Source organism: Perca flavescens, chromosome 18 (genome assembly GCF_004354835.1).
Source record: "Perca flavescens isolate YP-PL-M2 chromosome 18, PFLA_1.0, whole genome shotgun sequence".
Taxonomy (NCBI): Eukaryota; Metazoa; Chordata; class Actinopteri; order Perciformes; family Percidae; genus Perca; species Perca flavescens.
Window position 1 is genome coordinate 19,124,834 of NC_041348.1, and position 288,358 is coordinate 19,413,191.

At 40.6% G+C, this 288,358-nt stretch overlaps 7 protein-coding genes and 1 long non-coding RNA gene across 21 annotated transcripts in view; 2 read left to right on the plus strand and 6 right to left on the minus strand.

Moving 5' to 3' along the window:
* Nucleotides 1-38,254, minus strand: part of stxbp5a (syntaxin binding protein 5a (tomosyn)) — a 105,579-nt gene extending 67,325 nt beyond the window's left edge. For all 3 annotated transcript variants that reach the window (XM_028605794.1, XM_028605793.1, XM_028605792.1), the window contains exons 1-2: nt 37,743-38,254; nt 35,280-35,377 (exon numbers count right to left, since the gene is read on the minus strand). In XM_028605794.1, the coding sequence (XP_028461595.1) occupies nt 35,280-35,377; nt 37,743-37,880 (236 nt within the window). In that variant the 5' untranslated portion in view covers nt 37,881-38,254. The remainder of the gene's footprint in view (nt 1-35,279; nt 35,378-37,742) is intronic.
* Nucleotides 38,255-48,769: 10,515 nt separating this feature from the next.
* Nucleotides 48,770-94,893, minus strand: adgb (androglobin). 2 transcript variants are annotated; one of them, XM_028605877.1, is made up of 35 exons: nt 94,694-94,893; nt 93,973-94,132; nt 93,759-93,851; nt 92,639-92,710; nt 92,228-92,404; nt 89,412-89,551; nt 87,574-87,660; nt 86,624-86,784; nt 84,789-84,865; nt 83,741-83,915; nt 83,238-83,331; nt 82,454-82,607; nt 79,909-79,954; nt 78,797-78,908; nt 78,541-78,604; nt 77,619-77,714; nt 76,235-76,343; nt 75,634-75,772; nt 73,452-73,566; nt 71,529-71,696; nt 70,460-70,607; nt 70,097-70,231; nt 67,960-68,053; nt 65,997-66,128; nt 65,594-65,747; nt 65,106-65,293; nt 63,876-64,042; nt 62,322-62,422; nt 60,390-60,501; nt 57,849-58,009; nt 56,461-56,616; nt 56,205-56,295; nt 56,006-56,108; nt 51,896-52,079; nt 48,770-49,641 (listed from the first exon to the last, which is right to left on the minus strand). In XM_028605877.1, exons 1-35 carry the CDS (start codon nt 94,762-94,764, stop codon nt 49,438-49,440), a joined length of 4,440 nt encoding a protein of 1,479 aa, XP_028461678.1. In that variant the 5' UTR covers nt 94,765-94,893; the 3' UTR covers nt 48,770-49,437. The 2 variants fall into 2 exon arrangements, with proteins under 2 accessions (XP_028461678.1, XP_028461677.1); XM_028605876.1 differs by having other exon boundaries at nt 62,259-62,422.
* Nucleotides 94,894-97,332: 2,439 nt separating this feature from the next.
* On the minus strand, nt 97,333-111,528 carry rab32a (RAB32a, member RAS oncogene family). The gene is made up of 3 exons (XM_028605387.1): nt 111,117-111,528; nt 101,873-102,150; nt 97,333-98,245 (listed from the first exon to the last, which is right to left on the minus strand). Exons 1-3 carry the CDS (start codon nt 111,328-111,330, stop codon nt 98,096-98,098), a joined length of 642 nt encoding a protein of 213 aa, XP_028461188.1. The 5' UTR covers nt 111,331-111,528; the 3' UTR covers nt 97,333-98,095.
* An 808-nt stretch (nt 111,529-112,336) lies between these two features.
* Nucleotides 112,337-147,111, minus strand: grm1a (glutamate receptor, metabotropic 1a). The gene is made up of 8 exons (XM_028604630.1): nt 146,409-147,111; nt 143,007-143,256; nt 125,858-126,093; nt 124,211-124,457; nt 123,412-123,580; nt 120,807-120,933; nt 118,193-119,126; nt 112,337-114,719 (listed from the first exon to the last, which is right to left on the minus strand). The coding sequence occupies exons 1-8, from the start codon at nt 147,109-147,111 to the stop codon at nt 113,903-113,905; spliced, it is 3,483 nt and encodes a 1,160-aa protein (XP_028460431.1). The 3' UTR covers nt 112,337-113,902.
* A 4,710-nt stretch (nt 147,112-151,821) lies between these two features.
* Nucleotides 151,822-157,188, plus strand: LOC114573646 (F-box only protein 30). Of its 2 annotated transcripts, none has more exons than XM_028605926.1 (3): nt 151,822-151,979; nt 153,758-155,900; nt 156,397-157,188. In XM_028605926.1, exons 2-3 carry the CDS (start codon nt 153,816-153,818, stop codon nt 156,589-156,591), a joined length of 2,280 nt encoding a protein of 759 aa, XP_028461727.1. In that variant the 5' UTR covers nt 151,822-151,979; nt 153,758-153,815; the 3' UTR covers nt 156,592-157,188. The 2 variants fall into 2 exon arrangements, with proteins under 2 accessions (XP_028461727.1, XP_028461728.1); XM_028605927.1 differs by having other exon boundaries at nt 153,763-155,900.
* Nucleotides 157,189-162,221: 5,033 nt separating this feature from the next.
* Nucleotides 162,222-171,761, plus strand: epm2a (EPM2A glucan phosphatase, laforin). Its single transcript, XM_028604997.1, has 4 exons — nt 162,222-162,616; nt 164,037-164,211; nt 166,714-166,958; nt 168,975-171,761. Exons 1-4 carry the CDS (start codon nt 162,370-162,372, stop codon nt 169,256-169,258), a joined length of 951 nt encoding a protein of 316 aa, XP_028460798.1. The 5' UTR covers nt 162,222-162,369; the 3' UTR covers nt 169,259-171,761.
* A 47,628-nt stretch (nt 171,762-219,389) lies between these two features.
* LOC114573082 (uncharacterized) lies at nt 219,390-224,991 on the minus strand. Its single transcript, XR_003694864.1, has 4 exons — nt 224,506-224,991; nt 224,288-224,371; nt 223,403-223,508; nt 219,390-219,632 (listed from the first exon to the last, which is right to left on the minus strand). It is a non-coding gene; the product is annotated as an uncharacterized LOC114573082 (long non-coding RNA).
* A 1,656-nt stretch (nt 224,992-226,647) lies between these two features.
* Nucleotides 226,648-288,358, minus strand: part of utrn (utrophin) — a 181,355-nt gene continuing 119,644 nt past the window's right edge. For 5 of the 10 annotated variants that reach the window (XM_028605472.1, XM_028605473.1, XM_028605475.1 and 2 more), the window contains 20 exons: nt 286,449-286,717; nt 285,259-285,405; nt 281,706-281,784; nt 280,180-280,240; nt 273,861-273,922; nt 272,132-272,206; nt 268,623-268,824; nt 267,709-267,794; nt 265,614-265,771; nt 261,143-261,309; nt 257,562-257,673; nt 253,009-253,145; nt 247,641-247,679; nt 247,059-247,124; nt 245,077-245,142; nt 238,108-238,269; nt 235,874-236,111; nt 233,110-233,185; nt 232,701-232,784; nt 228,621-229,194 (listed from right to left, as the gene is read on the minus strand). In XM_028605472.1, the coding sequence (XP_028461273.1) occupies nt 229,160-229,194; nt 232,701-232,784; nt 233,110-233,185; nt 235,874-236,111; nt 238,108-238,269; nt 245,077-245,142; nt 247,059-247,124; nt 247,641-247,679; nt 253,009-253,145; nt 257,562-257,673; nt 261,143-261,309; nt 265,614-265,771; nt 267,709-267,794; nt 268,623-268,824; nt 272,132-272,206; nt 273,861-273,922; nt 280,180-280,240; nt 281,706-281,784; nt 285,259-285,405; nt 286,449-286,717 (2,321 nt within the window). In that variant the 3' untranslated portion in view covers nt 228,621-229,159. Of the gene's footprint in view, nt 228,020-228,620; nt 229,195-232,700; nt 232,785-233,109; nt 233,186-235,873; nt 236,112-238,107; nt 238,270-245,076; nt 245,143-247,058; nt 247,125-247,640; nt 247,680-253,008; nt 253,146-257,561; nt 257,674-261,142; nt 261,310-265,613; nt 265,772-267,708; nt 267,795-268,622; nt 268,825-272,131; nt 272,207-273,860; nt 273,923-280,179; nt 280,241-281,705; nt 281,785-285,258; nt 285,406-286,448; nt 286,718-288,358 lie in introns of those variants that run through there. The other 5 variants (XM_028605469.1, XM_028605470.1, XM_028605468.1 and 2 more) reach the window with 5 other exon arrangements.

Genomic DNA, 288,358 nt, shown 5'->3' on the forward strand with positions numbered 1-288,358 from the left:
ATCACCAGGCTACACTGGATTTCAGCCAGTAAGCCCACAGGGAGATTGAGCAGACCAAAACTATGACTCCTGGAGGGCGCCATCATGTCAATGATGATCAGAATCTTCCCCTATACAAAATCTGACATCTAGCTTAGCCTTTAAGAGCTTAAAACTTGTTATGTTCACCAGCCACCTCTCTGTTAACCCTCAAACCCTTAAGTTCGGTCTCACTGCACTTCTGAAAGTAATGGAGGTGTAACCTTCGCTTAAACAAACACTGCATGGGATCTATAGTAAGCAAAACGTGTAGTCTGTCTTCACTTATACATAAATGGGATAAAGTTCACTCATTGGTCTTAAAATGTTTATGAAAAAGGACACAACCCTGTACCAAATGTTTAACTATATATCATAATAACACTTGAACCAGCCTCTCACCGGCAAAATTCTACCACTGGGCTTTTATTCTAAGGCCAATTTATGAAAGGTGTAATCCCAATAAAGTTGTATCCTGGACACTGATGTGCGTATCTACATCAAATGTACGTATCTTCCTTTTCTGAAGTGATTGAAGAAATAAACTGCAACTAGAAATTTCTACAGTGTGAACATCAAGAGGATGTGCTTTCTTCATGTAGCCTGCAGCTTCCTGTTTGGGTTCCGTACAGCAAAAACACAACAGGTAGCATGTGTATGCCTGGAGTGTTAACACAGTGACCAAAACAGATGAGTCAATGATGCCTGAACACATCAAACCAAGCTGATCACTTGACAATAACAGTGTGAATGGACGGTCGATAACACTGGATTTGAGAAACAGGAGAGAGGAAAGAAAGCTTACTCAATATCACTACCTGCTTTGAAGACAGAGGTGTAGAGTGAGAAATAAAAGGTAGAGGCACTTATTTGGATTTCTTTCTCCATACTCAAGTTTGTCCTGTAGTGGCATTTGTAATAGTAGCAACATGTCTATAAGTACTTGTTAAACATAAGAAGTGAAATATGTACAGTGACAGAAGGTCACTGCGGCACTGGACATTTAAAGTTTGGAGCTTCATACACTGCAGGAAATTAAAACATGAAAAGTACTCTGACTATGAGAGAAAAGCAATAAAGCTCATCAGCACACACTGTCACACCCAGTGGATGAGGACAGAGGACCCTAATGCTCTCTCCACTTGACCTATATGGCTGCGATCCTCGAGGATACTGCTGCTGGCTAAACTGTCACAGACTTGGGAAAGACACGCTGACGTCTATGTAGGCCAAAATGTGCAAGTAAGGGAGAGCAAGCTAGCTTAGATCAGCTCATTTAATGAGGATTGTGATGTGTTATGCCTAAAAGCTTTAATTTTTAGCTTCAGCTTTTAATTGTTTCCGAGCTCAGATAGGGAAAAGTGATGAGAGAGAAAGTGGCACCTCTGCTATTGCTGTTTGCCAAATCATACGAAATAGTCTACCATAATGCCTGATGAATTTTTCAATTGGCACTAAATATCAGGACTCAAAACCATCCCATCTGTCTCCTCTGTACATAGTTTGGGTTTGTGTTGAGGAAGTTGTTGAGCATCCATACAGCAACAGTGCCTGTACAGTGTTAGTCAGGATAGTTTGTCCCCCGCAACAGTATAGTCTGTCTCACTTAAAATGACTTAATTGAAAACTCTTTACTTATGTTTCCTGGGAACCAAATCTTCCATAGCCTCAGAAAGAGAGAGGGAAGGATTTAAGGTTGTGCTTTTGAAACTGCTCACATTGCCTTTTCTCTGAAGAGAGGCAGCCATCCCGCAAGCACATTATCATGAAGCGCACATACGTGTTGACACAGAGGAAATCATAAAAACACCCTGCAACATAAAGTCAAACCTTCAAAGAAGGAAAAGTGGATTTTATTCATGTTTCAAGTGAATGTTCCCACAATAATTATCACAGAAATGCAGCAGGCCACAACAAGCTATGGAGTCCAGTTGGAAAAGACTTCGGATCAGTGTATAAGAGGTGTGCAAAGAATGAATTTCCCCACAAGCAACTTAGTTGTGGTAGACTCAGGTTCTGCATTCTTCTCTTTATATTTACATGCATCAACTAAGAGACACTAGTTCTTGCAGAATAACTTACACTTCACATAAGGAGGCTGTTAAGCTCATATGTAAACATGTCTAAATGTTTTAAAGAATGTTATTTGATTACAATGAGTGTGTTTACACCCACTTGTTTTTATGCACATTTCAATTTGTGCATAAAACAACCTCAGTGGAAATGCTGGAAATACGAGCGAGAAAAAGAGTTAAAATACTGCAAACATTTTTTTTAGCTTGCTTAAGTTGAAGTAGCTGGTATTGATAAAAAGAAAACACTAGGAAGAGCAGTGGAAACCGAATTAGCAAATAAACCATGACATACATGAAACATGGGACTTAAACATCACACAAGCCAAAAATAATGATGTAATCTCATTGCGGCCTCTTCTTACTTAATGATATGATGGCATTAGGTTAACGTCACCCATTTTTTATCTCAATGCTGCAATCTCCTAGCCTGACAAGCCAGACCCACATCAAGATGTTGGGTCTGGGAACTCATCATTGGCAGGGTTCAATCCGAGGGGCGGGATAAACGGTTGTCTTTCAAACTCCCTCTGCACGCAATAGGATAGCGCATCAACCAACCAGAGCAACGCTAGTTGATAGATTAAACTTTTGCCGCATCCGGTCAGCAAAACTCTGAACACATCTTCCTTTTTTAAGAATAACTTCAGTACCGTTCTTTTTTCTTTTCTCAAAGAAAAGCTTAACTCCAAGTCTTCCAAAGTCACAGCCAAAGCCGATTCGAAAGACCGCTGTTTGCCAGCAGCAGCCATCTTCTTTGTTTTCAAGTAGGAGGGAATTCACGCAGAACCGTCGCAACTCTGCCGTCCTTATGTTAAGCCCGCCCACCAACTCTATACACGATGTGATTGGCCTGACTAGAATTTGGTTTTTCTAGCTTGCAAGCCAACGGAGAGTTGCTAGACTGACCCTGGCTGCAAATTACATTTGCTGCTGCTTTTGGCCACTATATCAAACTATTTAGAAGAACAAAGGTCTCTTGAAAATTACATTTTATTTGTGGACAACTGTCAACTGCCGACTGCTGAGTAGTAGCCAGTAGGAAGGTTTATCTAAAAAGTTTACAACTGAAACTGACTATCCAAGTTAATACTGTACAGACAAGTTTTACAATAATTAATAAATGGCACACACATAACTAATTATTTAACAATTTTTTGTTAAATAATATTTCTAATGGTTAATGATTTGCAATAGTTTTATAATAAACCAGTAAATTGTTTGTTCATCATTTGCCAAATGATTAGCTCATCAATGAGTCAAATGATTATAAAATGTGAACATAAAAACGACTGCTCCATCTTAAAAGTAATACACTGTCTGTGTTATTTATTTGAATGCTCTTTCTTCTGCTCTCAATATGTGATGGTAATTCAATCTTTACCCAGTGCATGAAAGCTTTTACATTTGTTTTTGTAAACCTCTAACACTGGGTAGCTATTTACCACTGTTTGGTCAAAATGTGTTTCCTATAGAATAAATGTTTCCTCTGGCAGTGTGTCTTTGCCTTGATTTCATGCCAGGGAGGGAAATAACATGAATTCCATTTCTGTGGGTTGTTTTCACATCACACGCTATAATAACCATTTACAAAATCTTTCACAGGATTAAAGAAAAAAAAGACAGTATGAGAATCAGGGAGCCTTTAAAGCTACACTGTGTAAGAATTACTCCCATCTAGCATTGAGATCATATATCGCAATCAACTCTCTCTCGCCACGCAGTATTGCAGCTACGGTAGCCTTCACGCTTCAAAAAGCGAAGGTGTACAAAAGGCCGTCTATCAGCTGTCGTTGTTGGAGTTCATGCGTTCTCTTAATGCATCCATGAGTTCATGTTGGAGAGTGGTGCAGACACCACGAGTGGGCACACGCGCCACCCGACGGAAAGGAGAAAGAAAGAAAAGGAGACTGCAGCGGTCCAGAGGATAATTAACTAGTTGGGATTTGGTGTGTGCCTCCAAAGCAGCTCCAACGTTCACTCTTTTTCCAGTCTCTTGCTCTTTTCAATATTTGTTTTCTTTTTCTGGGCGAAGAAGAAGACTCCTGTTCCTGAAATTTGGATTTTGAATACGTGTGGTCCTCCATGTTTCCTCCTTCAAACTTGCCGGGGCCGGAAAGCGACGATACCCATTAGCAGCAGCTGTGAGTCAAAAACGCGAAAGGCGGAGCAGTATGGCCTGTATGTCCCTTACCGGCTAACAGATTTCAATATGGCACATCATTATGGAGCATCTACCTCAGTTCATGCGAGCGCAAATGTGAAATTCCAAGCTAATAGGAATACTTGAAATTGATGTGGTGGTAAATATTCATGAAAAAGGACAAGTTTGTGAAGGGCAATACAGATTTTGATAATGAACAACTACAAACGTTACACACTGGGGCTTTAATAAACATGATCATACTTTTTTATATGATCCTTGAACCAAATGGAAGGGGCATTAGCCTGCATGTTATCAACTAAATGCATGTATATAATACCCACAATATTTCCTCAGGGGGAAAACATGTTGATAGATTAAAATATTATTTTCACATTGTTATGTTGTTATGCAGAGTTAGCAGTGTTTGTTTGGAACAAAAATAGTAAGATGGAATGAGATTAGAAATTACTGGTCACGCTGTGATTGACAAGTAATATCGAACCGCTGAACAAAAATGTTCCATTCAAGTCCTCTGAGCACTACAAATGCCTTGATAATGACCTTTCCTGAATCTTAAAATGACACGCATCTCTCTACAGAAAAATACCTAGACATCTCTGTTGCCATGGTCAAATGCTTTCCAGTATTTTAACAAACATGTGACCCAAAGTAACTCTGAAGTGCCTTGACTCCATCCACACGGGACAGGCTCAGTAGGACATGTGTCTCAATGGCTGATAAGAGCATTCCTCATTCCATTCTTACCAAGCGAGGTCTATCTTGCTCTGCGCCCCTCTTACCACACTGCACCAATGCTAAAAGTCGACGGACTAACCGCAGGCAGCGATGGGAGCAAGACAAGAAGACAGGAAAAGAGAGGAAGACAGAGAGCGAAAGCAGAAAGTGGGTCAGCTTCACGTCTTGTCAAGCTTGATGAAATTTTCTCGAGTGTTCCTGGAAGTCAAAGTTGACTGATAATTCCCTTTTACGGTATATTGCTCCTCTTATATTTATTTTTGTCAAAGCCACAGGCAACTTTCCTGACTAATAAAGGTGAGTCACTGGGCATCTGGCAAAGCAAAGTTTTCATAGAGAGAATTGGCTGGGTACAGTGGGAAACAGACTGCAGGTTTTATGAAACCACGTTATCCAGGAATAGAGTTGATCCTGATAAGTGTAATTGAATAGGGATGAGCCTGTATTTCACATGAGAGAAGGGTTGGCTCACTGCTCCTCTGCTTTCGTCAAATATAGCATGACTCTGTATATTTGTCTGAGAGGAATAAATAGAAAAAATGAAGGAGAGGATGCAGCTCTAAATGAGAATAGAAAGCTCCAGAGGGATAAGAATGAGAAGGAGGATGGACAAAGAAGATAGGCATGTTTTAACATTAGCCAGAGCGATGAAAAATGATAGGCAAGATAAAGAAACGGATGTGGAGAAGGGGAAACAGTAAAACAGAGGTGACATCACAGAGGAGGAGACACGGAAAAAGAAAAGAAGAAAAGAGAGGTGACTAATGGAGGATAAAGCAAAGAAGCAATAAGGGAGAGGCACTGAGAGAAAGCACCAGAAAGAGCAAGCCTGGGAGCGCTGAGTTGCTATGACGTTGGGCCTAAAGTGACGTCAAACCTAGCCACTCATACATCACCCTGCCGGGAGGGAGGCGGGTCCACGGGGCAGAGGCTGCTCTGCACCGGACCCAGAGACAGCCATGAGGCGATGGAAGCTGGGCGGCAGAAAACAGAAAAGACAGAAGGGAGGCAATGCAAAAATAATAGTCAAAGGAAGACAGAGAGAAAGAAAAATAAATGAGGATAGGAGCAAGACAGGGAAAAACAACAATGCCGTTACAACAAAAAACAGAGGAAACAATATAGTAATAAGCCTCGAGAAACAACAATCGTGCAAAGACCTCCACCGCAACCACAAAGGACTCGGCTCAGCTGCTTGTGCACATTACTCGGTTCTCATTTGGATGTGATATCCTACAAATCATCCATAATTTTGCAACCCACCTTGACCTTAACCTGCCTAAAAGCTCCCATGTCACCCATCTCCTGGTCTCCCGCTGGCTGCTTGCAGCTGTTTACATCAGATTAAAAGGCTGCTGAGGGAGCTGCATCTCCATTCCTTCAGGCCACGATCTCTCCCTGCACTGTGGCTGGCACTCTGCCATTACCAGGCATCTCTACCTTCCTGAAGTCAGCCTTTTTGTCGCTCGACCCTGACTTGGCACATTTGTGGATGTTTTTTTTATTCTTTTTTCAATAATATCTTTTTGAAGTGCATAATTTAAAGGGATAATAATGTTTTAAAAGCTTTTTAATGCATGTGTTAATTAAAAGATTATTGTTTTGACACATTCCAGCTTCCATACTTCCTTTTAGCCACAAAACATTTGTTTAGAAATTTACTGAATCAGATCAACAATGCTCTATGTTTTTTATGCCTGTACAGCACCGGAGAAATGAAAGCATATCCTGTGTGTCCAGCAGGGACCTCTCTTTACAATGCTGACATGGTTTTCTTGGTTTACGTGGTATGGAAGACATGCTCTGAACAGAAAGGGCAGGGCATTTTTTTTTTTTGCGCTGAACAGCACACCGGTCAGTGAAATTTGAAAACGTCTTGAGCAAAAATGTCCTTTAAAGCGGTTTTCAGCTGTGGCTTAGCAACAGCAGGAACAATGACAAGCATCCTACCGAGGGACTGGTGCACATTGTAAGTTTAAAAAGCTCAGGTCTACCCTCTACCTTTAGAGATTTACACAGTGTAGCTTTAAAAGGGGGCCTTTATTTGTGTTAATTTGTTTTCCTTTCCCCTCCCTCTGCCACAGCATTCAGATAGTACCAATTCCATCAATGACAGAGAAGAGCGTGTGCAAGCCATGAGATTCATGTTCCCTCATATGAAGAAGAAAAAAAAACACAAGTATTGTCATGCAATCATACTGAAACGCAAGCAAATAGTTCACAAATGCAATCCTGAGGCACCGACACATAGCTACACACCAAGGAAAAACCAAGAGTTGAGCAAACTGGTGATTCATTTGTTTAACACAGTCCTTGTATAAATAATCTCTCCTGACATATTTGATTTATTATGCAGGCAAACAATTAAACTGCGATGGGGCCGCTGAGTATTTGTCGCTGCCTCAGCTTCCACACACTCACCTTGGGAAGCACTGCGACACACACACATCTATTATAGCCCCTGTCTTTTACGTTCATCTATGACATTCTTGACAATGGCCATTTGCTGAGGTGCACAGATCAACGTTGCAGTAATCCAAAATCCCGTAACAAATGAGACCTGTTCTTAGAGTTTGCAGGTAGAAGGCTGATTAGGGGGCAGGAAAATGCTGCATAAATGAAGATTGCACTGGCAGGTTCAATGTGCAGGTTCAAAATTGTAGCAACAGGAGCATGCATGGTCTTAATGGCACTGCACAGTGCAATATATACATATTGCACAGATAACTTTTAACTTGAATACAAATATTTGGATTAGTTTACTGCAGAAGAAATATTAAACAAAATAACCACCAACTCTTGAGCTCTTATAGTTTCCCTTAATGATCTGTGAAGATTGCAGTGATGCGCAATGATGTAACACAAATGGTGGCCAGTTGTACAAAAAAACACGGCTCTATTAAGACATATTGTCTATAAATTAGTTTGGGCCTGAGCCAGTACAGGCAAGGCGGGCACAATGGTGATGCATAGTAAAACTTGTAACCCCCCCGCCTCCAAATGCAGTACAGATAATGTGGATTGTTGGTGTCTGGAGCATGGTCAGTTCTGCCCAATAGTGGGGTGTTAATAAACCAGTGCATTATCTATTTTTAGCAAGACAACTCAGCACTGAATTACTGTGCGACAACTGAGAGGCAAATACCTAAAAAGAGATAAGACAGAGGGAGAGAGAGGAAAAATAAACGCAGGGAAAGAGGTTTGGATATTCACTGGATGTAGAGATTGAAGGCGGAAAAGAGGGAGGGTGAGAGAGAAGAAGGAGCGAGGATGAGATAGAAGGGATGAGGGAAGGAGTAAAGGGGTAAAAACTATGGTGCAACAAATGTTGAGTCAGCAGAACAGCTGGTGGTCAAACCCTCCTTCAAAAGCATACATAGCATAGAAGAGAAAATGAGAAATGTATGGGGGGGAGGAGGGGTGAAATAGAACAGGACGGGTGGATGAAAGAGAGTGTGACAGAAAAAAGAGAAGGAAACTCACCAGAGAGGGAGAGATACTGTATGAATGAAAAAAGAGAAATACAAGAATATTCAGTTAGTATGACAAACCTTATCATCTTGGATGGGACAGACGTGATTTTTAGCTATGCTTTGCTATTGCAACTGTCAAACTGTTTAATAGTCTCATTTACTGTGTGTGACAGACAGCGGCTTAACAGAAATCACAAGTTCTGCTGTTCTGATAGCAATGCAAATCTAGTTAAAGGATTACGTTCCAACAGGCGACAAAGCTAAACAATGTCTCCGCAAGTGACAAGTGGCTGCAATTACTGCTTCAAAGTGACTTTAGTGTTGTTGTGGTCTGTTCTGAACCGATTCTGAACATATATTGCTACTTCTAAATTATGTTTTTCACAGGAAACAATTCTAGTGGAGACAATCAGTAAATTACCTATTTGGCTTCGGGTGAGTACAGTTCACACTGGTTATGTGCGTTTTATTCATTGTTATGTGCATATCTCACATAGCGCACATAATAAGCTGGGTACAAGGCAACTATGTATTAAACATGAGTTCTGGCCTGTGGACAAGTGCAAGGACACTATCTATCTATCTGCTGATAACACCCTAGCGGTCTGAGCCCCACTTGGCCAATTACAGCATAACCTGTGCTAGAAGCAGAGGCTCTCAACTCATTTTACAGTCTACATTAGATCTGCCCTCTGTGATTTTCAACCTTTACTGTAGTTTTAATCTTAGCTACAATGCCCGGCGACTCTTACAGCTATGAACCACCAAATCAGATTATATGGCCGTTATTTAGCCTAAAACAGAAAATTCTGTCATGGTTCGTCAATCTAGTTTGGTCAAGATGGACATTTAGCCAAAATATAGCCTATGATGTAAATTACATTGCAACATAAAATTGTATGTAAATTGGCCAAAGACACAGCTAAGCGGAAGAGACCGCCACGGGTCAACAGCGGTCGGCCCGGCAACCAAGCGGGACCACAGCAGCACGTTGCGGCTATCCACTGCCGTGAGCCTGTGGCGTGGCTATAGCGGACCAACCCTGTCTAATGGAAAAACCCTATATGTGTCTGTCTGTGCGTGTGAGTACCATTCAGACCGGAGAGGAAAGAACTTCACAAGTTGGCAACACAACAAAACACATTGGTACTGTGCTGGAAACCATCACAGAAATCATGTATCACTTTGCAAAGGCGAGTCAGTAAATCCAGTCCATCTCCTCTGGAGCCGCATGTTCACAGCTGGCCTCAGATTAAATCCCACCTGAACTATTGCGTTCTGTCTTTCTCTACTTTCCAATGTTCCTCATCCATTATCTGTCAAGAATAAGAATTAAACTTAACTTGGGATTTTAAAAAAGGCTCTGTCACTACTGTAGTACTGGCAACCAGGTATTTCCTGTGTTTAGCTGTTTAATGTTAAACAAGGTTTGACTGATTTTCTGGCAACTTGGGGGCTGGAAACTGTGAAAACAACACAGAGATTATCACCTTTTAACTTGATGTAGATAGCTTGTTCGCAAACAGTGGCTTATTAAACATCCAGCATACATAGAGCAACATTGGCATTCATTTGGAGTCGTGTTTCTGGCCACTTGACAACTGTAAATCCAATATTCACTTTCAGATTGACTCAGTTTTGGTCTCCATCAACTCCTGAGATAACTGTCTGATCACTATCAGGGTGTGATTTGCAATGGGGGATGCGTAGGATCTCCCCCTTTCTGGTCTATAGATCCCTGCCTCTTTTTATTCCTGGTTGGAACAAAATGTATCCCCCCCCTCAAAGGGATCAATGATAATACACCAATATAACATATATACCTAAAATAGAAGTAGCCTCTTTTAAACTACGTAAAGCGCTGTAATGTGAACAGTCTAAAGTGCAATAGAACAATGAAATCCGTGCGGCAGTTGCTGGTTGTATTTAGCCGCTAGAAAGTTCCGTCAGAGCTCCGTTTTACCAGTGGCAGTTGGTAGATGTGTTTAGCTGCCAATAGGTGACTATAAGCCGGCTACAGGCACCGCCAGATGACGGCCCTTTCAGGGGCCGTGGTAGTAGAGTTTAGCCAGAAAAAGTAAGCGTCATGACACCAAAATGACTAGTTAAGTTTAGGAAAAAGATTGTGGTTCCCGAGGAACAAACAAGCGTTTCCCAGGTGAAAATATTTAGTTTTCGCCACGAAGTGAACTCCGCTCTCCGGCTTGAAAGCGCTGTGTTACATGTTGACACATTATGCTATTTCATTTTGAGATAATTTTTCATTGAATATTGAAGTCCATAAATACATGTTTTGGCATGGCTGGCCAAGTGGCACTATATCCACGGTAGTGAAAGGGGTAATTAATTCTTGCATGTTTTGTTGTGCATGATCAAAACCCACCCACACGTTGATTTTCAAGGCAAGGCTTTTCATTTGTGTATGTATTTATACCTAATTTGTAAGGTAACAAGCAATCTCTGATATAAATGAAACATGAACAGCCAGGTCTCTAAAGGGATACCTTGTAATTCCCTCGCACACATAGCTCATTCCTCTTTCTCGCCTCACACTGTTCATCGGATTGCACATATTGAACATGCTCGCTATGAAAACAGAGTATTCCAATCCATAAACAGACTATTAAATAGTCTAAACAATGGGGTTTGTAATGCAGGTACAAAACCATCCCTGACATCTGATCAATTTTACCATGTAACCATATTGTTGTACAATGATATGCTTGTCATTGGGTAACATGGATGGAGTGAGGAGGCAATTAAAAGGACAGACCCAGATCAAATGCTTGTAATTTATATATAAGGTAAGAACATCATCCTCCACACAATTACTATCCATGTCTGCTTTAAAAAACTGAGAGATTTAAGGACTGAGACTACAGACACCATAAGGATTATGGAGAGAAAAAAAGAGAAAGAGAAAAGAAGTATAACAGTTTCAAAGACAAAACCCAAGTGGAAAGTTAAAATGACAAGGGGGAGAATAACTTCAGGAGGAACATGGTTTGGCTATATACAGAAAGAGAAGAGGAAGAAAAACAGGGAAAGAGAGATGGGGAGGAAGACACAAGCAACTGCAGGACTAAAAGCCTGTGACTGGGTTTCCTCCTGTCTATGAATAATGGATGTGGTGAATGGGAGCCAGCATATGTATTTAGATGGCTTTATGTATTACCCTCTCAAAGTGGTAAGGAGGAAAGTGTTTTATTAGAATGTAACTTAATGCCAAATTAACCTTTAACACATTTACACTGTGAGATCATGAGTCTCTGTTTTAATACAGGCTCCAATTAAATGCATCTGGACTGAGGACCATCAAACACTAATCTAATCTTAAATAGAAACTTGACAGGTGCTATACTGTGCTGTACTGTACATTGGCAGGTATAGTTGGTTAGATAATGAGAAACAGGAACATTAAAATGAATGTTACATAATTTACAAAGCTGAAAACATTTGACAAACCAACACAGCCATTACGCCAGTCCCTGGAGCTCTCCTCACCATATTCCTAACACTACCTCAAAGCAATCAAAGTGTACTGTACTACTGTACTGTGTGTGTGTGTGTGTGTGTGTGTGTGTGTGTGTGTGTGTGTGTGTGTGTGTGTGTGTGTGTGTGTGTGTGTGTTCCCTCTTCTCTCCTGACACACATGCACCCTCTGGCACTGATATCAAACAAATCTTTTCAAAGGTAGGACCACGGGAGATTAGCCACCGTTGGCCTCTAATGCGTTTCAATGTGCCAACCAATGCAGAGTCAGGCCTACTTTCAAGGACAGGTACCTGTAAGCTGCCAGCGCAGCAAGAGTCAGTATAATGCCAGCCGTGCAGTAACACATGATTGGCTGTATACACACCTCAGTAACTGGTGTGTGTGTAAAAGATTGAATGTTAAACTACAAATCGGTGCACAGAAATGCCGTACGAGAAAGAGAATAGGATAGTATTTCTAGAATCAGTCAAGGTAGGATTAGTCTGATTTTGTGCTTACTCACACACTGGTTCATTAGCATAGTTAGGGAAGTCAAATGAAAGGTAACATTGAGAGAGACTCACCTAGAAGAGGAAAACAGACACTAGAGTCAGAAAAAAAACATACCAGATTGCTAATTTCTGTATGCATCTTCTTAATGATACCATCATATTACAGAACTACAACACCAGCATCGATAGATATATTTAAACTGATGGATTGAGTTATCTATACAGCACTCCATGCTGGCATGAATTCTGTTGTGTCTGCTTTTGGACTAATTAGATACACCGTTGGTACACTGTATGGTTGTCACTTTGCCAATAGCACGCCAGAGAAGGGCGTCTTGCCAAGTGTCATGCAGCATATAAAATATTAATCGGAGTGCTGTCCTTTGCTCTTAGATTAATGCGAGACTGAAGGCCAAGTATAACCAGCACTAAACTGGAGGCTGCCAGAGAACTAGCACACACACACACACACACACACACACACACACACACACACACACACACACACTGGTGGGTTGCACTTTGTAAAGCATCTGCATTTTCTCTCTACCCTGATCTCTGACACATGCACACAAAGGACAGCTGGGTGGCATAAGCAAGAAGATGTCCTTCAGCAGGAGGACAGAGGTTGAAGGCCCTGTGTTGGTGAGCATCTGCACTGCTGAAGTGTCCTCGAGCAAGATGGAAAACAGAAATAAATGAAATATATTTGTCAAGTGTGAAGAACAAAAGACAAAAAGTGTTGGCAGAACAAACATCATACTGATGATATGCTGTTGTTAGAGCCACACAAGTAATAGTAAAAATTAGGTACAATTTGCATGATGGCACTACATAAAGGGTTAAGGGGTCATTAAGCTCAAGATGCTTTCCTCCCTTTGGTGCACGGGGCACAAATTATGCTTTCGTCTAAATCGCTGTGAGGGTCTGCCTCTGCATGACGTATATTTCATTAAGCCCCTTGCAGACATGGGCATACATTTTGAAAATACGCAACATTTAAGATTGTGCAGACTGGGGGGACCTGGGTAGCTCGCCTGGTAGAGTGTGCGACCATACAGAGTGGCTGAGTCCTCGCTGCAGCAGCCTCGGGTTCGGTTCCAACCTGGGGCCCTTTGCTGCATGTCATTCCCCATCTCTCTACCATTTAATGTCTAAGCTGTCCTATCGAATTAAACACCTAAAGAAATGGCAAAAAAAATAGCAAAAAAGCAGACTGATGCACCAACGGCGAGACGTAGCGTAAACAGATCTGTGAGCATGTCTGTTGTCCACCCTTCTGGGGATGTCCATTTTGGCATATATCAGGGCCTTTATTCTGCATTGCAATTGTGATGGCAATCTAGCCTCGTCTTTTGATGTTTATATTACTCCTGTACAAGTAAAACATTTGGCCTGAGGAAAAGTCAAGGGGTCATGAAAAACATGAAGAATTATCCTCTAGTTCGATGATTTTCAACCACTGTGCCGCGGCACACTAGTGTGCCGTGAGAGATCGCCCTGTTTGCGGTGAGAAATTATCAGATTTTACTTAATTGGTCCAACAACTTTTTTTATTGAGTTACTGCAAATAATTTGCCATTGTTGCGCATCTGTGCCTGCAATATGATGACTTGCAGATAAATTAAATACTATTCTGTATCAGTAGGTGACAGTATAGCGCAATAATGACCTTGTTGATTTAAGACAATAGAATTACTGCCAGCAGGGCTCCTGACTGTGACCAAAATTTGAGAGTGTGCGACTGAATTTTACATCCAGTCTCACATGTGCGACCAGTAAATTTGCCCCCTTTTTTACACGTTAAACCTTGAAATTTCGGTACTTGAGAGCGCGTAAGCTCAAGCTTATCTGTCAAAATGGACAGAGAGCAGAGCTCTGACACAAACACACACACTTGCACACACGCAGAGCTGCAGACGGTGCAAACTACGTGGGCTCTGCAGTTTTGTTGAAGTCACAGTGAGTCACGGAAATGCAGATAAACTGTTTTTAAGTGTGATTACAGTTTTTCATAACTTAATGCAGACAGAGTTTGCTGTGATATGAGATTAATGGCGAGCCAAAAGCGGTCGCGGTGCTGTTGACGTTACACTTCCTCGGAGCAAAGCAGCCAGGCACAAGGAGTGGTTTCTCTGCCCTGGGGACTGACTGACAGGCTGAGGTTCTAAGGCAAGGCAACTTTATTTCTACAGCACCTTTCAGCAACAAGGCAATTCAAAGTGTTTTACATGAAACAATAAAGAGCAGTTAAAAAAATAATATACAAATACAATAATAAAAAAATATATATTTGTTTTTACTGTCATGACAGCGATGGGGCTGTGAGTTTACCTTATATGTTGCATCTTCAAAAGTGACACTGAATTTGAAACAGCACATTGGAATTTATGCATCTATTATCAAAGTATTTATTAGTAATAGAAATGTGAATATTTGGTTAGCACGTTGATTTATGGTGTGTGTAGGGCCGAGATCATTGATGTAAGCCTGCAAAAGCAATGGATACATTTTTATGAATGAAAAATGCAGATTCTGATCTTATTAGGCTACAATGCGTCATTTTGTAAAATTTTTGGTTGGTGGTGTGCCGTGGGATTTTTTGAATGTAAAAAATGTGCCGTGGCTCAAAAAAGGTTGAAAAACACTGCTCTAGTTAATGCACTAAAATCCCAACCCTGACCAAAACAAGTGGTATGGGTGTTTGGATGAATGTAAGCATATGAGAATCATATTAATACTTTGAAAGGATGAAAAGACCCCTTACACACTTGTAAATGACTTTCTACAGAGATCCTTCTTTTCACTGCAATAGTATTAGACACAGTACATCTTATTTAAATACAGCACATGCACATTTTTAAACTATAAAATACCAGATTAGCATGTCGTAATGATGGAAATTATTTCAACATGTTGCGCGTGCACACACACACACACACACACACACACGAGTATGCCAGGGGAACAGACAGGGGCTGGACAGCAGAGAAACAGGGACAGTGGATTAATGCAGGTGATGAATTAGATTGGATTAAGTAATTCAGGAGTGCAGAAAGGAGGACCTTCTGTCTGAGTGACAGGACTAATAAAAAGAACACACATTCACACAGACAAACACACCACGCACTTGATTAAACAACAGCGCTTTGATGACTCACTAGTCCATCTGTGCAGTATAAAAATGTGCGCCTATGACACACACAAACACCACCTTACTTACATGTTTGTGTTACTTTATTTCTGTAGTGCTATGGATTATAACTGTCCAGTTGAGAAAGAAGAGAGAGGATGGGGAAGAGGCAAGACACAAACGTCATCTCATCAAACACCATATACGTACAGGCCTTCAGAGGGATGGGTCTATAGTGAATGCATAGTGCAACAAAGGCAGTTACATAAGTCAAAAGGATTGTCCCTGCTTGTGAACGTTATTGTGTTTATATACATGTGGCATGCAGTGTGGAGGGCACACAGGACAGGTTTCATCACTGTGTGTCAGGCAAAGTGCTTATAGCGTGTGGAAGAGGAAAAAGAGCGAAGGAGTGAGAGCAAGAAAAAGAAAGAGCATCTTCCTCGCTCTGCTACTAATCCCCTCAGTCGACCCTCCGCCTCTCTTGCTGGTACAATCTCTGTCATTTTCATCTCTATCGTCTCTCTCTGATCTCTCTCTCTCTTCTTATTTCCTCCTCCCTCATATTCCATCGCTTCTCCAGGGTGTCTGCTAGGTAGCCCAACCATGACGGCTGATATTCAGCACACACAAACGTATATTGTAACTACACCCGTTTGTGAGCTGTGCATACACATGACTGGCAATAACGTGACTCCTATGTGTTGGCACCTCACTGGTACTGTTCTTTGAAACCAGGACAACATATGACTGTGTGAGTGTGTGTGTGTCTGTGTGTACACAGATGTATTTGTTATTATTTCTATTGGTCTTGTCCTCTCTAGAAATTTAGTAGTAGACATTTCCATGGGAGTAGTTTTATTTCTCCACCTCTGCCCAAAAGAGAACAGGAAGGAAAAGTAAAGTCAAATGTATTTATAAGGATGACTTTTGAAATAAATGCAATTGATCCAAGTACTGCAATTAAAGCTATTAAAATAACAAGCTGCTTTTTCAGTTGTGATTTTTGGTGAGCATTATACTGTAAAGTATTCCTAATATTTTGCCACATCCATATAATATTGCTCCTCAATGAAGTGGACAAAAATTCTGAAAATGACGTTTTTTTTATAATGCAACACAATCAAAAAGCACAGACTCAAAGTGTAAGAACAAAAGAACAACTGAACTAGAGTATTCCATTTAGCATTGCAATAACATTGTCGGACTAACAATTGACAGTTTAAAAATAAATATCACAATTGATGCAGCAGAACCAGAGATATCATCTTTTTTATTCCACACATTATTCTCCCTAGTCAATACCTGGATGGTGCCTACATTATCCAATATGCAACATGACCACCAACAGTTTGGTCAGAGATTCAGATGTGTTATGCTAGTCGTGGCTAATGTAGCATCAAACAGAGCAGCTAATGTAGCATAATGTAGCATCAAACAGAGACAAGGAGCAGGCTACAGAGGTCTGGTAAGATGACTCCTTTCTAGCTCCACACCCTAAGATTTTTATCATTTTCAAAACTGTAGTCAAACTTTAAGTGACATCACTTGAGGCAATTTATCAGATTTCACAAAACTCCCTCTGGAGACACAAAAGGCTTTTTTTTACATATACAGCAGCTTTACCCAAAAAAGATTTTGTCTATAAGGTCTATTATCTATTTAATTAATGATAGCTTAAAATTACTTCGTTCAATCAAGTCAATCAAATGACAGTTAATCCTTGTTTCGGTTCTCTAGTCATACTGTGTTCCAAAACGAGAGCCTGCAGTCATCCAAGATAACTGCTTTCAAGTTTAACTAATTTATTTGCCCCCTGCGTTCAAAGAACTAAAATAGATGAGGATTAAGAGATCATATTTATGAACTGGCTAACACTATATTATACTGGATTAATTAAAGCTGTAATACATATTTTTCTTGTTGTTCTTTGCTGTAAAGATAAGGGAGTATCTAGTATTATGTTTCTGAAGTTCTTTCAACCTATTGTTGTGTGTATGCAGTATATGCAATATATGTATCACAGGACCAAGGTGGAAGATATTTTTCACAACAAAAAACATAAAATGTGAACTGACATTGGGTCTATAATCTTGTAAAAGATCTTGTTTTGGACAATCTTTTTAAAGCATGCAAGTTGCACAGGAGCCATGGATGCATTAGTAGGGAGAAAAATCTGAGCACCACAGGTCTTATTCAAAATGATTTAGGGTGTGTGTCTGAGTCCCAAAGCTGTCGCATCACGTCAGTCTCCAAATCACTGTAAGCAAACAACATCATATACAAACCCAAATGGAAATTGATGCTCATGTACAAATGTACGCATATGCTGACAGAGGTGCGCACACACACACACACACATATATACACTCTTCACGGATTAACCCTAACCCTAACACCACCAGATACTGACTGGTTTTCAGACCCCCCCCGCCCAGTACAGTAAAACTGCACATTTTAGAGAGGCCTTTTATTGTGGCCAGCCTAAGGCACACCTGTGCAATAATCATGCTGTCTAATCAGCATCTTGACATGCCACACCTGTGAGGTGGATGGATTATATCGGCAAAGGAGAAGTGCTCACTAACACAGATTTAGACAGATTTGTGAAAATATTTGAGAGAAACGGGCCTTTTGTGTACATAGAAAAAGTCTTAGATCTTTGAGTTTAGCTCATGAAAAATGGGGGCAAAAACAAAAGTGTTGGGTTTATAATTTTGTTAGGTATATATATATATATATATATATATATATATATATATATATATATATATATATATATATAGACAGCTACACACAACTGCCTCTTCCTGGTTCTTTTCCACATAATGAAGCTCAAGCTTCCTCAAACACACAGAACACACAAGTTATGTACAAACACCCATGAACACTCGCAAAGGACACACATACATTAAATGCACACACTCATAACACAGCCTGCTACAATGGTCTCAGCCATTAAAAATGCATGGCAATGCAGCAACAGTTTCTAAAAATGAGAACCAGAGGCCAGCTGCTGATTGGTGCAGAGAACTGCCTACTGAGAGTGAAGGTGAAATCTCTCCCACAATGTCATCTTAGTATAAGACAATGAAGCACACAGTATAGCCAATTACATTAAAGCTAGTCCTTGCTTTATTGTCTGTGGCTTAACTGTCAGCAAACGGGTTAACAGCATGTGTTATCTCTCAAGATGCTAATATTGTCAGGTCTGCGGCAGTGCCAGCCAGGGTTAATGTGCTCACTGTTGTCCTCCCTCATCGTGTTATCAGCAATCATCGACACCCTAGTCTAATGTGAAAGCAAAAGTGTTGCCAAGCACCAGACAGGAAGAGAAATCACGGCAATAGACCCCAGTCAAGGCTTAATGGGGGCCTAGTGGCACGGCTAGCTGAGACCTCTCACACTGCTTGTTCATCATTCACTCCCGCTGGTGTCTGGGAGATGGCAAGGGCTTCTGGCTTATCAAACAAATTAGCTGCTTCATCACTGAAATAAAAGTGGTGATGCACAAGCTGCAAGGTTGTCCTTTCCTACACAGGCTGTCATTATTATGTTATGGACCAAAGAAGTAGAAATGCAATGCTTTGTATGTGGTTTAGTAGAGACATGGGGGGATCTGCAGTGCTCCGTGTGCTGGGTAAAAAATAATGGGCGTCTCCCACCTCCTAGGGGTCTGACACTTCGTCCTGCTCATATAGCGGGCAAAAAATCAACGTGTGGTGGCTTCTGCTTGGACAGCGGTCTGATTACAAGTGGGTCAGGAGCCAATTGTTGCCCTTCCAATCTCTGTAAATCCTTCCCACACAACAGTAGGGCTCTGAATCACAGAGCTGAATGGCTATGACCACTTTGGCTCCCCTCCATATGCAGACACTCCTACAGTACACTCTATCTCCTTCTAATTTCTCTTCCTCCTCTTCACTTTTCTAAACTTAGATCCAACTTTGTCAGTCTGCGGCGATTTCATCCCTCCACTCTTCCTGTTGCTTTTCCTCCTGTTTCCTGGCTACAGCTGTAGAAATTCAGGCCTGGTTGTGCTGCACTGAATGACAAACCAAGGACACATCTGTAGCACTTTTAGGTATTTGTATCTTTGCAGATTTGCACCATGTTGAGATATTCTAGAAGTCTCCAGCATCACAGCGGACATCACTCCTGCTGAGTCTGCCAACTCCCACTCTGGATGATGCTAAAGCAAACAGACACAACGTACCATCTTTGTCTCTGGACAAACATACATACAGTAAGTTTAACTCAATTCTTATTCTCCCCCATCCTCCTCCCCCTTACATCCTCTCAAGTCCTGAGATGTCTGTTTCAGCCCTTTTGCCCCTCCCCCGCTATTCCCACATCACACATCACAACATAATCCACATTCTGCTTCAATCAGACGGAAAAGCACAAACAGCCCCTCAGCCAGTCACGTTCCACACACAGACACACACATGCTGGACATTAAACACACTCATACTTAATTATACTGTAGGCCTACTGTATATCACACACACCAACAGGCTGAGAGCTGAGGAGGGGGGAAGGGCTGTGCGCATGACAGCCATGTGGCAGGGTATTAAAGCCTGAATCATCATGTCATGCAACACATGTGTGTCTTCCCTGCAGGCGCTCAGCATGACAGCATACGAAAGGGCAGCCTAGGAGCAACAGGTGGATAAACATCATCGCAGCTACCAGCAGGGCGGAAGACGACAAATGTCAAGATTTGCGTAGCTCTTATTGAAAAGTAAATATGCTGCCAAATTCTGGGCAGAATCACAGCCTCAGCCAGCTAAAGTTAGTCTAGGACATTGGCTTTACTCAAGGAAAGTCCAATTCAAAATGTCATCTGTTTAGGTTGACAGCAGTGAGGCTTAAAGTGCTCATATTATGCTTTTTGGCTTTTCCCCTTTCCTTTATTGTGTTATACATCTTTTTGTGCACGTTATAGGTTTACAAAGTGAAAAAGCCCAAAATCCACCCGAAAGGCACTTAACATCTTCCAGAGAAAACACTGTTCACAAACTGCTCCAAACTCTATGTTGTAGTCCAGCCTTTACTTCCGTGATGAATGTGCATCCCTTTGTAACACATGTTATAATGCTCGCCTAGCTGCTAGCATGGCACTCCCTCATACTCTGCAACTGACTAGCTAGCTGTACTTACTGAGCATGTGCGACTCCCAACAAAGATGGTACAGAAGTGAGATGTCTCACTCTGTAGCTAAAATAGAGAGCTCAACACACAGGGTGAAAAGAGGAGCTGCAGCAATGTGCAGTACAACAAAAATATGGTGTTTTCTGAAAATTAAACCACATAAACTTATTCTGGTAAAACCTCTAAATACAATTATGAACCTGAAAATGAGCATAATATAAGCACTTTAAGTCACTGAGTGGATATTTAAAGCCCTCTCTCTTGAGCTGAGGATTTTTTTTCTTCAGAAATTTGTTTGTGATGCCACTGTCAGCAAGAGGAGAAAGTACAGAAACACCGCAGGCCCATGATGGGTTGCCAGTCGAGGGAGACAAAATAAGGGCAGATCCCAAAGTGAGGCTGTGATCGCAATGACTTCAGCTGCATTTTCACTCACACACCCACACACCCACACACCCACACACCCACACACCCACACACCCACACACCCACAGTCCTCAACAAGCGCTGAAGCTGCTTCAAGCACTGTGGTGTACCAGTTTGTTTACTGATACATCCAAGATTTCTCCCAAAAATCAAATTATATAACAATCTCGTAGGATGAATTACTGTTTCCTCTACAGTTAAGTGAATTTGGACAATTTGAAATTCACATTGTTTAAACCTGCAATAATCAGGCTGTGTGGGCAGCGGAAACAAGCTGTTAGTCCAACACTGACATATTAGCACTTTTTAACTCCTGAAGGAAATATCTGGCTCTAAATGCTCCACTATGTTCATCGGCTAGTCGCCAAGTTTATCTGACTGCCGTTTAGTGCTGGAAAGCTGGTTTTCAGAGCTGCCCGGTTCAGCTGAAAACATTGTGATGAGAGAATAAAGCAAAACAATAATGTTGTGGGCCAGAAAACCTAAACGAAAGTGTTATTTTATTTTATTTTAAAAATCTCTTTTTCAAGAGTGTCCAGGCCAAGATAGGCAGCAGTACAACCACACATACAGTACATACAAACACAAAATACACAAAAACACTAGAAATATAAAATAACTGAAACAGCAAGTCCTTCAAAGTCAACCACAATCCTAAACACATCAGGCAAAACACCTACAGCCAGATGTGGCTGCCTCCAAGTCAATCAACATCCTCTCAAAAGCAACCAATGAGACCAGCTCAGTAAGTTTCATGGGTTTCTGTAACTTGTTCCATGTAGAGGGAGCAGCAAACTTAAAGGCCTTTTTCCCCAGCTCAGTTCTAACCTTTGGAACCGACAGAAGGAAAAGATCCCGGTACAATTTACACTGATATAGGTCAAAAGGTAGGATGGAAGGAGACCTAAAATAGCCTTGTATATAAAGATATGCCAGTGTTGAAGTCTCCGTGTTGATAGAGAAGGCCATCCAACACGTTCATACAGTTCACAATGGTGAGTGAGGGCTTTCAGACCAGTGATGAACCTCAGAGAGGTATACAGCGTCCAGTGCATGTAAACTTTGAGATGAAGCATGCATGTATAAAACATCACCATAGTCAAGTACAGACATAAAAGTGGCAGCGACCAGCCTCTTTCTAGATTCGAACGAAAGGCAGGATTTGATCCTGAAATAAAACCCAGTTTAAGTTTTAATCTTTTTGCTAGTTGTTGAATGATAGGTAAAAGAAAGAGATTCATCAATTAAAATACCAAGATATCTGTACTTAGAAACACATTCAATTTTCGTACCTTGGGAAGTGAGGATTGAAGGCAGAGTTGATTTAGATTTCGTATTTCAAAAAAAGCATGACTTTAGTTTTTTCTGCATTTAAAACAAGTTTTAAATCACAAAGATTCTGTTGAAGCGTGTTAAAAGCAAGTTGTAACTGGGGGAGGGTCTGGTCTGCGGTGGGTGCAGAGCAATACAGTACAGTGTCATCAGCATAAAAATTTAATTTTGCATTAGACACGTTATGATCAAGCAATTGTTTCGGCCTTTGACTCTGTACTTATTAATTATATTGGTAAACCCCTCACAAAAGAGGTTCCAGGTACTTTCAACTTCTGTACTGACATTAATTTTTTCCAAGTCATAGTTCGATAAATCATTAAGGAATTCTTGTTCTGAGAAGTGCTTCATATTACGTTTGATGATAATGCGTGGTTTAGTTTTAATTAATTTTAGAATTTCTAACTGTTGCTACGACGCAGTGGTCACTGATGTCGTTTGCAAATTTGGAAGCAGTTGAGTACTTATGAGGAACGTTAGTTAGAATCACATCTATTAGCGATGATTTTTCCGGGTTTTTGAAGTTTGGCCGTGTGGGACTGTCAACAATCTGAAAAAGATTTAATGAATCACAGTAAGCTCTGAAATCATCAGATACTGGTTGTAACCAGCTCTAATTAAGGTCTCCGAAGGCTACTAGTTCCTTAGAGTTAAAATTAGAAAGGAGTTGCATTAAGGAGGGCAGAGCACCGCTAACAGCTGAAGGTGTCCTATAACAACTAACAACCGTTATACTAAGTGATTTAGAGACTTCGAGCTCTAAGGCAAAAAATTCAAACTGTTTAACTAATGATTTTGACAACAGTACATTAACTTGATATTGATTTTTGACGTGGATTGCTACACCCCCACCTCTATTAGGGCGATCAGTCCTAAAAACATTATAACCACTAATATTGATTTCTTTATCTGAAACCAATTTACTTAACCAGGTTTCAGACAAGACAAATACATCAGCATCTGGAGAGTGAGCCCAGATACGCAACATGTTTATTTTAGGAACAAGACTGCGTACATTCAAATGAAAAAAACCAAGACCAGATCTTTCTTTAAAATCTGCCGGGGTGTTAAAACTTATAGGGGTGTCTGGGCCTGGGTTGGGCTTCACATTCCCTGACATCAACAGTAATAAAACAATTAAACATTTGTGCTTAAGTGATTTCTTGTACGGTTCATTGCTTCTCCGTCCAAAATTGGAGTCTTGGAGCAAACAAGAGATAGTGGTAAAGTTGTCACATATCGTTAAAAGAAGCTATAAAGCTCCACAGAGCTGAGGGGAACTACAGAGGTGCGCGATAACCCTCTGGGGGTTCATCACTACGAGCAACTCTTTTCACATACAAGTAGCCATGCTATCTATTGGTAATGTTCATTATAGTAGCTTTTAAAAGTATTTAAACACCAAAAACCCAAATGGGTTTAAAGCTGTTTTTATATAAATTATAAATGAAAAATGTCAGCAATGACGATAAAAATTCTAAATGCCCTCGCTTGGTTTTTAACCGATTTAACCAAAAGATGACTTAAACCAGTTTGATGACATCTTAAGATTTGAAAGAAGTGGTCTAGCCTAGCCTAGCCCAAACCCCTGATATCTGAAGGGCAATGTTTGAGTAAAATGTTGTTTCAGAGGTCTTTCCACCTTGAGAAATATTTCTGTTGGGAGAACATAGCCATGACTGTAACAAATATTTTCTTACGATAATAATAAGCACATATTTTGGACTGGTGTACAAATGTAAACACTAGCTAATATTTAGCGTGCAACAAGGTGTATGTGCTGCAAGGAGGGCAGTCCTCTTCTCAGCTTGAGGGAATTTAGCGCAGTTAAAACAGTAGCAAGTGAAATATCTAGTTATTGTACAGTATGTATTCCTTAATATGCCTATAAGCAACATTACCCACATGGCCACACTGCCTTTGTAGGCTTGTTAGCTCCAGCTGACAGAGACACTAATATTCTCCAGCTGGAGTTGGTTTAGTTGAGTATGTAGAAATTAGCCCCTTAGCAAAGAAGGTAAAAAAGCATGAAATAGAACAGTCAGACTCAAATTGTGTTATACTACATCTGCAACTTTAGCTTTGAAAGAATAAAACTATAGAAAATGTGTGTATCTGCCATAATAGATTGTTCACCTGGATGCACGTTTTGCTGGATATTACAGTAAGGTCTTTCTGAGGCTACTACACATAAAAGTAGAACCTCAGGTAAGGACACATGCCTACTGTATGTATACTGCTAAACTCACATACTATGTCTGCAGGAGCCTTGGCATACACATACACCCTCATCTCTGCACACATAAACACAATGACAGGCAATTCCTCAAGGTCTGGTACCACAGGAACCTCTCTGTCTCTGTATGTGTATGTGTATGCGCATGTGTGTGTGTGTGTGTGTGTGTGTGTGTGTGTGTGTGTGTGTGTGTGTGTGTGTGTGTGTGTGTGTGTGTGTGTGTGTGTGTGTGTGTGTGTGTGTAGAGGAGCTTGCAGACAGAATAAGGGCGTTTAGTAAGGTCATAACCAACCATTTACACCGCCCATGGTCATTAGGTGCTCATGGTCGCCTGTAAGCCTTTAAACCAGAACAGTCTCTCTCTCTGTCTCTTAACACACCTGTTATACTGCAAACATACAGCAGCTTAGAAAAGGGTTGTTGCAATGGCACAATGTTATCCTGAACTAGTATACCATACTAACTGACTAAGTGACATAATATCAGTCAATCAGGTTCTCTGTTTTATATCATTGTGAATTAGATACCTTCAGGTTTTTGGAAAAACAAACAAGGAATGATTTATGATTTAAGAAAACAATAAATGGATGATCCATTTTTACATAATGTCTTCAGCATGACCACCACTGTAAACACCGTGAATTTGGATTTTTGCAATAGTTGCCTCTTTGTTGCAGTCATAGGTATTGTTAAGGTGTCAATATGTTGACTCCAAGGAATTTTACTTCTCAAAGTGAAATATTGTTTCAAGATTAAAACAGTAAATGGTGTATGATCCTCTCACCAGTTACCTTACCATGTATTCCCAGACTGTTGGGAATAAGAAAATAAGCATAGGAGGTACAGTATATGTATTGGAGGCAGTATTCAAACAAAGGTGGACTTAAACTATTGGCTCTCAGTCTAGAGCAGAGATCTTCAATAGGGGGTCCTCAGAGTTGGTGCAGGGGGGCTGCCAAATTATGTGAAAAAAAAATATCTTTTTGAATTATTATTTTTTTATAAAATAGGTCATTAATTTGACCTATATGTGAGAAAAAAAAATTATTTACACATTGAAGATAAGCACACTATAGGTAAGGTAGCTACTATGGAAGCCTTACAGTTAAGCTTAAGGATTAACTTTGCCTTCCACATGTATTACATTACATTACATGTAATTTAGCTGATGCGTTTATCCAAAGCAACTTCCAGTAAGTGCATTCAACCATGAAGGTACACGTATGGTACGTTTAACGTTAAAACATGATCTATAAATAATAACCATTTATTTGTATCTATTCGGCCCAGTTTAACTCAATTGTACAAACTATACAATATACGAATGTAGTGGGGAAACCCTACTCTATCTCTCTTTCAACTAAGGAGTTCCTGGCCTAAAAAAGATCCCTCTGGTCTAGAGTACAAAAGATGATTACATGACATGGCAACAAAACCTAGCCAAACGCTTCAATAGCCCCTGTTTGACCTGTAATCAGGTTTCACAAAGATTTAGGGTTTGCGCTTAACTCCTCAACTAGTATGCATGTGGACATGTGCAGCAATTGCTCAATTCATTATGCTTACCGTATCTATGGAGAGCATCATGATATCACATCCTAACAGCTACACTATAAGTACCCCTACATGCATAGCGTAAATGATCTGATTAGACATTGGCACACCTTAATGCATAAATTAAGAACAAAATAAGCTCTGTAATGCTTTATCATACAAAGATAAGGATCATATTAATACCACCTACTGTATGTGTTACGTAAACGTTAATGTTTGCTAATTAATTATAGTTAATTCATCATGGTAGGGCATTAAGTGCATGTGGTGAACATTAAAAGAACCTCTTGCAACACTGAGACAGAACGATAGTTATAGAAAGGGAGAAGGTTACGAAAACAAATTATAAGAAAAGAAAGTTAACATGAGAAAATATATGACAACATTAAAATGAGAAGGGAGCAGAGCCCCCTGAGACAGAGTGGAAGATTACAGCAGCTCGACAAAAAATAATGAGTTGCAGAGAATCAGCAGGGGGACCAGGAGCACAGAGAATAAGTAAAATCCCATTACAGAAATCCTACAGTCCTAAAACAACTAAACAATTATATCTCTGGGAATGTGAATTGAAAAGGGATTTCTTAAAAAGCAGCATGCTGTAAAACAGGAGATGAGGTAGAGTAAGAATAAAAAAGGGAGAAATACTTCAGTTATTTCAGCGCTTTGGCTCTGCTGAGACCTGGAGGTCACATGAAGAGCAGGGAGAAAATCGAGATGACAAAATCTTTGTGCTTCACTGCATTCTGTAAGCCAGTCCCCTTACAAGCACCATGGGGACAGTGCCAACCTGACAGCAACCGTTAGACCTAACCCTGCCACACTTCCACACCTCAAGCAAAACCACCAAGTGTCAGCCATTGACACTAATGTTATATTCAAACACCTGAAAAGAAATTCTTTTCTTCTTCTCTGCTCATCAAATGCAGTGTTTTCATTTAGGTCACCTTGAGAATAAACAGTTATAACAGAGTTATTCAGTTATGACGTTTTCCAATATTAAAACTATGTCTCACTCTGTATTTCAATTATTCTCTAGACAGCAGCAAACATATGAAGCTTCAGTCCCAGACCTATGGACGAACACATGCTTACAGACCAGATACTGAAGGTAATTCAAAGACATCACATTCTGATTTAACCTCAAAACTGTATTTAAATTAATCTAATGCGGCGAGTTCTCTGTCGCTGTCATGTATGATTTGATACATGACAGCGACATTTCACTGAGACGCTAGATTTAGTGTGTATGATAAAGTGATATTTACATAACTGGACAGGCAAGAGCTACTAGTGCATGCCATAATGTGCTCAGGGTCAAGTCACAAACAACAACTAGTACTACACTGCCTTATTTATAGACAAAGGGCAACCTGGGTCATTTATCTTAGTTCCCACACTTGTAAAGAAACTGCCGTTTATATAGGATTTTATAAGTACTAGCATTTAATCCTTGGAGATTTCCTTGTGTCATGATAATGAAAGCCTCAGACTTATAAATGAAGCACAATTTGAAATCAATACAAGATATAGTTTTACCATGTGTTGCTGATGTACACATACCATAACTCCTGAATCAGACGCTGTGCTCAGTGACACAAACCAAATTCAATTGAGTGCACATGCTCACTTACTTTGGAAACGTGACTCTTGACAATGAGGGACCTCTGTGGTATGGAGAGTGGGCAGTGGTCAAACCCTTTGATCATGACAGCGCTGTTACAATAGAGGACTAATATGAGTGCAAATCAATACAGTAGGTACATGGTCCTCACAAGTGACCCCAGCAGTGCTGAAAATGCAGATGTGTGAAACCCTGTCATAAATCACAACAGGCTGACAGCACTGTGACCCTGGTTGTTACTGTCTACAAGGTTTAGGTGTGCAGCATGTTTGTTTCCAAGAACACTACACACAAAATTGTTACTTGAGGCTGAAATCAGAAATCAAAAATTATTGTAAAATCATCACCATCATCAGTACCTCCAAACAGCTAAAGGATAATTCTGGTTTATTACATTTTTCTCTTCTGTATTTTCTCTAACATTATACTCACTGAAGATCAAGGCAACATTTTAACATTGAAATAAGTGCAGCCGGGATATGAACAAGCCAACAGTTAAGCCAGATTGTCTAAACTGTGTGTTATCTCAGCCTGGTTCCAGAACTCTAAATTGCTACCCACATTGCTATCTAGTGCCCACTGACGGCTGTTTTCACCATAGATTGTAAAAAACGCTGGACGTAGCAGGAGTGACGTCACCCATTGGTTTGAGGATTACTGCCTCGAGTTTGGCCATCTTGGTTTTTGAAACTGGACGTGACCATATTGGACAAGAGGGTGGAGCTGGGGAGGAGGATGTGGCTAAGCCAGTGTCGTCTATGGTATGGCTAAACTCTACAGAGCTAATCAGGGGGACCTCCGGGCACAGTCATGTGTATGTTTCCATTGGTCAAACTGGTAACCTTCAAAGTCATGTGTCTCACTTGAACACGCAGGACTATCATTTCAGGCAAGACAGGAGCTGGCAGAGATAAAGGACAGGAAGCAAGAGGAGTAAAAGCTGGAGTTAAATGTACACTAAATTATTTAAGAGAACAACATGGCAGCACAACTTTAATCATCCTAAACCCAGATCCCATTTGGGACTTGTCAAGGCTAAAGGACTTAAGCAGGACACACTGTCAGGATATTGGACAGAGAGAGGCAGCAACTGCACTGTTGTGGTAGTGATGCAGCAAAATTTGTTTTCCATTTCTAAAAAAAAAAAAAAAAATACAAACAGAGGCAGTGGAGTGCTTTTTGGAGAGCATGAAACATGAAACCCAGTACACAAGGAGTCTTTGATTAAGAGTACTTCACTACAGTGAAACAGGTACGCGTGTGCAATCATTCACAGACACAGGCATGCACACATAGTGTGTTCCAGTAATGGCGTAAAGTTTATTTGCATTTAACTGACATGAAAGCCGCACCTCAGCCAGCTCTCTGGTGACCTCACTACGGACTCTACTTGTATCCATTTAAAAAAAAAAAAGAAGAAGCCATCTGGCCGACACAAGCAGACTCTTTCAACCCTACCAGCAGCTCTTTAAACACACCCCATTAAACTCTCTCATCAGACGCGTTAAGATGACTTCATTTCAAGCTTTTCTCTTCCCCAATCCTTGTCCCGCGTGTGTGAAAAGTAAAATGAGGTCAACCAGGATGCGATACTAATCCCTCTTGATTTTGTGATACCTCTCCTCTTTCCTAGTCCTTCATCCCCCATATGTTACTGCTAGCTAACCTGTTAACCATTGACACAGGAATGACAAAGTAATGACTTTTCCTAGATATCACCACCGGAGCACAGATGCAACATTGTCAGATGTATGGTAAATTACGACTTGCATTGATCATACATGTGCACAGCGGCAGCAGCTTAACTCCTTTGATGAGACTGTTGCTGTCTCTGTCAGCGCCAAGCTCTGGCGCATTGCATAACTGAACACATACACAAACACACAACCCCAGGCATGGACTGCACTAGGGAGAACATCTAGAAGTCAACCCCAATGAGAAGAGCAAAAATGCGGAAGCGATTAAAGATGAAACAAAACAGACGAACAGAACGAAGAATAAATGAATAAACAAATGATCTGTGACCTGAAAAGAAGCTCCCACACTCTTTTAAGCAACAAACTTAACAAAAGAGAGCTTGACGCAAACACTTTTTCACTATCCCTCTGTCTCTGAAGATGCTGAAGACATGCAAAGAGAAGAAGCCAGAGAGCCTCTGTAATCGTTGATTACAATCAGAAAACCATTACCATAATCACAGACATACAGTATGAATTATGTACAGTCAGTGTTCTGTTAGAGGCATCTGTGAACTTCTCTGTAAAACAAGAGTTATATCACATTACAATTCTTTGGAGATTTCTAACAAACATTGAAATTCCCATCAAAGTTTGTTCACAAAGAGAAATATGCAAGCACACACACTGTGAAGCTGTAGAGATTATAAGCTACAGTACAATCTTTCTATCTTCATTTATACGTACTATACCAATGTAGGGCTGCAACTAACAATTATTTTCATAGTCGATTAATCTGTTGATTATTTTCTCGATTAATCGATTAGTTGTTTTGTCTATAAAATGTCAGAAAATGGTGAAAAATGTGGATCAGTGTTTCCCAAACGCCCAAGATGATGTCTCAAACATATTTGGTTTACTGTCACAGAGGAGAGAAGAAATTAGAACATATTCTCATTTAACAAGCTGGAATCAAAGAATTTTTACTTTTGTCTTAAAAAAATTACTCAAACCGACTAATCGATTATCAAAATAGTTGGCAATTAATTTAAAAGTTGACAACTCATCGATTAATCGTTGCATCTCTATACCAATGAAATTCCAAAATATACTGCTGTGCTACATTTTCTATTTCTTTAAAACGATTTCCATTCAGTAGTCCAGTCAGAGAACTCATGGCTCAGTAAGGTTCTCCTGTGACTGTAGACAAAGCTTGGAGGGTAGAACAGTTACAGAGTGAATCAGAAGGAAGATTAATGATGGAGATATGTCATAGTTAATCTGTGCTACGACCAAAAGCTGCACATGGCCAGTGCCAGTCACAGCAGTTACTGTGTGTGTGTGTGTGTGTGTGTGTGTGTGTGTGTGTGTGTGTGTGTGTGTGTGTGTGTGTGTGTGTGTGTGTGTGTGTGTGTGTGTGTGTGTGTAAACATGTGTGCACCTCTGTCCAAACATTTGCCTCCTGTGTTGGTACACATACAGTATCTGTGTGTGCACATCCACTAACATTTGTGTAAGTCATCAACCATCATATGCTTCTGTCCCTGTGTGTGAAAGCACAAATGTGTGTGTTACCTCTGCCATCTCCGACTTAAAATAAAATAATAACTCTGGGTGTGTGTGTGTGTGTGTGTGTGTGTGTGTGTGTGTGTGTGTGTGTGTGTGTGTGTGTGTGTGTGTGTGTGTGTGTGTGTGTGTGCCCCCATTTGTATGTGTGAGTCCTGTAATGTCCTGCGCCTGCCGATGAGATAATCTGGCAGAGCATGGAGTGACAATTTGATCAATTGCCGGCTCACAGGGAGTCTCTGAGTTATAGTGCTGCCATGTCTCCTGGCCACTACCAGTAAAGAGCCGCCTCTCCCCAGAGATGAGCCGCCACATTGTTACACACACAGCTGCAGACCACCCAGCAAATAAACACACACACATACAAATGACTCTAGTTTGATGGCGGTAAACTGACAAAATCATCCCATAAGGACCCTGCACCATGTATTCTGTCAGGGAGAAGCAGAATCTCCCATTACGTAGTGCTCTGGCAAAAATGGTAATTTCCACCCACATTATGCTTCTCTTTTACACACAAACTAAATCAGCAGAGTATAAATTTCAATTATCAAGGGTGGTGACTTTTTTCTGTTGAAAAAAACAACAACTCTTGTTTATATTCTAAATGCATTCTGTCCAAATAATGGAAAGCTGGTTATTAAGTTTTTTTTAAATTCCTTCAATACCATTGCCATAAAATACCTTACTGTAGTTTGAGGAATAAATGTGTTTTTATTTACAATGATGCCAAACTCCCCAATGCATTAGTATTTGCTATTGCTTTAACACAAAAAGGCATACAAGAACTTTGCCTACCGTCCAAAATTAGCAAAGTCTGATTTCCCAATTTAAGACAGGAAATATCGGACCAAAGAATAAGTGAAGTAAACCACTTGATAGTCAATCCCACAGATTAATTTTGGTTGCTACTGGCAAACGACTGAGGTTCCAATCCCCATCCTACATGTTACTGATGGTGATTCTAATTCCCCCTTTTCTTTATTATGAAGGCGTAGCAGAGACTTTCCTTTATGTTTATGATTATAATGTAGCAAGTGTTTCCCCTTTATATTAGGCTGTATGCTTTGGTTAATGTAGTATTTTTGTCTAGAGGCTGATGGATATCAATTTAAATCATCTTTAGCTCTGATGGAAGTTCACAGTATCATCACATTATATGGTTGATAAGCAGATGCAGCTCATTATGTTTAATTAGGCCCACCTTTTTTGTCTGTTGTTGCTGGCTTTATAATACCAACGCTGTGTGTCAACAACCTGCTGCTGATGTTGGTTAACAGCACAACCATTAAACTACTAGTCTTGTGTTGGCTTTGAGCCATATTAGACACAGCGACAAGTGGCATCAGTGCGATACATTCAGATCAGTCTGTTCAAGAAATAAGGGGCATACAATAAAGAAATAAGGAAGGTTCCTTATTCTTTCTGCAGCCCTACCTCTTATCACAAACACTTTGTCTAACACTCAAAATGAAAAGAAGCTTTTATGATTCAGCATTTTCGAACACAGCATTTCTGCTTATTTTCTAAATTACACTGCTAATCCAATGGATAGCTAATATGCGTGGACTGCTTGCACAGCGAAACCTGTTCTAAATGCTCACAACTTCTTTTCGCTGCTGAGAAATTGTACAGAAAAACAATTGCCAGCAGTGTGTGTGCACTTGGGCATATCTGTCTCAGTGCATTACCACACACAGATCAATAAGGATTCTATTCTTGGCCATTAGATCTTGAAGCAGGGGATAGCCTGCCTCTCTCACTCTTTCAGACCTATTCCCTCTCTCTGTTCTATCGGCCTGTCCTCTCCGCTGGCTCTCCCTCTTTCTCTATTCCCTTTTTTTGCCTCCTCCAGACAACACCAAAGGGACATTGTCATCTTCCCAGCTGGACAGTGGAAGCAGCAGCAGAGTCAGTGGCAAGCATCAAACACGGGACGATTTTGGGGGGGGATCACAGAAGTGATTGGCTTTGTGGCTAGAGGGATCAGCCGTCTCCTCGGAGGACTCGCGCACGCAGACAGACATGTACGCACATATTCACTCGCAAGCACATACACATCCACCCACACCTCCTGTTCCTGCTGTATTTCTCAGTCCTCTGCCACGCTGCCAGGCTGAGGCCCTTGATCTGCCACTTCCTGTAATCCTCCATGGCAGAGGGGTGCAGCCAAATGTCCTGGCAGGCCAGCCAGGCAAACAAACACACATACACACAAGCATGCACAGACACAGTCAGCCGTACATTGCAAGATAATGACCTCCAGGACATACATGTAGATGAGTATCGGCGCAGGAATGCCAGGAAGTCTTTCACAAAAGATGCAACCTGATAAAACATTGACTAAAATACACCACAGAAAAACCCACAAACTGCAGCATAGCAACGCATGAATCGTGAAATCTCTATTATAATCTCCATTCATCTGTGCCACGCTGGTATCGTTGGCATCAGATAAAGAGACAGGGCTGACTAAACAGCAAATGACAAAGGAAGAGAACCAGAACCAAAGAATAGATGGATGACTCCCAATTCACCTTCTCCTGACTCCGATAAGACTATCTGATCCACATCACTCAAACACAAGAGATTCCTCTGTTCATTCAATTTCAAAGTGACCAGTTTCAGCCAGTAGGAACCATCTGACAAGATAATTTCAGCCAAACTCGGGATAGTCTGAGGTAGAATGCGTTCCAATCTCTAAGCTGATTGGGTATAGGCTTCTTTTACACCATGAGTAAAGCTTTTTTTTTATACTGAGTTTACCCAATCTGAAGCTCACACAAGTAATGTACCAGCCAGCAAGACATGAACCCCATTAACCAGTTCAAGCATCAGCCCTGACATAGTACTTCTACCAGAGGAGGGATTTAATCTCCTATTTTCTAATGCATGTGGAGCACTAGTCTCGCATTGCCAGACCTTCCACCACAGCGCTGCAAAAGGAGGGTCTGGCGAGTCCACACAGCATTCTGGGATGGGAGAAGAACGTGCTCTGCTTTATTGGCATTTCTTTAAACCAATCACAATTCAGACTCAACATATAATCTAGCTAGCTGTCTGGATTTACCCTGCAGAGATCTGAGGAGCAGTTAACCATAGTCCTCATAAATTGACCGGAGTTTAAAATGCCAACACAAAGAAAACGGAAGGTACCGGACATCCGGCTGAAATGAAAGACATCCATCGGAATTTCCGGAGCGCCTGAATAATCCCGGAAGTGGACTAGTGGAGCACTGACAGAAACCATGAATTTCTTCATCCAAAGCAGAGCAGCTGTTGAATCTGTAACTCTATAGGAACATTCAGTCATTTCCTGAAAAAGTGTTGCATCATTTGCTCTTCTGTCTCCATCACTCTGCTTTAAAAGAGCAGAAAACATACTGAAGGTATGAACTGAACACTGCTGTCTTTTTAGAAGTCTCTTAGAGACTCTCTTGTCCTCGTCCCTCCAGTGCAGGTGAATGAGACTGAGTCACAGTCATAGCTGCCAGCAGGTGGGAACGAGAGACAGCCAGGTGGACAGCTCTTCATCACGCCGTAATGAGCTGGCAAAGGTTGTCGGACAGGAATGAGAATACATGGAGGACCTGTAAAAGCAGCCTGACACAGGCGAGTATGCGGGCATTCTCTGAAGCTATACGACTCCCCGCGGTGCCATTTCATCACAAGCTGTTGTCCCTGTTTGTGTTAACGTCCTCATATTGCAAGGAAGCCAACGCAAGCTACCTCAACCATTTACTTCTCCAGCTCAATAGCAGCGCATACTTCAATATGCGGCTAAATGTGGACTTTTCAATGACATTTCTTGTGATTTAAAAGGTGTGAGCAGCAGTGTGGCATTATCAGTGAAAGCATCAAAAATGTGGGATTCAAGGGATGCCGAGTTGAGCTTGCTCTTGGTCTATGTTTTAAGCATTATCTTACCATGCAACAACATCTGGAGCTTGTTACCGAGAATTCTTCAGCATGCTCTAAAAATACACTGAAACCCCACATCAACATCTGACTATGGCAGCTCAGACATCTATTCACTTACCTGCTGCTGCCTCCCAGGGATGGAGGGACCCAAAGGAGCTGCCACAGGCCACAGTAACCTATAACATTGGCAATGACAAGTGAAAGGATACAATCTGAGAGCTCCACTCTGGGTGCCAATGGCCAGTATCTTCTGCACGGGGTCGAAAGCCATGGACGATGGCTGATAGGGGAAGCCATGACGGACAGTCTGAGAGATGAGCAGAAAGATGAAAAAAAGAGAATGCGTTATCAATTTCCATTTCACAGCAGGGGTGTTGTTTTGGCAAAAGGATATCACACACATGACTTTGGTAAACAAATGGCCCAGATGGATGTGGAAAGTGTTATGAAATAGAAATGTAAAGCCTGAATGTCACAGACAAGAGAAAAAGAAAGAGAAGAACAAATGCTCTTTCGATGCACCGTTACTCTATTCTTCTCGATAGCTGATATTTGGCTTCGCTATTTAGGATCCTTTTATGATCACAGGCCTATTTTGAGATTTCTTCTCTCCCATTTCACTCTTTTTATCTCGTTTTCCTTTTCTCACTGCTTCCCACATGAAGTCGTGATTTCACTGAAGTCTGGATATATATAAAACACTGAAAACACACTAATAAGGATCATTTGGTTATGATTTGTTTCATGGGCCATCTATTGGAGTGCACTGTAACGTACAGTAAGGTCTTTCTGTTTTTTTTGTCCACCCTCTGTATATTTGTATATTTGTGTGTGTGTGTGTGTGTGTGTGTGTGTGTGTGTGTGTGTGTGTGTGTGTGTGTGTGACTGTAGCTTTATGACATCAGTCAGCTGGTGGTGGGCTGTTGGATTTGTTTGCTTAGTGGCAGAAGGCTAAAGCATGTTACATAAGAAGCACTCAGTGCAGCAGAGACACCTGCCTTCTCTGCAGAGAAACATTACAGAGAGTCTCTGTCCAGACAGACAGTGAAGGTGCAGGAGGTAGGATGGAGTCTTGTTCAGAGAGATTTCCCTCAGATGCCTGGCTGTTGATAGACATATTTAGACTGCAGTGTCAATCAAACCGGCAATCTCTGAGCTAGTCTTTCCAACCACAATATCCCCTAGACCCTCAGCTGTGTTGACTTGACTCTATATTACGTTTTCTAGGTATTACTTCAGGCACTCTAACGTATTAGTTCTGACAACGGCTTAAATGGTTGCAGTTTTATAAAGTTCAACTGCCCTAGTCTTGGACTTCTGCAACATATGTTGTGGTGTCTTCTAAACAGACAAGGTCAACAATCGCATGAAATTTCCATGAGACTACACCATGTAAAATATCATGAAGACTATCAATAGCAATGGGCTGTGGTAGCAATACCAGACATTAAGGTTTTGCTTTCAGCATCACGTCCCATAAGAAAAACAACTGCACAAGCCTACATTTTACCTACAAATACCTGATAGAACTATGAGTAATTCTACAGTTAATTTTTTTTTTTAAAGAATCCACAAACAAGCTAGTTATGGTTAAATATGTGGAAAAATCAAGCACACAGTGATGTTTATAAAAAAGGCCACACCAAACCATTGGGGCACACATGGGAACATCCTGATTTAACATTATAGTGGGCTAAGATGCAGCAAACAAAATGTGTATTGCATATGTGAATTGCATGAGTGTTTATTAACCCAGGCCATCTTTGTGGCCAACTGAGACAGTTGTAGGATGGCAAGCCATTTTCTTTTTCAAACAGGCCCCCACTCACTTCAGGCGTCATCAGTCCTCAATGGATCAATGATCTGGGGTAAAGTGTGTGTGTGTGTGTGTGTGTGTGTGTGTGTGTGTGTGTGTGTGTGTGTGTGTGTGTGTGTGTGTGTGTGTGTGACAGAGCCACAGAGAGAGGAGTGTGAGAGGATGAGAGGGGGGAGACAAAGGGGATGAAGAGACTCTGCGAGGAAAAAGACAACTCGAAAGAGGATGATGACACACACTCACATACGCACACATACATTAACTAGAAACCACCGTTTTGCTAAACCAAACCCAGCAGATTATGCAAGAGGGGATCAGTTTGGACCAACCCCTCAATATGACAGTTCATGCCAAGCACACACACAGCAAACGATGGTATTTTCACAGAGGATGATGTCCTATGCTATTGCTATAACCGAAATATCTAGTTGGTTTTGAGAAATATCCGAGTAAAATAACATAACAAATCCATGCATCCATACAGGAACTTACTAATGTGTATTGTCCTGTCGCCAGAGCGCATTCGCCATACAGTATGCGCATTGTAGTTAGGTGCGTGACAGGCTACCTACCGTGGCTTGGACAATCACAGAGCGCTTCAATCATTCTCTTTCTAAACGAGATTATTGTCAGATGTCAAATAAATCTTAAATCGGCAGGAGATCGTTGTAATCTAGACCACAGAGCAGAAACGCTTTGCCGATTAATGAATGTATTGTGTGGAGCTCACTTGCACCTGCTGTATCCTGAGATGGGATACGCGCATGCACAAACTGTGAATATTACAAAATACATGCGAAAGGGGCCAACCGTGATGCAAACAGCTGTATAACATAAAACCATCAGGCTCGCCCACCTTGCAGAGCTGGAAATGGTCGGACTGGAGGGTCTCCTGGATCAGATGGTTCTCCTGTGGCCCCACTTGGACAGACGGGGTGGAGGAGGACACCTCTTTCAAGCCGTCCAGCACCTTCCTGATGTTGAACTTCTTCATTTTCAGACTGCAGAGCACAGAATTGAGATCACCCGCAACAGATAAAGGGGATAGCCACTTTCTCTCGCACACACATACATACACACGCTCGCTCGCTCGCTCGCTCGCTCTCTCTTCTGATTTCCTCCGTAAATCTCACATCTTAGTGCTTGTTTTTTAGCGCAGTCTCCATGCTGAAAGGCTCTGGCGCGCCACGGCACAAGTCGCTTGTTGACGTGTAAATTTGGAGACGGGCTGCCTGGATATTGGTGCGTCGGTAATGTAATTTGCTTGGAGTCCGTGCTGTGCCCCACTGCGTCTCGGTGGCTTCACTCTTCTTCTCGGCTTCCCTCCCCTCCCCTCTCGATTGTGTGCGCCGCTCAGCCAAGGCGGAAACGCAGCGCAGCGGTGGTGTTGGTGCTGCTGCTGCTGACGCTCTTGCGCATGTCTGACAGAGCAGAGGCTTCAACACAAATCCCGCCACCTTGCCAGCGCTCTCTCTCTCTCTCTCTCTCTCTCTCTCTCTCTCTCTCTCTCTCTCTCTCTCTCTCTCTCTCTCTCTCCTCCTTTCATCTGCCCCCAGCGACAACGCCCACCCCCCCCCCCCCCCTCCCTCTCTCGCACGCACACATAGTAGGTTTTGCTCCACTGCACCTGGTGATGTTGGGATGCTGCAGCGTTGTGAGTGTCTGTAGAGACAGACGAGTTGACAGACGGGTGCTCTGCTCGGTCCCATTCTTTCCACAACACCCTCGCCCTGTCCACTCCGCCTCTGCCTGTGTGAGAGGTTCGCCATATTACATGCCATCCCAAAACCACAGTGGATAGTGGAAGTGGACTATAAAACCTTGCTGTGCCGGACTGGGAAATTGGACAAACATTGCATAGATGTGCTGCATTTTTCCTACACGATATTTTTCATGGTGGTTTAGAAAGAAATCAAAGAAAATGTGGTGACATTAAAACAAAACGGGGACATAAAAAAATTACATTGTACCTGGATTAATTTTATGTTTGACTTATATGTCTAGTCATCAATTTAAAATAAAACATGGGTTCAGGGGCGACCTCTAACTCTACACACCCAGTAGAGCATGCGCCCCTTAGCAGCGGCTGCCGGTTCGAATCCGACCCATGGCACTTTGCTGCATGTCGTCCACCATCTCTCTCCCTTTCCCGTCTTCAAGCTGTTCGGTCAATAAAGGCCATAAAAGCCCCCAAAAAATCTTTAAAAATGTGCATGGAAACCTTAAAACAACCCAACAGCTGAGCAAGCAATGCCTCTATCAATATCCATGGTGATGGGTGCTTCCTGCTAATGATGGAGTCCCACAGTTTACCTGTTATTTATACCCTCCTTCTTAATATAGAGAACCCTAGCAGCTGCAAGTGTGACTTGCATGAGGGAGTAACCTTTACCTACACAGTGAAGAGCTACTGAGGAGGGATGGGTTTGGGAAAGGCCCCTGTGTCTGCCAACTAGGTGACCTTCCATGTCCCCCCTGACAGGACCTTAACATACATGAAAAGCAATAGAATTTATTTATTTTAAAGCCCTGCTAATGAGCTCAAGACGTTTCTATAGAGTTTGTTCATCCTAACATTAAAAACAGGTGCTTCTGCAGAAATGGTCAACAGTTACTGACTTGATTTGTCCTTTTAACAGGTAGGTACCCAACACAGTAGGTACAGGATAGGCAGCAATCATGTCATGTGGAATAGTAGGAAAAACTCCATGGTCACGTTTTGCATGTACCAGTTGTCGAACATGTCAAGATGATAATTCTGCTATATTTTTTGTTTGCTTTGCAGCAAATGCTGTGATATACATCCATTAAATAAAAAACAGTTCCCATCAAAACAGCATTAGGATTCATTCACCTTGCATATGTGCATCAGCTAACTAATTTGGTCTCTACAAGCACCTTAATATTATTTGCTATCTATAGGACATATTAGAGGGTGGTTTGGTGGTGCATTTAGCTAGCACTCACAGCAAGAAAGGCCTGGGTAAAGATCCAGAACTGTGTGGAGTTTAAATGTTGTCCATATGCCTGAGTGGGTTTCCTCTTTTCAATTTCCTGCCACAATCCAAATGAAATGCCGACTTGGTGACACTGAATTGTCACAATTCTGGTGGCTCAGGTCATGAGCTCACAGTTGGGCCCCCAAAGAGTATTCCACTTATGACCCTCAGGTTGTTTACTACCTGGAGTAGCTGCTGTAAAGCTGTATTAAGATCTACCACTCAGACAACTTTATCCCTGGTTATGTTTCCCTTTAAAGCTTAAGTGAGTAGAGTTTAGAACCTCAGTGCAACTGTGTATGTTTGTAATGTCACAGATGAAAAGTACCAGCCATGACAAGCTCAGTTGAGGCTGCTCATGCTTGAGTGACACTGACGTAGCCACCTGTTTGAGCTGTTTGCACGGTCATCTTCGACAGGTTGCCGCCGGCAGCAGGGACAGGGGTGCAGCGGCGGAAGTAATAGCTTGTGTTTGCACTCTTGCTAACAACACCTGATGCTAAGCCTAACCTGGAGATAGTCCAAAAAAGGGCATTTCTATGTCCACCATAGGCAGACATTGTAATAACCAATGTTGATTATATGAGCTTGTTTCTAAGTGTTCCCACATAAGCAGTCCTTTGTTGAGACGCAGCTGATGTAAAGGCTGCATCAAGGAAATGAAGATGCTATTGAATAAAAGACAAAAAAAAATACAAAGAGGGAGCAAATTATTAATTCAGCAATCAGGGTGGCTTGAGATCAATTGTTGTAATTCTGATTTGCATAATGAATTGAAATTGACCATACACACCTTCAAAACCCTACTAAAATCGCCTGATCCAGAATACATTACACAGACAAACAAAGAGGTCCTTATTAGTCAGTCCTTGCATGTGAGTGAGTGAGTGAGTGAGTGAGTGAGTGAGTCTTTTGGCGACTCTGACATCAGTGATTTAATTTAGCACCATTGTGTTGTGGCCGGGGCCATTCATCTGGCTGCATTGTGTGTATGTGTGTGTGTTGTATTTTGAATCTGACTGCTGTGTTTGTGCTCTTTGATAAGGCTTTCCACTGAGGCGTATTAGTGTTTTTTTCTTTGTTTCTTTGTAAAGAGAGTAGGACAGAAAGAAAAGAGAGAGAAGAGAGAGGGGGATGGTCAAGCAGAGATGTTAATCCCATGTAAAGTCAAGGTGATATGGTAATATCTGTTCATTTGACCAAAGGTCTTTAAACCATACAGATATAATGATGATGGTCTCATTTCATAAACTGTCATATTTTTGTTTACTTGAAAATGTAAGTGTAGAACAATGAGCTTAAGTACAAGAGTTGCAAAGACACATTGAAGTACTCTGCTTCTACCTACTAATATATTTGTGAAGCTTTGAAATGGCAGCCTGCCGGTCATTGTATTCTTACTGTCAGTTCAGTCATTGCCTCTCCCTAGGGTTGATGTAACCAAGTTTACTTATTTCTGGAAAAATCTTTGGTGCTAATCATTCATCAGTGACATGTTTTTGCGCAACTTTTTCCTTAGATTAGTTGACAAATAAGTGTGTCCAGCCTGGTCTTTCTGTCGCTTCTGAAGCACTTTTAGGCATACAAAGTCGTCTTAATGTTTTGCAGGTTGAACTATATCCTACAGCATGGTAAACCTTTTTATTCTAGAGACAACTGTATGTGAACCAATTACACCAGTGCAGAACACCATGCCTCTGCAGCCGATCAATTATCTATGTATTATCATTCAGCACAACAACCAAGGGTAATGTAATATGCAAATGATGCACATACAGATCTATTAGCTGCCATGCACATGAGCGGAGCACTAATCCAGTGCTAATCTCAGATCAGGGGTGAGTGTGAATGAGCCAGGAGCATCTTCAACATGACAACTATGACTGACTGTATCAAGCAGCTAGTGTCGACTATCACTTGAAGTCACTATTCCATTATCTTTAAAGTGAATATTATTGCCACTGTTCATCACATCCCCAACAATTGTTGGGGCTTTGTAAATTATAGTGTGGTCCAGACCTACTCCATCTGTAAAGTGTCTCGAGATAACTCTTGTTATGATTTGATACTATAAATAAAATTGAATTTAATTGAATAATGCCTACTGGCCATACAGTATACATCAGCAGTAGCACAAGACTGTTAAAGGCAATGCTGAGTTAACCAGTTAACACGGAAACAAAACACACTCCAGACAATTTTAATGTACTGTATATTTTATGCATTTCTTGCCTCTAGTTTTGAAGACACAGTGGCGCAGCAGAGGGTAAAGTGTATTGTTGGACAGCAGATTGCAGAGCGAAAACGGCAACCTGCAAATGCACATTTGCATACATTACACAGATGTTTGCATAGTGAATGAATATGCAGCTACATACTTCATATACATATACCTACATGTATCTCATCACTGATTATAAGTATAGGATTGTATGTTCTCGGATTATATAAGAATGTAGTTGAATTGCATTCTATTTCCATTTCTTTATGTAATTAATAATAGTAATATTTAATGATTTCCTTTAAAAAATTAGTAAACAAAGCTAGACAAAAATAAATTAGGAGTAACATCAACAGGCAATGCTCACAACAATGTACATATGAACTGGGAATAAATGTCCTTAAAACACAGACGATTCACCTCTTGAGGATTTTAGCCAATTCAATTCTCACAGATAACCTAACAGGGATAGACCTTGTCGCACTCGCATACACTCCAGACAGATCCATCTAACAGAGCTCGGCATCACAGTCAGCCCTGTTTGACCCTCTAGCAGCAAGTCCCTGTGCTGTCTGGAGAAAGTGAAAAACCCAGGGGGACACAGGGGACAATAGCAAGTTGCAGAGAGTCGGGGCGTCTGCCTGTCATGCAGAAGGACTGGAGGGACAACGACCTTCCGCCCTCACTGACAGCTGTAGTTAATCAAGCAAATCATAGCACACCTGAGTTTAGGGCTTCCTGCCGCATTCAACCACAGTGTCCTTAAGCAGCAAGTGTATGCAGTATAGCACTAACTATAGCTAACAAGTGAGAGGACATACAGTATCATCACACATATAGCTCAGGCACACATACTGTATGCTGGGGGGCTTGTGATTAAAAGGAACAAGCAGAAGGTGCTCACGCAAGATGTTTCTCACAAGAATGTGCAGTGCACTCACAAGACAGAGGGAGAAACATACCAAGCTAACAAAAATATGCACAACACACACACACACACACACACACACACACACACACACACACACACACACACACACACACACACACACACACAAACGAAGGGTAGCAAGTTAATGAGTCAATGCCCTTGAGGGAACACTTGATTGTCTCTGCCTGGTTAAATAAGAGGATGCTTTCAATGTCAAACATTCCCCCTGCAACACACATGTAGATGCGTCCACAGATTCCCTCCCCCAACCCACCTACCAGTCATTATGGTTACAGAGGGGCTTATAAATATTGATGGGAGGATAACCGAGATGAGGAGATGGGGGTGAAGAAATTGACAATACCATAAAGCGCTCATCACGTCCCTAGCACTCCTAATCAAATGCTGGAGTCTTATAGAAGCATGAGTTTATGATCCTGGCATCACAACTCATTTTTGACAAATGTGTGAGAGAAGAGAGGCGTGTAAAACCAGCTAGACATGTTGTTAGATCAGCGTTCAAGGTCATAAAGTCATACGTCCCTAACGATCCAGATTAGACTGAAATTGTGTTCATTTTGTGGCTTGTGTGTCTATGTGCAGGCATGTTTGTGAAAACAGCTCAAGGGATGGGCGTGACACAATGTCAGCTTGTCTTTACTTGGGGCAGCACAGCTGGTATCAATTACAATAATCAGACACACACACACACACACACACACACACACACACACACGAATGCCAGTGACACAGGCGACTGGGAGGACAGATTCTTAGAAAGAAGCTGCAGTCGGCGTGCAGCCAAAATTAAGTTTACTTACACCAGTCATCCGGAGATTGAAGAAAGAGACATGGGAGGTGAAGGAGCATTTCATCCTCAGTTCAATGTCACTGACTCAATGAGTCGAGACCACTATTATAAGTCTCAGTCGTTTGAGGGAGCAGAGGGGAAATCCAATACAGTCAAAGAAAGCAAAGGCTACCATGATTTTACTGGTATTAGGTTGAATAGGGACCTCAAAGTATTACTACCCTCTTAACTAATTACACATACATATGGTTATAAATGCAAAGAAAAATAGGCTCAAAGGGAGTGTGTGTGTGTGTGTGTGTGTGTGTGTGTGTGTGTGTGTGTGTGTGTGTGTGACAAGTCTCCTGTCCTGTTACATATCTAAGATAGCAATAATCAATGCTGAGCACAGGACAGGCTATCGATATCTCCCTTGTACAGCCACACCCTGTTGGTTTCAGCTCTAATCAATTCATTGTATCAAATTAGCCCTTCACCATGACCACGCCTGTGCCGCTGAACTGCTAGGAGTCCTTTCCGTCCACACGTTAGACGTGAATGTCTTACAGGAAAGAATCATGACCTGATGTGTTCAAATTAAAAAGCAATCTGAAGCCAAACACGATAGTGCTGAGAAATAACAACTGAAAAGAGGATTCTGAGGAAAGTTGCATTTTTTTTCCTGCAGGACTACAGTGGCGAGATGATGAGCCGGCTTACCCAGGACTCCTCTCATACTGTAGCATCTGATGGTGAATTAAGCTGCACAATTATCCCCTGTGATTGGCAAAGGCCATTGCACAATCCAATAAAATGGGATGACTCTTGATTTATTGGCAACCTGACACCTCCCGGCTCTGCTGTGTATACTGAGTCTGCACCGCTGAATTAATGCAATTATCTCCAACACGACGCAATTAGGTTGTGAGTCAAGCAGTCGCTGTGATGTTTTTTAAGGAAATTGTGTGTATCCTCCCATCCACCTATCAGCTGAGGCAGAGCTGTGAAGCAGTCACATCAAATGATGCATGATTAGGGCTGTGCTAAACAAAAGTGTTCCTTATATACAGCTACAAACAAAAAGATAACCACATCTGGAGCACTTTAAATCACCATTCAAAGATCTTTTGAAATAAACACTTTGGACAGGCTGTGGCACAACAGGAAGTTACATCAGCTGCATCCTGACAACCACAGTGACTTCACTATAATAACTATGGACATGTGCAACTTTGAAACACAACAGCAGCCACCAAAAGAAGTTCCCTGATATCAGTAGTAGTTAGTATAACTGTCAGGGGATGTAGTAGGGACTAAAATATCCCAGAGGACAGCTCGAATGCAAAAGCCAACTTTGATCACTATTTCTGGACACACACACATATAGCAATGTGCCCACACATACACACAATCCATTGATCTCTCCACTGTAAAAATTGTGTAGCGATGTACTGAGTGAGCGACAGCGGTCAACCAGGCCTGTGCTGTGAAAAGTAACTTGCCTATCTCTGCTGTCACTGTGAAATCTTTAAGTGGACCACCGACATTATATCCCGGCATGTGCTTCCTCAGCCCTGCTAAAATATTGACTCAGTCTGACCTTCAAATAGGAATAATCTTTACAAAGTATTAACTGGTAGTCCGGGGGGGGGTTGTAGACATTGATAAGTGAGGGCTGTAGGGAAATAAGGAAGATACAATAAGAAAGCCTGTCTGTATACAGTAAGTTACAATAGAACACATTCTTACACAGGATTTCTCACACTTTACAGTGTTGGTCTCTTAAATCTGATGACAGGTACTGTTTTTCTATGGTGATGATGACCTTGTGTTCAGTGCTTTATTCGCTCAGCACCTCTAAAACTGAAGTGCTGCAGTTTTTTTGTGAACTTCTCCAGACTCATTATTTGATTTTCACATCTCCCCCCCCCACACCTTGGTGTCTGCAGAGCTGCCCTGTGTATTGGCTGAAGAGAGAGATGGTGTTGCTGGAGGGTGGGCCAAAAAAAAAAAAAAAAGAGTAAAGAGAATGCGAAGCCAATGCAAGGTGAGGCAGTGGAGGGAAATAGTTGGGTTACAAGAGTGAGGCTGCAACCAGGTCAGCATTTCTGTCTGCAAGTCTGGGCTTTTGTGTATATGTGTGTGTGTGTGAGTGTGTGTGTGTTAGAGACAGAGTTACAGGGGTTTTGGATTACTGCAGTAAAGCCTGAACGTCAATCTGTGAGTCCTCACCTTTTCCCCCTTCAGCGCTATCGTTCTGTCAACATACAGTAAAGGCTTGGCCTTTTACTCCCTATCGTCTTAGCTGAGTCTTAGCTACAGCAGCACAGCCTCTAGTCCTGCTCTTTTGTCTTTTATCAGCATAGCAGGCTCTGAGGATGGACCTCTAGAGACATCCAGTCCCAGAGGGAGAGAGAAACAACAATGTGACAAGGCTGCAGCATGTTGAACCAATAAGCCAAAGGACCCTGTATCCACCCCGAGGCAGCTGGAGGTACATGTTTGTGTCTGGATATGTGTGTGTGCTTATTGATGTGTGGTGGAATGCACAGAGAAAGGTGAATGAAAAGGCAAAAGGAGCTAACTGAGCATAAGGCTCTTGAAGACTTGAAGGGCGCTGCATATTCTTTGCAGACTATACAGATATATAGATTGAGTGCAAAACAAGTCTACCCTTTTTATGGAAGAAAATAACTGGCTAGTGCATAATTCAGAGGAGTACACTTAAAGGAATAGTTCAACATTTTGGGAAATATGTTTACTTGCTTTCTTGCTGAGAGTTAAATGAATGGATCAATACCACTCTCATATGAAGCTACAGCCAGGATTAGCAAAATTAAGCATTCAGCCTGGCTTTGTCCACAGGTTACAAAGTCCACCTCTAAAGCTCACTAATTATCATCTTATATCTCATTAGTTTAATCCCCACAAAAAGTATGATGTAAAAACATAAATTTATGGTTTCACAAAGATTGACATGCTTTAACTATTTCCAGGCCAGGCCAGTGATCTCCTGGGCCCAGTTTTTCGGATCACGGAGTGGATCAAATCTTGGAAATGGGTTTTTAAAATGCAAAACAGGGATTCCGAACTAAAATCAGAGTATGTAATCCGATTTTACATTTGATCTGGATCAAACCTGCCCTTAGGGTTTTTCAAAACTTTGAATTTGGTTTGGGATCTATTTGATAAAAAAAAATAGGATTATCCTGATCCCATCAGAAGGGTGGATCAGGTGATCCTGGATAGCAAAACATGAGATTTCCAAATCCGGATCAATTTGATCCAGATAAATTTTAGCTAGCTGTCTTTATGATACTGAACCACATGAGATTTGAGGAAAATGGGAAAGGACAGCACCATAGCTCACTGAACAACAACAGTAGGCATTTGACAGAGATGTTACCACTTAAATGGAGAGCGAAAACCATGAATACACAGGCAGTTCCTGGTAGTTAGAATGCCCTCCTTATCATTCACAAAAGTAAAAGCAAAGTAATTGATGAAGACATTCCTGAATTATTACCTCTAAAATGGAAAGTGAATTAAAGAGCCACCACAGTCTCCACTCCACTCAGGGAATGTGTATCTACTTTCACTTAATTTCATCATCCCTCTATGTGGGTCCATTTAAGGATCAAATATTTTCTTATTACTTGTGGGAAGTCAAATGCACACACACAATTACACACACACACAAAAGCCAACTGTCCCCACGTTTTCAAGGTTACACCAGAGTTCTTCTGTCGATCACAACACATTTGCATCAAACCACCAGCCAACAGCTGGCAATTAAGAAACAGCCTCTCTGTTAATACAAACACGTCACTGCCAATTAGGACGTTGTGTGATCTCTCTAACAACAGAATGGTGCGACATAATTACACTCAACAACTATACTTCATGCACAGAGGAGGAGAGCAGGTTTAGGGGTACGGAAAACAGCAAACAGCTAATGTTTTAGAAGGAGAGGAAGGAATTGGGCGCGAGGGAATGTTCTGTGCCAGGAACAAGGCTTTCAGGATTAGCTCTGTCATGCAGTTACAAGAGTAGAAATAGTGGTTGGCTAGCCTGACAGACTGAACAGACACTCAAAATTCAATGTGCAAATACACATCACGCAGCAGCACACCTTTATAAGCAGAAAAAATACACACATGCAGAGCAGATCAGCACCAGGTGGAAACATTTATATTAAACAATGTGTGCAAGTGTTCACAGAGAAACAATTAGTGTTAAAGTTTTCTTGTGTCTACAGCTTCCTTGTACGAGTCCGGATTCATTTGTTGTATATTCCTAATTTAATTCCAATATCATAATGAAAGGAAATCATTCCTTAGAAAGAAGAATTGTAATAAACCTATTGTCAGCAGCAGAGTACAAACACTATAGAGCAGGAGTGGATTACTGCAGGATGACTTTGCGCATGCACACACATACAGTACAAGCAGGCACAAATAATTCCTCTCACCCTGCTATCTTGTACACGCACGCACATCTACACACTTCAACACACACAGCAAAATAATAATTTCCTTCATGCAGCAGCACAAAATTGAACTATTCATTATTGTCATCTATGAAAACAGCATAGTGCAGGCATGGTAATGAAAATGTATTTGTGTCCAAAGCCACTAGATGGCAGCCTCTTCCCTTTCATTTCCAATTTAGATTCCCATTCCTCCGTTGGCCAGCTGCCTCTCTGAGGGATGGAGAGCAACTAGATACACTCAGAATACTAAGCTAAAATAAAGGGCACTAACTTAACTATGTCAAATTCATTTGACAAAGAAACACCGGATTGATCAACCGGTATGCGTATTAGAAACCTAACCATCTGTTTTGAAATATATTCACTTCAACCTTAAGGATCATGGTAATCGATAGTAGCCATGTTGCACCTACCAAACACTTTGTCTTGTAGGAATGGACCCGTGTGGGCTTCAATCAGCAGGAATATTTATTAATGAATCAGTACCACTCCTACATACAGCCTGTGGGTGGTTAGCTGTATCCAACTCGCTTTGAGTCGTACAGTCAATACAGTGACCTTAAAGAAAACAAAAAGATTTGTGGAATATAATCAGGCATTCTGGGCATCAAAAAGTCAAAGCCATGCATTGCAAGTGAGATGGCTTGACATTCTCAGTGCAATGAACAATGCACAAAGCCAGTAAGGTTTATTATATTCTATACATTTTAAATGGAAATAAACAATAGCTATAAAGATTGCTTTTGTGGGTCAACAGTGGCTCTGTTAATACAGGTTATAAATGAAAGATTAAGGATATAGATGTGTGCTATGACAATAAAAATGATAGAAAATACAGTAAAAATGAAGGTATGAACATATTTGGTAGAAAACAAAAATCATTACAAACATTAACAAACTAATTTTTTAGTCCTTAGTTTCATGTTTCAATAGAGTAAAAAGACAAGCAAGAGGCAAAAGCATTCATCTCTGAATCAGGTGCAGCAACAATCTTTTGGTCAGGTATTATATCATCAAGCATACGATGTGATTAAATGAAGATTCTTCAGTGTTTAAACAGACTTGTGGAGAAGAGTCAGCTGAGGGGAACAGAAACTGGAACTTAGTGCCAATGACCATCATTTCTTCTTGACAGCACTCTTGGGACCTTTGGTGGGCTGCTGGGTGGGAGCAGAGGTGGAGATCATTTTTTCTACAAGTGGCTGCTGGACCTCCTCCAGAGCTTGTTTCTCATCCAGTTCCTTTTTTGTGGCCGTCAGCTGACGGTTTCTAAATGCCTCGCAAGCATCAAGGAATTTCTTACGCCGCTGCCACAAGGCTGCCTGGAGACAAGACAGAGAGGTAAAGAGAAAGAAGTTAAAGAATGACTAGTGTTGGATTCCCATAGGGTACAGATTTGACCATTGGCAAATCATCAAAAGATGTTTTATCAATATTAATAAATTTATGAATATGGTTATTAATAACTGTATCAAATCAACAAACAATCAAAACGGGGCACCACCCTGCGAGTCAGGGACCAATAATCAAACTGGAACAGTTTCATTTCTGTGAAAATCCTTTAAAAGGAAACAAAGGAAGGGGTGATTTTGAGCACGGACCTTTTTAGCGAGCAATTACTACAACAAGTACTCAAATAATCACAAGCAACTGCTAATTAAGTATAATAAGATTTATTAACTTCACAATTATCAGTAGCTAATCAATAATCCTTCAATAATAAACTTCTATACCTTTTTACAATATCACAACCAAAAACAAAGCAAAACAAGGCAGCATGGACACGTGTCCGTGTGTGTGTGAGAGAGTGAGTGAAAGAGGAGGGGCGGTGTCGAAGTGTAGTTCTAACACAAAAACAACTCCAAAAATGGCTACTCCTGTGAGCTGCACAAAACTATTTAGCCTCAAGAGGGCGATAGTGGTGCTGGGTGCACGAGGAGGGGTTGAACAGGTAAAGTGGGGGTTGCCAGGCAACCCCACGTGGTTAAACTAGCAGCGTTAGCTCGGCTAGCTTGTGTCCGTGTGTTAGTAAAAGGAACAGAATAAAAAGGAGGAAAACACTCTGATCTTAGTTATCGATAATGGCCAGCTCCCTCAGCCACCCAGGTCTGGACCCCACGTGTAGTTAGGACAGACTGAGACTTTTGATTTACCGAGGGAAACTTTGGTCATTATAACCACTCCAGTGGCTAACAGCTGATTCACCGCGATTATCTCGCGGACAGTAACTAAACTCCGTGAAAGGAGTGATTTAGCAGGTAGCGATTACAGTTATACCCAGCTACTTAACACAACAAAATCAACGGTATCGTGATCTATTGATACATTCACAGAAAACAGATTAATAATCATATATGGACCATTACATGACTACAATCAGATCACATTAATGGCACAAGCGGTAGCGAACCCTTTGCTCATTAATAAACAAACCAAAACGCACTAGTTCTAACGTCTGCCCAGAACTGTGTACAGCCTTACTGTGCGCGTTGTTTGTCAGTTAATCTCTCGCCAGAGGTTAACGATCCGTTTCGTCCAGAGCAAGGGACGATACGTGATCCAGGTCGACAAGCAAGAAACAGAACGCCGTCCTTTTCTTGAATCCAGGCTGATTAAACCCGCTGCAGATGAGGGAATACTCGGCCAGTATTTCCTCGGATCCCCTTTGTATATCAGACCGATATAAAGTTGTCCCAGCTCAAAACTCGACCAGCGAGGTGATGCTGGCTAGCTAGTCCGGACTAGTGCTTCCTGTCAGCAACCTGGGTCACCGTGGAAAACGAAGAAACACAAACGCGGACAGCTTTTAGCCTTCCTCCGCCTCCTAGTGGCGGGGTGGTGCATTCAAAGGCCCGACAGCCAATGGGAAAACTGCAACTTTGTCATAAGTGTGAAGCAGTTCTTTGTCTCACCACCAGTCTGCCTTGCCTAGCATGTGGTGAAGGTAGATTCTCCATTTTGGCGACTCTGCCTGTAGGAGTTTGGTGAAACTGGCTTTGGGATTCACATGTAGGCCAAGATCCTTTGTCTTGCCTTCCCTGTATCTCTGCCGTCAGCTCAATCTGAGCCAAATCACTGTTTAACCAGCTTCTTGGTCCCCAACACTTGTCTATATCAACGATGTTCCACTTCTCGCCGGAAATTCCGCCAGATGTCTTTCAATTCAGCCGGATGTCCGGTACCTTCCGCTTTCTTTGTGTTGGCATTTTAAACTCCGGTCAATTTATGAGGACTATGGTTATTGGCTCCTCAGATCTCTGCAGGGTAAATCCAGACAGCTAGCTAGACTATCCGTCCAATCTGACTTTTCTGTTGCACAACTAAAACAACTTTTGAACGTACACGTTCCACCAAAACAAGTTCCTTCCCGAGGCTATTTTGCTGAGGCGCCGTTGCTCTGATGATTGTGATTGGTTTAAAGAAATGCCAATAAACCAAAGCACCTTTTTCTCCCATCCCAGAATGCTGTGTGGATTCGCCAGACCCTACTCCGCGGTGCTGTGGAGGAAGGTTATTATTACTGTCTACATCTTCACCTTTAGACATATCACATGTCCTCTCTCTGTCTCAACTGACCTGAATGTTCTCATACATCTCCAGCTGGTGTCTCATTAGCTCCTTCCTGTTGAGCTCCTGCTGCTTCTGATGCTCCAGCACATTGTCTCGGACCAACCGGTAAGTCTGGATCTTTTCTAGGCGCTCCCTCAGCCGGATCTCCTCTATCTGAGAGTCCATCAGCACTGGAAAATCCTTTTGGCGTCTACGGACATACACAAGGACTTGATACAATGTGTATACAGTATGTTAGGAGGATCAGATATACAGTGAGGAAAATAAGTATTTGAACACCCTGCTATTTTGCAAGTTCTCCCACTTAGAAATCATGGAGGGGTCTGAAATTGTCATCGTAGGTGCAAGTCCACTGTGAGAGACATAATCTAAAAAAACAAATCCAGAAATCACAATGTATGATTTTTTTAACTATTTATTTGTATGATACAGCTGCAAATAAGTATTTGAACACCTGAGAAAATCAATGTTAATATTTGGTACAGTAGCCTTTGTTTGCAAGTACAGAGGTCAAACGTTTTTCACCAGGTTTGCACACACTGCAGGAGGGATTTTGGCCCACTCCTCCACACAGATCTTCTCTAGATCAGTCAGGTTTCTGGGCTGTCGCTGAGAAACACAGAGTTTGAGCTACCTCCAAAGATTCTCTATTGGGTTTAGGTCTGGAGACTGGCTAGGCCACACCAGAACCTTGATATGCTTCTTACAGAGCCACTCCTTGGTTATCCTGGCTGTGTGATTCAGGTCATTGTCATGGAAGACCCAGCCTCGACCCATCTTCAATGCTCTAACTGAGGGAAGGTAGGTTGTTCCCCAAAATCTCGCAATACATGGCCCCGGTCATCCTCTCCTTAATACAGTGCAGTCGCCCTGTCCCATGTGCAGAAAAACACCCCCAAAGCATGATGCTACCACCCCCATGCTTCACAGTAGGGATGGTGTTCTTGGGATGGTACTCATCATTCTTCTTCCTCCAAACACGGTTAGTGGAATTATGACCAAAAAGTTCTATTTTGGTCTCATCTGACCACGACTTTCTCCCATGACTCCTCTGGATCATCCAAATGGTCATTGGCAAACTTAAGACGGGCCTTGACATGTGCTGGTTTAAGCAGGGGAACCTTCCGTGCCATGCATGATTTCAAACCATGACGTCTTAGTGTATTACCAACAGTAACCTTGGAAACGGTGGTCCCAGCTCTTTTTAGGTCATTGACCAGCTCCTCCCGTGTAGTTCTGGGCTGATTTCTCACCTTTCTTAGGATCATTGAGACCCCACGAGGTGAGATCTTGCATGGAGCCCCAGACCGAGGGAGATTGACAGTCATGTTTAGCTTCTTCTAATGATTGCTCCAACAGTGGACCTTTTTTCACCAAGCTGCTTGGCAATTTCCCCGTAGCCCTTTCCAGCCTTGTGGAGGTGTACAATTTTGTCTCTAGTGTCTTTGGACAGCTCTTTGGTCTTGGCCATGTTAGTAGTTGGATTCTTACTGATTGTATGGGGTGGACAGGTGTCTTTATGCAGCTAACAACCTCAAACAGGTGCATCTAATTTAGGATAATAAATGGAGTGGAGGTGGACATTTTAAAGGCAGACTAACAGGTCTTTGAGGGTCAGAATTCTAGCTGATAGACAGGTGTTCAAATACTTATTTGCAGCTGTATCATACAAATAAATAGTTAAAAAATCATATATTGTGATTTCTGGATTTTATTTTTTAGATTATGTCTCTCACAGTGGACATGCACTTACGATGACAATTTCAGACGCCTCCATGATTTCCAAGTGGGAGAACTTGCAAAATAGCAGGGTGTTCAAATACTTATTTTCCTCACTGTACAATATAAACAACTATCATCAGCTCAAGCTATAGAAAATATTATTACATTCTACCAAATTGAACAGGCTATTTTGTGAGATGGGACAAAAAACAATGTTGACAAAGGTAGGATAACTTTAAATGAAAATGTGGGAGATAAATGCAGAGATAGGGAGTCCCAGGCCTTATCTCATATCCCAAGTTGTATATCCAGATTGATATCTGAGAGGTGTATTTGGTTCTGGTTGTAACCACCGTATTTGTTTTATTTTTCCTTTTGATGTTTAATTTAAATAACAGGTATTTGTGTGTGTGTGGAAAGAGGAGACATACATGGAATGAACGAGTGAAGACTTTTGTCAGCCTTTTGTGTGTTTGAGAAAAATAAATAACTGGGGGTAGCCCTCTGCAGCACGCGCACACACACACACACACACACACACACACACACACACACACACACACACACACACACACACACACACACACACACACACACACACACACACACACAGGGAGGAATTCAAAGATAGTTAAAAGTGCTAAATATGGCTGCCTATTTCCTATAAGATGACCTAAATGGATGAGGGTAGGCCAGTGGAGGTGATGATGGGAGTTCATTTGGTTTAATGAAAACTGCCCTGTTCAACCTCTTTAACAACATGTGTGCAAATGTTATAAAGATGGCATGCATGAGTGTGTGTGCATGACTGTGAATCCATTTTGTGTCCTGTGGTGCACCTTTGTGAGAAAGAGGTGTTTTGCAGACACCTCTAATAGACTACACCTCAGGATCTCTCTCTCTCTCTCGGCTCGGATTGCAGGCCAAACTGTCAGCAGCCATTAGCAGCTGGACACGGACACAGGTGCGGACACACGCATGAACGCACGAACGAACGAACGCACACGTGCGCACACACGCACCCACACCAGGAAAGGATGGAGAGGTGATGGAAGAGGGGCACATCTCATTGGAGCAACGAGCTCATTGGGGTCCTAAAATAGCTCTCTAATTAACAGATCCAAATGTCATCTCATTTATCATGGAGAGGGACGGACAGAGGGAGAGATGGATGGAGGGAGGAGGGGAGATGCTTGTTCTTGGGGGGGAAATTGTTGGCTCTTTTTAAATTATAAAGTGTGGTCTAGACCTGCTCTATCTGTAAAGTGTCCTGAGATAACTCCTGTTGTGAATTGACACTATAAATAAAACTGAATTGAAAAACTTTAATTGAGAGGTGATGTGAGGGAGAGCAATGGGAAACTGTTGAGGGAGACTTTTCCCTTGAGAGCACTGACGCCGACACAACTCCAAAGTTGACACTTTACACATAGAATACTCAGAGGTGCTGAAACTAACTGCGTAGTGATATTAGAGATATTCATGATTATAAAATTGCCAAATTTGAGTACCAGAGTAGAACAGTTTATGGAGAATATTTGATTTGGAGGCAGATTGTTTCATTTGATAATCTTTTTACATATTGTGTGTCTTTTTCTCCACTTAGCCTCCCCTTAAATGTCTATACATTACATAGTATAAATCACTAGTATAAATCACTGTCCTCTGGAGTCATTTCCCTTTCAGGCCAGTCAAAGTGTACAGCTTTGTAACACTGCTGTTCACAGCACCAATGGGAGCAACGGTCATAAACACATGAAATCACTAGCAATGTCCTGCAGACCAATCTGCTGAGGATACAGATGCTGGTATGTCCACCAACATAGCAACATGCATACTCAAAATACACATGCACAATCCCCTAGTGCAACCAGGCCTCACAGCTAAGACTTAATTCAGGCACACAAAGCTAGATAAGAAAAGTGATCCAACAACTACATTAGGCAACTGGACTGCATACTTCAAGAGGGAAAAAAGGATGAGTCTGTCTTGGTTGTTTAAAGTATGTATTATTCTACATTGCTGCCCTCTAAGTACACATATGAATGTGTTAGAACAGACAACTGTTACAGCGCAATACACAACCAACCATAGTGATACTTCTGCAATGTGACTATATAACTATGTTAACAAATTATGGCGTGACGGCTACTATCTGCTTTAATCATCATTTAGACTTGTGCTGTCTTATAATAATAATAATTTTGTGGCCGGGTTGGCTCGGTGGGTAGAGCAGGCGCACATACTGAGAGGTTTATGCCTCAACGCAGAGGTCCAGGATTTGAATCCGACCTGTGACGATGTCCTGCATGTATTCCCCCTCTCTCTCCCCTTTCTCACCTAGCTGTCCTATCAAGGCGGAAAAAAAAGAGCAGTGTAAGAGCGGCAGAGCACCTGATGAAGGGAGTGTAGTCCATGGGAGAATGGGAGCATGAGGCATCGGTCAGCTGTGGATTAAATGGACTGAGAGCAATGCCAGGATCAGATCTGAAAGCAGCTGTCAACGAATCAATCAGAAAATGTCTCAAGTAGTGGAAAGAGAAAGTGCCCAGATACAATTAATATGCAAGTGTGTGTATGAGGAGTATGGTACCTGGCTGTCTGCTCTCTGTGCCATCTGTGGCAGTTTCATCGCCTGCTTGATGTTGGAGTTGGTTCAGAAACTTGAGACGAGACTCTAAAGCCTAAAAGACATACATTCTGTCTGCAGTGTGCATAGTGCAATAGTATTTAAAGACATTTTCTAAATCATACCTTTCACATTGCTACAACAGATAATTTTGGAAACACTTCATTAAAAAGGACTTTAACTGCAAAGTAATTAGATTAAATCACAACTTCTGGGTTACCTTAGCACAGCGGCCTGGTTCAGCCATTTCCCAGGCTTTTTTAATGGCTTTAATCTGGTCCATTCTCTCCGTGTCCTTCATCACCTCAATGCTCTCTGTTTTGCTCTTGTCACTGACCACACGCAGGGTCCAGTTCGCCTTAGTCAGGTCAAGGCTCTGCACAAACATGTACACACACAAAGCACACACAGACGAAAACATATTGCACATGCTCAAGCACACAAACATCCCAGTTTAAGGTCACCATACATTATGAGGATGTATCTTTCACCGAGCCGGCACTCAAACAGTCAGTCACAGCCAGCCCGGATTATGTGTCCTGTTTAGCTGTCTTGTCTTCATCCTAAATGACAGATCATTTTTAGTTCTTTTATTTACAGATCATTATTTCCTCTACCTTGAACTATGTGCTGCTGCCAATGCGGAAAACAATATTCAAAATGTATATTTATTGATGGGGACCACTTTTCTGAAAATCTGCCTTTCAAATTTCATTGTCTTCAGGATTTGACACGTAGTGCAGTAGAGAACAAAAGACACTTATTCCGTGGATCAGAGATTTTTCAAGCAGCTGTGTTTCTGACTACCAAACCGAGACCATTATACTGTACTGAAAATTATACACCACAAGATTATAGTGTGTGATAAGTATCTATTATTTAGTGTAAATACACGCAAGTCATCCTGGCAGTTGTGGGATTCGGTTAATGCCAGGCTCTCTTTGTTAGCCAAGTCGGTTGACATTAGTCAATAAAATATGTAAATCTGATCTGCCTGATAAAACAAATAAATAAATGCAATTATAAAAGCAATGTCAGGACTGCGTTTAACAATCTCATTATATGTGGATGGGAATCTGTGAAGAGGAGTTAAGTGTGTACTCAACTGAAGTGCCTCAACACCCTCCTCTGAAAAAGGTTAATATTACTAATTCTTACTAAGTTTTACATTACAAGTACCACTGTACCTTGCTTAACATGAGATACTGTGGAATATAGACTTTGGAAAATGTACTTACATAAAGATTAAAAAAGCCGTGCATGACCTTTAGTTTGAGGGAATAGGTCTGTTGCATTTGGCCTGGCTAAAACTCGTTTAATGAATGGTTTTCATATGTAACACTGTAATACAATTGCCTCTTGCAATCTAATAAGAATATACAATCCAATAAAAGCTAATGGAACGCAACAGTTATTTGGTAATGCAATTTGGCAGATATGATGAAAAGCTTTTCAGATGTATCCTTGGCTGCCCAGTGACCACTGGTATTTAGTTAAAGAATTATCCAGCAACAACTCACCTCTGAGTTCATATTGTGATATGTATATAAAATAACTAATTTGCAGTTGTGGGGTTTTGTTGTTATATGTCCTATAGTGAAGTATTACCGTTTCCTGCCTGGAGCCAGATTTAGAGTTGGCAGCTGGCTTCCCCTTCTCCTTGTCAACTTCCCCTTTGCGGTTGGCTCTGGGTATGTCAGATTTGTGCCCACGATGCTGCAGTGTGTCAGTGGTGGATGCAGAACGGTTCAAGTCCTCAAGCTTGTATGCTGCATTTTGCAAACAGAGATTAGGTAGATTCACTTCTTCTATCACATCTACAACATCAGCTGTGTATGTGATCAATACTGGCAACTTGGCGTTAATTACTATGTTATGTAAAAGCACTACTATTATCATTTAATTAAATATTTTATAGTTGAAAAGGGATTTTAAACATTTTCATTTTTTTCAGCATGCCTTAGTATTCTGAAGTTGTACATGTCTTTGATAAGTATACCGTAAATGTATTTAACATTACAGTCAGTAATAATAACATATGGAAAATATGGATACCTGAGAGCATTTAGGAGTGTTCAAACATACCTTACATTTGTGCAAAATTAACATTTCTTTGCCAAAACCTTTGCCATGTTTAGATCAATTTAATTATAGTGTGAAACTAAAACACATACCATGTCCATTAGAGTACGTTCATCTTCACAATAAACCTCAGCTGTTCTACATTTAAATCCCATTAAAGTGGGAGTGTTACAAAGTTGGCAAACACCGCATGTGTTGTTTAGCCATATGTGTGCTAGATGGCACTGTTGCACTTTATAGAGAAAGTGAACACAACCCCCAGCTTAGATGAAGCATTAACTATGAGTCTCACTCGTGTGAAATAGAGAGGCATAATAATCCATCATTTAGCTGACATGCTGCCATTCTGCCTAAACAGCTTTGGAGCATGCTCACTGAGTTACTCTTATCTCAAGTTATACAAAAATTCAATGTTCCAATTGGATCGAAATATCAATCTTGTAAATCTTGTAATTTCAGGCTGAAACATGTATTGAAAACTGATTTTCAGCTGGCTAAACTTTACAGTGTATCAAAAAAGCTTCTTTTTTTAAATCATGGAGAGCCTGAAAGCACAATAAAGAAAATGTTAAGAAGGTTGGCAAGGGATTGTAAACTACTGCCATAACTGCATGTACAGCTGCTGCTGACTGCTCTAACAGTATATACTGGGGTTTAAAGCCGAAATGGGTAAATGTGCATTCATTAAACATGCGCAGTAGAGTATTTTGACTGCAGCATTTTAAACCGCTTGTTAAAGCGATTTCAAAGCTTGGCGTGGCATGTAGTGTATCCATGTAGCATGTGGGGAGCATGATCAAGGGCACAGCCTCACCACTGAGACATAGTTAAATTGGGTGAAATTAATTCACTTTCCTGCTAAGATATTTCCCAGGGCACCAGGGGGCAAGAGCCAACTTCAATTGACTTCCCATTGACCCACTTTCACAAGCTTATTGGAAAACCACAGGAGGTTTGCGTGGACATTGGCCTACATGTACACACATGGACAAACCCAAACAAACGTTGGTTGGGAAAAAAACCTTAACATGCTCACGTACGATGAACAGAAAGCACATGCAAATTACTAGATGATAACACACAGCATATCTAAGCAGTGACTAATCATTACTGCTCATCTTACACGTGACAATTACTTTAGCAAATATGTAAACAGCGGATTGTCTTCCTTTGTAGTCAAAATACATCTGATATCTGGCTTTTTAGTTTAGGACTGTCTCCCACACCCACCCACACCCCCACACCCCCACACACTCCTCAGATTTCATGCCATGCAAACTGAATGGGTAAATACGGGCACTTTTGTCTGTAGCCACAGAGACATGAGAATGAGAATTCAATGACAGCAGGCTGGCCTCTCTCTTCAGGCAATCATGCAAATTGTCACCCATGCAGCACCTCTTCCACATCAACACCCACCCGTGTCGCAATTAATTCATCTCCTCAGAATATTTAGGAAGCGTCCACAAATTTGAAAGCCCTGATTTTTCAACTGATCCAATTTGTCCAGCATGATTAAAGGCAGGGAAGAAGAGTTGGTGGCAGAGGACAGGATTATTGTCTCAGCCAACGACCAGTGGGCACAAGAAATCACACTCTGTGATCTGCGAAAGCAGCTGCATTCATTTGGCTTTCATTAAGCTTGTGATTAACAGACCTCTGGCTAGCGGAAGCAAAGAACAAACCCCCGACACTGCCTACTTAGTATCTGCAATATTTCACACCGAACACAAAAATAAGCTGTGCAAAAACAAACATGAAGGCCATATCAGAAAATCCATTCAGAACCCAGGGCTTACATTTAGAATTCAACTTTTAAATGGTTAAACAAAAATGCTGACCCATTATAGGGATAATTGCAGATATCTGAACCCTGCATGATAATGCATACTTTATTTTGAAGTTCAGATCAATATTCATGTTACTTTACTAAATTGACAAAAACATTTTTTTATGTGGGAGCAAAATAAAAACTGTGACTTTTTTTCCCGTCTTTCCCTTGGGCGACTTGGGCGAGAGTGTAGCTGACTGTTTGATGTTGGGTTTGTGATGTATGTATGTATGCACCTGTCATTTCATTCTTCTCCAAGTCTCTGAGCATATGGACAAAAGCCAGTTGAGATTCATCCAAATTCCAGCTTTTATAAAGCACCTCTGCCTGTAACACATACTTATGAACCTGTAAAACACAGACAAGCAAAGTCAGTGCACAAAACCAACACACAAAGTGATTGACAGAATCACAAAAAAAGACAACATTATACAGCACGTGGCATACAACACCATAATATGCACAGCCAACATAAGATGGATGCTATTTTGTGAACATATACAGTAGCTGTGAACTGTACTAATGCTGATGATTTAGAGAGAGACGCAGAGATCTTAAAGAACTGCACTTTGACAGAAGCACATGCTTGGCACAATGGGAGAAACAAGGCAGAGGGTGTGTTAGCCAAGTTTATATCAGGGGTGGCAACTCCCCCATCCATCTCACTGAACAGAAAGGACAGAATTTCAAAACTCCCAAGGTGAGACTTAAACTAATAGATTAAGACATTTTCTACAAAAACAGAAAATTAGACACATAAACTGTATTCATTTGTCCAATGTTGTGCTTATAGTTGTAATAGAGCCTAATATATACAATTTGCAGCAAGTGATTGTGTTGTTATGAATTCCTATAATGGTACATCTCCATAAATAAAATGAAGGCCACATTGACAACATTTATTTCATGTATTTAAGTCCCCAACAGATTACACTATAGGAGTCTTTACCATTACTTTACCATTACCGAGCATCTATATCGCTAGAGTGTGTCCCTGTGGTGCAAAACAGCCCTTTAATCACTGACCCGTTGCTCTAAGTCTTGATCAGTGGTCTTAGTCCTGATGAATAGCTGTTTATTCTGGCCTGCTGCTGATCTGATCAATGAGATCTGACATAATCTGTCTCATTGTTATTGATGTCACTATATTGCTATTGATGTCACTACACGGTTGGGTTATTTTGTTGAAGAGACTTTGTATTAAAAAGTCACTGTAACACATGCAGGTTGCGACCAAAACTAACTTTTTTGATAGGTCTATTGCACAAAAGATATGTTTTTGTTGTTTAATGGCTCAATCCACTGCGTAAATGTCAAATTAATTGTAGATATTTATGAGATGTAAGTAGTTACTGAGGGAACATTAAAATGTTTGGTTGTCCTCCAGACGTATCGCTGGTATCACTGACAGACAGTAACCATAGCAAAACAAATAAACTTCATTTGATTTTCGTAGTTTTATGGACATGTTCACGCTGTACAATCGGTGCGTGGTGTGTTTCGCACTATATACTTTGGCAATCATCAAACTATGACAACAGGTCTGTTAGATGGGGGGTCTTTAGACAATCTAGTCACTCATAAATCATGCACAAATCACTACTCCCTGACAAGGACAGTAACAACAAAACCACCCCTCCACTTTCTGCTGCTCTCCTCTCGCAAATGTGTGCAGCCGCTCTCGATCCCGTTCTTAAACCTTTCTACCACCGATGTGTTGCCCTTTTGATGTATACCCTTCTGTTTTTACCTCTTATGAGTTTCTCCTAATGTCAGCAATTGATTTTTAATTTTTTTATTCCAAATCGCTTTAATGTGTGTGTGTGTGTGTGTGTGTGTGTGTGTGTGTGTGTGTGTGTGTGTGTGTGTGTGTGTGTGTGTGTGTGTGTGCGTGCGTGCGTGCGTGCGTGTGTGTGTGCGTGTGCATGCCTGCAAGTAAAGTATGGGTATCTGGCAGTGAAAAATTGATCAACACAGGCAGCAAGTAAGTGGGTGAGAAAGACAAGAGAGGAATAAGTGAGATGCACGCTCGTGTGCTTCGGCAAGTGAGATCTGTAAAGTGTTCGAGCAACAGCAGATACAACACAGGCAGTTGTCAGTGATACCAAAGTCTCTGTGGGAGGCTTGGACTGGTCACACGAGGAGTCTGATTTCCCAGCTGTGCCCACCTCCTCATCTATTTGTTGGGGAGTGTCTACCACTTTGACTCCCTTGTCCTGGGATTGGGATCCCTTCTGGTTCTGGTTGTTCTCATCTGTGCAACTGGGGGCTGTGACAGAAAGAGAGATGTTAAACTAAGCCAAAATCCAAGAGAAGACGAGAGTGGTAAGCAATCTGTGCTTTTGTAACTGGTGGAAGCATCAAGTAAAAAAGTAGACTAAAGAGTTTGAGCGTTTTTTTTTTTTTTTTTTTCGCCTTTAATTAAAAAATGTAAAACGGCTAGGTGAGAAAGGGGAGAGAGAGAAGGAAGACATGCAAGAAATCGTCACAGGTTGGACTCGAACCTTGGACCTCTGCGTCGAGGCATAAACCTCTAAGTACATGTGCGCCTGCTCTACCCACTGACTCAACCTGGCCACAAGAGAGGTGGGTTTTTGAAGAGCTCTTGTGTGTTTTACTGTAGATCAGGCTAGCATATACAAAAGTTTAATATTACTTAAAGGCTCAGTTTAGCCAAAACTAAAATAAGACTACCTAACCATTAGTGTTATTTACACATTTATTTGGAATAGTTACCTATTTCTGTGATTTTTCTCCACCCCAATACAACGGGATTTTTTTATGATGCTCAGAGCAATAAACAATAACGTTTACAACATTTTAAAGTGGGCATCTGGTAGGCAAATGAATAATAGTGTGTTCCATTTGTACTCGGATTTTCCGAGGTCAAAGTCGGAAACATGCCGCCTGACCTTGGATTTCTGAGCTCAGAACTCGGGCAATCACTGAGTACCCCTAGCTAAAAATCCAACATGGATGCCTCGTGCATCAACAGTTGTGAAAGCTGTAGTAATGTACAGTTATAAGCACTTCTGTGTTATTTGTGTCTCACTAAATCAGTCGTACATTAGTCCTGTCCATCTTCTATCTGTGGACAAAAAACAGCGTAATGCGTTGTTATAAACTGGCATTGCTAACAATGGCTATCCTGGCTAGAGGTAATGAAAACAATGAAAATTTGAATTAAAGCACCTGTTTAAGAGTTAATTTGACATGTTTCTAAATGTACCAAATCAATTCTTAAAAAAATTACAAAATAATGGTTATTCCATCTTGGATGTAGCTATCTTGTTATCTTGTAGATATTTGGAACCACTTTCAAACATCTCATTCCTTATCCAGACCCTGGCCTAAATATAGGTAGTATGTCCAAACCTCTATTGCTTATTTTAGATTAATTTTAGCCAGAGTCCAAATAGTATGCTCTCTACCAGCCTAATAGATACACTGTTCATAGATTCAAGCATAGTTCCAGGGTTTCATTGTGGACTGCTTCATTAAGCCACCTAGCATTGTCCACCAGAGAACTGCTGAAACATGAGTAAGAAAGTTTGAAAAAAACTGGTAAGACAGAAAAGAGGGAGTATGGCATAAAAACCTACTTGCAATTTTGTGGGCTGAATTTCACTTATGACATTTACTGCATTACCTCGCCGCAGTTCAAAAAATCTTCTGCTATGATCCGGAGGGCTTTCATTCAATTACTAAACCTAATGACTGACCTTTGTTGGGCAGGAAGCAGAACACAGGAATTACCACATGGCCCTTCCCAGTGTTTCCAGCAACCTCCTTCTCCTGGTCCAGAATGGACAGACGGATCAACACATCTGACCTGGAAGTCTGAAACTGAATTGTTCCTAGGACATCTGCCGTCACCTGCACATGATAACTGTGGAAAGGTTTCAAATGACTGTGGGTAATCTCTCAGAGTACCGTTAATGTTGTCTTTTATTGGAAAATGATTAGGGGTGGGAATCTCTTGGCACCTCACGATTCGATTCCGATTCAGAGGCCACCAATTCAATTCTAAACCGATTATCGATGCATCTCGATGCAACAATTTATTTATGTACATTTCCATGCATGATTTAAAAAAATATACAGTACATATAAATCTGAGTTTGCTACTCAGAGTTTGCTAATCACTAGACAAAGCAGCTAGACAAAGCTTAGATTTTGACATATACATTATTTGTCACACATAAGTTTTAAAGAAATGTTTTGTCTACTGAGGTTTTTATTTTGTAGTCATTCCCTGCTTAAGCCTTAAACATGCTTGTGAAAGTCACCTTCTCTCAGTAATCTTCCATGTCAGAGTCATGTTTAAAGGTGGATAATTGGCTTCTTAGAACATGAAGGTGTCAGATGTAATGTGATAAAGCAGATGAATAGCCTATATGTGTTTTGCCTAATTATTTTATGTATGTCTTATTAGATCATGTGTATATATACAAAATGTAATTTTTTTCTTGCTTTTGGCCATTTTTGTGTTTTTTTTCTGCACTCTTGCCTAAACTCTAAGTTGTTGTCCATTATCCCATCCTCTTTCAGTCACTCTGTTTTCTGATTTGTACTTGTCTGGAGACAGTAACTTTTAAATAAAAATCAACACATTTAAAAAAAAAAAAGAAATTGATTATTAACTTCCAGAATCGAATCGTTCTGGAGAGAATCGCGATGCATCTAAGAATCGATTATTATTCCCACCCCTAAAAATTATGCTTTTTCAAAAGCTTCCTTGAGAGGTTACCTGTTATGTTTTGTAAAGTATGCACTCTTTGACTATTGTCACACCTTGTTTCTAAGCAAACATATCAAATACTGTAAAAGTGAAAATGAGAGCTATTTGACAGCAATTATTTTTCTGATCCACCCTAAGCAACTGACCAGTATAAATATGACTCTAATCATGAATTTGATAAATATATATATGTAGCCCATAATTCTCTTACCGACAGATGAGGTTTTTGTCATTGGGAATGTAATAATCCCTGAATTCCTTAACTGAGAACATGTTGAGGGGAGTCTCACGGGACAGTTTTGGAAGGAGATCCCTTGAGCCAATCAAGAGCATCCTCCACCTGGCACCAACAGGGGGTGATTCAGGTGTGATAGCCTCTGCTACAAAGGTATAACCAAGCTGGAACAAGAAATACAGAGAGATTTAATCCTGAAATCTAAATATTGTTATTTTCACACATTTTAATTTAGTTTTCTAGCTGTTATGATTTTTTTTATGTCTAATACTAGACATGTTCCCAACATTGTTACACCAGGCAGTCACAAATGGTAAACAACAGGTTTTTAATTAAGTCAGGCAGGAGTCATTCCTTAAGTAAAACCAATGTATTATGGTAAAACTAGGAAAATATGCAAATATTCATAATTTAGCCAAACAATATGTCAAGTACATGAAGTGCATTTTTAGCATCCCACAGACCCTGTTGGGTTGATAGACATGGGTTGCTACTTTGTTGAAGACCATGTCCAGCTCCTCTCCTGTGTCGTTATTTATGACGTGCAGCAGACAATTAGGGATTGGCGAGTAGACCTTTGGCACCAGCACCATCTCTTCAGGAACCAGGAACACCTCTCTGAACAAACAACAATATATCAAGTCTTACCAAATTGTCACTTTCAACTGTTTTTGTAGACATTCTGAAATGTTATATCTACATTTGCCAATATTAGCTTTAACAGCAGAAATTAGAGATAAGTACATGGCATTTGGTGGAAAGGGGATATCAGTCGTGTATTCACCTGTATTCATCACCCAGATATTCCAAGTCAGGTTGTCTTTAACTGACAGGCCAAACAAGCCCTAAGTTACAATGTTCTCTTACCTAAAGACCAAGACCCAGGAGTTGGCTGTGTCTTGAAGAGAGACAGAGTAATCAGCGAAGGTGACTCTGGTCCATTCATCCTGCTGACAGGAGTAGAGCTCTGCTTTCCTCTCAGAGTGGTCAATGATATAGCTGTGCAGAAGAACACAGAAAGGTAGAGCACATTTTAAAACTTAAATTTCAAATGAAGAATTAAACGTGATCTATTATGCTTCTCCGTATTTTCTGTCACATTTATAATGTTATAATGCCGGATTTTCATGTTAAGTGTGACCAAAGCATCAAATAATGAGGTAAACGTATTTCAGAGAAATCCCAGTGAGCAAAAACCTCAGATTTCCCAATGTTCTGAACGCTTTGCTTTTAATGTTTTTTTTCTACTTTCGGCTCTGTGTCATGCAACACGGAGCTGTCATCTGCTCCAAACAGGCTACTGAAGCGTTTTTTTAGGCTAACGTTACTGCAGTGTTTATTGTCACATATTGTACTGTAGGTGCATGCTAACGCCAGAGAAGCTGTAATCTTGGCTACCAATGTTGTTAATTTCTCACCAATTTCGGGTCACATTACTGCTGGAACATGTCCGGTTGTGTAGTGTATGGTTTAGAAGCCTTTATTGGTGATTTTCACAGTACAAAGTCCTGCTACATACTTTGTTGCAGTCAGTCTCCAGCTGCAACGAGTGCAACAACAGCCAAGATTATCTTAATACATTCATTGGAGATTCCAGGAGACTCAGAGATGTGGAAATACACTGGCCAATCAGAGCAGACTGGGCTTTCTCAGGAGGAGGGATTAAAGAGACAGGCGCTCCTACAGAGCGTCTCATACAGAGGGTGAATACAGGTGCAGCAGCCATGGGCAGTACAAGTATTTTTTATTAACATTAAAGCATGTAAATATGTTCTAGTAGAATCAAATACAAGTATGAATCTGAAAACGGTATATAATAGGTCATCTTTAAAACCATGTAGAGATTTAAAGAAAATAATTTTTTCATAAACGGACATTTCAACCTCTCCGTTTTCAAAAACAACATTGTGCACACCTGTCAGTTTTCAAAAAAGTGTTCGTTTACATGTACCTTTGTATATATGCCATCAATGCCGTCAAAAGCATGCCAAACCTGTAGGTAGCAGTGTAACGAGAAGGTCAAGCCCACGTTAGCCAATCAGAATCACGAAAATAGCAACAACAGCAACGAATCGCTTCCTCTTTCTCTCTCTCGGCTGCCTAAACCTCCGTTTGTCTCAGTTTACATGCAAACGTGCAAACAAAGTTTTCCAAAATCTTAGAAATCTTTAGAAAGAATTGTTTTCAGAGGCAAATTCTCCATTCGCGTGTAAACAAGGGGCATAAACAAAGGGAAATGTCTCAGTTTTTCAAAAACATAACTCTGAAAGGAAAGTAGATGCACTTTACAACTCAGCCTGAACTTTGACTGAAGTGGATGTCAGTTAAAAAAAAAACATGCTCAAAAGCTCATTACACACTACCAACCCCCACTCCACCCTCGTCATAAACACGCACACTGACGAAGCTCTAAATGCTCATGCACACAAATACTTCCCCAGGCAGCGGGTCATTCGGCAGACGCTGCTAGCCGATTGGAACGGGGAAAGGATAAACAGCAGATGGTACCACTGGGAAAAGATGGAACACAATGTGGAAAATGCTCCCTGCCTGGCCGCCACAGGCCTCCACAACCAGAAGAGAGAGCAGATTCTTGGCATGTGGTGCAACAGAGAGGCTAAACGCATGCCCATACAACGTACACATCATTGATACAGGACTGCAGTCGGAGCCCTCGTATTTTCTGATATACTGACATTCATAGGAATGAATAACTGTTAGGTTAATAAGGTGTGGAGTGTTTTGTCTTTGTCTATGCAATTCATACATTGTTTGCACATTATTTATTATCAGACGGAGTAATTATGAATATGTATTTTTATCCATTTACCGTAGCAAGAGGGCAGCATGTTTTTCTGCATCTGATTCAACCTTCGGCCACATGTCTAAAAGAATCTTAGATGCACTGAGGTTCCCCTTTGTGCCTGAATGACACACACACACACACACACACACACACACACACACACACACACACACACACAAACAAAGGTAAACACCATTAAAGATGAAAGACAATCCATGTTGCTGTCAACCACATGAAAGAATTATTGTATCTGACCTAGTTCAAGGTTGAGTACAGAAATTGCAAAATGCATTTTTGCCTCATTTAGTGAGAGGTGATAGGAGATTGTTCACACCTTGACATTAACTTTCACACTCATCTCACCAGACAGTTAACCACTCTGACAAAACAGAACATTTGATAACAGATGCAGTACTGTGTGTTCATGAGTATGTGTGTCAGTAAGTGTGTGTTTGTGCATTTAATTGAGAGAAACGCACTGAAGAGACAGCTGCATGACAGACGTTTTCACATCAGACATGTGGCATAGGTGTCCTCACATCCCCCCCCCACCCCCCTCCCCCTGCCTCCATGGCATTCAGCTCTCGCATTTTCAAATGGCTACTTTTCCAAATTGATACAGCCATTATAGAGGGTCGAGGCTGGCTATTGAGAGATGAAGACCTATCATCTTTAGAACCAAAGAGGGACCAACAGATGTACAGAAAAAAAGGTAGAAAGGTTAGAGTAGAAGGAGAACATTAAGTGGGAAAGAGCAAGGAGGAAAGTTTGACAAACATATGTGGTACTGTATAAACAGATGTGCTGTGATAGAAAAGGCAAGTGCTAACTTTTCTTTAAACAAATGGCTTTTTAAAGTGTACAGGCAGTGTTTTTAAAATATGATTGGTATTTTGCCATTACTGTAAGTGCCACTCTGAAAGCTGCACACTTTGTTCTCTGACAAGCAAATTAATTCAATTTAGGAGAACTTAACCATGACAGGCCTATTTCATAGAAGTCAAGCTGTTCAGCCTGTGTGTGTGTGTGTGTGTGTGTGTGTGTGTGTGTGTGTGTGTGTGTGTGTGTGTGTGTGTGTGTGTGTGTGTGTGTGTGTGTGTGTGTGTGTGTGAGTGCTCATGCTAATGCCACATAACCACCAGCAATATTTTAAGGTTGCTTGCAGATGGGTCCTATAATGATGTGGATATTTTGGTATGCTCAAACCACATTTTCAAGCCATAAAAGACTAAATTCCATCAACGCAATAGTACAGCACATTTTTATGCAAATACTGTATAAATGAGGCTGTCCATACTCCCATATGTGCAAGTGCAAGTTATTCAAAAGGTGACAGTGTAATGCGCTGTGTCTGGAGAAGACACAGATAGCTTCACGTCCTGGAAATAAATAGAGCCTGTCTGGCCAATAAAATGCTGCAAATAGTGGTCTACCTTCATCACCACTTCTGGAGAAAATTGGATTTTAAAAAGATTTAACAGAGGAAACATGTAAATTGCCTGCAACAAGAGCATAACTGGCAGTGAAACAGTACAAGAAACAAAAACAAAATATTATATAAAATCAATTTACAAGGGAACAGCTTCTTAGTTATGTCTTTCTATTTAACCTATATTTATTTTTCAACAAGCTGTCCAGCGTTTCCATGTCTTCTTTTCCCCATCTTTCACTTGCTGTCACTATTGAGAGGTTTGGCTATTGATGCAGAAATGTTGTGTATATGTGTGTGTGCATTTCCTACATGTGTGTGTATATCCCCTCTGTGGCCACCCCTCATCTGTCAGGGTCTATTAGTAAGAGGGGCAGTCTCATCAATTCATATTTGTGCCTCTGCTCAGAGGCTCAATATATGCCATCAGGATAAATAAAACAGTAAATATAAGACACAGAAGGTGTTTTGTGTGTGTTTCAGACACTAAATAATCTACAAATAAGATACATGTATTCTGTTGTTTTGGTTGTTATTTTTTTTTCCTCATTTGGCCCTTTTAGCTATTCCAATTGCTGCATATGTGTTTGCCTTTCAAACATAGAGCAGAATTTATAACCGTCTAATAAATAATAAGTTAGTATTTTCAACAATACAAATGAAAGATAAGATTTAAACCTGACCATGATACTTGAATGAATAGATTTTCTATCTGTGTATGAGTGTGTTTACCTGGTTTTGAGGCATTAAAGATCTCTCGCACCAAGTGCCCTTTGAATCCAGCCTGCAGAATGGTGACTGCCTTGACCTCGCGGTCTGTTGGCTCCCTGTCTCTCCAGCTTTCTGGAGGCTTTAATTCTGCATCCACTTAGAGAGTTAAAGCAGAACATTGTGAATTAATATTAAATATTGGACTATGAAAACTGTTAAATACATACCGGTAAGTGAAATTATACTGAATTAAATTCTTTACATCAGTTTACTGTAGTTTTAGGCTTATACTCACAAACATAGACAATAAAGACAATAGACAATAAATAAATAAATAAATAAATAAATAAATAGACAACGTATGTGTAACATTTACAAACATACAAATGGCACTTGTAGGGGAGTGTGTTTTGAAGTTGGTGGCCAAGAGTGAAGGGTCAGCTGTGAGGGCCAGTATAGCAAAACGCTCCTTTGATGTCAGACTCCTGCCCAGAACCTCACACAGCATGGTGTAAACTGCAGAGTTAAACACCTATACACACACAAAACGTGCACAAGGGTGTTAGCAATTGTGTGCTGTATGTGAGTGACTGCATGTGAGTGTTGAGTGTGTGGGGATGCTTATTTTTCCAGGTATTTTAATTTTTGTAATTTAAATCCTCAGTAGTATATGAGAATAACAGTTTATATAAGAGATAAATCATGACCCTTCCTACAAACCCCCCTGTTCTTCAAGTACAGTAGGCAGGTGGTTAGAATCCACATTGCTTACTTTTTCAATAACCACATAGGTAAGTGTGTATATCCGTCTTTTACCAGCAATCGACAAGCTACAGACATTGATAAGAATGAACTTTCAAGCTTGACAGACATATAATGTAAATTCAAAACTGAAGCAATGTGGTATTTAAATAAAAACCTTGTCAGGCTAAGAAAACATGTCATTTTACTATTCCAAAAAGTAGAAGAAGCAGCCTACAAACATTGTTAGTTTATAGCAGTATGCATCCTGGTTGTGCAGTTATCTGAAAATAAGGCGGACCCTCTGGCCAGAACTGATTATTGTCTACGGCTACTGAAAAAGATCCTAAAATCACTGCAAAGCGGTGGCATTATGCATCCTCTTAAAATAACTCAAATGTTAAATGGAAGTCAAACACTTGATGCATAGTAGCTCACAGTAAACAACATGGCTGTTAAGGAAATCATGAGCACTAAAAGTATGAATGGTGATATTATTTATTACTCATTAATTAATCAACTCATTTACATGCTAAATGGTCACAACAAAATGTGATTTAGCCATTTTGAACTAAACACTGTCTCTACAGACTGTATCTAGATGTAGCAACTGTCAATCAATTAGTAGTAGTAAGTATAAAGCAAGGTGAGCTATTCACTGTATGTACATCATAAAGGTGTGCCAACATAGGCCCATAGGTACAAATGCTACCTTGTGATGTTCCTCTTTTCCCAGGGTGGTGTTGATATTTTGGGGGCAGTGAGCCTCTTCTAGGGTTCTTCTGGCTGCCGGCTGGTCCTGCTCATCGCTAAAAGAAGACACCACTCTGGACAGGGCCCTCAATATAGACGAGGCCTGCTCAGTGAAACGAGCACTTTCCTGTTTAAAATTAAATAAAGCAGTTGGGCAGCATTCAAATTCTGTTAACTGGCGCAAATTAAACAGAATGCAAGTTAAATTGAAGAGAAAAGCAGAACGCCCAAAATATCAATACATTTCAGTGTGAACTTCTGTGTTTTAGGCCTTGGTCTAAAAAGTAAGAAAGCAGAGGCATCGTCTAACTACCATGATGTGATTTTCTAAATTGAAGCTGGAGTAAACCTTATTCAAAAATGTTACAGCAAGCACATTGCAGGCCACTTTCATCCTGTCTGTCACTCTGTTCAACCAAGTTCTGTTCTTTACTTTTTTTATTTTCATGACACTGAACAGGTTGTATTTCTTTTGTTTCTGCTCCAACAAAACTTTTTGTTCCAACACATATCCAGATTAGAAATATCAAAAATACTTGTTTTTAGAGGATTGTGCAGTCTTGGTAGAAGTATTTGTGTATGCTTTCTAGTTAATTTGTTAAGTCACCATTGTATTTCTCACTGTACATGCCCCTATCAGAGCCTGTTTGTTTTTGTGTAGTGACATATTTGAGCTTTTTATGAGCAAGGAAATGACTTGGAGACTGATGGCGTTTTTCCATTACATGGTACCTGCTCGACTCGCCTCGACTCTACTCGCCTCGACTCGCTGTGCGTCCGTTTTCCATTGCAGATTTTAGTATCGCCTCAGCGTGGCTGGTCGTCATAGCGACTGCCGTGGGCGTGGCTTAGTAGCTTGCTTTTCCCATTGACATATCCCCGACGCATTTCCTGGTTCTTCGTCTCCGTAAACAACATGATATCAAAGAGATAGTTAACGTTTACTGCTCCAGATTTCCCACCGTGGTCACATATATATGACTCTAGAGTCGCTACTCGCTTTGTTTCTCTCACATATATATGACTCTAGAGTCGCTACTCGCTTTGTTTCTCTCACATATATATGACTCTAGAGTCGCTACTCGCTTTGTTTCTCTCACATATATATGACTCTAGAGTCGCTACTGGCTCTTGGAGATAATCGCCGTCACTCTCTCACTTCTCCCTCGCTCACTAGCTCCCCACACACACACATACGGCGACTCGACACACACACATCACACATGCACACACCAGCGCACCAGTATAACCATCAGGCCACTTGTATGCTACGGAGCCTCCGGCAGCAAAAAAAACACCGCTGGCTAAACTATTTAAAAATGCCGTCTCTCGCTACCAATGCAGTGATCAGTGACCCTTCTTTCCGACCAATCAGCAGCCTGCAGGGTTTCACGTCACCTTCTCGGCTCGCCTCAGCTCGCTTGGAACCTTGACTGAGCAGGTACTAAAAAAAGTACCTGTTAGCTGGTACCAGGTACCAGGTTTTTCGTAATGGAAAACCAAAAAAGGCGAGTAGAGTCGAGGCGAGACGAGTAGGTACCATGTAATGGAAAAGCGCCATGAGAAGGAATGTAAAGCAATATGCATATCACCCCTTATATTAGAAATGAACATGTTAAGGTGTCACTATCTTGTAGCAGCCGATGACTGAAAAGATGAAAAGGGTGGATAGGATGAAGTATTGAATGTGTTATCCATATCTTGATTGGCCTGTGTGTATTCAGACATAAGAAAAAGGAGGGAACAAAGAAAATGTCAAGAAAAGTTTCCTCTGCTGTACATGCGCTGTGGTAGACCCCTCATTTGGAAAATTGCATCCACAGATAAAGAAAAATTAAATGAGCACTCTGCATTTAGCAAACAAACTAAGGGCCACGGTTACTTTGGAAAGGTGTGGCATGATGGTTTCTTCATCCCCAAAGATGAAAGGTGTCTTGCTGCACAGGTGAACGTGGTAGCCCAGTGTCGCCTTTGTGTGGAAGGATAAGACATGCCGCCTGGAGGGGAGAGAAAGCAAACAGAGTATTTTTAAAACAGGAACACATCATCCAGGATAAAGGATCACACTTTGATTGACATCTTAGAAAAACACTCTTAAAAGGTACTCTAAGTGATGTCACGCATTTTTTAGGCTACAACATTTTTTGTCACATACAGCAAAATCCTCACTTTCCGCGAGCTCGGTCCCCTATAAATAAACGTGGTCTCTGTAGACAGCCCAGGCTCCACTACTCCAACAAAAACAAAGTGGCCAACCTGGACCACAAAAACATAACAAACCGTGTACCAGCATTCAGCCAATAACTGACAAGAAGGATTGGGGGAGGGCGGGGGTTAGTGCGCTGAAGCACGGAAGGGAGGGGAGGGGACAGGATGAGGAGGAGGGAGGGGCGAGCTAGTCTTGTTTTGTTTGAAAATACTTTGAAAGTCAACAAGAATAATGTCACCCAACATCGCTTAGAGCACCTTTAATTATCTCATGACCCCTCAGATTTATCTTGTGACCCCTTGCAGTTAGGCTCTAGACAATTTACTTTTTTTTCATTGCAAATATTAGGTAGAACAATGTCCAAATATTAGGCTACTACATTTCTGAAACTAAAATTAAGTAGCACAGAGGTATCCCTCCAACAACCTCCCTGTGGCTTCACAGTGTTTGGTAATAATAACTGCACAACAATGCATGAAATAACACTGAATAAAATCCCTTTTTAGTCTTAATAGTGAAACAATGTTTCTGTCAAGTAATACTGAATTGGTCAAACAGTCAGAAGTGCTGTAGGCTAATGTCCTGTCTGCCAAGTGCCAAGCTGAGTTCACAGGGCCTGGTCGGGCATGAGAGAGTGGAACCCCACTTCCTTGGCCCCATTAGCTTTACATAATTCAGCCATCACAGCCTAACTAGATGGATGAGCACCGAGGCAGAGCTGGGCTAGTGCTGTAGCAGCAGAGGACAGCATACAAAAGTGAAACAGATGTGAGAAAATAAGGTGAAAGTACGGGGAAGAAGAAAGGAAGAAGAGAAACATGGAAATGAAGAGGGAAAGAAGGGGAGATGTAACAAAGGAAGAGAGACAAAAACCTTTTTCAAATTAATAGATTAGCACAGGAATGTAGGTTCAATAAATGTAGAAGAAAAGCACACAGGTCAGTCAGTAAAGAGACAAAAAAAAATAACACATTAGCAAAGTAGTGTACGACATACAGATGGGCTGACAGGGAAATACAAAGTGAAAAAGATTGGAAGCGTTTAAAAAAAAATCTTTCCCAAAAGCATGGACATATCAGCTAATTTCTCTTGGAGAGAGTGTACTATGGGGCGTTTGGGCATGATAAGTTGAGTGCTATGTGTGTGATTATGGCTCAGTGGTAATTGCACTGCTGCATACCTGCACCTGACCCTAGAAACTAGGCCCTCTGCTTCTAGGCCAAGTAGCACCCATTAATAGAGACTAGGACAGATGATTTTTAATGCTTTTCAGAGCATCTGAGGTAGGCAGATATCCTCTGCTTACTTTATGATAGCTTTAAGTGGATCTCTGCATAGCTTTAAAAATCACAACAAGAGTGAACCGCTTCCTTTCATCAAGAGCTCCCCAGGGTGCTGTGCAAAAAAATGCATACATTTTTGTAACAGGTTCCCATGATGGGAATTAAAGCTCTAACCTTGGCACGATTAGTCTCATGCTGACGAGCGCTTAGGGTAATTCATGGTTATAAGGTATAAGCGTGAGAGTGGAAAAATTAAATTTGAGAAGGGATCACATTTTGTTTAGATACATTAGCATTTCATGGTCATATCAAGATGTAAATATTTGTACTAACAATACAAGAATCAAAGTACCACCATATTAAATATTGTATAAAGTATAAGTATAAGTATAAAAAAATACTACTACAGGATATACTACTGTGGTACAGTAGTAGCTAATGGGGATCCTGATGAACATAAAAGTTCATTACAGAGGAACATAGATGTGTGACATCCTAGTTTGCTCATGAACTTGGTCTAAGCTTTTAATTTTGAACAATACACTACAAAATATTCATAAATGCTGTCCTACCCTGGGGGTAAGTTAAGTATGGCTGCCTTTGAGGAGGTGGTCTTGATGGTAAGAACTGGCAGCTGAGACTGCAGGCTTGTCCAGGAGTAGGCCTGGGCGATGAGAACTGCAGCCCTACATGCTGATGACATGTCCTTTTCTATGAGGTGTTGGAGAGCGGAGAGAAAATGTGTACTGGTCACACACCACAGTGAAATATCATAAACTCAGTAGGTCACATTCATGAAATGTTCATACATCTTTGAGTAATTCTATGATTCTTTACATATACTATATATCACACATAGGTTATAGTGTAGGATGTGTGCATGCTCATACAGATAGTTATGATTGATGTTAAAGACTTGAGTCAAGCTTTGTACATTCCTTTCATCAGAAAATCCTTTTGTATCTGAGTATGTATGATTTTTTTTGATTTGATTTGATTTATTAGACAGTAACAGAAATAAATGCATAACAAGATGCCATCACAGTGACATTGCACATTTAACAGAACTGTCGAGGATAACACAAGAAAGTTACAAACTTATTTCCATTGTGGTCCTCGTTGTAGTCTGAAATGTATGTGTATGTATGTATGTGTGTGTGGATAAACCCTTACTCTCCTCAGCTGTATCTCCCCAGGGAAGCAGAGCAGAGAAGCTGATGAGGATCTGGGGGGGTTGCAGGCTGTCCACACACAGGTAGTGAGTGCCTCTTACCTCTGGACACTGGACACACACACACACACACACACACACACACACACACACACACACACACACACACACACACACACACACACACACACACACACACACACACACACACACACACACACACAGGCCTTAGTTATCAATATGAAGGCAGAAAAAGGTAAAGAACAAGTGAAAGAGAAAAAGAGCAGAACGCTGTAGGGAGGGATGATGGATAAACTGATAAAAGGAGGGCTTAGTGCAAGAGAACCTGGATGAGGGAGGTAAGTGAAGGAAATAAGAAGAGATAGAAAAGAGCTGAGTGACTTAAAGAAAAATTAAAGGTGGCACCTGTATAGGAGAGGCCAAGACAGTGAACTTAGTAATGTAAGACAAAGCAGCCGGTGAGAAAGACAAAGCAGAGTGCAGAAAAGACAGATCAAGGGAAGAGGGAGAGAATGCATACGTGTTCTGCATGACAAGCAGACTCAGCAGACTGTAAAAATAAGGTCTATACACACAGATGTGCAACACACACACAATTACACAAAAGATCAGACAAAAACCTGCGCCACACACATATGCACACCATCACTCTCCGATAACTTCAGATCTGTGTATATGTGATGCATATGACACAGTTTATTTGTGAACATATTCATTACTTTCTGAAGACAGGCAGAGGGGCAGTAACAACTAGCACAAGCCAAGGACTACTTTTACCAGACACCTAATCTGGCTTAATTTCTGTTGTTTTGGCCTCAGTGAGGCAGAAACAGTTATTGTACATTTAGAATGTATTCTAAGATCCTCCTTAACACTTACAAAGCTCTGCACTGCTTGCAATCACTAGGTATCCGTGAATTGCTGACTCCTCAGGAAGCTATTGCCTCTACTGGTCTTCAGATAAATGACCTGTGCCTATAGCCTACTGTTTCAGACTCTGACAGACTTCCACTAAATGTTAGGGCAGCAAACCTTGTTTTAGTCTTTTATGCATGGTTCATTTTTGGCCTTTGAAATAGCAGTTTGACGAAAACACTCTTAACTAGATTAGTAAAGACATTCCTGTTCTGTTTATCTTGTGCATGTGCACAAGGATGCATATGCAGTTAGGCCAGTTTTACACTATTCCACTGATCTACAGGTGGCATGGCAAAGAATGATGTAAAACATCATCATTGTTTGTTTCCAAGAAATCTCTACAGAGCAACTTTAAGTTTCATTAAAAGGTTGAATCGCACATGGCAAATTGTTTGCTCATGTGCAATTGGTGCTTGTGTGTGTTTTTGTGTGTTTGCATGTGTGTACTTCAGGGCTTGCTGCTGTAGATGTCAGAGGGAGGGAACCAGTGGATTGTGTTGATGATCCAGTACAGTTGATCCCTGTTTTGGGCAAGACGGTGGTCTGCAGACAACAACAGCTAAATTAATGACAATATATCCAATACTAACAGCATTAATGTGTCAAAGCACAAACACACAGGGCCCTATTTGAACGATCTAGGCGCACGGTGTGAAACGCATGGCGCAGCTGCGTTTAGGGTGTGTCCAAATCCACTTTTGCTAGTTTGAAAAGGGTCCGTGCGCCAAGCGCATGGTTCAAAAGGGTTGTTCTTAGTGTCTTCATTAATTCATAGGTGTGTTTTGGGCGTAACATGCAATAAACCAATCAGAGTGTCATCTCCCATTCACTTTAACAGCCAGGCGTGTTTTTACCTTGGCGCATTGCTATTATGATGGCGGATTAGCACCGTAATATTTTTATTTGTAATCTTTTGCATGTTTGTGTGCTGCTGCACTTCCCTGTGTGTGTGTAACAAGCATAGTATGTGTGCTCTGCATAAGCCTAGGCACATTTTACTCATTTGCTGTTAAAATAACAATGAAATGCTGCGCTATTGACTTTAGACCAGGTTTTTGTTGGTCAATGGCGCGATCACTTCCCGCTGCCTCAACATAGCAACACGCCAAGAAATCACCTGAACACACCTCCCTGTAAGACCAGCACACTCATGGGCGCAAAGACGGGCGCAGGTGCATTTGCTATTTAAACGACATGGGTCTCAAAATAGCAAAGACACTAGCGTCGGGCGTTGCGCTGCGCTGTGCCGGGTGCAAGATAGGGCCCATGGAATCATGTGGGAAAATAAATGGAAAGCTTAGAAGTACCAGCACTGGAAACTGAACATGCAGAAATAAGTCTCTGGGTTATTTTGTGATACATACTGTACCTTGAAATGAGATTTTTGGATATGATGTGGGTAGATCTGTGGTTTATGAAATACCCAGAGAGTCCTAAAAAAAAAAAAAAAAGTCAGTTCATTTTGATAACTATTACCTTAATCACATCAGGCCCCTAAACCATCCTTTTTTCACAACTGTCTATGTTTTTCTATTGGCAGAGTATGTTTGCAAGTACATATTTACAATATGTCTGTGTGTGAACGAGTGCATGTGTGTGTGTGTGTGCGTGTGTGTGTGTCTCACTGAAAGCATTTAGCAAAGTCATCCAAGTCCACCCATGTCTCCTGCAGGATGGGTTTGACAGGAGCTGAGGGTTCCACAGTTACAGGCCTCTCCATAGCAGTTTTGGGCCTATCTGGAAGGGAGATTAATTTGTGATTAATAATGTTATTTATAAACATTTTTGCTGGGTTAGACATTTGGTTAAATGTAGCAGGTCTGCAGTATACAGCCATCTAGCTGAGAGATGGATTATAAAGCAAAGTACTTTATTTAATATAATTTATTATTGATAATACTAATCTGCAGCATCTCAACATGTCCTTGTCAAGCTGAGTAGCATCCAAGTTGACTGGGGCTTTTCATGCCACGCTTAATACCAAATAGATATAGAATTGCCTGTGAAATCTCCCATTTTAAAATGCTGCGAGTAACAAAATGCCTTTCCTCTTGTGACTCATAACAAGTTATCCTCGACTCAAATCGTTATCTTAAACAGTGAGCCAAATTGGCCAAACTCCCACATAATGGCATAGAGTAAGCGCACATGCACATCCATACTCCCACTCACTGACTCCCACTATCTCAATGCATGCACAGCAAAGTCATAGACATGTGCACACTCTCCATCCAAAAAACACACACATGCATGCACGCACACAGTTGCTTTGCCCCCAGGCTCGTCTCAAAGAGAGAAGTCTGATCAGAAAGCTGAGGCGGCGAGGGCCAGTGTCTCTGCTGAGCAATTGTGGTCCGCTAACTTAAACTGCAGGTGTTACTAAGCAACTAAACGGGGGCAGAGAGAAGGCAGGAAATTCAATCCAACAATTGGATAGTTGTCATAAGGCACAATATAAAGTGGCCTGGCCAACCGGCAGAAGCGTGGAGAGAAAGATGGAGGGAGTGGAAGCGAGAGACGGAAATACTTGTAATCACATTAATTGGACAATGCTGCACAGATGCTGCTCAGGTCAACCAATAATAAAGTTACTACATACACTAAATTCATAATTTCCAATTAAACAAAATGAATGGTCACCTGCCCATCCTAGCCTAATATTTGACTTCAGGTAAGGAGATCTTGTATACAGATACAGTGCAAATTATTTTCAGCATTGCAAAGGAACAGCTTTTACCATTGGAGATGTAATCGTTGTCCTTCTTCCTGTCCTCTGCAGTAACCTAAAGGGACAGAGAGAGAGTTACAGAGAGATAAACAGTGAGTTGCTGATAGAGTAACACTGCCAGAGATACGCTTCCGCCCTCTAGTGATTCCATGCCAGCTGTGGTGTTGCGCCATTCTCGCCAAACACCACAGGACACGAGACATGGTTTAATGTGACAAGGGCTGCTCCTCTCCTGCTAAAAACACCACCAGGGAATACCAGCTCTAATTTAGTTGGACTGTCAGTGACAGATGGGGAGTTATGTTGTTTAGTATGTTACTTCTCTTAGAGGGAAATTACTCAACAGCTCTGATTTCATGCTCATCTGCCCAACAAAATTAAAGAAATATAGCTAAAGAGTTTATCAAATCCTTCAGATACCACATTCTTCTGTCTGTGCAAGGCATGGGATGATGTGGTCTGGAAAAAGGCAAACACTGTTGCCTTGTTATTAGAAAGCTAGATTCAAGTGCAAAACGTGGTACACCTGTATCAAGTAGCTGAACATTACTCCAGGCCCCTTCATTTGAAGCTCCCTTGAGGAAAAACCCTGGTGAATGTCCAACAATTTACCAGCTCTGAATAAGAATGATGTCTTTATTTTGTGTAACTTCAAAACAACCCCAGCCAAGACTCTCTGATGAGTCAGAGTGAGTGTGTGTGTCTGTGAGTCACCGCTTATTTGAATAAGTACCCGGAGACCCAGACAGATGGAGAGAGGCATTGTGATTGGGAGGCACACTTGACCTCCTCTCCACCACAATAGCAACACTTAAAAAATGTTAATGTGTGTGTTGTCACAAGAGTGTGTAAAGGATCAAGTCAAGCTCGAAGGCATGGCATGTACCGTCCACCCACAACATGCTATTTATTAGATCACTTACCTGTGTACAGTATGAGGACATTGAGATTGATAGATCTAACAAACAAGGCTCCTGGGATTTTAAGATGCGCTTTTGTCAGGAAAATGATCTTTTTCTGTGATCAAATCACAGTTAAGGGTTGATGTGTGGAAGAAAGTGCATTACTTTAAAGCAACACTATGTAACTTTTCCCGCTTCGGTCCCCCTACAGGTTGTCTCATTGGAACTACAGCTCTCTCCAGATATCACATTTTCCCCATGTTCCGTACATAAAAAATATCAAATAAGTTAAAGATCAGGCAGAAGGATATCCATTGATCTCAGAGCCCAGACTGGACTTTGGGAAATGTAGTTTTCTGGCACAAGTAAACAGAAACCACAAATGGGCTTTGGTGACTTAGCGATTAACCACATTCCAAGCATATTGGAGACTAAAACAGCTACTCATTCAACACTAATTTTGAGTGAGTAGGCCATTGAGGGTATTAGGGACATCATGTGAAACCACCTTCTTATATTCTAGGAGCTAGGCACAGAGGTTGATACTGTTGGCCAGGGTTGACAGAAACAGAGGGAGGGGTCAAAACAGCACAAAAAAAAAAGAACCTTCTCACTTGTACTGTCCCCTCAGCACGTGACCCAGCATGTGCTTGTGAAGAGCGGGAACACACACTGAGTAAAAATGTGGCACACATATGACACATACACAAACCAATCAACATGAGTGCATGTGTGCACAGACATCAAACGACACATCAAATTAGCGTGTCCATACTGCCCTAGCCTAACCGCTCTATAACTGGTCACAGTTACACAAGAGGGCGATTAATATGAACTCTATTTTTTCTCTCTATGCTAGGAGTGAAGTGTAATAATGAACCCCCCAGGAGACGCAGACACTGATGGCTCACCATCTAATTGCACTGCTTTTTTCATCAGCACAGTACACGACCTCTCCCTGAATGAAACCCACGCACCCCGTTCACCACCACCCCACACCAGCCATTTTCTTTTCCTATCTCCTTCTGTTTCCTGCTCCGCTTTCATCTCTCCCTGTCCAACTGTCACTTTCTTCCCACTTTTCAGTCCCCCTCCTTTCTTTTTCTGTACAGTTGGCCCCCTTCTTTATTCCTCTCTATCTTTGCTTCTATCCTTGTCTTTGTGTCTGTCTGTGTGTGTCTCTCTGCTGCTGCTGCTCTGAACATACCCCCCAATCTCCCTTCCCTCACTGGTTCTCTCTTTAGTGCAGATGTGCCCCTGGTCAGTGGTGGCCTGGCTGGGAGACAACAGAAGTGACTTTGAGACTGGGGGATGGCAGCCTTGATGTCACTGACTCACAGAGCTACTCTGATGAGCCTTCAACTGCATACTTACAGGGTAGACAGAGGGGTGAGAGAGAAAAAATGGAAAAGAAAGGAAATAAAAAGATGAAACTTTTGCGGGAAATTTTGCGGACAACTGCTACAATCTTAGTACTTGGATAAATAGCATTAGGCTGAGCTTCACAGAGCCTCACATCTATTTTAATAAATGGATTGGGGTTACCACAATTAATTGAGGTTCAACAACAAAATGCTCTGTAACATGTTAAACACACACATGCTGAATGTATAAATCAACTCGGTGCCCCAGGAAACAGTAATTCTGTGTACCTCTATTTTGTCTGTTGTGCTGTTTGGTGAGTTAGTGGTGCGTTCAACGGCATCAGGCTCAAGGCCTTCCCGGCATTCAGTCTCCTCTCTCTCAGCAATGCACACCAGAGGGGATACGTAGGAACGTTTCCTCTGAGCACTCTGCTTGGCCTCTCTGACACACAAAGACATGTATTCATGCTGCATGCTATGTGGACATACTGCACATGCATCATATCATAATCATGACATACGTGCATCTCATCTCATGGTAATACATTTAGGAGCGATACACCAGATCATCTACAAGTGAGTCATGCATGTCACATTATAGACATCAAATGACACTAGAACAGCATTTATATTGTCACACTGCTTTGATCTGTGATTTGTTTTAATTTTAAGAATGTGGGCAAACATTTCTTTCAGGGAGTATAGTTATAGTCAAGTGTGAACAAAACGATCTTTATAACATTGTATTAAAAGTATAAAAAGAAATATGCCCATATAGTTTGAATTCTTCAACTGCTACCTGAATTTCATTGCCCTGTTGCAGGGAGAACGGAGGGGAACAGTAGGAAGATGAGGCTAAGACTAATGTGATCATGAGAATATACTTTTTTGATCCACAGATGGAGACTGTTTTCTTTCTTTCCTTCCTCTACAGTGAGGTCAGAGCAAAGGTCAGCTATAGAAAATTGAAATACTCTTTAACCAATACGATTAAATTAACAGAAGAGCAGGACGACAGAAAAGACTCATCTTGTTTCATTTTCTCAGTCTTATATCATTTAAGTGTACATACAGCTCTGGGATGGGGCCAGCGCTGCTCTTGACACGGTAGAAGAGAAAAGGGCTGGCAACCTCAATGAACTGTTCTAGTTTTGACAAAGGAAGCTCTGCGAAAAAAGAGGGGAAAAAAACTCACACATCATGCCAGCATTGCTTTTTTTACACACTGACTATTTCTTACTGCATTTTTTGTTTCACACAGAGATCAGCTGATGTCAGATAGGCCCGAGCCAGCAGCTATTTCCATTACAGAATTATTGTAGCTATCCTCATCCTTTTTTCATTTCAGCATGCGGTACTGTTTGCCCTCTGTACTGCAGGTTCTAAATCTCCTGCATTAGCACTCGCTTTCCTTTCTAGTCATATTTATTCAGGAAATTCACCTACACTCTATCACATAATTTGTGTGTGTCTGTTTGTTTGATATCCTCCTCCTGGTGTCCCCCTTGACCACCTTTTTTACCAAACTTAATTTAATTTTTTTATTTCCTGCCTGCTTATCTGTCTCTCACACACTCTGTGGTTCATCGGTGACCACGATCTCCTTCCGCGGGCGGATGAGTTTCCATTGGGGTATAGGTGGAGGTTTGGGTGGTGCCTCCAGCTGGCATGCCCGAGTTCTGGTCAACAGGACAATGTGGCTGTACAGCAAGGAGAGACCGTACTGACGAAGAAACGCTGAGGAATTTGCCTGTGTGACAAATGCACAGAAATAAACATACATGCAGTACAAAGAAGAAGAAAAAGAAGACGTTTACAACTTTTTCTCCCATTACTGTCACCTGTAACCAACTCTACAGGTTAATCATGTCAAACTGTCAAAAGGGGATTCTGACCCAAGATCAGAGAGTGGAGGTGATATAACACGTCCAACAAAGGAAAATCCTGTCCACCAATTAGCCCTAGCATGGGTGTAAATAATTGAACAAGTCTGTTAAGGCGAAGCAACCAAATAGAACACACCATGCCCCCAGGTCACAAGCACTGTTATGTTTCATGTCCACCACCCACTGTTACTTTGGGGCTTCAGTACATTTTTCACATTACTGTGCTATAACAGAGATGACCAAGGTAGTATAAATTAAAAAAGTATTGAAACACAATTAAATGTTTTCACATTTAGGGCAGAATCATTATTTTGTGTGAGTAAGATTTTGTGTAAGTCTTTATATTTAATTGTATCCATATGATTCAACACAAAAATGAGCGAGCATGTCCACACAAACCTTAAATGTACTATTTGTACTGCGTAGGGTCATTGATATAACTCCTAACATCAGAGTTGAGTTTGCTCTTCTTCTTCTTGACATCTTTGAAAATGCTTGTGTAGACATTCTGGCCAGATTGCCTTCAGACTATATAGTAATTGCATCACAATGTGAATCTCTCTACTGTAAGCTTCCAAATCTGTAATGAAGATCTGACTGCAATCTACAGAAGGTGAAATCTAATTTTCATGGATGCAAATGTCTCTCATGACGGTGTGACGGAAGTACAAAACTTGCACTGAATGAGCACATGTATGCATAGCCAGCAACAGAGGAGGAACAGAGAAAATACATACCATTTGTCCAAACCCACAGGAATTATTATGCGGCTGTAAAGGGTAGTAGCTTGCACACACCACTACCTCAGGGGAACCTGAGAAACACACGCACAAAAAACTGACACTAGTACATGTAAACCTCGTAGGCATATGCAAACTCACACAAACATACACACTCCAACATGGACATGCAAAAATTCTATACTCTGACAGTATGACTGACATTGTAGAACTTGCACTGTATCAGTGCATAATAGATTTTACTGAGAGAAGACATTATTGACGGACCCTGATTGAACATACTGATATAGTGAAAAATAGTGCCATCTACCAATGTAAAGTAAAGCCGATATACAAAAAGTTGTATAAATGTATGTATAAGGTAAAATAAATAAGGCAACAAGAGAGAATCTAGGTGATCTATGGATGGCCCTGCCCCTGTGTGGTGCATCTTAGAGAATATGGTATAAGGATCACATGTGCCAGGGGACATGGAAAATCAATTTGAAGGACCATGGTGAAGAGAGATGGGAGCACTGCTAGACTAATACAAAGGCTACACATTAAGAATTGAACAGAGAAGTGGTTCTCAAACTGCATAGTGATTTATGCATTCCAATTTATGCATTTCATTGGACAGTGGGCACCAAAACATTGAGACAGAAAGAATGTGTAGGGTTTGCATGCTTGTATGTAAGCACTGTGTGATGCATTTCCCTTGAAAGATAGCCTAAATGTTCCGTGCGGTATTACTACTTTGTGCGTGCATGCCGTTACATTATGTTAGCAATATCCATCACTTTTATAATTTTTGTAAACAAGTGGAATTGTAGGAGAGACCGAGGGACAGATTATTGGCAGATATCTAAATAAGAGAGTGAGAGGCGAAATGTAATTCATACTGCAAACCATTTATGTTGATGGAAAAACATTTTATACCTTAAATGTGGTGTGTTCAATTAAAAAAAGAAATCTTGATATTAGGGTAGGATAGGGTACAACCTTAATAAAGCCTTTACTGTATCTCTCTACCTTAAAGAGATGAAACAACTCCAAGCCACACACTCTTTTCTGAGGACATTTCAATCCATCTTTCATCACATAACCACATTTGACTTGGGAGGCTCTTCTGTCCTGCGGGAACACCAAATAATTCACCCTGCCACTGCTCCCTCTGCTGGTTTATTTATAGTCCACCACACACGCATTAACCATCTCACGCTCCATAATACATGAGCATGGGAAAACAGGAAGTGATGCTTGAAAGAACAGGAAAGAGGCAGCAGGGCACTGGCTGAGAAATGAAGGGATTTGTAAGAATGGCATGATAGTGAACTTTGAGTTTTCCCCAGTCCTAAAGTACATCACCAAGCAATACTATGAATACTGCAAAGGTTATTACTGCTTTAAGGCAATGGAATCATTGATAAGCGTGAGTTTCTTTTGGACAATAAAATATTCATTGTTATGCTCCATAGTAGTTGAATTATGGATGCAGAGGGAGGAAAATACAGATTTACACACACTGTGCATTCACATGCATATATACAAATATATAGTTCTGCATATAAACAGACACACAACAGATATACAGTATATAATTTTTTTAAACAGCCCGCGGATAAATTAACAAGCTGTAGTAAAGTATTATGTGCATACAAATGATTACAATCTAATGGATCATTGATTTAATTGACTCACTCAATTAAATGTGCAAGCAATGTGTGTAATTGAGATGTATGTTTCCGGGTATGCATGTGTGCATTATTGTATGCCTGTCCATGTTTGTGTGTCCTGGTGTGTGTGTGTGTGTGTGTGTGTGTGTCTAACTGTGGCACTATTCAGACCTTTACCTTTCTCTGGCAGCTGACTCTTGCTGTCATTAAAGCTGGAATCTCTCCCTGCAACTGGATCTGCAGTCTGTGGCTTCGTCTCCGGCAAACTCTCATCTGGGTGTGTAAATATGGGAATGGTGTCTTGTAAGAAATCCCAGGTTTTGCCCAAATATACAGACCTGATAGGAGGTTAAAGAAACCTGAATTGGTTACAAGGTACAGGGGATGACATTATTATTACGTTTCAAAATAATATTATTTCTTAAAATAACTTTTTTCTATGTTTTGACTGAAATGTGCTTGCTTGCGACTGTCTACTTCTCTAATACAAAATTACAACTTTTGAGCAAGCAGCTTGATCCTGTTTGTGTCGTCGATGCCCCCCCTCCTCCCGTAACTAGACAGTGAGCAGAAATTTTGATTTATTTAATCCTGTAAAATGTATGTGGGTGTGGGTACATGCACATACAACTGCAAACTCATGTGTCATGAATCAATCTGAAACACAAACAATGTCATGTTTAATGCCTGTATGTGTTGATAGATTCCCCAGGCGACCCACTAACAGCATCTAACCTGCTGAACTAGAGAGAATAACACTTCCCAGCTCCACTCCAAAACACTGTTGTCCCATTGTCCATCACTGACAAGCTGAGATTCTCCGCTCCATGCTGCCTATCCTCCCCCTTTATTATATATCTCTGTATCCATTTTAGACCCAAATCCTCAGACTTCCCATACTATTGTAGACAGATACACTTCTCTCTCTGCCTTTGCTACAGTATACTTTATAAAATAGTACACTTGAGAAGAAAAAATGCACAGCTTGTGTGAGTGCATTTAGTGCCACAGCCTTTATTGTGATAAACTACCATTTAGATAAGTCTGTCAATGGAAACCTATGGAAAATATTTAGATTAAGAGACAAAAAGACAGACGTACAAGATTGGAGTCAATGAGGACCTTACTTCATAGGACGGATTTCTGGGATCCAGCCAGTCAGGGTGTGGATAAAAGTCAATTCGCCCATCTGCCCACAACCCTCTGACACTACACTGAAAAACAACAATACAAAGAACTGTTAAAAAAAGACAGATCTGCAACAAACCAGAGACTCCATTCAAACTACCCATAGTGGCATTGGCACTCTTCTCAAATGGAACTTGTGAGGTCACAGTTTCAATTTGTTAAATTGCACATAATATGCTTGGTGCTCAAGTATTTAAACTCATGGCAATACTGTTTCTATGCAATTGACAAAAATGGATGTCACTTTCTTTTGTTCTCTGTCTTGATGTTAAGGGATGACACCAATGAAAACAACAAAGGTAACTGACATCCATGAACTTCGCCATTTTTTTGTGACGAAAGTGTAAACTTAAGTATTACGAATAATGAAACAATTGGATGTGAAAATTGACTCTTGTTGTGGTTTGGTCAATTGATAAACACAATCACCATTTAATTTACCATCACAAGCATATATAGGTCAATAGGTTAACAAGTCAACAGAAATTGTTGCTGTTATTTTAACAAGTCTGCAAGGATACAGGCTCAGCTTTTATTCTACATTTTGAAATATGTATTGCACCTATTATTTAAGTCTCTAGAACTTTTTTGAAGGAGTCTGTCTGTATCTTTGGCACACAATTTCCAGTTGAAACAGATGGCTGCTGCAGCTTTAATTGGTCCTTTTGGGATTCTGTTGCCAACCTGTCCAGTCCACAGCCCAGTCATGATACCAGAAGTGAAATCAATACAACTTGATCAGTAATGCGACAGCCCATAACCACTACAAAAAAGCTATTCAGCCCCAAAGTGATGGAGCCCTCAAATTCATCTTTTTATTAAAGAAAATAATAAAGGAGGAGCTCCAGAAGACACCTGGGCAAAGTTTGGTACTAGTACAGTACAAAGAACTTTCACTATGGTTCATAAATGATTCACGAGGAGAGAGGCTCCTTTGTTTCCTGTCTTGGATGAAACATTTATGTCTTGACCTTCTGTGGACACTGAAACAGCCACCTTTACATACGCCATGTTTCCCCATCACAGACACGCACACTCCCTCTCTGTCACCAAACTCAAGACAGCTCAGGGCAGAGATTAGGTCAGGTGAAGGTTTAGCTAAGTCAGCAAAACACACTCTGTGTGGGGGTTCTTGCGCATGTGTGTGTGAGCTTTAAATAGTTTAGTTAACTTCATTCAGCATGTACAGTACGTAATTGTCAGCCAGGAAATTAACCTCCTGAACTCTGATTTCCACTAACAATTCAGCCTACCTTCAGAAACTTTAAAGTAAAGCCTACACCATACAGTATATTGACAGTACATGAAATGTGGAAATTCTAGGTGTGCTGCATATTATTTTACAAACATTTCCTAATAGTTCAGCATGAAACATTTGGTATCTTTGGAAACACTGTGATCTTGACTAGATTTTGAAATAAAGCTCTGTGGATTTTATTAATGTTCTCAGAAATCAGTTAGTAAATTACTTTAATTTTGTTCACTGCAAATTACTGGTTAATCACTGCATTTAAATCCAATTGAAATTGAGAAATACTAACATCTTGTACTGTATACTGCTTTACTTAAGCAGGGTCAGTGTACAGTGTTAGATTAAAGGGAAGTGTGCATAGTGTGTATTTGTACAGTGGTCCTATTAGAGTCAGGCTGCATAGTGGGTATATACTTGGAATAAGCTTGACTCTGTTCTTCCGCCCTCTTACTTTAAGACTATTATAACTGTTTCCCAACTCCTTGTGGCCGTACTGAGATGCTTATGGAATGTACAGTAACTCACTTTGTGTTGGCCACTTTAATAAGAGCCTTAGCCAACAACATTGGCCAAAGCTCTGACTGACAGTTGGAAACTGGAAGAAGCAGGTTGTTTTCTTCATCAAATGGCATCGAATCATCTACCGTTATCTTCCTCCAACAACCCTAAAAGCAAGGAAGGAAGACATAGTGAGTGAAGATACGGTATAACAATCAATGCACCTCAAATAGTGGCTCTAGCAAGTCATGTAAACCTTAAAGGGCTTTTTAGCCAAGAGTTAAATGAGAAGAACAATATCACTCTCAGGTCTCAGATCACCCCCTTATTAACCACTTACTATAAGTAAAACAAAATAAAGGCTAATTTGTTTTTTTATGTTTTTTAGAGTAGCACGTGTGGATAAAAAGAAACACCCATGATTACACACAGAAAAAAGACAAGACATGTTGACCAGGGTCTCAGAATCACCAAAAACAAAATCAATTCAGCTTAAAAAGAGGCATCATCTCACAGAATATTTGTAATGATGGAATACTGCTTTTTGCTATATATTTGAGCTGCTGTATATATTTATACTTGCAGCTCTCACACCAGAATAGAGTGTTGCCCTCAGGCCAAGTACTGAAGCGGCGCTGGCATCGGCTGATCAGCTATCAGCTGTTTCATCCATCAGCTGTTTCATCCATGCTCATTATCATTGTCTCATTGATGCATCTTCTGGTCGGCTATCAGCTGAGTAACATCCAATCATATTCAAGTGTACTAGGCAGCTTTCATAACCTTACAATACTTTTATTTTGCTGATACCTTTATGCCAACACTACTTGCAGAGTCAACTCCCTCCACCACCCCAAATCCCTCCAAAATGTGCTAAGCTTTGGGTATTGTTGACTTTACTGGGATCTAATGTTCATGTACATAAACAGGTTTCACTGACTCTGTACTACAGTGTGTTATGTAATTTGTTCTTCCAGCATAATTCTAAACACTGCTCAGATTCCTTGAAGGAACAGAGCATTTTCTGCAGAATTGAACTCTATAACCATTTGCAGTGAAGTCCTTGACTTAAATGTTTCTGACTGAAATAGCAGTTTCATGTCAGAGGAAGCTTGTCTGAACTCTCAACTCCTTTACCAAACAGTCTGTACATAGTGGTGGGGGAGACAACTGCATTTAGAGGTAATAAGAGGAGCTGATGTGATTGGCCATGACTGATACCAGCCCCTAAAACATCCACTGCTAATGTAAACTGATTTCTCCTACCATTTTAAAGTGTTTGCCATAGGTGTGTGATTCACATCATCAAAATTTTTCCTAAAAGCCCTACGTGTATAACTCTAAATCTCAGATCTATGGGCTTCACATTCTAACATCTCTCCTAGCATTAGCTACATTATGCTGCATCCTGTTTGGTGTCAGAGCTTGTTACATGCCGGCTGTGGTGTGCTCTGTCTACTGGCCGTCTGGGGGAGTTTCACACTGCTTGTAAGAAAAAGCAGCACAAGCTGGTGATAAACTGACTGATTGTTCACAGCTGTGCCTTTCTATCTTTTCTATCTATCAGAGCAGTGTGCACAGTGTGGGCGAGCTTACTTTCTGTCTTGCTTGTTCTTCCACTTTCTTGTCAAACCATTGCCCTGAGGAGGAGCTCAATGTGTTTGCAGATGGGGTAAAATACAGTGTGAAATGGTAAGTTAGAGGAGAGAGGAAGAAAAGGAGGAAAGGAGAGACAGAGTTGTAGGATGGTGGAAAACAGGGTGAGAAAATGAGATTGGAATGGATATTTACAGCGGCATGAAAGAAGAAAAAAAGATTGTGGTGGAACAATAAAGAATCATATGAGCAGGGGAGAAAAAGAGTAGCCTATCAGCGAAAACAGGCGTGGAAATGGGAAGGGTGGTTGGGGGCTGGGTGCTTAATGCCATCTCAACAACCATCTGTTAGCGTGCTATGGTTGGCACGGGGACTGCTGCCTACAACCGTGTCATCATTGTTTGTCAAGGCAAGACTCAGTGTTACAGAACCCCATCATTTTTAGCTCTGCCTTTTTTCAATCTCTCGCTGACCCAAATTGTTGTGCTGGAAGAAGTTCCCTTTCGAAAATGACACAATGATGTATTGTCCACTAAGAGATCTGTGGCAAGCAACACACATACCGAAACTCTCAGGCCAGCAACTCTAAGCTGTATCCCAAAGTAATGATGAGCCTTATTTAGAGCAAAAACCTGTAAAATCTTTACACTCGCATATAATCAATATGAATGACACTGCAGTGCATAAAGCCCTCCCAGGGTTGTTCCTGCTCTAATGGTCTTAAGAGTTATAGATCCCAACTTGAGTCTTGTTCTCCATAAGGGGCAGTTGACTTCTGTTAAGCCTTATCAAATCAGGCAATATATGAAGCCAGACTACTTTTGGCACAGTAGTAAGACTGAATGATTTGAGCTTTGAGTGGATAAGGCTTTTTCATCCCTTCCCCCCTCCAAGCCTCAGTCCATCCTCATTTCCCTCTCGTATGATGCATCCTATGGGGTCTGCTGAATAATAAAATTCAGAGAACTGTCTGACACAGTGCGTTCTGTCTATGTGCAGTCGGCAAAATAAAGATCTGTGTGAAACGTTCCTCCCCGAGTGTGTGGCGTCCTTGTGAACAGAGGTCCGCAGCAGCTCAGCTGCTACAGCAATATTGTGTTAACCGTTGCCTCAAGTGTGCCTCTAAAAAATGTATTATTAACAAAGAGGCATTGTGATGTCAGAAGGTTTGAGTTTCCTAAAAACGTAATCTTTAGTAGCCTTACAGTAGATGTGTGAATGGATGTTTGCATGCATGTCAGGCTCACCATCCAGTAGAGTCTGACAACGTATTTCCCATAGTTGTTGTAGAGCGGCTCATGACCTTTCACCACTTTACACAGTGAGTAGATGTGCTCCCAAGGTTTCCAAACATCTTGTTCTGTAAATGTGCTGTTATGCAGCGTCCAAACAATATAGATCTCACTGATGATCCACCTCATCAGCTTGATCAAAGATGGAGGAGAGAAGGGGGAGAAAATGAATCATGAGTTTAACAACTATCAACCCATCTATTGAACAAATCCTCAATTATCTGATCTATCATTCACAAAAGCAATAGTGCATTGCATTACCCCAGTCTAATTTCAGTAAAACGTTACCCTGTCTGACATGAAATACACTATCCAAGTGCTGATTGATACTGGTCATAGAAAAGTAGAAAACAGTTGAAAACTAACCTCACTGCAAAACAGATGATCATTGGGGGAGATTAGGTCAAAGGTTGTTTGGTTTTTAACAACGGTGAGACCCTACAGTAAAATAAAGCAGATCATTGTATTCATTGGAGGCATAAATTAATACATGCGCATGAGAATTTTAGCACCTTCACAGCCAGATGACTGACAGACAAACGTTATGCACTCAGGTTGTTGTAGCATCTGTACATATCAGTATTATTCAGTATAATAACACAGTGATCAACCAGCTTTAGAATATTGCTGTCATGCCTCACCTGTTTAAAATGGACATGAATATTTAACCTACTTAATACTTCTCTACTCATCCCAGGTCTTAAACTGGTCTAACCTTGCCATGATACTCCCAAGACTGTGTCTGCGATGAATATTTCACAACCAAGTTAATAGACTCTACAGTGTTACTAATTAAAAATGAATTAATGGGTCAGGTGATGGTGAGAGAGATCAGGGGATCTCACCTCAAGGGAGATTGAGTTTTTTCCCATTGTCACAGCAACTCTAAGTAAGAACCAAATTTTGAATTAATTCTGTCAATAACACTGGTATAGACTGATGAAGAGAGATTCACAGTAGAGCTGTGCATCTGCACAGCTGATTACTTCTGTGATTAGCCTGTATTCCTCTTGTATGAAATTAATGAAATGCTTCTGACATCTTTAGTGAAAAGGGAGCTTGTGACCTGGCAAGGACTAATTCAAAAAGCAGGAAGCTTCCAGTAATTGCTCAATACTGCACTGAGCGACGGGTAACACAAAAGTGGAGTGATGCAATTAAAATTTCATTGGAGGCGACTAGAGAGCAGATTTCCTTAACTACATTTCACACTGTGTGGCAAATAAATGCACTTTTTGATGCATCTAAGGGCTGCAACAAACTGTTAATTAACAATAAATCTATATTTTTGCTCAGGAGATTAATGTTTTAGTCTTTGCAAGTCTATGTTTTTGAACGGCTACATAGGGTATACTATAACAGTCCAAGTATAAACCATTTGTATCTATTTTACAGTGCCATGGAATAACTGTTATGTTGTAGACAGTTATAAATGTGGCATGTACAGTACTACCACAGAAACCATATCATTAACATAGAAGCACACCTTGTTGACAATAAACTCTGTAGGACGCTTCCAGGAGTGCACTTTCAAAGATGGAAGCAGGGAAATTTTTCCCTCAGGATCTTCAAAAAATGGCTGCAGACAAAAGCAAACAAAGTGAATGTGACATACACAGAGATCAACATAATCTCAAAATTAGTCAGTCAGTTGTAAAGTGGATTTGAAGCATTTTCATTATTTTATACTCCAGATTTACAGCATTGTGACTCTTGCTCGTCTTTCCATCTTCAGCTCCTTTACTTGAGTCCCATTTCTCCTTGTTGACTTCTGCATCATTCCACTCAGGCCAATTGGGGAATCTGCATCTCCAGACACCTCCTAGGCTCTCAGAGGAAGTGGCTACTAGGGACGCTGCTCTGAAATAATGACACATAACTCATCATTTCTTTATTTGTTCTTGGCTTTCCTTTTGTCAATATTTAGCAACAAAATTAGCCAGCTCAGTACCAAAGATTCAGAAAAAGAGTAAACGCACCAAATCCCTGTTAACCCTCTCATAGTGTAAGTGATATCTCTTAATGGCTAAATGTTTTGGCCATAATGATCACAGACGGGGTTATTTTTTACATGCCGTATGACTTACAGCTAAACAGACAGACAGACAGATAGACATATAGATAGATAGATAGATAGATAGATAGATAGATAGATAGATAGATAGATAGATAGATAACGTTAGATAGATAGCTACAGTAGATAGCTAGCTAACGCTAACTTAGTAACGTTACCTGTATTTACGTAAATACATAACACAATTAAACCAATCACAGTTAAAATACGATGTTCTGTCACGATTAGCAAGCTTCCTAAATGCTAACGTTTGCTAACGCTAGCGTAGTTTATTTTGATAATACGTTGCTAACTTTAATGCTAACTAAAACTGGCCTTAATTAACGCTAATTGCTAACCAAACTCACTCCGTCTGTCGGTCGGATACAGATACTTTACTGGAGGAGGACTCCTTTTTCTTGGGTTGTGCCTTGGACATTGCACTTGTTTAATAAATCTGAAAGCTAATTGACCAAGAACAAGTTAGGTAGCGTTAGCCTGCCCGGGAGGAGCTGCATTTGTTTGGTTTGGTCTGCTCTTGAGAGTTTACTCGTTGCGAAGCAACGGACCTAACGTGGGTGGGGTCTCGAGCTTAGTGGAGAGATGGACAGATTGTTTCCTTTAAATTAAACAACCTAGATATAAACTGGAAAAATATTGCAATATCCAATAATACCACCACAAAATATAGCCTCAAAATGCGGTGCAGATTTATATCGAAACCTTTCTGGAACCATCTTAATAAAAGTTGTAACGTTAACACTAAAAGCATAACAATGGTTGCATTTTCCTGAAAGCCCAATGTGTAATGTGTGTAACTCATAACCTCAAAATGTGCCTCAAGTGTGACACTATGTGACGCACACATGGCTCATACTTTTAAACTGCACAATTGTAGGACAAAGAAACATAAAAATACACTGAGATGAAAAGCAATACACCAATATGCTGTCATGGTTCATTGTTTGAAAGGCATGTGATATGCGGAATGAGAGTTGCTGTAATGCAATACACTGGCATGCCTATTGCATTCCTGCTTTGGAAACAGTTACGTGGAAGAGCACAAGCTGTAGTGGTGATGAGAAGTGTCTGATGACTATCACACACTGTCTTACTCTCTCTCTCTCTCTCTCTCTCTCTCACACACACACACACACACACACACACGCGCACACACACACACACACATTATGAAAGACAACCCCCAAAAAGTAAAAAAAAACTTTACTTAAACTTACTTAGCCACATTAGGGGGTTAAAGAACAGAAAAGGAGAGTGAAAAAAAAAAAGTGATTTCTTGTTATTCCATGTCTTTTATGTAGATTTAAACTTTGGAGCTTATGGCTTTACAAGGTCTGATTCACAGATTTGTTGTTGAGATAAACATGATTCATAAAAAAATAAAAAACATCCCGAAACACATGTGATGTTTTGAATATACAGAAAGTTTTTAACAATAAAGGAGAATAATTATTTCCTTTACATAAAGACATTTGCACCATAAATTGCACCAAAAATGTTGCATTAGAATTCACCAGAATGCAGGAAATTAAGTGTTTGATGCTCAAAATTGTATGGGGGAAGACCCCCAGACCGCATTATTATTATGTGTGTGCCCCCCCAATGTTAAAACAAACCTACACCCTTGCACACACACACACACACACACACACACACACACACACACACACACACACACACACACACACACACACACCCAAGTCATACTTTTCACACAACTTCATCCATTGTACTTTGTGCTACTATTTTTTTCCGGAGACATAATAGGTAGTGTTTTCTCATATATTTTGTAAACTAAAACAGAAATAACTGTACCAGTGGTGGCTCTGCACATATGTAGTGCTAGGTTATGTAGAATCTAGACGGTTGTAAAAGTTTATCTGTCATTATTTTGTGAGTTTTACTATAGACATTGACTTTACCATTGGCCATGTGCTTTTCATAATCAGGCCTGCTTTCAAAGATAAATTTATGTTGCCACTGCATCATTCTTCAAGTGCAGTCAGAATTATGTCTATTGTCACTCTGTAGTGTTGCTGCAGCAAACATGCTATACAGCATGGCAATACCAGCCTGCTCCCACTTTAAAATTACCTGCACCAGGCATTTTTGCTTGTGCAGTATGCTAATAAGAAATGTGTTCATTTGAGTATAATCCCAGCTCAGATGGCTTGAACCCAGGCATATTTGTTCCAGTAATAAACAATTCATTTTATAATCTGAAACATTTGCTTAGGACAATGAACCATACAATCTACACAGGGAAACAAAATGTTTCACACATTTACAACACAAATCTGTTAAAATGTTTATTCTATTTTGGTCTTTCAGATTTGAAGTATTTTAACAAGAAAATGTAATCTCAACTCAAAGTTGTTTTTTGAACACTTTCATACATACAAGAGAGTGTAGTTCCCCTTTCTGATTCTGTCACATAATTGCATAATACTTGACCCAACACATAAAAAAAAAATACATACTGTAAATCAGATCTACATTTTTATACTAGTGGAAAAACAGTGCATCATATGGTCCGGTTATTAGAGTTTTTGTGAAATACTGTATTGTCCGTCCATAAATGCTCGAGTGAATAACAAAAAGTGTTCCCCTGTAATTACCTTAACAAAAACTGTATTATGGCACCTTACGTCAGACAAAATACGGCATAGACAACAATTCATGACAGCGATATGAGATATGATAAGATTTTGATAATGCTTAACTGTGATGCCTAACTGTGATGCCTTTGCTTACTTTTACACAGTAGTCTAAAGCAGCGGTTCCCAACCCTGGGGTACGGGCGGCAAAGATTGGGGGGGGGCGCAAGTCTTTATCTGGTTTGAGGTTGAGGAAAAAAAATAAATATTTGCACGTTAAACAAATTATGATAATACACTAGAATATATAATATATACAAAAGTCTGTATGAAAACTATATATTTTGTTGTATCCTCGATTTTCCTGCCGCCATGGCATCACTATTTTATGAATGAAACTCAGCTTTTCTTAGACACGAGTAGGGGGGGCGCCAAGGAAAAAAGGTTGGGAACCACTGGTCTAAAGAACAGCTGGAAACACAAACAGGAGACATAAAGTGTCTTGTTTCACAGATAAATGTTGAATGACAAGGATACTGAGAGAGAATAGACCAAAGTGACAGAAATTAAGAAGCTACAGGTTGTTTTCTAACTTGTGTTTCACAAATCGACCAAATAGAATAGAATAGACCAAAGTGACAGAAATTAAGACGCTAGGTTGTTTTCTAGCTTGTATTTCACAAATCTCTGCTTAGTTGGCACCCCTTCTTAGGCGTTGTATAGTCCAGAGCTTCAGAGGCTGTCAGGGCAACAGGAGGAGCAGCAGGGTTCAAGTGTGGTGGGTTGGGTGGGGTTCATAGTTGGTGGTTGAATACACAATCAGGGAAATATGGAGTGAGACAAACACAATAATAAAGATGTCGTGGTTTAGAGGTGTGGGACAAAAAAAGGCCTGAGAGAGGCAGTGACATTTGCAACAACATCAAGATAAAATTTGGCTTCAATTCTGTCCTAGGGAAAACTACAATGAGAAAATTGGATGTGCAGGACAAACGGGCATCAGTGCAGAGAGGGGAAAATCCTGAAGCTTTGAAGACTCAATAATTCATATTCCTCAGAGAGGCTGCAGGAGAGGGCTGAGAGCCACAGGCTGGGTCCTCGGGTTGGACCCTTCCAAAGGAAGGCGGATGGCTAATATGAATGGATCGATTGTCAACAGCAGCCTGACTTGCTCTCAGCAGCCACAGTCTCCTGGTCCAGTTTAATCCGGTCTCCATTGCTCTCCTCATATGGCAAACCTTTGTCGTTAGCCAAGATATTCTCTACCAGGAAACGTGCTGCCTCGTCCACGTTGATGTTGTCCTAGGATAAGATCAAAACAGTATGTCAGAGTGGTGAAAAGACACTTATTAAATAAAAAATATTGCACATTAACACATTGACAATTAAGACACTACTCTATTGCCTTGCCAAGGTACATTTAATAGGATGGTCTTTATGCAGCTTTTCAGACTTGCTTTAGAAGTCCACTAAACCCCTTTTTATGAGCCAGCCTGTTAAAGCTGGGAGACAGAGATCTGAGGCCAGCACAGACAAGGTAAAAACCACCATTTGCTTTTGTCCTTCACACTGTGGCCAAAAGCTGTCATCCGGTGGGTTGAAGAGTTATTCAATATTAATGTTCTTTCTCAAGGCTCTATAGTAACAAAAAGGCATGTGCATCTTGGGTAAAGGCAAACTGAGGTATATTATTAAAAAATGCTTGTGGATAAGAAAATAATTGAGATCCAAAAGTCTTAAAGCTTATTATGTTAAAAAATAATTATAAATCTTCCAAGGAGCAATGTGGTATATTATTTGCAAAACATGTACTGTTCAAATCTGTGAGTTAATTTGAAGTGCATGTGAATACTATCAAGTACTGTCTACATCACAACTCTTCAAATTTACAATTTTTCAATTAAGTGGGACGAGAGAAAGTTGACAGCCCCTAAACATTTGGCAAAGTGACCTGCCTCAGCCACAGACTTCTTAAAACTCTGATGAAAATAATGCATATCTATAATCCATCATGATTATTGTGCATATTGTATGACATGAAGGAATGTGTTTTGTCACTTCAAACTGAACGAAAGTTTGATACTCCAATCACAGGTTGTTAGGGTGACAGGCACACAAAACAGCAACACAGAGGAAATGGCCAGAAAGGCTTTACACACAGCTGCAAAAGCTCATCAAAGCATTCCTTAAAACAAAAGTAGAAAAGATGGTTACAGTTTAAAATGCATAAGTGTGTGTTTGAAAACGTCTTTTGGGTCATTGACTTTTTCTTAGAAGGATAAGGCTGAGTTAGAAAGTGGCACAACTGTGACAGGAACAGAAGTTAAGGGAAACATTTAACTTGCTGTGATTCAAGGGCTCATCAGACACAACTGCATCTTTCAAAGGAAGTGATTTATCACTGAACATGAGGTGGCACATGCAGACTGCTGGCAGCCTTTTGTTTGTGTCTGCCTCATGCTCTCACTCTGTTACCTGCTGAATAATCTCATATTATAGCATTGACAGTTTGCACTTTATCACAAAAAAACAAGCCTCACAACACAGACTAACAGCTGCGGAAAGTAAATCAGAAACTTTACTCAAGTGCTGCTGTGGAATTTTTTGGTACTTGGTTACATTTTTTAGAGAGGTGCACGAGCACGTCAGGCTATGGCGTAGGGTCTGTATCTCCACATACCCACGTACGTACCCACGGTGTTGATTTAACACAGAAGCATAAATAATGTGTGTGTAGAGCGAGTGAGAGAGTGAACTGATCGTAGGATATAAAACATACGATCAGTTCAGAAAATGTGATGCATTTTTATAAACTTAGTGCTGCTCAGCTGCAGCGCTGAGTATGTGGGTTGCGCCCATGAAAAATTTGCCAAATCTTCTCTGCCAATGCCAAACAGCTTATTCTGCCATTGACTCGTTTGGTGTTTGGTGAATTGGATGATTGAAGGTTGAAGAAACAAGACATATTGGCAATTTAACAATTTATTCATTTCACAAACAGGAGCCTCTGTAGCGTGTGCAAGAACCATCCACAGCCACAACAGCCTGGCACCTCCTCCTCATGCTGGTCACTCACTGCTGTGGGTGGCATCCCATTCTGACTGACTGTAGCTGTACTTACAGTAGTAGGGCCCATGCTCACAGGTGCTGCCAATAGGGTGCCAATTATGCACCTGATTGGCAGCACCTGGGGGTACCAGAAGCTCAGAACAAGTGTCAATAGCAACAGCAAAATAACCTGCAATGGCAGAAAAGATTTGGCAAATTTTTAATGGGCGCAACATATACAGCGCTGCTGCTCATCTCACAAATGCATGTTTCTTACAAATGGGGCACCATTTGAAAGGGAACTAAACAGGCTTTCCAACGGTATAAGATTTACTGCCAAAAAGCATTGTTACCACAGAGAAATAATCTACCAAACACAAATTTCCTTACTTTTTGTGCTAAGTTTAGATTAAACTACCCAACAGTATATTAAAGTACTGCTTTGCATTAAATTATGATCTCATAATATAATAATATAACACTGTACTTTGCGTACATTTTGTTGCCAATACTTTTGTACTTTCTTTAGGTAAAATGTTGTTTATCTGTGTTTTAAGCACCCCAATGTCTCCTTCCAGGCAGCGCTGCCTGGAAGCCACTAGGATTAGGCAATGGTTAGGGTCAAGGTTAGGGTTAGGTGCCTTGAAGCCAATTGTCCCAGCACTGCCTGGAAGGAGATATTGGGGGCTTAAAACAACATTGAGCTATAATGTTGCATGCAGGACTTTTACTTGCAAAGGGGAGAGTGTTCATAGTGTCGTATTACTACTCTTACTTCAGTTAATAATCTGAATGCTTCTTCCATCACTGTAGACTAAACAGATATATTTTAGTCCTTACATTTACAAACTTATTGCTTAACTGAACCTCTGTTGAAGAGAGAGGCAGCCAAAATGATCTCACTTTACCAAATTCTACTCACAAAGAGACAAAAGTACAAAAGCATAGTGTAAACACACAAACCCAGTAACCAGAGTTGAGGAGAAACACCACCGAACATTATCTTTCTGAGCCCTGTCGCTATAACCCACATAGCCTGCAACATCAATCAACATCAATCACCGTCATGTGATACCATACCGCACCAGCTGTCCAGCAAATCTTTTCACTGGCTGGAAAGATAAATGTCCATAAATGTTGTGCATGAATGGCAAAGACAGCAGGATAAAAAAAAAAATGGTTGTCAAAAACTTCCTGTCAAAAATCCAACCTGTCTCATTTGTACAATATAAAAACAACTTCAGTCATTTGGCAAAGCTTTAAAGATTTTTCGTCTCAATTTTATACCAATTATCTACAAACTGTCATACCTAAATTACTGAATAACTGTTGAGTGAGTTCCCAAGTGTTTAACAAAAAACAATTACTAATTGTAACTATTTCACAATTGCCACAGTCTAACCAGTGTGATTACACCATTCATAAGGGGCTTGGAGGATTTCCTGTCATAAGAAGTAAAGAAGCCATGGCAAAATGTCTTCACAATAAAAGTCCAGTGGCTCCTCTTATTTTGACTTGCCTGTGTGAGCATTTCGAAACTCTTATCACATCTGAGTTGCTCTAAACTCAAGTCACATTCATGCGTAAAATAAGATTTGAAGACATTACTAGTCATGTTTGGACTCTTTACCTTTAAAGGAAATATGTATCCCCAGTATGCAACATCTTTCAGCTAGCATTAATATGAGCCCTAACTTTGGTAATTTTATGCTGCTGAAGTGTAGAGTAACCATGAGTACAACATAAAGAAACATCAGAGAGAGTGTGTATGGAAAAAAGCCTATTAACAGATATAAATAGTAATGTATGTAAAAGAGCATGGATCTATTTTACGCATATATGCAACTAATAGCTTCTACTACTAATGTATTTATCTCTCACCTTAGCTGAGGTTTCAAACCAGCCCAGAAAGCCAGTCTCTTTGCAGAAATTGTCCATTAGGGCTGTGTTGTTGGAGCTCTCTTTCTTCTGGTCACATTTATTGGCGAGCAGCACTGAGGGGATGGGGTTGCCATTAGCCAGCTTCACCTTGCTGTCCAGGTCATGCTTCCACTTAGACACCGCCTCAAATGTGGAGCCCCTTGTCACATCGAACACCACGAATGCCCCCACAGCCTCTTTGTAGTACACCCGCGTCATGTTCCCAAATCGTTCCTGACCTGGGGGGATAGGAAGAGAATTTATTTGAATTGCATTTTTACAAAGCAGCTAAAAGCTAGATGAGTAACAGGGTGTTGGGATTGTGAAAGATTTAAAGCATGTGGTAATAATTCCCTCAAAAGCAGAACATCCAAACCAAAATATCAAAACAGTATTTTAAGGATGAAACCAAATGTCTGGCTCTGATCTTGGTAGTTGGCGAAATGTGAGTATTTCATTCTCATGTCTTTCTCAATTTTGTCACAAGTCCATGAGAGCTCAACAATCTCCCTCCTCTAAATTTGGCCAAAAATGATGCGGATAAAGATGTTTCTTATTCGACCTACTTTTCCTAATTTACCTAATCCGCACAGAGAATGGCACAAGTAATCTGTCATAATAACAAGTCCTTTCCCTGAAGTTATTCTCTGAGAAAATCTAAGATCATATTTTACAAAGGCAAAGCAAGGGGAATTACCAGCAGGATATTTTGTGTCACTGTCAATCTGAGAAGGTCTCTTAAAACACAACTGGACTGTTTTATACTTCTCTTAAATCTACGGATTGTATTCACATCACACCAAGTGCTTAAAGATGAAAATGGAAACTGACTACATGGAAACTGACTACAGATAGTTGTATGGTTTAATTACTATAGTCATAACTAATTTAAATTTCCATTGGAATTTCCATACTTTAATTAGAACATTTAAAATGAAACCTTTAAGGGTAAACAGACAATAATGTGGTGAGAAAAAGATTGCAGGAACAGCGCTCTAACATACCTTCCAGTCTACCCGCATCGCTTCACCTTTGAGTGTTCACTGAGGCTTGCAGTGCCTCATTGGGGGGGGGGTGTTCAAGAGTCTGTGATCAGCAGTTCAACTGGCGAAAGGTATCTCTGGTAACACTTGGCTGACGTCACACTTTCAAACACATCTGATCAAAAGATCCCTTGATTTTTGCCTTAGAAAGCTTTATTTACGTCGGTAAACATGACAAGCAGCTGGTCCCTTCTCCATTTCATCTTTCTATCATTAAACCTTCCTTTGTATTTGTTCAGCCCTTATACTTTTTTTGCTGGGCATGGTAAATTGCAACAGTGACTGCCGCCAACTTTTACCACTCTGACTATTTTTGTCTTGTAGTGTTCCTCGGAGAAAAAACACATCCTAAATTTAAACAAGGCGATATTCTATATGTTTTCCTATTGTCAACAAATTACATGAAAAGACCAAAACCAACAATCCTCTCTCGATACTTTCAGGCTTCCCCTGCCTGTGTTGCTCTCAGCCCACAAGCCGACTTGTTCCTTCTTCTGGTCCTTCTTAAAGACAGACCATAAATATGTATAAACTTTTAATTTCACAAAACTAAATAATTACCTTTTTTAATTACTGTAGTTTTTGGCAAACATTACTCAAATAGGAGTAAAGTGGAAGTGTGGATTCATGTAAAGTGGATTTAATGGGACCTTTTTGTTCAGCTGTGAATGGATACACATTTGGTACACTAACGAGTATTTACAGAATTGTTGTGCTAGTGAGTATTTACAGCAGCAGGACAGAGTTTGTGGGATTGACTTAAAATAAATGTACAGTGCCCAAGTTCATTGTTATGAAGAAAAATGTCACATTGTGTTGGTGTATGGCACAGAAACTGACTACAAGCATGAACAGGCTAAAGTTGTGATCATAATCTGTGTCTTAGACAGTTTGGGTTGCAAATGCAAAATAAAAAACATCTTTAGGCAGAAAATTGTAGAGAATCTTTGAAAGATTTCATTGTTTTTATGCCGGGAGCTCATGGTTTCAATAACATCTATACGTTTCGACAGTTCAGAGATATAACTCTTTATCCACATAAAACAAAAGCAGTCTTACAAGTAAAATGGAGGATTATACTGGTTTTACTCTCTTACACGTGATCTTGCGTAAGCTTCCACATATGGTTCCTGTTTTTGAGCTTTTGTGTGCCAATACCACTCCCCATCCTAAACCTATAGTAAGTAAGTAAGTATAACTACAAATATAGGTCCCTTTTAGATTTCTGATGTGAACACACACATAGCAGCATTAAAAAACATTTATAACTCAGATTAAGTTGTCTAAATTTGTGACAGATTCAGATTGTGTTTAGATTTTTGCTCACTTCTTTGCATTGGATCACATATAACTGTAATGCACCTGCTCACATAACTTAGATTAATTTCTGCAAAGCTTGCAGGGCAAGTGTAATTGTACAGTGTGTTAGACAGTTAACCTCCACTAGAGCTGAGGTACAAAATAGAAAATAAACCAAGAACAGGATTGAGGAACTGTGAGCACAGCTTCTCCTAGCATACTTTCACTTTACTGTAGGTACTTACCCAACCACGAAAGGTACTGGAGTGGCGTGGCGCAGTGCGGGTGTGAGCAAGAGAGTGAATACACTGTGGGGCCCACAGCCCTGGCGGTAATTGCTCATAATTGAGAGTCTAATTTTAGCTGATATAACCCCAGGTGAATTCACCAGAGACACGACACAGTGGGATAAAGAGCCAATAGACTGAAATACGGCTTTCATTTCCAGGCCTTGTAGAGCTCATACATCCAGCCGAGTGGAAGCAGAGGCAGAGTACAGAAAGAAATTATGACTTAATCATTTTTCAAGGCACGTGTCTTCTTGTTATTCTATTGCAAGGTCTGACTGAGTCCAACATGTATTGACCACAGAGGCAAAGAATACAGTATACCATGTTTTATTCAGCTCAATGAAATTGTGTCAGAGCAACAAGGACAGGTGAGCAGACTCATTATTATGTACGGACTTTCATAACATACTAAAAATGACTATTTTATGTCCTGAAACTGAGAACAAACTGTTCCATAAACACTGAAGAGGCCATGACAGCGTGTCATTGTCTACATCACACACTTCACTTCACCTTTATGACACGTTTAGTCCTTATTGCTAGGTCGATGTGCAAGCACAGCCAGTCTGGGGTGTTAACCTCACTCCTCCTGGGAGAGAACCAGCTGGGTGGAAAAGACTTGTGTGGGGTGACTATATCAATCAACAGTACCAATGACATTGCAGTTGCACACATGCACGTACACACCTGACTGTGGCATGGTGTAATGAGTTATTAGGGGTATTGATAAGGTGGTTCTGCGCAGATGTCAGTAACATTAAAAAACAGCAAATCCTACGATGCCTGACCTTTAGAGTGTCCTAAGTAAGTCCTAATGCACATTCAGCTGCATTTACTAAACCCAGTCCTTTTGCTGACGAACAACACAATGAGCACATTCTACACTACACTGTGATGATCTCCACGTGCATCTTGTTGTTGACATCATCATTTCACAATCATTTCCTAAAACATCTGGGCAAAGCAGTTTTTAGCAATCAATACTCAAATAGAAGTAAAAACTACATGTGTTGGGGATTATTTTCAGAAGTGGATTTGGACCACTAGTGATTATTTAACAGATAACAGCAGCGCAGTAAATGTGGAATTTACTGAAAATAAACTACAGTGCCTATATTCATCAAAATCTAATGAACAGGTCACCTAGTGCAATGTTGTGTATAATTTCCCACAGCCTGTACGTGGCATCTTCAAATGTCTTGTTTTTTGGCCAACCCCAAGAATTTTCATTTTACTTTCATGTATGACAAAGAAAAGCATCAAATCCTCACATTTAAGAAGCTGGAACCAGCAAGCCAAACATGGGGATTCAATGAAGCAATCTACATTTAAAGAAAGGACAAATAAAATCGTACTAAAAGCGTTAATGACTGTCATATGCTGCTAACCCAATGAGCAGAAAACACAGGAATGGAATGAGCTGAACAATAAGATTTTTTTTTTATATATTTACTCACTGAATGCCACAGAGGAGCATGAGACTGCAGAAGAGAAAAAAGACATTTTGCTGCTGCCTCAAATGCCTACAAACTAAAAAGAAATGCGTCTGAATCGGTCTGTAAAGAGAGACCGTGAACTACTGTGGAATTCCAAAGGCTTTAACTGAGGACATTTCATTTCAGTCTACCACACCGATTAACACTGCTGCATGACCTAAAGTACGGTTAGGTGATTCTAGATATGAACACCTGAAATCTTTTGAAATCTGCAGTTACAGAACTACTTGATTAAAAAGATACAGTTTAGTTACAGCCACTGTATCATGGCTGTTTGTGTGGGAGAAACAGAAATAAAAGTCTCATCATTATCCACAGCCCTATCAACCCCAGTTTCCTCTACGGTCGTACATATTGCTATCCTGTGGGTGGGTTACCATAGAAACTGTCCAAGCCAGACATGGCAGTAGCAACAGCAGCAGTCTCCGTCTGTTGTTAGGAGGCAACTGGCTGTGAAACTTCCCCCTATGCCCTCCCAACAACTAAAATAACAAAGATAACACAGAGTCCAGTCATTAAGGTAGTCTTCAGCACAAGCTTTAAAAGGAGAGACTGTGAACAACACATGACCGGCACGTTCAAATTCCATAGAGCAGCATGTGAGAAGATACTTACAGCTTATTACGGGTTTTAGCACTGAACAGAGTCCGAATTGAGGGTAAATCTGCAACCTTTAAGTGGTGTGACTTGTTTCCCTTCACCTTCCACTCAAGGGTTGGTGGGGGCTGATCAACATAAAGCCTTGGCACAAGGTTGCAGGGATTTAGCTCAAAATATTAATATTTGTTTTGGAAGAAGAACATGTGACCCATTTAAACTATTCATCTAGAGACAGTCTTTTGGAGAATCTGTGTAACAATCAAGAACAGGAAAGGAAAACATTTTTTGGTCTTAATCACTATTGGTGCCAAAAACATGCACAAATAAACCAAGATTACTACCAACAACCAACAATGCACAAAAGACATACTGTATATATTAGCAGATAATGACAGAGCCGATGTAAATGATCAACTTACAACCGCGATATTGTCAGAGTAAAGTGGAGCGACCAAGAAAATCTATTGCAAAGACTTACTTTAAACGCAGGAAAAAATTAAAAAGAAGAGATAAAATGAGGAACTTCTTAATGCACATCGTTGGTGCAAGCACAAGGCACCTTGTCCTTGTTACATTCATTGCTCCTTTGACTGTGGTGCCGTCTGTCACATTGTGTGCTTCGAAAGGTCTTGGTGTCACATTCAGTACTTCATATACACAATTTATAATTAAATGTAATTAGCTGATAATGAAATCCATTACTAATCAATTATTTTCTGCTCTTTCCCTTATCTTTTAGGTTTGTGACCCTCTTGTTATAGCTTATGGCCTTAGTGTGGACAGCATTTTCAGAAGCCGAAAAAGGTAAATGTATTCAGTATTTCCCGCAAAAGCTCTTGTTAGACAAAATTCAGAAATAGTTTAAAGTTTTGAACACTGGTGGGAAATGGCAGTGTTCGAATGAGAAAGAGAGGAGTTTTTTTTAATGCAAGTGTGAGGGGTCTATGTAAAATTGAAACCACTTCATGTATCCTGTTAATGTGCGACCCACTGCTCCTTCAGGAATGTTTGGTCCTACAAGGTGCAGGCTTTTTTTACAGTATGCTATGGTGGTAATCTTCCTGTCCAATGGCTAAGACAAATCCAGGAGAGAGTAGCAATTCTGGGTAAATAGGGTGGAAGAGCTGATAGGTTCACGCTGACTTCCATAGTGCCTCCATCTCGTACAAGCCTCTGATTACTATCATTCCTCCCAGACTGTAATCATTAGTAAGGTTGGTAAAAGACAACGCAACTCTGAAGTTGCTCTCAGTGTTGCCAATAAGATAATTCCTCTTCCTTTTCTGCACGATAAAATGGCTGGTCTTAATGACTTGGCAAATATACCTCCAGCTTTTGATCTTTCACACCCACGTTTCGTTACTTATTTTATCCTCAGAGCCTTGTATTAGGGGTGAATAATGAGGTTTTAGTATCTGTGTACCTCAAACTTTCTTTCTGGTCGCAGTTTGTGTTTATATTCTGTTTATCCATATGTGTAAGTGTGTTCCCTTTGTCTCAATGGATGATATCAGTCTGTTTAAATGTGTGTGTGTGTGTGTGTGTTTTATTTAGCCTAACAGATTTTGTGACCGAGTGCTGTCTGGCTGTGACAGGCAGACGGCCTTCCCTGGCACTCAGTCACAGATGCCCCTGCACACCGAGCTTGTGCTGCCAGGGCCCAAGTAACAGCGGGGGAATGTACTACACACACACACACACACACACACACACACACACACACACACACACACACACACACACACACACACACACACACACACACACACACACACACACACACACACACACACACACACACACACACACACACACACACACACACACACACCCTTTCTGTCACTGCTGTAAGCAATGTAATAAATATAAAAACAGCAGTCTTGTTCTGACCATCTGTCCTGATCTGTCTCAGCAGGTGAGCTTTGTTTGATTGAGGGAAAGGATAAACCTGCACAACCATGGCGGCACTCAAAAATATGAATAGAACATATCTAGAGGCAGGGTTAATCATTTTTTCTTTCAACTGTATAAAAACATGATTTAAAAGGATAGGTTCACATTTCCAAGTCTGTCTAAACACAGTACTCACATGCCCACATTTATATACAGTATGGGCAGTTTTGTTTTAAGACAGACTTGAAAATATGTAATCATAACCTTTAATCAGACCTTACATACTGTATGTACACAATGGATATGACCTATAGCAGCTGACTCTTTAACATATAATCAAAATCTCACAGACTACTCTGGCAATAAAACATTTTATGGCAAGGCCAGATGAGAAGGCTATAACTACCACTTTAGGCCTAGACCAGTGGTTCCCAGTGGCGGCAAAGATCACAGGGGGGGCGCAAGTCTTTATCTGGTTTGAGGTTGAGGTAAAAAAAATATATATATTTGCACATGTTAAACAAATTATGATAATACCCTAGAATATGTATACAAAAGTCTGTATGAAAACTATATATTTTGTTGTATCCTCGTTTTTCCTGCTGCCATGGCATCACTATTTTCTGAATGAAACATGGCGGAGAAACCTAACAGTGCTGATAACTCTGTATCAAAAAAGAAAGTAAGGATCTATCTCGAGAGTTACCTCAACTTCGGTTTCGGGGGGGGGGGGGGCTCAGCTTTTCTTATACATGAGTAGGGGGGGCGTCAAGGAAAAAAGGTTGGGAACCACTGGCCTAGACTATCTGAACAGCATGTACTAGAAAACAATCCATATTCTCTGTGCTGCATGTGGTGCTAAATCACTTGCACATGGTGACTTTAAACTGTCTTGAACATTTTTTGTTACAGCTGGAAACAAGCTGGAAACAAAATGAGAGCTTGGTAACTATGTTAGCAGGTTAAATAGCCTGCAACTTAACTGTATTACAGTAGCAAGAGTTTTAGAGTGACCGGCTGAAACTATTAGTTTGATAGAACATTTTGATAATCAATTATTGTTTTAGTAAATCTTAGTAAAGTTTTCTTTAGTTTTAGGTTCTCAAATGTGAATATTTGCTTGTTTTCTTGGTCTCTTGTGATAAACTGAATACTTTGAGGTTAACTTTAAATACTTTAACTTCATTTTTGAGATGTTGTGATGACCATTTTGTACTATTTTCTGACATTTAATAGACCTAACAATTAATCAATTACTTGAGGTCATCCTCTGCAGATTATTAAAAATGAAATAAAAATTATTTACACACAGACCAACCTTAAGCTACACTCCTCTATTCAAATGCCACCTTCTCAGAGATAGATTAACAACTCCTATTGTACCTCTGCACATCAGATCAGAGAAATCATTGTTTAGTGTGGAACTGACACACACACACACACACACACACACACACACACAATCACATTACACCAAACATAAAACTATACACTGTGAATTTGCCTTATGTGTTACAGTATACAGTATGTGACCAAGCAATTTCACAACCCTTAATGTGAGATTTATTTTTGCCCATGAAGATTCTCCTGAACCAACACGAAAAGATAAAGGCTAATGGGAAATCACAGACACACCTCCCTCCTGCTGAGTGAACTGTAGAGAGACTCTGTCAGCTTGGTCAACATAAAAGTTAGTCATTGTTTTGCTGGTTTGTCTGCCTCTCACTTCCTGTCCACCTGGCCTTCCCAGCATGCCATTCTCAGACTCCTCTGTTTGCAGTGTGATATATTTTTGTGCCAGGGAGATGAACAAACACTGAGTTTGAGTAGAAACGCCTGCATGTGTGAAACTTTTTATTTACACTGCTCTGATTTCTCTCTCGGCTTGCCTATTCAAGCTGCTGGAATGCACAAGTTGCTGTGTGTTCCAAGTTTAGAAAGTCTGAGGAAGAATTTACTGAAGTTTACTCAAATCCTCTCATAAATACAAGGATAGCATGGGATAGGGACATTTGAAGAATATTACAGTGACATTGCAACATGAACAAAAGCATGAAATAAAGATAAGGGCCAGTTAAGTCACTTAGTAAATATGTTTAAACATGTTTAATCCCTAGAGAAAATAGTACAAGAATATCATGGTGAGTTGCATGGAGGGGGGCAGCGCTCAGTCGATAATAACAACGTGACCTACATTCCACTGACAATTATGCTCTGCCATGATCATACAGTGGAAAAAACAAAGAGCAGACATGATCAACCGGTCTTTACTGCTGGAAATTCATACCCTGCTTCTTTGAGCTTGTAGGAATTTTACATAATGTTCATACACGCACGGAGTATGGGTATTTCTGGTGTGTCCATGATTAAATGTAGGCTATAATTCCATCATGAAATATATCTCTAAACTCTTGAGCAAGCAATATGTTAAAGTGAAACCTCCCCGTATGTGTCGCACGCGCGCGCGCACACACACACACACACACACACACGTTGAGCTTGACATCGATTGATAATAAAGCCATCTGAATTAGTTTTGTATCACCAAATATCGCGCTATTACAGTGAATGCGCGTGTGCTTACCTGCGATATCCCACAGTTGTAACCTAACCAGAGTTTTGCTGTCCCAGTTGATAACTTTAAGTGCAAAGTCGACCCCGATCGTCGCCCTGTAGTGCTGCGAAAAAAGCTGGTGCACGTAGCGTTTGATGATGCTGGTTTTCCCGACGCCTAATTCCCCGATGACCAGCACTTTGAACAAGTACTCCTTACACTCAAACACCGAGCCCCCGGCCATGCTGAGACTGACACTGACAACTTTTCTCTAAAGTCAGACAGCTTCTGCTTTCTCGTTCATGTAGGCTTCCTGTGACGAGCTGTTGTAGGTCTGGGCTGGTCAGAGGGCTAAGGGCCAGATGCAACAGAAATTACATTTCTCTCCCCCCTTTCTAATTCTCCTGGTCCTCCTCCTCCTCCTCCTGCAGCTCAGCAACCACCTGATAAGTCATAGGACCCGGAAATGTTAAAAAGAAAAAGGAAAAAGAAAGCTTGACGCTCAAGCTTCCTCGTGCTGCTGCGGTTTTAAAATGAGCTCAGAAAAACTTATATATCTATGAGAAAAAACTTACGCCATTCAACTGATGAACACATCTAAGTGAAATAACAATCAGCAAAAAGTAGAAGGGGACTTAAAACTAGGGCTGTCCTCGACTAAAGAAATTCTTAGTCGACTAAACACAGGATTTTGTCAACTAATCGATTAGTTGATTTAATTGACAGAGCTGTGCGCTTTGAGAGGTGGTTAAGAATAGAAAAGCACAATATAAATGTAGTTAATTAACCATCTGTAAAACTGAGTTTCTCCACAATTAATCCTGCAAAAGCACCACTTTAAATCTTGTGTTTACCATAAATGTGCTCAAAAGTTTCTTGGAAATAAGTAATTAAGCATGAATAAGCATAAAAAATGACTATTCGACTAAAGAAATCTTAGTCGACTAAATCCAAAACGACCGATTAGTCGACTAATCGACTAAGAGGTGGCAGCCCTACTTAAAACGTTGTAACTTTGCTTGAGATGCCTTAAAAACCTCTTATCTAATCAGGGATCCTGATTGCTACCAAACTCTGTTTTGGCAACATTAGTTTTAACTAATACTGAGCTTGGCAAGTTGTAGGATTTTTGCACTCAAACCTAATGACAACCAGTTTTTCTGGCTATTGTAGGCAGTAATCAGTCTTTATAATATAAATAGCTTTTATTTTAAAGCATTGTTCATCTTTCCCAAAACATAAAGGGCTAGTTCACTCTAGATTCGACAGTGTTAAACAGGTGGCTCCTTCGTATATTTTACATTGGTTAAAATCATTTAACAACTTACACTATAATAGACTAAAAACATTTGGACATACAATACAATGCACTATGTACTGTATAGTCTTGTACTTTAAAATAATTTGCATTCTTATAGATAAAGAACTAAGGAACTTAACTTCAAGTAAACTACTTGTATATAATGCTAGATTGAAGCAAAATTGAAACATGTATAATCTCATTACAAGAAGCAACAAATTATTGGTTACTTTTACAACTGAATATTTTCAAGAGGATACAGTTGACTCAAGTTAGCTTAAATGTTACCCAAAAACCAAACACACTGCTCCTTGATAAGTTTCTGAGCACAGTTTCAAAATGTATAAACTCTTTTTTTCTGTTGACATTCTAAATATAGAAACATGTATCAGTATTACAAACATACCACCTGTGTGAAAAACAAGAGATGGCTTAACAGTATTACAAACTTTGAGAACTTGTACAAGTACTGTGTTTTCATTACAATGACACAGCAAACTCAGAAAACATGAGAAATATCAACACGGCATTGGAAAGCAAAAGTAGTTCTTTTACCACGTCCCATGCTCATGAAACTTGTTCTCAGGGTTATGATCGAGTGGAAGCTGAATTAACAACATCGCCATCATCTACAATCACACTAACCTGTATCAGCTGCATTGTAAAAACTGAAAGCAGGGATGTAGGTTGATAACAACTTTGATTGGCACATTATATCCATATTATATATCATACAGCGCAAGCCTTCAGCAGAAACTCAGTTTAGTGATCATATTTTTGTGCACACCTCATAACACATAAAAGTAATATTCAACCAACTTACGATGAGGTCAGATGAGAAAAAGCTGAGGTGAAATCAATTTATGAAAAAAGGCGAATAGTTTTTCGATGCAGCTGCGACTGCTACAGACATGAACAGACCTGTACATGTGCAGCAGAGAGAAGCTGAGCTAATCAAAACTGGCATGAAATGCACTTGAGCTACTACTTAGAGCCACTTTGGACTCTGGATGTATCTTACAGTGCACATATATATATAAATATATATACACAGAAATGTGTTTGTCCTTCCATTTGTTTCTCATCAACCATTTCATTGCACTGCCATTATGAGAACCCCAGCTACATCCTTCATTTTGATTTTCAGTGTTGCTTAATTTATCACAATTTGGCATGAGAGCTGACCCGTTTTGGCACTCTTCCCAGTTTAACATGTTACAGAAAGGCTTTGTGTACTCTCAGCCCTTCAGAAATGTAAGCACTCATGGATGATTCCTCTACTTATAATTTTGATTAACCCCTTACTTATAAAAGCAGAGTAATAAATACAAGCAAGCAAATGACAGCAAAGCATAAATGCTAAAAACCTGAAATGATAATAAAAGAATTGTTGTTGTATGTATGTATGTATGTATGTATATATGTGTGTGTGTGTGTGTGTGTGTGTGTGTGGGGAACCTGTATGTGGAAATGCACGTCTGTGTGATGCACAAGTGTGTCAGCGCCTGTTTTGCTCTCACAGTGTTGAGGAGCTGTGTGCAAAGTCTCCGAGGACGTTTGAGGTGTAGACTGAGCTCGGAGGGCTTCCGAGCATCGACTCCATGATGGGGGAGTCGCTGACAGACTCCCCCGAACACACAGAGTCTCTGAAGGGGGAGGGGGGCGACAAAGCTAGGGAATCCTCCAGAGTTGGCTTGTTCTGAGATAAATCCTCACCTTCTCTGTCCAACCCCTCCCCCTCCTCCTTGGCATCATAAATGTAGCTGTGCAAGAGATCCAGTTCCTCGTCCTCAGACCCTTCTTCTTCAAATGTCCCCAATTGTGGGGCCAAAGGAAGCTGAGAGGGGGTCAAGCTCAAAGGCTCGTTGGCAGGGATTGCCTCCCCAGTGGCGTGGTCATTCAGTGCAGGGACATAGGAGCTGTGTGTGTCCACCACAGCCCCCTGCAAGCGCTCTGCGGTGCAGCCCTTCAAGTGAGAGGGCAAATAAGAAGCCGGCTTATTTAAATTAGACTCCAGCCCTTGCATCTGTCCAGAGCAAGTCGGAGTCCAGAGGGGGCGCTGCGAATCGCCCTCGTCGTCCTCCTCCACCAGGTTGTACAGAGGCTTAGCACCACGCGGTTCTTGGGGGGGATGTGGTTCTGTGCCAAGGTCACAGGTGGAGGGCTCACAACTGTGGGGGTCGGGGGTGTTAGTTAGGGGCCTGATGACCGCCGTCTGATTCAAGCCGGCTTCCTGTTTCCTCACATGCACAGACAGTCTGTGCCACACATTCCCCCCCCTCGGAGGGTGTCTTGCACCTGATTCAGACCATGACACAGACTTGCCATTAGAACTATGAACGAGATAAAGACCCAAGTTACTATCACAGGAAACCGGGAGGTGGTTGCAGAAAAACAACATCAACATAGCAGCAACGCAACACAACAGAGCAGCAGCATTTCAACATTTCTGATGCATGTTAAAATACTTTTTAACCACATGACTTGACATTAACAGCTTTGCTAAGGGGTTCACACATGAGCTCTAAGGAGCATTACGTTTATCAACTGTGGCACTTCACAAACATAGTGAGTCATAATGTGCTGCAGACAGCATTATGATCTTCAAATTACTTCAAATATGAAGCTTATAGAATTAAGAGCCATCCAGCTCATTTCTTCCTGTCTTAACTGTTTGCTTATATAGTTAAAATGGGACACATGCATTTTGGGAATTTCAGCTGGTGCCTGACGACACAGAGTTTAGTGCAGAATGAACTAGGACTAGTTCTAATGTGATTAGTTGGGGAGGTGTGGAGGGGCGTTCATGCTGAGAAAAGTTAAATGTGAGGTTAATTCAGGATAAACCAAAAGCAGCAGGGTGGCAGATCTCCTTCATGGAGGGCTGCAGTGTCAAAAACATTTTTGCCATTGCCGATCAGGAGTGACAGGATCACAGAGGCGAGTGATTCCTTTAATTCATCAGACACTTTAACCAGCCAGATATAGTTTATTGTTGAATACAAAAAAAATCAACAAACTCAAGCTGAGAGCAAACCAAATAATGAATTGATACTTGTTACACCTTTTCCTTTGTGTCACTCATCAAAATCAAGCATAATTCAATGCAATATAAATATCTAAAATAGAATAACCAGTGCCAAAACGATGCCAACTCTATGTCGTGCAGAACATTTTCAGCTTTAGGACTTTTGGGCAAATTATGATCATCTGGCTGGGGAGTGTCTAAATGTCTCCCCTGGTTGTATATATAGTAAAATATGTCTCAGTTGACAGTGCAGCTCTCCAGGAAAGGAGTTGAAGGACCACCATGCCAAAAACATTTGCCAGCCTCGACAATTTGCAGACAGTACGCTGCTCGGTTACGAAGGTTAAAGGGTTAGAAGATTAGAAAGGCTGCATAGCAAGGGTGAGAGACAACACGCAAACATATTGGGATCACTCTCATACTCTTCCCCACTCCTTACTTTAGACACCTGTCCATGTGTCACTGCTGTGGATCTCAAAAAAGTTATATGCAAGTCTTATATCTAGTTCAGATGGGTGACATCTATACTTTAATAATCACTTACGCATTAGCACGGCCTGTTTAAATCAATGACATCAAATTGTCCCACCCTGAGTTTTCTGTTAAATTTAGCTTAATTTCATTGATAACATTTCATGCCCCTCAGGGGGAGGGGGGATGTGCCATATAAATCAGTATTCACTGCTTACTGTTTCTAAATCAATGTAGGCCTATCAGTTTAGTTTTACATAGATTGGGGTACTGGAAAGGACCAATAACATTATGCGTAAGCACTCAAATATTCTTGTGAAAATAAGCAGCTGCAGGTTACTGTTGATGATTTATTAAAGGAGAATTCCGGCCAATTTTTACGTTAATCTTGATCGCTATAGCTACGCGAGTACTTTCGATAGAAAAAACCCCGACCCAAATCAGTGCAGGTAACACGGAGAAGCTGCAGCTACGTACTACAAGCGTCCCCTGAGCTAAAACGGCAGTGCTCGGGGCAAGTTTAGAGTGCCTTTGTGCCTCTTAACAGACACAAAATGCAATTAATATGTCTGTGCCACAAGAACAGGGCCCTTACGTGTCAACAAGATGCGTTTTCAACTCAGACATTGTTTAAATTCACCTACCCTGGTCCCTGTCTCGATCCTGCCAGTAGCTAGCTTGCCCTGCTAGCTGATAGCCGTTAGCTGCTGTTTGGTGAGTGTATTCAGACAGGCTTCTGTGATAATCATCCCAAAAACAATCCACGGAGCGGTGGTGGTGTGGCTATGTCCTCCAGAGGACAGGTCATGTCACGTCTTGAAGTGTATTCCCCCCTAAAAAAACAATAGTGCTGTAGTAGCTGTTAGCTGCTAGCTGCCCTCCGGTGAGTGTGTACAGCCAGATAGCTGTTAGCCGTTAGCTGCTAGCTGCCGTCCGGTGAGTGTATTCAGCCAGGCATCTGTGATAATCATCCCAATAAAAATCCACGGAGCGCCCGGTGGTGTGGCTATGTCCCCAGTTACTGAAGGCTACCTTTAGCTTGTGCTTGGAGCAGCAAGTTCATCTGCCTGTTTCCCCTCTGTCTGTCAGTCTCGTTCTTTCCAACTCTTGAGGCTAGTTCTTCGTCTGTATACTCTGGTTCGAATAAATAAGGATGACCATCAAACGCAAAAAGGCTCTTCCGTGTGTTGCATATCTGATATATTCTTCATACTCCAAGCTTCTTCCGTTATAAACAACTCCGCTTTTCACTCTTCACACACACTACGCTCCAATCTGCAAATTACTGTTTACCTTTTTCTGCTACAACTGAATTCCCAGGAGACCGCGCGATGCAACAGCTAGGCTTCAGTAACGCTATTACTGTGCAAGCCACAGACATCGTTTATCCCGTTTCCATGTAGTTACATAGGATAGTCACTGATATGGTCATAACCACTACAGTGCTCAATTACCTATTTTGAGGGGGAAATAATCTAAACCTTTCGCTGCAAAGGCATGATCTGTCCTATGCAGGACATCCACCAACCCACCGGGCGCTCCGTGGATTTTTATTGGGATGATTTGCACAGATGCCTGGCTGAATACACTCTCCGGACGGCAGCTAGCAGCTAACGGCTAACAGCTATCTGGCTGTACACACTCACCGGAGGGCAGCTAGCAGCTAACAGCTACTACCGCACTATTGTTTTTTTTAGGGGGGAATACACTTCAAGACATGACATGACCTGTCCTCTGGAGGACATAGCCACACCACCACCGCTCCGTGGATTGTTTTTGGGATGATTATCACAGAAGCCTGTCGGAATACACTCACCAAACGGCAGCTAGCAGCTAACGGCTATCAGCTAGCAGGGCAAGCTAGCTACTGGCAGGATCGAGACAGGGACCAGGGTAGGTGAATTTAAACGATGTCTGAGTTGAAAACGCATCTTGTTGACACGTAAGGGCCCTGTTCTTGTGGCACAGACATATTAATTGCATTTTGTGTCTGTTAAGAGACACAAAGGCACTCTAAAACTTGCCCCGAGCACTGCCGTTTTAGCTCAGGGGACGCTTGTAGTACGTAGCTGCAGCTTCTCAGTGTTACCTGCACTGATTCGGGTCGGGGTTTTTTCTATCGAAAGTACTCGCGTAGCTATAGCGATCAAGATTAACGTAAAAATTGGCCGGAATTGTCCTTTAAGAGAAATGCCAAACGACTAGTTTTGGACAACTCACTGTAACATTTGAGTGTTTAGGCATCTTATAGTTTTGTCTCTAACAAAAAACAATCTAGCAAGATGAACAACATAAAAGGTCACTCACTTGGCATTGCCCGATGCAGGCTTCTTCCGGCGGAACATATTGAGGATGCTGCTGTTCTTGCATTGAGGCGACTTTCCATCTCCAACGTGCATTCGCACCACATCAGATGTGGTGAAGGCACTTCGGACGTTCCTCTCTGGTTTGGCAATGATAATGTACATCTTAGGTGTGAACATGCACCCCAGTGCAACTGTTACACTCAGGCTGACGGAGAAGGATGTGGTTATGATCTTGTAGTTTGAGCCAAAATAGATTGGCACAAAGGCCAACCAGATGATGCAGGTAGTGTACATTGTGAAGGCAATATATTTAGCCTCATTAAAATTGGCCGGGACGTTCCGCGTCTTGAAGGCATAGTAGGTGCAGCTCATGATTAGCAGGCCGTTGTAGCCCAGTGGCGCCACCATGCCTATGTTGCTAGTATTACAGATGAGGTAGACCTCACGTATGCTCGGGTAGGACTTGATGGGCTCAGGAGGCTCCAGAATGATGAGTGTGATCTCCAGAGTTAGCTGCATACTAATCAGCATAAAGGCAATCACCACTTGGGCCCAGGCGCTCATGAAACGGGGCTTCTTGGTGCAGATCTTCTTCTTGCTGCCTGCCAGAATGCGGGCAATGCGGTTAGTTTTGGTTACCAGGGCAGAGTAGCACATGGCAGATGAAAGGCCCACCAGGAGCCGCTGCAAGTAGCAGGAGGTCACTGTTGGACGGGCGATTAAGGTGAATGGACAGATGTAGCCCATGAAGATGCCTGCCAAGATGATATAACAGAGTTCTCTGCTCGAGGACTTAACCACAGGTGTATCACGGTACTGGATGAACACAAAGGTGACAAAGGAAGTGATCAGGATGCCCACGCAGGAGAAAGCCACTGCCACCATGGATTCCACATCCGCCCAATCAAGATACTTCAGAGGCAGGGGCAGGCAGCCTGAAAAGAGCAGAGGAGATGTCGTGTAAAGTTGTGTAATCTTTTGTTGGTGCTGTAGTAGTTGTTTTTTAATTAAAGGTACATTAAACAGGTGAAAAGAACCAAAAAGCAGACAGAAGAGAGGTGGCAGAGAGGAGAGCAACACAAATGTGGAGACACAAGGGAAGTCAGGTGTGTAGCAGAGATCAGAGTCTATCTAGATGGCCTAAAATTGCTCAGGAACTAATTTGCATGTGTCAAAGCCCCAGTTCTGTCACATTTCTCATTTTCATTTAATGCCAAATGTGTATGTGCAGACATGTAGTGGGTATGTGTGTCAACTCTGTCATGATGCACTAGTTGCCATCCAACACCCAGAGGAAGTTTATAGAGCTTAATGGGAGAAAACTGACATCCCTAGACTTCCCCAGCTTAACCCTCTATAAATTACATGCTGCTGCTAATAGCATTACAGTCACTGCCATCACAAGCAAGACTATGCAGAGAGAAACACACTACTGGTCTGCATTGCTAATTCCCAATATGTCAAATCATGAGAAATGTGAAATTTTATAATAACTTCTGGCCCCAGGAAGCTTAGGTATTTTCCACACAAACGTTTACTAATGTGAATAGGAAGGTATAAAGCAATTGTCAGACTGAGATATTATTTAAAAGCACTTCTGCAAAAACACACTGAGACACACTTGAGGGGAAGTGTCTGAAGTGCACTGCAGTGAACTTTTGCTGGTTTATTTTGACCACCCACCCGGCTTAGTTCACCGAGGCATCAGCCCCACTGCAAGCAAACGGACAACGGTGGCAAAGATGAATTGCTCTTATCTGTATCTCTTCTTACACAATCCTCAATACCCTTATTTCTATAAAACCCATGCTGTCATATCTAAGCTGGGAAGACCCAGACATAATTAAAAAACAAAGCCCACTCTTGTGCTGTACATTGTCCCTGGGCCAATTCACATTGACTTCAAAGAGAAGTCAGCACCAAAATGAAATTATGTTAAAAAATAAAGGTATTATGACAAAAGAAATCCTGCCCTAAATGAGCAAATGAGTGGACAGTATAACCTAACTCTATGAATAGGATACCAACTCTCTCTATTAGTATTCTCCAGATAGGGACATGTAATGAGAGTGAAGGGAGAATTTCTTCCTCGACAGACTGCTGAGATGTATCCCCAAGCCTCTCATGTCAGTAATAGGATTTTACACCTGGGAACTGAGAGCTCCTCTCAACTCTATAAATCGCTGTCAAAACAACCACTGGGTCACAACAAGGCAAAGAGCAGGGAGGAAAGAAGGAGTAGTGTAGAGGTTGAGAAAGTTAAGAGAGCAGGGTCATAGGACCTGGATGATGAAAAGCATCAGCGGAAGGAGGTGTTAGGGTGTGAAGTGTTAACAGGCTTATGCGGGGAGGATGATTTTTGACAGAGAAAAATAGAAGAAGAAGAAGTTTGAGAAAAAGAGCTTGTGCTGTTTCAGTTAGATTGGTATTATAAGATATAAATTATTTGACAAAGGAGCAGGCAAAGGGTAGGTTAGCTCAGAGCAAACACATGAAATAGGTGAAATAATTAATGAGGGTTGGTCAAGGGATAGGAAATATGGAGAGTATCAATGGACATTGTTCATAAAATTAAAAGTAGATTGGCTCAGAGTGTCGGGTTTTGTCTCTCCTACCTTCCAGGTCATCATTGGGCCACCATCCCAGCTCACATGCCTTGCAGGTAAACTCATCCTGGACGATCTCATTGTCCTTGCATGTGGTGCAGATCCAACAGCAGCTCACCTCGCCCTTCCTGATCACCTGCACACAGAGAGGCCAGACATCAACGATGAGGGGGTCACAGACATCTTAGTAACCAGTCACAACAGTAATCAAACAATGATAGGAAGCACATTACACCCAAAGCAACCTAAATAAGTAATCAGCATCAAGGGGATTTCAAAGACGAGGATATGTTGGTGCAGTTTCTTTTTTCCTAGAGCCCCAGACATAAAACAAGGCCAGCTGCTTTTACATTCTGCTCCCTAAGACACTATTACCAGCACTGTGATATGTAAAGCAGGGTGATAAGTGGGGCAGGAAACAAAGCAGATAGAGGGGAAAGCGTGAGCAACAGCCTCCCTCATTTAGGATTTAGGGTAAAGCAAGAGTGAAAACAATTGTCTCAAGATGAAGCAAATCTGGGCATTTATTCAAACTGGGCTCAGTACCAGTTTTTATTATTTACTGTCCCAAACTCCCTTTCTCCTCAGGTAGATAGGGTGAAAGGCACGGGAAATGATTTGTTCACCTTGTGCAAACTTATTTCATTGTGTGTTACATAATTTAGACTGATAAGACTTCTCATAAGTAATCATGAAAAGCACAAGGATTTTATTTTTTTAATGTTGAATTAGATTGAGAAAACATGTGCCTGTGTAAATTATTTTCTCCTTTATGAAGCATTGTACACAATATTTAATTGATGAAGCAGGATGTCAAAATGTAGGACAAACTAACATCCCCAAAGTTTACTTGGCAACTGAGGATGCGTTGAATAATTATCAAAGAGAACAAATGGGAAGAGTCGAGATTCATGGCAAGAATGGGGCATCATGTCTAAGCAGTGACACAGTTACCAGTAGAAAAAAAAGTTCTCAGAGAGCACAAGGGAAAAACTATCTCTGTCTTAACTTATTGCACTTATTTTTAGCCATGCTAGTGGTGTGGATCTAGAGATGGCTATGTTGGTTGGTTAGCCGGTCTTCCACATTGGTCACAACAGAAATATCTGAAAAACCTTTGGATGGAATGCCATCACATTTTGTACAGATATACATATGTTCCTCTCAGGATTATTTGTAATAACTTGATGATGATGATGACGTTCCACAATTTGGGAAATAGACTTATTTGCTTTCTTGCCAAGAGTTAGATGAGAACACTGATACAGCACCATTGACGCCACCACCACCAGCTAACTAATCTTATTGTAAAGGGGATAACAGCTGGCCTGGCTTGGTAACAAAATTCCCCTACCAGCACCTCTAAAGCTAAATTAACACTTCATATCTACCTTCCAAGAAACAGTCCAGCACAAACCACAGAATTGTTGTTTTGACACCTGCTAAACATCAGCATTTAAGCATCTGATTGTGATTATGTTAGCATGTTGATGTTAGCATTTATCTCAAACCACCACTGTACAGCCTCAGAGTGTTGCTAGTACTGGTATAGACTCTTAGTCTTGTTATGAGACTTTTTACTCTAAGACAACTGGAGGAGAGCATTCTTCAAGTATACCACTTGTGTCGGCATTCTTGGAATTGATAAAGACCAATGTGCACTTCTGTACTAAAACTTGCTATTTTGAATACATAGTGCATTCACCCTGACAAAGTATGGCCAAATGCAGTGCACTATGAGTACAAAGTTGAACACTGGACACCACTCGCCCTCAACGGTCGCTATCTTTGCTATGGAGCAGAGGCTACGGGACCACCAGGGGTGTGATAAGGGGACTGAGTACCCAAAAAGATGCTAGAATGAACAGCTGTGGATGTGGGGAGGGGCCGATAGAAAATGCCTTTCTACAGGGCCCAGAATTTTGTGCTACGTCCCTGGGGACCTCCAACATATTTTCAAACTTGTGACACTGGTGGGGGAGGAAGCTGCAGTGGTTGTGACTGAAATGGTGAACACCAAACTATACAAATGTAATTTATACATGTGTTTTTCAAAAAGTACCTCTATACTGTAGTTGAATAGTGAGAAAACAAGCCAGTATATATTTTGGCGGACAACAATAGGTGGCGGTAATGCAAATTACCATTAATAATAATAATTCAATTTCTGAGCAGTGCATAGGCTACGGGGTCATGCACGACAACACTCAACACTACCCTGTCGAAATGTATGCACTACACAAGTGAGTACATAGTGTACACAGTGTAATACATGTACCTTAACTGACGAGGTATCAGAATTAAAACACACCACTAGTAAAAAAGTCTTTTTTTGTGAAACTCATTGAGTGTGAGTCGGCCTGGCCAAACTCATCTCCTTGTTGCAATGAAAATGAGCTAGTTAGAGCAGAATCAATGTTAAATAAGCTTTTCTGGTATTTACTTCTATACACTGGCACAGTGTTGAATTAACACTTCTAGACAGTTTTGGACCCCCAGAGTCACACAGCAAATTATTCTCTGTTAAGGACTATTGATTTTTTAGACTTCAGGTTTTTCAGACTAAATTAACAATGTTGGAGTTCATTTAACGCTGGAGGATTTGAACCCTTACCTTGATCTGTCCTTTGGAGCAAGGCTCGCTGCAGACTGAGCGGACCATGTCACTGCTGTTCAACCACAGCTTGTTGTCATCAATGTTTAGGATGCCCTCATGCCAGGAGCCCACGTTTATGTAGTCGTAGTGACCATCACCCACACCCTGTAGATTCATGATGTCATACCTGGATGGACAGAGGGAGGGACAGAGGACCACAATGAACTAGAACAAGTTTAGTAAGTGACAAAGGAAAAAAAAAGACTAGAAGGGGGACGGAGTACAACAGAGGAGAGTTAAAGATCACAAACAGAGAAAGACGGAAGAAGGAAAAGAGAGATATAGAGGGAGGGGAGAAGGAGAGAATGACAGGTAATATAATAATAACGATTCCGCAACTTAGCAAACCTACCAAAGTCACTTAAACAGCTTACAACCCCATTAGTGTAACATCAAGAGCTCATGCCAGTGCACACTGTGGCCTCATCTTTATATTGAACCAGGGTGTGCTCCACCTGACCTCTAGTTGACGGAGGAATGACACGCTGTGTTTTCTGACTGTCAAATGCTGTCTGTTGGACTGAAGAGAGATGAAAGTGCCTGTCACAGCGGACAATCCACTGAATCTGTTCCAGTCCAAACTAATTACATCCTTCTGTGCTCAAGATTAGTGCACACGTGTGCTTGTACATGCGTGCTAGTGAGTAGGAGAATGTTAGATGGGAGAAATTCACAGATTATAACCACCCTGGTGATATGAAATGACTATTTCCATTTGCTTTTTTTCTGTTTTTTTACCACCTCCTCATCCTCTTACCTTCCTGGGGTGTCTCCGTTTTCATCAAAATAAATGTCCTCTCCAGAGACTCCTCTGAAGGAGGTCTTCAGCAGATAGTCCAGCAGCTTGCTGCCATCGATGGGGTCCATGGCTTCACAGAGCCCTGGCTGCCCTGGGCACAACTCCTTGTGCATATCATGGAGGCCATGAGCCATGGCATAGATGGCATTGATGACAAATCCCATTTTACTATCCTGAACATAGTTTTCATGCAGACTTTCATTTCCTGTTAGAAGGGAAAAGAAGATGGTATCAAAATAATGGAAACATTTATACAATTTTTACAATTGAAGAAAATGTTCTTGTTTGTCTGGTGTTTTGTGCTATATTCAAACTGCAGTTACACTGTAGAACCATTGTGTTTTCCACAATGCATGATTAAATTAGAACCAGACATGGAAAATCTATTGCAAAGCAGAACCTTCTTTTGCAGAAAAATATATTAGCATACAAGGAAATCACAATATGATGTCCAAAAGCTCAATAGGAAACAGATGTGGAGAACAACCATTTTCTGGGAAAATCAAACAACGGCAAGTTGTACTTCACTGTCAGCCCTCTAAAGGCACTGTCCCACAGTCAAACCTTAATGTTTTTGAGGATGTAAATACAAGTAGAAAATGTTACATTTTTGCATCCTTGTATGGAAATATTTCTTCCAAAGTTTAAGACTTAATTTTCATTTTCTTTGCCCCCTAAGACAGTGCATTTAAAATCCTGATATGTATTGTCTACAACTCTACATCATATACATCAACATGCACAAACATCAGAAGGTGTGATCTATTTCAATACACCAACATCTTTTTCAGGTGTTTCAGCCTTTTGGGTGAACAGTGTGTACTGGGTGAGCCATTCCTTTGTGCAGTTTTCAAAGTGTAAGGCCAATTTCCTGTTATTCCTCATACATTATAAACAAGCCCAGTGCTCCACATCAGAGTTTGACTAACGCAATCCTCGCTCTGGCCAAGAGCCTGAGACTGCCAGGATCAAGACATCTCACAATTTTACGAAATAGCAGTTTTTAGTCTTGTGTTAAAGAGAGCATTAGTCAAACTCTTCCTGTCTTGGAGGAGTCAAATGCTCACAGAGTGCAGGTGCAATTCTGATAACAGCATTACCATAGTAGTGGCAAGAAAAAATGCACTTACCACCTTGAAGGTCTTTGGAATAAAAGAGGTATATAAGAGTGTGATACAGCGGAAGTAGAAAAGCAACCATGACTGTACTGCTCTGAGATAGCAACAGTCAGTACAAGCCACTTATTGATTTTAGTTATCAGTTGATTAAAAGCATGCTGAGCAATTTATTTTTAATGTCATTTAAATTGCATTGTTGATTTGATTACTTTTTATTGGATTTGTTGTGAGTAATTTTGAATTGTTATTTAAATGCCATTAACAAGCGCAGAACACAATTTACCATGATCACCTTTTGGGAGCAAAGGGAGAGAATATTCGGGGAGGAAAACAGAAAGAAAAAAATACACAGTTTTTGTTATTATTCATGAGTTACGCACTCTGGTCAAATGTAACCCTCTACTCTCACTGACAGAAAAATGAAAAAATAGAGTATGATGCTCCTGTTTATAAACAAAAAAATATACATTTCTCTGTAGTCACCCACCGGAGCAGACTTTCTTGTAGTTTTTGTTCTCCTGTGGGTGGCCTTCGAGGCGGCACTGGAAACGGTACTGCCAGAATTCAGAGAACCAGGGGTTCCTGGTGTTAGTGTCCAGGCGCAGCTTTAGGTAGTAATCATCAAAGGTTTTGACCACCTCCGATTGCAGCTTCATAGTGATTCCTCCCTCAGCCTCCTGCTCATAACCCTCCACAACCTCGTCACGGTCTGCCCACCCATCACTGCAGGAGCAAGAGAGAGAAAAGAAGAGGCTGTAACATAAGGATCGCAGGGGAAGGGCAGTAAAATATTATAAAAAAATATTTTAAGTAAGAATAAAACATTGTCAACATTTAGAATGAGAGGCACTCTCATGTTACTGTCACAAGTCTTTTATATTGGATTGTAGTAATTATGATTTACACCGCTGATTCAGACTGACATGCCCATAAAACTATTCAACTAAACAAAACAGATTCCACTTATGCAGCTGTACTTTGAATGATAGATTCTCTATTATATTGATGATTTTCTGTCTCTTCTTAGGGGGACAGGGCAGTAAAGGTGTTCAGTTCACGTACGAACAAATGAAACAATCTTTAAACGAAACTGACTATGTGCTGAATCACAACTGTTACTGAATGAATGTGTAGCTTTGAGCAGGCAAGCTCCCCTCATTGGTGACTGTCATGAAACAATCCCATCACGATTGTTCTGTGGTTCGTATCCTATTGTCTACTGGCTTGACCTCTGTGAGTTGATTGTGAAAGCAGCTACGAGCTCTCGCTGAACAAAACGACACAAAGCAGGGTTCAGTTCACGATGTACTAAAGGTTAAATGAGACACACAAGAATATATATATATATATATATATTGTATAACAATCGCTGCATTCACTTTGATGACGTGACAGTAGATAGATAAGAAAGAGGCTTCATAGAAAAGTTGGATTGGTTCAAGGTAGGTTCACTCACATAAATCTTTAGGGAAGGTGTTACAATGTATGATACAAATTTATGATACCAATTAAAATGGATGAGAGGGTCTTTATTCAGACTTTTTAGAGAATGTATTGTAACAGATTCACAACAGCGACCAAAAGTATCTTGGTCAGTTCCTTATTAAAACTTTCTTAAAAGACTAATAAAAAAAGATATAATTCTGTTGCAAATACTCACCTGTTGAGCTACTAACCTAATACCTAGCTAATGTACTGTACATTTCTTTGCCTAGGCCTAGTTTTGTACCCAACTGAACAGCTTGTACCAGCAACCAACGGAACTGATAAATGACCTGAAGACTGAACATAGACGCTGTATGAACAGTGATCCATTCACTGATCGATGTACTGATTGTGGATTTGAATGGTGATGTGTTGGCAAACATTGTCAGTGACCACGAATCTTTGAACAGAATCAGTTAACAAGTAATTTTCACCTCTTTCACCAAAACGTTTTTTTAATTAAATGGTGTAAGAAAGGTAGGCTAGGATCCATTAAATTATACATGTATGCTCTACTCTCAGCAACAACAATTATTAAAGACAAGAACAATGTTTGGTAATACTGAGAGGACAATGTTACAGCTAAAGGGTCTAGCTCACAACATAACCTATGTCTTATTCTTTGTATAAGGATATCTGCCCGTTGTGTCTCCTAAAGTGCTTGCTGTATATTTAAGAAGAAGAATTCAACTGAGTTATCCTTTATCCTTTATCCTTGTATGAACAGTGATGTACTGATTGTGGATTTGAATGGTGATGTGTTGGCAAACATTGTCAGTGACTATGAATCTTTGAACGGAATCAGTTGAAAAGTAATTTTCACCTCTAAAAGGGAAGTTGGATTATAGAGGAAGTAGCAGAATGAAAACAGAACCATGCAAAAGCCATTTGGACATACAGGGCAGCAGTATCATTGAGTAAAAGGCAATACAGAAGTAGAGCAGCTGTGGGCTGAATGATGTTTGTTATGTCTGTGTTCAGATGGATACTAATGAGAACGTTTCTATCAAACAACAGAAAATGTAATGACGGAACAACATCAATGCACAAACCCAAACTCTAAGTCATGTGTTGCTTTCATTTAAATAATAAGCTTCCGCTACAAGCAGGTCGACTACAGCCTCTACTCTTGTATGATGTTAAATTAGCGTGGCAGCACTAGTTAGAGGCTTATCTCAAGTCCACTGCAGCAATCCTTAATTTAAAGAGGATGGAAATCTCACCATTAGTGCCTCAACCGTAATTGTAGGCTTTACACAATCCCTTCAGCTTGCTTGTTTGTTTGCTTGTGTAACCCTCTTTGCGAGAATATCTACCTTACCAAGCCAATTTGGACACACAGCTTTGCCAGTGGGCTCTAAGAGAAATGGAAAACATCAGTAAAGGGGACACTGAAAAACAAATTAACAGGTAAACAGTCTGAGCTCTGCCCTTTCTCTAAATCTGAGTCAATGTGGGGTTTCCGGCTGTATTTCATTCTGTGTCTCTCTATCTCTAATGTGGGCTTCGGGCTACTGCTTTGAAACACCTATGCTATTGACAGCTACACACCAATTAGGTATGACTCACCATGGAACCAATTATCTTGCACACATGGGATGTTCTGGGTGATGGACAAGGACAAGGACATGTGTGTGTGTGTGTGTGTGTGTGTGTGTGTGTGTGTGTGTGTGTGTGTGTGTGTGTGTGTGTGTGTGTGTGTGTGTGTGTGTGTGTGTGTGTGTGTGTGTGTGTGTGTGTGCAGGTCAAAGTCTCAGACCTTTTATGTCCACTATTACCTTCAGTCAAAAAAAGGAAGACATTCAACCAAATTTGTGAGAATGTAAAGAGGAAACTTTTAAACATATGTATATCCCTGCTCAAGCTAAAAAAAACATATGGATTCCTACATATATTGGGCATCAGGAGACAGCCAGTATTGAAATGATCATCTAGAAGTTTCTCCAGCTGACCCTGACATCTGTCTCTCTTATCCTACACATTGGGAGGTGAAAATGTAATGTAGAAGGCTGGTGTTGTTTTATATTTCTCTCACTGTCAACAAAACCCTTGACAGTGCCAAAATCAACATGTATTAAGCTGTCTTCTGACTTCCCTACCATTTCTGTGACACTTAGCATGAAACCCACTGGTTCCTGCTGAAGATGTAAATCTTAAAAAAGGCTATGTCATTTCCTAAAACAGCTGGGCACTGTAGTTCTAGTTCTCAACAACTGTTACTTAAACAAAAGCAAAAAGTGCATTTGTTGGTGTCTCTTTTCAGCCACTGGGGAATACACATTAGGTGCAATAACGAGTACCTACAGCACCAGAATGATGTATGAAGGATTGACTCAAGATAAACTACAGTGCCCATGTTCATGGTAATGAAAGAACATGTCACCCACAGAAACAGTTGTGTCACTGGTGTGTTTTTAATAGTTTCTGGACAATAGAGCTCTATTAACCTGACAGATTGTTTGTTACACAGAACCATCTGAGAAGCCATCATTGGAAACTGTTTGAAAAAAGGGCAGACACTTTAAAAAAAATCCTTTTTTTTGTTAACTTTTAGATTAGATGAATCATCTGTCTATCAAGTCCGCCACTGTTATTTTGAACGAACAGTCATCACGCACACCTAAACCACGCCCGTAGCTAGCCAGTTGCTCCTCAAAGGACGTGATTGGTCTGAAGCGCTAGTGATTTGGACACATATGCGTTACTTGAAGCCTGACAAGATGGATTTTTGTGTAATTTTATGATCCTGCAATTCTCGTGTGATCTCGTGACACTGCAGGACCAATGCAAATTCAAAATTAGTAAGCAAATATATTGTTCTTTTGATAGAGATTTGTCTTATTCCTCCTGCACAGTTCAATCAGAGTCAGCTGGATATGTTTTGGCATGTGGGATGCAGCTAAGAAAATGCATACTTGCATCTTTGCACAAATGCATTGGAAAGAAAGACTAAATAATAATTATAATAATTGATACCAATGTGCAGATTTGTATGGTTTATAGCAAAAGGTATAGGGAATATTTGTAATACAGTAATTGTGTAAAGTTGACAAAGGTGTGCTTTGTCTAATTGATAAAAATGTGTTTGTTTCTTTAATAAATGGTGTAAGAAAGGTAGGCTAGGATCCATTAAATTATACATGTATACTCTACTGTCAGCAACAACTATTGTTAAAGACAAGAACAATGTTTGGTAATGCTGAGAGGACAAAGTTACAGCAATGGGGTCTAGATCACAACGTAACCTATGTCTTATTCTTTGTATAAGGATATCTGCCCGTTGTGGCTCCTAAAGTGTTTGCTATATATTTAAGAAGAACAATTCAACTGAGTTATCCTTTTCACTCTCTTAATTGAGTTTAGAATCCGAAACACGTGGATTTAATTGGTCCTAGTCACATTTCCTTAATTAGTTCCAAGTGAATGCTGTCTCTGTCCCTCCTACTTTCTTTCAGTACATGTAGTACACACACGCACACACACACGCACGCACGCACACACCACTGTATAGATTTGTGTGCATAATTCTTCCGAGTGTTTATCATAAACGCACTTTAACTGACAGGGTAACTACATATCATATGGTCTATTCAATACGATTCTGTATTTAACGTATTTGTTCTAACATTGGAAAACAGACTGTATTTTAGATAAAGAGAGTGAGGTGCAAGACATGCTTGGCTGTTTCTCACAGTGGAGTTTGTGATGTAGAAAAATGACATTCTCTCTTCTTTGCTCTCCACTCTCAGGATCACGCTGTCTGGCAGAACTCCAAGCAGTTCATCAAAACTCTTGGGCCATCAGAAAGACGCCTAATGGGACAAAATCTGATTTAATGTCACCTCAATGTTCTGCAGCTTCACACTGCATATTGGAAGGCCCATTATTACACAACCTGAGTCAGATATTGTGGAGGAACACCTGTTTAAGCGGATTAAGGAGTCAACGCTGTTGAAGTATGTTATTAGTTTTGGAGTCGTTGTACTGAAGACAGACAAGGCAGCAGATCTGAGATATAAAACAGAGCATACCTCTGACGTATTTAAAAAAAGAATTCTTTAGTTTTAAGAAAGCTGAGGTTTGTGATGCAAGGCAACATACTGAATACCAATTACTATTGGCAGTAATAAGGATCACAAATGCAAACATTATGAATACTTATGGTTAATCCAACAATATTTATACCTAAAATGCAAAATAGGTCATTTGTCATTGCCCTTCAACGTATGAGTGTTTTTATTTAACCTTCCAAAGTGACCTATATGACTGTTACAAAAGCTATTCACATTACATCACACATTAGTCTGATCCGGTAACAACAAAACATGACTGAAAAGAAAGATTACTGTCATAGTTAAAAGAAACCAACTTTGGCTGTTGGTAGATGTGAACCATGAACCACAGTGTCCAGTGCCCATGTTACTTTAGACACTTAAGTAAGTAAGTAAATACAGCACGAGTACAAATATATTTGTGGCACAGTGGATTTAAACAAGTAAAACTCACAAGACTGAGGCCAATCCTGACAGTCAATTTAATTTCTCTTTTACCATCAACTTTCAAAATACTGAATAATTTAAGTCAGTATTTATCTCTGCAAGTAAAGTCAGCAGGATGCTAATACTTTGATCCCACATGCTTAATGGGACCTGCGTATGTGGATGATTTACTGACACTTGATGATGTGTGGCATTGTTTATAGGGCTGCAGCATGCCAACAGCTGGATAATTTATAGAGTAGTATACAAAAGTGAGTAGACTGAGAGCTCTCCCAACTCTCCCGGATGATCTAGTTCCAGTTTGATAGCACATTTGTATATTTATGAAGCCATGAATTAATTGGCAGGGCAGAGATTTAATCACATGCGCTGTTTCCCCTGGAGGATGAATGAGAAGAGTTACTTTAAAAAGAGGAAAGGAGGATAGGGTAGTCAAGAGTTTCCTAATTGCTCTGTGCAAGTGAAATAAAAGTTCAGGTAGTTAATGGAAAAAACTTTTAATCTGTCTGTCATTCACTAGAATGTCAACCGGTCTAATTGCTAGAATTACATTATTCTTAAAAGTAAAATCAGGCTATAGGTCTTTGATCTTAAAAACACACACACACACACACACACACACACACACACACACACACACACTTCATTTAATCCCATCATAACTTCTTGTTTCTCTTTCTCTTTTTGATCATTGTCCAATTATCTCATTTTCAGTGGTGGAAGAAGCTCTCAGATCCCACAGTACATAATTGTGAGCAAGAATTTCACCCAATAGGAGCTCTTTTTGTTTTCTGTTCTACATGTATCTTTATTATGATCGCACAACATCCTTAATTAATTAAAAACTGCTCTGGCAGTGGAAGAAATATTCATACAGGGGTGTCTCTCGTAAGCCAAACACTAACGTTCTATCTCAAAAACTGTCTTTTCTCTCTCTCTCTCTCTCTCTCTCTCTCTCTCTCTCTCTCTCTCTCTCTCTCTCTCTCTCTCTCTCCATACAGTCCCATTCTCCTCCATTTCCATTATTTCTGCAACTCTGGAGTTAAAACAGAAGTGGTGTTGGCTTGTTAGCTAGATGGCGGCAGCAGCATGACTCTCTTGAGGTGACACAGAGGACCCTGGGTGAGCCGGGGAGCCTTTAAAAGCCCATCCAAGCTACTAATTACTAAATTACTAATACTAATTACTAATTCATCATGCCCCAGTTTGAGTTGGGAGATCAGTCTCCTCTACGTTGACAGGAAACACTGCTGGGAGAAAATCCTTTTTGCTTTATAGCACCAAGGAACGTCAATCCACTACTAAATCCCATGTTAAAGTCTCTGCATGTAATATCAGCCGTAGCAGTGACTGATGGATGACAGAATGTTATCATCAGTTGGTCAATTTAATGTTAAAATCATTACATAAGGTAGGCTAGAGCACGGCTGTTTAAGGCCTCATACATTTTAAATGCTTCCATGTTCCTTTTTGGCATTTTTGTTGCTCATTATTGCAATAATAACAACTACAAGATCCATTTTTCAGTTACACTTAAAGGAAGGGAAGGTATAAACTTCATTGATGTCAAAAATGTATTTACATTATTGACAAATATGTCTTGTTTTCTAAATAATCAATGAATTATTTATAATTTAAAATGTTAGAAATGAAAATGAGTGGTAGTTCACTGAATTTTGCAAACTCCCAAAAATGTAATGATGCAACATTTGTGGCTGCAAAGTCTTTGTCAGGCAAATATCCACCTGAACAAAAACAGACCAAAAAATGACAGCTCCACCTAAAGCTGCATAAACATAAACAACTGATACAAAATAATGTCCGCTATTTCAAAATGATTTACTAAACACTGAAGCCTACTGTAAACAGCACTACTGTATTTATATAATTGTACACATTTTTGCTATACCCCATTTTTTTGATGATTTTGGTATATTTGCATCATTAACCTACATTTTTAGAAGCTGCCTCTCCTGCTCCTGCATCTGGGATTCGCTGTGCACTCTACCATTATTTAACATTATGTTATATTAGTATTATTAGTAGTATTAGTAGTATTAGTATTAGTAGTATTAGTAGGACCACAAGTCCACCGACCACCTGTCCAAAATGTGAGGTTATTTAATTAACAATATTGTAAAATAAACAAAAAAAGCAAGAAAACCTCACAAGCTGAAAGCGGAGAATGTTTGTGATTTTTGCATGAAAACAAACAATTAGATTATTAAAAAATATTGTTGATTCATTTCTATTTCAATTCTTATTGTTTTAGGACTATTTGGTTGTTGCAGATCCTAACTGATGTGTTGTGTTTGTCATTTCAATTTTGCACGTTTTCATACGTTATTCAATATTAGTTTGTACAAGAAAGCATTTCAGCTTCTGTGAATCAGGATGTGACATCTATGTCCAGATGCAAAGCCAGCGTGCTATTTTTGATCACTCCAATGTCATTCACCCATCATCTTGCACAAGGGAACACAAGGCATCAATTGGAAAGAGAGAGATGTCCTTGACAATGTGTGGCTGCTTTCAATTAACATCAGAGGCGTGTTATAAATATTCATATGCAGCTTATTGTGCTCCATTGCTCAATGGAAGACAAACAGATGCAATCATGAATCCCGACTCAACTTAAATATACTTTCCAGAGCCACGTGTGTACAAGTAACGCAAGCAGGGCTCCATGACTGAATGAATGTAGACAGTGTGTCCATATCTTATAATTACAATCTTTGTTGCTGTTGTTGCTGGGAGGAATTTTTCAGATGTCGGCCATATTTCCCAAGAAGGGACTATTGTGTTTGGAGCCCTGCTGACAGACTGAATGACAGATCCGCAGTGAGACGATCACACCAACTCTGTCATGAGCCCAAACAAAATCTCCATGGTGACTGTAGCACAAGCAGCACACAAGCCTTTCATTTCAGAGGTACAGTAAATCCTGCCCTGCTAACAAGAATTATATTGAGCTTGATTCCTGCATGACGTGCCCCAGTAAACTCTCACTAAACTTGTATGAAGATTGCTTTCGTGCAGAGGGTCAAAAGGACAGAATAATGTCGCACAGAGAGAATAACGTAAAGATGGAGGCTCGGTGCTCGACATCACTCCTCATCTGCTTTTTTGTCTCAGTCCCAGCACACCCATCTACTGCCCACCACACTTTCTCTCTTCCTTACATTCATAATGTATCAGTCGCTATTGTGCGCTCACTGGAAGCTTAACAAAAGACAGTGTGTTTCTGGAGAGTGAGCCTATAGCAAGGGAGTGTAGCACATTGGGAGTTATGGGGATCACGCCACAGACATCTAAAGATAATCCTGAAAAGGGGAAGAGGAGAATTGTAGATGGTCAGGAAAAACCTGCCTGTAAATTGGGGCTAAACACAGTCCTGTAGTATGTGAGAAATTCTTTATTAGGAATATGTAAAGCATTAAAGCTTGAAATTGTCCATCAACTACTAAATGGAGATCCTTTTCTGCACCCTCAAACTTCCTTGATCTTGTTATCCAAACAGTTTTCATAAATCTGAATATATCTTTTAATGTTTGATTCAGAAGAATTTCTGAAGGATGGATAAAACCAAAGCCGAGAAACAAAAATCTAGTCCTAACCCCTTGTACATCTACAATTCTGGATGGCGTTGTTGCCAGTGCTGTTGCCAGAGATAAGGTCTCTTTTTGCTCATGCCCCGGTATTTGCCAAATTACTTGCAAGTCAATAGGCAAAATTCCACATCCTCCGCGCTCTCCTTCCTGAGATGGGTAGGAGATGAAAGCCTTAGAGATGACAGGAAAAAGGCAGCTAAATGTGTAGCACCACAACTCCCCTCTCTCTCTCCCTCTCTCAGGCGCCCTAAACGTTTCATTTATTCAAGCTCAGAGCAAAACCTGAGTCCTCTTGTTACAGGAAATCGAATAGGACAGCCAAATGCAGAAATGCATGCGACACATACAATATGGGGTCACAGCTTTCTTTGCACCTCAAAAGACACAGTCATACCGTGCTAACGACTTGTGCCAGGCCAAGAACACAAGAACATCTACATTCTTGTCTCAGTGTCCATTTTGTCAGGAATAAAATGAAATAAAACAAGAAGCAAGCATTCAAAATGGGACCCAGACCAAAACTGTGTGTGTAAGACTGGGGCAGAAATGAGTGTTACATGTGGAAAAGCAGCGTATGCAAATGATTCAAGCAACGTTAAAGGGAGAGAGAGAAAGTGAATACTGCTAATTGCAAGAGAGCTAGCAGGCAGGATAATGGGTAGGTGGGTTCACTCCCTGCTGCTATTTAGAAACTATGGTGATGGGGAACAGGCAGAGAGGGAGTGATAACAAAAGACACTGTACAATACATGTATATCTAACTTTCAAGGCTGAAAAAACTATTTCATGGCAATTTCTTTATATCACTGAGGATGTGGAAATTTAGTCAGTATTCAGATATTTACTGTAATACTCAGTTTAACTGCAAGAGAATTTAATGGGATTTGCCTCAGGGAAACTTTAGTTAAAACACACACTGCATTCCTGTCAGCTCACAGACCTATTCTGTTACATTCACTGACAATTTGAAAACCCATTTTATGAATGATTCCTATTTTGCAGCTATCAGCAGTAAAGCCGTGTGTCACCTTCACTTTGAGTTAGCATGACCTGGAGACCTGAAAGCAATTGTGGACACTTTTCTTTGGCCTTTTTGCAAAATCTGTGCATTCTTTTGATTGTTTTGTTTGCCCTCAATAGCCACATCTGCAATTTACAGATGAAGTAAAAAGATTAGTAAGTTTTAGTTTTACATGTAGCTGGGTGTGGTGTACTTGACAGCACAAATGTCAAAGAAGCCACAGGGATTTTAAAAATAGGTATGTAATGGTACTACTGATAGAATTGTTGGCAGGGAGCGACAGCTTGTTCTAAACTTCTTAATGATTATACTCTAGACTTCCAGTGGTGAATACTGTGCCCAATGTGCATCAGATACTGTAGCTGTTTGTACATTTACATTTACATCTGTTATGTAATTGGTTATACAGTTAGCTGTAAAACACAAATATATTGTTTTAGGAGATTTAGAAGTACCTAACAGATTTTCAAGGGCCAAATATTGGTGCCTGGGTTGCTTTTTCTTTTTTAAAGTGCAACATTAACTCTGTGACGGGGTAAAAGATCTCGACAAACATAATCTATAAATGGAGCAACTGCTTCAGCAAAAAGACACTCTTGAGCACTGGTCACAGCTCACTAACAGCAACATGGTGGGGGTGGATCTGTAATAATATTGGCTGCAATCTCCTGGGAGTCATTGTGTGTATTGCTCTCTGTGGTCAAATAACAGGCATGGAGTCTGTGGCCATTTTACTGCATCAAGGGCAGTCTGTGTAGCTCACACTGGTCCACACACTAACTTCCTGTTCAAGCTTAATGGGAAATAACTCTACTCCTCTACAAGTTGTGTGGCTGGACTCAAAAGACAGGCTGTTCTGAGGATGAAGTGGAACAATGATTTTATTTTCATACATATTTTCAGCTCATAGTGTGTATTACATTCCTGTAGCTGTTGCTTGCTTTTCAGTGGACATTAAAATTATTCCTCCCTATGGTGAGACTGATTTCTGAGTTATGTCCTAAACGCATTGGGTGAAAAGCTATACCAACTTCAAAGAGGCTTTGAGAAAAAAAATGTAAAGGCATTATGTGATAATTTATTTTGGCAAGGTTTTTTGTCATTTGTCATGGAACTGCCATACACTGAATTACGTCTTTGATAGTTTATGAAAGGTAAAGCAACACTTTGTACATTTCCTTAAAAAATTGCTTCGTACATGCACAAATACATCAACTTCCCCAGGCTCCAATTACAAGCTTTATCAGATGACATCTCTTTTTTGACAATGCTTTTATGAGATTATCCAATGTGTTATATGCAACAAGTCCTCCAAACTAGACAACAACATACAGTACGTAGATTTTTTTGCATTCCAAAACAACATAGATGAGGGTTTACTGATCTGACACACCTATTGGCAGGGTGAGAATATTTGTCCATACCAAATATACCATAACACATTACAAAAATGATTCATATAACCTTTTGGTAATACGGCTATGTTGAGGTTTTGGTATTTAACTACTTTATTAAACCTGCATGATATTTTTGTCTACTGGAGGGCAGCACAACAAGCTTCAAACTTGCTAAGGTGAACTTGTTCAAGCTGTTCTCATTTACTGTTCATACTTATACCTACCAAAAGTAATGCACTATATTAGTTGTATATAACCCACGTAATGGTGAGCCAGGATGGGCAAGGCTGACGAAGTATAGAGAGCAACAAAGTCTGCGCAGGGAGGGATAGGTCAAACAAACACAGGGCTTTCACCCAGGAGACCGCTGTTCGTGTCCTGTGTAAAAGCAAAACGTTTATTTGAACTTACTTTTGTTACATAATTTACGCACTTACTGTAACTATCGTCACATATTTAAATTACATAACAAAAGGTACTTATTTTAACCCAAACCACAAACTTTTCCAATGATCGCTCGTGTTGCATAACTTTTTTTACCGTTATATTAGGAATTGTTGTATGGGGACAGTTGACTAGTCAAACATCCAGCAGACAGAGAGCAACATTAGCATTCATTTGAAGTTGGCCACCGGATGAATGTAGGTCCAATATTTTCTCTGTTTCTGTTTTTTTTTTTGTTTCTACCGACTCCAGAGGGAAATATCTGCCTCTTTAGACTCTCTAGGTTTTTGTGCTAAAAACAAGTGTGGCTGGAAATGACGTATGTTCGTACAGGCATACAAGCGTCACCTCTCACATCACACATAGCCGTTTTATCCAACGTAATATATTAAAATATTGATTAGTACAGTTTTGACTTTAAGTTTCAACAAAGCTTTACTGACCCATCTATCCATCTCAAACTCCTCCATGTGAGGTGTTGCGGTGCCATGGAAACGCCATGCTACTTCTACTGTACCTTTGTTCCTGATAGACAAGGGTCCAAAAGGTCTTGTTTTATGGGCCTGAGAAGTGGAAGAATTTCTTAGCCTATTGAGAAGCATGTCATCCTTCAACCTGTCTAGAAATGTAAAAACTAAAACTTGGGTTTTCACCAGATCAGTTGCGATCTACTCCCAACCTAGCTTTCTTATCTCCTCCCCGTCTCTCTCTGCCTCTACCTTCATCTCTCTTTGTCAGTCTTTGTTAAATCTCTCATGATGCGGTGCCTTAATCTGAAGACAGACCAGCAGGACTCCACAGTCAAATCCAAAGTCTACTCCTCTCTATCTTTAACTTTCCTATTGCAGAATTGACTGACTCTCCTAATCTGCTCACCAACCATCTTCCAGCTCAGCCATACAATCATTTTGTGTTCTTAAAAAATAACGGAGGTTATATAATACACTTCCTGTGCTTCCTGCTCCATTCTGACTAAGCCTACATCCATGTGCCTAAGCAGATGAAACAGAATCACTTTGAAATGTACTTGAACACAACAAGAAGATGGAAATCAATGTATTCCTGATTGAAATGAAGTGGATAATCTATGTATGGAGTGTATGCATGGAATAAATTTAGCCTCTCATGTGCGTGTGTGCAGTTGTAGGGTAATAGAGGCGCTTATTGGCAAAATCATGACTGACATCACAGAGAGAAAAAGACTAGAGCCCTGTTGACTGACAATAGCAAAGCAGAGTAGATGTAAAGTGTTGAAGTGACGCAGAGTAGAGTCTGCAGGTCAGGGATAAAGTGGGTCGAGCACGCTGCCACACCTGGCTCTCGTCTGAAGAGCAGGTTAGCTGAAGAGCTAAAACAAAAGCTCTTGGATTGAAAACTCTCTGCATGTCTACTTGTAGTTTATGTAGCTACTGCTGTATAGTGTTTCTGTCTGCCTCTGTGGTGTTCTATGAGCATCTTCACATATGAGATGTGGTGAAAAAAACACACTGCCATTTGCATTTTGGTATGGTGCTTTGACATTTAAATTATTACGCAGATTGGACTGATGGGAATATTGTAATCGAAAGTTAATTTAAGTTATGTTGTGATCACCCTGTTCCTGGCACATTTTGCTTGTTCTGGCATGATTGTAGCCATGTGGGTTTTAAATATGTATATGATGACTTTTCTCAGGGTAAAAAGTCAACTTTTAATTTTTATCAACATTGTAGTTGACTCATGCTAAATGTAATGCAGCCTATATTAAGACCCTTCCCAATTGTGATCTGTTGTGATACCAGAGAGTACACTGTTGTGAAATTGTAGTGCTGCACAGTAATTGATGTTTTTTTGTTTAAAAATAATGTAAGAAAACTTTTTGCACACCTCTTTTGTCGGACAGGTGCGTAGGACACGATCAAAAGCAGCAGATAAAAAATTGTTTAGAGAACATCCCGCACACTGACCATTACGCAAGCAATAATTCATTTAGAAAAATACAACGTTTTGGTCTCAGACCTTCATCAGGTCAGTGTGCGGGATTTTCTCTAAACAGTTTAAAAATAATGGAAATTATGTTTTTACCATTACATATGTATGTGTTTCTTGATTGAACAAAATCTGCAAGCACCAGACAGCACAAGTTCATTGTTTAAACCTGTATTAGCTGATTTTTAGCAAATCTAAGACAGTGGAAACATGCTGTAAACACAACATTTACATAGTATTACCGTTTTAAGTTGATATGGTGATGATGATGATGATGATGATGGTGATGTCAGCAAACAGTTGACTATTTATACATCCAGCAGACAGAGAGCAACATTAGTATTAATTTGGAGTTGTGTTTCTGGCCACCCAATGAATAACGCTCCATGTTCACCAGCTAGTTGCTAACTTTGTCTGTTTGGTGCTGGACAGGTACTGTCGTAACACCATAACAGCGAAAGACATTTAAATGCTTCGTAGAGCTGAGGGGAACTGCAGAGATAATTCTCTGTGGGTACGAGTGACCCCTTTCACAAACACAGTCATTTAATGCATTGTTAATATAAAAATATTGATTACAGCAGCATAAAAGTCAAAAAGGTGCAAAAGACTTCAGTTGCAAATTGTCTGTCTTTCAGTGGCCTTTTTAATATCTTTTTGTTGACAACAGACTTTGGCATTTGCAGTAATAAAAGAGAGACTGAGTAGCCAGTGCGTTAGATGTTAAATGTAAGAACAACAGATTGGCTTGTTAGTACTCTTCTTGCTCTGGCACTTTATTTCATTCACTCTTTGTCTATCCTTGTGTACTTTACTCAACACAAACACACACACACACACACACACACACACACACACACACTTCACAAAAGAGGCTTCTTTAGAGACGAAAGCATGAATTAAGAGAAAACAAGCTCCCCTTTGATGAGATTATACCTGTCTGACAGCCTCATTCAGTTGTCCACTACATGCCAGGAAACACACACATGGTTTGGCATCTGTGTTGGCCCAACATCATTTTTACTCTCTCTCTCTCTCTCTCTCTCTCTCTCTCTCTCTCTCTCTCTCTCTCTCTCTCTCTCTCTCTCTCTCTCTCTCTCTCTCTCTCTCTCTCTCTGACCCAAAATCCTTTCCTCCGCCCATGGAGACTTCCACAAAAGCTAAAAAAAGACCCACTTTCCCATCTCCTATAGAGGAAAAAGAAAAGGAGAGACATGGGAAGGAATGTAACCCTAGAGTGTCATTATAATGGATAATTTAAAAGGCATGTTCTGCATCTGAAAAGAAAGAGTGCCTTCCCCTGCCAAGAACTTAAATATGCACGTATGCATCGAATATAACACATATAACATAAATGGAGGCTGCCAAGAGCAGCACTTGTCTTCACTTTGAAGTTTTCTGTATGTGTGTACATAGAAAGAAATTAAGTCAGATTTTATCTAACACAACAAGGTGTCCTTGCTCACATATTTTAGATACTGTAGCTATTTAACAAGAAACTTTTAAGGTTTTCTGCATTTTTCTTACTGTCAAAAGATCCCAAGACAAAAAGAAAAAAAATTTTTTAATTTGTACCGCAATGCTTTCCGACTTCCCTACCCTGCAGCTCTCAGCTTAAAGCCTATTGGTTCACACTGAAGCTGGAAATCTATAAACTGCTTACAAATATATAGTTTCTTTTTTTTCATTTTTTAAAAAAAGAGGCTGACTTCCTGAAGTTACCCAGCCTTTTTGGCAAATGTTACTCCAACAGGTGTAAATAGCACATTTGTTGGTGACTATTTTTAGCTGAGGATTAATACACATAGTGCCAGCATCAGGATGGTGTACGTACAGAATGATTGACTCCAAATAAATCATTTTTGACGATCTAATTTGAACATCAATGGTAAAAATCTTACTGTATTTATTCTTTCTAAACACACCTGTTTTTTATTAACAAACAACAAACACACGGGGAGAAATCCATTAAAGAGGAAGACAACAACCTCACTACACATAATACATGACTACCACTGTATCTTTAAAACCCTGCTGTTAATACTTTACACATTATTGTAGTTTAAACATTGAATTGTTCATCTCGTACCCTTTTCTTTAACCAGGTAAAACAAAATAATTCTTTTACATCTTATGCATTGTACATATTACTCCAGACTGTGCATTGTTAAAAACTCTTGAAAATGCGGCCCAAAAAACCAAAAAGGCTCAAAAACAAATTGCCCATAAGTCATCATAAAATTACTTTTCGCATGCACATCTTTTTAGGTATGTAATGTCTTTGAACATTCAGGGGGATATGAGCCAAAATCCGAACAATTAAATGAGTAAACAAAGAGTAAAAATGGAAGTTACTCTGTATTTTGTCTCTCAGGTTCTTCCTGAAAATTTGACCTGCACTCACGCAGTGTTCATGCAAATCTCCAACGAATACTGCTTAGCTGGGCTACAAGTCTCGGTCATCGTTCGCTGTCTTATTAATGTCCTCTTCATTTAACACATGGTGGACAACTGCCCTACAATAGGCCGGTGCCAAAAAAGCCTCCTCCCTCACTGAAATGATTGGGGGAAAATATTGCACGGATGAACTGAAAAGTAGCATCAACGTTTCTTTGACTTTTACTGACAAGTGTGAATGTTCCTTCAGGGCTATTTCATGGTGTAATGTGCCGCTGTATAAGTGTGTGAGACGACTCTTGCTCTTTTGTAATGACTAAGATCGTAGTTAGAGTCAGTCACTGTCACTCAACATTGACTAACAGATAGAGAAAGAGGGGAAGAGGGGGAAAATGGAGAGGAAGAGATGGAGTGAAAATCAATCACAAAAAGGAAAGATCTTTACAATTCAGGTTGAGTCAATATGGTATTTACATGCACAAATAGATGTGTATGCATCTCTTTGATTGCTAAAAGCAGAATTACTTAAAAAGGCAAATAAGAGACAGCCCAAAGGGAGATAATGGACTAGAGGCATTGTTTTCCTCTCTAGTTTTGTGTCTGTGACAGAAATACCAATTATTCATTGCTGGAGAACATTTTTATTCAGTGCTAATGGTATGAGGTCTAATTCTTCTTGGTTGCCTTGGTGACATGTACATCAGAAAGACAACACAGCATATCCCAGCCTTCCAGCCTGTAAACTGATTTCTTGCCATCCAGTGAGATGCTCTCAACTGTGAATCAGAAGGTAAAATAAAAACCACATCCATACCTTCCGATGAGGAGGAACTCCCCGAACACCCCAAGTCTCCTCATGGCCATCAGGAGACCTCGTACAGTCATGCCTTCACAGAAACACACCACTACACGAGCTTTGGGTAGACGCTCCCGTAGTTTCCTCAGAAGGCGATCAAAGTGCTTTTCCCCTGCGTTACTGTAGATCTTGTCCGAGTGGGCGATGCATAAGCCTTCCTGAGAGGCCAGCTCCTTGAAAGCCTCCATGCCACTCTCCCCATAGTTTCCTGTAGTTGATGAAGAAAATAGATTAAGATTATTAAATAGTGAGAATTCAGATGGAAAACATTCCAACCTTACTGGAATTAAACAATAAAACATTATCCTTGTAAAGTGTATTTTCACCGTTTTTTTAAATTAGCCTTTGTGGATATGGATAATACACTGGCTGTGGCATTTTCACTAATTATGAGCTCAAAATATGAGGCATTGTTTCTTTATTATAAGTGAAACAATCAATGTTTTTGTGATAACAAAGCATTACATGCCTTGTTACTTCCGAAAACATAAATGCTTTCAACCATACATTTCTAATTATTACAATGATGTTAATTTTGTTTAGTGCGTCAAATCCTGACTGAGATGAAGGTCTGATCCTCTCTTAATGAGTGTCACAGAGTTTACTGGCTACTGATTGCAATCAAAGCCAAAAGGGATGATGACAGCTATCCTTGTTTAACTGCACACTATCCCAATCAAGGGCCCTGCAAAGCTGTTTGTGTGTGAGTCTAAATCTTCTATTTCCTCGATCTGAATTGTTGATAAAGCCCACAGCTCTTTGGAATGAGAGCTGGATTACACAGGCAATCCAATCACTTGTGCATGCTTGAACATGTGTCTGTGTGCGCGTCCATGCGTGTGTGAGTGTGTGCATTTTGTCAAAAGGAAATTAGTAGCCCCTATCCATAACAATCTGAGAACATTTGTTGTGCAAATGCATTGTTGAGAGGCCAGGTTCCTGGGGGCCTCTAATGCCGCTTTCCTGTTATATGAGTGATGAAAAACGAAAACTCTATCTGTGTGTGGCATGGCTTTATAGAGCAGCTGAAATAGGCATCACAGTAATGCATTTACTCTGGCACACAATGGGCCCATGTGTTGGTTTTCCAATAGTCCTTTGATGATATTTTCAGTTGCCTCATTTCACTCCCCCACTGGTAAATGGAAATAATGATATCCAATTATTTTACTCTTTCCATCTAGACTGTGAGACAGGTGGGTGGTGGTGCATTAGTTGACAGCCCATTTGACAGTGACTACCAAAAACCTGCTTTGAGTATCCCTACCAGACTGATGATAATCGGGACAGGTAATTTATGCAATTTCACAGCCGTAGCTGTTGCTACGGGAACAAGCTGCATTCATAACTTGTCTAAGGTGGCGGGGAGAGAAAACTCATGAGCTTAAGCCAGTCGTGACCACTTTTTCAGAAATAACTAAAGATAGAGTGGATTTACATACAACTCCTCAAAGGTCAGCCAAATTAGGATGTGAAGTCTCAGTTAGAAACATTTACTGTGGCTCCAAACGTCTCTGTTGTCTCTGACAAAACTGAACCTATAGTCAGTGTAAGGATTTACATTTACAGAATGTCTGCCTGTAAAAGAAAAAAAAAACTAATTTAATTCCAATTAAATCTTACAAGTTTGTACTTTAAACATTTTTGTAAAGTATCCTAACTTTATCACTCGCACTGTAGCCTGTTGAGTAAATGATGTTGCTGGCAATCAAATCCATTCTTCCCCTGACTGTTGTTTCATTACTCTTAAATTATGACTTCAGTCCCAGAGGCACCTCCTGTATGTTGAAGGTCAGACAGCTGACGCCACCTAGTAATGTCCCCAGGTACTACAGCTCCCTAACTCCCTCTCTTCATCTACAGTATCTGATAGCAACCTGTGTCAAAGCCCCGCTCCAACACCTGACTATTATAGGACTTTCCAAAGATGTTTCACGCTCCCCATGAGTCCACAGCTTCTCAAGGGGGGGATGCTGGGTAATGTCGCTAGCAGTCATATTTTGGGTGCACATCAATGAATGTATTTCACTAAGACATCAATGAAAAACTATAGACATAATTCACTTCACAGTAATTACTCTTTCTACCCAAACCCTCTCTTCCTTTTACCTCATGTCTCCAACATAATACACTGTTGTGCTGTTAGGCTGAACAAATTAGCATAAGAGTTATCAAAAAGAAAAAAGTGGTAAAAAACCGAATGCTATTATTGCTAGGGTTTCTGTGGAGATAAGACATTTATGTATCTGGTGAAATTTAAAACATTCATGTAATTTTTCATCCCAGCCTTAACCATGGAATTAATTTAACATTTCCAAAAGATACACATACATTGTTAATGCTTAAATGGTCCCTCATGTGTTTGGCTAGATACTGACTTTTAAAACTTCCTTTGAGGACTCTAATAACACAGCCAAGAACCTCCAACTTTGGTTCCACAATCAATATAGACTATTTCTCAAAGAAACAAAGGAGAGACCAGCCAATGTTTACTCAACGTACACTCTACAGTCAATATCCTAGTGCAGGTTATTTAACAAATGCAAACACATATGTATGATGATGCATAGGATGTGTGGGAAGATGCTTGAAGCAATGTCCATACACCCTCCAACTCCAGACAACTGCATAAAAATCCTAATGAAGATATACGTACGTATGCACATGTCTGCTCTAAAAAGCATGAGAGCCACACACTGAGACAGGCAGATACTGTACATAGAGTTGTAAAGGAGTGACTACATTTCATTGGTATTCAGTTCTTCTTAAGTGACAAACATGGAAGTGGGATTGTTTGAGGATGTAGGCCCCAAAACCCTCCATTTAGTTGGTCCACAAACATTTTGTTTGTCATTTTATCAAATTATTATTTTATTAGCCAGTGGTTTACCATAAAATATGTAGTTATCTTTCCAGGTTTCCCAGAATATCTCAAATTTAAGTCACTCCATCAAATGCCCAGAATCTCTTTAAATGCAACTAAATTTCAATTCAATTTTATTTATAGTGTCAAATCATAACAGAAGTTATCTCGGAACACTTTACAGATAGAATAGGTCTAGACCACACTATAATTTACAGATACCAAACAATTCTTCCCAACGAGACTATAAAGTCTATAATATATAATCCTGACTATTTTCAAAATAATAGCATAAAATATGGAATGTATGTGTCTCTCTCAAACTTCAATCAACGAAAACATTGTAGTGATGCTATGGGTAATTAAGATTCCATAATTGATGATGGGGGACATACACTATAAACTCACTTTCATCCACTACCAGACTAACAGACAACATGGCTGATGGCACATTATGGTGATTTTCCACTAAGAGAGGACAGTGATAGGGGTCTCACCCTCAGTGTGCACTGCAGATACATAGGTCCAGTTGTACCGCTTGACAATATCTAGCATGGCCCGGGCCTGGAGGGTGTCTGAGGCCACGACCCTCAAGAAGTACTTGAACAGAGTCTTGTCACTCAGGTCGATGCTGGTGGCAGAGTAGCCGATCTGCGGAATGTTGAAGAGCTGCAGGAGGTTCTGCACCTGAATGGCCACAGAGCTGGATCCCGGTCCGATCACTCCTGCAATGGGTTTCTTAGACGGTGGAGGCTGGTGGGACGGGGTGCCGTCAATGCACCATTTGGACCCGTCCTTATCATCCCGGATGGAGATGAGGGAGTCCCGGATGAACTCGATGCTCTGCTCCAGGGCCACAGAGGAGTGCCAGCAAGAGTCTCGGATCTCACAGCCCAGGCTAATATTGGGGAGCAGGTTCGGATCAGCGTTGATCCGGTCCAACGTGTGGAACATGGCCTCCACCCTTTGGATGCCATACTGCTCGCGGACGTCCCCGCACTTCCGCTCAGCCACTTTCTCCGCAGACGGCTGGTGGTGGACGGAGAAGAGCGCACCGATGATCACGTCTCCATCCATACGAGCCACGGAGCGGACCACGGCGCGAGGCACCGCCGACCGCTCATTGATGCTGCTGCTGTGGGAGAGCACGAGGACACGGAAGAAAAACGTGGGGAGACACAGGAGAGCGAAGAGACCCATCTTTACGCATGCCATATTGTGCCACATTGCGTGAGGCGTACCAACTGTGCAGGCATACTATCTGCTGTCTGTCAATAGGCTACATCCACGTTTATCCCAGCGACCAGGATCTGTGAGCACGACACCCGGGGCATATCCTCGCGCACCTGCAGAGAAATGAGACAAGCTGCTGTGACATGTAAGCTGAGAGAAACGATGCCAGATGTGCCTCAGTGTTATGTGGGAATAGTTGACTAAGCACGCATGCTCCTTTCCATCAACGCCCTTTTACATTCCTGCAGCTGGCAACAGTGCTCATGCCTCTCTTATAGCTACCATCGATGTGCCTTTGAGCAAGGCATTTAACTCACACCCACCTGATCAGGGGGCAGTAGTAGCTTAACCGGACTGCTATCCACTGGGAATTGCCCCACCATGCATGTGGTTAGCTCTGGTGGGAGCAGCCAGGTACTTTAAAATGTCTCAAGGAATCGTGTTTTATACAAATAGCCAGTACCGGGAGAGGCTGGAAGTCCTGTGCTCGCTGCCCATTGAGAAAATCAGGCAGGAACCAGATTTCAGCACCGTGGACAGCGCGCTTTCCAAACACGTTACAAGGACGTATTTGGGACTGTTGCCTGGGCTCGTCATCCTCTCACAGACACATTCTTCACGATTTAACACAGCTAGTTTCTAATAAAGCCGAGAAACTAGCATCCTTCCACAGTCGACTCCTATTTGAATTCTACATGAGGATGGATGTAAGACAAACGCCGTACATTTTTCTTCTTATCTGCCGTGCAGCCTAAGGTAGCATCGGTTGATAATAATATTACAAAAAATAATCTAATGATAATATTAATAAATAATAATACACGAACTAAGCATATATCATTCAGCAGAAGAAAGCATAACGTGAGTCTGTTCTCAATAGCCAATATGAGCTTTTCTCTATCTATCTTTTTCATTTTCCTATTTACATCATACATATTTTAAGCAGATTTTTTCTGAGTCTGTTGCATCAAAACTTACCTGAATCCTTGAGACATGTCGCGTGCCTTAGTCAGTCTTCTGTAGCGCGTGGTCCTCGGCTGTATCATCTGTCTCTCTCTCTCTCTCTCTCTCTCTCTCTCTCTCTCTCTCTCTCTCTCCTTCTCTCTCTCTTACCCCCCTCTCTCTCGTTCTCTCGCTCTCAACTCGAGACGTGAACATGAAGATCCTCCGCAACCATCGCCTTTTCTACAGTATTCTACCTCTTATGCATGCACGTCTTTAAAACATGCAAGACCTGCAATGTTTTATCTAAGGTGAAAAGGACAGGGAGAAAATCGAAATCTGCCGTCATGTATAATACATTATACAAATCATAACAGTGGAGCATTTGAGCTTCTGTGCAAGATAGTTGGCTGTTGGTTTATTACATCTCCATGAGAATGACCTCATCCACGCTATTCTCCCCACTTCATATAAGCAGGTGTGGAAATGATGAGAGAAAGTACAGCCTGTCTTCTGTTTGGTCTGTAGCACTATCATACAATTGTTTTTGTAGCAGCACAAAACTTTGTTTATGTGCACGATTGTGTATGGAGGGTTTGCCATTATTACTATCCCATCATAAATAGTTGAAGCAATTTAATAATTCCGTGTGTCAATAATTTTGAGAGGGGAAAAGTGAGATGAGTTATCGGTGGCAGGCGATAACCAGATTTGAATTAGGCAACGTGACAGCTCACTATAACTGAAAGTTTTTAGGAGACTGACAAGCAGACAGAGGCGTAAAGCAGCACCGCTGTCCTTTATGACTAATAGGTTATAGCACATGTTCCCTCCTTGAGTTTATAAGGCCCCAAGGCCAAACAGGATGGATGTTTTCAGCACCACGGACAGCTGTCAACAGTCTGCATCACGCCATCTAGTGTTTGATTGAAGGCCATTGGTGACATTTAGGCCTAAGTCGCTCAACCTGCTGAATAATGCTTCACTCATTACTTTAGGCTGAGTTTAACGTTTATGCAATAAGGTCTGCCTAAATCACTAAGTAAACTGATGTAGGCCTGAGGCAAACACATTTTCATTGGAAAAGAAATTACACAAAAGTATATTTTGTTCATATCAGTGATTGTTTCATGGCCAACTCGAGCAGTTTATCCGCCACTATAAGCTACAATCACTGAATAGAACTTCTGAAACAACTCCGCCCCTCTACAGTGAGTGAGTCTTCACCCTGCGCGTAATACCACGCAAAGCCACGGCCCACTGCCAGGAGGCATGCAGTTTACTTTGTAAGGTCCTGTCGTGACTCACGCCAGGCGGTACAAATCACAAATAAAGTTATAAGAATATCTGTGACACTGCCACTGCTGGTGCCCGGGGCTTTGGGTGCGAGCATCTGATATTGACCCTGAATAAAAGTGACATGTTTGAGAAGAAGAGACATCTTGGATGCTTCAGCCACACTTCAGGGCAAAGGGCGACGGTTTATTCTAGGACTGCAATCTGCGTGGGTTGACCGCAAGGCTTTCCAGCTATGACTTAAGTATTATTATTATTTTGATGATGTAGTATTGACCAAGAGAGACCGGTCAATTATATAATTATTCATTAACAAAATGGTATTAAATAGGTGTTGGTATTGTAATGCTTTATTATGTTTTTGGGCTTTGGAATGTTTCCCCCTTTTACTCTCTAATGTTGATGTCACGATTGTGAAAAATTGGATGATCCAAAAATTAAACTCACATTTCTACTTCCTCAAAACATAAACCCCATCAATCAATCTTTAGCCAAGCCTATTTTCCATCGTAGACCTTGCTTTGTGCAACTCAGGGAAATCAGGAAAGTTGGCACTTATTCAGCAACATTTGTTATTTTTACCAACGTGGGACTGATTGCTTTTTCCAGACAAGACAACAGCACAAATAAAATAAATATTTGGTTAGTTGTCTAACATGCAACATTAAACTCGCAAGGGAATGGGAAAAGCATGGTTTTCAGCACAGGACAGAGAAGTCCACAGCACCATTAGTGGTGAAGTTAAAAATCCATCCAGCCATCTATTCTTCCACCCTTAAAGTAATTCTTTTCACCCATCTATTGTCTGTCTCATGGGTTAATGAGTTGACAAGGCATCTGCATGGTGCCTGGTCAGCCTGGTCTGTGTGTGTGTGTGTGTGTGTGTGTGTGTGTGTGTGTGTGTGTGTGTGTGTGCCTTTGTGTGCGTGTGTGTGTGTGTGTGTGTGTGAGTGAGCTAGAGTCTGGTCTTGTCATGGTAGACCTTTTGGTGGTCTCTTATTCTCTCGCTTTCATTGCTGGTCTTAACAGTAGGACTTAAGTATGATATTGTGTTGCCAGGCATCTATAGATAAGTAAACCTCAGATGAAGCAGTATGAACCATTGAAACAAAAATGTTTGCATAACATCATTCTTAGATTCATGGTTAATTATTTTCACAAATTGAACAGTTTGACAGAAAACATCTCAAACAAATACTATGATTGCATTTTGTTCTCATGCTAAATCCACTGAACATAGATTCTAATACAGCATATATCTTATAATAACTTATATGTAACACTATAAACTTACAGTATTAAGGATTTAGAAATCTGAGTTGAGTTTGAATTGTATACAATGATTAAGATATAAATACAACAACTGATTTTTTTTATTAGCTTACTTAGCTAAAAAATTATGAAGCTTTTAATAGGAAAAGTCTTTGCAAATTCGGACTCATTTTTATATTTTGACTATATTTACATTTTATACCATCCCACTGACTGCATGGGTTTGTTTCAACACCTCATGACAAGTGTATTCGGTACTGCTAAGCACTGTCCTGCTGATGTGTCCATGAGTCAGCGCCTCCAGCTGCATGGGTGCTGTTTTTGCAGGTGACCCCGACCTCGAAACGTGGCGTCTCTCCCTCAGTTAACGACAATGAATTTAGGCACAGTCTAACCATTACCAGCTAGGAGGTCGCTTGGTAAAAATTGTACAACAGTGACCTCTCCTGTTTTTGATTGGTCACTGCAGTTATGTAAAAAAAGAAAACAAAAGGATGTGTAGTGTGTAGGCAATGTAATCAGGTCTGAAAAATAATAATTTGTGTGAGTTGTTTGTGTGTAAGTTTTGTGTCTGATTTATTTATTGTTTATGGACGAGAGCCTACTTTTAAATTCAACTGCCATACCATAAATGTATCATAACTGTCCTGGGAAGATGCGTCTGTTTGCAAGGGTATTTTGGATGGTTTAATTTACTTATAGGTGGTAAAGATGTCGCAAATATTGGAAATGCACGAATAAGTATATTAGAAATGAACTGCGCAAAAAACAAAGATCTCTTTTCTAATTTTACTTTTCAGAATAAATCTAATTTTCATAATATAAGTACAATTTCAAATTGTTAATTGAAGGTATCAAATGCATTTTAAATGAAAGGACTCAACGATTAATTTCAGTGTAAATGATTGGATCTTTTGGGTAATCTTATACAATGTTTTATACAGTCTATGGTGAATAATTTATTAACACATTTTATTTTAATGTTTAAAACTTACCTTCCAGACTTTACATTTTTGCTATTTTAAAATTACAAAGCGGTGTCTAGCTACACAAAAATATTTTTATTCTATTTTTTCTTTTACTGTTCATGTCATTTTTCTTTTTTTACGTTCACATGAAGCATTGTAATGATGAATGTAACAGATAAACATTTTGATCAATAAAGTTTTGAACAGAAAAAAAGGGGAGGCGGAGTGACAAGGATTGTAGTTAGCTATCATTAGCAGTTTCTCAAGAAAGGCAACTACAGTAACAGCTAGTTGTATTTATATATATAACAGCCAGACATATCTTATCGTACGTTTTCCTACCAACACAACGATAAGGTGAGAAGCCACTCGCGTGCTAACCCAACATTATCTTGCTAAGTTAGCTTGTTGTGAACTTCCGAGCTGGCTAACTGTTGTTAGCCAACATTAGCCGGCCAGTGTATGTTTGCTTGCCATTGTTACAAAAACAAGTGGATTTAATAGTGAAAGAAAAATTGACAACCAACTGGCTTGCAGTACAGGGGTGTATAATTACTGTACAAAGTCTCTAAAGTTGTCATCCTCGTTTTGGTACAGTGGTGTTTGTTGGAAGTAAACTTTAACTGTCAGGACCATTAACTAACGTTAGCCACAATAACTTACTGTGTATTCCTGGTAGGAAGCTGCCTCAGTGTCAACAGTGTATGCGCCTTATTTGGGCCACTTGTTAAGCTAGCCTGATGAACTGCTAAAACTCATTTAATTACCAAAGCTGGCATGGCACCACAGTTAAAGATTTAACGTTAGTTACGATAATATGTATGAAGTATGACTCAATGACTACTACTAGTTACATGATGTACGGTTACTAATGTTTATGCAAGCTGCATTTATAAAGCTAGCCAAAGACTTTGAAGTAATAGCTAAACTACCTTTTCAAATTTGCATTTGCGTATATTCATATATTGGTTAATAAAGCGGTTATGGAAACAAACAGACAGGCAGCTGCTAAATTACTTTAGCATTGCTATCATAGATGAGCATCTCAGTTGTATAACATTATCTCAGTACTCAGTCTTCACATAAAATTATCAAAATACAATGGCAAGCATGTTGGATGTACTGAAAGAAATGCACAACTAGTGTCCTTTCGGTTCGAGTTCTTCGGGCACAACTGTTGTTCAAATACTTTTACTATTTTAATTGCATATAATATGCATTATATACATCTGTATAGACCTTTTTTTTACAGATAGTATGTAAGAACTTATACTATGCAATTGCATATTAACTATAGGAAAATATACAATGTATAAACGATCAGACGTTAATTATACTTTGTCACCATCACTGGCAATTAAACTTCACAATGAGATAGCTAAATCTATTTTTCAAAGATTTAATACTGAATTATATTTTCTGGAACTGGCTCACGACTTCCTAATTGTAAGAAAGGAAAGATTTTGACCTCCTTGATATCGTGCTGGGAAGCTTCCTAATAAGGTATTTGTATGAGACAGCGTTTTAGGTGCACTGCAGTTAACTTCCACAAGACGTGTGTGGGCGCTGTTTCATTGTCGCTGTGCAGGCTCTAGACATGGCAAGAGAACAACACCAGCGCCTCAGACAATTTAGGTTTGCTTAGTCATTCAGTGAATTTGGTAGTGCTGTTGTACTGACTTTGCTAATGTATTTATATGAGTAGGCTGTTATGTTACAACGCCAACATTACTTTTACCACAAATGACAAAAGATTAACATCTGTTCCATTAGTTCTACCATGTTAATACTCAGCCCTGGCTCTGTAAATGGGAAACAAACAAAGATGCCTGGACCAAGCCACACAATCCTATTCAGTTCGTGCTGGTGCACAGAACGGGGGAAAGGCCCTGGATGTATAAAGAGAAAGGCAGTGAGAGGGACGGTAAATCTGTTAACATTCTGAAGGAGCACTGACTGGAGGAGTGTATTTGTTTGGGTGTTGAGTTCAAATATCAGCAATCTTTCTCCAGATTTGCGGACTCCACCTTTAACAAGTTTTGGAGCTTTCTTCCCGTTTGTGCCTGCTTGTTTTGTATTGCCTAATCACATCTCTAATACACTGATATTATTTTTTCTTTCCGCTTATTCGGCAGGACAGCAGATTTTCTCACAGTCACCCGCATAAGCTTTTCCACCCCTTGAGGTCTGAAGATGGAGGAGGGCCATGGTCACTGTATGTCCTGTGTGAACCAGAGATGCATGGTCAGACCTCAACCAGGCATTTCTTGTGATCTTATCACCTGTCCTCTGGTGTGTGGGGCTGTATTTCACTCCTGCAAAGTTGATGAGCACCACCTTATGTGCCCACTGATGAGGGTGCCCTGCCTAAACAGTGGCTATGGTTGCCCCGCCACCCTCGTGCGCAACCAAATGTATGCACACCTTGAAGTGTGTCCAGCTGGAGTGGTGTGTTGCACTATGGAGTGGAACAGATGGCCAGTTAGCTGCCTGGACTATACTTCCTATGAGAGCCTGAGTCGTGGGGTGGAGGAGGTGGAGCAGCTTGACATGGCACTTGCTCTTCAGGACCAGCGTACACTACTCGAGTCCCTCAAGGTGATTGCCATGGCACCGACTGCAGAAGGAGAGCCACTTGTCCCTGTTAGTAAGGAGAACAGGGCAACAGATTCAGCTTTGCTTACATCTGCCTCTGAGGCCTCCACCATTATTGAGTCACCTTCACAGTCAATATCCTCGCATCAGCCAAAACCTCCCCCACCAGGCTCGGCAAAGGAAAGAATTGCCTGTGGAATTAATGGCTTGAACGAGGAGCACTTCAGTAAACTCTATGAGGCCACAGTGGAGACTGCGAGAAGCTTAGCTGCTGCGTTGGACTTTGTCAGTAGTGCCAACTCTGTTGACAGCAGCACAGTGTGTGTGAACAGAGGAGAAGCTATGCAGAAGAGTAAACAGAGCAACAATGGGGACCTTAAGACTAGACTGGAAGACAAAACACCTGTAGCTGCTGATGGTTTGAATAAAAGAGAGATGGAGGAACAGAGTGTTTGTTCTAGCTGTTTGAGAGAAAATGGGGCTCTGAAAGGTGATCTAAAGATTGTAAAAACAACAAATGGATCACTGTCAGGAGCAATGGAGGCCTGTCTGGAGACAGCCTGCCCTGGTGAGGTACACGATGACATGAATGCTGGGGTTTCTCAGGAGCCAGTTACCCCTCTACTGGCATCTCCAGTGCATGTCAGCCAGGGTGTGACACAGGGGGCTGTACATGTGGTCCTGGAAGATAGGGGGCTAGTTATTTTAGAAAACCGCGGCCCAGAGCGCAAGTTCCACAACTACCATTTTTTTAGGGGCCAGGGCCTATGTTCATTATCTAATGGACGGATAGGTTACATCCCAGACAGGTCACTGTATAGATTGCGACCCAAAATGGAGGACAAAGCCGTAGATACCTCGGATCTGGAACAGGATGATGACCCTATGGGTCTCGGAGAAATTGATCTGATCACAGCTGCGCTGCTCTTCTGTTTAGAGGAGTCCCGAGAGTGTAGAAAGATCTCTGACACAGTCTATGTTGATGGCTACCGTGTTGACTTTGGCACACAGACTTTCACTTTCCCTGCAGCAATCTTGCTAACCAACACTAGAGTGGGTGACATTGCCTCTGCATCTGCCTGTGACCATGCTGCCCCCCAATTCTGCTACCCAAGCCCTTTCCGCACTCTCCGCCTCGGCCTTGTCCTGGAAGCTCTGGAGGTCGAGGCAGTCCCACATAACCGCTACCTCCCTTCTAACCCCCGCTACCAGCACATGTTCCCTTTCGTCTGTGGCCAGTCATTGCGCCGGGACCAGTTTTCTTCCCATTTCACAAATGTCCACGGTGACATTCACGCTGGTCTCAATGGTTGGATGGAGCACCGCTGCCCGCTGGCATATTATGGCTGCACATTTTCTCAGCGGAGGTTTTACCCATCCACCCAGGGGGCCAAAGTGGTTCATGACAGGCACCTCAGGGCCTTCGGGGTTCAGCCTTGCCCAAGGGAAAAACTTTCAAGTGACTTTCAGTCTGACCAAATTAGTGGGCTTCCCATCGAGATACTGTGGCACATAGCTGGGTTCCTGGACAGTTTCAGCCTGTGCCAGCTGTCACTGGTGTCACGGACTATGAGGGAGGTGTGTGCCAGTCTCCTCCAAACCAGGGGGATAGTGGAGCTGCAGTGGGAGCGAAGACAACGTCCTGGTTCCCCTGGCACTGTGACGTGGCAGATCAAAAATAGGGTGAGTAGAAAACGGGTATTGTAAATTTACTGTATGTCAGTGTTTTTTATTGATTTTTGTAATGCATAAATCTCTTCCAAACCACTCCAAAGATGCATGTGCTTTTGCAAGACATTCCAAATAGCTAATGTGCCACTGTAGTGCTACCATAAATGCTACAATATTATCGTGCACACTGAAAATAACTGCCCATACTTTTAACAGCATACAATAAAGAATAAGTATTACAAAGCTGTTTTAAAGAGATTTAATTTTGTGAAGTAGTGCCCCCCAAGCTTAAAATGTATGTTTTGAATTAAAATTTTTGTAAATTTATGTAAGCAGTGAGCTAGAAAGACATTTTAGTATTTGGGGGTGCTTTAACAAAAGCAAGGAGTGAGCCTTCACACAAGGATTGTATGGAAATGGCATTTAGCAAATCAACAGGAGCCCCTCTAAATGTGTTGATATCCAGTGCCCTCTTCTTTCTGATATCTTTTTTTATTTACTGATGCAGGTGTGGAGATTCAGCACTGCCTTCAGCCCTGTGTTGTCGTGGGGTTTCACTAATCTCCCCAGCATGTCGGACCATCTGAAGAAGTGCCACTTCAACATAGTGGAGCACAAGACCGAGCCCATACCCCTTCCTGCCATGTGTACTGCACGAGATGGACACTCGCTGCGTCGCGTCCTGCGTCACATTAACACCTGACCAAACAACGCTGACCTCTCGTAGCTGCACGAGAAAACAAATAACTTCTCCTGTATTACACTAGATTATGAAGAAGCCTTAATGAAAGAACACCTTACTTGCCACAATGAAGGTCTATTGTTGTGGGTGGCCCTTATGTGGAGAAAAGAAACACATTAAGCATTTAGCTTTGCATGGATTTGTGCTAAAAATGCGTCCTTATTCTGAAACATTAAAATATATTTTCTTGAAGACAAATATGCACAATATATTTATATTATTATGTGATATACTGTATAAATGTGTTCACTATCTTGCCTTTTAGCATAGCCATGGGGAAAAAGCAGTTTGTTGGTTATATTGCATTATTTCTGTGTGTCAGAAGTTATGCCAGCACTTTAAACAAGATTTGCCACTTCCTCCTGTTGATATGTGACCTTAAAGGATCTAGTCTTTCTGATCACTATAGCGGGTGTCAGCCTATGAAAGTCTGTTGTCTTGGTTTGTAGGATGTCAGGACACGAGTCTTAACAGATGGATATTAATATGAGGATAGCCTAATAATGCATGTAATTTGCTACCATTACCATTTAATAAAGTCTTTACAGCTTTTTGTGATTGGTCTGGTTGGTTTAGTCTTTAAAGTTCTTAATTATTAAATTAAATAATTGCAATAATATAAAATTATCCATAGTTTCCTGGATAAAAGGAAAATACCTTTTTCCTGTTTTGGAAAAATTGAAATGACTAGATTCATATACAAACAAACATACACCAACACTTACACCCTTGGATATACATAGAAAGTAATTTGTCTAGAATGGCAACCCCTGAGCCTGGTTTGACCAGTTTGTCAGTCGACCCACCACTTTGGTCCAGACTGAAATATCTCAGTAACTATTAGATGTTTTACATGAGATTTGCCATGACACTCAAGCCCCTTAATGATTTTAGCGAGCACAGAGTTTAAAATACAAATAACATTTAAAATACTATTAGATGTATTGCCAGGAAATTTTGTACATACATTCACATTCCACAAATGTATTAAACACTTTGGTGATCCCCTGACCATTCCTCTAGTTTTAGGTCCAAATTTTAATTTGTCCAGTACTTTGGTTTATGACCAAACACTACATTTAAAACTAATGGCATTACCATTAGCCTCAGCTGTGCTTTGTGTTTAGGGCGTATGACCCAATGTTAGCATGCTAACCAGCTTGCTAGATGGTGAACAAAGTAAACATACCTGCTTACACATCAGCATGTTAGCATTGTCGTAGGGAGCATGTTAGCATGTTAGCTCAAACCAACTCTTTACCTTAGTACAGCCTCACAGAGGTGCTAGCATGGCTGTAGACTTTGTTGTTCAGTTGTATATTTTATTTAATAATTATAATCGTTAGTTAGAAAGCATCATATACAATTAAGATAGAGAAAATGGGATATTGACTATCCAATGTAGACACTGAACAGAATATTTTCAAAAACAAAAAAATATTTATACTCGTACTTCATACTTAAACATAAGTAAGAGACAGTTTTTACAGCCTTGCAATTCTGACTGATTGATGGATAGTCGTTGAACTATGACTTCACTGGAGTTCCAGGTGGCCCAGATCCAGTTATGCAAAACAATTTTGCAGATTAGATTTCAGATATGTAAATAATAACCATTACAGGAGGATCTACTAGCTTTTAACCATAAAAAATCCCATCACAAAGCCAGTGAGCAAGTCTGATTTGAAATGAGTCCTGTCACCATAACAAATGCGCATAGCTCTCAGTGGAAAAACAAAGTTAAAACACATATATGTGAACAGCCAACCCAGCCTTGTGCAGCATCTATATGTACAAAATCAATTTGTTTTTATCTTGCTAAAAAAGAAAAACAGTGACAAACTGGAATTCATTTTCCATATAATTAAAGCACATTGAACAAATCCCCTTTTCTTCCTCCACACTGACATACTGTTACGTTTCAGCATTAAATGGTAATCTCAGCTAGGCACAAAGATATGATTCAACATCAGTACCATATTCATACATTATCATCCTAAACAATGGTATTTTGGTTTAGTCCATATATCATCAGCCCATTGTTCTCTAATGTGAACTATTCTCCAAAAATACAATGTTGATCTTTTCATTATAAAAAAAAGCCTCATAACCAATATACATATGGTTAATGTGAACATCAAACAAGAAGTTGAAGAATCAAACAAATGTGTGAACATTTGATTGTAATTTTGCTCAAACCATCAGGTAATTAACCCATGTTCTGAAGTCATTTGTAAACACTTTATATGAAATTACATTTATAACTTAATAGTAGCCTGTAGTATTTTGAAGTTTTTTAATGTCAATGACTGATGATTGTGCTGCCAACAGGGTTTCCAGCAGGCTTTCATACTGTTGAGGAAGTAATCAAGTTCATCACCATGGTGATCTTCACAGTGACGGCTCAACATGCTGCAGTAAACAGTGGGCAGGTAAATGGTTGGGACAAAGAAATGCGTATTGATGTTATATCAAGTATTGAGTTTGAAGGGGTGATAGAATGATTATATAGGGTATTTCACACTGTTCCTTAAGGTCTCCTAATGGGGTATGTAACATTGGTTGGGCTGAAACTGGCCTGGTTGATATTTTATTGGCCCTTATGCATCCCTGTGTTTTGGCCCTATTTGTAACAAGAACTTTTCTTCCAAATATGGTATGCTCATGAATATTTAGATGAGCTGCGTGCTGATTGGTTGAGCGAATCTCCATACACACAAATTAGACGAGACAGCAGGTCTCATATTCCAGACACTGCAATGTTTCGTTACCAAATTCAGTTCTGAGACTTTTTTATGGGAGAAATCAACTATATAAATCTCAAATATGGGCCGTTTTACGAAAATGTATGGCTAATTGCAAATTTGGTAAGACGTGTCGGACTTTAGGAGCTCCACACAGTCTCATGAGAAAGCGGCAGCTTGCTGGGCTCCATACCCAGGGCAAAGTCACCCTTTGTGGATTACTGCACTACCGAGGCTCCGCGACCGGCTGCCGGCATAACAAAAATATATTTACAGTTTGAATTTTGTCACGGCACTTATATCACAGCTACCCCAAGGTCTTACAAAGCTTAGCTAACAGTTTCAATTTAATGCATTTTTGTGAATTTCAGAAGTCTCGTTAGGAGGAGGCTAGCTAGCTCTCATTGATGGCCCTGGAGCTCTGTCAGGGCACCGGCGTTTGGTAGTCCAGTCACCCAGAAAGGGTGAGTTTGCGCGGGTATTGAGCACCGCGGGCTGCTGGCCGTGACGGAGCTCAATCTAGCTCACAGCAGGTCGGGGTCTGTGAAGGAGGACGGGCAGAGCGGCGATGTAGCAACCCAGGCAGCACCGGCCGCTGAACTCAATTTTCGTAAAACGGCCCATTTTTGATATTTACGTAGTTGATTTCTCGCATAAAAGTTTCAGAAGTGAATTTTGTAATGGAATAGCAGAGATCTGCGCAATGTAGATTCAGAATACTACCTGCTCTCAGGTCAGTTGTGTAGCCTATGTAAATGTTGGGGCGTGACAAAGAGAGAGACCAGAGCCAAATGAGGAGGAGCGACTCTTTTTCAGAGGCAGTTTCAAATTGTGAGATTTGCAGAGGAAAGAGGTGTCAATGGGATTTTGAGGTTCTATGTATGTCTTATTTACCCACCAAACATTGGTCATTTTTCAACTATGACAAGGTAAAATCGGTTTTGCATTCTATCACCCCTTTAACAAATAATCAAATGTATTAAACATTTGGCAGATATGCAATCTGCTTTTTTCATTTAGCAGGGCATTAGTTGAGCATTACAATAGTGAAATGTTGCATTTCCTAGATAAATGTACATCCCTTTTTTCTAATGTTTAACATTAGAATTAGTTTAGTGAATTAGTTTCCCATCAAAGTTGATACATATTGAAGGTTCTTTCATTTTAGTTTGACTACTACTCCTGGGTGCCCAATGGCTCGCTCCTGCTGCACAACCTCCTCCAACCACTAAGGGGCAGTCAAGCATGAACACGATTTTGGAGACCCTCCCAGATGTTGGGGACACAGTCAGAATGGCTCACCTGCTTTCAGAGACATACACAGATGTTGTAAGTATGGTGTTAATAAATACTTAAAGTAAGTTAATTATGGTCTACCATGGCCACATTTGAACATGCTTTCTTTTTTACCAGTGTTATTTTCTGTCTTGTTTTTGTCAATGTGGCAGATTCCGATGGGTGTATATACCCCGAAGAATGATTCGATGAGCCTGCCCCTAAGCAGATGATTAAGGAATTTCAAGCAGAGTTGTCTTACCTCAGTGAAGAAATTACAACAAGAAACTTACAGCTTGAAGTACCCTACACATATCTGAACCCTGCTGAGATAGAGAACAGTGTAGCTATTTAGGAGAGTCTGAGGGAGCCATTCTGCATGAGATGATTGTATCCATGCATTTCTTAACACCTGTCTTGCAGGCTGGGAGGTGTGTTATACTTTACATTTATTGATACAATAGGTGGTAGAGACAGTTTAGTGAGGTGTTGCATGCTGGGACAAGAGGACTATATTTTGGTTGTGCCCATATAATGGTGACATATAGACCTACAGTACTATGTTGAGCAGAAACTTAACTGATTAACACAGGCCATTAGTACCAATTAGGCTTTTGTCCAAAACCGCTAAATAATTGTGAAAGTGAATGATTTTATATTTAAAGTTTATTGCATTTGTGTACGTTTCTGCTTTGATGTTGTTGTTTCAGACTTCAAGTGCATAACATTCATATTTATATATTGTTCAGATCGGCAACCTCCATATAGTTTTACTCCATGACTTTTTAGGCTTAACATCTGACTTGACATTAGCAGGCAGAGGTTGCATTCATCAAAATGTAATGGTATTGGGGACAGTCTGATACATGAGCTAATGGTAGTAGTATCCTAAAGAACACCTGTTGACACAATGCAATTCAACAGCACCATATACAGTACCAGTCAAAACTGTTGGCTTTAATGGCCAAGTAAATGTAAACAAACAAGGAATTTGACTATGGCTTTTTGTTGCTCTCAAAGTAAATACACAGAAATAGACATACAGCTAAAAACAAGGACAACAAAGCTGAACAAGGTAAAAACACATTTGACTACTATGTAGCTACATATACGTTTGTATATTATATAGGCCTACAAAGCCTAGATACACATACATATGCACATACATGTAGGCTAAACAAACAGCTCTATGAGGATTGTAAACAGTTGTTTTTATTATTTGTAGCTTAATACTGAAACTATATGAAAACAATGAAATAACATAAAGGAGTTATGTAGTAAGCAAAAAAAAGTGTTCATCCAGCTATGAGGTAGTCACCTGGAATGATATTCCAACAGTAGGCTATAGAAGGAGTTCCTATATGCTGAGCACTTGATGGCTGATTTTCATTTACTCTGCACTTCTATATATACTGTCTATGACAGTCCAACTCGCGGGAAATGGAAATACTACTGTACTTGAGTACAATACTTTCGTAAATTATTTTGAATTAGGCTACACCATGTAGAGTTTGCCCTGAAGTGGCTGCATGGTGCGCTTTTTCGGACAGAGTGGGACTTCATATGTGTCTACCACCTCTGCTGTAAACTCCACTGTCCAAAACGCGAGCCGATTATTTTTAGACACCATTCAGTTAATGGGCCACGCGGACCTCATACTATATTAACCAAAACCAGCCATACTAAACGACTGAGGAAATATTTAGTTAAGGCTGCGACAATGTTATTCAAATTCGGTATCATTCTCACTCCAGAGTCTTCGGATGTAGAGGTCTTTGTTTTGGGTTCGCGTACGGAAATGGGCAACTGGGATCCGAGCGGAGCGGTTGAGATGAGAGCCTCCCAGAAGCTCCTGTCAACACATGAACCGTGTCTGTGGATCGGCGACGTGCAGCTGGCAGAGCCGTTCAAAGACACACTGTGGTTCAAGTTCGTCAAAAGAGTCCGAGGCACTTATATCTGGGAAGGTATTCATCAATACTGTGCATCCGATTCAGCCGCGTACAAACGTATTGAGACGTGACACAGATTTAATGTCGTCGACGTTTCAGGCAAAAGACGAATATAACTCCGCCATGTTTGGTTCATTGTGTGTAATGTATCCTTAACGCCACATGATGGCGGTAAAGTGGCACTTGGTTTTAACTTAATGCTCCGCCGCGACTTATGGATTTCAGTCATAGATTGTATATTATTAATAATATACAGTCTATGATTTCAGTGCACATGCCATACCTAAAGAAATGCGTTTTTACTGAGACTTGTCGGTAAGAAGCAAATCCAGTGTCACAATACATGATTACAATTAAAAGTACTGCATTCAAAGTTATACCTTAGCACAATGTATTTATAACAGTTGTATGTATTATCTGCAATCAGATACAGTATAAAGACAGTAAATGAACACCGAATGCAAAATGGCCCCATTCTGGATTATTATTGTTGATGCATTAACATGTAAGCAGTATTTAAATGTAGTAACTGGTTGAAGTAGAGCTAATTATTTTAATCTATATAGGCTTGGGTTGTTCATGATACATATATGTAAATACATAGAGCCTATTGTAAAAATTAATTACATTTTATGATCTGCAAATTACCTAGGTACCTGTCCGATGAATGTAGGCTACTGTTGTGAGATAAAAACTATAATATTTCCCTCTATATTCTGTATTCAGTAGCAGAAACTATACCTCAAAAGTAAATTGTTAAAGTAAAAGCCGCTTTCCGACCGGAGGGATTTTTTTTGTTACTTTCCACTAGGGTTGGGCATTGTTTTGATTTTAACAATTCCAATTCCAACTCTTACTTTCGATTCAGGTTCTTATCGAGTCTCGATTCTGATTATTTGAGGGGTGGAGTTGAAATGGGTCACATGCTTATTTCACAGATAAGAGGAACATTTTATTTTAATTCAATGGTGATTTACAGTTTTACCAGGCTTTTTCCACGTAAAATAAAACTACACTTTGGAGCACCGCTTACTTACTGTGCTCCATTGCTGCAACACAACAAGCGCCTGGAAGTACGGTGGCGGCCACGGAAACCAAAACTTGCGTGTGTTAAATTTGGAGCCAATGATCAGATTCGAAACGATTTCAAACATTTCTAATAAAGAAACGATTCCAATTTGTAATTTTTTAAACAATTCCAAGTTGGAACTGGTTTTCAATCCTACTCTCCACCACTAGTTGTTATGATCAGAAGAAACCCATTTTCTCCTTTTGTTTTTCTATTTAACGCAACGTTGTACATTTGTCCCTCAAAGAAAAATATAGTCAACATCTGCCTGTATTTGTTTAGGAAATAAATCTTTAAAAAAACATCTTTTCAAGTACTCAATATCCCTAAACTAACCTGCAGAAAGGGTGTCTTCTTTGTCACCAGGCAGCGGTCCAAGCCATGACAGATGTTGTTCATATGATGAGAGGAACATCGTGGATGGAGTGTACTGCCATCCGATTGGTCACTGGATAGAGGAAACAGGACACACAGATGAGATGAAACACACCACCAACTTTTACTTTAGTGTGGCTGGTCAGAAGGCCATTCATTTCTCCAGGTAATACAGTACAAAGCCAAAGCCATCAGTGTGATGTTGTATGGGAATTATGCGAATGTCTAAATTTCATAAAGTTCACATTTACAGTTTCAGCTAAAATATTTAAGAATAATACAAAGACAGGCGATAAAAACAAGATAAAGTAAGTACAATGTTGGTTAAGAGGTGTGTGTGTGTGTGTGTGTGTGTGTGTGTGTTGCAGAGGGCTACTCTGTTATTTTAACACGTTGACTGACAAAAAGCTTCACATGTATGTCTCCTCTTTCCACACACACAAATAAACATTATTTAAATGAATCAATCAATAGGGGAAAAAAAACAAATACAGTAATTACAACCAGAACCAAAAAGTGTGTGTGTGTGTGTGTGTGTGTGTGTGTGTGTGTGTGTGTGTGTGTTCTTGTTTAACTATATTTGTGGGGTCCAAAAACCGGGAATACAGTATACTTGTGGGATCCGGACAGCTTTGTGGGGCCAAAATGCTGGACCCCACAACTTTAAAGTGCTGTTTGACGGTTAAGACTTGGTTTTAGGATTAGGGTTAGAATTAGGTTATGGTTAGGGTTAGGGTAAGGGTTAAGGTCAGGCATTTAGTTGTGATGGTTGAGGTTAGGGTAAGGGGCTAGGGAATGCATTATGTCAATGACAGGTCCCCACAAATGTGTGTGTGTGTGTGCATGCGTGCGTGTCCAGGGTGGGATGGGTCTGGCTTTCTTTTGTAGTTGGCCAGTGCAAAAGTCCTTCAGAGCAGGCATTGTAGTCCCGATGACTGTACCACACTGTGCAGCAGTAGCTCAGGAGGCTCTCGATAGTGGCACCGTAAAAGTTTACCAGCAGCGGCTGTTGGGGGTGGGACCTTTTTAACTTCCTAAGGAAGTATAGTCTCTGCTGGGCCTGGTGAGAGATGTTTACAGACCATGCGAGATCTGCCATGTTATAGGCTCCCAGGAATTTGAATCTCTCCACCCTCACTACCTCCTCCCACTGTATGCAGAGGGCAGAGTGCTCAATTCGCCTTGATCATCTGAAGTCTATTATCAGTACAGTGTTCTGCAAATAGGGCAGGGCAGTCATGTCACACTGCCCTTTCTTGATGAAAGTTGTTCCTCTGTTACAGGGCAGACAAAGCTGCAATCACCCTCATAGGCCTGCTCACTCCATTGCTTTTTAACCTTGCTCTCTCCCATTTAGTTATAAATGCTATCGGTCACCTGAAAATGTATGTGACCACAAGCAGTTGCATTATCAGCTCATACTTTAAGAATGAGGTATTTGGCTTATGGAATGGCAATGTCTGTTGAGGAGTCGGTTAGCTGCAACAATAGCAATTCATATTGATGGTTTGGAGGATACATGTTCACATTTCAATGAAATCTGTAAATTGGGCTTAAATTGATGAGTGAATAGTCACATGCACAACACCAAGCATATACTCCATCAACCTACCCATGCATGCCTGTCTTTTGTAAGGCACACACTCAGTGCCATGGTATACCAGGCACAGCAGAAATGAGCCCAGGACCCCTGAGGCAGTGAGTACATAACTTGCATAAGAATGAGCAGGCTTGGCTGGTGACATGTTTTAATTTGTGTCCGAAGACCTTACAAGGCTTATGTCAAGGACCTGTGTTCAGTAGGAATCACTGTGCCCTTGTATCTTTCCTAATAATAGGTTTTTCAAATTAGTCCCTCAGACTTGGTATCCGTGTAGCCCCAAGTATCATACACACTCACCTCTGCAGTAACTCATCATATGATTCAAAGAGACTTTAACTCGCTGTGTAGGAGGTGCCTCATCTCTCATGCTGGTATTCAGGGGAGAGGATTTTATAACTGTTGAACTAAACAAGAGTCAATTTATAAAATCAACTTGGAACAACTGAACAATGGGGACAAATAACACATGAAAACGTAACTACTGGAACTACTAGAATCTTCCAATAATTCCCATATTTTGATTTTACTGTAAAAGATAAGTAGTAACTCTCAGTCTTACCGGATGGATAATACGAAATTTGTTTTGACACAACTTGTACAGTTTTTTCAGTTTTTTTAGTCCAATTGTTATATATTGATAGTGTGTGATAGTAAGAACAAACATGTGTATAATTCTTTAGTAGCAAAAAAGGACAGTTTCACCTACATCACAGCTGCTTTTTTTTTAAAGGAGAGGTCATCTGATAACAGCAAGTCAAGACCAGGGACTTTCACTGCAGTGTGACTCTGTGACATCACCGATTGATGGTGTCCTTCCGTCCTTTTACGTTTCACCTCCTCTGGTTGTTGACGTAATGCATGCTAATGAGCACTAAATGGAGCCTGCCTCAGACCATAGTGGTCAGGAGGAAGAAGGACAAGAGGTCAATAAAACATCACTGCTATGAGGGAAAGAGAGAGGAAGGTAGGAGAAAGAAGATGTTGTTTGGACAGACCTGCCCCCACTGCTAAAAAAAATCTTAAAGGAAACACTGTGATTAATGCGTCCCTGTTTATTGCCCCCAGGGTGCTGCCACGTATTTGGCTGGGCAGCTGCCCTCGACAGGTGGAACATGTGACTATAAAGATGAAGCATGAATTGGGGATTACTGCAGTGATGAACTTCCAGACAGAGTGGGATGTGGTGAACAACTCCAATGGCTGCAGGCGCAACCATAGGGAAGCCATGACCCATGAGACCATGATGCATTTGTACAAAGACTGTGGCCTTGTGTATGTGTGGATACCCACACCTGACATGAGCACTGATGGTAAGGAGAATTCTGTGGACATACAAGAATAAATACATTAATAACTAGATTGGCGCTCTGAGAGAACAGACTGGTGACAAGATCCGTGGTGCATTCACATGCTCCTCGATTGGTCCCATTTCGAGTTTCTCGGAAAGTCATTCTTCAGACTTTGCTGTGTTCATAAGCTTTGAGTCGTAATGTTGAAACAACATGGATGCAACAAAGAAGATGTGTCGTATTTTTTACGTTCCACATCCTAGATTGCTCCATTGCCACCAGAAATTCCGCCAAATTTCACTCTTTGGGCCGGATGTCCGGTACCTTCCGCTTTCTTTGTGTTGGAATTTTTAACTCCGGTCGATTTATGAGGACTATGATTAACTGCTCCTAAGATCTCTGCAGGGTAAATTCAGCCAGCTAGCTAGACTATCTGTCCAATCTGAAGTTTCTGTTGCACGAATAAAACAACCACTTGTTTTGACTTGAACGTACACGTTCCGCCAAAACAAGTTCCTTCCTGAGGCTATTTTGCAGCGACACCGGGCTTGCTGGCAGTTGCTTAGCCCATGATGATTGTGATTGGTTTAAAGACATGGCAATAAATCCCAGCACGTTTTTCTCCCATCCCGGAATGCTGTGTGGACTAGAGTCCGGATCGGGACAAATTTTTCTGTCCGAGCCCGGCCTGCATTCGACAGAGCTGTGTCCAAACCCGGCCCGAGCCCGAGAGGCATTAAGAAATTTGTGTCCGAGCCTGACACAGTAAAAATCAAAAAAAAATGTCATACTAATGACACATGTAGGCTACGTTTTTGTGTGGACAGCCTGCTTTTATTATGCAACTGTAGGAAGGCATTCGGAATTGTCAACAGATGAGCGCAACATGCCACGTTAATAAACTGTTAAAATGTTCAATGTGTTAACCTTTACCTGACCATAATTTCTAAATATCTGTCTGAACCCGGCCCGTCGGATACCATTGCAACCCGTCGGGCTCAGGTTGGGTATCCATGCCTTAGTGTGGCCTAGCCAGACCCTCCTCTGCAGTGCTGTGGAGGATGGTCTGGCAAGCCTGATCTGATCTTTTTTCCTCTGTGCCATAGACCTCCATTATTGACCAAAAATGATTAAACACATCAATGAGCCACACCATTGCATTAAGTGGCATGTTTCTTTATCCTAAGTCAAACCCAGATACTCCTTTCTTGTTCCGTAAATACTCACTAGAACACCAATTTGTATTAATCCACAGCTAAAAAATAGTCCCCAACAAATTCACTAATTATTTCTGTTTGATTAATGTTTGTTACTACAGTGCCTAGTTAATAACTGAGACTTTAAAAAGCTGTTTTCAGTAGGAATTAATGGGTCTGGACAACGTGACATCATGACTTTGCGTAAACATACACGCCACTGTTATCTGTACGCATTTTGAGCTATCCGCGTGTATGTCTACACCGCATACAGCACGCTGTATACGGCACGCTGTATACGGCACGCTGTATACGGCACGCCGTGGATTTAGGAAAAGAAGAACATGACGGTTGGGTTTAGGAAAACAATAACAGGGTTGGGTTTAGAAAAAGAAGAAAGCCACGGTTGGGTTTAGGAAACGTGACACACGGGACATGATCCCTGGTCTCCTGGGTGAAAGTCCTGTGTTTATTGACCCATCCACCACCCCAACCAACCTCCCTACGCAGATTTTCGGCCTTTCATACTACTTGCTACGGCGTAAATTGACATGCAATCGCAAGGTAATGTATGTCAGTGGAGGCCAAACGGCATTGATAAACACACTAAAAAGCACTTATGCGTCTTGGTAACACGCCAAAATGGCATACGAATTGGCGTGTCATACATACGCCACTCCAGTCTGGCCTGGAGCTGAGTGCCACAGACGCTAAATCGCAAAATCTTGAGACGAACGGACGCATTGTTTGTTTTTGTCTTTTCATGGAATTTATTGAGATAAGAAAAATATCGCAAGCCTTCTCCTTTAAGTGTATTGTGTGTTATTGTCTTCATCTGCAGGTCGGATCCGGATGCTTCCCCAAGCTGTATTCTTGCTCCATGGTCTCTTGGAGAATGGTCACACGGTCTATGTTCACTGTAACGCTGGAGTAGGCAGGTCGACGGCAGCTGTGTGTGGCCTGCTTATGTACGTCCTTGGCTGGAGCCTGAGGAAGGTGCAGTACTTTGTTGCAGCCAGAAGGCCGGCAGTGTACATAGATGAGGAGGCTTTAGTCCAGGCTCAGGCAGACTTCATTCAGAAGTTTGGACAACTCCGATCATCCATCTCTTACACAGAGACATGAGACATTGAGTGTCCTAATAATTAAGTCTTACAGTTATGGAAAGCTTTACTGGACTGGACTCCTTTAAACTACAATGATTCGTGACAATGTGTGAAAAAAAATATACTGTATAGTCAGTGTGAGAGGTGCCAGAAGGTGAAATAAACTGTGGCAAGAAAATTAACTTCTTTCTACTTAAATCTAATGTAAGTAAATGACCCACTTCAGCTGAATGGCTTTCGAAATCTGGTTGAGCCCCAAGTATCTGGAGAGAGTTCCGCTGGCTGACAGCATAGATGTTCCAAGCAATTAATCCTACTGTGATGTGTTAGCTTTTTTTTACTTCAAGATTTACTCTCTGCAATTTAGCACATACAGTTGCAAATTGTGCACTTGAAGTCAGCTTTAGGACACTATTAGTCGTTTTCAGTATATGTCTGCAGGGGCGCTTGGAAAGACCTATTTGTTTAGCCTTTTTTTCTAATGATCAATACATAGTTGACATTTTGAGAAAGCAACTTTAAGCTGATGTGTTAAACAGCAATGAATGAGAATGAATAACAGCAAAGAAATATATACAGTATATCACAATACTACCTATACCGCTGTTTGCTCTCATCAAAAGTTGTGCTCCTCAGTAAAGGATTATTCCACAGTTGCTATTGCATAATTATGTATCAAGTTTGAGGATATTTTTTCAGAAGGAAAAAAAAATCCTTTCTTCTTTTGGAAAGAGCTCTTAATGCTGCATGAAAATAGCACTCCTTGCCAAGGCAACAACTCAATTCTTAAAACCAAAATAACAACAATGCCTCTGTCAGAGAGGTATTCAGCTCCCAGACATTGAAGAATACTGCTCCACCCCATCTCTCTCAGAGAGCTTGATAGCATTTCATCTTTATTTATTTATACGACAGATGCTATTCCGACCCATCTCCCAAATAACAAAAACAACATCCCTGCCAGACCATTTTAATGCATACATAAGAAGATTATTGGAATAGTGTTTGTTGTCAATTGTGAACGTCTGCCTCGATTTCTGTTAAGGATATATTGCTTTTTTAAGATACAGTGTTTGCTATATCCTGTCCCTGATTTAAGAAAGTTAGTGGATTAGAGAGGAGTAAATACTTTACTTCTTAAGCACAAGTCATATTTTAATTACCTTTCAGTGAGTCCCTTCAGAACACAGCACCTTATGAGGGTGTCAGTGGAGATGGGTGGGTAGATCGAACAATGCACATGTTAGCGGAAGCAAATCATTGTGGATTTTTAAAATGTTTAAAAATATTAACATAAAATATGAATATGAAATGAGTAACAATCTTTGTTCTTACTGGTTTGAGGAATAGTACGTCTGTGTGTACAGTACTGTATGTGCATGAGTGCAGGGGTTTGTCACTTAATGGATGCCCATGTAATGTTTTATTTATTTCACTGGGTTATTGCCAGTGATTGATATTATAAAGTATTTGTAGTCAACATGATTTCCACGATCTGACAATCACCTAGACCGGTTTCCCCGGATCCTTGCATTCCTTGTCAATTTGCATTTAAGGTATATACAATATTAGAAACTTACAAAATAGTTTGACCTGCTGAATTAAGATTAAAGATATAATAACTTCAGAATTTCAGCCATTAAAACTGCTTCAGTCAAGTTGGGGATATTAATCAAAAGCATGGGTCAGGTTAGAGAAGGATACCAATGCAGCCAGAGCAAGGGTGGGAGACAGGTGGGCCTATATTAAAACTAATAAGACCCATTATATTTAGTGTATTTTAACAGGCAATATTGATTTTCCATACATGCTATGCCACTACAAGTTCATGACATTGCCACAGCCCAATATCAGCTGAGAGACACCAGCCAAGATGAAAACAAAATACCAGAGCTGTGCATCTACAGAATGTCTGAAATGGCAAATCTAAGAAGCTGTGATACAATTTGTATCATCATTGTTAGCAGTGGGAATAATGCCCGTCAGTGTATCAAAGACATTAAGTACCCTGGACAGCGCCTGCATCCCTGGTTGCCTCTGGATCGGCACTTTAGACAGCTGCCGTGACACACAGGTGCAGAATGTTAGAAAAGAGCCATCTGAGCTGTACAGGCAACCAGGATGATGCTATAGACTGTAGGCTGATTCATTGATTGTTACATTAACCTGAATCAGGCCTCTACTGGGCATTAAAATCACTCCATTTCATCATAAGAATGTGTACTCTCAATCAACTTGAAAATTACCATTGTATTTGATGACTATACTTAGGTCAACTTCTCTATCTATAAAGTCATAGTCTGCTCCCATGTCACCACTGGTGTTGCTTGCACATCATTGAAAAAAAATAACTTGTGCAGTGCAGACACATTTATTCTGGTAAAAAATACATTGCTGCCAATCAAATTCTGCATATTTCAGCCACATAACCATGTAGTATAGTTACACTCAGACAGCAAAAGCAATAACCACATACATATTAGAGACAATCAAGCAAGCTGAGTGGGTGCAACATAGATTTTCAATAAGGTACTGGATCCTTGTTACATTTGCATATGAACTATGAGTTACGCAAAAACACATCAATAGTTACTCCAGAACTGAACATGGTGAAGTGGGTGATACATCATGTACCTGTGTTACCGAGTCAATCTCCTGAACAGGTGGTACTCCACCACATCTCATATTTACCAATATCATGGATACCAATATTAACATACAATTGTTTGTAATGTGTAACAGAAACCCTTATCAGAATTAAAAATCCCTTTAAATTCAATATCTGAGATATTACATGATGCATTTGTTGCAGCAGAGAGCAAACAGACACTGTTCAGAGATAATACAGAGTGCAAGTAGACAACACAACTCAAACTGTGTACAATAGTATATCACTCTACATAAGATACTTATTTATATTCTATGGCTATATTTACTCTCAATTGTTGCCTGATTTCATCCAATAGTTTAGTAAGAAAGCTGTTTCCAACAAGGCAGACACTCAGTCACTTATTTTGCATATCTGTGAGATGAATGAGCACAGCTATTTAAAGTCTGTAGAGCACAATCACGAGAACACATTTGTATATTAGATATTATTATCTAAAAATAGCCAGCCGGTCAATTCCAGGTTTGAAGAGTGAATTGTGTTTTGTCCAATACATAATAATTACATATAACAAAATACAAAACATACAACTTACTGATTTTAAACGATGAACTCCACCCTTTGAAATGTTTACCAGCCATCGTCCATGCACTTCTATTAGCTAAACCAGTCTGCATTGGGCATTTATTCATCATAGAGAGGTAAAGCTTTTTTACCTGCACAGTCTCGCGAGTCACACATACAAAGGGACACAAATTATTTATATTCATCACGTTAGTCTGGGCACCCTTGGTCAATTTACTTAATATATTTCAAATCCAGCCATACAATTTGCATGATGGAGGCTCATTGTGTGCTTAAGAAAAATCCAGCAATGAAGTCATTGCTCTTGACTTTGCTCCCGGGCAAAACTCCAAACACCCTGGCAGGTACTGCCTGTAGAAAGAATAGTCAAGAGATGTGGCTTGACCAAAAAGCTCAAAATTTACAGGCTTATTCTACCATGTGCAGTATGTTTGTTTATGTATGTAGCTTGCACCAGAAGCCCATCTTGTCAGAGGACAGGAGGGAGGTTTATCTATGCTGTTCAATAACATCAGACTATGAGGCATTCTGTTGAATATGACTAAGCATGAGTAATGTCAGACAGTTAAAAATACAGTAAAAGCTATATCAATAAATCTGAGAGGCTGCAGCATGCGGACGACGATGGATGGATGAATGCAATATAACATTGTTGAATAATAAATACATCTGAGATTGCAAAACATAGACTGACTGTGTGAGGCTGAATAGCATTTTCTATGTGTGTGCCATGCCAGAATATGGCATGTGTTTCTCCAGACACACCGCATACAAGACATAATAGATATGAATTATGTGTAGACACTGACAGCAGCAGGTTTTGATCGTTGGAAAATGCTGACAATTCTCCACACTTCACCTCCACTGTAGCAGTCAAGAAACATGCTGTGAGTACAATACAATGAGGTTTGTTGAACTGCCAAGCAGCAACTTAATTGTATCAATGTGGTCCAAGCTGAGCCCATGTGGTAGTAGCAAACTTCAAAACGTCTGGTGAAAATGTTGTGAGTAAAGTAATTTTAAGTAATAAGATACCTCAATCAAATGTCTTGCATTTCTTCATCATAAACTTGCAAGCATTCTGTGTTAAATTATAAGGATTTGAAAGCACTAACTCAAGTACAGTGTCACAGAGAAGGAGCCATCAAAACATTCACCAGAGCCAGTATAGGAGGGATTATCCAAGCAGCCAACATCTGATATACTGGTCTATAGAAATCCAGCCATTACTTATGAAATACCATTAATGGGCCCAAGTGTTGATCAGGGAGAACTGAACTTTAATGCATTCCTAAAGCAGCTAGTGGCAGTGCCCTACTGATATTTAATAATACCCAGCCTTTGTCCCTAGGGAACCATAACAATGACTGGGCTGATATATGCAGACTTGATATTTCTCATGTAGACTGTGTGAATACAATCTGAACATTGTTTATTGCTTTAACACATAAAGTATGCACCCAATTAATTTCCTAATCCATTGGTTGGCTTTTGCTTTTACTCAGGGTGCACTTTATTTCCTTTTTATCAAGAACCTTACTGAGATTTCACTTATGCATTATGCATTTCTTTTTGTACAGATACAGTATATTATTCCACAATCCTTCTGATCAAATACAAAACAGGTGCAATTCTCACACATTGCCTGTTCATATTCATCTTATCTCATCTTTTTGGACATTTTACATCAGTGATCTAGTTAGCATAGGCATACTGTATAATGTATATGTATACGTGTCTGAGTTCCTAGCACCAAAACAAACAGCAACATGAAAAAAATGGAAATTACTGTCATTTTCTTTTTTTTGTCATTGCTTTAATATGTTATTTATCCTACTGTATATGTATATCATGTGTTTGTCATCTTATCCAAATAAATAAATGTAATAGTAATGTTGTAGTTTAGGACTTTTCTGTTGAGGTTTCTGTTGCCTGTTATTATATTCTGTATGTGTTTGTATATTGTTTCTGTGGATTGTGTAGATTTCTGTTCACTGTTGTGTATTATTTCTGGTTCCTGTTTTATTTTGATAGTCTGGTTTTCTGTCTTGCCGTGTCTAATTTTACTTCCTTTGTTTTCCCGCCTTGTCTGATTGTCCTTCCCCGCCCTAATGTGTTTCACCTGTTGTATCACCTGTTCCTTGTTTGCTCATCACCTCTCATATTTAGCCCATGTTCCCTTTGTCTCTTGTCAGATTGTTTTGTGTCTGTTTGTGTGTGTGTGTCAGCGTGTGTGTGTGTGTGTGTGTGTGTGTGTGTGTGTGTGTGTGTCAGCTACTGTCAGTTTCCGTGCTTCCTGATTCTTCCTGCTTGGTTTTTTGGATACCCTTGGTTTTTCCATGTATAGTTTTTTTGCCTGCTTCAGCTCACAGGACTCCCTTGATTTATTTTTGTGTTTTTGTTCAATAAATCCTCGTGCTTAAACCTTCTCCTGCCTGCCTACCTGCCTCTCCCTGCGTTTGGGTCCACTATCCCCTGGAAGTGTAACAAGTAGTCAACTTAACAGTTTCTTCAATGGTCTAGTTTTCAATCAACTTTGGCAATCTCTTCCAGATTTCCTCTAATGCCAGAAATTGATCTTAAAACTATATTGTGGATGAAGTGTAGTTGTATCTGAACTTCATGTATCAGTGATTGGATGGTTTGCTTCGCTAGATTTAAAAAAGCGCTAGCTGATAAATGTATAGCCAAAAGACAACATCTGTGAATCTTGTGTGTGAGTTTTCACAAGACTAATCTTTGTTATGAAAAGATTACTCATATTCTCATTACATGGATGTCTGAAGTTATTTGAAGTAATTGCACCAGAGTGTTGTTCACTGTTACTGGACTGCAAAGAGATGTTTAATTTCAAGACACAACTGCATGCAATATAGATGATTGTTGGTGGTTGCAATGCCTTTCTCCATTTATGATACTGAATCACTGCACTCAATTTCAGCGCATTACTGTTCATCACAGAGAAAGGAAGAGTGGTGGGTGAGAGAAAATGAGAAATGGATGAAGTAAGTCATTTGCTTTGACAAGCCCCCACCACAGCTATTCACTGTGTGACTGTACTGACTGGCTTTCTGTAAAATCCTTTCTTGCTGTCAATACCTCAGTTGTTCTCTCAATCATTCACGTTGCCACTGCCATTGATCAGTGTCAGTGGGAGAGATTCTGATAAGAACAAGGGAAGGGGAAACAAAGCTGTTGAGCCATAGTGAATAAAAAGAGTGTAGCATATAGGTGTAGGGTGGTGTTGTGTACAATCCCTGATCAAAATATTGAATATCTTTATGTATACTCTGTCATGAATGTTACTACAAGGTATCAAGTTCTGCAGGTCTATATGAATAAAACATAATTTATCATGCTCAGCACAGACTGACAACCCTTCACAGGTGGACGCTCAGGTCAATGACCATGGACTTGGCTAATAGAGATATATCCTAAATCAATAAATTCCATCCGTTACCTGGGGCTCTACTCTGGGTCTGTGCCCACCTGTGTGTCTGGGCTCTGTAGTTTAATCTCCTTCTATATCTCATTTCTCACATTGGAAATTAAGCAAATATCTTGTGTCACATTGAGGTTGAAGGAAACCGCTGTACAACTTATTTTTGTTGGGGCGAGAATCAAGTTAGTTTGCCGCAAACTCCAAATATAACTCCTTAAATTGATTGGGTTAAAGTTATGATTTGTTTTATCAATATTGTACCTGCATTGTTTGTGTTCTAATCAAACTAAAAGGCTTTTGATTAGTATATTATAAAAAATTGGGACCCCTGAAAATATTTTTGCATAAGTGATTTATGATGCAAGCTCCTTGTGCATGAGCAAGAAGGATCAGGAGTTTTTTTTCTGTGTTGCACTGCAGATTTACAGCATAATAAATGTGAGCCTTAGAGTGCCCAAAATAGTATCATTAAACTTTTGTTGGTGGTCATATTCAGAACAGTTTCTCACTTCATTTGATTCGAGTGGAGAATAGGGATGTTTTACAAAACAATCACTCAGTATGCTCTTCAAATCATGTCTAATGCTTTTTTCTTACATTTTTGTAAATTGTCTCCTGATCCACTAATCCATCAATGGTAAACCTGCTTAAACTAAACAAGACTGGACAGGTATACATTACTTTGTGAAAGATATTTTTAGCGAGTAATTAAGCCAGCTAGCCTACAGAGAAAGACAATAGAGATTGTGTGGCCATGCGTGATAAGTGGGCCTGTCTCCCAAGTTTCATTCCCCCTGCCTGAATCAGTGATGCCAGATGCCAACGCTGACAGCTCAGTTAACATGGTAATCATGAGATCAATGAGCACTAAATGATCCAATGAAAGACACGTCCATCATTTCAGCGTGAGTCTGCAGGGAAAAGGCTGCCATGTGATATGTATCAGTGGTTTACTCTAAATTTTTGAACATTAAAGGTGCAATATGTAATACTGACAGCTAGTGTTTGAAATAGTTACTGCAGTACAAATTCAAAATACTGGATAGAGTCGTCTCCCCCGCCCCCTCCTCCACACAGTCGAAGTTCACGGAGGTTGCCAGGCTGAGACCGCAGCATCCACAACTATGTCGCTAGACGCTTGTCTCACATAGCCAGACATTACTTCACAGCACAGCGGAGTAGCTAATGTTAGATGCTGGCTATATTGACAGTCATAAAAGCCCGTGCTCACACGCGAATTACGGCAATAATCGTTAAACTCATGGTCCTCTCTTCCCGATTTACAGCCTCCCTCTCTTGGCTTAAAATAACTCCCCGTTGTCGGCTACGGCCGCTGAACAGGCTACACGTTGTAAACAGCCGTGGCCCGCTTACCTGGTCCTCCAGTAACGTTAGCAGTTAGCAAGGTTAGCATGGCGGCGTTAGCCAGGACCAGTCAGGAACACTTTACTTGCTATGTCTCAATTTTGTTTGTGAGTAACCAACTCGGGTATTCTAGCTATATAATTTAATGTGAGTACACAAATGTTGAAATGACATAAACGCCCGTCCCTAGCATAATTCAATTCAATTCAATTTCAATTCAATTCAATTCAATTCAATTTTATTTATAGTATCAAATCATAACAAAAGTTATCTCGAGACACTTTACAGATAGAGTAGGTCTAGACCACACTCTATAAATTCCAAAACCCCAACAATTACAGTAATTCCCGCAAGAGCAAGCATTAGCAGTGGCTATTGCGACAGTGGCATAGACAGTATATAATGGACCAACAGACCCCGTTGCTCTGGACGGAGACCAGTGAAGGCTATAAGAAGCACTTTTCCGGTGATAGCCAGCTTTACTGCGCAGCCTCCAACTGAGAGAGACAGAGTAAATGTGACGTGAGCAACGTGTCTGAAAGTTGTAAGTCTTCTGGTAGCTGTGCCAAGAGAAATCTCAATCATTCCCAATCTTACAGAGAAGGAGAGCGTAGGTATATGTAAGGAGATAACATGGGCACAGGCTAATTATTGCTAACTAAAATGCTAGTTAACATTAGTAATTAATCCTAAACAGCTCATGTAAGTCAAAACTGCCTGCAAGCTTATCCTGTACTATACGGTAATTCCTCTACTATATGACACAATTGTTAGCCTAATTTTACAAAAACGTTTGCTACGGAGCCATAACGTGAGGTACAAGGCAATGGAGCCTTTTATACATTGTCGTGTTTCTTTAGAACTAAACAATGGACAAATAGAGTCTTTAAACGATTCAGATGTAAAGTTATTCGCTGTCAAGTGGTGCCAAAATGAATGCTAGTCAGTGGAATGCTAACGGGAGGTGATGGCCAGGTAGCAACAAAATGGCGCCATAGGAGGTTTGAGTTCTGAAGCGAAGCTTACCCCCTTGGTCCCTAGTAGCCATGATAAATTAGCCTGAAGCTAATGCTTACCTGTTCAGGAGGAAATTAGCCAACTCTGCCTCCTTTTGGGCTCTAAACTGTCTCCATCTTTCAAATACATCTCCAATATTTACCTGGGGTTTGTTACGTCTATGGGGTCCATTTCAGGAAGGAGGTTTAACAAACTCTGAGTGTAACCCTGATGTCTGAGTTGACTTACCCTGAGATGGGAAACTCAGAGTTTTCGGTTCCAGAACAGCTGATTTGAGTTGGTTCAATCAACTCGGAGTAGGTTAACTCAGGGTTACGCGCGTGCACAACCACTATAAAAAGGCAGCATGAATGGAGCAATGATTCTACGATTCATCATGGTAACAACCACAAACAAACAGGTCGGCGGAAATACTTGTGCGCACATACAGCAAGTTTGAACATTTCATTAAAAAAGCAAGACAGCGGTTGCTGCTGCAAAAGAGAGAGAATTGCTGTGGGAGAAAATTGCTGCTTGAGTCAATGCGTATGCATTAACAGTGTATTCATTTCATATTTAATCACAGTTAACTTATAATATTACTGGTGAAAACTGGAATTGTATTACACCTATAATTTCATTTCAAAAAGTAAACTATACTAATCCCATTCTGAGGCTGCAGCACTGATCACTGACAGAACTATAATGTATAATCATTTATTTCTTTTTAATGGCTCTCACTGGTTTGTGTCCAGGGAACACTACAAAAACGTTTAAAAAACGTTTCAGAGCGAGTCACACTTTTTCTGATGGCTCTACAGTGGCTTTACTATTACAGTATGATCCGCTACACTGTTATAAAGAAAACTGCCGTTTGCAAAAAACGTAATGCGACACAAAGAATCTGCTTGGATGTTAAAGCCTGTCCACGATGGTTGATGTTAGTGATATGAGGACAGATAAGGTATCTAATGGACTGTGATAAAATATACCTCTCAAATCTGTTATGTGGAAATGAAAATACATCTATAGTCGGACAGTATCTCCCGACGTAAACTCTCTGTGAATTAATACAGCTTTTTCATCAACGGGATCGTCGACAAAAGGACATGACATGTTTGAGAAAAAAAATGTTTTATAATCTGCCTAACATAAACCAATATATTTTTGTATTCATGCAGATAACAAACTGCATTAAAATGCGCCTGATACAGACTGAATTAATGAATGAGGAAATGAGTTTCTCTCATTCTCCTCCCAGGTTTCTTGAAGAAAACCTGCTCCCGACCAGGGTAGGTTCACAGACTCAGTTACCATAGTAACTGACTCTGAGGTTAAGTTACCTCTCTTTCTGAAATGGGCTGGAGTTACCCCTCTCTCTCAGGTTTGATTAACCTCTCTTTCTGAAACAGAAAACCCAGAGTTTCCCTCATCTCAGGGTTAACAAACTCAGATCCATCCATCCATCCATCCATCTTCGTCCGCTTATCCGGTGTCGGGTCGCGGGGGGAGCAGCTCCAGCAGGGGACCCCAAACTTCCCTTTCCCGAGCAACATTAACCAGCTCCGACTGGGGATCGGCGTTCCCAGGCCAGGTTGGAGATATAATCCCTCCACCTAGTCCTGGGTCTTCCCGAGGCCTCCTCCCAGCTGGACGTGCCTGGAACACCTCCCTAGGGAGGCGCCCAGGGGCATCCTTACCAGATGCCCGAACCACCTCAACTGGCTCCTTTCGACGCAGCGAGCAGCGGCTCTCTCCGAGCTCCTCACGGATGACTGAGCTTCTCACCCCTATCTCTAAGGGAGACGCCAGCCACCCTCCTGAGGAAACCCATTTCGGCCGCTTGTACCCTGGATCTCGTTCTTTCGGTCATGACCCAGCCTTCATGACCATAGGTGAGGGTAGGAACGAAAACTGACCGGTAGATCGAGAGCTTTGCCTTCTGGCTCAGCTCTCTTTTTCGTCACAACGGTGCGATAGATTGAATGCAATACCGCACCCGCTGCGCCGATTCTCCGACCAATCTCCCGCTCCATTGTCCCCTCACTCGCGAACAAAACCCCAAGGTACTTGAACTCCTTCACTTGGGGTAAGGACTCATTCCCTACCTGGAGAAGGCATTCCATCGGTTTCCTGCTGAGAACCATGGCCTCCGATTTAGAGGTGCTGATCCTCATCCCAACCGCTTCACACTCGGTTGCGAACCGATCCAGTGAGTGCTGAAGGTCGCAGGCCGATGATGCCATCAGGACCACATCATCTGCAAAGAGCAGCGATGAGATCCCCAGCCCACCAAACTGCAACCCCTCCCCACCCCGACCACGCCTCGATATCCTGTCCATAAATATTACAAACAGGATTGGTGACAAAGCGCAGCCCTGGCGGAGGCCAACCCTCACCTGAAACGAGTCCGACTTACTACCGAGAACCCGGACACAGCTCTCACTTTGGTCATACAGAGATTGGATGGCCCTGAGTAGAGACCCCTCACCCCATACTCCCGCAGCACCTCCCACAGTATCTCCCGGGGACCCGGTCATACGCCTTCTCCAAATCCACAAAACACATGTAGACCGGTTGGGCATACTCCCAGGCTCCCTCCAGGATCCTTGCGAGAGTGAAGAGCTGGTCCGTTGTTCCACGACCAGGACGGAATCCGCATTGTTCCTCCTCAACCCGAGGTTCGACTATCGGCCGAACCCTCCTTTCCAGCACCTTGGAGTAGACTTTACCAGGGAGGCTGAGAAGTGTGATACCCCTATAATTGGCACACACCCTCTGGTCCCCCTTTTTAAAAAGAGGAACCACCACCCCAGTCTGCCACTCCTTTGGCACCGTCCCAGACTTCAAGCAATGTTGAAGAGGCGTGTCAACCAGGACAGCCCCTCCACACCCAGAGCCTTGAGCATTTCTGGACGGATCTCATCAATCCCCGGGGCTTTGCCACTGTGTAGTTGTTTGACTACATCAGTGACTTCCGCCTGGGAAATCGACGACAATCCCCCGTTATCCTCCAGCTCTGCCTCTAACATAGAGGGCGTATTAGTCGGATTCAGGAGTTCCTCAAAGTGCTCCCTCCACCGCCCTATTACCTCCTCAGTGGAGGTCAACAGTGTCCCATCCTTACTGTACACAGCTTGGATGGTTCCCCTTCCCCCTCCTGAGGTGGCGAACAGTTTTCCAGAAACACTTTGGTGCCGACCGAAAGTCCTTCTCCATGTCTTCTCCAAACTTCTCCCACACCCGCTGCTTTGCCTCTTTCACGGCAGAGGCTGCAGCCCTTCGGGCCCTTCGGTACCCTGCAACTGCCTCCGAGTCCTCCGAGATAACATATCCCGGAAGGACTCCTTCTTCAGTCGGACGGCTTCCCTGACCACTGGTGTCCACCACGGTGTTCGTGGGTTACCGCCCCTTGAGGCACCTAAGATCCTAAGACCACAGCTCCTCGCCGCAGCTTCAGCAATGGAAACTTTGAACATTGTCCACTCGGGTTCAATGCCCCCAGCCTCCACAGGGATGCACGAAAAGCTCCGCCCGGAGGTGTGAGTTGAAAGTCTGTCGGACAGGGGCCTCCTCCAGACGTTCCCAATTTACCCCACTACACGTTTGGGCTTACCAGGTCTGTCCAGAGTCTTCCCCACCCCTGACCCAACTCACCACCAGATGGTGATCGGTTGACAGCTCTGCCCCTCTCTTCACCCGAGTGTCCAAAACATACGGCCTCAGATCAGATGAAACGATTATGAAATCGATCATTGACCTTCGGCCTAGGGTGCTCTGGTACCAGGTACACTTATGAGCATCCCTATGTTCGAACATGGTGTTCGTTATAGACAATCCATGACTAGCACAGAAGTCCAACAACAAACAACCACTCTGGTTTAGATCAGGGAGGCCGTTCCTCCCAATCACGCCTCCAGGTGTCTCCATCATTGCCCACGTGTGCGTTGAAGTCCCCCAGCAGAACAATGGAGTCCCCACTGGAGCCCCATGCAGGACTCCAGTCAAGGTCTCCAAGAAGGCCGAATACTCCGAACTCCTGTTTGGTGCATATGCACAAACAACAGTCAGTTTTTCCCCCACAACCCGCAGGCGTGGGGAGGCGACCCTCTCGTCCACCGGGTAAACTCCAACACAGCGGCGCTCAGCCGGGGCTTGTGAGTATCCCCCACCCGCCCGCGCGCCACACCCTGGGCAACTCCGGAGAAGAAAAGAGTCCAACCCCTATCCAGGAGGATGGTTCCAGAACCGAGACTGTGCGTAGAGGTAAGCCCCACCAGATCTAACCGGTAGCGCTCCACCTCCCGCACCAGTTCCGGCTCCTTCCCCCACAGAGAGGTGACGTTCCACGTCCCCAGAGCCAGCGTCTGCCGCCCGGGTCTGGTCCGTCGAGGCCCCTGACCTTCACTGCCACCCACAAACTCAGAGTTTTCACTAAACCTGCTTTCTGAAACGGGCCCCTGGTCATGCAACTGTTAGAAACATGCCGTTCTTTTTAGGTCGGGTAGAATCTATCTCCGTTGATCCTGTTCGTTTGTTTGCTGTTTTCATGGCTGTACTAATGTTACAGCTGTAGCGCACTGGGTTTACGTTTTTTCAGGTATTTCTGGCAACCCAGCCTGGCTGTCAAACTGGGCAGTTGATAACAACACACAAACAAAAACACAAACAGAAATTCTGTCACGGAATGGAAATTTCAAATACTGGCATTAGCATTGTTGTCAGAAAATGTATTTCAACTTAGCATGTTTCCTTAAAGGGGTGATAGAATGAAAAACCGATTTTACCCTGTCATATTTGAATAACGACAGTTCGGTGGGTAAATAGGACATACATAGAAGCTCAAAGTCCCGCTGACACCCCTTTACTATGAAAATCTCATATTTTGAAACTGCCGCTGAAAACAGGTGAATCGCAACAAAGCTGGAAGATGACGTCAACCTCCCAAAAACCGGAACCTTTGTCAGCCCATGGGTGTATTAAGAGAACGGTCACGCCCCAACATTTACATAGGCTACACAACTGACCTGAGATCAGGTAGTCTTCCGAATCTAGGTCGCGCAGATCTCTGCTATTCCATTACAAAATTCACTTCTTAAACTTTTTTATGCGAGAAATCAACTATGTAAGGCTCAAATATGGGCCGTTTTACGAAAATGGATGGCTAATTGCAAATTTTGTCCGACTGTGTGTCGGAATTTAGCGGCGCTGCCTGTGTTGTTGCCTCGCCGCCCGACCTGCCTTCCTTCACACACCCCGGCCTGCTAAGAGGTACTTGGAGCTCCATCACGACTGGCAGCCCACAGCACTCCATACCCGCGCAAAGTCATCGGTTTTTGGATAATGGACTACTAAACGCCGGTGCTCTGACAGAGCTCCAGGGCCTGCAGCTCCCCTCTTCCTGCTAGCTAAATGCCCGGTGTGTGTGAGTGAGAGCACGGTCAGCGAGCTTGTTACGCCAGCAATCTGTTACCACATGTTCCAGTTAATCTTTTAATGTGTGTAATTATAATGTGTTGAGTTATTTAAACAAACGATTGAGGAAATAAACGCTGCTTGTCCCTGAGTCTCATTGATAGAGCCTGCGGCTGGATGTAGCTCTATCAATGAGAGCTAGCTCCTCTTAGAATTCCTCTGAAATTTACAAATATTCATTAACTTGAAATCGGACACCGTTGTTAGCTTTATTAGTCATTTAGGGAGATGTTGTATAAGTGGCGTGACGAAATTCAAACTGTAAATATAAACAAATTACACTGAAAATGAAGCTAACTAACCATGATTTGTAGCTAGCTACACATAGCTAGGATTGAAGGGACAGTCATAGCTAACGAAACCCCCACTGTTCACAAAAAATCATTAACTTGAAATCGGACACCGTTGTTAGCTTTAAAAGACATTTAGGGAGATGTTGTTTAAGTGGCGTGATGAAATTCAAACTGTAAATATACTTTATTTATGCCGAAAATGAAGCTAACTATCCGTGATTTGTAGCTACACATAGCTAGCATGAAGGGACAGTTATAGATAACGAAACCCCTAATCTTCACAAAAATTCATTAACTTGAAATCGGACACCGTTGTTAGCTTAAAGACCTTTAGAGATATGTTGTATAAGTGGCGGGACAAAATTCAAACTGTAAATATAGCTACTCTAGTTATGCCGGCAGCTGACAGCCAGCCTAGAGTAACTGGAACTGTGGTAAGAGATTGCTGGTGTAACAAGCTCGCTGACCGCGCTATCACTCTCACACACGGGCCATTTAGCTAGCAGGAAGAGGGGAGCTGCAGTCCGGGGTCTGTGGAGGAAGGCGGCCGGGCAGTGAGGCAGCAACACAGGCAGCACCGGCAGCTGAACTCCGACACACAGTCTTACCAAATTTGCAATAAGCCATACATTTTCGTAAAACGTCCCATATTTGAGCTTTATATAGATGATTTAAGTCGCTTAAAAAAGTCTCAGAAGTGAATTTTAATAACGTAATAGCCCGACAAACAATGTATAACTTTGCAGTGAGACCTGCTGTCGAGTCTCCCATGTGTTTCTATGTAGTTTGCTCAAACCAATCAGCACGTAGCTCATTCTGAATATTCATGAGCATACCATATTTGGAAGAAAAGCTCTTGTTCCAAATAGAGCCATATTCACAGGGTAGTTAAGGGCCTAATAAAATAGCATTCGGGCAATTTTCAGTCCAACCAATGTTACATACCCCATTAGGAGACCTTAAGGAACAGTGTAAAATACCCTATATAATCATTCTATCACCCCTTTAATATTGGATGATGCATTGGGGTCATTTTTTGAATATATATAAATATATTACCTATTGGACCTTTAACTTTTATTTATTTATAAAACACTGTCCTTTGGCTGAGAATCAAATCGCTCCTGTATAAAGATAAATTATGCTCTAGCAATACGAATACAAACCAGAATGATTACGTTTGTTCAGTACATGCACAGAGATTTGTCATGGTATTTATACTTCGCTCACATCTTCCCTAAACTTTGTTGTTGTATCATTACAATATGATAGTACTACAGTTTGTACAAGGACAGCAATATCATCACCTCTAGTTTCAGCCACAACTCTTTATTTTTGGAATATAATCAACTTCATTTCTGTGCACACTTCTGCAAAAAAAACTATAGATTTTAAAAACAGTGAGATGACAGCTCTCACAAAACCATGTCCCTGAATGTCCTTGTCCAATTACTATTCCCACAAGGAGCAGCTAACCCCTAACCCTAACCCTTCCACAGGAAGACAGATCCAACATGGCTGCATTGATCCCATTTGATGTGCCAGTACGCCTGAGAAGTTACGGATATCACATGATCAGAGACCCAGCAGGCCACTGGGGGATGGAGGAAGACCTGAAGTGGGTTGACAAGGGACAGAGCGTGACTCTAACCCGCTTCGTCACCCTCACACCATATGACATGGACTCCCTGCCAGAACAGATAACATTTACTACAGAGCAACACACACACACACACACACACACACACACACATACACACACACACACACAGCTTAATTAGTATTCTCTAATTATTTAAGAAAAGGACTCTCAACTGACCAGACCATCAAGATAAGCATTTACAAGGTAGCCTTGGTATGTTTTATGCAAATGTATTACAAATAGCTGGGGTATTCAATGTTCTGAAAGCTGATGATGTGCATCTTAGAATTTACATGGTAGGAGCTTAACTAACCCAGTGTCAGAGGGGTATGCAGCAACAATTTTGGCGTTTCCTGATCCACCATCCTAGCCACCAGCTAATGGACATCAAGCTGACTGATTGACAATTGGAATAGGTATTTGGCCCTGTTTAGCAACAAAACCCAGTGGAAACCAAAACTGTTTAACAGAGCTTTTTCTATACCCAAATCAAAGTCGTTCTGTTTGTTTAGAAGAGCTGGGAGTTGGAAAGAGGAAAACTCTGGTGCTGTCAATACCATTAAAAGTTCATTTGGTTTATTGTGTCTTTGGATGATAAATCCGTACATCATTACTAGAACGGGTCCTGTGTGTGCAGGGAGGAGCAGACATATGGTTGCCAGTTCCCCAGACCGCCAGACTCATAAATCACAAGTGACAACAGATAATGAATGCAGCCCTATCAGAGAAGATTGGCTTGCCTATCTCTATATCAGTTCTGTGAAGTGATGGTAGAATGTATATTAAGAACTGATTTTGTGTTCAACATGAACTACATGGACCACTGCCCAAGTATGAATAAGTATAAATAACTATGAATTAAAACTTCAAACTCAAAATATTATTTTTTTCTTTTTAAAATGTACAGTAGCTATGAAAAGGTTTAGCTTGTATAGCACTATGCATTTGTCTGCTCTCTCTACCTTGCCTTCGTTACTGTTCCTGGTCAGCACATCTGGAACCCACCACAGCCAAACAGATGGAAAGTAGATGAGGCCTGTCTTTAGTCTAGGGACTAAGCCAGGTGTTCAAAACTTACTTCAGAAATGTATTAATACGATCAAGTCCCGAAAGACATTAGTAAGGGCCTTTGGCAGAGCCTTAGAGGCTTCAGTGTCTGGTTGGTAAGCCCAAATTTGATTGCAGAGCCTTGAGGCAATATTCAAAGGCAAATTATTCTTGCAAAGCAGGCTAATATTATACCACAAGTTGTCATATATTGTTAGAAATCTGACATACTAAGTGAGGAATGTTGGTGAAGTTCATATAGTAGTTAACGAGGCACTTGAGGAGTTTACTTTCACTGCCAAATCACTTGCACTAAGACTAGTCTGTAATTACTTTGCAAATGAAGAAGTAACAGCAAGAGGTTTGTGCTGTTGGACTCCACCGATCTGTCTTTATCTTCAGAAAGAAAGTTCCATTCCATTCAATGTCAATCTTTCAACCTGAGTATACAACTTATCTATTTCTCATTCACACACACACACACACACACACACACACACACACGGAATCCCTACCTAAATTACCCTCTAACTCTGGGAAACTGACAAGTTGATGGGAGGGCAGAAAGGGATTGTGGGTAATTTCATGTCACATTTCTAACAGACTGATGTATCTTTGGACAGATAATAGCCTACAGCTCACAGTGACAGAAAAGGCAAAGCCATACCCTCTCTTAAAATATTCTACATTTCCCCACATATACAGAAAAGATTCTATGTATTATTTCTGAGAGATATTTGCCTTTTTTTCAATTTATAAATTTGCATAGGCATGTAGAAATGGCTTGTTTTTTCTGAATATTGGCATTATTGGCTTACTAGTCTCATTGCCTCCGCTAGTAATACATTACCACGAGAGTAGCATAAATAACATAGACAACGCATTCATCCTTGCACGTGTTTCCTCAAGACAAAATAAAATGTTACCTCTGTCAACTCTTTTTTTCTGTCACTTCTGTCAAGTGAAGCATTTGCTGTCAACATTGCTCTTAAAACTCTTTTTTTGATGTACTGTTTTGTATATCAATCAACTATGCATATAGTTCGAAATGGGGTCAGGGTTAGGTTTTTGTGGTGATGTTTTCGTTTCAAATTAAAAGCCCTGTTCATTTTGTGAATAGACAATGTTTGCTAACTGACAGTTGGAGCACCACCAAGGCTTAGATGGACATTCATTGTTGAATGATCAGTACAAAAGATGAACAATCAATTAAAAAAAATTCTGGTTCTCTTAATTAAAACAAATCAAAGGTACAATGTGTGCCTGTGTGTAAAAAACACAAGAGAAGTTAACCACAACTTCTAATGCACATTTCGGTGAAATCTGTTACATGTGCTGCTAACAACAGGCAGAAGCTTAATATTAGGCTTTTTAGAAAACTGCAAAAACAATCTCCAATCTATATCAGATCACTTTGGATTATGGGTCAATTTTGGATGAATTTGGCCACTATTGATTTTTAGCCAAACTGAACCCATACATAGAGCATACAACACCAAAACCAGTACATTATCAATCAACTCACAGGACCAACTAAAGCAAGGAGTAGTTCCAAAGCTGTGGTGGACAGTGGTATGTGCTTGCAGAAAGAGCAGTGGCGCTATGTGCAAAGCCAGCCATCTCAGCTGCTGATATCAAAGTCAAAGTCAAAGTCTCTTTATTAGTCTCCCAAAGGAGAAATTCGTTTTGGACAGAGAGAAATTGCTGCAAGAGTAACATAGACACACATCAAACACAGGGTTAAAACAGTTAGAAATTAAACATAAAGGCTACTCAAGTAGCTGTGCAAAATTACAAGTTACCATTTTCTAAAAAGGCAGTATAAAAAATTTATCCATTTGGAAATATAAATATACTTACAATCCATTATAAAATTGCAGTAATTCCTTCAGTCCTATCCATACATACATTCAGTCACAAATTTACATTAATAGAATTCATGGTCATACATTTAGTGCTGCTCATTTATGAGCTTAACTGCGAGAGGAACAAATGAGTGCTTATACCTATTATATTTGCAAAGAGGAACCCTGTACCTCACTCCTGAGTTCAATAACTCAAACTCCGAAAACAACACATGAGAGTTATCAGATAGGATGATCTTAGCCTGCCTGATTGTTGCATGATTAAAAAGTTCCTGCAGGTTGAGGGGTGCAGGTGTTCCCATAATTTTGCCTGCCGTCTTAACCAAATTAAAATCTGTGTCTTGAATTTAACTGTCAAATTTCCAAACCAGCTGGTTATACCATACCGAAGAATTGACTCTATTGTTGCTCTATAGAAGATTAACATGATATTTGTACAGACCCCAAACACTCTAAGTCTGCGTAAAAAATAAAGACGCTGATGAGTTCTGGCACAGACATTTGTTACATGTGTGCGCCAACTTAGGTCATTGTCAATATGCACTCCTAAATATTTAAAGGAGGACACCTGCTTGATGTCAAAACCATGAATGGCCACAGGGCTCTGGTCTCCAGCTGATCTTGGATCTACCAACATTTCCACAGTTTTACTAGTATTAATGTGAAGCTGATGTAAATCGCACCAGTTAACAAACTTGTCCACAGCAACTTGGAGGAAGCTGATATTGCTGTTTTTAGTAAGCAAACTGAGAAGGACAGTATCATCTGAAAATTTAACTATATATTGGTTTGGCTCAGAGCTGATGCAGTCATTGGTGTACAGTGTGAACAGAAGAGGTGAACTGACACACCCTTGGGGGGCACCAGTGCTGCACACTGCTGGATCAGACAAGGAGGAATTAAACTTCACCTGCTGTGGCCTATTTGACAGAAATGAGTGATACCACCTGATTAAAAAGGGATTTACATTTAACTGATCTAATTTCCTAAGCATGATATCTGGCTGGATTGAATTAAAGGCAGAACTAAAATCGACAAAGAGCAGTCTAGCATATGCAACAGGACTTTCAAGATGCTTCAAAGTGAGGTGCATTATTGTTGATATAGCATCACTTGTACTACGATGTTTTGTGTAAGCGAATTGGTATTTATCTAACATTTGTTTCACATCGTTGTGGAGTATCTCGATCATAAGCCTCTCCATTGATTTAAAAACGTTGGAAGTAATAGCCACTGGCCGATAATCATTATTCTCCTGAGGACATGCCTTTTTGGGTACTGGAATAATAATAGATTTTTTCCAGAGTTCTGGTACTGTACATGTGTCTATAGAGAGCTGAAATAATTTATGCCAGGCTGGTGACAGTTCTTCGGCAAAAGTTTTTAAAAGAAAAGCAGACAGATTATCAGGGCCTGTTGCTTTGGTTGTTTGTATGTTTTTAAACACCTTAATAACAGTGTGTGGTTCAATTGTAATTCTATCCAAATCAACATTACAAATTACATTCTCCAACACTACAGCACATTCCTTGACATTATCAGTATTAAAACGCATATAAAAATGATTCAGTTCGTTTGCCTTTGCAATTTCATTGTGGGCAAACAAGGACTTCCTTTTTGTGTCCATGTTAGTCATTTTTCTGATAGAGTCCCAAAGTGTCTTTGTGTTGGATTCTGACAGATCTTGTTCCGCCCGCTCCTTGTACTGCTGCCGAGCTGCTCTCATTTGCAGATTAAAGTCTTTTTGTGCAGCTCGGACATCTGCTTTATTCCCAGATCTAAAAGCCGCTTTCTTCATGTTGATGCATTCTTTAATGCCTTTAGTAATGTAAGGTTTGTTATTAGGATATCGTTTAACAGTTCTCTGGGGTATGACAGAGTCAATACAGAAAGATATGTAGGCGGTAATTGATTCAGTGGCCCTGTCCATGTCCGCATCCTTAAAAAATATATTCCAGTCCATGCAGAGAATATCATGAACCTTATCAAAGTTTAATATCACTTTATTTAAGATCCATAAAATAATTTTAGCTCACCACAGAGCCATCGGCCTCCAGACAAACAAATCATATTTACCTGCACTCAGTACACCATTTCAAAAATAAGGAAATGGGCCTACTTATGCTGTCTAAATTTCCTTTGTGGCCTATTAAACCAATTGCAACTCAATATGTATAAAAGTAACACGCCCAAATGTGAAATTTATTATGGAGTATGCCTAATATGTTTCTGTTTCATGAGAGCAGCAGCAGATGTTTTACATTATTCAGTGTTGGATGAAATAAGAAACCACACACAGAAAAATAAAATAAAATAGCTGCATATAAATGTAAATCGTAGGAAACAAGGTTGCATCCTGCTTAACCATTTTTTCAACTCCTGTTTTGCCCTTTGGTCTCTGCACAAAACTTATTTTTAGTTTCCACCATCCACCTACTGTATACGCCCTGCTCCCTTTTCTTGTTCTCAGTCTCTTTCTTTGGTCTTGCACTCATAAAACAGTAGAGTTTGTGATCTAATCTGGGCCCTCTACTGCCTAAAAAGCTGTTTTTTCCAAACAAACATATTACTTATAATGTCTATTAGTAAGACTCAAGACACAAGACTAGTGGGTGCTTCATTGACTGCCAGGGCTGACAACACTCTCATTGTTTTGTGTCTGCTGTTAATTTAGTTTGGCGTCTTCCCGGGTAGAAAATTGGAAAAACGTTGTGTCTGTGCTTCAGTGGACACAATAAATAATGCATCCTCACACACAAGCAGATGCAGTCAACATGAACTAGGGCTGGGTATCACCAATGATTTCTCCTATCGATTCAATTCTGATTCACAAGGTGATTTGATAAGATATCCGATTCAATATCAATTAGATTAGGGATATTTCAGTTACAATACCAATTTTGCAGAACAGAAATGCTTTTCACTTGCTTACTGGTGTTAAGAAGAAAATGATCAAGTTTGAGCCAAAATGAATATATAATTAGGTCTAGGTTAAATGCCTTAAAAACAATGACTTAAACCTACAAGGGTATCCCCGTGCTAAAAAAAAAAAGAATGAGAAAGGCAAATGCAGTACAGTTTACATTTGTGGGACTAAAAATAAGCATTCCAGTGTGTTGAAATATGGTGTCAATACTGCTGTGTGATAAAAAATCACACAGCAAATCACTCTGAGTGAGAGAATACCAGATTTATGGGTACATTTTACTTCTCTCAACAAAACCCTGGCCTGTGTTTTGGAAACCAACCACATAATTTTAATACTCTCTGACAAGAAAAAACAAATACACAGTATTTATTTTAGGCATGGTTGTCTTGTCTCAGAAGATTTGTCACGCACTACTATAGCATACTGTACTTCAAACTTTCAAGGCATAAAACAAAACGTCCTCCCAAAGCGCTTGTCTTTCAACAGTTGTATTCACGTACACTCTTTCATTTGCACACAACGGATAAAACATCCTCAGCCTTATTTTTATGATGTATCCCTCTTTAAAAAACAGAACAGGTGAGAATTCTATACAACTACCAGTGCTGATAAACTCCAACTGGCTACTGAGCATCTGTCACTGTAAAGACCCCAGGGGATCTTGTTCGGTGGGTCCACTTTAAAAGCGCACTATAAACTCCAGCCCACGCACTGAGCTGTCCGGACACTTTGCCCGGGCACTCACTCTCACTAACAGCCATTTCCTTGGCCCACTGTGAATGGTGGCGTTGCTACTTCAGCAGTCATGCTGTTCTGACATGTCCGCCCACTGCAATGCACTGCAGTCCTGTTCAATAGACCTTATTCACAGCAGACATGTTGACATGTCATAGTAGGAAAAGCACAGGTGTATTCAAAACCATTAATGATGGCTGCTTTCCACTTAGGAGAGGCCATGGTATTGTGCATGCTGACTCACTGAAATATCTTACTGGGACACTTGATGGAACTGAGCCATTGTTAAGGTTATCAATTTCAGCTGTGCTTCTCCTACTATGACAAGTCAAAATGTCTGCTGTGAAAAAGGTCCATTCCCTGCTGTCAGTTGTGAGAACCAGGAGGCAGCAAAAGTGAGATGCATTTGCAGGGCAATGTCACACTTACACCACTATGCTGTATTTGATCACAGTTTCAACAACAGCTCCAAAGCTACAAGCTGTTATCGTAAACAATTCTCAACAGCCCTGTGCTTCTTTTTCATAAATCGTCTAGTGTGGCAGCGCTGAAAATATCCTGCAGGCAATATAGTATGTTGACTGAATTTTCCCTAAGTAGATGTAGTTCTTGTATTCCTCAAAGAACAACAGAGAGCTGTTTTGGGTAATGAGGGTGGTCATTAATAACAACTGGACATCCTTGGCACTTTAAGTAAATAAAAAAATAAATAAATAAAAATAGTAAAAATAAAGACTGAATATCACATGTTGGAATGGATAATAAGATGTTCTATGAATCTAAATTAATTCACACAGTCTCGAGTCATCTCTGTAGTTGCAATGGGAGGAGGGTTTACAAGATCTGATTGATTCCCCCACTTCTGTGTTATGGATATTGGTGTTAGAACAAAATAGGACGTGCATTTCAATAACCTCTTTTGCTCCCTGTTGCATAGAGGATGCTGTTGTCCAACTATTCATACGTTTTGCATGTTTGCTACTGTGAAAAAAGTCTCATTTTACCTAAGAACATAAACCCAATTTTTTTTGTTGGATATTTTCTTTTGTCACCATAAATAACTCTAGGTTTCAGTTGTATGCATTTAAAGAACAACGGCCCTTTTTGGACTCTGAGTCCCTACTGGAGTTTAATTTGAAAGAGGTGATTAATGTAAGTAATGCTAATTATTTGAGGGTGTGGAGAAAACAGTTGCCATAGGAAAATTGCACACATATTCCTTACTGACTAACAGAATGGGAACTCAAACCCTGAAAGTACTTCAGTGTGATTAAAGGAAAATCATGACTACATAAAATGAACAGACTGGAAAATGTAATCTTTCTGCAGAGGAAATTGGGCAAAAATTGATGTAAATCTAGATTCAGAAATCAATCATCAACATTCATGAATTCCAACTTTGGCATGAACGACCTGAGAAGAGAAAAAAACAAGAGGCAAACTGGGCTGGACGAAAGACAAGAGGTGCAGATAGATTTGATCTCAGGAGAGAGGAACAACTATCAGGCATATTTCATGGACACAATGCACTTCAAAGAATGATTAGGATATCATAGTCACTACATGGATGAAATGGAGAATCAACAGCGTTTTACTATGGTGATGAGTGTGAAGTGTTTCATCCATTTGCGTGGTGCTTGAAAAGAGATCCATCCAAGAGTTCAACAGAAAAGTGCCCCTGATTGAGTTCTGTAATTTGGGGGCAGAGACAATTTTAGGCTCTGATTGCCAGGAGGTAGGAGACAAAAGAGCGAGGGGAGGAAGTGAAGAAACGGAAAAACAAGGGCTGATTTTGTACAAGTGATTGGGTTTGGTCCCGGGGCTGTCGGCCAATTTCATCTAAGCAAAGATTACTGATGACTGACTGATGAGCAGAAGTTTTAAAATGAAAAAAGGCAACGGCTACAGTGAGGACATCATGACAGAGGGAGTTAGAAACTACTCTTTACATAACATTCTGAAGACTCTGTAAATACTATAGGAACCATTGAATGCAATGGCAGTGCTATTCAAACTGACATAAGTGATCTGTTAAACTTTCATATGTGCCATGAAAAAGACCATTTGGCAAGCTGATGCAGCTTTTTGTGTGCCACTATGTTAATGTCAAGTCAGTTTTAGTCATATATTTCTCAGAGGGCTTTACAATCTGTACCACATATGACACCAATGCTGTGTGCTTGAGTTGTTTGTTATAGTTACACTTGTTCAACCTCCATGTGTACCTTGGCACAATGAACAGAGCAGAAGGTCAGAATTTGCAAATATAGTCTGGTGCACTTTTAATGATGGAAAACTATAAACACATTCAGTGCACTAACCAGTGTTTTCATGATTTTTGCTCACTATAAACAAAATACTTCTTGTTTAGCATATAAGAGTCAACAAAACTGGCAAGATTTTACTATGAAAAAGACATATTTAAATACCACATTTTATTGCCAGTAGAGGAATTCTGAAGTCTGATATTTGATAACAAATTCTTGTCTATAGAAATTAATTTCCAACAAACTGGTGAATTGTTACTTTTAAAAAACGCAAGGTATTTAGTCACAAAATTAGCCTCCAGGTTTGTTTTTCCAATTGTGTGTAAAATGTTCACTTCACTGTAGTTTTATTTCTAGAAATGAGCATCAATATCTTGAAATGGGACATGATACGCAGATCACTGTGCTTGTATCACAAAAAGGCTGATTTATCAGAAAATGGAGAAATTATCTTTCATTCTTCTTTTTCTTGTTATTTTAAGTAAATACAATTTTTGAAACTAGGTAATAAATAAACAAACTGACTTGATATGATGGGGATGGGGGATATGGGTCCAACATTGCCCACATGCAATTAGATATGATGCACCACCAGAGGAGGCCTACTTCAATGAGTCTCTTTCATTGACAAGCAAGATTCATAAGTAACAACTGCACAGCTGTTACGTTGCTCTTTTTGCCAGTATTTTGTTATCCTTTCTATCTGTCTCATTCTGTTTTCAGCTCTCTGGGGGTGCGATGGCCGAGGCTCTCTGTGATTGCATCAGGTTTTAATATCTGTCTGGTGGTTGTTTTTATGGACAGAACAAAATGAGTGAGAGAAGGAGGATATTGAATGCTCTGAGGAAGGGAAGCATCTGCCCCATTTGCCACCGATATACCCAGTTCCCGTAACTAACGCAGCACAGTGGACACACGCTCAAAGAATTCAATATGTCAACATTTCACAGAATGACGCATGCTAATGTAATACGATGCCTACATAATGCTGCTAACAATCTGCTGCTTAGGTTAGAATTGTAGTTGCTGTTGTTCAGGACCTGACTGTATTAATTAATTGCAAGAAATTACAGCTGCTTTGTTTTCTTCCACCATCCAAAGACATTTAAGTCAGAAATATTGGACTTTACATTGTGAGTGTGATTGTCTACTGCTGTTAGCCCTATGTCCAATGTGTCTGCCCAATGCATGCTGGGATATAGAAAAAAGATTTAAAAAAAAAAGAAACTTTCAAACATAAAGAAGTGTCTTACTCAGACTATGGAGTGACTAATTAGCTGAAAGTAAGCTTCATGATGTCTGCTAGAGGATTATACCTTTTAGAGGGGATACATCAGAGCAAGCGTGAGCAGCAATAGTAAATCTTCTTCCTGATAATGTGTTCATCAGGTGATAAATGGACTGAAATTTGGTTGTTAGGCTTCAGCAGCTTATGATCCTGACAAGAACCAAATAAAGCCTATTAGTGTGGACAAAGGGAAATTGTGCTTAATGAAATATTTGAAGTGATAGATGACTTTAGTAGATTGTTTTTTTTCCTTTTTTAGCATGCAAGTGGTGTTATATTTATTGGTGTTGGCTTTATCTTAAGTCTTAATAACTCACAATTACAAACAATAAAATAACATAATAAATAGTTGGAACAAACAGTGTAGTATTAAATAAAATTATGTATATTACTACTATATCACAGTGTTTTCAAATAAAGATTTACTGCCTGCAGGTCCACACTACTGATATATAAGAAAATAGCTACAGTCCAGACTGAGGTTGTTCATTCCCTCAGTGCAGCCTGAAGCCAATTTTCAATCCTCCCTCCATGGTCTACCAGTTCTATTGTAGCTTGTTCCTGCTACAGCAGTGGTATATCTGGGAAGTCCCCAGAGCATGTAGCAGTGTGTGTGTGTGTGTGTGTGTGTGTGTGTGTGTGTGTGTGTGTGTGTGTGTGTGTGTGTGTGTGTGTGTGTATTTTCCCAGAATGGTTACTGGTAATTAATGGTCTCTCTCTGGGATGGAAAACATCAATCCAAAATTAAATCTTGATGAACTACCACAAATCGACGAACCTGAGGGCAAGCGGAATACATACACACACAATTTGTAGCTCTGTTTTTATGAGAACCAACCGAATACCCTTTTCGGACTCACATAGCAGCTTAGGAGTTTATGGGGTTGTTGGGTTGCTTTTGACCTGTGTAGCACTTATACGAGCCAACTTTCAATGCTAGCACTATCCAACGGACCTATATATGTGTTTCTTAATGAAAATCCCCAACTCTGATGACTACTTGTTTGTGTGCATGTGTATAAGCTTGTGTGTGTGTGTGTGTGTGTGTGTGTGTGTCATATTACGATTACTAATTGCTTAATGAGTAGTGTTAAATAGTCATGTAAAATAAGATCCCCATTTTTTTTAAATCATCATCTTGCCAGTTAAAAAGTGTCAATCTCCGAATGCAAAGTAACAGGGAGAGTAAAGATGGAAAGCTCCTAAAGCTTAGTTCCATATAAATTAGAGGTGGCTTGATACCACTTTTTCATACCCGATACCGATACCGATATTCAACTTTGAGTATCTGTTGATACCGATACCAGTCCGATACAATCTTTATCCCTGTCTTAAATAACTAAGCGTTTAATAATAGATTTGTATGGATGCTCAAACTTTGAAAACAATATTTTACTTAGCTAGAGGAAAAAATACATTGCTCACAACATCACTCAGTTATGCAATATTGCTGCTTCTTTTTATTTGAACTTTTTCACAAAACATTTAGCAGCATTTCTGATTGTTCAGCATCATTCAAACATTGGAAGTAAAAAAAATTAAAGTGCAACTCTGTGCAAAGGTTTAAATCTGAATATTTAGAATAACTCAGTGTAGCATTTACCTCGATGGCATAGCAAAAACAATTGCAATGTAGACCATCACTTAAATAACAAACAAAACAAAAATAATAGCATTTCTCACAAGTATAAAATGTACAGTCTAACACAGTATGGTAGACACGGCATATTAAGGCAATCACTCTGTTTCACCTGATGTCAAGTTAGCTGCAGTGAAAACAATATATAAGGGAAGAAACACATTTCTTTTGCATGTAACCTCTGGAGTTGAACTGTATGTAAAACATAAAACTAAACATTACAGTATGAAAACATCAATGCAATGTAAACTAAAGTAGTTGGTTCAGGTTTTCCCCTGATAAGCCATACTTGCCTGAGCTCGAAAAACTGTCACAGAAACCACTGGCTCATATTTTTACAGTCCTTAAGTGACCTAGTTGTGTTACAGTCCTTAAGTGTGTTCACTTTTTAACATGATGGGCAAATTGTTCTTTAGAAAGATTAGCATTTCAGCCTTCTCAGCTGTCAGCCTGCTTCTCCGTTCATCAATGATAATGGAGGCTGTGCTAAAGAGCCTCTCTCACTTGTTGAAGGTGCACAGAGAAATTTAGTTGCTGTGACCGTCAGGGAGGGCAGTCTAGGTTGGTTAACTTTCCAGTACAGTAGTGGATTGTCCGATCGCAGAATAGTTGGCTCGCTGAGGTAGGTCTGCACTTCAATGCTTGCACTTGTGGTTGACTCAGGACCAGGTTCTACTGTGCTTTCCTCCAGGATTTCCTCAAAAACACTTCCAAGTCTGCTCTTGCTTGCAGCATCCACCCGTGGAGTCTTCTTTGCTGGCTCTGAGGCTGCTGATTCAGACGATGTCCCCTCTTGTGGCTCTGAGGCTTCTGATGTGGTCTTCCTCAACATTTCTTCCATCTTCCTTACCTCTGCCATTAATGCATCCTTTGTATGTTTTGAGGTTTCAGCATTTGTGAAGTACCTGTAGTGATGAATACACATATGGCACATTTAGAATAAGCCTACCCTAAATATATAATTTAAAGGATGTTTGATCTCTCACACACACACACACACACACACACACACACACACACACACACACACACACACACACACACACACCTACCTGTCTTTATATCTTGGATCCAGGAGTGTTGCCACAGAGTATATTGGCTCAGATTCCACGTCTCTGAAACGTCTGTTCACAGCCTCAAGGAGGGTGCCTTTCATGTTCTTGATTCCCTCATCTGCCTCATTTTCTCGAGTGAGAATGCGTTTTAGGACACAGACAATGGGGATGATATCAGATGCACATGCAGATGCAGAGCTCACCTCCCTTGTCAACTCCTCAAAAGGGGCTAGAACTGCGACGATCTTTTCCAGTATCCCCCACTGTTTTGCAGTCAATGTAGCTGGAAGGTCGTACTCCGCTGTATATGCACACAGGGCCCGTTTCTGCGCATTGAGGCTCTCTGCCATGTAATAGGTACTGTTCCACCTCGTTCGTACATCTTGTTGCAGGCGCATGGTCGGCATATTCAACTCCACCTGAATGTCCTCCAAGCGTGAATACGCAAGGGGCGAGTGCTTGAAGTGACCGACTATTTTTCTGCAGATAGCCAATACATCACTTACACTACGCTGTGATAGCAGCCCCTCGTTCACAATAAGTTGTAGGGTGTGTGCAAAGCATCCCAAGCTAGCCACTCCAAGACGATCCATTGCTTTTACCACGTTACTGGCATTGTCTCTCAAAATGACATGGACTTTGCTCTTCTCAATTTTCCAAGCATCTCTTCTGTTGCTGTAGCTATGGAATCTCCTGTATGTGTGCCACGGAACTGCTTAGCCTGCAGCACTGCTTTTTGCAAAGCAAAACTCGAGTCTATCCACTGTGCGGTCAGACTTAGTAATGACATTGGGCACACGTCTGAGCTCCAGATGTCCGTTGTGAAACTAATCACAGCAACGTTTTCCAAGCATTTCAAAATGAATTCGCTTACTTGTTTGTACTTATTGGGGATAGCTGTTTCGGAGATGAAATGCCGGTTCGGCAACATGTAGCGATGCTCCAAATGTTCCATTAAACGTCGAAACCCCACATTTTCTACCACAGAAAGTGGCTGGTCATCCAGCACAATGAATTCGGTGACTTTATCCGTTATCAGCTTTGCTTTGTTGCTGCCTGGAGGGAGTTTCTCGAGCTTCTGAATTGTTTCGATCAGTGTTGGTTGTTGCGGCGCACTTTTTTTCTTGGCACTCGTTGCCTGTATAAATTCGGAATACTCTTTTCCGTGATGCTTCTTTAAGTGTTTAATCAAGTTCGTGGTGTTTCCAACGCTGCTGCCACCCCTCGAAACACTCGCTTTGCACTCAGCTGTTTTGCTTTTTTCCCCATTGAGCTTGAAATAATTCCATACAGCTGACATGATGTTGACAGGTCTCACTGGTTTTGCTTTGCTAATTGCTAGCTCCCTGCCATCCATGCATCAGGCAAGTGACACATGCTGCTCATCTGTTTGGTTTCTTGTCATAACATGTCTTTTTACGGCATGTTGTTCAACGTTTAGTTCAGGCAAATGGATCGGATTATACTCCCCCCTCACCTCAGATATCCGATCCATTAATTTTGGCCAGTATCGGACCGATACTGAGTATCAGATCGGCGCATCTCTAATATAAATGCACGGATAATTCGTTGTTTTGTCGTTTTGTCGACAATATTGACCTTATAGTTGAAAAAGGAGCCTCATAAAAGAATGACATTTCCTCCTATGGAGTCTGTTCATTCACATTCGGAGATCGACACTTTTTGACTGGCAAGATGGTGGCGAGCGGAAAAACCAACTGCTAAAGTGAGTTGTTTTTTTAAAGATTATTTTTTGGGGCATTTTTAGGCCTTTATTTTCACAGGACAGATGAAGACATGCAGCAAAGGGGAGACGTGCAGCAAAGGGCCACAGGTCGGAGTTGAACCCACGGCCGCTGTGTCGAGGAGTAAACCTCTATATATGTGCGCCTGCTCTACCAACTGGGCTAACCTGCCCACGTTCAAATCCTTTTTTAGTACTCTGTGTACACAAACAATGTTCTCAATGTTCAAGTTCATGTGTAGAGCCCCTGGTGATACTTCAAGCAAAGTTTCATGTTGTGTCGAGCCTTCTTAGTGTTTTAAAAATAGCGATTTTGGTGCGATCATAGTAGTGTCCCTAACACTCCCAAAAGGCCATTTGACTGAAAACGAAAATATGGTCAATCTTAAAAGTGGCGCTTCAGTCCTAATTATGCTTTTAAACGAAAGTTTGACTCGGGTACACTCACAAAGACCATAGGTTGCATTTTGGCGAGAGTTACGCTTTAAAGCTGGGTGCTTCCTAATTACAGCAACTAAACAGGCTGTGGAGAAAGGAACTAAAAAACAAAAAAACAACATATGAGCAGAAAGGGACACACACACACACACACAAGCTTATACACATGCACACAAACAAGTAGTCATCAGAGTTGGGGATTTTCATTAAGAAACACATATATAGGCCCGTTGGATAGTGCTAGCATTGACTGTTTTGTTAAGAATCGTTCTAACTTTATTTCCTCTCTGCTGTTACTTGTTAAAGTTGGCTCGTATAAGTGCTACACAGGTCAAAAGCAACCCAACAACCCCATAAACTCCTAAGCTGCTATGTGAGTCCAAAAAGGATATTCAATTAAATATTGTAGAAAATGAGAGAAAAAACGAGATTGGGAAAAACAAAGCTGTCTTAGTATGACTGAGAGATGTCTTTTTTTTCAATCTGGTCCCAACACAACTTTGACGAAGTCATAGCCACAATGTGGATGTCATGATTGGCTGTGAATGGAGGATGACATTTGAGTCAGAGTCAGAGATATTCAGATAAAGTCTTTAGGAAAGAAATAATTTCAAAAGAAAGCGCGTTTAATCTCGGTGAAGTACTACTTTGTAAAAAACAAAAGAAATTAAGAATTCTTCAGATAACAATTTGAACTCAACACATTTTATGCAGTGTCCGATGGAAGTCTTGTGTTGGCCTTCAAAGACCAAAAGATAAGCAAGTAGATGCACTGTAGAGGTTAAAATTTGCATTGGACTTCATTGTTTCAGTATTTTTACATTTACAATCCATTAAATTAAATGAAAAAAAAATGTTTTGGGACCCTGTCCTAATCTTTGGATCCTTTACAAATCCCCCCCTCTGGTGCATCCTGTCAGTCAGACTTCTGCAGAAATGCATATTTCTAATGTCTTTGTGAAGCCTGTTGTTTATCCCTAGGCTCCTTAAATATTCTGCAGCGACCACGGTGGCTGAGAAAAAATAGATATATGAAATCATATTGCATGGTTTCCAGGAAGGAAATCAGTGAACATTCTGAATATGTTCCAGAAATTGATGTTAGATGCTGCTGAATAACAGACAGCCCTATTGGCAGTAGACGCACCACATCTCTCCCATTTTAATAAGAGGACACCAGCTTGTGCACTACGGTGAATACAAACAATTATGACACCAGGCATTTCATGCCAAGACACCATTGATCTGGCAATTGTGAAGCTTAAGTAATGGTCAATCATCGGTACTATCCACTGAGGGCCATATTTATCTCATAACATCACAGAGTCAATACAGAGTTAACATTTTCAATGTGACAATGTGAGCCTCTAGCTGTGCTGTATCACTCTCACTCTGTAAACTTTAATTAAAACCTAGATGAGCAAGCCTAGGAAACTCAGTGCACTTCTACAAATTCACTGAAATAGAGGACATTTTTGTAAATCCAATATTTAAAACTCTTAAGCATAAATACAAATGGACTGGAACCCAGTACTCTTGCTGGAGGAAATGCCGATCAGCACTGGTGAACCATGCATACGGATTTTTGATTTTGGAATTGTTAAACTGACACAAGATGAGGAAAGCCCAAAATGCCTAAATAAAATCATATAATTACTTTGAAATGCCTGACCCTCCCTGGAAAACACATGCTTATTTTATGATGGGAGTGAAACTGACTGGTCAAAAAACTTTAGTTTAAAATAAAACTAAAAATTTTAGTGACTTGAATGCTTATTGGCTAACAGTAAAGGAATAGAAAAAAAGAACAGGGTAGCACCCAGTGGCAGTGGGAAGCTCAGAATAAGTAAGCTATTTTCTCCCAAATGTTGAAAACAAACAATGCTCTACTCAATACGTTAGGCATCAGATATTAGTTTAAAAGAAACAAAATATGACTCGTAGAAAGAAATTGGACAGACTGCTGCCTAATTGGTGCCTAGTCTTTAACATGAGCTTGAAGCATGGAAGTTACACCAGCTCTACAGTTTAGGACTGGAGGTGAAAAGGGGGAAAAGACATCTGGGATACAGTGAGTACAAGACAGTAAATACTAATATTAAAAGCAGAGTGAGGGATACTGTTTATCGTCCCATAGGTGTCTGAGTGTCAATGTGCACCGACCCCTCTTTCCACCCATGGAGTAATGAAAGCAGAAGTCAGTGTGCCAGTATCCTGATAGCACCCCTCTGTTCCAGGACAGTGGCTGTGCTCTCGCCCTCAGGCCCTGAGCAGGATCTCTTTATTCCGCTTGGATCCTCTTCTCTTTGCAGCCAGCTGCTGCCCTACTTGGGTCTCTCATTCTGTGCCTATGATTGCTCCCTCTGCTTAAAGCCTGTGCCACTTTCCTCAGAAGGCTATTTGAATCCATTCCACCTTGAATAATTGTGCAGGTCAAAGCTCTGTGTAGGTGCAGTTTGAAAAAGCTCCTTTATGCAGGTTTGACTTCAGTTACGAGCATTTGAGTAAATTGGTTCATTTAAAAATGCTGCATATAGCATAGGGTCTCCGTCTGGGTATACATAAATGACATACATTGATTTCTTTCTTGCTAAGTATTTTTCGCTCAGCTTGTGAATAACCTGTCTTTTTAGTATTCAGTTTGGGCATCTCATGCAGTAATTGAACCTGTTACATCAGCATGGGCCATTTAACAATATTCAAGCAGGCATGCAACTCATTATAGGCAGTGAAGAGAATGTTAAAAGGTGTAGCATGAAGAAGTGCATTGTATTTATCATAAATAAAATCTGTAGGAACAGAGAAAGAGTACAGGTGAAACATGAGATGTATTATGAATTCTGCACCAGGCAGTAGATTCAGTAAAACATTCTGCAAGATGTCAGGCCAACCCTCATTAAAGCTCTCTTCCCATTAGCATTAGCTAGGTGAGTATGTGTTGCTGGTAATAGATGTGGCTCTGTGCTCGTTAGGTGACCTACTGTCCATTTGTCAGGATTTAATGGGTAGCTGTGTTCATTAAGAGAAAATAAGCTCTGGAAAGAAGGTTAACCGATAGAGCAGATTTTATCCCCTTCACACATCCATATGAGGCGTTGAATGGGTTCTGAGACAAGTGTGTGTGTGTGTGTGTGTGTGTGTGTGTGTGTGTGTGTGTGTGTGTGTGTCTTATTTCACTTAGGTAACATTTGTTACATGTTTATAAGCATAATTTTGCTGAGACATATCCTTAGATTTACTACGACAGGACCACAGTTATTATAGTTTTGTATTTTTGATTAGTTTTAATTTTATTTTTATATTGAGGGTTATATTGAGGGTATTTGTCAGGGGCAAGATTTAAGAAGTTCGGTATAGGTATTGCAATACAAGCACAACACTTTGTGAAGCCAATTGACTCACAGTCATGTAGACATCCCGGTCTCAATAAACATATGCACATATGCCTCCTCATGCTGACAAATTTGACCAAATTGACAAAGACCAAAACTAAAGACTTTTCCAATATATTTTTATTTAGTTAGTTTTGTTAAGTACAAAATATCATTTCAATTTTCATTTTGTCTTAAGTCTAGTTTTTATTTTTATTTCAGTTAACTCAAATGTTTTTCACACCTATTTTTACTTTTTAAGTTTAGTTTTAGTTAACTATAATACCTTGGACAGGGTGAGTCAGACGTACAACGTAGTCCAGAGAGCGATGACAGACAGGGACAGACAGGAAGTGCAGTCATAAAGAAACTCATTATTTGCGTTCCCTTTGGTCCTTTACTGTCCAACCCTGATGCAGTGATAGAGACAGTTCCTCTCTCCTGCATAATCAGCACCTCCAGACACTTTCTGCCTGAAATGTTTTCCCCAATTTCTCATTTTGTGCTAGTCAGAGTTTACACCTTCAATTCTACCTGTCCTCTTTCCATCTCATGCAGTCTGCTTCTATATTCATCAGCAGAAGGGCTTGGCTAATGTTGTTTCTCTGGTACCTCTGGACACTGACATTTTCCTTGCAGACTTGTGCTCCAGATGTGACTGCAGTGGACAAGATGTGTCTATGTTTTTCAGTTTGATGAATGTGTATGTGTGTATTTTGATGTGTTGTGTTGCGTTGTGGGAGTGGAAAAGGGCAAGGTTCAACGAAATTCAATAGCTATGCTGGTAGTAAATGACCTTTACAATAAATGCATTCCTTTTGTCAGGCCAAGGCGGGATAAGCAATTCATCCAGTCAGTATGACAATGAAGCAAACTTAAACTTTAAGTTAAACTTTAAGTCTACTTTCACCCTGCAGGTAAACATACTCTGGACCGGAAACAATTTCTGTGCAGCCAGGCCTGAACACAATGCGCACACACACACACACACACAAACACAAACACACACACACACACACACACACACACACACACACACACACACACACACACACACACTGCTACTCTGTAGACCAAAATAATGTAAAACCTTCCATTTCTTGGGCTGGTAAGCTATAGGCCTGGTTTCTAATATGGATTTGGACTCAAAATTGGCACATGCCCTGCCTGTTCTGGTAGGACTCCAAGGACAGGAGAAGTATGCGTCCATAATCCTTGGTCTAAGCATGACAAATTAGATTTTAAGATTCTTGTTTGAATGTTTTACTGAGCTAATGAATTGCAAAGATGCAGGAAATTACCTGATTGATTAATTAGGATTCAGAGTGCTAAAATGAAATCACATATTATCCAAACAATCTTTAAACCTGGCATCTGTATATTTTTATTGAAATTGTTATTGCTATTAGCCAAATCACCCCCTTGCTTTCTTTAGCCACAATTATCTGCTGCTATTGTTTTGTAGCAAATAACAAAGGCAAACTGCTCATTTGTATCAAAGTTAACAATGTAGTAAAACGTGAAGGTAGCCAAAGCTATACATTCTTGAGTAATGTCTCAATTCCTCAAAAAGAAAAATGTATTTATATACGTCGTCCTTGGTTGGAAGTGATACCTAAAAATGCCACCTGGCTAGGCACACTAGGTTAGCTAGTATGCCAAAAGACAAAAAAAAGAGATAGACAAGCAAGAGTCATTCATAGTGTTTAGGAATTTGCATGGAACTACAAATATCTCGAGGGGAGAGAACTAGGCATTTTTGATGGTCAAAATAATGTTTAATAAATGTTTTTTTTTGTCAGACAGCAATAGAACAGATAAATAAAGTTAAAGAAATAAAAATAAAAGATAGAAACACTATACAGGAGCAAATGGAGACAGGCATTTGTTTTAATATAGAGATGTAATATAAATATAATATAGATTATGATCAAAAATGACTAAGAACAACTTGATCCAAAAAAAAGTTTCATAGTTGTTTCACTTCACACGTAGCAGCTTAGTTCATCATTGACTCAGCCGCTTGCTGCCATTTTGTGTTCCTCTCGCATCATTTCTCAGAAGACCGTTTCAGCACTGTATGGATCAGTGAGTGAGAAAGCGTCCCTAAAAGGGCTCGCACAGAGTGTGAAACTGACTTTATTTAGAGATGGAGGGGAAAAAAAGACATCTGTGAGAATAACTTTATTAGGGCAGAATTTGGCATTGTAATTAAGTCCTGCTCTTGCCAATGGCTCCAGTTTCCCAGTAAAATATTTCATTCTATTTGTGAAACCTTTACCAGCCATTATTTCCCCGCCTTGCTTCATCTCAGCACAGACACCAAGTGAAGGGGGGTGTAATGGTTGTGGTTGGCCATGTTTGGGGAAATCTTAGAAAATCTCATTAAATTGTCCAAAGGTGGCATTAGAAACCTATTTTTGGCTGTTAACAGCGTGGATGCTGGCGTTTGCATCCAGCCCTCAAAACGTCTGTTAGGGGTTTGGTGAATGCCACAATATTGTCTGAAGTGATACACTAAAGTCATTACCTCCTTCCTGTCTTCACAGGGCTGAGGGTGTCGGACAGAGAGAAGAGACCCATCACATTATATTATTAGCTGGCCTGTCGTGGCCTAGGAGGAGTTCGATGACTCAGAAACATAATAGACTCAATTAAAAAAGTGTGTGTTTTCATGTGTGCTACTGTGTGTGTATGCTCGTATAAATTCAATTTCCTCATAATTTCCCCATCACTGCAGCAAAGACTCCAATTACTTATTCATGACATTTAATGGAAGCAATCTATCTAACTCTTAAGTGGGTAAAAAAGGCTGTTTCTTACAGATTATTACAGTAATGAATAAAACATATCTGTCCAATCTTTTTATAAAGTCCCCACTGTATTCGATCCATTTTGTTATGCTTAGAGTTTTTTATTGTGTTGTTGTTTTAAACACTTCAAACACCAAAGTAGGTAACAAAGCTTCAAGCAGTTTGTTTGAGTGTTCACATTTATGGTGGCTTTTTGTTCACAATTATCTACAACCTGTTTCAGTCTGCCTCAACAGGCAGTGGCATTTTCAACAGAAATGACAGGAAAACAACCACTGCAGCTATTTTGGTTGCAAAACTGCTTTTACGCTGAATGATCACAAATGAATACAGGTTTTTCTTGTATTAGAGGATGAAAATGTCACAATAACGGAATGTGCACAGTACAAATTGCAGTGTATTATTGACCTGCAATGTAGTGTAAAAATGTAGTACTTTTGTCCCATTAATAGTAAAGAGTAAAGAGTTTGTGCAGTATGGCTTATACCCACTATACCCACTAGTCATATACACCAGCATTAACAGAATGGTTTCAAGTAACATATATATAGTGAGTCTTTGAAGGTGTGAGGTGGTAGCAATGTCAACTCCTGGTAAAGGTATTGTCCGTAAGATTTTCATCCAGTTAATTATCTGTTAAGTTCCTATCTATCAAAGAGTGAGTTAAAACAATGGTGATTGAGCATATGACCCACTGATGAAAGCACTTGTATTTGCTGCTTTGACAAGTAATAGGATCTGAGTGTCTGTGTCAACTTTTGCCCTCTAAATTCAAATGCACATGCACAGTTAGTGGCGCTTTTTACATCAGTCAGCAGGGGTGGGTCTCTCCCCGTCTGCCCAGGTGGAGCTTGACTTTGCTGGTTAAGCTGTGTTTCATTGTACTCGGAAATTGGGAACTTCTGACAAGGAAAGACGCAAATAAACGGCAGGCTAAGTTAATTGGGCCAGGCGCCTACATTTCATTACTGCTGACTTACAATGGCAGCCCAACAGACAGTGAAAGATGACAAATACACAAAAAAAACTTATTTTATTTATTTATCAATAAAGTGCATACATTTTGTATGGGCTCAAGAGTTTTTCTTCCCTGCACATTCTGATACTCAGGTTGGGTCAGATGTTAGCACTGTTAGTCATGTTGTGTCAGTTAATAATGTTAGCAATGTGAGGCGCTGCACCCGGGTCGGAGAGGGCGTCTGACCCTCAACTCTTACGGACTACAACTTTAAATAGGTTGCTTATACAGCATTGTACCCTCACAAACACATTTAACACTTTTACATTAAAAAGACTGTGTTGTGGCTAGGATCTCTCATACGAAAAAGTCTCTCTCATTGCATGTGGGAAATGCCACACACAAGTATTTGAAGCCATTGTAGAATACATACTTTTAGTGTTCCTAAGTCACTGTCAGTAGCTTAAAACCGGAGGTTTCCTGACTGCTGTTCAGAGACTCATTTCTAGAAAGGAAACAAGACAAAAGCCACTCAAAATAATAGTGGCCGGGTTAGCTCAGTTGGTAGAGCAGGCGCACATACATGGAGGTTTACTCCTCGACGCATCGGCCACTCTCTCTCCCCTTTCATGTCTTCATCTGTCCTGTGGAAATAAAGGCCTAAAAATGCCCCATAAAAAAAAAAAGAATTGAAATAATAGAAATATACCACAAATTAAAAAGAACTGTATGCTATAATTCACTAAACAACTCTTCTGCTCAATCACATATATAACTTTGCAATTATTCTTGTACACCCCATGAATCTCAAAATAAATGCTGTCTGCTGGTTTCATTTATGATTAATAAGCCACCTAGGCTTTCAGAAAGAGTTTTTGAGGTGAGTACACACAATATGTACTACTTATTTGTTACTTTATCTTGTAACAAATGTTTATTTCCTTACTGTCCTTGTTTGGGACTGTCAATCATAACATCAGCTGTTTTCATCAGCTCGTCACATCAGCTGATCTTATTTATCCAATAGCACAGCAACACACCTACATCGTCTATCATTTTGTTGCTGCCTCTGTTAAATAGGATTCTCACTCTGCCTTTAGTATGCATGGTGCTGTACGTTCACGGCTGTTACGCTATTTAAATATGTTCACCTCTCTGTTGCTGTCAGCCGTCATTTCAGTGAAAATCATCGCAAATGGCAAAGCTCTGATCCACCTCCCCATTACCGCTAGTATTCGCAGATTCATCAGCTCCATTAGCTCCATTAGCCTATTGGTCAATCTTTAAACCATTGTTATTCAACAACGCTATCCAGCTGCCACAGACATATTAGGGCCAGTGAAATCATTGGATTTTGTACCTTCAAACAATGTTTGGAAGAGCAAAATTGTTGTCACTTTCCAGGCAGGAATATTATTTTGAATGATATTGTGATAAAGGCAACTCTTCTCCTGGGCTCCTGTCATTGATGCTATATACCAACTAAGAGTAAAATGCTTAGTAAATCATTGCAGTGATGCATGCAAATAAGGATGTAATTTGGACTGATTTTTGTTCTTATGAAATAGTAGCCCAGCATGAACAAAGCCTGCAACTGCTACCTTGCAGATAAATTGTTCATAAAGTGAAAGAGCTGGGGGAATCCAAATAAGATACATACAGAACAGGCAATAAGTGGCAATGATGTATTTTGGCCCTCTTCCATGGATGTAAAATTGGATTATTAAGGCAAGCCAGTGCTTTGGGCTCTCTCTCCAATCTACAAAGCTGCCACCACCATCCACATTTGTATTGAGACTCTCAAAATTTGATGGTTTCTTATATTTTGGCTATCCAGACAATAGCTTGGAAGCACTATCAACTAAATATCTTCATCGCTTGTTTTCCTATGAAATTGGTGTGAAGCAGAATTGCTCCATGGACAGAATAGATATGTTGTACCATTATGGTTGCTTCTTATCCTGTCCTTTGTTTTCTCATCACATTTATTCAATAGGAAATGTAAAATGGTGGGGCAAGTGCCTCTTTCTTGCTCCCTCTTGACTTGTGTGCTTTGGCTTGAGCGATGACATGCCTCAGGAAACTGAAACTGGTATGCTACTAAACCCAGCACATCTTTTCTTCATGCAGAATATTTAACCCTAATCTGTTTAAGTAGGTTTGCTTGTTCCTTGTGCATTCAAGCATGAGATAGATAAGAGTCTGGTTTCAGGGATAAACAGATGTAGAATACCATCGTTGCATATATACAGCCCACCAGTCTCAAAAGATCTCGGTTGCTGTGCAATGTTACCAGGCTAGGACTTACTAAGGATCTATTCATGGTCTGTGGCAAAGGGAGCTCTAAGGTACATGTCTGAAGATGTAGATAAAGAATGTCACCTCAACATAATTCACACACACACACACACACACACACACACACACACACAAAACACACACACACACACACACACACACACACACACAATGTCCACATCAGCCAACCATGGCAAGCCTGACAGGTAATCTTGGGAGAGCAAAGAAAAGGGCATTCAATATGGCTTTGCCTTGAGTCTTTGTGTGTATAAATATGAAGATTAGAAATGGATTTGGTCATGTTGGTGTGTGGAAGACCCAAAGGCCTCGCTCAGTGTGGAGACCTCAAACCTCACATCAACCTGCAATGAAAAACCACGGCAGGGAATAGAAGGATTTGCATATAAGAAATGGTATTAAAGAAATTTCTGATGCAAGTATAACATTATAAAAAATTAACTACATACTCACAATCATACAAATAATAATACTCATAACACTTTTCATATAAACATTGAAAATATCAACATCAGGTTATGCACAGGGGGCACATAATTATACTGTCTTCACATGTCACATTCCAACCTTAATGCCAGAATTTGAGACATTTGATCAAGTTTCTCTTCTGAATCAAAAACAAACACTAACAAAATTTTCTTGTGCAGGCAGAGGATGCTGGTTTTTCCTATTTTCCACATAATTAGACAGTCACAATGTGATATTATTATTATGACCTCAGTGTGCAGAATATTTGCTCAAACACATATAAGAAACCTAATTTACATGGTTAGAAAACAAAGCCAGAGGAAAAACATCAGCACTCCACACACACATAACCAGACACACAGTAGCATGCATCCAGCCACGTATGTGGTATATACCCTCACTCAAAGAAAGCAAAACTTAACAACCACTTATTAGTTTACAGACATCCTCCTGATGGAGAGAAACGAGGTGTATGGGGGAACGGAGTGTAACATAAATTCATCTTTTACAACTGAAATTGGCAGCGAGGAGGTCTGAGCCCATTGCATTATCATGAAACAGTCGGGGGGTAAAAAAAAACAGCAAAATAAAGCAGCGGGTTCCCAGCCTCCCAGAACACACTGGGCTTAGTCCCGTGCTACTCCACAGCATGACTGGAAAACAAAAACAGCACACTGGGGTGTGCAGGTTTTCACACCATATTGTACACCAGCGGTCAACATAATGCACCAACAAACACCAGGGCAAAGACAGCACCAAGGGTACGTCACTTTACAGTGGTTTAGAGAAAAAAGGTGACAAATTGTCAAGTAGTGGTGGCAAGCAAGAGGGAAACTGGAGAGGTACGATAAAGCTAAAACAAACTATTTGTGTACTGTAAGAATGTGTTTGTCTGCGTTCCTGTCTGTAATTCTGCTTTTTCTGTATGTGAACATGCATGCACAATCACATTAATTTGTATGTGTGTACATACAGTACATTCTCTGGTTTATATCTCTGAGGCTATTGCCTCAGTTCTTTATTGTTTTTCTGAAAATGTAAAATTCTCCCCCACAGCCCAGAAAGTGATCTGTAGAATACTGGACAGAATACAAAAAGGCCTAACATCATTATCTTTACACAGCTGTTCATTCAACAAAAAGTGTCCTTTTCATCCCAGAATATCATGTGTCACCATTGACAACCTGCTCTGACAGACCCTGTCATTGGCCGGATTAGGACAGATCAGTGTAAGCTGCTAGTCTGACTTAATTCAACTGGGTTTTCTGACACATTGTGTTGTCTTTGGTAAACAGTGGTTTGTCTCAGACAGAGATAATCCTGTACACAGGGAGGGATTAGCCTAAATCAATAATGACCTCACACTGTGAGCATGTCATGGCAACTGGCATCTACCATGGGTGCAATTACCCAGGTGTTGTTTCAAAATCAAGGGGAACAGCTTTTAGGTTGCAAAGGTAAATCTGTGGATTTAAAAAAAAAAAAAGTGGGTTACCCAAAAGAAGAGCTCACAATCTTTCTCACACATTCAACAATTAAACCAGCATGTGTCGTTTCACTTGTCTTCTGTTTCAAGTGAATTGAACAGATTCTCATTCATGAGCCAAATTAAAAAGCTATAATTAGGCTTTGAATGTGCCAGTTAAAAATCCCAGCTAATACATCCAGTCCCGCTTTTTTGTCTAGGATCCTGTGAAACAAAATATTCCTCTCATTTACCCAACACTAAAGCCCTGTCGGCAAGTTAGCATTCTCACAGGTCCGGCTAATCAATGAACTTGTCAATCAAGACTACTACACTTGCATGGGAAGAGCAGTAGTAAGTGACGTAGCATCACCAGACAGCTCTCACTCACACTTTGGCACAAGAAAGATGACATAAAGGAAGACTAGTGAAGCACAGAAGACACCAGGCAAAGACACCAACACAAATAACACCTGCAGTATATGACTGCAAATTCAAGAATTCAGGTCACCCACTTCTTATGTTTCCCATTGATAACATGAAATACCATGTTAAACATAAATATATACTGATTTGATTACAGCAATGACAATGTCGGCAGTATTGACGGCAAAATAGTGTACAGAATATTTCCTTCTGTATTGACAGGTGCAATATTTGAAAATCAGTAGGTTGGCCAGGGCACTTTGGACTCTTTGTTTGAAATGGTTTTGTATTTACAGTCACAGAAATGGAGCATCATTTTAGGAAATGAGTACTGTAAATAGTTGTCCAGACATTTACAGGACACACATTTAATAGTGATGCACTTTTATGGAAACATTACAATTTCCTCCAGGTTTGGACCAAATTTCTGCCTGAGTGATGTAAAGAAACATGTACTTTATATGTACTTTAAGGATGGCATTGAACAAATGCACTGAGATTATCTCTTCGGTGTTTTGTTCATGCATGGAAGAGCAAAACGATGGCATGAAGAAAAGAGGAGCGAGTGGGAGCAAGAGAGAGAGGCAGAATGAGAGAGAAAGTGGTGCAATAACAGAAAAGGGGGGGAAAGCAAAGGAATCAGTGCAAGAGATGAGAGAAATGTGGTAGAGGGATTAATACAATTTCAACTGAAGATATGTGAGTCTTAAAGGTGGTGGGAGGAAGCAAAACAGGAAAAAGGGAGATTAATTAATGTAGGGGATGGATATGGACCATTAGATGATTGCTGCAATGCTTCCTAATAAGACTCTCAGGGCCGGCTAGTTCACCTGCAATCATTAACCCTATAGTGGGTTTGAACACAGACACAAAGGCTGCATGGGAAATAAGACTCTCTCCTGAATACATCCAGAAACACGTGTGCACACAAGCTCACTCTCAAGCTGTGTCAAGGTCATAAACAATTCTTTGTTTCCTTCCTGCTGTGCTATTGGTGTTTCTTCCACGCATTTTAATAATTAACAATTAACCTTTAATCGACAATGCTTGTCAGAGATCACACTTTACATGTCCATTAGTTTCATGTCAGCGCACAGGCGATATTAGCAGCCTGCACACACTTAATATCTCACATAATCCAAAGTACACAAAGTCTGACCTTCTAGCTATTGAACAGATGATTAACCTTTATGCTCATTTAGCCTTTGGTTCGCTTCATTACTTGATGAAATTTTAATTATAAAGCTGAAATCATGTTCCGAGAACCCTCCCAAGAAATCCATATCTAAGCTCTCCCTTGAAGACTATCAGCTAATGTGCAAATTGAATCCATCCACACATTTTCTTAGTTTGCTACTAGGGACAAGAAAACTTTAGCTGGAGTTAAAGGAATTTGTCAGTTTAAACTTTTGTCTGAAAAATCTCCTGGCACCCAAAAGCATGTCAAGAAAACCTCTTAGCCGTCAGTATTTGTCATTTTATTCAATTCCCAATGCTAAAAGTTGTGTATTATGACTGTTCAGTGGCAGCAGGAGCCTATATTAAATGGTTCTTCAAGCCTCTTTGCTGCTTCAGGATTCAGAGCTTGACAAGGAATTCTCCAAAGCAGATGTTGTTTTTAATAGTTAATTGAAAGACTGAACACATACGCTACTGTATATACCAGAAAAGAACTCATAAACCCCAAAGCTATAGACTTGCAATACACCGGGACAATATTCAGGCACACAACTACACACAGCTAAACAAAGCTCTCTGTCGCATCAAAGCTCACAACATATAAGCTAAGTTTGTTAGCCTAATTCAAGTAAAAATTCAAACATGCACCCACTCACAGCCATGGATAGTGTAAATGTGGACCAAACACATGAGCACATTGCTGATTATGGGGCAGTAAACAGGTTTTTGTTATATTTAGGTGTTTGTTCCACTTTTGCACTTTGGCTTGTCCCTCGTCAGCAGAAAATAGTGTGTAGAGGAGACAAGGCTGGCAGCTCTGGTTCAGCTAATGCCAGTGCACAGTGCTTCCATTGTCACCTGCGGATTTGGGAACAAAAACAAGGTGTTATGTCATGTCATCCCAGGCCTATTTCTGTGAAAGTAACCTGCTTTCCAACTGCAATCTGTATCACACACAGAGGCCCGATTCCCAGCTAATTCTCATTAAGACTACAGCAATGTAAAAGGGCCAGGAAGAAATACAGAGACCCCTAAGCCGGATTGGTTTCAGCTTTATTTCAACATATTTTAAGGGGAGGGGGGGAAGTGGGGCAACACTTTCCCTGGAAACTCTTGTCATCCATGAATAATGAAATACAGACATGTGGAGGGAACGAGAGGGTGAATTTAGGAAATGGATATTCCAACCATGGCATTTTCATTTTGAAGGCCGTTATCCTGCTGCTTCTCCCTTGCTTCTCTTCATTAGATTGAAAAACTGAAAAATACTCATAGTAGAGTAAAAGCAAGTTCTAGTTAATCTTCATAACGTCTCCCCACACCTAGGACAGAATAATTCTGTCCAATACTAATTTGCTAAGGTCATGTACAAAATCAATTCATGTAAAGGCTGGACTAGAAAGTGTACGCCAGAGACCGTCAACTGGCGGCCCACGGGCCACATTTGGCCGGCCAAAGCTTCCAGTCTGGCCGGCAGAATAATTAATAGTTAATTCAGAAAGTGTGAAGAGGAAAAAATGCGTTCTGGTATTTAGCATTTCAAGCATTCACAGCAGGCAACATTCCACAGGGAGAGCGCAAACCCAGCTCCCCTTGTATTTGCACATGCTGATTAGTTTCGGTATTGCGGGAGGATCTAAGTCACACTGGACAACACCCATAATAAACCAGACAAAATGCCATGTAGCTTCAAGCACAATTCATTTGGATACAAGCGTTGCATTTTGGAAGATGGACAGGATTCTGAACAGCGATGTCTGCGCTGCACACAGCAGAGCCGAGAGGTAGCTACTGTATGTGTGTTACAACATGCAGCACATGTACCAAACTTGGAACGATACAGAGAGGATTATCAGCGCCCCCTGACGCAGATGACAACTCAAGCCGCCTACACATGATCCGTGGCAAAACCGCGAGGTAAGGTGCAGAGCAGAGAGGCGGATCATGTGTAGGTGGCTTAAGTGCAATAAAACCTTCGTGAGTAAAAAGCCAATCCCTACTTATCAATACTTACCTGTTCAACAGGCATAAACATGAAGAAAGCGATATTTCAATCTGCTAAATCTGCATGCAGCTTCTCTCTCATTGCCATGCTGTTTTACACAAACACGTTCGCTACTCTGCAAATAGCAGATTTTTACAAACAAAACGAAAGCTGTTTGTAGCCTAACTGTTCATCTTAGTTTGCCACGAATCTTGAAATTTAGACAAATTCTTGTAAACTTAGCTGCTCATGTAAACAAACCATCCTCTCCGCTGGAGCAGTAAATCCATGGATATATTCTAAGACCACTCTTTGAAAGTTGCATGCTTTGCGTTATGACTAAGGTTGAATTCTTTTGCAACAACATTTGTTTTATTGCAATAAGGCACACAAAAACTGAAAGTCGTCAAAACGAATTTGTATCAGTCCATTTTTCATTAAAGCTGCAACATGGCATCATGACTTTGCGTAAACATACATGCCACTTTCCTAAAGCCAAATGGCGTGTTATCTGTATGCATTTTGAGCTATCCACGTGTATGTCTACGCTGTATACAGCGGATGTAAAAATACACACCACGTGGCATCGCCACGTTGCGTGTTATCGCAAGAACATCACACGCTTGTTAAAAATAAAAAAAAGGTTGGGGTTAGGAAAAGAACATTGGGAAAGTCTTTAGTAACACAAAAAAACGACAAAAACACAACAGTGACCAACGTCACACGCTTAGGAAAACAATAAACGGTTGGGTTTAGGAAAGAAACATTGGGGAAGGCTTAAAAAAAAGAAAATTTACAAAAAAAAAAAAAACGGCTGAAAACTGCCACACGTGAGACACGAACCCGGCTCTCCTAGGTGAAAGTCCTGTGTTTTACCCATCCACGGAGTTACGTCCCTTCATACTACTCGCTACAGCGATTATGCGTCTTGATAAAACGCCAAAATGGCATACAAATTGGCGTGTTATACATACGCCACTTTATGAGATCAGTCTGAAAGCTGTGGTTTTCCAAGTCAACTTTGTGCTTCAGGCTCTTTGAGAGTGACATTTTTACCTGAAAATACAGGCCTTTCTTCCTGCAAGTGTTTATCACCATTCAGAGCACTGCAGACTACAACGACTTTCCGTCATCACAGATTTTATCCATCACTCCTCAGTGAAATGCCTCCTAGTCTGGGATCATTTTCTAGTTAAAGCTAGTGCACAGTTTCTGCTGCCCCCATGAGGAATTCTGAGTAATGACAACAAAACTGTCAGCACGTCCACATATACAAGACACAAGCCTTCCATGACCGTGCACCGCCCCCCTCCTCCACGCTGTTGCTAGTAGCCAGGGAGGACACGGAGACTTAAAAAAACATGATGGATTCAGAAGAGGTAATTATCTTCACTTGAGTTTCTGCGTGGGAAAGTCACCGAATGCCACAATCTTCTGAAGATAGCCATACTGAGAAATACAGAGAAATAGTCTTAATTAGCTTTGTAGCAACTCATTTGGCAATGGCTGAATGTAACGGATGTCCATTAATATCAAAAAGTTACGCACTTAAGCTTTAAGTAGCCTATCTAGTTATCATTATGGATTTCCAGTGATTTTTAGGTGTCTACTCTGTTAGCTAACTAATAAAAGTAAATAAAAATGGCATTCATTTAGTAAGAAAGTGAAAATATTAAATAATGATAGATAGGCTTACTAGGTATAAATACATTTTACTTTTTTTGTTGAAAGTCTGGCTCCAGGAGTGTCTGGCCCTTGGAAAAATGTAGTTGATGACCCCAGTTGTACCCTGATCATGGTCTCCATATTCCATACTGGATGAACATTTATATCATAAGCTAAAAGGGGCCTTATTTCTGCTCTGTCACACCTAATGGACAAAAAAATATCTGACAGCTGAATTCTGCTGGTTTACTACTGTATAAGGGAAATACAGTACAGTGAATTGATAAGATGTGATGTAGGTCGTCAACCTCATCAAGAATTGTGACTGGGAAACAGACAGGGACGGGGGAAGAGGGAAGAGAGATATAGAATATGAGAGAAATGGACCTGCGGGCAAGTGTGGGCATGCTAAGTCATTTTCAGTTGAAAGTGAGAAAGCAAATACTACTACTACTACTACTAAAGACAAAGACTTGACTCTGTGGCAAAGAACTGTTAAAGGTGCCTTAATTAAATGGCACAAAATGTACACATCTGTTGCACTGACAAATGCACAGGTGTTCAGTGTGGCTGTGAACATCACTGACATGCCACGACCTGCTGTTGGCTCACAACAGACTATTCAGAGGCATGTGTGCAGCTGAAAGTATCAACATTCGGACCAGTGTGTGACTACCTATCAGTGCATAAATTGCAAAAAATAAATACAGTGAAAATAACAAACAACTTAAAATACATGCACATTAACAAATTCCACTGGCATACTGGAAGGTCGTTTTCATCTTAGGGTTCATTATGGAAAAGGTTGCTGACCCATGATGCTAAATGGAAGTTGGCTTGGAGTAGGGAGGGAGCTTCAATCTAACTATGAGCAATACAGAAAGCTGGGCAAGATCTGCAGAGTAGGCTGGAGATGAACAAGTAAAAAAGTAGAGAAAGAACACGAAGAAAAACAAATTAGCAAAAGGATCTCAGGTTGCACAAGTAGACAGGTTTTCTTCTAACTGGCAGCCACTGGAAATGCCAATTAGAGTAAAAAACAAAAGGTGATGATGGATAGCTCCTGGACTAGCATATAAATAAATAAAAGATAATTGAAAGCATTACTCCTTCAGTTATTACAAAAAAACCCAGGCAGAAGACTTTCTCTGTCTCAGTCAGTTCACATACTGTATTACAAAGCCAAGAGTGTGAGTGAGGAATTTTAATCACAAGTGATTCAGTATTCAGTTATTCACAATAGAACTGATTACGATGGGCTGAATCAGAAGTGGCTGCCACCAGCTGACAGCTTGATTCTCTGCTTAACTGTCTTCTTGGCTTCAGCTACTTTATTATTTCTGCTTATAGTGTTGAATCATTGCTACCTCCTTGCCTGTGTTTCTTCTTGCAATCTTCTTTGAAAGTGAAAAAGTTGTATCTCAACAGCCTTGTTTTTAGAAGGACCACAATGCACTTTCAGGTTTAGTAAGAGAAGCACATTTAGATTCAGATAATGTTAAAACAAAAAAAAAAAAATGCAGCTTGAAGGTTTTCAAAAACGCATTCACAGCTTTACACACTCTTTACAAGTCAAGTGACAAGTCAAATGAGCATATCAAACCACTCTCATTCAAAACTCATACCTACATTATTCACTGACATCTTCTCCCTTGTTTCTCGGGTGGTAGTGTAGTTACCTGTTCCTTTGACACATGACATCTCCCCTTCCTCCCATCAATCTGCCTGCTGAATTTGACAGGCTCTTTAAAGGCCTTTGTGAGTTGTGTTTTGATCATTAGCATCCCATTTGTCAAAAAGAATGTGACATGCATATACTAAAAAGAACTTGGGGAAAAGCTGAATCCCGTGCAGCTTCGTCTCTGTGGAGCAAGTTTCCTGCTCTTGTTAGGGAACTAGATACTCTAAGTATACTCAGAGTGTATTAACTTCCTGACATATCGCCAATGTCTATGCAAAGACGTTTCATGGAGTTTGCACTTTCACTTTCTTTATAAGGATTTTGCAGATTCATGATCACATCCACATGGAGGATTGATCACCAATTGCAGATGTCCCTACTAATTTATTATACAATGGGTCAAAATGTATTTATAAATTGCATAGAAATCCTAATCAGTCTTCTGCAGTAATCCACAGATATTATCTGTATTACATTTAGAACTAGAATATAATCACCTATAATAGAATAAAAAACAACACAAGCTCTGCTCCCTGCAGTGTATTATCTGTATGTTGGTACCTTCACACATCTGACAGAAAGCTCCTCTTGCTGTCTGCTCTCTACTCCTCCAAACTGCTATAAAGTCACGTTTTGGGAAAGGGACTGTTAACTCTGCAGGAATAAAATGATGAACGTGATGTCAATCAGCATGAAAACACTGCGATTCTTGACCTAATATAGCTAAATTAATTGGTGGCTCTACGCAATGCGATATAAACAGTGTTTTCATTCCCTGTGAGGAAAGTTAATAGATGGCGACAGATGTTGAAAATGGAAAGGCTTAAATTCCGATAATAAATATTACAAATCTACTGTAGATAAGCTAACGCTAAGCGGTTGTTGTGTTGTCAAATTCACACTTTGAGAAGTTTTAAGTTTAATCCAAATGAGAAAACATTGCTAGTCATCTCAGGCCATTTTCACAGCACACATTTTAAATTGTCATAGTAGGAAAAGCACCTTGTTACTGATGGCTCCATTATATCCTAGTGAGCCATCACAGTTCGACAGTGAGCCAGCATGCACCAGGACCCTGAGACCAAAGCAGCTAAATGGAATTCAGCAAGCATTAATTTTATTATTTCCACCTGTGCTTATCCTCATATGATTTGTCTTCTGTTAAGAAAAGGCTCAGGTGGTTGTGCACTGAGATCACAGGTGAGCCCCCCCCCCATGGCCCGATCATCTCAGGTAAAGGCAATCACAATGACGATAGGACGATCTGAAAACACAGATGATTGCCCCCAGCCTAACCACTATCTTTTGTCTCTTGCTATCCATTATCCAGCACTATCCTGTATCCATTTTGCCCCCCACTTTTCTATAAAGCGCTTGTGATAAAGCTGTACTGTATGCAGTATGTATGGTTGGTTCATGAATAAACTGGACAGCATGGGATTATTACAGAGAACCATTATGAAGACAGACGAGATGTAATTTCACATACACATCCTCAGGCTAATTTGGATCGTTTCTCTGAACCTGTCTAGCACAGAGTGTTATCATCATTGGATTTGCTTCCGGCAGGCGCATTTTGTTTTATAAACATGAAAAACATTGTGTAAAGCCAGGGTTTCAGTCACTCTTGTTTGGGGCGTTTGATGAAAGTGACAATAAGCAAAACACCTGTGAGCACATTTAAGCATGCCAAAAGTTCAGCCTCATTTAAACAGAAAATTATCTGCATACTAAAACACTATCATTATGCAAAGATGGTTCAAAATCATAGTGCCTGCAGTACCAAAAACATCTTCTCTAATTTAAAAAATATTGACCACATAACTCCAGGTTATAGGTTCATTTTTCCTTCATATGTACATCTCACATCCCTTTTTTGATAGCTCCTCAGTCCTTGGCTGAACCGGAAGTTGTTTTGTCCCTACTTCGCAAAGGCTGTCTCAAAGCTCTTATTTCTGCCCCGAGGAGCGAGGAGGGTCACAGAGGAGCTATAGGCGATGATGCACGAGAGCAGCCTTCCTGGAAGCTGTGCAGCTGAAAGGGTTGCTAACTCCGCCCATACAGCTGACAAATTCATGTGATGCTTCAGAGGAAAGGACGTCTCATCCCTCTAAAATACATTTCCTCGTTTCCTCACTCCTCCCATAATTTCCTTGTGTCTCTCCTGTGCATCCTCAGAGGGACGGACTAAGACGCAAAGAAGGGAGGTAAGTAGAGGAGCCGGGATGCAATTTAAGGAACTGAGATATAACTTTTGACTCTTCTGAAATTCAACCGATTCTACTGTAACTTGGTCGATACTTTATTCAGTAGGCTATATTACTCTCATCAACATGCTGATGATGTGGCAACTGGGCTCTGAGCATCATGGCCAAGAGCGGTATTTTAATAATTCAGAGTGTTTCTTATTCCCAATCTGCAGGATGGTGCATCAACCACAACCTGTCAGCCACAGAGGTGTGATGAGCATTAGATTTGCCTCTTGTAGACGGTTTGTTATGAGTACAGGGTGTGAGGAAAAACACCTGGGACAATTTTCCGACTCACACATAGTGTTCAGGGAAATATGCAAATCAAACTGCAATCATTTGGCACAAAATGTGGTAAAATGTGTCTATTTCATATTTTCCAGAAATCTTTCAGCAAATACAAAATGCCCATCAAATTTAATTAGCGCCTGTGTTCTGTGTTCACAAGTAGCCTGATTGGTTCCTACTGGCAATTTGGCTGCAGGGCTCTAAATACCGTGCCCAAAAATGTCAATGACCTGCCAGCAGCTGAGTAACAGGGTCACTCACTCACAACTTGAAAAGTTGTGGATGCACTGTGCCATACTTGGCTGGCTCTTAATGATGTACATAAAAGTGATATAAGAAAATATATTTGATACATCAGGTTATGCTCTGTATTTCTTTTTTAAAGCCCACAGAATAAAATGCTGATCTGGGACAAATGCCCAGAATATTCCCTAAAGCATCCAAAATGAAAACCCTAGGTCGATGCCCTGCCAGAAAAAGGTCCAGTGCAGTGAGCTAGTTAAAATTAATTGTCAAAGAGAGAGCTAAAATGGTGCTATTGCTAACTCACTATGTGGACTCAGCATATTCAGGAGATCTGAAGTGTACGGAGGACAATAAACTTTAGCAGATAAGTACTGCAAGGGAATTGTTAAAGCTGGGAGGTTCATTAGGATACAAGTTTAACTCAAGTTTGTGTGAGCTGAAACATTTACATAGAAGAGCACTGTGTAAGCATAACAGAGATTCATCTGCTGACATAACAACAATGATGAAAACAGAAATTGGCTAATCTCCTGATCTGTTTTTACTTCTCCCCTCTAGGTTGCTTGCCTTGTACTCATCCCTTCCTCTCTTTCCCTGACTCCATCTCTCTGGAGTCCAGCCTGTATCCCATATATAAGAGGTCCTGCAATGTCCTGCCTACCCCCTCGTCAACATCTGTTCCCAGTCCTTGCCTTGTGCCAAGGGCAGCTACCCGCCAAGACACCCATACCACCGGTTCTGCTGCTGCCTGCCAAGCATCTGATCAAAGGGGACAGCTGTCGAACGGTTTTGAATGCCTGCCAGCGTTGATGCATGAATGACAAGCAGCCAGAGGAAGGGAAAAAATAAACATCCAGCACCACTGCCCCATACAGAGAAATGGGTTGGATGGTTGGTTGGTAGACAGCCATTTGGCCAAAGCCTGGAGGAAACGCCGTAGTCCGTTTTACCCACAGTAAAGAGAATTAGCCGATCACAGATTGTGATGCTCAGAGGAGTATAAGGACAAGAGAACAAGAAAATTAAATAGATTAGATATTGTCTGTTATCCTGTGAGAGGCTCATATACACACAGGATAAGAGAGAGCCTGTAGTACAGTTTTACTCATGCATTGCATGTAGAGCAGAGTAATGACACTGACAGTGTCAGAGTAAAGGTTTGATTGCCAGTGAGGTCACCTATACTAAAAAGGAGGCACTGGGGGCAACTGCAGAACAGAAGAAACCCCCAGGGTGTTAAAATGGACAGAGAATAGTGGGATTTAAGATATTCATTACATCAGACATTTTGTTAGGCTCTTGGTGAGGGCCCTACATTTTCGATCTGTGCCCCTATCAGGCACCTAAGAGGTTACTTGTTTAGTAGTCTATATCCTTGACGTTCCACTTCCGGGATTGCTCCGGTGTCGCAGGAAATTCCGCCGGATGCATGTATTTTCCGTTTCCTTCCACTTTCTTTGTGTTGGAATTTTAAATTCTGTGGATTTATGAGGACTATTTTTGACTGCTCCTCAGATCTCTGCAAGGTACACTGAGACATCTAGCTAGACTGTCCAATCTGAGTTTTCTCTCACACGACTATTTTGCGGCAGCAGCCCATGACGATTCTGGCAAAGCGAGACTACTTGCTTAGTTACTTACTTGTGCATGCATGTGTAGTGGGTCTGGTCTTAAACACCTTACAGCAAGATCTGTGTTGGTTGAAGTTTGGAGTTGAATGGAACAAGGGTCGCTACTGTCTTGCCACCTGGTTGGGTTTTATCCAAATAAAATGAAATAAAATGAGCAAAAATAGTTCCAGACACTGGGCTTCAACATGCATACATCTTCTAAGGAAATCCACTAGTTGACTGAGCAAGCATGGTCAGTGCACTACTGAGTTTAATAAAATATTCAGCTGTCAATAAAGATTTCAAATAAAATAAATGAGTTCCAGAGTAAGAGATTACAGATAAATACTGGCATATATAACATCAACATGTCGGAATAGTAATAATTTCATCATGCACCATTGGTTTGTTTTGTGAAAAAAAAATGTTTGTGTGGATATTTGCCACAGCAGTGCCAGTGTACCATCATGCTCATAATGGCAATGCTAACATTAATCTTCTGGGGATTATACATTTGTACACAGTTTCATTACAATCCATCCGATCCAACAGTTGCTGGGATCTTCCAGTCTGGACCATAGTGGTAGATCCAGCTGACATTGTCATCCCAAGAGCCATAGTGGCAAAAGTGAAAACAAAATTGCAGTAGGCCTACAAAAGAGTAGGGAGAACATTGTATACTTAAAAAATAAAAAAACTAGGTTAAGTAAACAGCAGCTTCATAAGACACTGGTCTGCACATCTTTGAAGGGAAAATAAATAAATGAGGATGCTAATTTACCTAGAAAGCTTATCTTCAGTATAGCTTTATGTTTGAACAAAATACTACACTAAACAAATAACGTTAAAACGTTTTACATTCACAGACTACACTTAGAACCCCTGAAAAAAGTATAACTCGGCTTTCACACTTCACCTTTCTTCAGAAAAACGTCCAACTGACTGAGGAGAGTGGGGCAGAGTTGAGGTGCCTTCGATTGCTGATCCAGGATTTCAGAGGCTAATTTGGTGATGTTAATTCAAAGATATTATACATTTATGGGAAGAATTAAAAAACACAAAATTCTCCGAATGTTATATTTAGCAAGGTATTAGGCAAAAGAAATTAGATGAAGGTACTTCCATGTAGCCTACCGTAAATCAATTATATATTCCAAGATGGCGCAAGATCCTTGATTGTTACCGACGCGCGTTTTGATGCTGCATTCCAGTTGAACTGGAAAGCACGGTTTCTGGTCAGAAATGTTATTTGGAACACCCCTTGAAGTCGGATTTCCCACTCGGAAATTCGGGAGAACCGCACCACAACCGACCTTAAAATCCAACATGGCTGCTCCGAGCATCAACAGTAGTAACATATATCTATGAATATACTGTTTTTAGCACTTCTGCATTTTTTTTCTCTCATTAAATCAGCCGAAAACACAGTAGGCCTACTGTCCATCTTCTATCTGTGGACATGTTGCTACGTTTGCACGTGCAAAATACCACAAAATGCATTGCTATCAACTGGTAGTGCTAACAATGGCCAACCTGGCTAGAGTTAACCCATCCCTGTTTTTCCGACATGTGGACTAAGTGGAACGCCAGAGCCCTTGGAGGGCTCTGTGGAACGCGATGAACTTGTGTGACGTCATTCCCAATTCCGACCTCCGAGTTAAATGGAACGCAACGCAGCATCAGCAACCGCTTTACTAAAGTTGTCTCATAATCATGAATGTATTATATAATCCATTTAAACAATTGTGTTTGTCGGTGCATTACAGCCACATGAGGCTGACATGGCTGATTAAGACTGAGAAGATAGCTTGCAGGATGCAGTTGATTAGAGTTGGTTTGGTTGAATCTTCCATTTCAACAAGCATTTTCCAATTCACTGCCAGCTCCAGGGCTGCATTGCCCTGTAGCTTAGCCTGACATGTGATCACCATTTGGAGGGCCAGAGAATTTTACTTTTCATAAAGTTATTAAAACATCCACTAAATTAATTGTGTTTTTGTTGAACTGCAAAATACTAATCTTTGCTCGGTCTAGCAAGCACACTGCACCTCACTGGAGCTTGACAGTCTAAAGCGCTAAATCACAGAGAGCTGAGTCTCAGCAGGATTAAAATACTTTGAAAAGATTGCTAACTCATGCAATCTTTTGACTAAGTTTATATGAGCACATTAGATTGTTGCAGTAATTAATTAAACCAAATCCTTCACCTATTGCCTTGTCACATTCATATTAACAACAATACCAGTGCACTTCTTTTTGTAATGGGAATAAGTACCACCTATCCTATGTGTATGCTAGTTAACAAACTTCTTTGCCTTTACAAACAAGTTAATTCCTGCAGTGCATTACAGGGAGTGGTAGACTAATTTGGGCACCTCAGGGAGTCCAGAGGATGTGAGTCAGAATATGTACACTAGCCCCAGATCCAATTAGGGTGCACTACCACTTGGCTACTGTTGCATTATTGAAGCGTGTTATGGAACAGCTGGACCATAGATGATAGGGAGTGCTATTTAGACTTGGCATGGAAAAGTTACTACTTTAATTTGTGTCGAATTTGCACAGGTGTAAAATAATAGAAATGATCTGGGATTTATTATGTCAGAAATCACTTTTTCTTCTTAACTGTTGTGGAGATGACATGTTTATACAACTCTGACTTGAAAGTACAGACCATTTTCTGTTGGAACATAATTTAATCTGACAGCTTGCTAAAATGAGCAGATTTTACACCATTAAATGACTTATGCGGTCAGATATTATAACCAGCAACAAGCAACAGCACGGCCAAGTCAGACCAATGTAAACGTCTTTAATCGAACATCACACAACCTTTAAGAATAATCAATGCATGCAGCCACAAGAGAGTGATGCTGCTTAAATGAACAAAAATGGTGCTTGAAGGGCAGGAGTAAAAGGAGAAGAGGCTAATTACCTTTCATCTGTCATTTGGAGTTCTCAGTCACAGCAACATGTAATAATGATACCTCTCACTGCATGATCAATTCCTTTGATAAATTATAATGCTAAGATGGTGGCTGGATGGCACTGAGGAGTTGGCTATAATTAAGCCTTTGTTCCTCAAAAGCAGGTGTAACTGTAAAAGATGGTTTTAAATGCAAGGCATATGAATACACTTTTAAGTAGCGGGATAAATTTCTGATCAGCGTTTATACAATGCTGTTATCTGTATTACCTTTACGTAGTTATATCCTCAATATATTACAGCCAATTAAATTAACAGATGGTAAGTCAAAAAATAGGGGGGGACACACGTACTTGTTATAAAAAATTTATTTAGAATAAAACATAGCCATATTACACGTAGTGTGGTCAATCTATTTTACATACCTCAGAAGAGGCGACACAGTTCTGCCATGGTACGGTTCATCATGATTGTAATCATTAAAACATCATCATTAGTCGACAGTCAGAGGAGGTTATAGTAGTGTTGTTCAGTCTCACAAGTTTTACAGGATAGCATATAGCAGACAACAACAACGCAGTGAGGGACCAGTGCTAGAAGGCCAGTGGAAAAACCAACAGATGAAGTAATACTCGTCATAACTGGTGGCAAGCGTCAGCATGCCACAGACCCATTGTGGTACAGTAATAGTAACTTTTTTTTTAACTTGGTTATCTCCTTGTTGCTGTGTACACCAATACAGTAAGCTAAAGCTTAGAACGCTAAACCAGGTTGTTCTTGTTCTGTATATGATCACAATTGTTTTTAAACAAGTTTACAAACCACAAAAAAACAAAACTGTGTCTATGATTCTGAGGTAGCAAGGCAATCATGGCTTTCCTCTGATTTCTGAACATATATCTTTTAAAAAACTATTCTAAATAATGATGGCGGGCCTCTTATGAACCCAAATTCAGAACAACTTTAAATTTAAATCTTAATTCTCCAAAATGTCTCTCTTTATACACAATTCCACTTTCATTTATCAACTCTCAACTCTTGTCTTCCACACGTGGAACAGTAGAGGCACAGAAGGGGTAAAGTTTACATCAAATCGCAGTCGACACAAAAGTCTGCCGGCATATCAATGCTTTAAAGGGGAACTTGACATCAAGCATGCTACATGATAGATCTTCAAAACAAAACAGACGCTTTGAGAAGTGACAGTATTCAAAATGATCCTTTCGGCCACTAGATGTTATTAATCAGGAACTGTGCGTGCTCCCAAACATGGAAACCTGTGTCTACCTCCATACAGACAAATAACTGCAACTGGGGGCTGGAGCGTACAAAGTCGTGGAATGACAACAAAAAAAATCAACAGTTTGATTCCCAGTAAGGGCAGAATTAAAAAGAACAAAACACAAACTGCCCTCTGAAAAAAAAAAGCATATTTTACTATACAAAGCCCCGTGTCCATATACTCATCTGCATATCTAAACAAATCACTGACAAATGGTGAACCAAGTTCAGGTACAATCTACAGTTCATAAAATGTACAGTTTGCATAGTACAAGACAAGGTGGTAAAAGTAGTTAAGTTGTCTGGTCCTTTGCGTCTTTGGGATTTATGGTCGGGGGGATTGTTTGTTTGGGAATGGTCCTGCTGTGCACACACACTCCCATGTATGCCCACATACACACACACACATGCCATCTTCTGTTGGGACTGTCCTCACATCACCTGCAAAACAGAGAACACAGACATGAAATCATCATGTTGACAACAAAAATGACACCTTTTAAAACAATTGGTGTGCGCCTGTGTTCAAGTAGACCCACTGAAAGTTAGTACTCTTGTCTTTGAAGTGCAGCAGGTAAACCCGCCTCACTTCTCTTCATCAAGGCATGACTGTGTGGAAATATGAAAAATGTTGGAACCAAGTAATCGGGTTTGAAAGCTAGTAAATCGACTGCAGTGCCTCAAGCCAGTTACAGTCCATTAGGAGCTCAGTGTGAAGGAAAGGGAGGAGGTGGGGGTGGATGATGCAGGGGAGATTTTACAAAACAAAGCTGTCTTCTCAGAAATGGACTTAAGCACTCAAACCTATTCACCCATGCCTTTGTGTGAAAACCAACAGAAAGTGTATGGCACAGTGTTTGCCAAGGACAATGAAAAAAAGGATAAAAGTGAAAGGATGACTCTACTAAATACAAGTAAAAGGAGACTGAGAAGATGTAGGAACTTTAGTTCACTTCATTTCCTGAGTGTACTAAATACAAAGTATGTATTACAGGCACAATAGAAAGTCATGATGAACTTGACTTAAATTAGTAGAAAGTAGAAATAGTAAAGGAAAAGTATGTCTCTTTTGCAACAGCCACCACAAATAAGATATGTAGCAGATAAGCACTTTAACTGGCGCGTAAAGGTATTAGCTGTGTGTGAAGAGACAAGCTAAGCAGTTTTAAAATACAGTGAGAGAAAAGAAAGAATGGTGTGAGCGGAGTAAGAAATTACAGCAGGAAGAGGTCAGTGGCAATGGCTTTCACAACACCTCTGTCCCAAAATGCACCTTGGCCTCAGACTGGGGGAATGAGAGGAGCTGTAATGGGACTCTGGAGAGATCCATTAGCCATCTCTTTCTCACGAGCCACCAAATGTGCAGGGCTGAGGCCGGTGAAGGCTACATGGAGGGGACTACTTTTGTGGCAGCAGCTGTAATTACCTCTAAAATGTAGCTCTGCTCAAAGTTCTCTCACCTTGGCCATTACTAAAACCCGTGAAAACACAGACAACAAAGCAGAAAGTAGCTTTCATACAAGCTGCAAATACACAGACTGATTTATAGAACTATTGTGGATCTAAAAAAGTGGAAGAACCTCAGCTCACCTGTGGTCTTGAGGAGAGGCTCGAGGCTGTGGAAGACAAAGCAAAGAGTAGTTTCAGAGTTGAACTCCCCCAGTTTATCTCTGTTTTTATAAGTCTACACTAAATGATCAGCCTCCCACGTATCCGTGCACACGCTCAGCTCCGTGCTGTTCAGTCCCGGTGCCTCAGAGCTGTGCAGTAACCAAATGCTAATAATGCCGGAGCGTGTGTCAGATTAGAATGGATTTTTAACTAAAGCCCTCCTAGGAGTTTTGACTCTAAATATTCGAATGCAATCTAAAGTCAGTAAGCTCTAACTCGCTATTTGAAACATTTTTATTTACTTTTCTATTTGATTAAAATTCCCAGAGGTGGATACTCTTTCAAATTTTGCTATAAAAAGTAATGATTGTTGAAGGTTTTTCCTGATCATATCAAATATCAAATTTAAATGATAATAAAAAAAATACCTCAAGGCTGTACTTAAAATCTGTGTGTCTGAGAAAGCATTCATCAGAATCAAAAACCACAAAGTCAAAATGCAGAGGAACCTGCATGCACTGCACAAACCATGATTACACTTTTTTGAAAAAGTACACTCTATATACCATTCTTCATTTAAGGCCTTTTGAATACATGACTACAAATAAGAGCACAGCTGCTATCATTTATACATGACAATCTACAACGCGCGCACACACACACACACACACACACACACACACACACACACACACACACACACACACACACACACACACACACACACACACACACACACACACACACACACACACACACACACACACACACACACACACACCACCCACAAAGTCAAATGAGAGTAAGAGGTCATGAAGACAGATGTGGAGCAGCAGTGTGTGAGGTGTTGAAAGAGGACGGAGCAGACAGAAGGATCCACAAAAACAGTGAGAGGAAGTAAAGGAGACATTTAGAAGGTGGATGATGAGTCTAGAATGAAATTGTAGATTATGTTGACTTCATCAGGAAAGTACCAGCGTTTTTCTAATTGCGGTGAAGATTTAAGCTTGAAACAGCACATTTTTTAATTAATTCATTGACAGGAAATAAATTGGCAACTATTTTGACAATTGATTAATCGCCTTAGTCACGTTTTAAGAAAAAATGCCAAACATTTTCTACTTCCAGCTTTTCAATTGTGAGGATTTGTTGCTTTTCTTTGCCATACCCCACATTTGGGGTTTGGACTGTTGGTAGAGATAAACAAAGTGACAACATGACAAATTTCCAGAGGTGTAACGAAGTACAAATACTTAATACTAAATTTTGGGTATCTATACTTTACTGGAGTAATTATTTTACAGCATACTTTTTACTTCTACTCCTTACATTTTCACGCAATTATCTGTACTTTCTACTCCTTACATTTTAAAAATAGCCTCGTTACTCCTATTTCAGTTTGGCTTGTTTTCATCCCGGCTTGTCATTGTTAAAAAAAAAAAAAACACACACAAAAAAAAAATCTATTCAGATAAATCGCGCCATCCGGATAGAGTGAATTTGATTGTGGTTGGATGAAAAGTATAAACATATACCATTCCGACACCCTATTGGTTTGTACGCGATCCATTACACCTGCACAGACGACCGTTATCTACCGGACCGAATAGCAACGCTGATTTCGGTGCCTTATTTAGGTGTCACTTAATGACTGCGCTTCTCTCTGATGCTCCGAAAACGGACGTTTGAGGGAACTGAAACATCGCCGCATAGGACGCTAGTTAACACCAGACTCGACAGCAGGTAACGTTAGCCTACCGTTAGTTAGCAGCTGGAGTAAACAAAATTAAAATGCTGACAGCTAAACGGTGTAAAAGTGTGTCTGTATTTCACTGAGAGGATTGTAACACCAGCCTGTAGCTGCCGTTGTCTGAAAAACACAGAAAAGATGTGTAACCTTTTTCAGCCCTTCTGAGTTTGCAGGTATGATTTTGATATAACATTATTATAGTCATTATGGCCTTTAGAAAAATGTTTTTTTGTGGAGGTGGGGTAGTGCACTATAGGCCCCTGTGGGGCGGGCTAAGCTTTTGTCCTTAATGGCATGTTTTTCCCCTTACATTACTTTTACTTTATACTTTAAGTAGTTTTGAAACCAGTACTTTTACACTTTTACGTGAGTAAAAAACTTGAGTTTGACTTTTTAAACCCTAGTATCTATACTTCTACTTGAGTAATGAATGTGAATATTTTTGACACCTCTGCAAATTTCAAGGGTTCATGTTGAATTTTTTGGAAATTGTAAGTAAGTAAGTAAGTAAGTAAAGTTTATTTCTATAGCACATTTAAAAACAGCTTGCGCTGACCAAAGTGCTGTACATAGCGCATTAGCCACAGGGTAATAAAATAAAATAAGAAAAATAAAATAAAACACGTACAAATCCGTGATTTAGGCTAAAAAGTACATCGAAAGACAAACACTTAATTACAAACGTAGCAGGATAAGACAATTAAGATACCGGGAAGGCCAATGTAAAAAGATGAGTTTTGAGCCTGGCTTTGAATATCACAATTGAAGGGGCATTTCTGATGTCAGGTGGCAGTCGGTTCCACAGCTGAGGGCCAGCAACAGAGAAGGCTCCGTCACCTTTTTGCTTAAGCCGGGACCGTGGGACATGGAGGAGGCCTTGGCTGGAGGATCTGAGGGACCTGGGGGCTACGTGAAGATGAATACTATCAGCTATGTAGCTGGAGGCCAGGGCGTGAAGTGCTTTAAAAACCATCAACAGTATTTTAAATTGTATCCTAGACTGGACTGGAAGCCAGTGCAAGGAGGCTAGGACAGGTGTAATGTGCTCACGCTTTTTTGTATTTGTGAGCAGCCTAGCCGCTGCATTTTGGACCATCTGAAGCCGTGCCACCAGAGTCAGAGGGAGACCCAAGTAGAGAGAGTTACAATAGTCTAAGCCGGAGGTTATGAAGGCATGGATGACTTTTTCCAGATCATTGTATGAATTATTCTTAGTTGGTAAAAACTGGACTTTACAACAGAAGATATTTGTTTCTCCAGGTTAAGATGGGAGTCTACCCAAGTTATGTTGTTAAGTTGTGTTGGAGAAAGTTATGACCTTATAGACAAATTTATAGAGAAAGAATGCCATTGCTGTACAAGAGGCAGCTTTAGTTTAGAAGGTAGAGCAAGTCGTCCTTTAATCACAAGGTTGACGGTCCAATACGTATGTCGAAGTGTCCTTGAGCAAGACACTGAACCCCAAGTTGCTCCTGATGGGCAGGCCAGCGCCTAGCATGGCAGCGTCACCACTATCGGTCTAAGAAGGTATGTGTGAATGAGAGACAAGGTAGAAAGGCGCTATATAAATGCAGTCCATTTACCATTTACAAGGAGGGTACAAACTTGGCTAATTCATGTGTGATGGATGAAGTATGAACAGTTAAACTTTGTGACATGCACTATTTTTCTGCTGACCAGCGTGCTTGTGGCGAAACACAAATCTGCCTTCAGAAGCTGGGAAGACATGGTGGGAGAGAGGAGGAAGAGTGGGAAACTTACGACTGCATGCAGGGAAGGAGTTGTTAATCTGCTCCATTACATCTGCCAGGTCAGAGCTGCTGTGGTGGGAGTCCAGCAGCTCATCTGAACACACACACACACACACACACACACACACACACACACACACACACACACACACACACACACACACACACACACACACACACACACACACACACACACACACACACACACATTGAATTTCAGTTACCACAGGCACTTTAATATGGTGCCATACCACAGTGAGCAACAAGTTCCCATTTGCAGAGAAAAAGCGTGAGAGCAAAGTTCCAATGTTCAGTGTACCTGCTGAACACTGCCAAATGTAGGTCCTGCCATAGTGAATGAATGAAAGATGTTGTGTGAGTGTTTGTGTCTAAAGTCTTTTTGAGCTTAAGTGTCTCACCTGAGTTTTCAGTAAGTGGACCTGGACCTTGCACAGTTGGAGAGGACACTCCATTTACCCTTGAGTCGATCTCCGGCTGAAAGAGAGAGAAAGACACACACACAGAGGAAAGAAGGCAAAAAAGAAAACTCCATTATTATAAATATAATTATTCCACTTGACAACTTCAAAATTAGCCGTGCTTCACGGCCCCAGGCGGAGACAAGGGATTACCAGAGGGCTGCGCAATGAGATTTTTGTTGTGTGTACAAAAACATTTCTCATAAACACGTCTCTACCAATGTCCCGACTTCAGTTTAACATGCTAGAGTATCAATTACATTTTAATAAATTTCAATAGTTTGATTTTTAGTGTTCTAGCTAATTGGCATGTACAGTTATGTTGTGGAGTGCAACAATAAAAATTCCTGGCAACATGAATGACTTAACTCAAGTCATGACACCCCCAGCCACAAGATCAAACATATACTGTAATAATACACAATACACTCATGTCTCTAAAGCATAAGATCAAAGTTTTTGTGGGAGAAGACGCGTTTTTGTCTTGCCTTGATATCCGCACACTGTTCTTTTGGTTCATACTGCTATCCACTGTCTGCACTATGACTACAGAAAACCTGTTGTGTCCCAAGATGTCTTGAGTATCAATGAGAAGACCACAACAGACAGAGGGCAGAATTTAGCCATGTACACAGAGATTCACAGCTCAAGTGATAATGTGCAATCCCATTTCTTTTCTCATTCTTCATGATTACAATAAAGATTCAACTCATGGCTGATACAAAGAGTCTGATGAAAGCAATTTGTCAAACCAACAAAAAGAGAACACAATGACAGTTAAAAACCCAGTTACTCCTAAAAACATAACAAAACAGTATATTAATCCATCAATTAGAGATTAGGATTGTGTAAGTGAAGTGTGTACTGTGTACAGTTGATCAATTGGTGAAAGCACGCTGAAGCACTGATGCACAGAAGGGAACACTTGATGCCTGGTGACATTTACGGCAGACTCCCACATTCCCTTCAGCTTTTCAACTGCAAGAAACCAAATCAATGTAGCCTCCCTTCCCCTCCCTCATCACCCTTCTTCTTCTTCTTCTTCTTCTTCTTCTTCTTCTTCTCTTTCATCTCCTGGTGCCCCTGGCGCCAGTAAAGGCTAACACGTTGGAAATGTCTCTAGAGCACAGCCACTATCTTGAGGCCCGTCTGAGAATAGCTAAGGTCAGGGCTTTGGTCAGCCTTCAGGAGTATGAATTTAGTGCGTGCCTTCAAGCTGGCTGGGTTTATTATTCTGCAGCTTGGCAGTAATGCTGCAGTTGATGGAAAGACATGTTGACATATGATCAGGACTCTGGGGACGTAAATGTCAGAAACCAGAAGTTCTTATTTAGCGTGGCCATTTTTTATTGTATGTAGGTAGATGTGCGTGCCATGTTTGTATTTTTGGTCTTTTAGAGTAATTAAGAATTGTACGTAACAGTATATGAAGTAGTTAAAGTAGTTTAACATTGACCAGCTGAGAAAAAAATCAAAAAATCGAATTTATGACATATCAATCTACTGTTTAAAATGGAGGGAAATCTCCAATATGGTGAAGGATGGGTGCACAAAACCTGTTTTTCTGTCAAAATGTTAATCTTCATCCATTAAAAATCTGCCGAGTCATGTCAGCTGCCTTCCTCAGGCCATATTTGTTGTGAGTTATTACTGCTACCAGAGAGCCAATACCTGCTCCTGTGTTTGCTCAGTCTGATTTGTTGGGATTGCTGTTTGTTTGGCTTGAGGGTTGGGCTTTTTTCACTTGGCACAAACAATCCAACCTCCGTGAGCAATTAGGCTGGGCATAAACAAATCTGGAGGTTATTGATAGAGGGACGGGAAGCGAATGCTAGACTCCTGGATCGAATGGTAATGATGTGATTAGGATCTTATCTTAGCGGTTGATGAACAGATTTGGTTATTCAAAGGCACAACAAACTAAAACTAAAAACAGAATGGGTTAGCACGTTTACAAACGTGGATATTTATGTGGAGGTTCATAGGTGAAAAAGTAGGCTTGAAGGACCTTTAAACAATCCTTTAATTTATTGGAGGCATTTTGTATCATCAGCTTTGCATTTTTAAATTAATGTTTGTATTTTATGAGTTTCACTGTGAGTGAGTGAGTCTGTGAACTGTGTTTACTGCCCTGCTGCTCCCCAACAACAAGCCTAATGAACCCAAAGAAAAGACAACTTCATGAGACTTCATGGCTGTAAAACTCCTAATTCCTCTGAAAGAAATTTATTGATTTCATTTACTTTTTGAAGAACATCACCAAAATAACGAGTGCAAACTCTGCTACAAAAGATTAATAATCTGTATTACTGTGTCTTGGGGGGGGTGAAATGTCAGTTGTCTCATTTTACTTCCAAAGCTTACATACCAAGCTTTTTAAAGCTGGCAAATGCTTCTAACTTGCTTTTATATCACGCCATTGTGATTTAGCTACTTCAAGTCCTTTTCCAACATCTATGTTGTTTTCTCTCTGCTAAGCACCAAAACTACAGCCATTCTTTCTGCAAATGGCCTCTTCCCAGCTGCAGTTTGAATCCATTTCAAACAAGCCCACTTTGCAGTCGTCACAAAAAGTCCACAACAACAAGAAACTAGACTGATTGTCTTTGTAACGTATGAGTCTATGAATATCTATCTCTGTCACCTCTTAGCCATAACCTGTGGCTTCTCGGGATGAAACTGCCCAACAATTGTGTTCTGTCACCTGGTGCAGTAGCTGCCGGAGGCGATGGAGCTGAGACTCCAGCTGTTTGTTGTGTTCCTCCAGGATGTGCATGCGGGCCTCCAGCCGGCCCTTGTGTTGTCGTAGCAGCTTGGCCTCAGCTAGAAGATCGGCCTCATCAGGATGGGCAAAAGAACCTTCAGAATCCCAGGGGCTTCCAGCAGGGGCTCCTCGCTGGCCATGCTGCTCCTTTAGCTGCTCATACTCCCTCTGCAGGCTCCTGGGAAACAAGGGTTAGAAACACAACACACATCTGTCATGCCCAAAGCTGGAAGAAGTATTCTGATCATTTACTGCAAGTAGAAGTAATGTAAAAATATTCCGTTACAAGTAAAAGTCCTGTATTTCAAATGTTACTTAAAATGATGTATGTATTAATGTAACGTATGTACATAAGTACATTCCTGTGTATGTATGTTCAAACAGCTGACAAATGGAAGGAAAAACTTAAAACAAATGGTTGGTTCTTCCTTTAATTAATTATCCATCGAGGTCAAGGTAGGGTTATTGTCATTCTCCCCATATACAGTACTCTGACTCTACTTAAATGTAAGATTATATCGGTATATGTATACATGTTTTAGTACATGTTTACTTGTGAACATGAACACCGGTGTCATCATTATGCACTATGCACATATGTGTCTACTTTACAGCATGCATATGCTTTTGTAACTGAACTGTATGTACAGCATAAGTGCATATATTTGTATTTATGTAGTATATAATCTATGAATAGATAAATAGTCTTATGTATTTCAGCATGCACAGTATGCCTGTATATGTGTGTGTGTGTGTGTGTATGTATGTATGTGTATATTATATATATAACATGTATCTTATATTATTTTCTTTTTTTAACTGGTCTGTTACTTGTTTAAAAATAAGACTTATAGCCATGTGTAATCATTAACTTGACAGTGTTGTATTCCTGGGAGCCTTGTATAAATAGATCAGAGGACTAGTGTTGCTGAGAGCTGGGCTTTAATGGTAATATTACATTTGCCATGATTTATTTATTTATTTATATATATATATACACACACACACACACACACACACACACACACACACATATAGACACACACATACACATATATATACATACACACACACACACATACATATACATATTATATATATATATATATATATATATATATATATATATATATATATATATATATATATATATATATATATATATATATATATATATATATATATATATATATATATATATATATATATATATATATATATATATATATATATATATATATATATATATATATATATATATATATATATATATATATATACACATATATATCTCAATGCTGTGCCTTTTTGTCATGCTACAACTGCTGGTCTTGGAAGGCTTCTCTCCTCTGGGATACTTCCTATGATTAAATAATTATTACAAACTAACAAATATGGTTAATTATTATTATGATCACTAAAAGAATCTCATACTGAGAATTAAAAAGCTCCTTCCTGAACCCCCACAGTGGGGTGCCACATTAAAATACCACAGTCATGTTTACCTCTGCTCTCTCAGTGAAATCCTATTTGAAGTGGATTGACAGACATAAAGGACCCCCCCCCACCATATCTCTCGCTTCACTCCCACCCTCTCTCTCTCAGTGCAGAACCATAAGCTACCACGCTTTACTTAGCCGGCATTTATGAGCCTGGCAGTAAAGCTCTCTCTCTCTTCTTTCTCTCCCGGAGTGCCTGTGTACTGTATGTGTGTAATCAGTCTTAAATCAGTCCAGTCGAGGCCACTGGCTGCGCAAATGCACCACTACAACAATAGATCGTTGAGTGATCTACTGATTTACTAATCAAACCAAAGAAGGACTTGGCGTATGAGACACACTGGGGGTACGGGAAGTGTGTGGATGTTTATATATTGTGCACTGGAGTGTGACAATGAGCCCATGGACTCAAATGACACCCTGAAGCTGTGAGTACACATAAGCGACAAAAGAAAAGATAATCATTGATTTTCAAGTATTTCAAACATTTCAGTTTCCATAAAACAGACATTTCAATACTTTTAATAATGACTTCTTATTGATCCTGTGGAAATCTCAACCGAGGCATGATTATCCAGTTTAAGGAGATTGTCCAAACATAAATGATATTTTTCTCAACCTCTTTCCACACTGAATTCTCTGAAGTTTCATTAATGGGTAGTTATATTGCCTCACCTCTGTTCCTCCTCCAGGCGAGCTATGATCCGCTCCAGCTCGCCCCGTTCCTCCCTCTCCACGGCCTGTAGGATCTGGGCCGGACTCTGTGGCTGACTGAAGGGGGAGCCCTCCCCTCCCAGCGTCTGACAGTACTGCAGGATCAGGGCATGCTCGTCGTCCCTGTGGAAGTGAGTGCAGAGTTATGTGATGAGTAGGGAACCCAGACATCTTATCCCCGTTAGTCAGCTCAATCCACCTTCTGTTCAGATGGGAAGGGAGGACTTTTCTCAGCACATGAACGATGTACAACTGAAAAACTGTTTTGCAGTTTAAAAGAATTACGGTAAATGGCTTATAGCAAATCATTATGTTTGGAAATAACTTGGAATGGATGCTTAGAAATAACCATATAGCATAATATTGCTCTACAAAAGCAGAGCGCAGGAACTATAGAAGCAGTGAACTTGAGAAAAATGAATTACTATTGTTCAAATGCAGGTTACAGCTGGGAAAAAAAAATCAGTGAGTAAATTAACCTTTAGTTTAGTTTTAGCCATGCATATGTCCCTTCTAGCTTTCACTTGACATATCTTTCCTGCTTTAGCATTACCTGTCTAGTTGTCTGCAACAATTTTATATGCTGTTTTCAGGGAAATTATACATTTCTGTGGCATAATAATATTTATTATGGTAAAATAAATTCCAAAAATTCAGATTCCTGTCTTAGGTCTATTTTGAATAAACATATGGCTGTAAAGTTACTGAACCAATCACCGTTTAATCATCTTCTTTCAAGAATAAAGGTCAGAGGACATCAGGTGATAACAAATGCACTACTAAGAAAAAAAACATTTTACTGCACAAATAGAAACAACAGCTTCCAAAGAATCCTAATCTAAACAAAGCTACATTGCGGTAGCTGCCATGATATATAAGATCTTCAGCTATTGTAGGTCTGCTACGCTGTTAGTTCCACCATCCCTGGTGGAAAACAGATGTGTCAATCTCTACTATCTGATAAATGGAATAAAGGAGGGCTGGGAGGAGATGGAGGGAGCAGAGAAGAGAAGGAGCCTGGCAGACAGATGGAAAGAGAGAGGAAAAATGGCTGCTGGGGTCTGCTGTTGTGTATCTGTATGTGTGTGTATGTGTCAGTCTCTTTGTGTGCTATCTCAGTGATCTGAAAGAGGGTGGCAGGTCTTGCCAAAGCCCAGCTGTCACCTTCATTCTGAAGCACAACCTGAGCCTTAAGGACTAAACACCTGACAACCACACAAGCAAAAAAAAGATGACAAACGGTTTAAAAATCCTTTCCACTGGTAGAGTCATTTCCAGCGCCAGTTTGACAGCTCGAACTAAAGTTGGGCTGAGAAAGTTTAGTGGCGTTTTGACGCCACGTGTGGCTTTCTACAGTTTCCACTGCTGACTCTATTTTGCCATTTTTATTCATAGATTCAGCATGTCCAAATATCCAGCAGTGCTGAAGGTGTCATTCTGTGACGTTAACATCCTGCGGTTGTGTAACATTAAAAAGAATATATCTGGACTATAGGAGCACAATATATACATCCAACAATTATAATATATATACAATAGATTTAAAATACATTATTTTATATACCTTATTTCTGCAGCTTTGGCCATTGTTTCTATCGGTTATGACAACCATGTTACTTACTACAGTAATCATTGAGATTTGGGGACAAACAAACTAACAATTTGGCCAGATTATCAAAACGACTTAATGTGAAAGTAAAAGCGAAAAGTGACCCAACTGGAAATGTCGTTACTAATCCAAGGCAGCATGGTGGCTGGAATGTTTTCCCTGTGCTTGCGTGGGTGCATGCAACTAGGACTACAGTTGAAAATTAGCCGACTGGCTAACACTGGCGCATTTACAGAAATGTTTGTCCTAATCAAATAAATAAATCACAGAAAACTGTGTGGGATTGAACTGCAATGTCGTAAAGTGTGGAGGACATTTACAGCAGACTGTTTGGCCTAACTTGGAGTCTTGTTTAAAACCTGTCTGATCCTGTGACTGCTTGTTTCTTGCCCACTGGTGGACTTCTTTTTAGCAATGTCGCTGCATTCCCAGATCATAGTACTATTACAGTACTACTGCCCTAAACTACAGAAATAATATCCAGATTGTAATACAATAAGACAAAGCAGGTAATTTAGTTTAAGTAGGTAACTTCCTTTACATCCCTAATAGCAATGACCAATGAGCTTCAAGGGACAGAACACTGCATTGACCTCCATCAGCTGAAAACTGTGCTGTACTTTAAGCCACACCTCAAATCAGTGACATCCAGGCAGGAACTCTTGGCACCTTTTCAAATAAGTGGTGACTTGCTATAAACTTGGTTCACACACTCTTATCAGGGCCAGACCATAACGGAGTCCATAATCCCTGGCTATAATGAGTAAGTTAATCAAATACGCTCTGGAGAGCTAACTGGCACACTGAAACGTCTCAGGTTTTACATAAGACACCCTTGAATTTCACCAGAGGAGACAATCAATGAGTATTCAGAAATGGTTCAGAAAACCATTATCACCACGTGTATAATACCAGAGGCTACGAATAGGACGCTTTTTCTTTCTCAGAGATGAAATAAGTATGCCGTTTCATGACCAAGGACTGGGGCGTGCGGAAAGCTAATGAAAGGTACACAGAATGAGGCTTTCACCTCTTCTCACATAAAAGAACAATATGCCAAGCCAGTCGCCTTCCGTGTGTGCTGAGGAGAAAAAAAAGGTTTTTTATCATTAACCAGCCCAAGCTCCTTGTGTGATTTAAAGCACAAGTTTAGAGAGTTCTTTTCTTAAAGAACAAAATTTGTGTCAAGTTCAACCTTTTATATATTTTGTTAAAAATGAAAGACACAAATGATAAAAGAGACTTTTTAAACTTTCTAAACAAGGAACTCAACCACTCTGAATTAAGGAAATGTTTATTCCACTGTTTATTTTTATCTCATGTAACCAGTAGCTCTTCCTTGCCTTTTTCTTTAATGCAGTTCTTTCATAAAGTTCTTTATGCAGTCTTGACTATTTTTTTTCCACAAATTAACTTTAAATTAAATTTCCGAAAACTCTTATAGAGCTTTCTACATATGCATACACACATATACATAGTTATTCATCAATTTCACTCTAATATGGTGACTTGGTGAAACTGCTGAGTTACTGATAAATGACACAGAGAAAGCTGGCAGAGAATGATGTCAAATTCCACACCATTACTGCAACATGCAGCAATAACCCCCCCCCCCCCCCACACACACACACACACACACACACACACACACAGACACACACAGGTTTCTATTTGAAATATGGGTCTGCTGTAACAAGGGAGAAAGGGACGATGGAAAAAAAGCTTAGTTCCTGTAGAGAAACTTGAAAATTGGTGGCATTGTTGTCTGCTGGGGTTAGGGGATAGGGTCCGGCACAAACTGAGTGACCGATTAGTCAGGTCCCTGGCAAAAGGAAGCTGCAGCAGGACATTATAGCTGGCAGGGGGAGCCCAGAGGGGAGCAGAAAGGGGTTCATTACGTGTGGAAATGGGCACTACAGGAGGCAGAGCTGGCTCACAAACCACATGCTTGGAAATACTGGGAGAAAGAGGAAGTGCAGTGAAAGGACTGGAGGCTCGGGCAGTGTGGTGCCGGTTGAAGAGGACGGAACACAGAAGAAAGAGACAGTAGAGGAAGAGAGCATCAGTGTGGGAGAAGAATTAAATGTGATGAATGCCAAGGCTATTAGCTGCTATGCATTGTGACTATGCTTGGGGTGCTTGGTGAGGGTGAGCAGGGACGTGGCTGAGGGGCCTTTTACAGTCTTTACTCAACAACAATAGTCTCTGGGCCTGATGCCTAGCCAACATATCACAAAGCAGGCAGCTCCTCTCAAGCTGAATTGCAGCTGCCTAGACTGAGCTCAGAGAGAAAAGGAGAGAGATAAAGACAGCTGGTAACAGGTCTACCAGTCTTTCATTCTCTCCCTCTGGTGGGATGTCAAAACCTCGCTTTCTGTAGGACTAGTAAAGTCTGGGTGTATTGTTTATGATGAAGGGCTTAAAAAAATCTTTCAATGTTTACCTCTGTGCTTAGTGTTCAATCTGAAGGTTGCCTGGGCCCAAAGGTAAAACATGATTAGACTACAACTAAAAAAGATGAAAGGAAGTTTAAAAAGAAAAGGGATGGAGAAAGGGAGAGGGACAGGAATAAAGGGCAAAATATCAAAAGACATGAAAAAGGGACAGCACTGGGGGAAAGACTGGCAAGCGAGAGATAACCAAACAAGCTAAAAAAGCTGAGATAAAAAAAGTGCAGCAGGAATAAATTAATGTACTATATGTTTACTAATTATTGATATCACTGCACAGCTGGCCGCGAGACCAAATCAGTGTTTGCAGGCTTTGAGCGATCAGAAAATACCAGCCAAAAGCCAAACATGCATGTAATTGGCAAACACAATCATCCATGTTACACTATGCGTGTTTTCATAAGCACAAACACTGCCAAGAAGGCTCCTACCGTATCAAGCATGGGGATTGTGTGTGTGTGTGTGTGTATGTGTGTGTGTGTGTGTGTCCTCCACACAGACGACCAGATGGAGTGGTGTGATAGACAAGAGGCTTGGGTGAAATCAGCTGTAGGCGGAAAAGAATAAATCTTATAAAAAGAGAGGAAAGACAGTCAACCACTGCAAACCAAAGGCATTAAAAAGGAAGCCTCATAGCTGAGGAGCCTGACAACACAATGTACAGCCTCCTCTTTTGTGAAGAGATATGGCTGAGTGGACTGTTTTACTTTAGTGGTATCTACTAATGCAAAATACTGCTTTATTTTTAAAGTTACTTTTTTCCTTAAAAGTAGGGCTTGATGGACACATTGGTGTATACAAAATAAACTACAGGTTTAATTAGCGGCACTGGCCAATATGTTGCAACAAATGAAAGTGTATATATATCATGTCTCAGGCTTAAATGTTCCTTATTTAGAGCTTGGTTATTACTTTTATATACAAATAACGTAATTTGGCTTTGCATTACAAAAACTGCACATTAGATCAAAAAAGGATGATTTGTTTTTAACTTGAAATGTGAAGTATGAAGTTACACACAGGCACTATGGTGTGCTCCGTGCTGATAAGCATTAAGCCATTCTTGTCAAAAATGTGTGCTGAAAAAACACACTAGTTGTGGTTTCGTTTGCGATTGGCATTTCATTCTTTCTTTTTCTTGGAGGATTGTGCACTTTTTATCTTCGCAGCTACATTGTGGCTGTTGTTTTGCAGCAAAACCAAATGGAAATTTTGCAGAAATGACACGGGTGTGAAAGTGAGTGAAAGCACAAGAACTATGATTATGTTCTAAATGTGCCCTGGTGGGTGTTTTTCCCTCTGCTGTTAAACCCATTAGCCTTCATCAATCCATCATCTCCCTCACCTCATTAGCGCTCTATCCACTTTGGTATATGTGCGTCAGTGTTGTTTCAGAGCTGGCTAAGATAATGGCTTCTTCTCTTAAATAAGCCCAAGTACAAAGCACAAAAGAGCAAGGAGGAGTGGGAATAATGTGTTTGTCTCGCATCATGAAAGCTCGGCAAGGAAAATAAATCCACCTTCTCCTGCTCACCAACACATTTTGTCTTTCTATTCTTCTGTCCTTCTATTGATCAGCAGAAAAGCAGAGAGAGCTTTTGGGAGTCTTCAAACGAGCACGACCTGTTTCTAAAACCGCTATTGTACACGGCAAGGTTGGATGTAGGTGAAGTGTGGGAGCAGTGGTCCACATGATGCAGGCACATCAGCAGGGGATGCAACCTCCTACAGAATGAAGCTTGATGCTTCACTTCATCTTCACTCAAGATTCTCAAAGGTTTTCACCATCCTCCCATGTGCCGTTTCACTGTTGTGCTGTAATACTTAATTTTTAAGAATTTTCTTTTTTAAAATCTCAAAACTTGTTTTCCTTATGTGCCATACAGGGAATTTCTTTGCTCCCGGTGCACACTTTTTAACACTTCTGAAAACACATTTGTGTAAAAAAAAAAAAAAAAGAAAGTTGATTTTTGGCTTTGTGCTACTTGAAGATGTTGTTGAGATGGGAAAAAAAACAAAACAAAAACTGCACCCTCTCTTTATCGGTTACATTCTCAAGCAGAAATTAATTTCACACATGGTTAATTTCAAAAACGATGATGATGATCTAGGATCTGGGAATTCTTGTGATCTACAACTGTCTTATCAAAACGGAAAGTTATTCCCTCCAAAGACAGGAACACAGTGAAAAGTGTGTGCCTGTGTGTGTGTTTCTTTTTGCACACACACATTAGTGTGTCCATGAGCCCAGAGGGCGTTTGAACCTCAAGCGCTCATTCCCCCGATTAGGATCTCAGTTGGAAAAGGGACAAATACGCCCTTCAACTCGAATAGCCTGCAGAAGACTTTAGAGCTCGTGCTCATCAGCTTTTCCCCTTTTTTTGTAATTTCTTCTTTTTCAAGTTTGCCATGTCCTCATCTCCTCTGATCAAAGATAACTGGTCGTTATCAGAGATGCTGAAACCAATCACACTCACTTCTCATTGTTGGCACTCAAATCCATTTCATTTCTACTAAAGTCCTGTCCTTCCTGCTGAATTCAACTACAGCCCATTGTCTTTTTTTCCCCCTCACTCCACACTTCTTTTGCTCTCTCAAAACCATTCGAAATTCTCACACACTCTTTCTTCATCTCTTTTCAGCAATGTGGGAAGCCACCTTCTTATTTCCTTAGCTGGTTTTGATACACTGAAAGCAGGAAAGGCAAGTTTTTGGGGGCTACCTTGACAGGTAAACAGTGCACAGGGAGATGTCTCAGAGTTATAACGAAATCTAATTTTTGACCAAGATCTGTGAAAAAAAGTTGGTTGGAAACGTGTGATCATGTTACAGTATGTATAGAAATGTTGGAAAAGACCAGTGGTGACTTACATGCTTCCTGTAGCTGAGCTGCTGTCTGTGGGCAGAGAGCCGTTGGAGCGCTCCATCTGGGCCAACCTGAGAAAGAAACCCTCATCAGTGGCTACAACTTTAATTACCAATTAGAACTGAAGCATATAAACCTTGTGATCATCTCATCAAATTGCAGAACAGCGATGGCAACAAATGCGGATCTCAACGCCACAGTAGCACACCAATAAAAAAAATCAAAGATAGTAGTCTCAAAGCAGGTAAATGACAACTTTGTGGTCTAGTATATGTGTGCACAATTATATTTTTTGGAGATGTACAGCAGAGATGTGTGAGTGTTCGGGTCATATATTCAGACAAAGCAGCCATGCTAATGAGGCCGGTTCCTTAGATCAAAGCCTGTATTTACTGAACTCTGACAGTGTGGCAGCAGGGTTGTCCAGCAGAGTAAGAACACAATCCACACACTAAACTTTAGGATGAAATTGGACTATGACAGAATATGCATGGAGGGAGAAATATAAAGTTATTATTCCACTGGTGAAACCTCATCAGTGTGTGCATTTTTCCATGCAAATTTATAAGTTACGCTATAATCTACTATGTCAGCGTCTATATTTCAGTAAAAATTGTAATTCGCAAGGCTCATGTCTGTGTCATTGCTGATAAAACAATGCAAGCAGAAATGCTGAGCGAAGGTTAATGGTGTGTGACCAATGAAAGGTTACAGGCCAGACAGAGCAGCGCTGCGTCACAAGAGCCTTCATGATTAAAGCTTTCTGTGGAGGGACGCTGGGTTCTGTTTTGACACGAATAACCCTTGTCCGCTTTAGAGGAGATAAGCTTTGGACTGATTAGAGATTCATTCAAGGGGTAAGATGGGATTTGTGAAACTTTGGGGACTTAATAGTCAAACTTGTCTTAAAATCAAACACGACAGGTTTTCAATCTCACTGCAGCAGAACATTAGTTTGGCGATGTGGGTGATGATTAACTGCAGATCACACACTGTGTACATGGATCTGTTGATGCACGCAGCAGGATCATCTGAAGTGGGCGGCTGAAAACAGCTATCGGGCGTGGGTGGCTGCATGGTTCAGTCCTCTGACATTTAATGTATGTGATCACCACGAAATAAAAAGCAGATACACAACGTTCAAAAGTGTATTTCATGATTGATTGTAACTTACCTGACACTTAACAATTAAACAAATGCAAATAGTCTACTGAAACCTAACGGAACTTCTTTCCACTGCACTCGAGGTTTACAAAATATCTAGAGATGCAGTGTTTTCCAGTGTGAATATTGTTTAAAGTTCAGAGTAATAGTAATGACCCCATATTTAAAGTTACACTGAACATTTGTGGAGCATTGAACAGATTCCTGGCCATGAGAGAAATTCAGATATTACTGATTATTCTGATGGGAAACTGGAAAATAATATTTTTGCTTCTCTCATTTGTATAGAACTGCATGTTGAAATGGATTTCAAAATGACATGCAATCTCAAGCCCAAAATAAGCAACAGGGTTCTTTGATAGATACAGGCAGAATGTGCTTCGTTTGTGATTCTGACCTAAAAGTGTCAATTTGATACTTGTTTCTTACTGTTATGAGAATAAATAGCAAACACCTCCTCTTCAAGAAGCACAAGGGCAACTAATAAAAGACATTCAACATAATTTGGATTTGTATGATTGTCTGGAAGCTTTACTGTACAGTCAACATATATTACAGTATAACAGTTCAACAATTCTGTAAATGTTTCCTGAAAACATTTCACTACATGTGCATATTATGAGGTTTTCATTTGATTTTGAAAAAGTATGTGATTTTTGGTAAATAAGCTAAAACTAGTAAGGTCCTTTAAAAGTGGAGTTTTCATTCTATAATGAAGCTTTTTAAATGTGTAACATTTAAATGCAGTTAGCAAGTCTTTATGTGTGTGCGTTGTGGCATCTGAGATGATGAGTTGATGATAATTGGGGAATGCGATGCGTACCTGCTGGCATACTGCTCTATCCTGGAGTGGGTGTCATCATGAGAGAGCTGAGGTGACTGGGGCAGCCTGGAAATGAATGGAGTAATGGAGATGAATGAGATTCTGCATGCTCACACAACCTCATTAATACACAAGAGAATCACAGGCACATGCACATGCTCTCACACACACACACACACACACACACACACACACACACCCTAATTGCCCTTCACAACATCACCTAGAAAACAAATCTGATGATCCTAGAGAGAGAGAAATAGGGGAGCAGGATGATCTACGGGGCAGGTGGACGGTTTTTGACAGCCACTGCTGGGATGAGCAACTGAATGCAAGTTGGATGCTTTAGAGAAGAGGAGAAGGTGACGGTAAGGAGACAGTGGGTGTGTTTTTTTTTCAGTTGCATGTTCAGCCAGTGGATCGGGCAGGCAGGCAGGAAGGCAACATGCAGTGCAGTCATGGCTTAGTTGAAGTGAGGACTTAGGGGGAGGTGAGTGAGGAAAGAAGGGAGTAAAGGAGGTGTTGTTAAAAGGCATTCCAGTCTGCAGCCGATGTGTTGTTGCTGGTGCCGTAGATACTCACTCATACTGCTCCGGACACATGCTGATGAGGGTGACGGGACTGTAAGAGAATCGGAGGGAAGGAGGGAGGGGCAGGTAAGGTACCACAAAACATTTCAGGATCAAAAACACAGCAGTTGGAGGAAGACATGGAAGGAAATGTCTGTCCAACAGCTGAGTGGCCGGACTCGCATACAGTCACCAGTACACATAGTACACACACAGTACACACACAGTACACACACAGTACACACACAGTACACACACACACACACACACACACGTGGTTATGATTATCCCCCTGTGACATTCTCTAATACCTGCATCAAAATTTGTGACTTAGAAAGTGTGTAGCTTGACAGTCAGTTTTGAAAGGGTCAAGATGGGCAAGTGGATATGTCAACACACTGTAATAGTATATGCACGTTATGTGTATGAAAGCTCACAAAGAAAAGATTTGATTATGTCAGTTGACTTGCTGCTGCGGTCATCCATGTACCTGTGCACTTATCTCGTTAAAGTGTTTACTATTGTCTGTGTAGTATTTCAAATAGTATTTTATGTGATTTTTAAACTGTATGTATTTCTAATGTATTTATTTACTAGCCCTCCTTCCCTTTCCCTAAGTGGCTATGCCACTTGTCAGGCCACCATTGTAAATAAGAACCTGTTATTAATGACTTGCCTGTAAAAATGAGGTGAAATAAAAAAAAAAATAATAATAATAATAATTGTGTTTTTATTTTTCACAACTCCTCCTGCATACAGAATGATATGGCCCAAATTCATTCCTTTTTCTTATTTATTTCCATCAGGATTTACTGAAATAGCATGCCAGCATAAACATATATAGAACCTCTTTTCTAGTTAATCTGCTATTAAGTACATTGCTGTATGTTATGAAAAGATGTGTTTGGTGCATAAGAACCAAGCTGATGAAGTTTCCAGTTTCTAGTCTGTGATAATTGCAGCTATACTTAGTAACGCAGAGCATAAATTGCTATTTGTAAGCAAATGGGACATCCTCTAAGTCTTATCTCAAAAAATACATAGATGTATTGCAGAGTGTTGTTTTCAGTGAGGAAGCTGGCTAAAAATTGGTGCGATAACAGTTGAGGTTGACAATTTTTTCGCCTTGTGTTTCCACATTAAAGCAGGGAAATTTAGAGGGAGACGTGTGGCTTGGTGGTTATGTTCCTCCCAGCGGGGCAGCCAGTGTAGTCACACTTCTGTAGCTGCGAGAAGAATTGAAAATGCAGCCGGGGATTCAGACGGAAAAGAAAAAATAAAGAGCGAAACCGTAAGAGAAAAAGAGATCGGGGTCGGCAGGGCAAACTGAGCTAACTATTCAGAGATGGTGGTGCGGCAGTTTTATGCGCCCCCGCCCACATCTTTGCCTGAAGGAACAGTCAGTCTGCTCATTTTGTTTTTCAGGAGAGGGATGTCAGTTTTCATCTTAGCCAAAAAAAAATTGACAGCTTTGTAGAGTGAAGATGGTTTTGTTTTTACCTAAATTTGTCAAACCCGCATAAAATGACTTTAACCTTTAACCCTGGATACACTTGAGGAGACGTAGTTTGTAGCAAAGACAGAAACACAAGTTACTGTAACAGAGAGGGAGGGAGAGAAGGAGAGGAAATTGGAAATGAAGCATGAGGAAAAAAAAATGAGTGAAGGAAAGGTGACTAAAGGAAAGAGAGGGAGGGGAGAAATCACGACAGCAGAGACCTTGGGAGTATTTTGGGCCTGACAAATGTGGCAGCTGTAAAGGGTGTGTTTTTATGAAAGGCTTGTTGTGCTTGTTGAAGTACAACAACAAGGAGCAGAGCCCTGTTCAAATTTCACTTCCACTGGTATTGTGCTAAAAGTCTGAACAGGCTAAACCGCGGTCAAAATGCATGACCACCATTCAAATTTATTATGAATATCTTAATTTTAATGACTCAATCTAAAACAAATTGCTTTTTAGTAAAAAAATATGGCTTATTCTATTAAATCTGAGATTAGTTCAAAATGAAAAAAATATTTATTATATTTTTGCATCTTCACCTTTTGATTTGGCACTGACATGAATGAGTCAAACTCAATTACACAGAAAATTCCAAATATACAAACAGAATAAAGATTTTTTAACATTTTAACAAAGTCTTTAAAAAATGAAAGTCAATGTCTTGCCAGTAGGGTGGACGTTGAACCTGGGGTAAACAAATGGACCATGGTTAAGCAAAAACACCCAGCCACAAGCTGTAAAAGCCACTTAGAAGGGCATGAAGCTACCAAACTTACTTGGAGCGCTGCTGTTCTCGTTGGCTATTTAAGAAAACTTGAAACCGCTGACTAAGAAAAAAACTGCAAAAAGAGCTGATGTCTTTTCTCATTTCTTTATGTATTTGTCAAAATTGTGCAGTCTATTTTCAGAGTTGTTGGTTGTTGTTTTTTGCCCTGAAAGCTTTCTAAAAATCTATTTAGTCTATCATGCTGTCATAGTCACTCTGTCACAGTAAGCACTACTTCCCTCTGCTCTCCCTCTCCTCCATTTTCTCTATCAGGGACAAAAGACCATCTGCACATGTTGACACCTCTACCTGTCTGTCAGGAAAACAGCTAAAGAGCTGGAAAGAGAAACCGTGTTTGTCTGTGCGTGTGTGTGTGTGTGTGTGCTGTATATGTTTACTTGGGCTACATATAGTAAACAGAACTTTTTTTTTAACTTTACTACATTCATAAATGTATTTGTTATTGGGTTTTGCCTGCTAATGCACACATTGCCACAAAAGGATTTTTTTTTTTACTTTGTTTGATTTTTTTGTGCCAGAACTAAATAATTCTTTTGAAACTGGATTCTGAAAAAAACAATGTAGCCAATAATTTTCAAATCCACGTTCAAACAAATTAACTGCTCTGCCTAATGCAACAGAGACTTGTCTACTCGACCTGCTTATGTAGGGTAAAAAGCATAAACCAGCACTGGGTGGGGAAACCAATAGAATGATTCGTTCACATTAACAAATATAGCTGTGACGAATAGAAATCCTATCTGCCGTAAAATAAATCAAAGATACAAGTGGGAGGTGAGAGAGTAGGTGGGGGTTGCTCTCTCAAGGTGGAAAGAAACAGACTGGGTTGAATTAAAAAAGAGAAATTGTGATACAAAAGGGGAAAAGAGAAAGACAGCAAGTGAGGCCTAATATACAGCAGACTATCTAATTTCTTCTTCCGTTGCTACAGTACTTAACAAATTACAACTTCTTAGTTCACTTTTTTAAGATGACCAATGGAGCCTGACAACGCATTGATAAGGTTTTGGGGGGGATATTTAAAAAAAAAATGTAATCCCATAATATTGTTCAGAATTGTACACAGCAAGAACAACTTAATAAATGAATATTCAGGATGATGTTAGTAGTCTTTTTTCAATTTACTGATTTAGTCGATTTGTATTGAACACAAATAAAACATGTTACATATGCAATATTTTGAAGTTGAAATTGGGGAAAATCTAATTTTTATTACAGCAAACATGGCAGCCAATGTTATAAATGTTTACCTAATCAGTAAAATTCTGCTTCTTTAGCAGGAACCATGTTCCAATTACAGAAAAATCTATTTCAATTTAGGACACGGTATTCATTTTAGTGACACTGAGATGGCAAGTGTGATAATATGGGTTTAAAATGAATGTGGCATGCCCAGCATGTCTTGACAATCAAAACACTGATTGTATGTTTGAGCCACATCTTATAAACCTTGCAAAAGCAAAAAAACATTCAGGCTTATTTCTGCACATGAAGCTGTTTTTAGAGTAGTCAAGCCTGTGGCAACATGTGGATAGTCCAGAGTTCTAATGCAGTAAGAGAGAGGCGGGGAAATGATGACCATGGCATGATGAAACGGTCCTAAATTTCTATAAGTATCCATTTCCTTTCTGCATATTTTGAAAAGATTCCAGCGTTTCGCCACAATTCCTCAACCTTTTAGGGGCATTTATCAAGCAGGCATCTCAGCAGGAGTCATATTTCAGAGAGGAAGGGAAGTGAGAGTGGAGCGAGGTGTGAGGTGAGGGGAGGACGGGCAAAGATGGGAGGGATGAAAGAGGGGCTTGTAATCCATCTTAGAGGTGACTGTGTGGAACTGGATGACGGGAAAATCTATCGCAAATGAACAGGTGAGGCATTGTTTTTGGTGCTTACGAAATGCAAAACTACACTGTTCAAAAGTAAGAGAGCATGAGCGGGAAATGTCTGACAGGCAGAGAAAAGGAGATTATAGATAGATTAATTGGGGAAATAACAAAAAGAACAGTAAAAAAAGGAAAGAGTGACAGTCACGGAGCAGGCGGGGCTGGTATTCCAAAGGGCCACGACTCAGACACACAATCCGACGGGGAGAATGAGGAGCCCGCCTGGGGCGTCTGCATAATGTGGGCCAAGTTAAACGGCTCTCCAGGGGGATTTACGACTGGCAGGAGCAGCGACATAAATCAGATGGGCAGGTGCTGCAGACAGAAGATCTACAGTGTAGCGACGGCACCTGGTAATGACTGGTCCGACAGGTAAATAAACACATAAACTGAGTGGAAAATTAACACTCCCCACATACTGTAGCACAGCTGTGTGTGTGTGTGTGTGTGTGTGTGTGTGTGTGCGTGTCAGGCATGAGACTTTTTATAACTTGTGACCTGAGGACAATTATGACAGAGACTTGACAGTAAGAGTAAAGGGGAAGTCCACCTATTTTACACATCAAAGTCAGTCATGGGGGGAACTATTTTTGATTTGTGTGGCTCGAGAAGCTTCGTCAAGTCTCAGAAAGTTATTATTTCAAGTGTTATCCCTCAAGTAATCTTAGCCTGGAGACTTGACAGTAGTAAATGAGAGCCAGACTTACAAACTGGGAGCGTGGAGTTTTAGAGACTTTAGAGCTTTACTGAGCAGGGATGTTCTGTCGAAAGACGCTATCAAGTTGTAGGATCCAAGGTATTTGGAGCTTGAGTCAGGAAATCTCACCCTTTACAGCATCCAAAAATATGTCAGGAGCAAGTCAGGGATGTGTGGGTGGAGGCCAACAGTCCCCAAAAACTCAGTAGAGCTCCGTATCGAACCAATCGTTTTCCTATTTTAAGGATTTGATTTTAATCACTCATGTAACTAAACACCGCCACATATTTCTTTTCCCTCACAAACACGTCACATAACTGAAGCTAAAGACATTGTCCTTTTTACTGTAACATTAAGTGACTTTAGTACAGATGAAAGGCATTGTGATGAATGATAGACATGAACATAAACAAAGTGGATTCAGTTTCAGTCAATCTGTAAATGAAGAATTTGAATGTACAAATCGGATTTGAGCTATGTTCTGTTTCATAAAGACACTCAAGTGTTACTCACGTTTCCATGTTGTCGCCCTCGAGAACTGTCTGGACTGGTAGGTAACCCAGCCGAGGATGTTTGGCAAAGTACTTCTTCGATCGGAATTTGTTCTTCAGCACTTTGGTGAAATCACGCATGTCCTCGCCTGATGTCGTCTTCAGTATGAGAGAGACAGACAAAGTTTTTGTGTTATTTATTGCAGTGTGTGTGTGTGTGTGTATTTCCACATTCTCTTGGTGTGTGTGTGTGTATTTCCATGGTCTCTTGTGCACACACCAGCAGCATATGCATTTGTGTGGAAGAGAATGTTTTGTTAATTAGATACTTAGCAAAGGTGTTCATCCTGCAGAAGTGGTTTCTGCCTTGCAAGCACTCAACAAATTACCACAACAGTCTGACCAGAGGGAGAGAAAATCCCTTTGCAGAGGATTCAGACAACCAATGAGACACACACACACACACACACACACACACACACACACACACGCATAAATGAACAGACTACTAAATTCACTTATTGACTAATCCATGCAATTTAAGATGGTAGCTTGAGCAAACCAACAGCAATTACCGGTACAAAACAATTATACTAGGCTGAAGGATAATTTGTGCAAGTTTATGTGTGTTTTTATGTAAGCTCCTTTCTATGTGATTCACCAGGCAGGTTTATTTTTCTTTTTAAGATTTAGTTTTTTTGCCTTTATTATATAGTGACAATGTGGATATTGACACAAAACAATAGGGGAGAGAGAGAAATGAAATGGGAGATGTTGAAGATACATGGTGTGCATCATAACCACAAGGCCACCAGGACGCTCCCTGACGGATTCTGACAACAAAATGACACTAGGGACACCAGCCACAGTCAGACCCAAACAGCATCTCCACTTAGGAAAGGTAAACACATTCAAATTACAGAAATCAATACAGCACACCACCAAATTTGGCTTCTTCAATATCACTGAAAAATCCCATTGGATCTATAAAAATGTCACTCCCATAAAATTGAAAACCTAATAAAAAAGCAATATTGTGGCCATAAAGTACACAGTATGACAAAGATGAGAGAACAAATCTTATCAAATGGCCGCACTGAGTCACACAAAAGCCGCTATCAGTCTTTAACTTTCTGCAAAATCTGTTTTTTTGTAGAATCATTATTCAATATGGACTCGATATTTTCAAAGGTATGAAACTGAAACATAATTTGGTTTGAGTATGGGGAGAAGGGTAAATATAATGATGTATCATGGTGATATGTTTAGAGGAAAGAAAGAGAAAAACTTGCACTTCAAAGATGTCGAATAAAGTTGAGTTGAAGAATTCAAAATGACACAATAAGTTGCTTCAGATGAGTTTTCATTTGATCTCCCTCCGACAGGTGTTTATGGACAGCAAGTGTCACAAGATATCACAGCTTCTCAGCACGGATTTAAGTCAAGTTTTTTCTTACTTTTGTTCCACAGACATTTCAGTATTGACACTGTACTGTGAACTTTAGGTCATTGTTTGAGCAGAAAATAAGCTGTTGCACCCCTCTAAGGTGTTTGGCACTGCGAAGCAAGCTGTCCCCAATACTTTGCTTGTATTTGGCTCTATTCATTGCTCCCTTTATCCTTGTTGGTGCTGAAAAGCCTGCGGGCAGTATGCTGCTGTCACAGCCATTCTTCAAAGTAGTGATGGTGATAAGTTGTGACCGCTTTCTGGCAGACGCAGAGCTTAACATTATGGCTAGGAAGTTCACATATTCATTTAATCAGTGCTTAAAATCCTTTGTCTTTTGCTCTCAGTCTGTCGCTGGACTTTTTGCAGCTTCCAGGCAGCTGTCATGAGCATCTTTTCTGCCAAACACACCAGATTTCTGCCACACTGATGATTGTCCTTCTAGCAAGATCTGCCCATAGCTCAGCATGGCTCTCATCTAACCAAAGTCTGCTGTGCTTAGCTGCTTAGATTGTTGGGGCGACCAGCTCTAAGAGTATCCCTATATTGTCCCTAATAGATACATAATTATATATACAGATGTACAGACATTTTCAAATCACATTTAAAAATCACTTGAACTGGCCACAGAGTGGGTCAAGTTGTACAGACATCTCAGGAAGACGGAATATAATTTGGATTAACCTTAACTGTGTTTTAGGGTTCGTACTAGGGCTGGGACGACGTAGTCGACTACGTAAATGCGTCGACACAAATAATTTGCATCAACGCGTCACTAAATAAAATAAATAAATAAAACTTGCGTGCAAATTAATTAATGTAATGTGGAACTAATGTAATGCGGAACTACTGCTGGATACGCAGATTCTAGGGACACCTAAACTGTAGCCCCGCCTTAGCTCTGAAGCTAGCCGAGCTCCTCCGCCAACATGCAGTTTTTTGTCAGGGCGACGGTAGCAGAGAGTCAGTCAGAGATAGCAGCACTAAAGGAGTATTCAAATGGAGCTTATTCATTATTTTACCTACTACTGTTAAAAAAAGCAAATACAGGCTACTCTTTTTGCACTTGCTCTGTTTACTTTAAGTGTTTATTTTTGTATTCCTCCTGAAAGTGACTTTATTTTGTGGTTGGATTGATAGCCTACATCTGGCTTCAGTTTGCACTAAAAATTCATTTTACTTGAACAGTGCAGTGTTAAACAATTTTAATAAATAGAGATTTGAACCTTATTGAAATTTGTTTTGTTAATAATGGAGCAATGGGAAAATAATCGCTAATTGAAAAATTAATCGTTAGATTAATCGAAAAATGTATCGTTAGATTAGTTGACTAATTGAAAAAATGTTCGCTAGATTAATTGTTTAAAAAATAATCGTTTGGGACAGCCCTAGTTCATACCAGTCATTTTAAGGGGATGTGTGCAGATCATTGTCAAAAATCCTAATAAAACCCACTTTGGTTTTAAGATGTGACAAAAAATGTGGAAAAAGTCAAAGAGAAATGTAGAATCTCTCTGAAGTTACGGTTTATTCCTTCCTTTCCAGTAAAGCTGCTGTTCATTAAACTCCTGAGTGATTAATGTGCCCTATAGCTGCGTAATAATCTTTAACCAACATTTTAATAGTGTTGGTTGCTGCAGCACAGCTGAATATAAAATGTTTTTTTTCAAAGTCAATGCAGGCAGTTGCTGGGCGTCTTAACTGGAGGAAGAATGATCACTACTCCCTACAGCTGCTCTCTCAGTCAATATCTATCCCATTTGCAAAATTGAAAAAGCAAATTAAAAGACAGAAATGAGAAACGTCTCCACTCAAGTCACTCAAAGTTTGACGTTAAGCAATATTGAAACGAGTTGGCCCACAAGTGTGCGATCCTAATTGAGAAACAGGGCAATGTTCAATTTCGCCTAGCTCTCCCTTTTCTAATATTCTTCTCTCTGCGTAGTAGTAAAGTGAAATATTGCTTTCCAGCAGAAATTATAAAAAGACCTCAGAGAGCCACAAGCATTTTACCATTTGTTCATGAAAATTCAAATGAAGCCAGAGGTCTGTCGGGATGGTTGATTGTGGAACAAGGTGGAAAAATCAACTGCATGGGAAGTAGGTTGTAGAGACAAGTGGCAGGAGTAATGTCAACTTGCATTAATCACAGCGAGGGGATAAAAATATGTTCTATGCTTGCAATACTGTTTAAGAAACGCCTTAACAACAACACTATAAGGCCAAATGGTTTCCTGAGTTTGGTTGGAATATCTTTACCGTACCCCCATTTGATCGCAGAGCCTTAACCTCAACTTTTAGGATAAAATGGAACGCAGAGTGCGAGACAGGCCTCAGTGGTCTTTCAGACCAAAAATAGTCATTATTATTATCAATATTATTATAATAGGCATTCAAAAAATGCAAGGGGCTATCTTGTCGGGGGCGTGCTGGTTCAGGTACTGATGAGACGATTAAATACTATCAAGAAGATTCAGCTTGAGTGACAGATTTTTTAGTTGATTTGGAAGACTTATCAGACTCCCAAAATGCTGCACATCTCTATGAATGGATTGTATAACTCATTTTATCTTTTGTTGCGATGATCGCCAATTTAACAGTAAAAAAATAGCGATCATGTTACAAAATAATCTACTAGGAATGTGCGCTTGCACTTGATTGGCTGGCGCATTTTGTTGAAAATGTAGACGTTGCTTTGCGACAAATGTTGAGCAAAGTATTCTGCAGGAAGATCTGTGTTTTTTTGCCAGAGCCCTCTGCGTTGGCACCCCTACTGAATCAAGACAGTGATCCCATTCAAATGAAATGAATGTTATAGCAGCATATTGATGCTCATGGTTTTGGAACGAGATGTTAACCAATCACATACAAATGAAAAGTTTAGTTCTCCACATGCTTTAAATACAAATAACAATACACTGAATTACAAAATATTTGGAACAGCATGTGTTCAGTGTAAGGTAATGATTCAAATTGAAAATCAGTACAACTGTGTTGCCTTCATTAAATGGATGAGTAAAGTTTGTGAGCACTTGGAAAAGAGATTTGAGATGAGCTGCTGAACAACGTGTGTGCCTGTGTATGTGTGTGTGTGTGTGTGTGTGTGTGTGTGTGTGGTGCTCCCTCACCGGTGTACAGTACTCCACCATGGGGTAGTTGAGCTTGTGGCCCTTGGCTGTGCGCCCAGAAAAGAAGCAGCTCTGACACACGTCGTAGTTAAAATGCTTCAGACTGCGATACCTAGAGAGAGAGAGAGAGAGAGAGAGAGAGAGATACAGAGAGAGAGAGGTAAGGGAGGTGAAAAGTGAGGTAAGTTGAGTTGAGAGGACATTTTCATCATGTTCACAAGGTGTGTGTGTGTGTGTGTGTGTGTGTGTGTGTGTGTGTGTGTGTGTGTGTGTGTGTGTGTGTGTGTGTGTGTGTACACACTTGTAGCCCTACAACATGACTCATCTCCAGGCTAATACTGAGGACTCCTGGAGAGCTGTCGATTTCCCCTGTCACTCTTGTAATCGTGCAACCACACACACCCACACCCACCCACACCCACACCCACACACACACACACACACACACACACACACACACACACACCCACCCTTCTCAATATGCTGATGTGTGACAGACAGTTGGATTTTCACCAAAACACAACAACTGTCAGGATGTTGTCCTCAGCAGCAGCTGTAGCCAGAAGGCCATTTAACAGCTCAATTGAGACAGGAGCCGTTCAGACATAATAGCTTTAGTCTTTTATCTTTCTCTCCTCTCCAGTTCTCTCAAGGTTAGCTGACTGATGAGCTACGAGAGACTGCCATATATCAAAAGGATGCAACAGTGCACACGACACTACCAAGTCAAATGCTTCATTACATACTGACACGCAGCATATTACTACAAGGATGGGGTGTTAATTCACCTTCATAGCCGGAGGTACTGAGATGGCCCTTAATTAATGAGTTCATCCATTTTTCGTTAATGATGGAACCTGTATTGTTCTATTTTGAGGGTTATTTCCCACCTAAACACAAAAATGTTTAATCAAATCATAATTTTATAATTATAAATCATTTTTTTCAAATTAGTTGAGCTACTCCACAATTGTTCCACCTACTTCGTGGCAACTGCAGAAGTACTCACAGGGTTACACGTACCCCTGGTTGGAAAACACTGAATCATAAAATACCATGAGCAAGAAGATATTAAAACAAAAGTAGAGCAATAAAAACGCTTTAAATAAATCAAGGTCAACATCCAATGTTACACTATTAGTCCTACAAATTATCACAATTTTTTATCTCACTGGCATTTTGCAGCAGAAACCATTATGTTTTAAATATTGCTGGCCAACATTAAAATTATGCAAATGCAACACATGCTCAGAACAAGTTTGCTTGAATTCACAGGAAATGGTGCGTATTGAATGTGGCTAGGTGGCTTGTTAGCTATCCCACCAACTGCGATGTTTGAGTTGACATTTATCAAATGTAAACATAGCTGCTGACACATTATCCTTTAAATTTAGTTTGAGGTTCTTGGATGATCCCATATACCATGCTAGTTTAAAAACGACAGCGACTTGCAAGGGGGGGAAATGAAACAACACTACAAAATGCCTGCTATGCATTTTCCTTTCTTTCTCTTTCTCTCTTGCTCTCTGCCTTTCCCTCTCTCCATCGCTCCCTCTCATCGATCAATGACAGAACTCGGGAGATGTGTGCTTCATCAAATGTCTGACTGTATTTCTCTTTCTGCTGGCAAAGCAAGGGATCTGAAGGGGACATTCCAGCAAACCTACTTCACTTGGGATAGTGTTACACATATCTCCAGCCTCAGAAAAAGCATTTCCCTGCACAACTGGTCAGCGAAAAACTACATTTTATGATAACTTGACTATAGCATAACACACATTTTTCTTACCTGTTGTTACTGTATATGGGTGTGTGTTCAGTTCATTTTAAAGAAGCAAGTTTATTTTATGATTGGGGACATTGCAAATTAATAAAACACATGATTTCCCATGAGTTAAAAAAGCCAGAATTAGCCAAAAGGCTATTTTTCATCTGTAGTCCCCTGCCCTCGATGTTAAAAAGGCTTTTTAAAATACAAAGAAACAAAAAGACAACACAAGCAAAACAAAACTTAGCACAAAACATTACAGAAACAGAAAACAACAAAACAAAGCAAAACACAGAACTTAGCACAAGATGAGACACAACACAGAACTTAGCACAAGACGAGACACAACACGGAACTTGGCACAAGACGAGACACAACACAAAAGCAGAAAGATATACAACAAAGCAAAACAAGAAACAAAACAAGAACAGACAGCCATTAAGAACAATAAAAGCAGTATTAAACTAGGAGGAAATAATAAGTAAAATTCATATATTTTGACTTTACAAACTAACAGAATGAATGTATTATAAATAGTGTTAGTGCTGACATGTATATGTAGTGACCATCCAGTGTTTTAGCTGCTTAGTGAAAGACGTATATGTGTTTAACTGTCTGATGTAGTTCAGGATTGAATTCCACTCTCTTGACCCTCTGATGGACCAGACTGACTGACTAAAAGAACTTTTCCGCAGTGGAATAACACAGTCTCCTCTTGAGGATCCCCTTGTGACTCGAACAGTATCTGATCTTCTGTTGATGTATGCAACAAGTGGCGGTGGAGCTAGGTTGTGAGTGACTTTATATACCAAGCATACGTTTACATATTTCATTAGGTCTTCCCAGATTAAAAGCTGATACTTCTTTAAAGTTAAGCAGTGATGGAAATGCTTATTTTTATTTATTTACAGTTTGTATGGCTTTTTTTATAGTGATTCAAGTGGTTTCAGTGTGCTGTGGTTGGCCTGGGACCAGCTTGTCAAACAATAATTCAGATGGGTGAAAATCATAGAATGTAAAAACATTTTGGCAGCCTCTGTAGACATGTGATTTCTGATGGAACGAAAATTAGCAATATTTAACTTCAGTGTTTTACCGATTTTTTTTTTACATGTGACTTAAAAGGAGAGGTTTGAGTCAATTAGCACCCCAAGATATTTAAATTCACTCACAACCCTTAACCATTATGTGATGATCACTTGTGGATCTATTGGTTTTGCAAAAGAACATGCTAACTGCTTTAGAGACATTTAGTAGCAGGCAGCACTCTTGTAACCATGTTGTAACCTGAGCCATGGATCTGGAGAGCTTAGCTGCAACATCTGCTTTTGGATGCTTTGGTGTGTGTGTGTGTGTGTGTGTGTGTGTGTGTGTGTGTGTGTGTGTGTGTGTGTGTGTGTGATTGTCAGTCCTCCACAGTATCACAGGGTGGTCTGTTATGGATTGTTTGCCAGCCAATCAGCTCTTTGTGAACTTTGTGAATGTGGCAGTGTGTGTATGAGTGTGTTGCTGTCTTTGTGAGTATGTGTGTGGATGTTTCCTTGCAAACCACCGGATGGTATTTAGTCAGTGGTGTATCAGCTGTTGACATTTAGGTAAATGCCTGCCCTCCAGAGCAGATCTGCCCTTTATGCTCAACCAGGAGAAAACAACACAGAACACTGCCACATTTGCTGTTTGTGTGTGAAGCCTGTTACATGTTACAGACTTGTCTCGTTATTATGTGTGTGTGTGTGTGTGTGTGTGTGTGTGTGTGTGTGTGTGTGTGTGTGTGTGTGTGTGTGTGTGTGTGTGTGTGTGTGTGTGTGTTCACCTGAAGCCAACAATAGGACACTCCTTGCAGATGTTACACTTGGCCTGATGTTTCGCCGTCTCTGCAGCAGCCACTCTGTGCAGGACCGGAAGCCAAACCATAGACTGGGGCTCCAGACGCATCCAATCAACAAACTGCCTGGGCTCCAGCTCCACCTTATTGGTCACCTGCGAACAAAAGAGACAGGGCCAAGAGTTAGGAGGATTCAAATCAAAGGTTCAGCAACCATGTGAAGTTTACAGTTTCTATAAAAGTTCAACAAAGCTGACAAACTGTAAAGGCACTTTGTAGCATGATAGAGAAACATGTACAACATAATTCCCATAAATGAATAGCAGGCTGTAACTCTTTGCTTGTTACTGAAAGCCTAATAAAGATGCAGACAAATTTAAGATGACCATACATATTAAAGTGGCGATTCCCTCAGGCGCATTACGGCCTTGAACTGTGGACCAAGACTAAATAACTTTTACGAGCTCCTTATTCATGTTTATTGGTTGAAAAACCTAACAATAAACATTGATTGATGCCAACACCCTCACTGCCCTTTTCCTACACACCCATAGCTTTGCTGTTAGCTAACAGCCATATTGCTCCGTGCAAGTAGCTATGAAAACCACCCCCAAACTCCTACTCTTATCTGCTGCTCTAAACTTTTGGAGGTGTAATTGTTTATGTAACTTGTATTTGTCTATTGTTTTATATACTCTGGATGTGAAACTTGGCTTCTCCAAGAACAACTAGCTACAAAGTGTCCACTTTCCAACATTTCAAAAACCAACTTGTCTACAAGAAGAAACTTTACAGGACAAAAACAAAACATTTACAAATTATCTTTCAGGTGAATATTTGTTTGACTGCAGATTATAATGAGCCCATTGGAAAAGCCAACACAGGGGGAGAAGCTTTGAAGTAGCGGTTGTTACCGCTAAACAAATCCAAGACGACCTTTCCATCATCCCTTCACAGAAAAAGGGCAGTGAATGCAGCAAAGGGCTGAATACATTTGAAATAGGAGAGAATAATCAAAAGAAATAGAATAAGTGTGCATGTGTATGTGTGGGTGTTCCCTGATCACTTCCCAAGGCTTATAGTGTGCAAGACTGTAAGTGTCTCAATTTGATTAGCATATCCCCCTGAAAATAAATTCATGCTCCAAAACAAACTAAATAGATGCGCATTCAAACCTTAAAATTGGAATCAGGAATTGGCTTTTATAATTAATATTTGCATTTGTTTTAAAAAAATTAATTTCACCAGTAAGCTTTGGTGTGTGATAAGGGTAAATGTGTCCATAGCACTAAATATCAAAAAAGGTCAAGTACCAAATATTTACAAAGATTTGTGCTCTTCGTTTCTTATCTGAACTTTGCCAACTGTTCTTGGCATAATGTATTTCACAGTTCTTGTACAGCTGCCAGTGTTTAGACAACATCAAACTTTTGAAAAGTTTTAGTTCAAAAGAAAAACATGTTTATATTATATATAAGTAAGGTATCATAGAGAGTATTGATGTGGTATTGATTCTGAAAGTGAAATGATACCCAGCCCTAAAGATCACCTGGGTATATGCATTTCAGTTGATCAATCATTGATTATTTTCAATGTTCAGTAAATTATATGTCTATTTTGAAAACTTGAAAACCATAAAATGTTAAGTGTGATTCTTTTAGATGGGTTGAAGGGCATACTGTAAGTTACTAGTTGATAAATGAGAACACTGCCAATGACACTTCCACCCTGATGACATCTCAAATCATCTTTACATCCTTCACCCTTACATTTGACCTTCCCCTGAACAATCAGAGTACCGCTAAGTCTCTCCTTTCCCATACGCATCTTTGCCTCCCGTCCCTCCTACGTGCCATTTAACGGCAGAATTATAGCACTTACAGATTAATTACTGCAGAGGAGAGATGGCTGAAAGTATGGCTAGATAGGGGGATGGATGGATAAATGAAGGAGAGTGACAAAGGAACAGTTAAAGAGGCCATATTTATGGCGGTGCAACTCATTCATCACAGGCCCATTAAACTAAATGGACTGGGTGACTGCAGTGTCACTGGCAGGGCAGACTGACACACAAGTGGCACAGCACTTTGCTTGTGTTTGTGGGTGTATATGAGAGAGTTTGTGTGTGTGTGTGTGTGTGTGTGTGTGTGTGTGTGCGTGTGTGTGTGTGGGTTTTCTACCTGCCAAGTTGATTTGATGATTGAATGATTAACGAGCAACTGGACTACAGCTGGCACAGCAATTCATGATCAAGTTGGTGAGCAATTAGTGCATGTATTTGTGCATGCTGACCTCTCCGTTTGCATGTGTGTATTAATATGTCATCAAGAAAGTGAATTGTAGGCAAGGTGTTTGGCTTTTATCATTACTTTGAGAAGAAAAAAGGAGAGCGAGATAAGGCTTAAAACTGCATCACTCTGCTATTTTGAGAGGCGAAGCACAGGAGATCAGTGAAATTTATAGCTTCCTAATTTTAATGTTTGGATCCCATTTATGACTGCTGAAGCATGAGCCAGGGAAGAAAGTGTGAAAAATGAAACAGTGATCCTGGGGGATGAAGACATCATTAAATGCTAGTAACGTCCAGAGATAAAGCCGGGGAAATTGGTTAGCTGGCTTGCGGTAAAACACTAGAGGACAGCCAGCAGAAGACTGGAAGCCATTTGAGGCTTCATGGTTGGTCAGCAGAGCCTAAATATTGAAGCACTTTTACAGGATTGAGAGAAGCAGGTGTTAGATGGCTGGGAGACACCGAGGAGACTGCGGTGCTTAATGACTTCTGCTTTGGGAAGATGCACCGAAACTTACCGTATTTTCCGGACTATAAGTCGCACTTTTTTTCCTACTTTGGCTGGTCCTGCGACTTATAGTCAGGTGTGACTTATATATCAAAATATATATAATTTAACATGTTGTTACATGTTAATTCATACTGAAAACATTACAGTCTACAGGCGCGAGAGGGCGCTCTAGGCTTGTGACAACTAGAACGCTCCTCCTAAAGACAACTGAGAAAGAAAAGAGATAACAAACTGCAGGTAGTAAAATATGCAGCCAAAAACAGTAATCGAGCAGCAGAAAGAGAGTTTGAAATGAGGGTGAAACGTATGAGGGAGGCTGGCGAAAAGGTGACTCTTACTGCAATGAAGAAAACAAAGAAAGCTAATCGGCTAATCGTGGGCTGAAAGCAAGATGGCCAGAGCTGGAGGAACGAGTCGGGAGGGGCTCGTTCACAGTGCAGTTACGTCACCACGCCTTTTAATACATCCATGCTCCACGCCCTGGTAGCTACTTGTTCTGTGTGCTATTGTATAGTTCAATAACTGTTAATGTGTTACGTTAACATACCGGACACCTACCGTATTCAGCGTATTGTTCTGTGTGCTATTGTATAGTTGAATAACTCTTGTATTTATATTCTAAATAAATGCGACTTACAGTCCGGTGCGACTTATATATGTTTTTTTCCTCTTCATGACGCATTTTTTGACTGATGCGACTTATATTCCGGAGCGACTTATAGTCCGAAAAATACGGTAATCTTTTACAGTACTGATTACCTGCCAAAAACTATTATCAATAATGTAACTCGAAACATACTGACCACTTTGACCTATAGTACCTTTGGTTACTGTGACTCTAAAACCTTTACATTTACATAAAGCTAGACAAAGCCATGGGGTAATTTAGAAGCCAATGCAGAAATGTTGGCAGAGTTCCAGCATTGTTACAACAACCCAACAATAAATCCCCTCTTTTTGAATCTCAAAATGTTCAGCTTTTTGAACATTGTATCAGATAGGTGTTGATTCATGTCACAAACTGGCTCAGAGAGTGTGACAAGCAGTAGTCCATGCATGAAATCTTCTTTGGATAAAAGTGAAATATCAGCCTTTTTTTTCTTTTCTTTTTTTTACAAATATCTTTCAGCTATTTGTGGCAAATACAAAGCGGTAAACTCTGTGCCTGGAGAGGGTATACCTGACTGCAGGACTAACAACACCTGAATGTCCCCTGAATATGTTGACATGCTATTTTGATTTTTAGATATTATGGAAATCTGTAGGCCATTTTGAGAAGAGTTGTTTTAGTTTAGTTTGTTTAGTTCTGGCTCGAGCCAATTATTATTTTTGTATTGTAAATAAACTATTTGAATAATCTATTTTAGTTTTATATTGCAAATTGATTCACTTTGTCCATGCGGTGAGAGTAATATACTGTATACGTATATATAATTGTCATCATATGTGCCATGGACTGTTTTATAATGATAATAGATAAAAAATTATTACTTTATAATGAAAGGAAAAATATATTTGTGCGTTGTTATGCATGCATCCATTTCTTTATACAATCAGCATTTTAAGATTTGTTCCCCATGCCTATAATCTATCTAACTGACTTGACATGTATGCGTTCAGGGCACATCTACATTGTGTGTGTCTGTGTGTGAACATACGTGCTGGAAGCAGCTGCGGACACTGGGTTCGATGTTGGAGCCTCCGAAGGCAGCCACCTCCCCTAGCTGCCTTGGGACCTGGATGGCTTCATGTAGCAGCAGACCAAGCTGCCTTTGGTCACATGTTTCACCTGCTGATGCTACCTGGCTGAAAAGGTCTGAGTGAGGGGGGGAGGAGAAAGAGATAAAAAGAGAAAGAGGGAGTAAGAGAAAGAGTCAAGCATGTGGGTGATATTTAAAATGAAAAATATAGGTATAAATAGATGTAGAGGGAGAAAGTGTGACGGTATAGCACGTAGTGGGAGGGAAGGTGTTAGTGTGTGTATATGTAGGTGGGAGGTGGTATGGAGGACACAGAAGAAATCAGGGAAATTATGCATTTTTAATCTTTCTGGCTTACTTCTTACATGCCAGGCTTTTTCTCCTCTAATCTCACTCTCCCTGCCTCCAACTATTTGCCACATTCTCCCAGAGATTGACAGAGCTGTGCTGGATATGGATTCCTGCCCAGTGACACGCAGGCTCGGCCAGCTCACACGTTATATTTTAGATAAAGTTATGGAACATCTTCAGAGATTGTGCACAAACTGAGCAAAGAGAGCAGATAGGGTAATCCGGAGAAAGAGGAGAAGGAGAGACGAAGGGCATGAAGGAATGACTTTGATCTCTGTGTGCCTGTCACACATGTGACGTGTTGTTCGTGACCCGCTTCCTACACACACCTCTTGTGTCCTCTGACTGATCAACACCCACATCTCCAACTCACTACTTTCTGCAACAAGATTCCATTTGACATGTCACAAAAAGAGTGTTGAATGGCAACATGCCTGGTTAGGTGTGTGTGTGTGTGTGTGTGTGTGTGTGTGTGTGTGTGTGTGTGTGTGTGTGCGCATATGCATGGGACTGACAGCCAATGAGACCCTAAAAGAGTAAAGGAGGAAAGGCGCAATCAGGCATACTTGATTCCCTTCTCAGGCTAATAGAAACTGCCAGTGGAACGAATAGGCTCAGGCATTCTACAGCAAAAGAAAGGGAGGAAGAGGAAGAGGAGAAGGAGGATGAGGAAAAGAAGGGATGCAAGAGTAAGTAAGATACAGACAGTGGCACTGTTGGATGGATGAACAGTGGTGCGAGCAGTGACAGCAGAGGAAGATAGACAGAGAGATAAAGCAGCAGAAACAAAGAGCAGGAAGCCAAAATGAGAGTCTCCTCCGAGTGCAGCAAGCCTATATTCACGCTCGCTAATCCTAAAAAATAAATCAGAATAGAAAATAAAATAAACGCGTAGGAGGTCTCTCGTGCTATTAGACAACCCGTTCTCCAGCTCCACTCTATCTTTCTGAGTTTGATTAAAGTGCCCATATTATAAAAAAAAATCACGTTTTCTGGGATTTAGGGTGTTATTTTTGTGTGTCTGGTGCTTCCACACGCATACTTGTTACAACTTACAACTTGGAGAAAAAAAAACATCCATGCTGCTTTGAGTGAGATACGGGTTTCTAAATGTGTGTTTCAGTCTCTGGGTGAGCTGGTCAAAACTCGGCTGAAACATTTGGTGTGTGCTAACCACTTTAGCTAATACCACATCAGCTAGCTGTTTCTCCAACTTCGGTCAGTACACGGCAGGACAAGCTGGAAGACTTCTAAACAAGGGCACACTTCCAACTTTGCATGGAATACCTGCAGACGAGGGACATGTAAGTAGTTCTTCTAGCTAGCTCCTAGCTAGTAGTCCTTACCTAGCTACTGCGCATGTGCAACTCCCAACAAAGATGGGAAAGAAGTGTGATGCCTCACTTTGTAGCTAAAACAGAGACCTGAACACACAGGCTGAAAAGAGGAGCTGCAGCAATGTGCAGTACAACAAAAATATGGTGCTTTTTGAAAATTAAACCATGTAAACCTATTCTGGTACAACCTCTAAATACAATTATGAACCTGAAATTGAGCATAATATGAGCACTTTAATACTGCTGGTATTACTGCCATGCTGAAGCAGTTTGGGATGGACTTGCTGCGGTGAAACAGACTTAAAGCGGTGCGTTTAAGTGCATGTGTACATCAGCAGATATCTTACCGACTCGCTAGCACTTACATTTGTATTTCTCCTCCAGGTGTCCCTTGGAGAGAGAGAGCAAACCGATCTTCATGGACAGGACGCGGATCTTCCCACTGCGACCACTGCAGAGACCGACCACACACACACACACACACACACACACACACACACACACACACACACACACACACACACACACACACACACACACACACACACACACACACACACACACACACACACACACACACACACGCAATGAGTTGGTCATATTTATTGTGGGTGTATGTGTGTGTATAAACAATATGTTTATGTGTTCATTTCAGATCTAAATTATGTGCAACAGCAGTGACAGAAAATCATTATGTGCTTAGAAAGAGAAGAATATTCAAGTGTGTATGTGTGCTCTTGAGCTGGTAAGATTATTATTGTATTTTCTGCGTACCCACAGACCATGTTTAGACCAGTAAGCATGTTTGTTTACAGCATGTGAACACACATGTGATTTGCACGTCTGGTCTCAAAAAAACGCAGTGAATAACCAACTGAGGCCCTTGCTGGTGGTGAATATAGCATGTTGACAATGCCAGAATATATGGAGTAAAAGCATATGAGTGTGTAATTATGTACAACATAATCATTATGCACAGACGACACCAATGCAGACTTGGATTTGAAAATGCATGAGCACAGTGATAAGATGCATTAGTTCTGCCACTTTCATCCAATCTGATTTAATACATTTTACACCCTGTATTGTGTAAACAAATACAGTATTATAGCAACCCTGATTGCTGTCTTCGGTTACATTTCCAAAAGGCGAGGATGCAGGTGGCAACATGCACCATTCCCAGGTTTTGTCATAATCTGTGACAAATTCAGGAAACTACGGAAGCTCATTCATAATCCTCTGCCCTAAATCAGAAACAGACGACAGATGGCAAACTTACGTGTCATAAACATTGAGCAGCCAGTTGAGACACATGTCAACACAGAGCGGCACGTTGACCAGGTCCTTTTGCTCCTGCTCCAGGCCGTCGTAGATGGACGTCAGGCAGTTGATGACGTCAGGGACAGACAGCAGCTGACTGTTGTTGGTGAGCTTGTGCTGCTCAAAGGTGTTCTGGGCCACACTGAGGTCTAACAGGTCCACTGTAGAGGAAGAGGGGGAGGGAGAGAGAGAGAGATGGAGGTAAGAGTGGGCAGGATGAGAGGAGTTAGATGGAAAACAAAAATAAGGGAAAGAATGAGAAGACAGAAATGAGGAGGATGGGGAAAAAAGTGAATGTGAAGAAGAGAGGAGAATGGAGGAAAGTTAAAACAGAACAGAGCGAATGAACAAAGAAAAAAAAGGGGTGACAGGATGGGAAAAAAAGAGGGAGTTAGAACCATTAGTAACCTTTCCAACTTGTTAAATGGGCTTTCAGCAGCGGATCAGATTTTTCTAAAAATGCCAAAAATGGCACAGACTATTCATAGAGGCACTTAAAAACTGCAGACTTGACTGATATTTTGTCCAAAATAGTTCAAAACAACTAAGTGCGAGAGTCTGCAGGAAGTACAGACAGAGAACAGACAAACCATTGTGGTGAAATATTAATATGAGAGAGAACTCTGAACAGCAAAAGACAAACAAGGAAAAAATGTCAGACTGAGAGCAGTCTGGTTTCTTCTAATTTAATTTGTTGGCTACATCTTCAATGACGAAAAAAAAGGAATATATTCATATCAATATCTCAATAACACTTCTATACTTTAGCTATCACTTGTGTGTGTTTTTGAAGGGGTGCTGCTGATGCATGCCACTCTCCCATAATGCACAATGTACAGTTGCTTATGTAATACTGTGCAGTATCTCACAGTATGCAGTAAAGGCTATATATATGCATATATATATCTATATATATCAGATTTGGGACACAGTTCAAGTGTTCTATTCTAGTGCATTGTTATTGTATTCTCTGTCTTGTATCGAGATAATGACATTCCTGATGAGACTAGGAATAGATTGGTATTTTGGTAAATGTGCTTATTGCCTTATTCACACTCTTACTGAGAGTTAGATGAGAAGATCAATACCACTCTTATAGCTGTCTGTTTTTAAATTGAGACTGGACCTAGCAATCAGTTGGCTCAGCTTAGCCCAAAGACTGGAAACTGGGGGAAAACAGCTAGCCTGGCTCTGTCTAAAAGTAACAAATCGGCTTATAGGTCACGTAATTAAGTATTTTTTTGTGTTGGCAAGAAAACCAATAAGCGTATTTCCCAAAATGTTGGACTGTTCCTTTAACAATATTGTCTTAATGTACTGCAGACTCAAAACTTGGTGGAATTATTATCAAGTTTGCACTTGGGATGCTATGTTTTTGCATGAATTTACAGACTTAATAAGGGCAAGCTCAGATCCTGATGGGACTCTTAATTAGTGTTTTATTCACGGCCCAAATACACGTGTGTAAATGTGTTCTCTGCTACAGGTGTTTCATTAGCATGACCAAAATGAAGGCTGTTACTGTGTAGATATAGAGCATTGCTTAAATAAATGTCACAAAATTTTTTTTAACTTATTTAGACCTCCCCCTTGTGTACATTTCTATTGTCAGGGTACTGAATACAGTACACTACTTCCATCAAACAAATACTAAAATACAGGAGGTTCAAAAACGTTTTAAAGATATATTAAAATTAAAACAATGGACAAAAGGTTTTCATGAGGCATGTAGCCTCTATATGCATCTCTCCCTCTGACCCTTTTCCACAAACCGTTTAAACTCCCTGTCCTGCAGCATGTATCCTACTCACCTCTTCTCCTCACTTAAGTCTCCTCAGTTGCCCTGTTGTGTGCTCCTTGTCAACCCTCCACAGCTCCTTGCCTTATGTTACCCCCTGCTCCCCAGACAGCTCTAATTACTGGGGTGTATCCACATGGAGCTGGCACAGCACTGCAGCCATGCTGTCAGAAAGCACGACTTTACTTCTCTCTAGCTTTCTCACTTCACACGCAGATATGAAGCAATGAGATATGAGAGGCCGTGGCACATTAGCCGGATGCCACGCAAGCTCATTTGTGCTTCACCAGCCCCCTGGCACAGACTTAACCCAATTAGATGTTTTATAGTATCCCTGTCATGTGTGTGAGCCATTCTCTCACATGCAGGCATGCACACGCACACGCACGCACGCACGCACGCACGCACGCACGCACGCACGCACGCACGCACGCACACACACACACACACACACACACACACACACACACACACACACACACACACACACACACACACACACACACACACACACACACACACACACACACACACACACACACACACACACACACACACACACACACACACACACACACACACACACACACACACAGGTCTCCAAGCAAAGATTCCACATGAATCCAGGCTAATAATTAATAACTACTGATCCTTCTGCTGTGTGTATGTGCTGACGTGTGTTTGTATGTGCGTGTTTTGCGCTGTGACTGTTCTAATCTAATGGATGAAATTGAATTGCAGTGCCCCAAGTCAAAATCACTCAGGCTAATGCATTCCTGTCACAAACACACACATGCGATCAGAGAGCCAATATGAGATAGCAAACTAAAAAGCCTGAATCATTCAAACTCATTAACAGCCAACAAACACAATAACACACTTTGATACCCACAGTTATTCAGGTACACAGGACTACGCTGCACACACACACACACACACACACACACACACACACACACACACACACACACACACACACACACACACACACACACACACACACACACACACACACACACACACACACACACACACACACACACTACATGAGACATAGTATACATCATCTGTTTGTTTCAAACATGCACACAGAGCAAACTTCCTACAAACAGCAGGATGTAAATGAGCAGTGTGCGCTTGCAGTGTGTGTTGCTATAATAATGTCAACAGCTGGATAATAGTTAACATTTGTCACCATTATTACACATGCTGGTTGAAACCTCACAAAGGGGGAGTCTGTATGCACCTGCAGTGTGAGTGCGTGTGTGTGTGGGTATGTGTGTGTGTGTAGATGGGGTTGAGACTGAGACTGTAGGTAATAGCCACCTTTATCAAAACAGCAGCTCTCGTGTTGAGAATTCTTTATTTATTTATTTTTATTTTTTTAAAGCACAGCCTAAAAAATCCCACCTGTGCACACCAAATGAGGCTATGCTCAACAGGCTTAACACAAGCACCAGCTGTGACTGTGCATAGTCAAAATCATGCACACACACATGCATACTGACACAGTGTGTGTAATTTTAAAGCCAAAATATCCTTGGCTCCTGCGCAGTTCTGGCAAAGCTTCAAATCATTACTGCATCCCCTCGTTGCACCCAGACTTCAAAGGAAGCAGACCACGACTGTAGGTTTTAAGGTGTGTATGAGTGTGTGTGCGTCTTACTTACAGCACAGTGCTTTCTGTAGTCTGCGGATCTTCATGGCTGTTCGGTATGCTGAGAATCTCACATTATTCAAGTCCGCTACAGGCAAGGAGAGAGACAGAAAGATGAGAGTAGGTGGACAAAAAGAAAAAAGAGGCAGCAAGTCAGAAAACAAAGCGCAACAGAAATCTGCCTACTGGGCAACACAAGCAGGACCTCTGTCTTCAATGAAAGCTGACTTTTTGTTAGTTATTGTCTACGGAGATGACCGAGGAGAGCAGTGGCTGATGTGGACTGCTTAATTAGGTTAGTAATTTCTGTCTCAGCGGGGGCCGGTGCTATTTGTTGAGCTGCTGGCCTGCAGCAAACACTCCAAAGTTTCACAGCTTATTACTTATCCGGCTGCTCATTAAAGAACGGTCATACTAGCCCCCCCCCCCACTGGGACAAACACATGCATATGGATATGAACAGCACGAAAAGATCAAGGTGCAATTTACATCAAATTAAATGTAAACTGGAGTAAACTAACTAGACAAGAGAGAAATGTGTCTACAAGATTTTGTCGACCCCTCACAAGAAAACCTTTCATTGGAACTTTTTTACGAAAGAAATGCTATAAAACAGTTCACAGTGAATTTGGTGGATTATCCAGAGTGACAGGAACATCTAGTTCAGGATCCAGGATCTAGTCAGAAATGTTGCAGTTACATTTTTTTAAATGACATTTTTAATATTTGGTTGTTTTGCAGTGGAGGAAAGCTCCATGGCAGTATATGCAATATCATAAAACATGGCCAAACTCTCTGATTGGCCTGATACTGTATCAATAGAGGTAACTGAGAAAATAGGTTTTTGTTATTAGTTTAAACTGACCTTCAAAATTATTTCAGGACCTGAAGACACTGAGGGCCAGATGTACGTACATTTGCGAATGTAGCGTTATCAGCGCCATGTTCAACCCGCAGAAAGCACACGCTGTGATACTTCAGCTTACGTCGTATTTACCAAACCTGCAGTTCATCGGGTAATCAGCGTCTTTCTCCGCCCACTATACCGTAAATTGAGCTATAGCAAAGCGTTAGGTACTTGTGCTATGATACGGCTGAGTGCAGACTGAGATATTCCCACTGCTGATGCTTTGACTGTTTGAAATGATCCTGATGCCAATATTTGTAATGTAGCGAGGAGTTTAACAACTGCTGGAATGGAATGTGAATGCCGAGTTGAAGATTCAATGTCATCTTTGATTTCTTCCAGTAAGTGCAATATTGCATAACGCTTCATGATTTTGTGTTCACTCAACTGAAAAAGTGTGATCCTTCTGGCAAAAATCTTTTCAGCTCATCTCCTTGGCCTATGTCTTCGTCTTGCTCGGGTTACTGCTGCCATTTCACCAGGAGGCATATGCAAGGAAACCCGCTTCCGGCTGGTTTTCACCTGCTTTTAAGAGGCGGAGAATTTTGCGCGCTGTCACAGGCGGTTTTTGTACATACCGCGGAATACATAATTAGGCGCACATTACGCTTCCCCTCCCATCTCTTTATGGGAAACCCCCACTTTCCCCTTGACCCTCCCGTGAATGCATATGCATGACACGGAAAAGTGGAATTTGCCATTTTCAGTTCCCACCTAAGTGTGGTTTGTACAAACCTAGTCATGCTTTTACACGGATGTTGCAAAACAAATACGCCTGAAGTGGGCGCAAAAGCGTTAGTACACCTGGCCCTGAGTGATTGTGTGTGTGTCTTACCGAGTGACTGGTAGAGTTCTGTCATCTTTGGATGGTCCCAGCAGGTTGTCTGTGTCTGGTGACTGAAAACCACAACAACAGAGGAGAACCATTAGACCATTAAGCACAAAAACACATAAGCTGACACACAAACAGAACAGGAGCCACTGGCGTCAACACACACACACACACACACACACACTGTGCTACAACTGATCAAACATGGTCGCCTTCACACACAGGACAGCAAAGAGTCAGACTTTTCTCAAGCTGCGGCTGCCAATCAGTGCATCTATTTGAGCTTTGCGGGCCGTGATGTGGCTGCGATTGTGTTTCAAGAAGGCATCTGGCTGTCAGAGGCCGCACTCAGATCTGCGTGCAATGTTTGAGAAGATTTCTGGAAGACGTTTTTTAAATAAAAGTCTGTTTTTGAATGCAGAGGCTCCCTTGTGGTTTCTGTGATGGCTCGCTCTCCACTGACAGGCAGCAGGAAGTGAAGTGGAGTGCTGACAGTGAACTGAGGTGGCCGACAGGAGCCCTCCGCGTACACAGACGTTCATCGCTATTCAATGGCCATACAGACTGAACCCTTTCCCACCTGCACGGGCATTGCTAATGCCTGGGGCTTTCAGGGCTGAGGACAGGCTTGTGTTTTACATTACAAAGAGCTTGCCTGAATGATGGTTTCAATGAATCCACGTCAGGGGATTTACTGTTATTTGCTGCACACAAACACACAAGGAGGAAGAAGGTTGGACATCCAGGCCACAACTGGCTGACAGCTATTACCATAAACATTTGTGTCATTGAAGTGTAGATCATCAGAGACATGAATCGACCTGGTACAATAATGGGATGGGACACACAATCAACTCGCTACACAAATCTGTATCATATTTATGTACACACACATTTCCATCACTCATAACTCATGAATGCCATAATGAGGACGACTGAGTTGTCAGGTTCAACTGTACTCAACACTTTCCCTTCAATGCATTCCCTTTGTAATGCCTAAGCAATCTTTCTGTTGTCCTGTAGGAGGAGGAAAAAAGATAACTGTTGACAGTTACTACAAAGCTTCTACAGTTTAGATAACACAGCGGGAAACATTCACAGGCGAGAGGAGAGGAATCAGAGAATATTAAAGAGCAGGGGACAAAAACAGAGATTTTTGGGCAGATATGAGAAAGCTTCTTGGGGATAACAGCAGTACATCCTCGGTGAACAACAACCCAGAATGAGGCCATCTTAATCTAAGGTTGCTTTCACACCCGTAATTTGGTTTGTGTTAACACTGGCTTTTTACAAATGAACAGATCACATAGGGACTGTTTTGCTTTTACACCCCAAATGTAAAGGCACCAGAGATCAATGAGGAGCGGACTGAGACCCACCTTTTCAAGCAGTCCCGGTTAAGTTGTTTGATTGACAGCTTTTAATACCAGCCTGAATGAACCAAAACCAAACAAGTAAACTCACCAGAATTACTTGAGGTTAGGTGTGAAAGCACCCTATAAAACCTGCTAAATCAAGGGGCATTATTTGATTGGTTGAGCAACACAAAATAACTGTTTTTCTCTGTTTTCTATGAGTAATTCTATTGTTTTGGACTGCTGATCAGAAACGGCGGTTTTCCTGATACTTCAGGAGCTGGCTAACTGTGAGCGAGGGCATCTGGGGATGAAGCCGCTTGGGTCTTGCGTACTTCCTGTGGCATTTGCCTTCATAAACATCATTAAATGATATCTCAGAGTAAGCGTCAACAAATCAAATGAGGTCACGGAATGGGACACTGCAGCAGTCGGAGAAAGAATAAAATGTATGCAGCCACTAGGGTACTGTGGGTGGGGGGGAAAGAACTTTCCACATGATGTTTTTATGAAATTTTTCTCTCACAAGCGAGCAATGTAGGGAAGCTGAAAACATCTGGCAGAAGTGCGCTGTCTGACTCTCAGACTATCGGATCACCACAATAACAATTAATCTTATCAAAAATAATTGCTATTTCCTTTGACATATTCAGTGTAGCGTTTCCATTTATATGTAAATGCCACAGTCCAAAAGTCCAACAGAAGGTTAAAATGGTTTTGCTAATTATTCACTTCTTTCTTCTGCTTCATAATTAACCATAACCACAATTTCCTCACAACTAGCGACTATGCCTGTCTTTCCTACAAAAGGTACAGTAAAAGATCAGAAAATGTCAATGCCCTATAGTACAAGGGGTAGAAATATCCCATCAAACTGTTAGCTGCAACTTCTTCTGCACAGCTGTCACGCACTGAGAGAGTGGCATCAATAATCATGAGTGTGCAGATGAAAGATTACTTGCATATTTGGATGTCCTAAGGGACAGAATTAGTCAAATATATGAGTAAGCAACAGGAAGATTTCAGGAACTATTCTTTTTGGTGACAGCGACCTGCCAGACTGTGACAAGTGAGAAGAGCCTGCATTCACCAACTGACATCCTCTGTCTTTCTCTGGTTTCACGTCTCCTCCTCTGCCTCTTTTTTGCTCTTAAAAAAATGAACCCCTTCCCTCCCAAAGTTCAATATTCTGCTTTTGAAATACAGTTTGGCCTGATTTGGCAAATTCCGTCCTACACACCACCCTGAGAAAGGGATGCATAATGTCCACTCATGTGTATATAAAGGCTGTCTGTTCTGTTAGGTCCAACCAACCCCACCAAATGTTTTCTGATAAAAACACAGACAGACAGCACATCCAGAAAAGCCTTGGAACTCAGAGGAGACTTTCTCTAATCTTTGCAGATATGTAGTCTTGCTATATTTCCCCTCAAAAAGCCTACAAGGCATGTGAGCCCTCCCCAGAAGTGTCAGAATGGGTGAAATGGGACAGCATGTGAGGTTGCCAGCATGAGATGGCAGGCACAGAACTTGCATGAAGCCATTTGATTTTTCCACCCCAATATGTCACCCGAACTCATCACTACAGGGGGTGGACAAGGCGCGGTTTTAATCAGGGGCCCATTGTCAGCCCAAAGAAAAGAGTCAGAATATGAGAGGAGATGGAAGAGGAGGCAAGGAGGGGTTTGGGGAAATGAATGTGTCAAGACGGGTGTCCTAAGGATGTCACAGCACTGAAAGCAACCTATGATTAGTTCTGGAGATGGATTTGGAGTTCAGTTTTCAAGTTGCAAATTAAGTGGGTTTGCATGCACGTGTGCACCAGCCTGCATGTATAGTTGTGTGTGAGAGAGAGGATCGGAGAGAGGGCAGTGCATAGCACAGCAGACTATCTTCATTTTAAAATGAAATGAGAATGAAAAGCCACACACTGAGGGAAAATTTGGGGATTGGATGGGAAGAGGATTGATTGTCTTCTTCCTGTTCCTGAAAGGCAATTTAATGTGAAAGCCTCCATGGAGAGGAAAAACCTGGTCCAACCAACCTAAAGGCATCGACTGAACATATGGTGTGTGCTCAGAACAGTGTGTGTTTGGTTAGCGAGTGTGAGTTTGGTTCCAGTTGGAGTTCATATGCATCTTTGGGTGTGTGTAAGCGTTTCCTTGCCAGTGAAAGGATGTGTATCTCTATTTGTGTGTCTAAATGCACGTGTGTGTGTGTGTGTGTTGTGTGTGTGTGTATGTGTGTGTGTGTGTGTGTTTGTTTGTGTGTGTATATTGTTTTGTGCGAATGCCCTTGTGCACATGTGTTTTGTTTGTGTGAGTGGGCGGATGCAGGTTCATTGGCTGGGCACATCTGTGATCACAGGCTGTTGTTGACTTTAAAGTTCTAAGCCTGTCCTCCAAGTAGTTGCCCGTCTCTGGCTTTCATTTCTGATCCCCCTCTAGTGCCAAGCTGCAGGCCCAAACACAGCGCAGGTGTCCCTCCCCCTCTTGCTTTGTCTAAATCCCTTTTTTCTCCATCTCTGTCTGTGTCTTTATCGTCTGTCAGAACTAGGCCTGGGCGATATGGAGAAAATCAAATATCACAATATTTTTGACCAAATACCTCGATATCGATAATGCAACGATATTGTAGTGTTGACTATTGGTGCTTTCATAAAATATTTACACAATGAGATTTGTGATAAATAATCATCAGTAATGTGGAAATAATGACTAAGTGGGTAAAGGCAAATAATAGTTACAACAGTCTGGTAAGTTCAGAAAATGACATCACTCTACTGTAATGCAGCCTTTAAAACCAGGGAAAGACAACAATTATGCCATATCACGATATTACGATATCCAAAATCTAAGACGATATCTAGTCTCACATCACAATATCGATATAATATTGATATATTGCCCAGCTCTAGTCAGAAAACGTTTTGTCTTGAACTCATCCTAAATGAACTCAACTCATGATTTTCAATGATTCAATAAACTGAATCAATGGTTTTAAATAGCTGGTTTTATGATTGATGAATGTTTTATTAGCTGTCCAGAAGCACTTAAAATCACCACCAAGCAAGAGTCTTCAAAAACAGTCTCAACTGTACACTAACTGATAATAATATAACGTTACCAATTTAAGTTTTGACAATACTAAACATAAATATAAATGCTTTGTATTAAAACTTTTTAAGACGTTTTTCCTATCACTGAGACAAGTCTGTGGCTGAAGCTTTTTATTGTGGGTTGTTCTGTGGACAATTTGATTTGATTTATTGGGATCTCCATTAGCTGGGGCCATAGCCATAGCTATTCTTCCTGGAGTCCACCCAGAACTTGTGCAGCTATACCATACAACCACCAAACAAAACAACATTCAATACATCACAGAAACAAAAACAGCAAAATGAATAACAAGACATAACAACATTCAACTCAACACAATGGCACAAGAAGAGTTTTTAGAAAAAATGGCTAGTTGACAATTTAACTGAGACGATGACATTTAGACTCGGGGCACAAGGCGATTTAACGGGGCAGCCCTATAAATTACACCAGTTTTATCATCCTAAATCACAAATCCCTAAATCCCAACAGAAACCAGAGAAAGAAACAAACAAAGCAGGACTGACAAGTGATAGCTGAAACTGCTACACAAAGATTTTTCTAAAATAAGGATGAATTCAGGTTTGGTTAGTCAGCAGTTTACTGACATAAAGTTTCATGATTTCTGAATAATGAGGTCCTATAAACTTTCAGAACATACATTTCCTGAACAGTAGAGAAGCTGTCTTGGTTGCCACAACAGAAATCTTTTCTCTACCTGTTTTATTAGAAACCTGCTGTTTGGCCTGATTTGGCAAAGAATTTGACGATGAGCTTAATTTGTCAAGTCACTAAGAGAACAGTGTGGGAAGCTGCCCCTGGGATTTAGTTGGGTGTTATCTATTCAAAAGGAGGTACAAATGCTGGACTGAATGAGAAATGTGCAGGTGAAACGGCTTGAATTTTAAAATACACACAACTGGGAGCTTTAATGTAAAAAGGTTAAAAAGTATTAGATTCCACACAGAAATTTTTTTGAGATAATGGGCTATTTCACAGTCAACTATAAAAAAAATTTGAAATGCTAAATAAAATAAAAAATATCGACTCCATCTGCATGATACTGCCCATATTTCAGTCTACATTGAGAAGGATTTAACAGTTGGAACTCTACAAACCCATAAATTTTCCCTCCAAAGATGCCAGTTAAAGTCATCAAAGGATTAAATGACTATTCAGTATATTTTGGCTTGATTGCATTAACTTCCATGACCAAGAGGTCCTGGCCTCATGAGGCATATTCAATAAGGAAAGTGTTACTGCTGATATTTTTACAAACTTGCACAATCTACAGGTAACAGGTTCTCAGTTCTAGGATAGTGGTTCCCAACCTGGGGATCGCGACCCCAATATTGGTCACAAAATCCAAGGGGTCAAAAGATATGTACCACGTATGTGGTAAGGAAAAAGACTAAATTCTGCTACACATAATTTATTCATTTTTCAGATTTTTCTCTAACCTTTGCTTTCATAAAAAAGAAAAACACTTCGTAGTTTGACCTCTAACAATTTGTCAAAACAATCTGAGACAAAAAAATCACTCTTCAAATCAAGTACTCACACCTCACAGACGGGCACCCTATGACAACAAATAGACAATGCATTGTGTTAAGAGGTCACACACGAAACTAATTTAAAACCATTAATAAAAGAGATGGGGATAAATACCAAAAAATCAAAGGAAGTGTTTTTTTTTTTTTTTTTTTTTAGCAAAAGCATTTTCACATACACTATCCTGACTGCTCTGCCTTGAATGCCAAAAAGTGTAGAATAATCACCGTCTCTCTCACACATACACACAAAAAAAACAAATACATATAATTTATACAGGCACAAAAATAGCTATCAAAGCCATTTCTCGCCACTTACTTGATGTAATATGGAACCTTATTCTGAGAAACTGCACGTTGCCAGGGGAGCTGTACAGAAGCTGCAGAGAGAGAGAGAGAGAGAGAGAGAGAGAGAGAGAGAGAGAGAGAGAGAGAGAGAGAGAGAGAGAGAGGAAAGAGAGAAGACAAAGAAAAAGAAGAGATGAGAGAAAGAAAAAAATTCAAGGAGTCAAAATCGAAACTCCATCTTAATACTGTAAACATTGCACATTTTTACCATGCTATACAGTAATCCATTTAGTGTTTGGGCTTGACTTGAAATAATTCTCACATCTAACACTTCCATAATAACATAGTCTATCTATGTAAAAGAGACTCTTACGGTGCATGAAATTGAAAGAAAAAAAAGTAAATGGGTATTGCTTTCTTGGCAGAAAGAGGGAGGAGGGAGACAATAGGGCATCAAAGGAAAAATAAATTTGAGAAAACAGAGAAAAAACTGTTGAGAAAAGGTGCCACGTGTCCAGGTTTATGTTAAACTGTGTGGATATGAAAGAAGACATTAAAATTCTGACAGACCAAGGACTTCTTAAAATTGAAATTGTTAAAACCTGCCAGATATAAGACATAAGAAGCTCTCAAGAGCAATACGGAGCAGAAATGTTGCTTGATTTATCGCCCTCCTACTTTCCCGCCTCTCTATGCTCAGATAGAGAGATGAAAAGACAGTAGGAGAAAGAGATTAAGCGAGATTGGGAGATATACGAGATGGATAGGACAAGATAATGACGCAGTACTTTATTGATCCCTGAGGGAATATTAAGCTACTAGTGTAATGAGAGGGAATGTATGATGGAGTAGATAGTGTCATAGTGCCCGGAAGATGAAAGAAGAGACCGTGCTGTTTTGTCTGGTGCGGTTGCTGAGCTCTCAGCAGGGCTTACTGGGTAAATTCATGTCTAATGGTGACACGGCATGGTGGGCCGAGCTTACCACCTGCTCTGAATCAAACACCGTCCATTTTGTCTCTCTGTCTGACAGCCAGCAAAGCAAATCAGCAGGAGCAGAAAGAACACTAATGGCTGTATGATTATAGAAAATGACATTAGAGAGAGAGAGACACAGGGAGAGAGAGAGAGACTGGCTGTTTTGTTTAATGTTCACACTCGTGCATTTATCTTTTCTCTCTATAGCTCTGTCTCTAACTCTCTGTTTTTTCTCTTTCCGCTAATGACCACTCTTAAGAGGGAGAAAGAGGAACGGAGTCAGTGGAGAGTTGTAATTAAGCCTTGCATTATTCAAGAGTGAAGTGCCTCGTCTGCAAACTTGTCTGTCTGAATGTGTGTGTGTGTGTGTGTGTGTGTGTGTGTGTGTGTGTGTGTGTGTGTGTGTGAGAGTAGCATCTCTATATCCACTGGTGAAGCATAACTGTGAAGCCTATGGCCAAAGATTAGATGGGACATAAAAAAATTAGGGGGATGCAAAACAGTGTAACTGAGTGGAAACAAACCAAGTCCCCTCAAAATGTTCCAGTTGCCTAAGAGTGGTAATTGGCTCTGTACTTACTGGAGAGGAAATGTTGGGATGAGGGGCCGAAGTCTCGGTGGGCTTCCTGAAGCAGCTTAAGTCTGTCCTCCACCGCCACCTGCACGATGACCAGACAAACAGACGGACAGACAGACAGACAGACAGGAGAGAGGACAGTCAGCTGTGAGCCTGAAAGTTGCACTCAGAGAAACCATATGAGTTTGCATCATGGTTGGAATTAAATCAATTTCACTGCAATTAAGTTGGAAGTGGAGTTGCTACAAAACCCAAAGATCAAGTTTAGAGGTGTTAATTTATACTGCATCATATCTTAAATGAGTACAGTTAATATACATATTTTTTATGTTATTTACCTTTGTACAGTAGTTCACAGATATGTATAGCATTGTATAGAAAGTATATAGCACAGTTGAAAATCACTTTGAACTAACTGAAGAGATCTTGCCCCAATCTATAGATCCCATTGTTTTTACCCACTGCAGGTAACACAGAGTGTGATTACATGCACACTATCCTGGTTACACCTCGTCTACACCTGCCGTGTAGCGGAAGCAGCACGTCCTTCATCAGTATTTACACTGGAAGCAGTCAGTCACAGTATTGCAGTGCATTCAGGAGCGTTTTGAAAGAGCTACAATGTATAGTTGCACATTTAAGTTAGTAGAAGAAGATAAACTAGAATGTGCTCATGGTCACAGTTGCGAGCCAATACATTTGGACAGCTGTATTGTTAAAACTAAAGCCTTTATTTTTAGATATGTGTGAGACAGACAATTGAAAAAAAAACTAGGGCAGAAGTGTGTCCGGAGTAGATACCCTATAATGATGAAAAAAACGCTCTGGGTTTTTTGCATTTCTTTAAACCAATTACAATTGTCTTCCGGACGCAGTAATGGTGGCTCTGCAAAATAATCTCTGGAACTTTCTTGGTGGAACATTGGCACCCCGCAAAAGAAAATGCCACATAAAATATGAAATATTAAAGTTAACTGTCCACACAATACAGAAACATAAGCTTAAATTAGCTGGATACATGGCTAAAGGTAATTTGCTCTTACCAAGTGTACTTCTACTATGTCTACAGCAATCTGTCCCAAAAAATCCCTGTTAGATAATCATTCACCGAAAGAACCAAGCAGGCCTGTCTTATTGCATGGTCCATATTTTCTTCAAAACTTGCCATTTTCAGCATGTAGCTTGCCAGCTGGAAGTTTGTTGTTGTTTCCCATAGCGAAGGGATTTTGAGAATGGCAACACACAGAGAGCGGAAGGTGAGGGGCGAAGCCGTGGTGTCAGGCTTTATCCTGGAAATGTACTTCCATTAAATAATAATTATTACGGTGATAATCATTCCCAACAATGCCAGTACAACTTTGCATGCAGTGCACTCAGTGAAATGTGAGCTTCATACAGCTTGGAGTTATCACTCCTGTACCCCTGAGAAAGCTGTGGGTTGACCTCTCAGGCAGTGCACCTGTGCCCTACGTGTCTGTGGGGTTGCTTTACTCCATCAGGCTAACTAGCAGGACAGTATTGGCAGTCTGAAGCACGCACACAGGCACACACAGGCACACACACACACACAGGCACACACACACACACACACACACACACACACACACACACACACACACACACACACACACACCTCAGGCGTTATGGCAGCCAGATGTCCACACAGGGATCCTGGAAATAGGCAGAACAAGGCCAGTAGCTCAGTTACGTTTTGGCCACTAATGGCTATCATGGCCACTGTCCCACCGAGAGAAAGATGGGAGCTGTCTGCATATGAAAACCATATCATCAAATTACACAGACAGACCTGGCTTATTAGTTAAACTGTCGCCTTCCTGCAGACTAAAAGGAATAAAAAGAGCGAACAACAGAGAGAAGTGTGCAGTCCACTGAAACTCTGTCCTCCTCTGACTCAGTATTTGAGTTATGGTCATTCTCCAGGCAGAAAGACTATTAGTGGGTGTCTGTACAGTATGGGCAATATCACAAGGCTACAAATTAGCCCAGCTACCCAGTTTCTCTCTGCGGCAGTGTCACGCTTAAAAAGGGATGACTTTAGTTTTCCTTCCAAGATTTCATTTTTTTCTCAACACACAACTCCCTTTCCTGCTTTTTTTCTTCCCTAGCTCATTTATCGACAGCAACAATGCTGCATTGCTGTATAGGAGAAAAACTTTAAATGAAGTCTGCAAATGTTTCCATGACAGTGTCTTTGGCTGCCTGGTATCATTCAAATTGATGCCATCACAGCTGGGTGGTGTGGTCTGCATTCAATCCGCCTACCACTGGGCACCAAAGGCATCACCAGTCAGCTTGGTCAATAATCTTAAAGGCTCATCACTTTGACTGTACATATGTTAAAGATCAGATAACTTGTCAATCACTAAAAGAAAAACCGAGCTAATGTTTAAATCAGGCCTAATGAGGACACAGTGTAAACAAATTAAGAAATGGGACCATTCACCTTGCTTGATAAGGAGAACGTGTTGGAAAGTACATAAACTCACAACTCACATGCCTGCTGATTTGAATTGTACCTACTGTACATACAAACTTAAGATAAAAGGATTTCACTCCCTAATTCACACCAAACATCACTTCTCTTTCCTTCTGATGACTTGTAAAGAGACTCCTCCACACCTTTCTCTCCAGGACAGAGACATGCTCCACTCTGAGAAACACTCAGCGAGTCCCCCAGCGGATCATACCAAGACATTCAGGTGCGTGATCCAAGAATGTAGTCTATATCCTTGATGTTCCACTTCTGGGATTGCTCCGTTGCCGCCGGGAAATCCGCCAGATTTCACTCATTTAGGCCGGATATCCGTTGCCTTGGGCTTCCTTTGTGTTGCCATTTTAAACCCCAGTCGATTTTACCTTTTCTCAGATCTCTGCAGGGTAAATCCAGACAGCTAGCTAGACTATCTGTCCAATCTGAGTTTTCTGTTGCACGACTAAAACAACTTTTAAACGTACATATGTTCCACCAAAACAAGTTCCTTCCGAGTCTATTTTGCAGCGGCACTGCTGCTTTTCTCCGGTGCTTAGCACTGCACAAGACGATTGTGATTGGTTTAAAGAAATGCCAATAAACCGTTTTCCTCCCATCCCCAAATGCTATGTGGAGTAGCCAGACTCTACTCCCATGTGCTTTGGAGGAGGGTCTGGCAAAGTGAGAAGAATGTGACTGGTGTTCTGTGACAGTGTCCACTGATGTGCAGTGACAAAGTGTTGCAGCAAGCACAGAGCTGCATTCAAATTAAACCGGCACACAGGTAGAGGGACAACGGTCAGTCCCATGTGTGTTTGGCTGACACAAAGTGAAATCAGCATGCACACAGCGAGACACAGAGGCAGGCAGTAGTGAAATGAAGGAAATGGAAGAAAGAGGATCAAGATATATTGAAACCGGCATTCATTTAGGCAAGTTTTAGGCAGCAGAATGCTGTGGGAAAAAAAGGGGCAGAGAACCTAAGAGAAAGCAAGAAAGAGATATGTGTGGGAAAAAACATGTCTGCTCTAACACGTGCAGATGATTCGGGAGGATTTAAACTACCTGTAGTAGTTTCCATCTTATGTTGAGCTGGTCCAGTTGTCTGGAGGCGGTGGAGGACAGCTGGATGTCCAACGGTGTCAGCTCTGCTGAAAGCTCATTGACGATTCTTACATCCTGACGGAACGGGGCGATCTCCTCTCTGAAGGTCTGAACAGAACGTTGAATGTTGTTGCAGTGTGAAACATTTATATTTTAACTGTATAACAATTCTAAACTTAGGTTAACTAATTACTTAATTATGATGTTTGTGCTTTCACAAACAATAACTGAGTTCCTGTAGGTTGTAGTGTAGGTTATCTTAAGTTTCATCTTAATTTCTGTTTAACTTTTTGTTGTTTATGATGTCTAATCATAGTAGTTTTGTTGTGCTGTAATATCCATTAATATTCATATCTACTGTGGCTGTCAATTTCATGCCTACATACTTTGTGTGTGTCATATACTGGAGAAGACTGCTTCCACATTAATAGTTGTGGATGCCTTTATGACAATGATATTAGGAGATATAAATGGCAAAACTGTCCATACCACGGGGAGGCAATAATTAAGATGTAAGGTGGTTTAAAAGACAGCCAAATTGATGCAACAGTGAAGGAGTTGCCTTTGCTGTGAAATATGTGAACCACTATCTGACTATTTTTGGTGCCACTGTTTCTCCTCTGTCCTCCATTTCTCCTTCGTCACAACATTTTTGTATTGTCATTTGTCATTTTTCTGCTTGTAAACTAAATGTATTACTTGTTTCTTGGACTTGGAAAAGACTTCCTCAGATTTGATTAGTGCCATTTGCAAACAACAATGACAGAGTCATCAAACCAAGTAAATCTTGAAATGAAATGGTTTTGTTCCAAAAAGAAAAACAGAGAGGTGGAAATTGTGTAAAAAAAAAAAAAAGCATCCCACTCTCATTATTACACGCACATATGTTATGGATGTGTGGTTTCGGCTGATACTTTTACTGAATCGAATCACAATTGGCAGCACCGACTTTACTGTTAAATCAGTTGGTCTTATACAGTATAAGATCCCAAAAGTTAAAGAAAAGATTAGATTAATTCAAGTTGATTCAGTGCTGCATGCTGTAATGATGTACAGAAGGGTGGGGGTATCAAACTTCTGGCCTAATGTCTTGATGTGTATGGCGTGTTGGCAATAATGCACACAACAGCAGTGTTGTCTCTGTGACTCACCATGGTCTTGTCGATGTGGTCCTGTAGAGAGTCGATCAGCAGATCCCCCACAGGCTGCCAGGTAGCTTTGGTGTCCTCTGCCCGGGTCAGCCGCAGGTCCAGCTGATCCATGGAGCTCTGCAGCTCCTGGAGTCGCTCCAGGGCTTGCTCCACTTGACTATGCCAGCCACCCATATGTCCTTTTAGACGCTCCCACCGCTCCCTCACCTCGCCAGTCTGCTTGCGGATGGCCCGGGCCAACCCTCGGGCCTTCTCCTCTGGGGTGAGGTCTGGAGGAAGAAAAGTATGAGAGAGAAGGAAGTTATTTTGTGGACAAAGACCGTTTTCATGCCTCTTATATATACTTAGTTTCCTTAATACTACATGGTATCGCCAGAGATATTTTCTTGAATCCAACTTTTTACTTTAGAAACCTGAACTTCCTCAATATTATGATATTCATTTTTATATACAAGTTACAATTCAAAGAAGTGAGAGAAACATTCTCCAGATAATTTCATGTCAGATTCTTTGACTCAACTCAAAAGTCACTTTCATTTCCCCTAATTTTTCACCATTCAATTTCCATAAGATATAGAATTCCTAACATATGGAGGAGCTCTGTCATTTTTTTTTTTAAATGACATCTTAAGGTACAGAATAAGTCTTGCTTGGGCATTTCCCCTCTTCCTGCACATTAGTTTCCATTATTCATGTCGTTTTTGTCTGATATTAGCTGACTTTACGCAAATAAGTAAAACTCATGATGAGGAGGGAGAAGAGGAGGGCAGAAGGTATTTAAAAAAGAGAAACAGGATCTTAATAACAGTGAGGGTAGAAGTGAAGGCAGTCAAGGCATGATGAAAGTGAACTACAGAAAAGAAAAAAGGGTGAGAGACATGTTGCATGATGGGGATACAGACAAAAGAGGAAAGAAAAGAGTGGGTAAGAAGAAAAGAGTGCTCCCAAAATACCCATTTCAACTACAAAAAAGATGAGCAGCTTTTATGAGTTTGAAGGTCTCATCTCTAGGGTAGTGATACGGATTACCATCTTCACCTGTTGCACCTCTCTTTTCTCTCTTTCCCTCCCTCACATGCATACACACAAAAAGCAGACATCTGTGAGATGTACTGCAGGTGGCGCCTCATGAAGAGACGCACGCAAGCATGCACACACACGCACACACAAACACAAACAAACACACACACACACACACAATGTGATAGTGTCTGTCTTTTGGGATGAAAAATATGGGGTACAAACAAAACAATAAAAGTCAATTTAGTGGAATAGACAAACCTTAATTACTAAGAGAGACAATGTAAGACGATTGAAGTTGTTAAGACTTTGCTACATAGTCACTATAAGAAATCCCATCTCCATTGATTAAACAAGTGCAGCCCCTTATCTTAAATCAGCTTTTTATCCGTTTATACAATGAGATGAGGCCTTGATATCCGTAGCAAAGATCACAGGCAACAAGCCTATCAGAATGCGCTCTGAAGTCTTGCCACACCCCTACACAGACCTTTGGGTCGGTTTAATTATTTACACAGTAGGTTTTTAGTTTGATGTGAAAAGTGCTGACTTAACCAAGACTTCCCTGCAGCATCCGACAGATACAGAGAGGGAATGCTGAATGAGTCAGTGCATTTTTCATTCTCGGGTGCTCGGTTAGATATTGGTATTACCATCAGCTCAGAGTGGTGTTTCTATCTATCACTTAACCTCAAAACGGGGCCAAATAAGTCCTTACATTTGGTTTTAAGACAACCAGACAGGCTTGCTGTGAATGTTTAAGTGCTTTTTGGTACAGAATGTGCTGAATCAGACACCATGTGGAGCTGGTTAAAAAGGAGTCTACAAGGACATTCGGGTGACCTATGGGTGTAACACACAGGACATGTATTCATAAAGTATGTACAGTA

Bases quoted from the DNA above. Each gene is read 5' to 3' on its own strand.
- adgb (XM_028605876.1), bottom strand. From the start codon at position 94,764: ATGTCCAAGGCACAACCCAAGAAAAAGGAGTCCTCCTCCAGTAAAGTA. The intron at 70,232-70,459 runs GTATGTTTGTAA...TAACTCTCTAAG, and splicing joins CTCCCCTACAAGTGCCATTT to TGGATGCAGAATTAAAGCCT. The intron at 49,642-51,895 runs GTCAGTTGAGAC...TCTTGTCTCCAG, and splicing joins AGATGTATGAGAACATTCAG to GCAGCCTTGTGGCAGCGGCG.
- rab32a (XM_028605387.1), bottom strand. From the start codon at position 111,330: ATGGCCGGGGGCTCGGTGTTTGAGTGTAAGGAGTACTTGTTCAAAGTG. The intron at 102,151-111,116 runs GTAAGCACACGC...CTATCCCCCCAG, and splicing joins ACAACTGTGGGATATCGCAG to GTCAGGAACGATTTGGGAAC. The intron at 98,246-101,872 runs GTGAGAGATAAA...ATCTTATCCTAG, and splicing joins GGTTTGAAACCTCAGCTAAG to GACAACATCAACGTGGACGA.
- grm1a (XM_028604630.1), bottom strand. From the start codon at position 147,111: ATGGGTCTCTTCGCTCTCCTGTGTCTCCCCACGTTTTTCTTCCGTGTC. The intron at 124,458-125,857 runs GTGGGTGACTAC...CCCTTCTAACAG, and splicing joins CTACAAGAAAGTCTGCTCCG to GAAATGAAAGTCTGCATGAA. The intron at 123,581-124,210 runs GTAAGAGGATGA...CTGTCCATCCAG, and splicing joins AACGGAGACACCCCAGGAAG to GTATGACATCATGAATCTAC.
- LOC114573646 (XM_028605926.1), top strand. From the start codon at position 153,816: ATGGAGGAGGGCCATGGTCACTGTATGTCCTGTGTGAACCAGAGATGC. The intron at 155,901-156,396 runs GTGAGTAGAAAA...TTACTGATGCAG, and splicing joins CGTGGCAGATCAAAAATAGG to GTGTGGAGATTCAGCACTGC.
- epm2a (XM_028604997.1), top strand. From the start codon at position 162,370: ATGTTATTCAAATTCGGTATCATTCTCACTCCAGAGTCTTCGGATGTA. The intron at 162,617-164,036 runs GTATTCATCAAT...CTTTGTCACCAG, and splicing joins AGGCACTTATATCTGGGAAG to GCAGCGGTCCAAGCCATGAC. The intron at 164,212-166,713 runs GTAATACAGTAC...TATTGCCCCCAG, and splicing joins AAGGCCATTCATTTCTCCAG to GGTGCTGCCACGTATTTGGC.